Here is a 288,171-nt window from a genome sequence, read left to right on the forward strand (position 1 = left end):
TAATAGTGAAAATACTTAAAACTCAAGCAATAGAGAAAACATTAAACTAATTTCTTAACATTTCCCTTCATTTATTTATCCCCCCAGTGGCTTAAGGACATGTTTACGGACCTGTGGAAGGTAGATCGCAAATAGTTCATTGTTTAGCTGTGCACTTAACTGCCAACAAACATACACAACATTTTATCAGATGTATATACATAAATATCGTTATTACAAAGAGGCTTTTTTAACATTTGAAACAGCTTGGTGCAGTTTTCTTAGAGGTCCCGTCCATCCTGGTCATCTATAAATATAGAAATTTATAAGTTGGTTTTTTCATTATTTTTTGGGCGTGAAATATATATGTTCGGTTACATTGCTACTAGTTATCCAATAGAAATACTCTTACTTATTAATACGTTTGTCAAGTACGTATGTAAAAATCAGTTGAATAGTATTTGCAAATATAATTGTAAAAAAGTATGAAACAAAATTTTCAAATTATCTTTTTCGTGTTTCCAATCCGATTTTTATTTTTCAATTTGATAAAATTTACTATTGATAATTAAATGTAGATAAAACAGAAATTTTTTGTAACAAAAATAAAAAACAATAGAATATTGTTTTAAGTTCACGCTGCTTTGCTTAAGGCAATTGAATTGTAACAGTGCTTTTCAGCTGTTGCTCACGGCAAGTTTAATGTATTATGTTTCAGAAAAGTTGGTAATTTTACGTTTCTTCCATAAAGCCCTGTTTTTATTAGAACTTCAAGAGAATACACAATAAGAGGCAATAAAAAACTAAATGGAATATTTGAAAATTTAAGCGATTATTCATAACTAGAAACTAACCAAGAAGAGTAGTATAGTTCATTATAAATGAAGGTTAAACAGAAAAACTTCAACAGCCGGTACTTCAAGGTCGCTGACCTTCAAGAAAACTCACCTTGCGTCTTCATTCTGACGATAGGCCTATTGCCTAGTTGTTAGTGTTTTGCCTCAGGTAGAACAGAATGTCGCTGTTAGTGTTTACAATGCGTAGCCTTTCAGGTGCATACCTTTTATCACCCACCCAACATACTTCCTGTTATGCAGGTTTGGCATAACGTGCTCCATTTCGGCCTGGGTCTCTTATTACGACTCAGTTGAAAGAACATGTTCATCATGCCTCTCGATTCATAGCTAGCTGGTGCAATTGTGCTTCGTTACAACACAACAGGTAAGCTCAATTACAGAGATTTTGCGAAAAGAATAAAGCTCGTCCTGTAACTACAGCATGAGGATAAAGTGCGCATTTTAGTTAATGAGATTTCCCAAATATTTAAATAAGTTATAAACAATTTAAACGAAAACGTTGTAAAGAAACCAAGAATTACTCGAAATAGAATTATTACTGTAGATGTACAGTGTAAAAGTTATGTCATGTATATATATTGTTACTACTAATAGCGATATTACGTATTCTTGCATTATAATTGTACTGAATAATAAATTAATGTAAAACGTATATACACCAAAACTGAGTACATATTTAGTTGTGTTTTTGATGATTGAAATAAGCACAATGACGAATTTATAGAATTTAAAATACAATACATAAGTCAGCTGTTTTAGTAATTAAAAACATATTAAAGGATATAAACTTATCGTTAAAGGTAGAACTATTGTTCAAATGTATCATGCTTAAAGTTTAAATACCCTTATATCTATATTTTTACCAAAAATAATTCAAAATATTCAAAATTAAAATTTAAAAAACGATCTTTTGAATTAAATAAGGTTATAAGTTGTGAAGAATTTATTTCAAGTGTTAATATGTATTTTTTATTCACTTAAAGCATCTTTATTGTTTTAAGTTTACTTTTAGGTTTCCCAAATAATGTGCTTCTTAATTTCAGCACTAAGAAAACATATGGTTGCTTACAATAATATGTATCACTATCAAGAACAAAGATATTTGTAAAATAAAGCAGCAACTTATTGTAATAAAATATTTTGTTGGAAGGAAATTATTGTTTTTGTATATGGATTTACTTCAGAAATTTAGAAGTTTTTTCAAACTTTGAAAAGGGCATGAGCAATGATTTGTATATGATGGTAAAAATTTCATTTCATTGTTTATTAAATGGGAAATAAACTTAATGTGCTTTACACATTGTACAGTTTTGGAATGTGTTTATTTACATATACATAAACTTTTAATGAAAATGCAGCAAAAATAATTTGTTCAATAATTCATTTTTATATGAGAATCTATACTAATATTATAATACAATTATTGTTTATTTCTTTGTAGTTAAGCACAAATCTACACAAAGGGCAATGTGTGCCCTGTCAACCATGGGTATGAAACCCAGTTTTTAGCATTGTAAGTTTAGACATATTGCTGTACCACTGAGGTAGCTGCAATTATAATATAGATAAGATAGTTAGTCCAATTATAATTACAAAAAAAACAGTTTTTTTTTGTAATGCTAAGAATAAGCAAATTAAGTTTTTGTCTTGTTCAAAAATATTGCAATGTTTAATTTTCTAATCATTTAAATATTTTAATTTTATCTTGATGAATAAAGTGAGCAGGGACTGAAATCCTACTTGACCTCATGAGCTAGCTTAAAAGATAGATCTAAGTTTCATAGCTTCAATCTTGGATTTTTTTTTTAATTGAATCCTTGCCAAGTGCTTAAAGTAAGATTGAATTACAGATTGTGTTGCTAGTTATGCATTTTGTTATTCATAATTAATTTTAGAAAGTTTGAACATTATTATTATTATTCTTTAAAACAGGGATTCTCAGGTAATACTGCACACAAAATTTAGACTCATCATGACTGGTTTGCAAGGATCTGTCACATCATGGACTCTTTCTTTTTTTCTACTATATCTGAGTATTTCTGCAACTTCTGGGGCTTACTTGCTTCAGAGTGTATTTACTGAATATCAGTCACCACTTCCAGTGACAGGGAAATCTGCATCTCAGAAGAAGAATGGAGATCAGAATATGCAGGAAATGGCAAAGCCAGACATGAGCCAGATTTCCAATCTTGGTGGAGGAGCATTTTTCACCAATATTCTTTCTTATGTTTTTAGTCTATTGAACATTAAAGAGGTATGATTAAGGAATATTAATGATACATATGTATGAATGTATGTATGTATGTGCTTGAGCTGTGATTATTGACCCATTTACATGTGTTCTGTTGTATCATATCCTGTTTACTCTAAATTGTATATTTATATTCTTCTATAATTTAGTCAGATTTTTATAGTGTTAAACAATAAACTGTTTTAAATAAATTAAATGTCAGATTATCTTTAACTTAAAAAAAAAAAAATTTTATCATACGTCATCATTTTTGCCTTGAATCATAATTTGTTTATTATTTTTATTATACATTATTTATTTCTTGTTGTTATTTATAAATTTGCCTTACAGAACATTGTAATTAATTCCTACTCTGAATTAGTACTTTGCATTACACAGATAGATTTTTCATCTTTTGATTCATTACCTTGTAATTTACTATAATTTAGGGTTCTTTTTCGTTACTTTGAATTATAGTTTATACTCTACTGTAGCATGAATAACTTATTTTCAATTCTAACTGTATCCTACATTAACATAATTGTGTACTTCTATTCTGAACTGTAACCAAGATTTTAACAGAAGTAACTTTTCCTTATCTTGAATAATTATATTGTATTTTTTGTATAAAATCAAATAAGATATTTTAATGCATTCCATGGCTTATTGGGACAGATTCCCAAATTTTTTACAATGAGGATGGCAATTATATCTAATATTAAAATATCTTACTGTTATTACTTCCTTTTCATTTTTAGAAAGACTGTTGTTGTATTGGTGTTAATACTAAATTTGTTTTTTTTTCACAAGGAATTCCATGACAGTATTAGCATTTTATATAAATTTGTTTGAATGTTTAACAACAGGAGAAAAAAATGGTATTTTGCAATGAGATACATGGCTAGTCATGCTAATACAGTGGTCTCATTCTTTAAGGAAAAAGAACAGACAAAATGCTTATTGTATACAATTTATTGTTATGGATTTTTAGTGCATATTATCCATATAATAGATCTGTTATACCTCAGTGCTATGGTGTAAGAAGTAACGTGGGTTTTTTTGACATGTCTATAGGTTGTAATAATATGCAAGTATAATTTTAAGTAGGTTACAGTAACCTATTGTCATGCAAGTTACAACAATAGAACTATGTAGGTTTTATGTGTTGAGTAATATTGTTTGTTAACTTGGCTGTTTACTTTGTAAATTATAATGATAAATTTCCAATTCATTTTTTAACATCTTTATTACTGTTTTACTTAGGATAAAGTATTTGGTGTGTCTGTTGTTATTCATATTTCCACAAACTTGTAAATTTTTCATAAACTAATCCTGTAAGTTAGAAATACTTAGAATTTAAATGTTCAAAATGATACTTTTTGAAAGATATCAGTAAAATATTATGCTTTTATTATTAAATATTATTAAAAAATAATTACCTTCTACTTAATATTTCAAATGGATGAGAAGTAAAACATTTCTGAACAGTTTGATATTAAGATAAAAATACTAGCTATGAAGTGTGAATAAAAACAACTGAGTTAAGAATATGAATTTTTAAAAAGTTGCATTAGAATGTAAAAGAAACTAATTATAAAAAATTGTAAAGTAGTAAACATACAAGAATGTGAAAAGCCAAAATAAAAAAACAACACAAAACATAATTGATCAAAAACAAATAAAACATCTTTTCTGGTTGTTTCAGTCAGGAAAATGGCAAGAGAGAGAGAAAAAAGAGTGAATGTGTATAATATACTGTGAATAAAGTCATTATATATACAATAACGTGAATAAATGTTTAGGCAGTGTTTGTAATCTCTCTTAACTTTTCTTATATTTCAAACAATTTAATTGGAAGCTGAATTATTTGATTTGAACATTTTTTTATTTCCTTTACCTCAAATTTTCCATAAAGGTAATGGACAGTATCAAACTTGGAAAGACTTCTCCTGCAGCATGTTTTGTTTGTAAGTTTGGGGTTTCTATTTTGCATCACTTGATGGCTCAAGGCAGAAGTGGCGAAGAGCTTTCAACACTGGCGTTAAGTATTTGCAAGACACTGAAGCTGGAAAGTGAGAGAGTATGTTATGGAGTGGTTGAAATTTTCAAAGTGAGTTTAATTGAGAAATGACAAAAGTCTAAGTACTGCTGTTATTTGTATCTTAGGTGGTTGTTGCAAGTTATAAAGTAAAATTTTTTTATTTATTATTACTTCATTTAAATTACTATATGGCTAAGATGTGTTTCTTCAGTTTTAATATTGTGTATACTGACAAATAAAAGGTATTTGTGAATACATGCTAAAAACTGAGGTATATTTTTTAAGTGACATCATTATTTATTCTACACTAACAACTGATAGGCACAGAGTAAGTACTGACACATTATTGTATGTACAGATTTGTTATTCAGAAACGTTTCTAGGAAAATTTAATTTGCAGGTTTTCATGTAAAATTTGAATAGATCATTACTTGTACTTGTGTGTTCATGTGTGTGTGTATGTAATATACTGTGAATGTAGTGATTATATACAATAACGTGAATAAATGTTTAGGTAGGCGGTGTTCGTAATTTCTCTTAACTAATTTTTGATTTAGTTTGGTGGAATTTTTTAAAAGTTGCATTAGAATGTAAAAGAAACTAATTATAAAAAATTGTAAAGTAGCAAAAGTATATACATATATACACACACTTTTTACAAAAGAATAAAACAAATAAATAGATAAAAGTGCTTCCAACTCCAATAGGCATTTGAATTTGTTTTTGTAAATGAAGATGCTGTTTCATTCATTTCGAAAATCATGCTCAATTTCTTAGTGTGTGAGCATATAAGGCCAGACATTTCTGCTGTATTTCAGGTCCAGACATCATGTCTTTGAGAAGGATCTTATATATTGTAAAAGAAGAATGATAGTAGGTGCACCTTTAACAAAACCACACAAGTTATTGGTGTATCAAGAACAAAGGTTTTTAATGTTTTGTCATCATGGACTATATCTGGTAAATATTGAAAGCAGCAGTAGCAAAAAGATCATCATAGGTGATGAAGACTTTGGTATATTAAGTCAAATTGTGAAATGCAACAGGAAAACAAAATTAATTTAAAATGTGTTCAGTGTTTAATGTTGAAAATAAGAAACTTTCATATGAAGAATTCAGTCATTTATAATCAAGCCATTCCTTATATTGAGCATTCACAGGTGCAGTGGCTATAAGCTGTAGTCAGGTTCACCAGTTATCTATCATATCTTGCCCAATTATCAGAACTTTATTCAACTAAACTAGGCACAGTTAGAAGGCAGAGAGGTCAAGAAATTTTCCTCATGACTAACTGCTCTGAAGAGAATTCTAGACAAAGTAAGATAAAATTGATTGAGAGAGAGAGAGAGGACTCTTACACCAGTTTCCCTCGGTATGGATTCCTGTACGTGGTAAGGGGACCTCCCAGGCAAGGTTTTGTTCTTTCAGTTTACCTCCTCTGGGATTTAAACATCCACCCACATGTTTGCCGTGCATGGTGACCCGTGAAGGAGAGGATCCTGGTGGTTGAAGGGTCCAACCCTAACACATCACTTTGGCCTTGAATTCCTGTAGACAGACAGCCTTGGTGTGGCCCCCCTTGGGCCAATTGGCTGGTTCACTTGGGCTGGAGTCAACCGAGTACCAGTGTTGGATGTTTTCAATGGGTGTTGTGGACATTGTATCTTATGTTGGTGTTTAGGTATAGTGCTCACGAAACCCTGGCGTTGCTGCAGTGTCCTTGTTTGGCATTGTAGTGCATCCCCTTGTAGGGTACCATGGTGGGTGGGGTCAGTGGGCACTGAAATATTCCTTTTTTTATTATAGATCCTCCAAATAAAAATTCAAATAAAATAGTGAAAAACAGTCCATAGGTAAAAGACCACGTCTTTAAGATTCTGAGCAGCAATCTTCAACAGCTGTAACATCTGTTGTGCGTCATTTTTTTATATTACATTCTCTTTCAGACAAACCTTTGGGGCAGATGTCTCCATTTTTCATTCAGAAGTGACTAGAGGGACTTGGTGACTCTCCAAAGTCAGTAAAGAAGTTTTACTCTGGTGACATATTGGTGGAAACATCCACATCTCAACACAGTGAACTCCTCTTGCATTCAAAGGTGATTGAGGATATTCCTGTTAAGGTTACACCTCATGCAACTTTGAATTCATCATGAGGAATTATTGTTGAGAGGGATTTGAAGAACATCCCTGAGTCGGAGATTTTCAATGGTTTCTCCACTCAATGAGTTTCTGCAGTGAGGCGTATCTCCACTTGTAAAGATGGAATTATGATGCCGACCAGTGTTCTCATTCTAACATTTACATCACCACGTCCACCTGCCACCATCAAGGCAGGTTATCTTAATTGCAGAGTACAGCCATACATTCCAAACTCTCTCAAATGTTTCCAGTGTCAGCAGTTCGGTCACTCAAAAATGTTATGTTGTCATTCCTTGAGGTGACAAGGACCACAATGCCTGTGAGTGTGAAATGGACCCTCATTGCATCAAATGCAATGGCTCTTGCCTGTCTTATTTTCATTCTTGCCCTAAATAGTTGGAAGAAAAAGAGGTACAGCATTTGAAAACGATTCACAACATTACTACTCTGAGGCTCGAAAGTTGCTGTCAACCACTTTATCTCGGACATATGCTGATGCACTTCTTTCCACTACTGCAGTGGGAGTGCAGACGGATCTCTCTGTGCCTCCCAATGAATCATTCTCAAACCAAATGAGAAGTAATTTGACCTCCATGGTTAAAAAAGTTGGTGAATCAACTTTAACACCCATCTCTGTCCCTTATATACATTCCACATCCTTTGGTTCGAGGTACAGGCATTTCCTCAGATCCATCTTTCTCTCTCACCCCAAGTTGCAAAACAATCATTCATTCATGCCCTCAATCTCTGGAATCCCCTTCCAACAGCAAAGACCTGCCCAATCGACCCAGGGCAGGATCCATGGAGGGCGATAGACCTCCCTTGAATAAGGAAAGTATGGAAAAAGACGTGGTCATAAACAGAAGGGTTCTCCACCCAATTTATCTACACATAAATAAAAATGGCCACCCTGATATAATGGAACTATCGAGGTTTATGTCCTCATTTGGATGACATCAAAACACTGATTGCTTCCTACCCTCCTGTTTGTCTTTCCTTAGAGGAAACATTTCTGAAACCTGCCGATATAATCACCTTTTAGCGGTTTTCTTTGTACAGAAATGACAGGCTGTGTGATGGATGAGTGCATAAGTGGCACTGTTGGTTGATCAGCATGTGCCCACCCTGTCTTTGTCACTTGACACACCCTTGGAGGCTAGAGCCATCCATGTTTCTTTGGATTGTACCATCACTGTTTGTTCTCTCTAACTGTCATCTGGAGAGACCTATGATCAATCAGACCTTGATGCTCTCATTGAACAGTTGCTGTCTCCCTTTTTAATTCTTGGGGACTTTAATGGAAATTATCCCCTCTGGGGAATGGCTGATATTGATAGGAGGGGTCACTCTGTAGAGCACGTGCTTTCTTATCATGACCTTTCTCTTTTCAACTGGTTCTTCTACTTACTTTTATACACCTAGTCAGTCCTTTACTGCTATCGATCTCTCAGTTTTCTCCTCCTCACTATTCTCCCACTTTTCATGGAGGGTTGACAATAATCCATGAGGCAGTGATCATTTTACTATACTTTTGAGAGACTGGCCATGTTCAGTGCCACCCTACCCATGTGACCTGGTGAAAGCTGGCCCTCTTTCACTGCTCTCGCATCCCACCTGAGGTTGTGTTTTTCTTCCTTAGTGGGCTATACTTTTCCAGAACAGATAATTTGCCATTGCTTCTTTTGGCCTTCGTATCCAGATGCAGTTGGATGAATTAGGTCTGTCCTTGGATAGATAAGATTGCTGTATCCACTGGTCAGCCCATCCCACTGTAGCTTCTTACAGCCCCCAAATGTGACCTATCTTTAAGTCATCTGAGTAAAGCAGACACTCTCAACTGGAAATACTCTGTTATTTGTTGAACATCTTTTGAACCATCCTTCCATTTCTATTTATACAAATGGTTCAAAATCAGATGACTGTGTGGGCTCTGCCATGATTTGTTGTGGTTCAGTGGTTGTGCACAGAATCCCTTCTATAGCTTCTGTGTTCACTGCTAAACTGTATGACATTTCTCTTGCCCTGGATTACATAGAAACTAAGCAGTACTCCAACTGCACTATTTATACTGACTTGCTTAGTTCTCTTCTGACCCTGGAATTGCTTGATGTTAGTTCATGCCCTGTTCTCACTGATATTCAAGACTGACTGGCCCATTTCTCTTTAACATCTCCTTCTATTCAGTTTTTCTGGATACCGGGCCATGTTGGTATTCGTGGGAAAGAGCTTGCCGACACCACAGCTGAATCTATCTGCTTTGGCACTATCATCACTGTGCCTATTCCATACATGGACTATGGTCCCGTATTCAAGACTCTGCTCCATGCCAGTTGGCAGTCGACTTGGAGTGAGCAACATGAAAACAAGCTTGTCCAAATAAAATCTTCTATTGGACTTTGGCTATCTTGTTTCTGTAAGGATTGGAAAGAGGAAGTTGGTCACAGTTTTTTTGACTTGCTGTTTTCTTTTACCTGGGGCTGATGCACCAGTGTGTTGTCTGTGTAACACTCAGGTCACAGTAAGCCACGTTCTACTGTCTTGCTGTCGTTTTGACTCTCGGCGATGTTCTGTCTCAAAGTTTATCCATAACCTTAGACAGTGTTATTGGCAATGGTGACACTGCCCACCTTAGAAATGTTTTTAGTTTTTTAAAGGCCATTTATCTTTTTAATGCAATTTTAAGTTTTTTAATTTATACATTAGAGATTTTTTAATATGATTCCCTTTTAAGAATCAAAGTACATGTAGTTCGATTTGAAATTAGAAAATGGCCATAACGTCAAATAACTGAAAACCAAGACTGGATAGGCCAACTTCAGGTGGCTAATGGTGGTTTTTGAACTTACCTGTTCATCGTGGGGAGTTATGATAATCACAATTATACTACAGAAAGCTCTTTACAACTTGTATCACTGTAGTTTTGCTCTTAATGTTGTAAACTAGATATAAAAATTGAATTTAATGTTATTTATATTTTTAATTCAATAATTAAACTGTTTTGTTTTACCTTAACTTCTTTTTACGAATTTTAGTAATTTTACTTTAATATTAAGTTTTTACCAGATATTTGGTGCAGAGAGTGTAGTTGCTTTGCACCATAAAACAAACCAACCAACCAACTTACACCAGTCCTTTCCTAGGAACCCATGGATACACTCATTGGTCCTGCACTAAACTATTATAAAATATTCTTGAAACTTAAATCTAGCATCATTTTCTTCCAGTTCCCTAAAAAAACTGAAGACTACTTATATTTAGGAATGGTTTAACATTTCTGTTGAAATCACCAATTTTCAAACTGAGTTGGTGGTGTTTATAATGATCTTGTTTGCAGGATGACATATAACCTTTTCTTAGACCAGTGATTTCACTTTTTCCCTGCCTTCTGTTTGTATAAATGTGTTTGTGTGTTTTATTATACATACACATAACTTAAGTAATGTTAGCAAACTTAAAGTCCTCTGATTACTTGTATCCTTACTGTAACCACCAATTGAAGTAACAATAATTTCTTATCAGTTTATTACTAATTTATGAACAAAACAATAAAATTGCTTGCCTTATATGAGAATGAAGGTAGAAATAAAGGCTATTGCTACTGAGTAGTTTGGTTAGGGTAAATTAAACTCTATAGTGCTATATCCTTGTATTTTTCAATGTTTATCCATACAGTTTAGTAGGGACATAAAAGTCATTATCTGTATGCACACTTGTGTGTGTTTTTTGTATCAGGCAGACAGAAACGCTGCCTGAGTAAGGATGGTTTAGATTATTAATTAAAATAGTATTTTAAATAACTCCTCAATAGGTCATTAGAACTTTATGGTGCTATATAGTGTTTCCTTTTATAATAATGTCTATGTAACGACTGAGTCACAAGTTTTGGAACTGTCTGTAAATATCAAAGAAAAAAGTTTGAATATGTTATACTTCTTTCTTATGCTTTTTGTATTACATGATAACTCAAAAACCAAAATCAGTTTCACTGAGGTGACAGTTTCAAACAGAGTATCTGCTTTTATAAGCATTATTGATATTTAATAGTACTAATAGAGAAAAAAATTGTAATTCTAGTGTAAATGATGTTATTGTTACCTGCTTGAAGTTGGCTTTCATACATATATTTGGTGTTCCTTTAAAACGCTTAAGTACAGGGTGAAGTAGAATTACCAGCCAATAATAGATAAGCAATAAATAAGAACCTCATTGTATTTATAACTCGGTTATAAATAGAAACTACCTATGCTTCTCATATTAACTATGGATGTTCTGTTTCTTTACAGGATGACATGCTGTATGTTTTTCAGAATACTGATCTAAGTCCTCATGAAGTATGTGGTGTGATGCTTGGTTATACCTGTTCTCCAGTGCATCACGTAGACCACAACTGGACATTGCCTTTGACTCCTAAGACCAAACCTCCTTTGAAATCAAAAGTTATGCCTAAGGTTAATATTAAAAGATTGGAAAATTGATACAAAACTTTAAAAACAAATAGAAAATCCACTTTATGAACTGAACAATTTCAGCAAGTACTGAAAAACAAAAGATCTATATATAACTTTCTGTTTATATGTATTACATCTATATAAAAATGTTCCACATGTGAAAGTTTTGCTCAGAAGTTGATATTTTGTGTGACTTGCTTTGCAGTGTTTTGAGATAAACATTTATGAGATATAATTCTGCACAACAAAGTGAATAAATGTAGTTATTATTTTATGATGGCCTTAACCCTTCAACTCATACTGAATATATATAGATATGAACTTGAACAAGTGTGGGTATTATTTTATGATAACTTTAACCTCCTAAGTCAAACTGAATACAAGTGAATATTATTTTGAAGGAATGATAGTCTGCATACTTTTAATGAATAAGTGTGGGTATTATTCTATGAGAATTATCTCTTAAGTCGTATTAATTACATGTGACTATTATCTTATGAGAAGGATAACTTCCTAAGTAACTCTGAATATATGTAACTATTATCTTTTGAGAAGGTTAACCTCCCAATATTAATCATAGATAGCTATTATTCTGTGAAATGGTAAATTTTTCAATTAATTGAGTGTACTTATGGCTCTTTAGTTTTCAAGATATTGTTGGCTAAATTTTGAACTTTATCTGTTGAAGTGTAATTTTTACATTGTTATGCAAAATATTTCTCAAAATGTTGATCATGTGTTTGACTGCACTAAATATTTCAGCCTTTAGCACCTGTGGTCCGTGTCCTCCATATCTCTGATTCTCATTTTGATCCATACTATAAGGAAGGTAGTAATGCTGAGTGTGGGGAACCCTTGTGCTGTAGAATCACTAATAAACCAGCAAGCCATCCAAGCAAAGCTGCAGGAAAGTGGGGAGACTACAGAAACTGTGATATGCCATTAAGAACATTAGAAAGCATGCTTAAACACATAACTGATAACCACAAAGTGAGAGAATTTCCCTTTTTTATTACAAATTGTTGTATGTATTTTGTATTAATAGAAAATGTTTTTTACTGCCAATATACATTTCTGTTTGTGTAAATGGCTACTTTCAGCTACGTGTTTAGAAGAACCAACCTTTTTATAATAGTAGTTTGGGAGTGCCAGGAACCTACTACATGACTGTAGGCATTGTGTTCATACTGTAGTGAAATGGCTTAGTCATGATTATAGACTATACTAGACATAAACTTTAGCCATAGACAACTTATGACGTTATTTAATAAGAAATACACTTGTATATGGCATGTGAGTCTTTTGTCTGGGTAGGCTGTTGTTATGTGTGTGGGTTGGAAGATCCTAAATAAATAAACTCCCCTCAGTGACATACATAAACTCATTTTTGCTTTTTCTATCTCTCTGCAATGTTTGAATTGATTAGAATAATGTCCTGTGAGGAATAATTTTTTTTGGGAAGGCTTAACCTTCCCAAGCCTCTTATACGAGCTTCCCATGAACATACTACAAAAAGCTATGATTGACATTTTAGCAGCTCAGAGGTATAGAACTTAAAATGGTAAAAAAAATCATGTCAAAATGATTGAATGAATAAGTAAAGGAATGTATTAATGTGTACTGTATTTTTATGTAAGTGACAGTAATATTCCTAATATTATTCCACCATTACATCAACTTTCCCATGGGGTCACCAGTCCTATTATCACCTTGAAAACATCTTGGCAAACCTAGAATGTTATGTTTTACAAATGATGTTTGATGTCTGTGGCTTCACAGCTGGATTTTGTTTAGGTCCTTTGTCTGTGTAGCTGAATTCTCTTCTGGATTAGTCCATTCTTACTGATGCTTTTTTCTGGCTGAATGTAAATAATATTGGACTACATTTCTATATTTATCATTAGACGTATTTTCATGTCTCTATCCAATTTCCAGGCCCAGCATGGGCAGGTAGTTAAGGTGATTGACTCGTAATCAGAGGGTCTCGGGTTTGAACCCTTGTCACACCAAACATGCTCACCCTTTAAGCCTGGGGGCATTATAATATTACACTCAGTCCTACTATTTGTTGGTAAAACAGTAGACCAAGAGTTGGCAGTGGGTGCCTTCCCTCTAGTCTTACACTATTAAATTACGGATGGCTAGTGCAGATATCTCTCTTGTAGCTTTATGCAAAATTCAAAACAAATCAAACTATCCAATTTCTCTCAGATTACTTCTTTCTTTGTATTTTTGTTTCATGACCATGGATTACCAGTTTTTTTTTTTAGTATTTTAGAGGTAAGTATCTTTTTTGTAATTCATTTTAATTTTGAAAATATAAAATTTGTGAGGAATGTGAAAATCAAGCTAAAACAACATTATTTTGTATCATTTCCTTTATCTTATTGGAGAAAGGCTATTTTGAACTTAATTTCAGAAAAAAGACGTGTTAAGAGAATTATTGATTGTGTAGCAGTAGGTACCAGTGCTTAATATAATTGATTTTAATGAAACATTTTGTTTGTGTGTCAGTTAACTCAGGTAAAACAAATAATTTTGTAGTTTACATTTGAGATTATCTTTGTCTAATTTCTTAAGTTTATATATGTCTAAAAGAATACGTTAATTTTTATTTATTTGTAATTACTACAGTGGGAAACCCTTGCCTGATTTCATAACACTAATATCTTAATTCTTAGCCAAATACAGATCTGAGAGTTTGACGTTACTCAGATGATTTATATTATTAGTACAATTAAATTTATTCATAGTATATACAGACTTGTATGAATTTGCTCTTAATCAGTATCAGGAAATCTACAAATCAATGCAGATACCAATAAGGTTTTAGTTGTCTTTTTTTTTTTTTTTGAAATGGATGTTGTTGTTAGTTTTCTATCTTTATAAAAATTTAGAAAATAGCATTATGGAAAAAATCAGTATTGCAAACTTTAGGTATTTTAGTATAGCATAGTTGCAGTGATAACATAAATCACTAGTTTTTGAACAATACTGAGATCATTTATGAATTATTGTGAAATTATTTTAATTTCTATGTGCATTGTGCATCCTCATTATGAACTTTTGTACATAACTTATTTTCAACAAAGGAATTCCATGTCACTTGCATTTAGTACAAGTACTACTTTGAATGAATGATAAGTTCATTTTTTCATTACATCAGTTAAGCTATTTGTCTTAAGTGCTGAAAACATGCAGGTTTTTGAATATGGCTTTCTTCCCATAGTATTGTGGATGTTTAATATTGATAATTTGTTTTTAATACATGAGGTTGTGTGTGTGCTTGGAATTATGTGAAGATGATGGTTTACACCTTTAATTTTTTTCTTTAAAAATATATTTTTGCAAACATCAACTGGATAAAAATGGTCTAGTGGTTATAGCATGCCAGGCTGTGAATCTTATGTTTCATGACTAATGCTCCATTGCTGTAAAAATGTGCTGTGCACTTGTGGGCTTTGTGTTTGCTATACAAGTTACAGCTAATTCCCATTTTTGATCAAACCCAAGTAGCCAAAAGTTGGCAATGGGCACTGATGGTTAGTCGTCTGCCCTTCAGTTTAGCAGTCAAAATTAAGAACAGGTATACACAGATAGCCCTTGTGTAGATTGATGAGAAAACTTTGGAAGTAAAAAAAAAAGTATTTATATCATTAATGAAACTGGTGCCGAAAGTCATTAAGAGTAACTTAAAATGTGTATATGTATTCGTCCCTGGTATGTACCAATCCCAGAAACTCAGCATCATGAAAACTGAAACAAGAAATATCTTTCTATATTGTTGTATTTACAGAAGTGATGTCATACATGAATGTTTCAAACAGGAAGTATTGTATTGTCACAATAAAACAAGAAGTATTGTATTGTCACAATAAAACAAGAAGTATTGTATTGTCACAATAAAAGTAACTGAAGGAATTTAATCTAAGTAATAGATACCTTTATTAATGTGCTTTAAACATGTAAAACAAATCTTAGTTGTACATATATATTTTATGCATGTATTAGTAGGGGTTTGAGCAAGAAATATATTCATACTACAAGAATATTTTTTCCACAGGATATGAAATTTTTATGCGTAATGTAGTTGAATGAGGTCACTGTTGATTTAATGTTACAATTAATGGTTGTTTGATTTAAAACAGTTGTAGACAAACATATTCCTGTATGTAAAAGTGTATACCATCATTTGTAAGTGCTTAACTGAAGAGTTTACTGATTAAAAATTATTCTTTCATACAAGATGGTGAGGTTAACTCCTTCCTTCTGTATGTTTACAACAAGAAATGTAATAACCTTGAATAATGTAGGCCTAACTTCAGACTTTATTTGTAAAGTCTCTATGGAATAGCTAATTTGTGTGTAAGTCCAAGTGTCAAAAGGTCTTGCACATGCAACCAGCCACTAAAAGAGCTTACATTCATGTAGCTTACTACACTAGTCTATGTGGCTAAGCAACATCAGAACATACCCTTTCACCAGTAGGAAGGTGACACAACCTCCTTGCACAGTATTTCCCTTGAGCACTTTGTGTAAACCAGTAGTTCATTATTTTCCTCAGCATTAAACTCTTTAGATGTGTTGTTTTTCTGATGCCTTTAATAAAAGTAGGAGGATTTTTTGTGTTTTAACTAAATTGAAAACAAATTCAGTTAAAGTTTCTAATGAAGGTTATTAGCTTTCCTAAATGTATTTTATTTCTTTAAAAGATGTATAATTAAAGAACTCATAAAAAAATTTCAATTAATTCAGTTCCATGAGTCTTGTTGATTAGGAATTCTCATATCTACCTTTTCAAAGCCTTCTAGTATCCAGACATTCTTTAACAGTAATCATCCAGTTCTACTTCAGTGGCGACCGTAGGAACTGTCATTGTATATTAAGTTGTTGGTTTTGTACTGTGTTATTTGTCTCAGACCCAGGACTTGTGGCTTCTTGCTTCTGAAGCCTTTGCTGAGCCTGCTGTATCTTTTGAATGATTTTGAGTTACTTTTCCCTTTGATTCCTATTCTTCTTTCTCAGAGAAGGATCAAATAACTCCACCTTTGTGATTTGCCACTTTTGATCTCTTATTCTAGTTGTTTCTTCTGGTTCACAAGTGAGTTTACTGAGTAAGTTTCAAATCTAGAACTTTTTTTTTTTTTTTTTTGTCACAGGTTATTTATTGTCTTGTCTTCATATATGCTTTTTATTTGTTTTGTCCTCCCCAACCTTAAGACTCTCATTGTTTGACCACTGTTGGGATCCTTTTTCTGCTTTAACTCTCTCCTATCCTTAATCTTCTTGTTTTAGTTTTTTGCTTGCTCAACTACTTTAGTACCTGTCCTCTTTACACCTTTCTGAGGCTATGCATTATGGCCCACATCTTTACTGTGGAAGGTTGCATCTACTTGTTTTTTATGCTAGATTCAATTTATTCACCAGCAGTTGTTCAATTAATTTTATTTCTCTGTTTCTGGGATTTGCTTAGTTGGGTTGCTTTGTTTTCTGGAGTTAGATTCTTTCAGTCTTATCTCTGGGATCTCCATTTAGTACCCATTGTTGGAGCCTGAGTTACTAATACTTTGGAAATTAAAGGTGAGGTAGTTCATTAGCAGTGATCTCTACTCACTGTGGTTTTCTGCTTACCTAGGTGCAGGGAGACCTGGCATTTTTTTTTCCTTATGAGCATAGTCTGGTTCCACTCCATTCCATGTTTTATCCATCGAACCCTTCCCAAAGTTTCTTTCCTAATAGTGCAGCCATTGAGAAATTTGGAGATAGCTCATTTTTGGAACTACCCTTATACTTTGGTTCTGTGTGAGCTTGGTTCTTACACTTTGCACACCTGTGGTCTCCTTTTGAATACCTAAGGGTAACACAGGTAATCTCTTTTAAACTTTCTCTCTATTTCAACCTCCTTTTTCTCATAATGCAGTCTTCTTTCTACTGCCTTTCAAATCCCTTGCAATTTTGACCCCTGCAGAAGACTTTTCTTTCTAAACAATGGAATGATTGAAACAGGTCCTAAAGCCCATTATGGAGCATTGTTGCCAGTCATAGATTTTTCACCATTGAATCAATTTTTCCATTTATAAGTTCAGTATTTTCCTTGATCTTTCTCAGGTTGTGGAAGATCAAGAATGATGTCTTGGATGTTTTTCTCCAAATTTCAATTCATATGGACACCTGTTACATTTTTTACCTCATTCATAATGACAGGATTTTTAATTTCAGTGCCTTTCTTATCAGTTAGCTAAAATTCTGTATGTTTTCAACTGGGTCTGCATTTCCAGTAGGACTGAAACTAATTTTTTTTGTTTGCTCTTTTACATCTATGACACACAGATCTTCTGGTCTACAAACCTTTCATGTTTCCTCTTCTTGCTGCATGAAAGATTATATTTCTTTTAGAAACTGCTCTCTCCAGTATCCATTATTTCTCTGGGATGTGCCCATTTACATCCTTTTCAGTGGAACCTGTCAAATCAATAGAATGTGTCTAAGATCTACTGACTTCTTTATTTTTTCTACCTCAATTTCTTCACCTCTGGCTCTTAAAGTGGCTAAATCAGTTTTGCATAACAGTAATTCTTTCCAACTCATCTGAGCTTGCATCTGATCACAGATGGCCTAATGTTCACCTGGGGCAGAGTTCTTGATTCTTTTGCTATTTCCACTGTTTAGTTTCCAGAGAAGCAGTTTTTGAATATCTGTATTCTAGAGATGTTGGAAGTTCAAAGGACCTGCTACCATATCTTTGCTTATGTATCTCAGGACATCCTATCATTATCCAATCATACATCTATACTGTATTTTCATACTTCATTTGACAGGGATGTACTTTTTTGTAGAATTTTTACTTTCTAGTTCTCTAGAGCTCTGTTTATGGATTCACAACATCTGGTCGTCAGAATGTCGTGTTGCAGTAGCTTTGAACTCAGTAGCAAAGTGGCTGTCTTATGAATTCAGATCTTTTCAGTAAAATGGTCTTTGTATACAGTCCCAGGCTGTTGCCTCAACAGTGAATGCCTTGAGCTGGATTGGTTCAATCTTCTTCTGCATGCTTATTCTTCTCTGACTCTTTCCAAAGGTGCTGTTTTTAATTTGCATTGCCCTGTACCTGGTTCTTCTACTGCCCGACCCCCATGACCAGCTAGCTCCCTTTACTAGCAACTTTCTTAACATTTAGCTTATTTCTCATGGACCAGGATAAAATGACTAAAGTGACATAAAAAGTTACTACAAGTTCCACTTAGCAATAGAATGATGATGTTCTGACATTTTGAAAATTTTATACAATTAAAACCATGTTTGGAAAATAACTGATTATTTAGTTTAGATTATTTATTAGCAGATGTGCTTGGGAATACTGTGAAGAGTATATTATATGAAATCCTCAATACAACCAATAAGAAAATAATCATTAAGTTTAAGTTCAGCCTTTTTTATTTGTTAATTATCAAAAAAGAAATATATTGTGCCAAGTATGTGAAACTAATGGAAATGCTTATAACTGTAAAGCAGAAATGAGCTCAAGTTTGCCGATCTTGTAGATTTTTAGAATTTTAACAGTTCTGAAGGAAAGTAAAATTAATATTATTTTCAAATGCTATTTCAATACAAAACTTTGGTAGCAGTAGTTCTCATTGTGTGTAATGTAAACATTATTTAAAAAGGTTTCCGATCGTGTAATATTAGGATTCATAGGTGTGTATGTTTATTTACATGCCAAATAAACCTTTTACATAGTATTTAATTAAATATCTTGGTTGCTTTTATTGTGTATATAAAGTTGAATATGTGCACTTAGTGAGACTTTATAAACTGTTGTATTGCACAGTAATCAGTAGTTTGTGCTTTCTTGGTGAAGGTGGCTATGTAGTGACAGACTTAAAGATATTTGGGCCCAAGGAATAATATTTTTTGTAGCCCCTACATCCTGAGCAATCTTACAAGGAATAAAATTATCATTGGGGCCCCCATTAAGACCATGGGCCCTGGGGCTGAACTCCATGTAGCCCCTACCTTAACAACACTGTGGCTATGTACAAGATAAGCATATCTAGAAGCCTGTCATCAGCACTTTCTTAGTGGCTGTGGCTTCGAGTAAGGCACAGCTTAATTTTGTATATCTGGTTGCATATCATTGTGTTTACTTGGTGATGATAGTTAGAGGAAAAGCATAACTTTTTTTTATATTACAGCTGGTAGACTGTCATAGTGCTTTCTTGTTGAATGGAGCTACTCGTAAGGCACAACTTAGTTTTTTATAGCACCATAGTTGGTAGTCTGTTACAGTGCTTTCTTAGTGAAGAGAGCTACAAGTAAAACAGGGCTTAGTATTGTATTATCCAACATTTAGTAGCATGTTAAAATAGTGCTTTCTCGGTGAAGGTATTTGTAAATGAAACATAGCATAGTTTTGTTTTGCCAAATAGTTGGTAGCATGTTATAGTGATTTTTTTTTTGTGCTTAGCTACAAGTGAGGCCATGAGGAACATCTTAGTTTTATATTGCAGTATAGCTTTTATTCTGTCATAACACTTTCTTAGTAAAGATAGCTATAAGTAAGGCACAGCTTAGTTTTGTATAGGAGTATAGCTGGTTGTCTTTCATAGTGGTTTCTTGGTGATAGTATTTAGAAGTGAGGCACATCTTAGTTTTGTATTGCCCAATAGTTGGTAGCCTGTCATGGTGTTAACTTGGTGAAGGTAGCTACAAATTAAGCATAGCTTTGTTTTTATTGCATAATAGTTGGAAGTTTCTCATGATCCTTTTTTATTGATGGTCGTTAGAAACAACTTAATTTGATATTGTCTAATAGTTAGTGGCCTGTCATAATGCTTTTGTGGTGAAGTTAGGCATAGCTTAGTCTTATTTTTCCTAGTAGCTGATACTCTTTTGTTATTGTATCAGGTCATCTTTTAATGTCCAACTTTGGGTTCAGAAAAAGAGAAAGGATTTCAAACACATTTAATGTAATTTAATCAATAATGTATGCTCATTATTATTAATTACTTCCTGTCAACTATTCACAAGCTTCTGAATGCCACTTCTATAGAATTCTTGGGATTTGGAAGAAAAGAATGAAGAGAGGGTAGTTTTGATATCTTCATGTGTTCCAAGCTCTTTTTTCATCAAGTTTGTTCTGCAAACGTTGAAATAGATGATAATCAGATGGGGCAAGGTCTAGAAAATATGGAGGATGTGGAAGTTTCTCTCAGTCTAGCTCTTCAATCTTTGCAGATGTGATCCTTGCTGTACGGGGCCGTGTATTATCCTGGTGTAACATAACACCTTTACAATTGATCAAAACAGGCTTCTTTTTTTTCAGTGCAACATTCAAATGCTCTGTTGATAGTAAAAGTCTCATGTACTCGTTACATGGAGTGGCAGCAACTCAAAGTGGATCACACGAACAATATTCCACCAAACACTTGACAAGACTTTCCTTGGGTGGAGGTCCATTTTGGACTGTGCTTTAGCCAGTTTATCTGCACTGAGCCATTGTCTGTGGTGCTTAACATTTTTATGATATATCCATTTTTCATCTCCAGTCACTAACTTATCCAAAACAGATGAATTATGTTCATGAGAATGCAGAGAGGTGCAAATGTCCATTCTTGCTCTAAGGTTGGTTTCTGTCAAATCATGGAGGACCCATTTTCCAAGTTTTGACACCTTTTGAAGCTGTTGTAGATGATGGTGAACTGTTGAATGGGTTGAATTAAGCTTCTGTGCTAGTTCTTCAACTGTTACAGTACAATTTTCATCAAGTGCAGTCAGCAGCAAGTCATCATTAAACTCAACAGGATGACCTAGACATGGTGCTTCACTTAAGCTGTAGTAACCTGATCTGAACTTCTGAAATTACCTTCAACATTTTCTTTCATTGAGAGACTCCACACCATAAACACCTTGAATGTTTCGTGTAGTTTTTGCTGCACTATTGCTTTTTTTAAACTAGTAAAGCATTATATGCCTAATGTGCTCCTCAGACAAATTCATCTCAATAAGAGATTATTCCATTAATGATCTGAAAAAGTGGAGTTGTTTCTTTTATTTGTTTGAACATTTTTATACATGTCCTACTACATATTTTAGTTATTAAAACCTTCTACAAAGACACATGATGATGCACTTTCTGTAGTAAATTTTTGGACATTACTTATGGGATGACCTGATAGTTGGCTTCAAGTAATGCACAGCTTATGTTTGTTGATACTTGTTTATTCATTAGTAATTTGTTGTTAAATTATGCTAGTGAGTTTGTCAATGTATAGCAACTAATGTGTGTGATATGGCATGTTCAGTCTTTTGAGTGAATTGTCTTGTTTATGTTTAGCACTAATTGAATAAATAACCTAATGAAACCAAAAAATGTGTTGTTCTGCTTCTGTTGACAAGAGTTAGTTGTCACTAAGGTTCATTTTTAGTGCTTGAATGTCACTAGGAGTACAGTTTTAGTGTAACATTATTTTTTTTTGTTAATTAGGTTTTGCTTTTATTTATTTATATAGTTGTTTTGCATTATGCATGAAAGTTCACTGTATTTGTTTTGGTGTAATTTAAATAATATTTATTCAGTCTCTGCATAATCATTCTTAATGGTGTCATATTGTCACCAAACTTAATTTTTATAATATTATGCAATTAAAAGTGTGTATAGTGTACTGAAACACAAATAACAGTGACTTGTACTATTATTTCTTTCTAGATTGATTATGTTATCTGGACAGGGGATATTCCTCCTCATGACATATGGAAATCAACTCAGTCAGAACAGATTTATATCTTACGATCTGTGACTCAGTTGATGCGTAAATATCTTAAAAAAGTTCCAATTTTTCCTGCTCTTGGAAACCATGAAAGTGCTCCTGTTGATAGGTAACCTGAATTATTTGTTTTATTGTAATATATAGTTTAGTCCAGTGTTCATTCATCTGAAGGTTTTGTTTCTTTAGACTCAAGATTTGTTGTTAGGGTGCACTTAGATTTTATGTTTGTTTTAAATCTTCATTCAGCAATTTGTATTATGTGAAAAATATTATCCATAGAATGCATATTTTTGTCTTTCTGGTGATTAATAGAAACAGTTTCAGGGTGTGAATATTAAGCTTAAGAAAGCAGTTTTTTTTAATTTATGAAAACTTAATTTAGATAACATAAATGAGATTCATACCTGTAAATTTTTTTATTTTTCACAGCACTGACATATTCATGATGATGCAGCTCACTTTTAATTACTGCTAATGAAATAAAAAATCATACTTTAAAAAAGTTCAGTACTCCATAGAGAAATTTTTATCATTATATTAAATTTTTATGAATAATTATCATCTTTGGATATTTAGTGATAATATTGATTCTAGAAAGTAATCCATAGAATGAATTTTATAGTTTTTGAATAAGAATGTTTACAGAACCTAACATTTTCATATTCTAATTACTATTTTTCTATGTATGCATATATGTGAGGTTAATATGACTAATGAATTGACCTGGATGGTGATAGGTGGTAAAGTCATATTTGGTAGGTTTTGTTATTTGTACATACGGGAACAGACTGGCTATAGTAATATGAACTGAGTGGTGATGACTTAGCAGGTTCTTCACAACATTATTGTCCAATTTGTTTTTAGAAGGTACAAGATGTTTATGTGGAAGTAGGGTGAGGTGAACTGGATGAGTTGGTAGGTGGTTCTTCATTACTGTAAGGTGAACTTTGATAAGGTACCTTACTTCCTTTCACATTAATAGTTATTTTCATTTAGTTGTACCCTCTATATGCAAAGAAAGTTTTCCACATGCCAAAAGTCTTGAACTACCATGTTTATTGTGATCAAATTGTTCAACTGCATCTTGTATATAAACCATTATGTAACTCCTTCTATTTACTTCTACCAAACTATCATTATTTGTTTGGCATTGTTCATGTTGTGACAGTGTGCTCTCTTAAAGTGTTTTTTTTTTTTTTTGTAATCTTTTGTATCAATTCTTCTCACCAAGTTTACTATTTATTATGCAGTAGTGACATTTGTGACTTATTGAGCTATTCTGAAGTGGAATTATTTTGTATTTCTACCAAGTTATGGAACTTGTTACTTTTTTACAACAACTTATTTTTTTCTGCTTGTGTGACTGTGTTTGGTTATTTTATTTTGAATTATAAATTCTAAAAGTTACAACTTCAGAGGTTACATGTTCTGACAGTACATTTACACAGGTTTTATCAGCTTTACTTCATTGGAATATTGATGATCCAATGAGCTGACCTACGTCTCATTTCGACTTGAGGTTGGAGGCCACATATTTTGAATTGCAGTCTGCTGACTTTGGATAATAAGATGTTACACTGCTATGGTTTTTAAATATATTATCAAATTAGTTTTAGTCATATCCTGTGTCCTATACAATATAAATAACCTTACATTGGGTCTTTATTTTAAGATTACTTGCAATTCCTCTTGCTGGTTCATCATCAGACTCTAACTTTATTATTTTTCTTTCATAGATCATGTCTTATGCATATATTATTGTTAATACACATATTGTTAATGCTTAATTTTACAAAATATCTAAATCATTTTTGTTATTATTTATTTTTTTATACTTCTTTATATTAACTTGGGTCTGTGGAACTGAAGTTTTTATAAACTTCTCATAATATTGTACATACATATTGGTAGGTTATGGTTTTTAATTTAGAGCTTAGTGATATACTCTGTTCTGCACTGTTCAATTACATTTAACAACTGACTGCTATTATCAGTTTATGTGTAGTTTTACATATGGGTAAATCAATAATTAGGTTAAATGTCTTGTTTTGTTCAATATATACCATCTGTTTACATGTTTATTTCACTACATAATTTCTAAATATTTATATTACAGCAACTATTTTATTTTCATTATTCCTTATAATTTATACTTTTTACCATTAATTTAATATGTGAGGGCCTCTGGGGTCATGTTCCACCTTACCTTCTCCCAATATTATTCCTTTTCTTCTAGAATGGCCAAACCCATTACAGGCAATCTAGGTTTTGTTTATTTTCTTCCTCCTTATCAGTTAGCTTCAATTAACTATTTCCAAAGTGATGTGGTCATTACATACTGATCTGCTTCATCTACAGGCAACTTGAGTGGTTGGATTTAACAACTGGATAAGGTTTTCCTGTTATGTACCTCACATTTGTATCTATTTGAGGATTGTATTTTTTTTTAACATCCCCTTTGCTGGGACAATCCATTCTCCTCATTAAATGCATTTAGTGGAGTTTTCTGTTGTCCAAGCCATTATGGTTAACTATCTGACTGTTAGCAAGGTTATAATACAGTGGGGAATGTGATTTCCATGGAAGCATTTCTTTTTTTTAAGTCTAGCACATTTGCAGTCTTTTTAAGACATTCTGCATGACCCATGGTCTCTTGCTAGTGTTCCTTTGTATTTTCCTTTCAATTTTCATACTTCCATCTTTGAGTATATGTGATGATGATTGAACATGCACCCCATGACATTGGGTTTACTACTTTCTCCCTCTCATCCAGATTGTTGCTCTTCTTTGATGCTGATTACCAAAAGAGGGGTGTGTGGTTTGATTAATAGTAGGTTTCATGACCATGATCTGTGGATGAATAATCTTATCATTAATATGCTGGTGCTTTTGGCAGTCCAACATGCTTCATTTCACTGTCTTCCTGTTGTCTAGATTTGACTAGTATTTCATTCTCACTATTTGATAATGATAGCTTATATCACTCACGAAGGGGGGCACTTATTTTTGTTTCCTTTGTGGAAGACAGAGGATCTCCTTATTTGAACCACTCAGTCGACATATCTCTCCTGAAGTGTTGTGTTCCAGGTGCTTTTGCCTTCATTGATGAGTGTCTTTTCACTCCTGACACACTTTCTCCCAAGGAGTAGCCTCTTAATTCTGAACTTTTTAGTGGTCTGCCTCCTGTGAGGTACTCCTCCATGAAGCTTATGTCTCTTTTATCAAATCCAAGTTACCTCTTTTAGTTTTGGTCTTTTGGTTCATCATCCCCATGACCTTGTCATCAATATGTTGAACAAGATTAGATTCACCTTATAACTCAAGTTTTTTCCATTCCATTAATCTTCTTCCCAAGATGGTTTGTTCATTTATGTCACTCTGGGTCAGGCCATCCTGGTTGATCCTTTCTGGCCAGCATAGATCTGTTAGTTTTTTTTGGCTGTTTGACTTGATATATTCTGTTTGTTCTAACCTACACTTTGGAGGCTTGTGTGGAATATTCTTTTCAAACTTTTCATTTCTTGCCATTTTCCACCTTTATTCTCAGTACGTGCTGTGAGTTGCTTCTATTGAATACATTTCCCATGGTTTCATTTCCTTACACTGCTCCATTGTTGGTGATTTTTTGTTCTCTTTCTCTCTAACCCTTTTGTTTGGATTGTTTGTGATTTGATTGGCCTTCTATTCCTTATCTCCATCCTGTCTTCTCTCCAATCAGGCACTTTTCCTTTTCCTTGCATATCAACCCTGTCATCCATTGGAAGTACTTTGACTGTCAAGCCCTGGGACTACTGCTCATCTACTATTCTCTGCTTTGGGTAGTCATCCTTCACTCTTCAGTGAGACTGTAACTAGGTAATTTTTTTTTGCTTTCGTTATATATCTAATTTTTCAGGGGCCTGTTCAATATTTTGACCAGAATCCCCCTCAGTGGTGAGTGGTGCCTATCCAGGTATACTTCAGTCACTTAAAATTGTACTAAAACCTGCACTATAAGGCGATGTTGACTTCACTTTCACAATTCCCATGACCACATAATGCATACTGTTTATTACAATTGCATAAAATAAAGATAGATTGTTCCACAAAATCACCTGTAGATTGTTTTTTGTGATATATTCATAAATATGCCTTATTTTGGACCTTAATAACCAATGGACTTCATGGATAAAGTACAAGATAGCTGCCAATCCCTGTCTTTCCATAATTTGAATAAATCAGGTTTGATCTGCTTTTTAAATAAGGATTTTGTGGTCACCCATTGCACTGTCTCTGGTGTGGATGTCTCTCCTGATCCTCCACCACATTTTCTCTCCCTTTTTTTTTTTCTAGTGAAGTATGGGAGTTCTTATCACTTTCCAGTTCCAAGGCACTGGGGTAGTGTACCATGGAGGCATCCTCTTGATTGTCATAGTGATATGAGATATGAAAAATAATGAAATCATGCAGTTGAGAGCATGGTGCTGGTATTCTGCTGGTGTAGATGACAAGAAGTTTCCAATCTGACACTTCATCTCTGTATAGGTCTATTCAATGGGAGTCATCAAAACTGCAGTTAATCTCTTCAATTGGGATCCCCCATCATACCCTTGCAATTGCTGGTTTCCAGTGAGTGAGTTTTGGATTTCAAAGTTGAACCATAATCCACATAAGTTCTCATACATGTATGACAAGTGTCTCTGTTCCCTCATTCAATTCACTCTAGTTCAATTCATCTGTGTTATATCACAGTGGTGGAATTTGCAAATTAATATGGTTCTTCCTCTTATGCTATCCTTTCATGTTTTTCATATGCTGAAGATGTTGTCATGCTAGGGGTGGTTCTGGTTGGTGGGTTTGAGATTTCCCTCTGGTCTGCTAAACTTGAGATGAAGAAAATATGATCCTCTTTCCTGCTCCTGCCAGATGGCTGGGTTGTGGTTTGCAGTTGTTTTGCCAGTAGTATGATTTTTCCTACTGCTACTTGGTTGTCATTTCCCAGTAGTTGGGTATTGAATGTAGTAGACTTTTTATACACAGTCCAATGTACCTTATCCATTATAGCTTTAATGAAAAACGCTTTTTACTCTCTCCCATGTTAATGTACTCTATAGGATTGAGATTCAAATATTGTATGGTTCAAATTCCTATCCAACTCTCTCTTTTTGGATGTGCTCCTCCCATTTTATGCTCCCTCTTGTTTGCTGCACCTTCCATACTGGGTGAAGCATACACCTGGTACAGAATTGGTATAGTCTCTCACGTAGGAGCCACTAATGTAAAAATCTTTTTGTACATTTTTGAGGAATACTTATTTTCTTTTTTCCTTTACAGTGGTCCCACATCTATTGAAAGTGGGATATTAGCTGTTTATGTGAGAGGAGATAATGTACCATATCAGATGTTATAATCTTCCTATACGGAAAATGTATTTCCAATCGGTACTTACCACCTCCTCTCAGACTTCCCACCCTTCCTCCCAACTGTAAACTAGTGCTCCCATTTTCTACCAAAACTTAAGTGATAGTTTGGTAGAAGTGAATAGAGGGTGTTGGGTCAGGAGAGTGTGTTGCATTCCTATTGGATGAGGGTTGTCACATGCTGATTTACATGGAAGATGCAGTTGAACCATTTGATTAATAAGGTACATGAGAGCTCAAGGCTTGTAGCATGCAAAAATAATATTTTACTTACAGAAGGCAGCACTGAACAAGAATATCTGTGGGAGTCAAGAAAAGTACCTATTGGAAATATATTTTTGCTGAAGGAAGATTGTAACATCTGTCTTGAATGGATTCTGTGTTTGATGCTCAGTGGTGGATACAGGATTTTGTGTGTAGGGGGTGATTGACTAAGTAACAGTGACTTAAACCCAACCCCAAGTAAACTTTTCCTTGTTACTGCAACGTAAATTTCATGGAATTAATTTAGAAACAAAGAAAAGAAACATATATGACTATGAACTCTCATTTATTGATTTTATTCTAAAATATCAAGTTACAAGTAATCGTAGAGCACTATACTAAATCACACAACATAGTGCATATGACAGTGAACTTTCATATATTCCTAAATAACATCTTACAAGTAAACATACAGCAACAGTGCTTGCTGTTTATATGGAAGTATAGTGGGTATAGCGAGCTAAACTGGGTAGGAATGGCTGACTTTTTTATGGTATTTACTTTGAATGGATTATTATATTCAAAACTTTTGCTGTTTATAAGATATCTACAGTGAACAGATATGAGTGTTGATTGGTAGACAGGATTTCTGAGATAGTGGCTGCATCTACTTTCTACATCTCTTACTATTGTTTAATTTGGAATTGATGACTTTGTGATAGACATGACTTAATGATAAGGGTAGTCAATGTGGTCAATATTGGTTTCAACAGGTTTTGCTATTGTAAACTTTCATTCCTTTTAGAAAGTAGTTCTTGTGTAACGTTGGGATTCAAAGATTTTTGTTGTTTTTTTCTTACCTGTTTTGAGCTGATGGTTAACTTCTCATAAAACCAAAGCTAACTTCTAAGTATCTAGATGAAATCTTAGGATTTGTATATTTTACTGTAAAGCATAAGACATATTTCCTGAGACTAAATATGTGGAAAAATAAAAAGTATTTTGCATAAAAATGTATAAAAAGTTATTTTGTATAAGTTGTAAACATATTTGAAATGGAAAATTAAGTTGTTTTTTTTATATAGAAACTATAGGAAACTTTTGTTGCAAGTTGAATAAATAATGTGAGTTTTCCATTACAATATTACAAATTCAATGTAAATGATAGATACTGATGCACATTAAACTTATAGTAGAATAACGTTCATCATATTTCTTTATCTAATATTAGTAAACATACTTGATCTCGGAAATAAAAACTACTGACATTTTCATTAATACTACAGTTGATGTAACAAAAATTAATAAATAATGATAAAAATTAATTATTGTAATTATCTTAGCAGGTACATGCAACTTAAATATGTAAGTTTCTGGACCAACTCACTTCATCTCCAGCCTTAATTAACTTATCATTAGCTGTCTGAATAATCACTGATAGTTATTTGGTATAATATGTTCTGAATAACACTTAGATTATTACTGTTTGCACATTAAGTTTGTCAAGATCCTTTAGTAGCACTAATTACATACAGTATTTTTTTCTTACAAGGGTTAAAATTATTTGATGTAAATTTTGTCACTCTTGTGAATGGTCTCCTATTGGGCCAACAGTGAGTTTACATACTTATAACATGTAGATATGGCATTTGATTCATCACAGTCTATTGTGTAACAAGTAAACAAACTCTTGCAAACCTGTAAGAAATGATCTATGTACTGAAAGAAAAACCCACAACAGTGAAAACAATCAGCGCAGTTATGAAATTGGATATTTTAGTTCTCATAAGGTTACTCTTCTGTATAGATATATTAGCTAATTTGCCTGAGAATCTTACATGCCTAAAATTAATGTAAAACACATGAACATGTACTAGTGCATGATGATGTATCAGTATAAAAGTTTATGTGTTTTGCATGATGACATATCATGCAGTAACATCGTCCATTAATAAGAGTGTGACATTTCTTTCACAAATTTTCCATGTGGATTTACACATTAAATTCCTCATTCTTTACCTTGGTTCCATCATGCAGTGATGTGTTTGTTTGCCGAGACCTGTTGAAGTACTGTACTTCAACAATTTTACTTTGTGTTATCAACCTTTCAATATGAATTTGCAAAGTGAACTGAATTTTCATTTTTTTTTTCTCAAAAGTAAGAACAAATATTGCTTACAATGACCAACAGTATAGAAGTTTTTGCATGTAGAGATCATGATGGCCATTAACCATACATGGTCACTATCTGGTATCCCTACCACACATTTCCTTTAGTTTTTCTCCTTTTTTTTACTCTCACCCTACTATTTTAGTGAGGTGGCATACAGACTTTCACTGATAGCCATTCTTCAAATTATGCTGCACCTGTAACAGGTGGGAGTGTTCCTTTACTTATTCCTTTCTCACTTTTCTTCTTCACTTGACCACACTAGGCTTCTAGAGTTTGTAACAGGGTGTACTTACCCAAAACTCTCCATTGTACCAGGATAATGGAAAGCATTTCGATAATTTCCCCTGTTCCAGTCATTGCTCACTGCAAGATGGAGTGTTCTGCAAGACCACTGACATTTTATTTGTGGTGTTTATATAACTTTTTACACTCTGATCCAGTCTGTACGTATTCCATGGAATATCATGTAAAAAGCCATCACCAGAGTTGTGCTTCTGCCTACTTCTCTAGCTTTCACAAATAGGTTTTGTGCTTACCCCTTGCACTATCTTCAGCAGAAAACCTTTTCATACTGAAGGACTAGTGGAGATCCAGACACATTTTCTAGGTTTCCTCTTTGTGAATTCTCTTCCTCCTTTTTCTGGGGTTCCTTCTATGCTGAGATGTGGAGCAGATGTTTTTAGAGTGTAGTGCAGACCACCCAAATCTTACTCGGATACATCAGAGTTTCTGAGTGGAGTTTAGACATGTATCTACCTTAGTATGTTTCTGCCTTACCTGCTCCTGCATGCTCATGACCTCACACTATATGCTTGGAGAGTAAATATTTTTTTATTATCCAACTGTGATGTATTACTCATTTACCCTACTTTAAGACCAGTAGAGTCTTATGGTTGAGTATTGGTTTCGTAGGTAAATTTATTAATTACATTCACTGCAGTGCACCTGTAATTGGTATAAGTGTTTGACAGTTGTGGAGTTACAGGTACTTTTCACATGTGCTATTCTCCCACGTATTGTACTTAGAAACTGTGATTGAGAGGGGAGCACACACAATACAGTCAGAATGTGCCCTAATGTCACTATATGTATAGGCTTCTTGATGACTTGTGTGAAAGCTAAGACAGTCATGTTCCTGCTCTGCCCATCCTTGATGCACCTTTCAGGATTCTCACCTTTCCTAATCTTTTACTTGACCAAAGAATACACACTGAATGAGATTTGTCCTCCCACAGGTGTAATCTTATGGAGCCCTCATTATAGGGTGTTACATCTAATGGAATTTCTTTTCATTCTCTCAAAAGAAGGTTAATATAGGTAACTTTTGCACAAGTCTCTTCTCCATCTCGGTGTAGGATTCCAGATAACGTGTGTTTGGATGTAAATGATTCTATCAAAATTTAACATTTTCCTTAATTTAAAATGTTTTCAATAGATACTTGCCTCCATACATGCTTCTTCCCTTCCACCATACTATTCCTACAGTGTATGTTTATTCTTTGCCTCATGAAAGAATGAGGAATTTTGTATGTGAATGTAGAGTTGTGTTGAATTCCTATTGGTGGAAGGTTTTGCTGCATGATATGTCATCAAGAAGTAGTAAATATTCACATTTCACGTGATGTTTAGGTGGGAGTTTTCATCAGGCTAGTGGAATGCAATTTTCTCAGGCAGAATAGTATAACATTAAGAGGAAAATAGCTAATCTGTGTACAAAGGTGAGGATATCTATGGTAAATACATTTTGAGTTAAAGAAACTGTTAACTTTGCCATGAATTAAAGGAAAATTCATTTAATTTTGCAATAAGGGAAATTTATGAAGCCTTTTAAAATGTCTTTATGGTGTTTTTGTACTTAAGTAGGTAATGTTTTTAATTTTCATTGCATAGATAAGATATTTAAATTGTGGTCTTCATGGGTTTTTTTTTAAAAACACCATAAAAGCAATAAAGCATTTTAAGGTTACCAGTGTTACTGAAGCCATGATATTACTTTGTAATTTCATGTCTTTTGTTTTCTGACTAAAGACTTTCCTCTAAAGTTTGCAATAAAGGATAAAGAGTTATTTGAAGTGTGCTTTACATCATTTTGTAACAACATTAGAAACATTATCAAAGTTTTTGCACATTCAATTTAGTTCTGTTTTTCAGCTTTCCACTTCCTGAGCAAAGTGACCATCGTTCTATCTCCTGGCTTTATGAAGAACTAGCTAAACTGTGGTCACCATGGCTTCCTAAACATGCTAGAAATACTATTAAAAAGTAGGCTTCTTTCTTGTAAGTTGTTTCTTATTTTCCATTTTCCTAGTTTTTGAGGAAAAGAAATTATCTTAACTTCTGTCTTTGTGAAAGCGTACACAAGTAAAGTATTGAATTTTTTTTTCCATAAATGTAGATGTATAAATGAATAAAGTATATTTATAAAGTAGGATGTTGCAACTTTATTTTGTAAAAGTATTGAAAAAGAAGCATATTGCAGACCTACAGCCAGGGTATAGTTGAGGGATTTTTTTCTGTAAACCAAGTAAAATTTTTGTCTATACTGGTAAGCAAGCCAAGCATAAGATACTAACATGTTTTTTTTATGTGCAAGTTAGATGTTGTTAAAATATAAGAAACATTGGAAACAAGAAAATAATTTGGATGATCTGTGTGATCTACCAAGTTTATAAAAGTAATAGTTTTTGGTGTGTTCATTGTTTCAGTAGAATGCCTCTTTAAAAACTATATGATATTCTAAATACTAAACAAGTGACATTACTACTAATAGTAACCATCAAAATTAAAAATATTAGTTGAATGTTGAAACTTGTAATTTTACAGTAGTCTGTCTTAGCCTTCTGATTGTTAGTATATACTGTGGTGCAGTAGTAGTGGTAGTAGTTAGTGATAAATATGCTAGGCATGGTCACATAATGAATTGATATAAACAGAATATTTTCATTATGACAAACTCTTGTGTGAGCAACTAAGTGAAATTGAGTTAAAATGTTGCAAACCTGATGTTACTTTGTCACCGTTAGGATAAAAATAGTGAAGAGTTAAATTTTTCTTTTTTAACCTTTTTTTTATCATAAACTCAGATTTTGAGTTTCTTCTGTTTGCAGTTACAATTATACAAGGTAGCAACTGTGTGGTTTATAAAGACTGATTCTGTCAGATCCTTTACAAGAACATTATGTACAAGTTTTTCTGTTTTCAACTTGGAGCACTTTTTGAAATGTTTCAAGTTTGCTTTAATATGTTTGCATTATATTGTTTAAAAGTAATTCAACTTTAGCTATACAAGTTTTTTTTTTTTTTTTTTAGAGTGATTTAAAGCATTACTGAGAAATACAAAAATGTAAATATTCAACATAAAATTGTTTTTCCTTTCTCTGCTGTTAGGGGTGCTTATTACTCTGTGAAAATAGACTCTGGGTTGAAGCTCATATCATTAAACATGAATTACTGCAACAGTCAAAACTGGTAAGTAACTAAAGTTAATCATTTACGTGAATTAGGTTGTCATAAATATGAAAGAAATCAGTATTTAAAATCATAGTTGTTTCCATATACTTATTTCAAGAGAGAGTAGCCTTTCTCTGTGGAAGACAATATAAATTGAGTCTTCTTGCATAATGTTTTTCTCTGTGTTTTTGTAGATAAACTCTTTTCCACACAGTATGCAGCAAATTACTAACCAAACGGATAACTGTAAGTTGTTGAAACATTTTAATAAATATTTATTTGTATTCTTTACTTCTTAGGTGGCTTTTATTGAATTCTACTGACCCAGCAGAAGAATTACAATGGTTGATTCAAGAACTGCAGACTGCAGAACTGCAGGGAGAAAAGGTGAGGAAAGTTTTTATTTATTTTTATGTGACTTGTTTGCATCAGTTTTAAGTGACAGTGATATAAGTACTCTGTTATGGTCTTCATTACATTAAATTTTTATAACTAAATATCCATACTGCAGATACGTATTGTAACCTTTTACCATTACTACTATTTTTCTGTTGTTGTAAGCTATATATTTAATGCTGTAATTTTTTTGTTTGTTTGAGAGAACTGTAGATTTTAATGATGATGCAAAAATTGAAAAATTCAATAATGTAGGTCTGAAAAGATCCAAAGAATTTGCCAGATTGTGTAGTAAGTTCAAGCGTAGGTTAAAAGTGTGAGGGTCAGAGAAGCATTAAGAATACAGTTAAGTTGTATTTAGTTGGGGAAGTAAATCACTCGGTGTGTTTTCATTTTATCCAGGAAATGGTACAAATCACTTGTAAATGTAGACTGCAAGTTCCACAGTATTCAAGCTTGTAACAAATGTTAAAGAATGAAAACATGACTATTTACATGGTTTGATTTTTGAATTATTTTCACCAGATAATTAACTTAAAATAACCTGCCAGTGAAAAAGCAATATTAAATATCACATTTTTATTTGTAGTGCTATGTTCTGTGATAAAAGTTTTAAGATACTGTTTTATGTTATCGAAATATTTTATGAACATTAATTACAATACTCATTGCTCTGTTACTATAATGTGGCAAATATATTTCTGTAATATTTAGTTTTTATGTTTGTTGATAGAGCTTCATAAGATAATGTATATCTTTTCAGGTTTAAATTATTCACGCAATATCTTAAGGTTTAGTACCCTTGAGATTTTTTATTTTTTATTTCAAGGTTCACATCATTGGACACATTCCACCTGGATCTGGAAATTGTATTCAAGTATGGAGTCACAACTATTATCGTATCATTAATCGGTAAGTTATAAGTTATAGTAAATAGTTGTATTAAATAGTGATCGTTAAGATAATCAATCTCTGGCTCAGTTACTTACATATATGCTTATATCAACTATCTTGAGAGGAATTTGAAATCTATAATCTGTTAGTAATTTAAGTAATTTCTGTGATAAATGAATAATGGATTAATATATATGAGAAGTTTAAGACACTTATAATCAGTATTCATTTCCTGTTAATAGGTACTCGTGACGATATCAACCTTTGAGATTTCAGGGATTTAGTCTATATCTTTAATGAATGAATATTAATATATGTATTAAATAACCCTTGATTGCATACATAGATTCAAAGGTAAAATATGAGTATTGTTTAATTGGTGGAACATTGGAGAGCTAAAACAAATCAGTAAGTACTGGTTGTTATATATCTTAATTTTTGAGAAGTTGGGTACAATTATATTCACTCAGTAACTTTGGTAACCAGTCAGTGAGGATTATTTCCATTAATTCACAGGGAAATGGATAATTAGATTCAATCGTGAAAGAATAAAATTTATGACAATTATGTTAGTTAATCAGTGGAGACAACTATATTAATCCAGATAATATGATCAATAATCAGTGGCTATTATTTCAGTTGACTTATGGGTAATTGGGGACTTAGATTCAATTATGAATGAATATCAGTTGATCTGTAATGAGTTTGAAATTGTCATGATGAAGTAGTGGTTTTAATTTTTATTCTTTAATAGTTTTCTTTTCAGTCATAATTTACTGTGTCATGAAATAGTCAAGAACATTTCTATTTCAGATTTGAGAACACTGTGGTAGCTCAGTTTTTTGGTCACACTCACAATGATGAATTTGAAGTGTTTTATGATGAAGAAACACTGGATCGACCCACAAATATTGCATACATTGGCCCAAGCGTAACAACATATGGTGGAGGTAATCCTGCCTACAGAATATACAGTGTGGATGGAAATTATCCCAGAAGCTCAAGGGTTGAGTACTTTCTCTTTATAATTTTGATACAGAGATTGAATGTCTAATATTAAATCTTGCCATGTATTTATTTTATAAGTGGATTAAGTTGCAAAAAAAAAAATTCTTATTAGCCAATGGCATTTTGTCAGATTAAAAGTATTTTTATGTTGGAAAGTGTTCAAACTAATTATTTAAATACATTGACTAAAATGCTCTGTAACAATATTTAATAAGTAATATAGAAACAAATTATTTTATAAAACTATGTGTACTAGAAAAGTAAGATATTTCATGGAATGATTTTTACTGTTCTATCTTAAGCATCTGTAATTTTTATGAATGTTTTTTTCTTCAGTCTTTGTTAAACCAGAAATGCTCATTTTTATAAAGTAATGTTAATACATATATTAGGTTGAGGAATAATTCGTGAGCGTTTTTAAATAATTTCATTCAAGCATTACATGCAAGACTATACAATACTTCAATGCATGAACACATTACACCCAAAACATTTATTATGATACTTTATTTCATGTAATACCTAGATATATAGTATGCATTGTTTTAAACAAAATTGTAAGAAATTAAATGCGAAAAGCAGATGGTGTCGAAAATGCTCGATTTTGTCCACTTGACATTCCATTTAATGAGCTGAAAATGAAAGCAAAAATTAAAGACATATGAAAATCAAACACACCATCTATTAGAGCAAAAAATTATCTACCAAATGACATGAAATATTTTGCGAAAGCGTTTCATTTATGAATATATTTTTTTAACTCAAAAAACACTCACAAATTATTCCTCAACCCAATATATATTGAAGGACATTTTTGTTTCATAAACTTTTATTTTGCTGGTGTGGCCTAAGGCTTCCCCAGAACATTCTTCATCCAGCTTGAGGCCCTTCATCTATTGAATCTGTACGTATTGAGTATGTTAACAGTGTTATGTGTTTTAAATGTTTGCTGTGATCCTTTGTGTGGGAATGCTTGGCCTAGTGTTTATTGTGTCAACCTATGGATCAGAAGGCCCAATGTTGAAGCCGTAATATATATGCTAGTGAACATGCCTGACACTTCCATCTGTGAAAGGAAGGAGTGTCTTAATCATGACAGTCAATCACAATTTTAATTTAAGAGTAGCAGTGTAGCTGGCAGGTGCTGCTAATTTATTAAATTACTTCTAGTCAGCAGCTCAAAATTTTGGATAGCTGAGCTGAACCTTGGGAACTCTGATCTGGCTATTTAGTTCATATGTTTTGTAAAATTCCATTCAAATTCTAAGTACCAATTACTTAAACTTCTAGAGTTTATGTTCTTATTTTCTTAAGGCTGTGTTAGACCATGAAACATACTACGTAAATATAACTGAAGTAAACTTGACTGACAGACCAGTGTGGGAGAAGATGTATTCTGCACGACAAGCCTTCAGAATGAAAGCACTTTTCCCATCAGACTGGGATGATTTGATTTGGCGCTTTGAAGTAAATGATGTTCTTTTCCAGAAGTTTTATAGGTATGTTTATAATTAAAATTTAAAGGAAAACTTTTTGTCTTTTTCTCATTTTCAGAACACAAATGTTAGGAATTTTCAAGAGATGTGGAAAATGTAAGATAGCTTGGAAAATAAGTTTTATGATGAATGTATTATCATTTAAAAATTCTCTAGATTTTACTCTTTCAAGTGATAACATATGTTTATAACTTTAATGCTGAATTGGGACAAGATTAATGATATAATAATATAGGTTGGACAGTTGCTTTTATTAATTCCTTTTTCATTAGAAATATTTTAAAATGAGTGGCTTGTCATCTTAAAATTTAAACAATTACTAATTTAGTGCTTAAATGAGTCTTCACATTCAGGATATATGTAAGCATGGTTTAAAATGCCATTGAAGTTAACTGTAATTTAAATATTGTATTCTTAGATACTTCAACAAACTGAGTGACCTCTATAACAAGCCATGTGTTGGTGCATGTAAAGCAGAGATACTGTGCAACCTTAGGTCTGGGAGGTCCCATGACCCCACATTATGTAAAAGAACTGTATGAAAAGTGTGTACTTTATAAGGTACTGAAGCAGATCTCACTTTTTTCAACAAAGCTAGAACTAAGCTGACCTGCTTAGAAGCCTAAGTTGTGTTTAATATACTTAATAAAAGCCAGACTATTTATATTTATAATATTAACAATGATGCATACTGAGTACTTGAAATAATTTTTCAAGAATGATTAGTGTCTTTGAGTTTTCGTTTTTTTATTAAGTTATTAAAATGTGAACTATTTATGAATAAAAACAGTCATATTGGAGAAACTATGAGTCTCATCCTTCTCAACTACTCTTCTTGTGAGATTTGGCTTGGTTATTTTGATACATTGTTTGGCATTCTGGAATTTTTTAAAGTGTGTGTTATTAAGAATTAGATATGTTGCAGTAATTCAGTTAATATAAATGGATTTAAAACATTGTGTCTTTTGTTTAAATTTGGTTCAGGTGATAAGTTAAAATATTTGTTTTTATTATCAAAATTGTTGTATTAAAGACCTGTATTTCTTATTTTTTATTTCAAATCTGTGGTATGATTTGGTTTGAATATTAATCTTTGACAAAAAAAATATGCTGTAGATGATATGTGAGCAAGAAAAACTACTTAAATTACTTGCTGCAGGCAGCACATTATCCAATGTTGATTGTTTATGGGAATTTTTTAATTATGTTTAATCACCTATTATAAATATTGTAGCATAATAGGAAACGTAATGTTTTACATCATTGATGCTTTCATCTCGTAAAGAGTTAGCATAAAAGCTACCACATTTCAGTAGTCGGTTTTATATTGTCAGTTAATCATTTATTATTTAGATGTACTTTATTGGTAATCATTGTTTTTAATTGAAATGTTCACATTATTTATTACGTTACACACATAAGAAACTTTTGTTAGTCCTCATCAAAATAGTAATTTTATATTTTCATTTAATTAAACATTTATTTTGTAATACTGACATTAAAATAACCTTGGTTGTGATAATTTCATTTCAAGTTAATTAAATAAGTTACTTCCAGGTCTTAACAAAACTGTATGAGATCATTTATTTTTGCACGATATCAGTGTGACATAATTAAAGCTTCCAGTCTTGTGAATTTTGATTCTTAATGTTGTTTATGTTCTTATGTTCAAAGAGAAAAACAATTTTGAAACAACAATTCTAATATATTATTTTGCTTAATAGTACTTTTGTTATGAGCATAAATATTGCAGATGCAAATCAGAGTTGTCATGTTATCCACTCATGTCATTTAGTAAGCAGTCCATAGCCAACGTTTTGTTCAGCATACGAAATTCTATTAGAAGTATTATAAACAGTTATACTTGTCTCAAAACAAAAACAAAACGTAATTAGACTTATTGTAATTTTACACTATATCATTTATTCAATCCCATTTGGCTTCCTGACAAGAAGAAGAAAAGTGGATAGTAATATTTCAACCATGCTACATTTGCCATATACATTATTCATGGTGCCTTTCACTCAATTTTTTTTCAGAAACATTCTTTTGAACATAATGTATTAATTGTAACATGTTAGCTGGCATTTTCTGTCATAGTGAATAGATTCATAAAACCATAATGCAAATAACAACTCACTTTGGGTGATTATATGTACAGCTTAATGTGCTAAATAGTTCAAATCCATGGATAAAGCAATTCAGTGCTCACCAAAAATATCTTATTGTAACTACTGAATGTGTGTGTGTTGAAACGTTATTCATACTGTTAATTACACTTGTCATAAGATAATAGTATTAGGTTTATCAAGGAGAAGAATGTGTAATATCACTAAAGGTTCTATTGGTTGTACAGAGTGAAGATTCTATTTATTTTCAATGTTTCAGTAGGTTTACCTGGTATCATAAGGTGAGATACAAGTATATAATTGTATTTTGACCGTACTGTGTTTGCTGTAACCATTTGACAGATTAGAAAAGGTGTTCACTACATAACAGATCTTGATACTCTTGTTGGTATAGAATGTTTAGAAAAGTAAGATTATCTGTAAGTTGTATATTAAAATAAATTGAAGATATAGCTTAACTTTAAGTTGTGGCAACTAAACTTGATGCTTTATTTGGTACACTTCAGTGAGTTAACTTTGAAACAACTGAAAATAATTACCAGCACTGTCTTATTGAAATATATACTTAGAGTATTAAAATTAAATTAATTTGCAGACTTTTGTATCTAACATCAGTTTAGGCTTTGCCCTATGTCAGTAAATCATGCTTGCATTAATATTCACGTAAGTGTAAGCCTATCAAGAAATGTACTAATCTACTATATACACCATATGAGTATCCTATCTAATATTTCAACTTTTCGTAAGTTGCACTATCAATATCATTTGCAACTTAAAATAATATTTATTTTGCTTACAGATATGGAAAAGTGAACAAGGCCTTTTTTAGGGAAACTATGGTAATTTTAAGATCTTAATATGAGAAAAATATAATTTGAGATATTGGTGAAATGTTTAAAATACTTCACCTTAGCTTCCACTATTATCCACTACTTGTTTGGCTGGTACATCTCAGTTACATGTTAGGTGGTGAAAAGTTTCTAAAATATTTTGTATTTATTTAATGATTAATAATAAAGCATGTTTGTTTATCTTATTTATTTTTTACTGTTTATCTATTTTCCAATGTTATTGCATTGGATAGAAATAATAAAATATATTATGCACATTTAAACCTTCTCGTGTTTCATTATTTAAACGTATTTAACAGCAATATTTTGCTGATAGTTGAAGAAAAATAATATTATAAAAAGTTTCTAACGTAGTTTTGTGTAATTAGACACTAATGATTTTTTTTAGAAAACGCCAACAAATATATTTGAGAACTTTAGAAATGTGTACGTGATGTGTTAGTTTTGCATATTTTTTGCAATATCTTTGGTGTTTTTAATTGTATTTTACTCATTACAGTGAAGTAAGGACCATTTTCCAGCGGAGGTTAAGTTCTCTTAATTATTTTTTCTTGAAAAGAGAACACAAAAGATTTAGAAGATTATCATTGGATCAATAGGATAACAAGCTTCAGATTCCTTTGTGATGTATTCTGAAGATAATAGAAGAGAGGATACAAGAGTTGGAAATGACATACTATGATACTATGGTAGAATTAAGAAAGTTTTGTTTTTGAAACATGATCCACCTGATCAGTAGTTCGAAATTAGGGATGGCTAAAGCTGGCCTAAACGTTTAGTTCGTGTTGTTATAACGTGCCATTCAAGTTGAATGTATTAAAACTAGTGCAGTGTAGCATTTTATGGATGGCTTTATGTTCATGGAATTCTTCCACAATTAATGATTATTCTGTATGTTTTAAAGACAGCATGTTAAGCAGAATCAGATAACTTGTTTTAAGCCATATACAATTGTAATACGAAATAAGTTATATTTCTTTCTTTTTTCCGATTTAATCGTGTACAAGCAGTAGCCGATATCTGATATAATGGTACTCTATCTTTTTACAGATTTATTTTTATTACATCTCAAATTAAGCAACGGAAATTGATAAGTAACATTAAACTATGTGGAGAAACAAAAGAAGAGGCAAAGATATAATTAATTGGGAAAAAATGAGGCTTTCACGAAAATAAAACGTGAAATAAACGAACGGGTGAATAGTGGAACTGACAGACAAAAGATGAGGTTCTTCAGATAATTATATAATGCACTCGCACACGACTGAATAAGTCAAGTATTTCAAATAAATTGATATATTTGATCCATTCTTTTAATCGATGTTAAATAATGGCAGTTAAGAAATGTATATGATAAAAAAGGTATATTAGAATCGACAAATTTAGGAAATTCTAGTTCATTCAGAAGGTCTACCTAACAAAAAAGGTAAGCTACCACTTTCTTTATTTGTCCACTGAAGTTATTCAACTCTAGAAAGCAGTTGTTATTTGACATCTGCTGCTACTTTAAATCGAGGTAATGTTAGATATTATTACGTCACTGATATAAAAGATATATAGTGTTTGGGATTGATAAAACTTGGTTACCTGTTTTGAATTATTAAACGTTAGGAATTAGACCGGGATTCATACTTCCGTGATCTGAATTCGGAAGATCGTTCTAATAATTATCAAAAGTGCTATTCCTGCCGTGAACGCTATAAAATTAATTAGGAGACAGCCATTCAGTCCTTTTATTATATATAACTGATATAATGATGGTTCACTTCTTGAATTAAAAACATCAAATACAAGAGTAAACCTTATGCAATTGCGTAATTTGGAGTACAAAAAAAAAGAGACCTGTAGGAACAATTCTATTAACTTTTAACTGATTCTGTAATTAAATTGTATAAACCCGCACGCGTTTATTGTTTGTTAACACTAGTTGATTTGAATAATTCATGAGTATAAATATTTTGTTCTAAAATTGATGAATAAGTAATTTGGTTCTTGATAAAAAAAAAAAAAAAAGTCGTAGAACTAATTATACGTGTAGCTACTTTAATAAAATCGATAAAACTACAATTCACAAACTTAATATCGTTCACACAATAAAGGTTGTGAATGATAACATAAATTTTGTCTCGACCATTATCGTTTCTATTTTATCCCAGTTAGCTTGGTATTGAGCGAAAGGCCTCGTCGTCACTGGATATAGCCGATATAGTGTATGAATTGCATTTTTTTTTTCATATTTACGGCATTTCACTCATAACTTCATAAAATTTTATACACGCATGAACACACGTGTGTATCGAGAGACGAGAAAGCTTGGATTGAAATTAAGTTAACCATGATATTTTTACTGTTCAATTATGCTTCTTTGAAACAGTTTGACGAGATGGCCGGGTGGGTTAAGGCGTTGGACTCGTAATCTGAGGTCTCAGGTTCGAATTCCCGTCGCACCAAACGTGCTCGCCCTTTCAGCCATGGGGGCGTTATAATGTGCAGTGAAACCCAGTACTCGTTGGTAAAAGAGTAGCCCAAGAGTTGGCAGTGGGTGGTGATAATTAGCTGCCTTCCCTCTAACTTTACACTACTAAAGTAGGGACGGCTAGCGCAGATAGATAGTCCTTGAGTAGCTTTGCGCGAAATTCAAAAACAAAACAGTTCGACGAATAAATATAGTACTGTCTTAGATTGACATTCCTCACGAGGAGAAAAGTAAATAACATGTTTTAGAATAGTTATTTGCCAGAGTAACTTACAAATGTTATCAGCATATGTTTATTTATATACTGTCGTAATAGAAATGAAATTTTATATTTGATAAAAAAATGTTATTCCTAGATAACTGTATATTGCATCTAATAACAATAATATATTCGGTTTTGTGTAAATTAAATGTATGACACAAGAATTATTATTATAGACGGGATCAAAAATATGACCAAATTGTGATTTAATGTTTCTAAGTTAAACATATCAGTACTTCAAAGCAGTTGAATATATCTTAAGTAATTCAATAATTCTAAACTATTAATACACATGTCACTTTGACGTTATTAGAACAAATGTATTATTATTGTGAACGTTAATTCTGAAATTATATCTGTAGTGTACGAATATCATCGAATTCGTGATGATGAGAAACCTGCTAAAAGTAAAAATGCATCTCAGGACGGCTCAATGTCGTTCTCACTGTTGATTTGATTGATGTTAGGTTGTATGATTCCATAAATGTTTGGTTGAATGCAGCAGGCCAGTTGATAGTTTAAATTCATTTTTTTGTTCCTGCACGTTTTTTTATATTTCTAGTTTAACGTAGCTTTTAGTAGTTTTTGTGTCAATTATGGATAATGTTTGTACAATGATTAAAATTGTTGGATAGATTTATCTTCAAAAAATTACGGATTAGTTTTTTACCTTTCGGTACTGTTGGATAAAATAAATGTCATTTCTTCTATTGGTGATTTTTTTTTTATCTAAGTTTCTCACTCGTTAGGATCGCACGAGCATGTACGATTAACAATGGCGTAATGTAGGTAAGTTTAGGCATATTGGAATTTAAACATATAAGATGGTACACAAAGAAACACTATAGACTTGCACTTCTCGTATAATCACCGTGGTGAAGTAATTTGTGTTGATGAGAAACCCACTTGAAGTAAAAATATATCTCGAGACAGTTCTGAGATACACTTTAATATGATCGAATGGTTTTATGGTCTCATTTCCATTGTTTGGAGTTACCGTTGCGCCGAGCGCAGCTTAGTTAGTGGTTAGCGTACCAGGCTGTGAAGCCGAAGTGCAGGGGTTCAGAATAGAAATCGTGCTTTAGTGTGGTGCTGTGGGTTCTTTATAAAAATGACGTTTAAATGCTGCTATTCGATCTCACAAGAGTAGTTAAAGAGTTGGCGGTGGGTAGTGTTCACTAGAGTGGTACTCAGATGAGCTCATGCGCAGCATTGATTATATTCGGCTCTCAAAAAAATAAGAAAATGGTTAACTTCGTCACCAGCAGACACGGACTATTTTTTAGCTGTTTGTTATTGTGATTTTTTAGAGCATAACCACATCGGGCTATCTGCTGAACCCACCGAGAGGTATCGAATCCCTGATTTTAGCGTTTAAATCCGTAGACATACCGCTGCATTAGCGGGGGGCGTTTTAGCTTGACAATGAAAAATAATGTGTGTGTGTGTGCTTTTTTTTATACCAAAGCCACATGTGCTATCTGCTGTGTCCACCAATGAGCATCGAACACCTGATTTTATCATTGTAAATTTGCAGACTTAACGCTGTCCCAGCGGGGGAGGACCTGAGAAATAATATTCTACATATACCCACCAAGTTTCCTCAAAATCTAATCATTTTAGATTGAGTTATAGAGCAAAAATAGAGCGAAAAATTGGTTTCCATATTAACAGATAGGGAGTTTTTCGATTTCTGTGGCCTTGCTGTGACTTTGACCCTCGAAAACTAAACACTTCATATTCCAAAAGTATATCAACTTTTCTCCAAATCCATTCAGCTATTCTTGCTGACAAATGCACATAGAGGTGGAAACAAAACCTCCGTCCAGCTTCTGTGGCGGAAGTAATTATTATAAAATTAGTTATTTTTATTTGACTGTGTGTAAATACTACTTATGGATGATACTTTATATAAGGGAAATATTTTAATTAGTTACATTAACTTTTAATTACAATTACGTGAAGGCCAGGTGGGTTAATGCGTTCGATTCCTAATCTGAGGATTGCGGGTTCGAATCCGCGTCGCACCAAACATGCTCTCCCTTTCAGCCGTAACGGTCAATCCCACTATTCGGTGGTAAAAGAGTTGGCGGTGAGTTGTGATGACTAGCTGCTTACCCCTAGTCTTACACTGCTAAATTAGGAACGGCTAGTGCAGATAGCCCGCGTGTAGCTTTGCGCGAAATTAAAAAAACAAACTAACAGTTACGTGAAACAATCAGTGATGTCGAGAAACCCACTTGTTGAGAAATTTATATGCAAAAACGGCTCGTTTGGGTTGAGAAAATATTTTACATAGAAGGTCGAAACGTTGTTCGCTCTTCTATGTAAAATATTTTCTCAACCCAAACGAGCCGTTTTTGCATATAAATTACGTGAAACAATATTATTTTATTTCCAGTGTAATTTTGGCAGTGTACACTTATTTACCATTTACTTTGTGTCCCAATTGTAGAAATCCAAACGCCTTTCTACTCTAGAAGTAGGCAGGAGCTCCAAAATACAATTATTTTGTTCCATTTATATTTTAATCATAAAGTGAAAGAACCACTAAGAAGTTTTAAGTTGTATCTCTGTATTGTGATTTAGATATTTTAGTAGTAAGATAAGTTGTATCTGTTCTGTGGGTTGAATAATATAACAACATGAGAGCAATTATATCTGTGTTATGGTTCAGATAGCTTAACAATGAGAGAGTAACAGCGTGTGTCTGTTCTTTAGTCTGGACGGCTTGATAATAAATTGCTGTTATATGTAATTAAACACACAACTATACAAAGGGTTATCCATGCTCTTCTAATCACGGGTATCTTGTGTCATTGAGGAGCGTGATTATAAAGAAAATTTCACAGGTCAGAGGTCATATCTCTAAGGGAAAATTGCGCTAGTATTTGGAGAGCATATAAACACCATGGCTGTTACATGTTGTCGTTAGTCATTGTAATTGTTTTTCACATATTTTCCATGGGTATAAATGGGCCTGTCAATTGCAGTGCAGATCATTCATCCAAGTTTAAACGGACAAGCGTACAGAAAGGTTAACTATTAAATTGTTATAGCACCAAGGAATGAGATGTCTTGAACCTCTCAGGGAATATCATAGAGTCCATAACATCTGCAGAAAACCTTATTTCAGTGTGTCTGTGCCACTGGGGAGAAACTAGAAGACAAAATAACAACAACAAAAAAGATGCGATATTTTTGCTAAATGTATATTTAACCAAACAACACAGTATATAAACCAAATTTTGATCAATATTTTTAAGTTTTTGAAACACAGAATATAATTATATTGTCTTAATCTCAACATCTATTCATCCCAGTTTTACTCTCGGTGCTTATTTACCCAATTTACAGAATACGAATACATACAAAGTATTACTTCTGATGCTTATTTATCCGAACTACATAATACAAATGCACCGTTTTGCTTCTAATATTTATTTATCCAAATCACAGAATATATATATAAAGTTTGACCCCTAGTAGTTACTTATTCAACCCCAGGATAAACAACCAATTTACTTACAATGTTTATTTACTCAAACCGCAGACTATAAATACAACGTTTTATTCGCAATGTTTATTTATTAAACTTCCAGAATATAAGTTCATTTTACGTCCATAGATATGGACATTACGACAATTGAATTATTTACTGGGTGAAACAAAGTAGAAATCACAGTTTGATTAACAAAACTATATATTTTTACTTATTTACTGTCTTTAAACTGTCCAATTTGGTGATTTTTTTTCCGTGACTTATAAAATGAAGATCGGATGAACTGTTGTCCTATATTATCCTTTGTGTCCCCCAGTGGGAAAGCGGAATATCTGCGGACCTACAACGCTAGAAATCGTGTTTCAATACCAGTGGTGGGCAGAGCACAGATAGTCCATTGTGTAGATTTGTGTTTACTTACAAACAAATTATTCTTTGATGTTTTATCAATGGAGGAGTTCTTTTCAGGACATTGATGGCAGGATTCCATTTTGTCTTCACTCATGGTGATATACTGGAAGGAATGTCGACAGAAACTTCGGGCTCTTCAGGACGTTGATTTTTTTCTAAAGAAGTCTTCTTTGAGACTAATCATCTGGCTGTTCTCTCGCTGATGTATTTTTAAAAACCGTCAACGTGGATGATATTTGGCTTAGATTACCAACTCTTCTGGATTCTAGAAGTCGCATAATTGATTATAATGAGTACAACATAGGGTATCTCGTAAGATCTACAGAACATTGGAGATAGCTTTCTCTTCTGGAGTGAATTATACAGCTATACCAAGCCACCACAATGAAATGCTTTCTTATCAGCACATCATAGCGACTTTTCACCTTACCACTGTTTGAGTTAAGTCTTCGTCAGGTCGAGTCATGTACGGCATCAGTGGTGTTTCTTAGTCTTAATGCATTCTGTGCAAGTCTTTCCTGATGGACGGTCTTTAGGGTGTTGTCTCTTTAGTTAATTACCATCTCTTGATTAATTGCAAGATTGTATGTAATGACTTTTCAGCTTTATTTTGTAAGGCAATGCAAATCGCTAGGGATGTCGCGATAGTTTCACCAAACAAAGAATAATTACGAACATAGAATAAAAAGTATATAAAAATATAGAATGTAACAGCAAGAGTGTTACGCAAATTAAAGTAAATGGGTTAAGGTATTGACAGTAAAAAATTATGGAAACTACTGTAATAAGGGCTTTTATTCTATAGTTCCTGACAGTATATCATCCTGAGCTGCTCTTGTTTACTTCTCCCATTGTGAATAAAGAGGAGTTTAATTACTCCTCAGAGTTGTCCTGGCTATCTCCTTGAGAGAGTTGATGTTCCACTTGATCTGATAATCTCATACTTGTAGTATTTTATCTACAACATTATCGACTCAAGTTCCTCTGCTAAATTCCCTTAAAAGTGTATTCCTAACTCAACTTAATTTGAATATCGTCATCCACTGTGGCATCTGTACATTAATGCATGTCAACTAATTCATCCTTTCACGTGAGGCATCTATATGGGATAAATGGATATTTCTCTCCACATATTCAACACATTCGGCTAATATCTTGTGTTTCCTGTTTTAACTGCTCATAAATTTTGTGAAAGTAACGTTTGTAATGGTTTCTGGCAAAGACAACATTTTATAGACGCAGAAGTTATTTAGTAATAGTTTCGTTAACTTTAAACTCAGGCCTAATTTGAACAAGTAAGTCTACTTTTATACGGAGACTCCGTCCATCATCGGTCCTTGCTAAGATCTTAAACCAATTAGCTTGGACAACGACATCACATTATTTCAGGTAAACTTCAAGTACACTAGATTTAACAGGCGCTCTTAAGTTACCTTGTTTTTTAACCTGCGCTATCGATTTTCCTTTTATACAGCCATTTCGGTTTAGCCTTGCTGACAGTAAAGACAAATAAATTTATAAACCACAAATGATGGTTGTAAAGTAGGGATTTAGACTTTTATTTAAAGAAAGACTGTAGGTGACAACTGAGCTCAAACACACATCTTAATTATATTAATGAATACACCCTTTTCATGATGTGCTTAACTGATTTCTAGTAATGAGAATCCTTCAATGGGACAACGATAGACTAATGGACTTACAAAACTAAATACAGAGGTTCAATTCTTGTGGTGGACACAGCAGATAGCCCAAAGTGGCTTTACTGTAAAGCAAACTTTTATTAAAGGATATTTATCCAGATATGGTAAACTGATAATCACGCTATCCTTTATATATATATATATATATATATATACGTTACATTAATATTTCTTTTGTTTAAATAATTATGAAGTATCCTATCAATGATAAAAATAGGAAAACTGTTCTTTCAAAAAAAACTGTTTAATGTTATTAAGTACTTCACGTAACACCTCATACATACTACCTATTTTAAAAGTACGATGAAATAATATTTTAACCAATTTTATTTATACAAGTTCGGAATAGTAAGGGTTTTCTGCCCTAGCCATCCATAATTAAGCAGTGTAAGACGAGAAGGAAAGCAGTTAGTCATCATCACCCCCCGCCAACACTGTAGCTACTCTTTTACCAGAGGAGAGTGGGATTGATCGGACTTTATAACGTCCCCATATGTGGGAAGGATTCGAACCCGCGACCCTCAGATTGCGAGTCGAATGCCTTAACCACGTGTCCATGTTGGGTCTAAATAAAGTTTGTAAAACTAAAATAGAAGCTTGTATTTGCCTTTTTGGTGGTACATCTCACATTTGAAGTAATGTTTTATTTTTCTGGACTAAAGCTTATGATCTTCCCGAAGTTTTTCTGTAAATTTTACATTTCTGTGTTGACTCTTCAAATTTCAGAAAAACTGGGAAGCCTAATCAGAGTTTCCAAAGACGGAAAAGGTGTCATCAACATACCTATGCTAGTAGAGATTGAAAGTTTTGAAGTAATTTTCTGAACATTGTCTTTTATAAAAAACATAAAGATTGACCAAAGATGGCGCCAATATTGAACCTGTGTCAACACAATCGATCTAATAAATATTTCCACAGGCTCAAGATTGGTGTTATTACACCTGATGTAATATAAAGTATTTTGTAATTACCAGTTTATTATAAATAAATTGTAAATATTATTTAATCATCAAAAATCAGTTAAAGAAAATTATCAAAAGGATAGTATCTTCAAATACGATTGAGATGCTCCTTGGTGTATGTGGTGAGGGGACCTCCCAGAGAAAGTTCTGTTTTTTGAGTTTACTTCCTTTGGGATCTCAACATCTATCCATGTCTTTATTGTGCGTGGCGATTTGTGAAGGGGACCTTGAATTCCTGTAAACGGGTGGCCTTGGGGTGGCCCTCCTTGGGTCATTCGGCTAGTTCACTTGGACTAGGGTCAACCAAGTACCAGTATTGAACGTTCTCAATAGGTGTTATGGACATTGTGTCTGATGTTTGGGTGTAGTGCTCACGAAACCCTAGCGTTGCTGCAGTGTCCTTATTTGGCATTGTAATGCGTACTCTCCTAGGGCTCCATGGTGGGTGGAATCAGTGGGTAAAGAAATATTTTTCTTTATTATGGATCCTTCAAATAAGAATAATAAAAAAACAGAACATAGGTAAACGACCCCGTCTTGAAGTTTCTGAGGAGAAATCTTTAACCTCTTCAACACTTGTATCTCATTTTTGGATACTACATTTTCTTTCAATCGAATCTTTAGGCTAAATGTCTCCCTTTTTATTCAGAAGGGACTAGAAGGGCTTGTTGACTCTCCTAAGTCAGTCAAAAAGCTTTGTTCTGGTGACATATTAGTGGAAACATCCACTCTTAAACGCAGTGAACTCCTCTTGCATTCGAACGCCATTAGAGATATACCCATTGAGGTTACTCCCCATGCTACTTTGAATTCGTCACAAGGAGATGTTGTTGATAGGGATTTGATAAACATCCCCTAGTCAGAGATCCTTGCTGGCTTCTCCACCCAAAGTGTTTCTGTAGTGAGGCATATCTCCGCTCGCAAAGATGAAATTATGATGCCGACCAAAGTCCTAATTTTGACGTTTACATCAACACGTTTACTTGCCACAATCAAGGCAGGTTATCTTGATTGCAAAGTACGGCCGTATATTCCGAACCCTTTCAGATGTTTCCAGTGTCAGCAGTTCGGTCACTCAGAAACATCATGTCGTCGTTCCTTGATGCGTGCTCCTTGAGGTGGCAAAGACCACGATGCCTATGAGTGTGAAATATACCCTTATTGTGTTAATTATAGTGACTCTCACCAAACTTACTTTCTTTCATGATCTAGGTGGGTGGAAGAAAAAGAGGTACAGCATTTGAAAACAGTTCACAACATATCTTACCCTGAGACTCGAAAGTTACTGTCCACCACTCTATCTCGGACATATTCTGCTGCACTTTGTTCCACCACTACAGTGGGAATGCAGACGGATCTCTCCGTGCCTCCGAAAAAATCGTTCTCATACATTGTGAAAAGTCTTTTGCTCTCCATCGTTAAGAAAGTTGATGAACCAACATCAACACCTATCCCTGTTACTACCATTCCTTTCAACAGATCTGTGGATCCACTTCCTTTGTTTCCAGATTCAGGCGTTTCTTCGGATTTATCTTCTTCTCCAGCCTTGAAGATGCAGAATGATCATTTGTTCACGTCCTCAGTCGCTGAAATCTTCTTTCAACAACAGAGACCTGCCCAATCGACCCAGGGCAGGATCCATGGAGGTCGATATACCTCCTTCAAATAAAGAAAAAAAGACGTGGTCGAAAACAAAAGGGCTCTCTACCCAATTCGCCTACACGTAAGTAAAATTGGCCACTTTGGTACAGTGGGATTGTCGAGGTTTACGTTCTGATCTGAATGACATCAAAGAACTGATTGATTTTTACTGTCCTGTAAGTCTTTTCTTGCAGGAAACATTTCTGAGACCTGTTGATACAGTTACCTTTTGGTAGTTTTCCTTGTACAGAAATGACAGGTTGTGTGATGGATGAGTACATGGAGGGGTGGCACTGTTGGTCGATCAGCATGCGCCCACCCTGTCTTTGCTACTCGACACACCCTTGGAGGCCATAGCCATCTGTGTTTTTTTGGGTTGTACCACCAATGTTTGTTCTTTTTACCTGTTGCCTGTAGAGACCTATGATCAATTAGACCTTGCTGCTCTCATTGAACAGTTGCCCTCTCCTTTTTTAATCCTGGGGAACTTAAATAGACATAAACCCGCCTGATGAGGTACTGATATTGATCAGAGGGGTTGCTCCCTAGAGCATATGCTCTCAGATCACAACCTTTCTCTCTTCGGTACTGGTTCTTATACTTATTTTTATGCACCTGGTCAGTCTTTTACTGCTATTGATCTTTCGGTCTGCTCCCCTTCACTATTCTTCCACTTTTAATGGAGGGTTGATAGTAACCCAAGAATTAATGATTATTTTCCTATAATTTTGAGAGAGAGTGGCCATGGTCGATGCCATCCAACCTGCGTGCCCCAGTGGAAGTTGGACCAAGCCAACTGATCCTCTTTTACTGCTCTCGTGGAACTTGATCATGCCATCGTCTGTAAACCATCGATAAACGATAGCATGGCAGCAGTGACTCACTGTATTACACAGACAGCTGCTCAATGTTTATCTAAAACCTTGACACGTTTTCCACGGTATCCGCGTCCTTGGTGAAATCCTGCCTGTTCATATGGCATGGAAGGCTAAAAAACGGGCCTGGGATACCTTTCGTAGGTAGGCCAGCTTTTCAGTGGGCCCATACACATACTCGGCAGGTAAGATGTCAAAACGAGAAGAAATCTTGGATTAAATTCACAACCAGCATCTCTTCTACCATTTGTTCTAAACTCATAGGGTACAAGATTTGGAAGGTCAGTGGGCAGTATAATTCTATTTTTCTTTAGATCTTGCTCTGTGATGGCCAGAAAGTTTCTGACGCCCACAGCATCGCCAATACTCTCGGCGAAAGTTTTTGCCAGGTATCTTGCACTTCTATTTCACCCTACATCTTTTAGCCATCAAGACTCGGGAAGAGGAATCAACTCTTTTCTTCTGGGCTGATCGTCGCTATGACTATAACAATCCCTTTACAATGGTGAATCTGAAGCTGGCTTTTCATTGGTCTGACAATACATTGGTTGGACCTGATAATATACACTACGAGACGCTGCGCCGTCTTTCTCCTGCTTTTCTTGCTATTCTTCTGGTTGTTTTTAAATGAACCTGGCAGGAGAATGTTTTTCCTGATATGTGGCACCAAGCTATTGTCCTACCTTTCTCTAAGCCTTGGAAGGATCTTGAAGATTCCTTCAAATTACCCTCCAATTGCTTTGACAAGCTGTCTCTGTAAGACCTTAGAGAGGATGGTTAATGCTCTTCTTGTCTGGTTCCTCGAATCAAACAACCTCCTCAATATGGGTTATGATGATAGCACTCCACTGTGGACTGGCTGATTCGTTTCAAGTCGAATCAATCAGAGAAACCTTTTTCAAGCGACATCTTGTGTCAGTATTCTTTGACCTTGAGAAGGCTTATGATACTACGTGGAGGTATGGCATTTAGAGAAACCTCCACTTATATGATTTGTCTATTCTTATTAAAAAATTTTAATGGGCAGGCAATTCCAAGTTGGTGTTGGTTCCACACTTTCCCGTTCTTTCATACAGGAACTTGGAGTCCTTCAGGGCTGTGTCCTGAATGCCACACTTTTCAGTATAAAGATTAATGCCATCACGGGACAATTTCCTCTTACTCTTGAAACGTGCTCCATGTTGACGACTTTCACATCTCGTGTCAGTTTATTGAGCGGCAGCTACAGACTGCCCTCAATCGTTTGCTGAAGTGGTTTTAGCTCTTCTCTCTCCAAAACCGTTAGCATTCAGTATTGCCGCCAACGGGGTATTCACCGTGATCCTGAACTCCAAGTTTGTGAAGTTGTGCTTCCTTTTGACTCTGAGACAAAGTTCTTGGGGCTTATCTTTGACCTTAAGCTGACCTTTATACAAAATCAAGCAGCTACAAATCAATTGTACAAGGGCACTGAACATCCCCGTTTCTCTCTTCTACCTCTTGAGGAGCGGGTCGATGTTCTATGCTAAAGATATATTGCGCTCTCATTCGATCAAAACTGAATTATGGGTCACTGGTCTATAACTCTGCCAGGACTTTGACCTTGAAGATGCTGAACCCCATTCATCATCGGGGGTTTCTGCACTTCCCCAGTCCAGAGTTTGTACATAGAGTCTCATGAATCCTTTCTCTGCTTATCCGCCATTTGCAACTCTCTTTACTTTATGCTTCAAAACTTGGATCCTTACCACATCATCCTACCTGGAATTGTGTTTTCTATCCTCAGTGGGACATGCTTTTTTCAGAATGGACGATCTACCATTGATCCTTTTAGCATTCGTATCCAGGCACAGTTGGATGAATTGGGTATGTCCTTGTATGCTACTATTATATCTACTGGTCAGCTCATCCCACCATGGCTTGTTACCACATGTGACTTTACTTTGAGTCATCTGAGAAAAGTGGATACTCCCGACTGGAAGTATTGCCTTTTATAAGTGGGAATAAAATGATGTTTCGAAATCAGGTGACGCTGTGGGCTCTGCCATGGTTTGTAGTGGTTTGGTGGTTATGCACAGAATCTCCTCTACAGTTTTTGTGTTTACTGCCAAACTCCACACAATTTCTCTTGCCATGGGTCACATAGAAGCTAAGCAGTACTCGAATTGTACTATTTATATCGACTTGCTTAGCTCTCTAATGGCCCTGGAATCACTTTGCGTTAGTTCTCACCATGTTATCGCCGATATCCAAAATCGACTGTCTCATTTCTCTTTAACATCTACTTCTATCCAGTTATTCTGGATACCAGATTACGCTGGTATTATCGGAAACGAGCTCGCTGACACCGTAGCTAAGTTTGTCTGCTCTGGCATTATCACTGCTGTATCTGTTCCATATATGGACTGTGGTCATGTATTCAACGCTTGGTTCTGCGTCGGTTGGCAGTTGACTTGGAGTGAGCAACGTGAAAGCAAACTTTTCCAGATAAAACCCTGTATTGGACTTTGGCCATCTTGTTTCCGTAAGGATCGGAAAGAAGAAGTTGTCCTAACTAGACTACGTATTGGTCACGTTTCTTTAACTCATAGTTTTCATTTATCTGGGACTGATACATCAATGCGTGGTCTGTGTGACATTCAGGCCACAATAGTCCACATTTTACTGTCATGCCGTCGTTAAGACTCTCAACGACATGTTTTGTTCACGGGTTTACCCCTGACACTGGACAGTTTCTTTGGCGATGGTGACACTGTCCATCTTGCAAGTGTTTTTAGTTTTTAAGAGCCATTGACCTTTTTAACGCTATTTAAGTTTTTAATTCAAAAATTGAACTCTGTCTTATTTTAACGTGATTCCTTTTTACAAATTTTTAATAATTTTACTTTATTTTAAATTTTTTTTACCGGTTGTTTGGAGCAGATAGCCTAGTAACTAGTATTGGGTTCCCAACCGGTGGGTCGCGACCCCCAAGGGGATCGCAAAGCCTTGGCAGGGGAGTCGCGTAGCCTTGTTAGAAGTAGCTTGGGATAACACTAATTTTATTTCATCAATTACATTTTCATGTCGCGAGTGCCAAAAGGTTGGGAACCCTAGGCCCTAGTTGTTTTATTCCATAAAACACCAAACAATCAACCATCCAACAATTGAGAGACATGTTGGAACCTAAATGTTGCGTACAGTCTTTCCATAGATTTGAGGACCGAATTTATACTTTACAATCATCATATGCTGGTTATAGATATACTTGTCTTTGCTGTTAACAAGGTTTCATCAGTTCTACTTTAAGAAACTTGAGGGTGCGAGTTGAAGAACATGCTATCCTAAGATGCCCTATTACATTTTATATACTTGGAAATGCCCTAAAAGAATGTGACATTGTTTTTCAATCTAATTTGTTTAAGATCTTACAAGGGCCAATGATGAACAGTCTCCGTATCAAAGAAAACTCACTTATTCACATTTTGAAGCCTGAGATTAATGTTAAGGGAATTACTACTAAATTACTTTTGCGTTTTTAAAATGTTGTCTTCGTGAGAAACCACTCTAAACATTGTTTTATAAACTCCTTCTGATGTGACACTCCAAACCTATTTGATAAAGCGGACCTTAATATCTGGTAGTTGTTATGGTTCTTTGTTAGAAGACTGTACACCTTTGCTTTCTTGTGTACGGACAACTAGATAAACAGCTTATATTTCATTACACCATCCATTCACTTTGGAAATAATTGCAAACTGTTGCTGATATGTCTCCCGTGGCAGCTTTCCATCATAATCTGTTGGTTCTTTAATTAGGCAATCATTAAACTGACCTATTCAATTCTGTAATTTGAAAACGTTGTAGTGTAGCTGAAACAAACCAAAAAGGTCATGCACCTATAGACGTCGAAATGTAGTAGTGAGAAGAGTAGAACAGATGGGTTCTCTTAATTTGTATTGCATGTTCACTGTAAGGTTAGGATTCTTGAGTGAGTGCAGAAGGAGGTATGGCTAATTTAAACCTTGCATTTGCCAACCACGTTTCTAGAAGACTTATCCTGGTGTAGATGTCGCTTTTTTTGTTCGTTTATATTCTTTTGTACGTTTGGTTTCTTCAATTTAGCTACTATCATTTTTCACTACTTTTTTGATCATGTTGTTATAATCCTTTTGATGTTTTTAAATATTATTATTGTAATAATTCTGCATACCTTTTATGGTTTGGTTAACTTCAGTATGAAATATTATTTCTTGATTGCTATAAAGTTGATCTGGGATCAAAATTCTTCTACAAATATTCTATCTTATTTTTATAATTTCTCCTTTAAAATTTCTCTTCGTTTCTTTTTGGTATTTTTTGTTTATTTCCCGTTGATCCTCTTTTTACTGTTTCATCATTTCGTACAAGCATAAGACATTATTTTGAAGTTGTGTTTGGGTTTTATTTTAATAAAATAACTACAATTTTGACACCAGTGTTGTTCTATTACTGGGCGAGTGGGTTTGGATTATTTAGTAAAAGAGAAAAGTCCTAGGGCCCGGCATGGCCAGATGGTTACGACACTCGAGTCGTAATCCTTTGGTGGCGGGTTCGAATTCCTGTCATACCAAACATGCTCGCCCTTTTAGCCGTGGGGGTGTTACAATGTTACGGTCAATCTATAACTATTCGTTGGTAAAAGAGTAGTCCAATAGTTGGCGGTGGGTGGTAATGACTAGCTACCTTTCCTTTAGCCTTACACTGCTAAATTAAGGACGGCTAACGCGGATAGCCCTTATGTAGCTTTGCGCGAATTTAAAAAACAAACAAACCAAAGTCCAATCCACTCAATGCTAACAAGAGCACTTTATTCTTTGATTACTGTTCTACAAATTAGCTTTACTGATGTCACCAAAAGACCTGAGTTCATAGTATACGCTAACACAATAATCCCACCTGTCAATTCACTCGCTTTGAAAATGTGTAGTGTATCTATATTATCTTGTGGAAACACGAACTTAGTAATAGCAGCACTTAACTTACGCACAACCTCATTCAAGTAATATCTCACTGCTTGAGACACATCACGTCTTTCTACCACATTTAAAAATCATTAACCATCTACTCCAGCCTTGCACGGATTTTATAATGCTTGAATAATTAAAACAAATTGGAGAAACGTCCAGACCTTTCGATATGCGCTCGTCACGCGACGTCAAATTATCTGGCGAAACAACATAAGTGTCTAAAACAAAATCATAACTCACGAATATATAAATATAATCATAATCTCAGTATTCATCTATCCACAGCACAGATTATAAAGTTTCGTTCTCGATGTTTATTTAACCAAACTACACAAGATAAATACATAGTTTCATTACAGTGTTTATTCATTCAGACTTCAGAACATACAAAGGTTGAGTACGTTATAATAAAATGTCATTATATTGTTACAGTATATGCTCTCAAGTCCGGTCATGCTCTACCTGACAACCGTTCTTCTGCAGTGTAGAACCATTGGAAAAGGTACAGTCATAAGCTTTCATGTTTAAAGCTCGTCACTGCTCTACGTTGACTTTCTATAAGTCATTTATTATTGGAGGATAAAGGTTTCACAGCGCCTGTTTTAACAGTCTGGTTGCACAGAAGTCCAAGCAGCTTGTGTACACGTGGGTTGTTTCTTTACTAGACGGATGTCCATTTTGATTATGTTGCGTACCGTTGTCGAGGTCACGTGAACAGATTTAGCTACTGACATTTGTGTTCGTGGATTGTTATTTATTACAAGATGCTTCACTTTCCTTGTCACGGGTCAAGTTTGACTTCGTGAATGCTCTTGGTGCCCCATATTGTTCCACGTTTCTTTGTTTTCCAGTACTACAGTGGAGCGCCATTAAGCCGCGGACCAGTAAACCGCGAAATTGCTTAAGCCGCTGTAGCAAGTCTTGTGAGCGATGTGAGCGAGGATTATCGCGGCTCACCGCTAATTTAAGAACGTGTAAAAACGCGGCTTACGAATTTAATCCTGGCTTTATAACTTCAAGGGGATATTTAAAAAGGATTTGCTTTAATTTAGGAAATAAATAGAATATATTATAATAGAAATCGATCGTTAATCTACCTTATCCGCTTTCTATGTCAGCTTTATGGAGGCCACCATTGTTACCGAATCACACCTCTCCATACATTAAAGTTAATCCGCGGTAAATCCGTGAAAAAAGTGATAAATAATTAAAGTATTATTTTTAATTCGATAATCCGATATAATGATCACGCAATGGCCCGGATGAGGCTCCTCGGCAGAGCTGTTGGCGACTTCGGCTTTTCAGTCACAAAGGTTTAAGCCGCGGTTAATCAGGTTGATCCCCCAAATACCACGGCTGATCGGCGCTCCACTGTATTAAGTATATCTCCGTCTTAGACGTCCTAAATTCCACCCTGAATATTTATTTATTCAGAATAAGGAACATAAATTCCAAGGTTTACTCTCACTATTCTCTTATTCAAACTATTGATAATAGTATTATAATACTTACAGTATGTTTCACGTAATCAAGATTATAGTTCAAATATACTTACTCAAAATATTTACTTTATATAAGTATTTTTTGTTATAGCAAAGCCACAACGGGGTATCTGATACGCCCACCAAGAGTAACCGAACCTCCTGATTTCATAGTTGCAAATCTGTAGACTTAGTGCTGTTCTATCAAGAAATATTTACCCTAGAAGGGTATTGCTTATAGGAAATTATTTATACATGGTTAACTTAAAGGGTTCGTTTCACCAAGTTGATGTCCTTCTTGATTCAGCGGCAAGTTTACGGATTTCCCAAAGGTGTAGCTACAACACTAAATCACTAAACAGCGATACGAAGTCACATAATTATTATAATGTTTCACATTTGTTATTTAATCACATGAACAATATGGAATAGATCCGCTGCTTTTAGTATAAAATTAAGATTTATCTCGGGCGATCCAAGTTGAGTCTGGGGTAGAAATAAAATATTCTCAACAGAGGCCACTGGATGCACTAGTGAACGAGTTTTACCCTAATACTGTACTGAATCTATTTTAATTTTAATTATTTTTATAATGAGGGAAAGCAACAAGAAGCTACGAAAAAAAACTGGTCTGATAAGGGTAACAATAAATATGAACATAGTACCGGATAGCGTGGCTAAAGTATTTCATTGTTTGCCAAATATCTGCTAGCTATTTTAATGAAAAGTACTGTTTATTGTAATGAGGTCTCATGTGGTTTTATTCCTTAAGCTACATTACTGGCCGTGTTAGTAGATAGATGGGAATGACTCACGGAAACTGGTTGAGTCCGGAACTCTTACAGTTAACTCATCACCGACTACGGGAGAAATCGGCTCGGCTTATTGTGAACTGGTATCAAATACGACAGTTTTGTTACTTTCTAGAAGTAAGTGAAACGTTGGACTAGACTTCCTTTTAAGTTTAAGGTTCACACTTACGTAAGAAAAGCTTTATATATGTAGATATTTATATACACACATGTGTATATACTCTTTTTTTTAAAGAAAAGTTATATATATATAACCAATCGAAGAATAGCAGTGATACTAAGGTTCAAAGAACAATGATTGTATCTGAGGTCAAGAATACAAGAAGTGTGGATTTAAAACAAAACAAAACACGACAGAACATATATCGAAGAAAGACTTGTACAAGAAATGGTGTTCGGTTTGTTTTGAATTTCGTGCAAAGCTGCTCGAGGGCTATCTGCGTTAGCCGTCCCTAATTTTGCAGTGTAAGACTAGAGGGAAGGCAGCTAGTCATCACCACCCACCGCCAACTCTTGGGCTACTCTTTTACCAACGAATAGTGGGATTGACCATCACATTATAGCGCCCCCAGGAACTGAAAGGGTGAGCATTTTTGGTGTGATAGGGATTAGAACCCGCGACCTTAAGATTACGAATCGATTGCCTCATCCACATGGCCATGCTGGGCCTAGAAATGGGGATTTAATAGAAAGACAGAAAACCAGATATTTATATCGGAGTAAGAAAATGTAACTGATATAAAGCTTTAGGCAAATTTACGATAAACTATAAAGTAAAAAGTAGTGCGATTGTAATAGAAGTATTACTATTAAAGTCTAAGTGAAAACGAGTGTTATCACACAGCGTATATCGTGTATTAGAAACAAAAACGACGATGTTCTCACCTTTGTCAGAATAGCATTACTTCTGCGTTTGAAGCAATATTGTCATTACATTATTTTGAGTCGATTACGTCCCACTAATTAGAGTGCCAATCTAACGTATCTGAGGTTCCATGGTTTGTGTTCCTTTATCGCAAAAAAAAAATTAAAAAAATCTCGTCACGCTTTATGGGGCTGTGGATGCGTTATAAGAGTGACAATAAAACGCCATAATTCGATCTGAAAAAAGTAATTGAAGAGTTGTCGATTGGTGTTGGAGACTAAATGCTCCCCTTTTTTGTAGCGTTTATCCCTCAAGAACTAAGGACAGGTAGCACAGATAGCTCTCGTGTAGTTTTGCGCGAAATTCTGCAAACAACATAGTTACACTAATCGTGAATTTTCCTCTTCCTCGCCATGCTGTGAGTGGATATATATTGTTTTTAAATTTTATATATAGAAGTAATGCTATTATATTGTAGGAAGATAAGTAGTAAATCTATACGTATACGTTAAAATGCAATATTTTTTTACAACATAAATACATAAGCACACAGTTATAATACACGTGTCAATACAAGATTTCTGTCATTGTAATATTATAAGGAAATATGCATTGCATGCCTACTATACTGAGGCCATCTGTTATATCACATGACAGGTTTCTCTTTTATACACCAATAAATGAAATATTTTGCATGTGTATGTGCCAAACCACCGTTAGGTTACAAACAATGAAGAGAAAGGATCTGTCTGACTTTCCAACAGGCGTGATGATAGATGTCTATTTAGTAAAAGCGTCGTTTTCAAAGGAATGTCTTCCAGCGGCTATGTTAAATGCTATTAACAAAAGCAACTGAAAATGTATATGTATGACATTACGAAGAGCTGTGGTTATCATCTGCTGGCAAAGAAACAACAAAAGTGATGACTGGCTAAGTTTATAAGATGCAACAGATGCCAGACTGTTTCTTAATTGTTCGATTCCTCCAACGGTAGTCAATATTTCAATAACAGTCTGAAAAACGTTTACCTCGAATGCAAACAGGGATTTTCGGTTTCACTGATGTTTGGAACGTAAACCGTGGATTATGGTAAACTGAGAGCGTGTGATGTAGTGCAATTAGTCACGTTTCACTTTTTTTCTATGCTGATGGTAAAGTTGTAAGTCACTCGGTACATAATATGAGAAATATTTTCTGGTGACAAAGACTAGAACCCTCTAGATAATATGTGGAATGTTTTAGTGATAAGGACTAGATCCATCTAGATAATATGTGGAATGTTTTAATGATAAGGACTAGATCCATCTAGATAATGTGGGGAATGTTTTAGTGATAAGGACTAGATCCCTGTAGATAATGTGGCGAATGTTTTGTGATAAGGACTAGATCCCTGTAAATAATATGGGGAATGTTCTAGTGATAACGATTAGATCCCTGTAAATAATATAGAGATGTTCTAGTGAAAAGGACTACATCCTCTGTGAGAACTAATAATATTCACACATATCTTAATGTTATTACTAATCATGTTCGCGTACAGTGTTCCAATTTTAATCAAATAGACCCGAAAATTACTAGAATTGTGTTATCTGACATTAGTTCAAACTGATTTTAACCGTATCTCCACACAACCAAATACATTTGGTCTGAGTTACGGTATTCGTTACCTGTCTGCATTTGAGAACTATTATGAACTATACTTTTCGAGTAAAGAGCTGTGATAAAACATAACGAATGTTCTGCAAGGCTGTTATAACTCGAAAGACTCTATCAACTACTAGGCATGGATCTCTGTTAGTGATCAAGCAGTGAATATGTTATACCTGAGGCGAGATTGCCAATGAAACTTAAAATATTAACCCTATATTCTATCTTTAATGTTTGGTTGTCTATGAAACTTATTACACTAATTTAATTTCCATTTGATCTCAATTTCAATGCAGCACATAACCATTTATAATCTGTCTTTAAATATTGAGTTTCTTGAAATATTAAATCAATGCGTTGACTCTTCTATTTTATCTGCCAATTTTAGTTTTCAATTAACTTTATTACAATGCGCTGTGTCTTCTACTTTTCATGTAAGTTGGAAACTTGTGAATCGTGTTACAAGTGTTAATTTCCGTGTATTCTACCTGCAAATTTGGAATATTCATGAATTTTAGTACAATGCATAAGGTATTTTCACCTGTAAGTTTGGAATATTCATGAATTTTAGTACAATGCATAAGGTTATGTGTGCGGACTCACAGTTAACAACCGGGTTTCGATATCCTTCTTTGAGCTTAGTTCTAAACAGTTTAATACATAAAAATAAAATAAGTTTAATACATAACAAAAAGTAGGAATTTCAAACAGGTTAGAAATCAGATTCATTTTTAGAAGGTAAATTACGATTCAGTTGAACCAAATTAATTTCTTTTACTGAATAAAAGAAAATATAATCTTTGTTATATTCTACTTCGTTTACTTTTCTATTTTTTATTTTTTGTGCAGATGTGACGAAATTAGTGTCTGACCTTTCGACCAGTCATCAACTCTCCCTGACGACCAGGCGGACGACAGTACAAAGTTTAGAAGAACTGTATTATATGAACGAATGTCACGCAATACACCAAGTGTACAGTTTGGTGTTACGCACTTAGGTGAGCAATCGTTCCCATGGTAACGGAAAGTTGTTTGATCACGTTAATTTGTCCAGATTTAGGTGTATTTGAGCTACTTTAAAGAGCATCTTGGAAAAGCCTAACAGATTATTCATTATTTTGTGTAGTGAAATAAGCATAATATGGAGATTTTATCAAATTTCCTGTATATTTAACTAGTAAATCACCAATATACCAGTGACGAGTCTAAATTCTACCTCTTACCTATTTCACCGTCACTTTTGTAGATAAAAACTTAACCCATTACAGTCAGATTTATTTTTAAATACACAATAAAAAACATAAATGACAACGTCTTAATCGTTTCTACACGTGGTACACAATTTCAAATTTCCATGGCAGTACTCTAGAGTGGACATTCGTACACCTAACCATGGCAGCGAGAGAGTTAATCTTTAAATACACAGGATTATTTGTATTAAATGTTTCCCGAGGTGCCTAAGATAAGTTTTCATCATTTGTTTACTTGTCCCTATTTGCGATTCAACCTAAATTACCCATTAAACCTAAATTTCTAGTTTTCTAAGTACTTTTACCTTAGTTTACATATTTGTTTTTTATAGTTGTTGATAGGAACTCGGTGAATGTTTACCAACTCTGTCTTCCACGAAGAAGGATCGATATGCATTTTGAAAGCAAAATTATCGTTTCCGGGAAATAGGGTGGTGTTCATATTGAGAACTAAACCAATCTAGGGCATAAAGATACTTTCCATACTAATAATGTACATGTTACTATTGGTTTGATTCGCTCAGGCAATTACCAACTAGCTTACCAGAGCAGGTAGTAGTCTGCTAAGCTGGGGTGTGCTGTCACAAGTAGCTCCCAAAAAATCAATAATACACAAAGGAAAAAAATCAAAATTATTGATAGCGGGTTATAACAAGCATGACTGACATCGTAAGTAGATAAATAATTCACACTCAAACGTTTTCACTGTGCTGTACAAGACTTGTACTCGCACTCGGTTTTCCCGCCGATTTTCGACGTTAAGTATTATTTCAACAGAAGCGCCACCAGGCTTTTAACGTTAAGAAAGACTTGTTTCCTGCACGCGTATTTGAATTGTGGCATGCGCTGATTTCGGCAGTATCGAATGTGTTCCCGCCATGTTAACAGGCGTTGGATGAACTAGGAATGTTTATATAACGGTAGCATTTGGAAGAATAAGTTGGAATTATCTAATCGCTGTTTCTTCATACGGATTTAAACAGGACGTTTAACATTGATGATTAATCGCACAAAGTTTAAAGAAGATAAAAAACGAGCCGAAGTAAATCCTAGATTAATATTTATCTTTATAAATTACCTGAATGATATTGAAATCGTTGCTGTAAAAATCACCGAAAAAACGTCAGAACCGTAAAACTAGCGTAGATTCTTAGTGTGCAGGGAAAAGTGGGATATTAGTCGACAATATCAAAGTGGATGTCAATGTGTTAGCAGGATCAGTTGGATACCGTGAACGTGAATGCGTTGACAGATGGTGGTATTATGGATATTAATATGAATGAACTGGTTAACTAACTTGTTGATCAAACTATAATTCAGGTAAATGTGATAAAATGTTTGGTTGTAATGTTCACCAGTAGCTCGAACAAACTTACATTGTTTTCATAAGTGTGAAAACGGTAGCGTATGTGTACTCGTAGATCGATGTGATTTGTATTGTGTACATAAGTATATGAACAGTTGGTATTGTTAAAGTGGCTGCTAATGTGAAATAGCCAGTTAGGTTAAAGAAAATATAGAACACTATTCAGTTATTGTTACTTCTTTCAGTTTTACTCGTTGTCAGAATAAATAAAATTTATAAGAATATAAACTAAAGTATTTATATCTTTAAAGAATTTGCCACTCTTTAAACAAAAGTATTGCAAGTGAATTTATGGTTTCTTTCGAAAAAACAAACAGATTCTTTAGGGAGGGGACGAGAAGGAAAAGGAATTGGTAACAGTGTTTATAGCCAACATTATATCACGAGCCAGAATTTTTGTATACAGTAATAAATTCTGTTAAATTACAACACATGCCGTGAGCCAATATTTCTGCACACAGTAGAACTCTTGTGTTAAGAAACCATGTCACCACAAAGGCACAGAACCATTGGGGAGTTAGCAGGTGAATCTCGTGCTGGCTTTGTGGAGAGGTTAGAGCTTGGGAGATTAGACTGTGGATCCACCAGCTCACAGTTTCAGATATCCCGTACTAACCTACTGGGTAAACCAATCAAATCTTTCAGCCGATCTCGAGACGCCCGATATAGGAAGAAACAAACTATGATTTACAACTTTCTAGAGAGACCACATGGACTTAAAGCAGTTCTGTATCATCTTAGCATGTAAGTATGCGATGTAAATTGTTTTCAAATAAAGTGGTATTAAGGTATAAAGAAGCAAAATACTAATTGAGTTCTTTACTTTCTTAGTCGCGTATGCACGCGTCGAAAAGTGTCTTTAGATTAAATGGTGTTAAGGTATGAAGAAGCAAGGTGACTTTGAGTTCTTTACTCTCTTAGTTACGTATGTATGTGTCAAAAAGTGTATTCAGATATAGATACGAGAAGTGAAGTGACTGTAAATTAGCTCTTTAGTCTCTTAGTTACATACGTACATGCTGAATATTGTCTTCAGATTAAATGGTATAACTAGAAATCCTGCCGTAGGGCGGCTGTTTTTGTAACTAATTACTAATCATAGTATTCAGACTTCGTTGAAAGATAACAAAAACATTTTAGAAAAAGTGAAAAAATTCTTAAAAATCATTTTTTTTTTTTATGAGAAGTACTGCATGAGAAACTTGTTTAATTTTACTCCTTAGTCGTATGCAACTCACTGCATCAAAATGATTCATTGTAAAGAGCTGAAACTTTTCATAAATTTTACTGATATAAATTGTAATGCCTTTATGTATTAAAAGTAGTACCGGTTAGTACAATATTTAAATATTACATCAGTAAAGAAATAATCAAACCCTTACGGTTTTTGATATGAAAACCAGAACCCAAGCTGTGACAATAATACTCTTATCAAACTCTTTTGATTTATATATATATTTGTTATTAAAAATTCCTGTTTCTTTTATTATTATTTGTTATTATAGAGTACAGCTATAAAATAGAATAAAGTTTTAACCCAGAGTATCAGAGCGATATCAAATTGATTCGTCAAGTATAGGAATGTCTTTTTATAGAAGAATCTGATACATTCTTGCGAAGTGAAAAACGTATTTTACTATCAGTTCCTGTAAGATAGAATGCTGTTTCTTACAATAATCCGGTGCAATCTTGCGAAGTGAAAAACGTGTTTTACTATCAGTTCCTGTAAGATAGAATGCTGTTTCTTACAATAATCTGGTGCAATCTTGCGAAGTGAAAAACGTGTTTTACTATCAGTTCCTGTAAGATAGAATGCTGTTTCTTACAATAATCTGGTGCAATCTTGCGAAGTGAAAAACGTGTTTTACTATCAGTTCCTGTAAGATAGAATGCTGTTTCTTACAATAATCTGGTGCAATCTTGCGAAGTGAAAAACGTGTTTTACTATCAGTTCCTGTAAGATAGAATGCTGTTTCTTACAATAATCTGGTGCAATCTTGCGAAGTGAAAAACCTTTTTTACTATCATGATATATTTCCCGCTGGGACAGCGTAAGTCTTTGGATTTACAATGCTAAAATCAGGGGTTTTATTCCCCTCGGTGGACACAGCAGATACTCCGATGTGGCTTTGCTGTAAAAAAAAAAAAAACGCATACAAAAACACTATCATAATGAGGAGAAACCCACTTGAAGTGTAAATGTATTCACAAGTCGGCTGGTATGGGTTTGGAAACTTTAATTAAAATAAAGTACAGAACAACGTTTCGACCTTCTTAGGTCATCTTCAGGTTAGAAAAGGTAACAAAAGTTAACTTAAGGAAGACCTAAGAAGGCCAAAACGTTTCTTTATACTTTGTTTTAATTAAAGTTTAATACCCATATCAACCGTCTTATGAATACGTTTTACTATCATTTCATATCTAATAGAATGTTGTTGTTCTGCACAAGAATGATTAGTTTACAACACCAGCAACGTTCACAATAAATTTTTGTTGGCTCATCCGTGGCTTGGAATGGCCAGCTGGTTAAGGTGCTCGACTCGTAATTTGAAGCTCGCGGGTTTGAATCCCCATAACACCAAACGTACTCTCCCTTATTGACGTGGAGGTATTATAATGTAACTTTCAATCCCACTATTCATTGGTGAAAGAGTAGCCTAAGAGTTTGCGGTGGGTAGTGATGACTAGCTGCCCTCTCTCAAGTCTAACACTGCTAAATTGGGAACGGTCAGCGAAGATAGCTCTCAAGGAGCTTTGCGCGAAATACAAAAGCAGAGAAGCTCAGACGTTGCTGCTTCAAATTTTTTGCTCCACTTCATAGCTTGGTTGCTATAGTAAATATGCTATGCTACGAAAACCGGCGAGAGTAGTGTAAAACATATAAAGCTTGCCATTAGCTAAACGACTCAATTTTAGACTAACTAGGAGCCGCAGTTGCAAGCTATTTCACTACCTGACAGTATATCTAGTCGTTGAGAATGGATATCATATTTTAGACTTTAAACGGATATTATAGAGTATATCTGTAACGTATATCGCATATTAAACTCATAATAGTTATACAGTTAAGGTTCTTAACAGCTATTACCTCGTACACTTGTAACGGATATCACCTATTAGAGTAGTGCGGATATTATATACTAGACTCGAACGTGTATTACTTATTAGACTTGTAATAGATATGATCTAATTGAATTGTAATAGATATTATGTATTTTATTCATAACAGATACTGTTTCACAGACTCGTTTAACTTTGATTAAACATTACGGTCTTATAACACACGAAATGTTGAATTAAGTTTAAGTGTGGGAAATGCTATTATTTGTATAAATGTAAGATTCAGTGTTGTTACGTATTTACATAAAAGGTGTTAAATGAAGTCTTCGAGTGAAGTATATCATTAAATATTTACATAAACTATCGATGAAGTTAAGTATATTTAACTACTTACATACATTAGTTTACGTTTTACATTGAAATATGTTGTTAGATATTTATTGTTGTTGTTTTAGACCTAATTTCTTTATTAATGTATTAAGAAATGTTATTATATAAACAGTGCTGAATGACGTTTTTGCTTGAAATTTGCTATTAAATATTGGTCGCGATACACAAAACATTTACAGTAGTTTTCATGCCTGTCACTTGAATTTTCCTTATTCTATCATTTTCACGCTCGGCATTTAAGTTACAATTTCTTGCAGGGTTTTGTTAGATAAATAAATTCTGGTTTATTGGAAAACTTTTATGCGGTCAGACAAACAAACTCACGTAAGCGTAACTTTATTTCATAAAACTACACTTAGAGTAAACAATCAAGTGTAGTAATGGTATTTATAATAGTTTACAGAGTATGTATGAAACAGTTATGAGCGCTTAGTGTATTCCACGGTTTTAAGAATTGAAACAAAGAAACTCGCAAAAAATGAAGGATAAAACGCATACTAAAGAGAAGATGACTTAATTATTGCACAGTATAGTAAATGTAAAGGTGCAATGAAGGCCTATTGAATTGAATACGCAGAAACGTCCGAATGCGTGTTCACAAAGTTCTAAGTGTATGGTCTTGAACGAACTGCTTATGCGTGTTTGCAAATAAAAAACTGAACTTAAAATCAAAGCCAGTTAACACGTGATGACAATGACATTATGCAATCGTATAGCATACATTTTTCATTAAAAAATTTTGACTACAAAAAACAGGTAAGGTGATTCTGAATGAAAAAGCCAATATGTAATCCTAACTCCTTTGAAATAAGGCATTTATATATGAGATTTGTAGCGTTTGACCGAGAAATTTGAGAGAAAAGTTCCGGAGAGACAAACACAAATATGTTATTTATATAGATTTATATAAACTGTGTTGAATGAAGTTAGGTGCTGTTAACTATTTGCTTAAACAATGCTAGATTAAGTTTTAGTTTGAAACGTATTGATAAATATTTATATAGTATTAAAATAGGTTTTAATTTCGTAAATACTGGTAATCCTAAACTTAATATAAATAGTTTGAGCTTAATCATGTTTATAAAATACTGATAACCATGAACATTGTTTAAAAAGCATTGAATTAGGCTTTAATTTAAAAAAAATGATAACCCTAAACATTGTATTAACAGTGTAGAATTAAACTTTAGTTTCAGAAACACTGATAACAATAAACAGAATATAAACTGCGCCGATAATAATTTAGAGTAAGAAACGTGTCTAATTATTTGAATAATCAGGTCGTATTCAGTTTTTTATTTTGATTTACCGTTTCCAACAGAGCATAGTCAGTAAAAGTAAAAAACAAGAAAAGAAAAAAGAAACACGAGAAAAACAAACAAATACGAATGTGTCTACATAAGTATGTTAAAACAAAACAATCACTACACAAATTCTCTTCAGTGCTTGTCATTCTTTTAAGTCACGGTTATATACTCATCCACTGGCACGAAGTAGCGGTTTTGCTCAGCATCCCAATTCTTCTGTTTAAAATTAGAACAAACAGTTGATCAGTTAAACCTTTCAAAAGAGGATCACGGGAGGAAGTCGTTTGTGCCCTAAAGACTTAAAACGACCTACTTAAAACTGCACATTCGTGGGGTTCGATTGTGGCATATTTCCAGTTACCACCTGTTCTAAAGAGCCAATTTCGAATATTCAAGATACAGGAGAAACTATTGTTTAATACTGAGCTTCTAAGGAATGCTAAGACTTCCAAATATCAAATTACCAGACTATAAGAGTGGTAATGTCAGAAATACCAGACCATACCATTAATGTAAAAGATATGGAAATACCAAAATAACTAGTTACAAATGATAACAGTGTCAGAAGTGCTACAATATCAGGTTATGAAGGTAATGTTATCTGAAGTACCAAAATACCAAGTGTAAACAATGTTAGAAGTACCAAAATACCAAGTGTAAACAGTGTCAGGAACACCACAATACCTAGGTCACAAATGCGGTAATATTTGAAATTTTAAGATAGTAGGTTGAAATATGACCGTGTTAAAAAATACCAAATTAAGAATCAACAGTTACAGAAATAATGTTTTTTTGCACACTGAATTATATTATTTGATGAAGGTGTATTGCTGATAGTACTTAATGAGGAAGGTTTACAAGTTTTGTGAAGTTTTACTTTTTCTACGATTGGACGTTTTAATAGCAAACGTAGTTTTTAAAGATTATCGTGTGTTTTTATAATGCGGTGCAGAAGTAAAATCGAATGTAACGGTTTACATAAATGTTGGAAAAACTGCTTACTTAAAAATATACTCTTTGGTTATTTCTACTGTTTATAAATGTTACGCACTTGACAAGTTTAATTTAATTTTTATATAAAACCGTGTTGCTACTTTTATTTTATTTTTCTTAAATATGAAACAAGAAGTAGTCCATGTTAATGCCTGAAGGTGTCACTTTTCGGTTATTGAAGATCTACTCTTGTGATCCAAAAAACGACGAAACAGAAAGGTCATAAAATAAATTAATCACGTTTTATCGATTGAAAGCGGAAGAAGGTTTGTTAATAAACGCAAAGTAGAAACAGAATAGAATGGGTAATGGGAAGAATACACTTGCATAGTCAAAACTGACCAATAATAACTCAAATAGTCAAGAGAAAAGAAAAGAAAACAAATTAATAAGTAACTTTGTGTCTGACTCCCTTTCAGTCTTCCTTTCCAACCTGTTCAAGCGAGTGTCGTTAAGGCGAAATCTAATTTGGAGAGAGAGGCCTCACTAGACAATGACAGCTGAAGAGACTTGCTTAATGAAGCACTTTAGTGATCAAGATAATTACCAACAGGGACCAGAGTTTGAAATCCTTTTTTCTCCCGTAAATGTTAATTAAATGCCACAAAATGTTTTTAGTGTATTGTGCAGCATTATTTGGGGTTATTCTTCAGAATGTATTAGGTAAAAAGGGGTTTAAAACGTGCGAATCGTTGCAGTGGAGTTTGGGGTTATAGATAAATGTTTGTTTATTCTGGTGCAGAGCTACTCGAGGCTATCTGCGCTAGCTGTTCCTAATTTTGAAGAGAAAGACAAGTGCTAGTCAACGCCTCCCACTGTCCACTCTTTGGCTACTCTAGTGAGACCACTAATAAATATAAGTACGTGTTTTACAGTAATTAAAAGTTGCCATGCATATTTATATGTTCTACGCTCTCACCCACCCGCATCCTCACTTCTCTCGCGCGTCCTACAAGTTACGCACGCTTATATAGAGACAAAAAGAGATGAATTTTAAATATGGATTTAATTAAAGTGGATTTGTGTAGAAACAACTCGTTCACCGTTTGTTACATCACCCAACATCAGTGACTTGTCTCCTTCATTACTTGCACATTTATTGGAGGATAAATTGCGAGAAATAATTATTTTGCGGCTTAACGTTGTTACTAATATAGATTTCAAGTGCCAGTGAAACACTTTACAGTAAGGTTAACAGAAAATTCACTTTTCCGTAAAACGTAGAAAGGTCATATTAATATAGACTCCTAGTGCTTGTAGAACACACTGAAGCGAGCCAGGTTTCTAATCGCTAGTCCGAGTATAGAAATCAGGTGTGTATTAAATTCTTGATAGTGAGGTTGATAAGTGAACTTTATTGTTTACAGAAAATTCAAGTGTCTGTAAAGTGCTTTACGCTGAATTTCACAACTGCAAGTTATTTTCACAATATAATCAAGCGCCCTTTCAGCGAGATAGACAACTTAACATCCGTTCTTAATATCAACTTTGTTAGAGATGAATTAATCTAAAAACATCGAAATTTTAAACACCAAGGGCATATGATAGACTCCTAGGAGAAAAATGAATATTTAATAAAATTCTAAATGTAGCAAAAATGCTGACATTAGAAATCCAGGGTGAGCCAACGGTAAGTTTATAGAGTTAAATTCTAACATAGAAGGTTCAGTTCGCCGTGAAAGTTTGATAGAAGATAGTCCATTGTGTACCTTTGTATCGGGACAAAAGGACAACAGCAACTGATATTAAAATAGTCAAGAGATCGACTTATCATACATAGACAAATGTATACACCAACATCACTTGATCAATATTACCGAGCGATCTATTCAACAAATGTTTCAGGTTCAGGTAGTGAATACGACGAGCATAACTGCGCTATTGATTTCTGGTCCATCTACTTGTCTCTACGTCTGTTACATTTTCTTTACGCAACCTGTTTATTTGTAATATCCTTCTCACTGGCACAGCAGAATGAGTGTGGACTCAAATTGCTATAATCCGGGTTTCGATACTCGTGGTGGGCAGAGCGCAGATAGCCCATTGTGTGGCTTTGTACTTAATTATAAGCAAAACAAAATTTGTAATATTTTTAACGTACGTTTGTTGTATAAACTGAACAGTTTATAGTGAAGCGTCTGCTGCTAATCGGGGACTCGAGCTTTTTCGTATGGTGATGCTTTATTTACTAAAAAAAACTCTTGATAAGAAGGGGCTACACTCTTTGAAAATAATCGAACCACTTGAGTGGTCACCTTATTTAGTGTTTCTTTTGCTAAAATTTCCGCAATCTTCGACAATCTATTCCTTAGGAAAATCCGAATTTCACTGAATTTGACAGAATATAATAATGCTTATAAATCTGTTCTTCAGTGATTCCCGGTTACTTTCCACACTAAATCACTTTAAACGATGACCATGGAGCCAAGGTCCAGCCCTGATGTCGTTGGAGGATACGTCATTTACCAAACGTAAGTTTTGTTACTTTTGCAATACCTGGTCATAGTGCAGAGAACATATGAGGTTTTCGAATCAATGATGTGGCCAGTGAGTCTCGAACTGGAGACCAGTGTTCCAGGTGCTAGTCCAAGCCGTCAGTTTACAGTTGCTCGAGGAATGAAGTTGCTGGTGAATTCTTAATGCTAATATATGCATTATTGGAGAATGCTGAAATAATATTGGTTGTTATGGTGATAAAGTATTCAGGACAAGAAAACGCTCCTGTGACGTGAGACGGAATAGAGTTGAGTACGTTTTAAATCAGTGTATACAGGCGAGCGATAGGAACTTTCGAGATCTAAGTCTCCGATCCTACAACAGTAAATAAAACTATGATGACCATCGTTTTTTTCCTTATCATTCGTCTTGCTTTGTTACCCTCAGCCACGGGCATGTAGTAACGATAACAATCATGCTATATACGCACCGTTGTTGTAATGCCTGAGAAAGAGGGGAGATTCGTATGATACGAGTGAGTCACTGGTGTTATAAATTATTACAAATCTTGCATGGAAAACTGGTGGAACTATATTTAAAATTGCTACGAAGCCTAAACATAAATTGTTGCCAGTATTTGTATTTAATTAAAAAGATCAAAGGTTACCAAAAGGTCAGATATGAGATTGCATTCTAATTTTTGTGTATGTATATATATACAAATATATAATAATTTTAACATAGTTCACGGAGGCCTAGATGTACTGACCAAGTTCTTTCGGTTATCTCTATCGCTATCCCCAAAGGGATTATATGAAAAATAAAAATCAATTGGAACACCGTTCGTGTTACCTAAGCACGTGTTCGAAGCTTTTTGTCACTAATTTATGGGTTGAAGTTCGAACATAATTTGAAATATGGCGCTTAGTGGATCTCCAGGGGTCAGGGAAATAAATCATACCTATTTTCCTGTCGCGTTTTCGCCCCCCCCCCACAACCTTTAAGGGAATAACACCACATAACTAAGGGTACTATCCATGCCACTCCAAAACCGTGGGAAGAGTTCGAGGACATACAAACGCACAAACCTGGATTAATTTTATATGTATTACAAATCGTGGTCTCTTTACGCGTGTTTGCCTGTCTCCTGTTTCAAAAGCTGTGCACGCAGACAAAGTTCAACATTCACTTTTATAATGATAGGAGAACATGCATTAACAACGTCATGTCAAATTTTATTTCACAAGCAGGATAGTCCACACTAATTTATTTGGAATCAAACATACTATCATTCACATTTCAAAATGTGACATAACTCAAATAAAATGTTGGTTTACTGTATGTTATTGTTGAACAGTTCTTAACGTGATTGAAATGTTTAATAATTATTTTCATGGTGAATGATATAAGTTTGTTTTGTTTGTTGGGAATTTCGCGCAAAGCTACTCGAGGGCTATCTGCGCTAGCCGTCCCTAATTTAGCAATGTAAGGTTAGAGGGAAGGCAGCTAGTCATCACCGCCCACCGCCAACTCTTGGGCTACTCTTTTACCAACGAATAGTGGGATTGACCGTAACATTATAACGTCCTCACGGCTGAAAGGGCGAGCACGTTTGGTGCGAACGGGATTCGTGCCCGCGACCCTCGGATTACGAGTCGAACGCCTTAACACACTTGGCCATATCGGGTCATGATATAAGTAGTTCAGTGTTTTGGTTCTGAGTGAAACCAACCAACTCAATCAATTTTTTTAAAGTCCATGAAATAATTTAAATTTATAGATTAACTGATACTTCCTCATCACTGGGGACGGGTACGTTTCCTTGTGTGGAATAATTCAGTGTGTTATGAGTTGTAATCTAAATATTGTTAGCTATTTAGAAATCATTGTTTTTAATATTGGTATCACATTTCTGTTTGTTTTGTCGCTGTTTTTTTTTTGTTTTTTTTAGCTAAAAGTTACACAGTGGGCTATCTGAGATCTGCGGATAATTTGACTCCGTATTTTAGCATGTAAGGTCGTAAATTTACCGCTGACCTATCGTGGGCCTATATCTATACTCACAATTGTTTTAGTTTATGAACGTGTTAAAATCTGGTTTTATTCTTCGTTGTGCTAGTGAGTACACAGCCAGGTCAAATTTTAAACTGAAAGGGCATTTAAATAACTTTTTTTGCTTTTATTCGGAGTCACGTGGGTCATGACGCCCAACAATATACATATATTCAAAATATTTTTTCGTACTATTGTTAAAAATATATTAATTGTTTCATAATTTACGGAGTTTACAGAAGTTTAAATAGATTCTACTCGCAAAATATGGTAACGTCATTGATGACCTACCATAGAACAGACTGCATGTTACATACCATCTAGGGTCAAGCACGACCTGGTGGTTAGGAGGCGTGTGTGTGTGTGTGTGCGCGCGCTTGCGCTTTCTAAAAGTAAAGCCATGTTGGGCTATCTGCTGAGTCTACCGAGGGGAATCTAACTCCTGATTTTAGCGTTGTAAATCCGTAGACTTGCCGCTGTACCAGCGGGGGACGGTTAGGAGGCTCGAGTTACAATTTGAGGGGTGCGGGTTCAAATCCCAGTCCCAGCAAACTTGCTCGCTATTTTGCGGGTTGAGACATTATATTGTTACGTCAATCCTACTATTTGTTGGTAAAAGAGTACCCCAAGAATAGGCGGCGGTGATGACTAAAGTTTCCTTCCGTAGCTATCCATCACTGCTAAATTAGGGACGCCTAGCGCAGATGGCTCTCGTGTAGGTTTGCGCGAAATAAAAAACAAAAAGACAGACCATTTTGGAATACTTTAAAAGTCCCAACGTAGTTTTGTTTGTTTTGATATTATGCACAAAGGTACACAAAGAACTAACTGTGCTCTGCCCACCATGGGTATCCAAACCCAGTTTATAGCAGTTTATTCACAATGTAGACGTCCAAAGCTAAAGAAACATTCTGAACCAATAGAATGGAGCTCTATGATAAAAATTACTTTCATACCAGATTTTTTTTCCATGTTTTTGTTAATTTGTCGATTGCATCAGATTTTTTTGTCTGCAGTGGACAAAGTAAGAGAAACATGGGAGGAAAAACGTACTGGAATATCTCTATTCTTGGTGGTATTTTGGTAACAATGAATTTAAAATAAACAAGTTTGAAATTATAAGAGGATTTCTGTTTTTTTGTTTTGAAAGCTCTCCTTCTCTCTCCTTCTTTCTCGGACATGTTGATTTTGATAAAGTTGTCCGTTTTGAACTGTCTGACAGCTGGTTATCCACTCCATTTTGCACTGTCTGACAGCTGGTTATCCACTTCATTTTGCATTGTTTGACTGCTGGTTATCCACTTCATTTTGCATTGTTTGACTGCTGGTTATCCACTTCATTTTGCACTGTCTGACTGCTGGTTATCCACTGCATTTTGCACTGTCTGACTGCTGGTTATCCACTCCAGGAAATATCGTTTAATATTATTTATACTAACATTGTATCATATTTCTAATATTTTATGGAACCACAGTCAGTTAACTCTCTTTTAAAATATACAGAGCAGAGCCGATTATGGTTAATAACACTTGACGATGTAAAACTGTGTTGTGAGTCCATGTTTTTCTTGTCTCCTGAGAACAACACAATACAACGACAACAAATCATTTTAACCTGGTAGAGTGCCAGTTCTATAATTACAAACAAACTTCACACAGTAAACCATTTTCGCAATACAGAGAGTACGATTTCGGTGGAAAAACAAACCAGGAAACTTACAGGTGATAGAAATAATCATGTCAAGCTGTTAACCGACTGTACTTCCTTGTGGTGACTGATGCTTATGACGTCAAGAATTCTATGTAACCGAAATATCCATCCATTTTGCACATTTGACGCATTGAGCATTGAAAAGAATTAGTCACACGTCGTTCAGATCTTTGTAAATTAAGTTAGTTATGAGTTTTTCAAAAATTTTTTTTTAATTAGAATAAGCATTAGCACGAGCTTTTGGATGAAATTTAAGAAACGAAAAACCCATTTGAATGTATATTAATTTATACACTTTTGATTTTCCTTATGATTTTTTCACATTTTAGTTTTGTGTTACTTATTAATTAGTACGTTAACTATAAAAATCAATACATATAACATACGTCAGAAGGAGTAAGACGTATGAATAAATAAGATGAAACATAGTCCTAAGCTTGACAACTGAATACTATTTATATGTGCTATTTTGAATATAGCAAAACGATCTCTACTACCATAACGTTACAGGAGGTCGTTCAACAGACATGGGCTTGGCATGGGCAGGTGGTTTGGGCGATCGACTCGCACTCTTAGCGTCGTGGGTTAGAATCCACATCCCACCAAACATGTTCGCCCTTTCAGCTGTGGGGACATTATAATGTTGGTAAGTCCCGACTATTCGTTGGTAAAAGAGTAGCCCAATTGTTGGCGGTGGGTGGTGATGACTAGCTGCCTTCCCTCTAGTCTTACACTGCTAAATTAGAGATGGCTAGCGAAGATAGCCCTCGTGTAAATTTGCGCAAAATTCAAAAACAAGAAACAAAATAAATTAGTTTAGATAATGTGTATTTAATCATGCTGCTTGATAAATCAGAAAAAATAAAAAAGTAAATTATTATATAAATTACTAGTTTCTTCAAATGAATGTTAGCTTAAAACAACTAAACATCAAATAATACTTAGTGTACTGTGCTTATAATGTTCTCTTCTTACCGTACGTAAGTTATATTAATATGAGTATTTCTAATATATACTCCTTGAAAGTTTATATAAATATATACGTATTTATTTATTGCTAAGCACGTTTAGCTTGGCGATAAAATGAAACCGGGATTTCCCCGAAACCATTATAACTTACTGATATGAGGCAAATCCATGAATCTCAAGTTCCTGGATATATCGTGGCCTATTGGTTAGCATGCCGCAACTATGAATCGTTGTTTTATGATTCATGACCAATTGTCAAGTAAATGCACTCGATACGTCAGAGCTATAGTTGTGCCATAAAAGAGGAGTAGATAATAAGGCCTAGAGCTGGCGATGGTTGTTGTTATTTACCTGTCTAGCTCATCAGTTAATAACTAGGAAAGGTTCGTATAGGTTTTAAGTCATATTCTAAAACAATAAAAATCAAAATAGTTAATATATATATATTCCAAAATATATTTTTCAGTGATAATAAAAAAGCCTGACTGATCCTGGTTTTATTAAATTTATAAAATTCAAAATCTGTTTTTGAGAAAAATTACTTATCCACATTGTCTTGATGAAAGCTTTCTCAAAAAACAAACTCTACCAATCTACGTTTATATGCTCTAATACTGACATTATTTGTTTTACCAGATGTTTATTTTGTTATGGAAGTTAGATATACTTTATATAACTCCCCATACAATTCATTTGTATCATCAAAACCTTGAAATGGCTCACAGAATTGTAAAACAGTAGGATAAGACTGAATAAAGCGGAAGATAACCTTGAATAGCACTTCTGTTACATTGTATTTAGTCACTTCGGTAATATGCTTTAAGTCTGTGATTGGAGAGCAGTGAGAACACACCAACTGATTTAAAAGACTTCTCAGTAGAGTATGTTACTCAATTATGTTTGTTTATGTGAAGTTTAAACTTCGTGTTTCAAGGGTGATTTAGTGTTCCGAAACTTTTAGAGGCGTGTGTAAGATATGAATAAACATGCGAACACTAAGTTAGTTTAACTGTTTCATTCACAAAGAACTCAGCAACATTATTGGCATCAAATATTGTTGTTTCTAGCAGCATGTGTATCATGAAGTGGTTTCAACAATACTGAGTCTCTCGGAGCAGTAACGAGTTACTAAAGTGACATTGTTAGCCTAATTATTGCTATTTCCAGCAGCATGTTTATCGCAAAAGAGCTTTATTAACCATGAGTGTCACGAAGCAGCTAACATTTTACCACGTGTGATTGCAACCAGGACTCATGATTACTAGTAAACCTGGTTGCTGAGAAAAGGAGAATCTTTTGGTTATTGAATCCAAGTACACACCTTTGATGAAAAAGAGAAAAAACATGTGGACTGTAGGCACGAAATAGTAACCACAGTTTAAATGAAAGACCTCAATATGGTTAACTCTGACAGGAACAAAGAAAATTCTTAGATTGCTGTAGGCATATTGAAGTTACACTTGTGTTGATAGAAAGAATTGTTGGGCACAACAAAAGAATGCTGGGATTCTAGTTCTGTAAAGAGAATGCAAAGAAACCTAAATACTGTACAAATACGTGCAAAATATATTACGGATTCAATATTCCATTATATTAAACCTTTATAATGAGAAATAGAGGCTAACATCTATTATAGCTGATGTACTTCTGTGATATGACGAGAAATAGGGTCTAACATTTATTATAACACATGTATTTCTGGGATGTCATGAGAAACAGTGGCTAACATTTATTATAAATATGTATTGTAGTTAATGCTATCAATGTTTCAGCATCTTACAAGCAAAAAGCCTGCACCTCTTGATTTTTGTTTGTAATGGGCTACCTGTGCTCTGCCCACCACGAGTATCGAAACTCAGTTTCCAGCATTGTAAGTCGGCAGACACACCACTATGCCACTAGGGGGTGCATCTCTTGGTATGTGAATTTGTTTTTATTGAAGTAGTGTATTTTCTTATTGTATGCTGTAAACTGGAACAAAATTTATTCACAGGTTCTGTACTATGAAACGCTGTTTACCAATCCCTTTATGCCAATGTGCGTCTCGATTTGACACACAGAACACACTTGCATAGGTTTTTTTTTTTTTCTCCAAGCAAAATTTTAAACCGAAGTTAAAAAGAAAATATTAATAAAATCATTAAAAGTTAAGACATAAACAAGGGTTTTATTTTTCCGACGCTTTTTCCCTGCTTTGTCCATACATCATCTCAAGCCTACTTTGATAATCTAGCATTCAGTGTAAGTCTAAAATTATAATAAACTGAACTGAGAGATATGGTATATGTTTTTACAGTTGTTTTCCTGTACTACGGAAATATTACTAGTTGGTGTAAAGTGGTTTTTAATTTAAATTTCTTTACCGAAATGCTCTGAGGTTTTGAATGCTCAGACTGATACTCTGGGGTGTCGACCCTGCTGCTCTCTATTCCTACATATGTGATTAAGAGAAAGCTAACGATATGTTGATATAAATAACTGTCAGATGCAAGTTGTTGGATACATCATAAAGCTTTAATTTCTAGGAAGCAATTCCTAAAAGTAAATGATTTTTTGGTATTTACAGATTTGTTTGTTCTTGCTGTGCGAAGGGTGTCTTTCAGTAATACCTGGTTAGTATTAAAAATACATATTGAAGATGCCGAGGAAAATATATCAAATCTAATTGATAAACTGTTTAAACCAGAAGTTTAGTAGGTGGAGAACTGTTAGGAAATGTTGATATGTCCAATCTGCCTTGTGAAATTCGTTTTAGACAACGTTTCGATGAAGACACACGAAAGTGCAACGAACCGTCGTCTAAGAAACAACAACAATTAACCAGGCATGTTGTCAATATATTAATATCGTCCATCATCTTACATGTTGCAGAAAGTCAAACCTAAACCCTCTGTAAGTGGTTTGAAGATAAGCACTTGGAGTTTTATTTTATTTTAGTTTTGTGTTTCTGTAACATGTCAGATGATGGACAAGATGAAGACAGAGCTCGTGCAAGCTGTGTGGAGTCTGATGGAATGTACGTCAGGCTCATACAGGTTCCTGAATTAAACAGCTTTCATCATTTGTTATCTGTATGATGTTCCAATGAATGTTGACAATGCTTTTGTGTGATGTGGTAGTGAATGTTAAAAACTGTTTTTGTGTGGTGTTTTTGTAATGAGTACTGAAACTGGTTTTTATGTTCTAGTGAAGAGTGATAACTGTTATGTGTAATTTTGTAGGAAGTGTTAATTACTGTTTTGTTTGATGTTGCAGTGAATATTAAAATTGTTTTTTATCTTAGTGAATGTTGACAAATGTTTTGCGCCAATCAGAATGCTGGAAGTGAGAGAGAATTTAATCATTAATCAAATTTGAACTTAGTAACGTGCAGATGATCTTAAATCAAACGGTTTTGACTCTTATATTTCTTCTCAAACTGCCAAGGCCCGGCATGGCCAGGTGGGTTAAGGCGTGCGACTCGTATTCTGAGGGTCGCGGGTTTGCATCCCCGTTGCACCAAATATGCTTGCCATTTTAACCGTGGGGGCGTTATAGTGTGACGGTCAATCCTACTATTCGTTGGTAAAAGAGTAGTCCAAGATTTGGCGGTGGGTGATGATGACTAGCTGCCTTCCCTCTAGCTGCCACTGATAAATTAGTTTTGCGCGAAATTCAAAAACCAAAACAATCAAACTGCCAACGTTCTAATTTTGTTAGTAGTTTTTTGGTAAATACAGAAATGTTCATTTCTTGTTACCTAACGTAGCTTCTTGTGTCACTTCATACCTGTTTTATCTATACTGAAAAGCGACACAAAACTTATTATTTCCTGTTACCAATGTATAAAACGCTATAATGTTTCTCTTTTTTATTAATCTGATTTTATTTAACCTCCATTAATGTTATATATCTTCCTTCTTATTATTCAATAATCCGATGTAACCTGAAATAAGCACTTCTATATCTAATAATAAATCTTTAGTTTCGTTCAGTGATAAAGGGTTTGGTTTGAATTTCGCGCAAAACTACACGAGGGCTATTTGCGCCAGCCATCCGTAATTTAGCACTGTAAGGGCTGAAAGGGCGAGCATGTTTAATGTGACGGGGATTCGAACCTGCGATCCTCGGATTACAAGTGAGTATCTTAACCATCTGGCCATGCTGGGACTGTGTTAACTGATCCGATTGCTCTTATTTGTTAATTAATTAATATATTGTGATGCGAAATTCATTTATAATAACCTATTGCAATCGAATGCACACCATTCAGTCGTTTATATTCTGATGTTACCCAGTATAATTACTGACTTGCATCAACCTAACATATGGCCTTGGCATTGTAAGTATTCATGTTAATGTCATGCTATAAGGATCTTCCACTTGGGAAATAATATTTTTGTTAACGCTTGAAAAACATCGCTAATCGCAAAGTAATGTTATTGTTAGCATATATCAAATTCCATATCGCTGCCGGAAAGTAATATCGGTAAGATGTGAGAAAACTCCATATCGGAAGGTAACCTTAATAATATATGAGGAACCTCTATCGAAAAGTAACCTTTATAGATGAGAAAATTCTATCAGAAAGTAATATTCATTTAATATAAGATAAAACTCATCAACTCGAGCACATATGTTGAGCAAGATAATTTGTGTAATGAAGACATTCAGTTATTGCCCTTAAGCTTCTCATGGTTAAAAGAAAAGTATGATGTTTGATTATGTTAGAGAAACTCGATATTTGAGATAAAATCGCGAATGTTTAGGTAAAGTTCTGTTTAAATTCTGAAATGTTATTTTAAGATATCGATTTATAATTTAAGAGCTGGTAGAAACACTAAGGCATCTTGAAATGTAGGATCACAACTTTCAAGTACTGACATGACATCTAAAGAAACACGACGTTGTCATAACAACAAGGCGTTTTCTGTGACCCTCCTATCGTAGGAGATATTGTAATAACCTGACAGCTTATGTGAAACTGTGCTATTAAAATTCCTTTGTATGCTGCATTGAATCAGTTTCCATAGACACAATAAAAGTTTCGGTTCTCATAGCAACAAAGAACTTTATATGTTAAATCCGTCATTATCTTCATCTGTCATGTGCAGGCTGTTACCATAGCAACTATGCAACCGCAATTTTCATTACCCTGACGTTTCATATAATAAACACAGCAAGAAGACACAACAAAATATAATTATAAAATAAAAGGCTGTTATCTGAATGTCTTGTGCCAGGTGTTCGTATAACAATTAATAGTTCACCTAATAAGGATGCATTATTTGAGAAAGTTTATGATATTATATCGAAATTCATTGAAAAGCTGTTCATAAAGAGTTACAAATGACAAAATGTAACGTACTGCGCAGATAAGTAGCAGTTTTGATAAAATAGCCAGGTTTCCATAGTAACACTTAGGCTAGCTACACAGTTGAGTTAGGCACTAATCAGACACATTTCGGTGTAATATAATTTTTTTAACGCAAATTTCTCATTGTCATTGTCAGACGAAGTTTATAGAATCTTTTTAATACTGTAATGCGTTTCAGACTTAGTTAACAACCATTGTCAACCAGCGAGTCTTTAACTTGGACGGTAGCCGGTGGTAGTCTTCGAAGTGTTAACATTGATGTCATAATGAAGCACGCAAATCGTGTGGTTGTGTGTTATATACGTGTATAATTTTTATAATAGAAATGAACTATGTATACTAAACAGCTTGTAGTTGCCCCTTACAGATAATGTACAGCTCATAGAGTAATTATAACACACAGACAGGCTGTGAATTATAACTGTGTTATATGTAATTGTACAGATCGTGGCTTATAGATGTATGGTGTATGGTTGTATAACTTGTGGTTTACGACAGTGTGATTGTAGAGCTCGTGTTTTGCAGCTTATGGATTATAACTGTATAGTGTGTAATTCTACAACTTGTGGCTTACAGCTTATACGAGTAGTGTGTAATTGTACAGCTTACGGCTTACAGATGTATGGTATGTAGTTATATAACTTGTGGTTTTCAACTGTGTGGTGTGTAATTGTACAACTTGTGGCTTACAGCTGTTTGGTGTGTAATCCTATAGCTTGTTGTTTATAGCTGTGTAGTGTTAGTTGTACGACTTGTAGTTTACAGTTGTGTAGTGTGTGATTTTATGGCTTATAGTTGTATGGTGTACCGAAGTATAATATATAGCTTATAAGTGTATGGAGTATCCATGTTCAGCTAATAGTTTATAGCTGTATATTGTATTCAAGTTTAGCAAATAGTTTATAGTTGTATGATGTATCCGAATCCAGCTAATAGTTTATAGTTGTATGGTGTATCCATGTTCAGCTAATAGTTTATAGTTGTATGGTGTATCCATGTTCAGCTAATAGTTTATAGCTTCATGGTGCATCCAAGTTTAACTAATAGTTTATAACTGTATGTTGTATCCAAGTTTAGCAAATAGTTTAGTTGTATGGTGTATCCGAATCCAGCTAATAGTTTATAGTTGTATGGTGTATCCATGTTCAGCTAATAGTTTATAGTTGTATGGTGTATCCATGTTCAGCTAATAGTTTATAGTTGTATGGTGTATCCATGTTCAGCTAATAGTTTATAGCTGTATGGTGCATCCAAGTTTAACTAATAGTTTATAACTGTATGTTGTATCCAAGTTTAGCAAATAGTTTAGTTGTATGGTGTATCCGAATCCAGCTAATAGTTTATAGTTGTATGGTGTATCCATGTTCAGCTAATAGTTTATAGTTGTATGATGTATCCATGTTCAGCTAATAGTTTATAGTTGTATGGTGTATCCATGTTCAGCTAATAGTTTATAGTTGTATGGTGTATCCATGTTCAGCTAATAGTTTATAGCTGTATGGTGTATCCATGTTCAGCTAATAGTTTATAGCTGTATGGTGCATCCAAGTTTAACTAGTAGTTTATAGCTGTATGGTGCATCCAAGTTTAACTAATAGTTTATAACTGTATGTTGTATCCAAGTTTAGCAAATAGTTTAGTTGTATGGTGTATCCGAATCCAGCTAATAGTTTATAGTTGTATGGTGTATCCATGTTCAGCTAATAGTTTATAGCTGTATGGTGCATCCAAGTTTAACTAATAGTTTTTAACTGTATGTTGTATCCAAGTTTAGCAAATAGTTTAGTTGTATGGTGTATCCGAATCCAGCTAATAGTTTATAGTTGTATGGTGTATCCATGTTCAGCTAATAGTTTATAGTTGTATGATGTATCCATGTTCAGCTAATAGTTTATAGTTGTATGGTGTATCCATGTTCAGCTAATAGTTTGTAGTTGTATGGTGTATCCATGTTCAGCTAATAGTTTATAGCTGTATGGTGTATCCATGTTCAGCTAATAGTTTATAGCTGTATGGTGCATCCAAGTTTAACTAGTAGTTTATAGCTGTATGGTGCATCCAAGTTTAACTAATAGTTTATAACTGTATGTTGTATCCAAGTTTAGCAAATAGTTTAGTTGTATGGTGTATCCGAATCCAGCTAATAGTTTATAGTTGTATGGTGTATCCATGTTCAGCTAATAGTTTATAGCTGTATGGTGCATCCAAGTTTAACTAATAGTTTTTAACTGTATGTTGTATCCAAGTTTAGCAAATAGTTTAGTTGTATGGTGTATCCGAATCCAGCTAATAGTTTATAGCTGTATGGTGTATCCAAGTTTAGCTAATAGTTTATAGCTGTATGGTGTATCCAAGTTTAGCTAATAGTTTATAGCTGTATGGTGTATCCAAGTTTAGCTAATAGTTTATAGCTGTATGGTGTATCCAAGTTTAGCTAATAGTTTATAGCTGTATGGTGTATCCAAGTTTAGCTAATAGTTTATAGCTGTATGGTGTATCCAAGTTTAGCTAATAGTTTATAGCTGTGTGTTGTATTCACGTTTAGCTAATAGTTTATAGCTGTGTGTTGTATTCACGTTTAGCTAATAGTTTATAGCTGTGTGTTGTATTCACATTTATCAAATAGTTTATAGCTGTGTGTTGTATCCACATTTATCAAATAGTTTATAGTTGTATGGTGTATCCAAGTTTATCAAATAGTTTATAGCTGTATAGCATATACATGTTCAGCTAATAGCTATATTACATTTACCTGCACTGTTTGTAGGTTTTAGCTGTGCCAGTTAGTATAATCAACAGTTTATATTGCGTCTTAATTATTTAAAATATATTTGTTAGAAGTTAAACTCTCGATGTACGAGAATATATGAATTTTAAGATGTTTTAGCATTTTGTACACTCGGATAAGTATAGGTGAAGGAATAATACATTTGTTTATTGAAGGAAAATGTAAAAGTGTAGTTTAGAAATCCATCAAAAGGTGGCACACCAAGCAGTCCTATCATAGGAGGGGAACACCCCTTAAAACAATCAAAAATAAATACGTGCACAAGCTGTATCTGTGTGTTTGAATAGCTAAAGAATGTCTGTTTCTTGTTTCTTTAGTCCTAGAAGACTATTTTCACTATTTTACTTGACAGACTACAAAATGAAATTTACCTGTAAGTTAAATTTCTTTTCCTCTGGTCTTCGTGCAAGAGTAACTTGATCATATTTCTCGTTCTATGCATCTAACAATTTTTTTGTCTTATCAATTTCCAGTCAAACTGTCCCTTATTAAGATACCGCCATTTGTTTCAGTACTAACAGGTTACAATAGTTAACATTACCTTACCTATTGCGATAAGGTATTGAAATATATCAACTGTCTCTGTTTATGTTTTTATGTTATTTTTTGGGTCTACAATAAATGTCATTAAATATTATTTTCATAACTATACATAATATGATTACTGTACACAGAGTAGGTTAAAACATAGCTCCAGTTAAGAATTTTCATTTGGAAAATCGAGCTTTTCACGTCTTAACGGTAAATAGTTTACTAATCGATTTTATTTGTAGTTTTTATGGAAGTATTTGGAAGACTGTAAACTTGTACTCGAAATCATTTTGTTTTCTATTTTCATCTGACAAAATGTTAGCTTTTTAACCATAACAGAAAGTCTAATAGGTGTACATATTTATAAATGTTACACAGTACAATGATTTCGTGTAAATATTTGTTTAAGATAAATATTACAAAGTATAAACCCAGTATTGGTAACCAAAATATCACAATTATTTATTTGAAAGACTTTAGTTCTGAATCCTTGTTTAACAAATGCGACAGTGCTAGTGTGTTAAAAGTTCTATGAGAGTTTGCGTACTTATGGTTTGTTAAATAACGAACAGAAAACAATCTAAATTACAAATCTATTTATTTTTTAAACTTACTATGATAACTCAAGGTTCTGAACTGACAAGGAACCAGGGCAAAAGTACGAGAAGTGAAATATCTTATTTTAGCTTCTGTGTTGTAATACCTTTTTTAAATTTAAAAACAATGTCTAAGAATTAGAATGAAATAAATAAATCGCATACTGCATCGGATAGGAAAAAGTTAAATGTATATGGTAACATTTGTATCTAAACAAAAATTAATCCTGTAGGTAATTCATTAGCTTTTTATTAGTCAGCTAGTGAGTAAGACAAATATGACAAGAAAGCGTGGGAGACAGAAGCTTTGGAATAAAACACCATGTTTATTTTCTGGATATATTTAGAAAATAATCTGATAAACGAAAAGGACTGATATTTTATCCACAAACATGAAAAACAAAACAAAACATTTCCATGAACTGATATATGAAAATCTCATTGGATAGTTAGTATGGTTTAGTTTGTTTGTTTTGAATATCGCGCAAAGTCACTCGAGGGCTATCTGCGCTAGCCGTCCCTAATTTAGCAGTGTAAGACTAGAGGGAAGGCAGCTAGTCATCACCACCCACCTCCAACTCTTGGGCTACTCTTTTACCAACGAATAGTGGGATTGACCTCACATTATAATGCTCCTACGGCTGAAAGGGCGAGCATGTTCGGTGTAAGGGGGATTCGAACCCGCGACCCTCAGATTACGAGTCGAGTGCCTTAACCACCTGGTTATGCCGCGCTTGGATAGTTAGTAAGAAAACGTTGAGAGTGGCCACAAAAACTATCAGTGGTTTTGATGAATACATTTATTCATTTCAGTTAGAGATAAACGTAAAGTTTTTATGTTTATTAATCTCTGCTGTATTGATAAAGCACTTTCCTGTCGACTGGGCTAAAGAACGGAAGCATGCTTACACAATTTTAAAGCCCAGAGAATCTTCAACTCGGAGCCTCCAGTAAAACACATTTTACTACTGATATAGAAATCATTTTAGTAACACTATGTACACACGTGTGTCAACAACAGGCTTAAAATGTGAGAACAGAGTGAGAGAAGATAAGATGCATCATATTACCTTTCACAGTTTTTACAACATCTGAGAGAGCGAGTGTATTTACACTTAAGGATTATAAAGCTTCTTTCTTACACTAAACCTTTAATTCAGGAACTAGCAAATAAACGAATACATACATACACATATACATTGGCACTGATTCTTTGAATATGATTTATGTCTAAATATTATAATCCTTTACTGTAAACGTAGTCACTGCCTTCCTTCTGTATCGCATACATACATATACAAATACTGCCTCCAACATTTAGAGCCAGAAACAGTACTCGCCTATCTGCTCTTCAGTCACGAACCTTTGTACACATATACCTGAAAAACTACAAAAATGAAACATTTCGGGGCGCTTTTCCACAGCAACTTTACATTCATACACACGTACACAAGTGGGAAGATGACATTTTATGATCTTTACGTTCCATTCGTTAATGCTCTTGTTCAAAAGTGATTTTATTTTATCTTTTTTGGGAACATTATTTTCCAATTAGTGTTAACTTGCTATCGTTTCGTAAGCTCATTCCGACCTTTTTTATTGTGTTACTTCGTAATATTCACGAAAAAGTAAAGTAATTCATATAGGTTTAATAGACTGATCGTAAATTTTACATCAAATAAAAGCGTATCACTTAAATTCTGGCTTTGGTAATTTCCCTCAGTAATGTTCGTAAATCCACGATATTCTGTTGAAATGCGGTTACATTTTTCTGTTACAGTTTGAAATGAAATTGTAGAAGAAAGCATGGCTAAGTATCAAACATCCATACTTCTGTATCTTAAACTACATTTTATTTTTTCGTAACCTGGGGGTTCAAATCCCCCTCATCGAACATATTCACCCTTTCAGTCGTAGGGGCGTTATAATGTTATGGTCAATCACACCATTCGCTGGTAAAAGAATAACACAAGAGTTGGCGGCGGTTCTTGTTGACTAGTTGCCTTCCCTCTATTCTGTCATTTGCTAGCGCAGATAGCCCCCGTATAGCTTTGCGCGAAATTCAAAATGAGTGTGTATTTTTTTTATAGCAAATCCACATAAGGTATCTTCTGTATTTACCGAGGGGAATCGAACCCCTGATTTAAGCATTGCAAATACGAAGACTTACTGCTGTCCCAGCAGGGGATAATTCAAACCAAACCAAACCGTTTTCTTTTTGTACACAGACGAATTCACAATTAATGAATGATTATATCGTATAAAACTGAGACTCACTGTTGGCATACTCTGAGTAGGTGTATACAGTCATTATAGAGATAATTAAAAATACGTTGAACATAGACATTTTATATTTGATATTTGTGTTTCACTAAACAGAGAATACGTAAAAATTCATAATTATTTAGGTAGGACAATTCTAGTATAGAAACATTTTCATTAAATACATGAGAAAAAAATACCAACCGTACTGTACACGTTTTGTTTGTTTGTTTACGTGCTAAACCTAAAGTTACATAATGAGCAATCTGTGTTTTGCCCATCACGGGTATCGAAATGCACTTTTTGATGTTGCAACTATTCAAAATTGCTGTTGAGTCACTGGGAGGAAGGAGTCTTATTTGTTTGTTTTGAATTTCGCGCAAAGCTACTCGAGGGATATCTATGCTAGCTGTCCCTAATTTAGCAGTGTAAGACTACAGAGAAGGCAGCTAGTCATCACCACCCACTGCCAACTCTTGGGCTACTCTTTTGCAAACGATTAGTGGGATTGACCGTCACATTATAACGTCCCATGGCTGAAAGGGCGAGCATGTTTGGTGCGACTAGGATTCGAACCCGCGACCCTCGGATTATGAGTCGAACGCCTTAACCCACTTGGCCTTGCCAAGGAGTCCATGCGTACATTAATTGATATATTTAATATTTTTAAAAGCATTAATACCTGTTAATTTGTACCTAACAATTCTCATGTAATTTGCACATAATACTGTGAGCTAAATAGCTTTAATAAGATTTTTATATGATAATTTTAACATAATCTATAAGTAAATATATTCCCTTAAAGAAACCCGTGTAAAAGAGTGTTCAGTTAATTACATTTTACTGAACTCATTGATTTCTTTCGAAACACAAATTAAAAGTCGCCCTGATAGTTTAGAACATTATTGACCGCGTTATTTTTTATATGTGACTTCATTAGTGTTAAAACAAAGAGCACATACAATTATCTAATCCATATATTCCGGGACAGATGCTACTGTTCCTTAAACTGACGGAAAGATTTATTAACTTAATATCGACCTTGATGTTAGAGTTAGAATTTGCTTTCTGTGTTCCTATTATAAAGTATTGAACCCCAGGAGGAAAAAAATAATCCAACACATGTGCTAGGATGAGAAGTTTGTGAGATTTCTTTATTTTGTAAAGACTTTAACTTTAACAGTGAGGGGGGGTCAATGTTCAAAAATAAATTTTGACTTAGATATTTTCCACACAGAGTTGATTTTTTTTCGGTTATTATAGAGTTTAGTGTATTAAGGTGTTTTCCACACAGAGTAAGGTTGTTAGCTATTGTAGAGTTTGGTATATTACGGTACTTTTTACACAGTTATTGTCGAAGTTGAGGTTGTTAGCTATTGTATATTAAGGCTCTTTCGACACAGTTACTATAGAAGTTAGTGTATTAGTACTATGGTCATTAAAAGTTATTTAGTTAAGAACTGCTCTATAAGAATAAATGACCACTAATGTTACAAATTTTGCCGTATTATTTGTTTATTGAATGTCTACATTCTGAGAATTTTCTAACATAAAATGCATCTTTTACTTCGATCATAACAAATCAGCCTTATTTAATTTACTTATTATACTGTATTATCTCAGTTAACCCTTATTTTTAATATACCATTTATAATGTGTTCTCCTAGTTAAACCCTATTTTAAATATATTTATTATATTGTATTTTCTCAGTTGACTCTCTTTTTAAGATATTTATTATACTGTGTTCTTTAAGGTAACCCTCTTTTTAATGTAGTTATTATACTGTGCTTCCTCAGTTAACCCTTATTTTTTAATGTACTATATATAATGTGTTTTCTTAGCTAGCTCTTTTTAATGCATTTATTATACTTCGTTCTCTTTTCAATGTACTTATTATACTATGTTATTTCAGTCAATCCTCTTTTTTAATATATTTATTATACTGTGTTCTCTCAGTTAACCCTCTTTTTAATATATTTATTATACTGTATTCTATCAGTTAACCCTCTTTTTAATATATTTATTATACTGTATTCTCTCAGTTAACCCTCTTTTTAGTGTACTTGTTATACGATGTTATCTCAGTTAACCAGCTTCTTTAAAGTATTCATTACAGTATATTCTCTCAGTTAACCCTCTTTTTAATGTATTTATTATACTGTGTCCTCTCAGGTAACCCTCTTTTTAATGTACTTACTATACTGTGTTCATTTAAGTAACCCTCTTTTTAATGTATTTATTATACTGTGCTCTCCCAGTCAACGAGGTATATTTTTAATATACCATTTATAATGTGTTTTCTTAGGTAACCCTTTTTTAATGCGTTTATTATACTGTTCTCTCAGTTAACCCTCTTTTTAATGTACTTAATATGCTGTATCCTCTCGGCTAATCCTCTTTTTAAATATATTTATTATACTGTGTCCTCTCAGGTAATCCTCTTTTTAATGTACTTATTATACTATGTTCATTGAAGTAATCTTCTTTTTAATGTATTTATTATACTGTGTTCTCTCAGTTAACCTTCTGTTTTAAATATATATTTTTACCGTGTTATCTAGGTTAACTCTCTTTTTAATATACTTATTATACTTGTCCTTGTTCTCTATTTTGTTGTTTGTTGTCTGACAGTTGTTCGACACACGCTAGTAGTCGCCGTAAATGTTTGTGTGGATACTAGTAAATGTCAAGACAGCAAGTTAGCACGAAACTTTGAGAAATATATCTCAGCATATCGCCGTGATAAAAAAAATCTCCACCGTTATTTAGGGTTTCTCTCTCTTCGCATTCGCGGGGTGAGTACGCATGTGAAAGACGATCGGTCGCGAGGAACGGGAGGCTCGAGATGAGAGCACGTGACCAGTAGCAGGAGCAGCTACGTTGCATGTACACACACGTATTACAAACCTGCGAGTTAAACTTCCTAAGCCAATCAGCAACAATGGCAATGCTAAGTGATTACAGAACTTGTGAGTATTAAGAGATATTTAGTTGGATATTTCAATGTGACTTTACCTTATTTTATAACCTGGGCTGATGGTATAGAGTATAGTTTCTTATTTTATGAGGCAAGGTACGACTGGGTAACATTATGGACCAAACTGTTAGAGTTGTATATATGTGTTCGAAAATGATCGATTGAGGATCCGTAAAATATACGTTATGTTCATTAAAGAAACATCTAAGGCATTATGTACTCGTGACAAATAAAATAGTCACATGTCGGTAGACATAACAATGGAGTCTCTATCCCGAAGTTCCGCCGCGATTACTACAACACTTCCAAAGCTGCCTGAGGACTCGGACTGTGACACAGATGTGTCTTCTCCAGATCTGTTATCCTCGCTGGCGAGGAGCAATTTACAGCGGTCCCAAAAAGTAGGCTTTTTGGAACTTAAACAAATAGAAGGCCCCGATGTCAGTTGTCGACGGCTACGACAACCTCGTTTGTCGCTTCACGGCATCCCTATCCATCATCGTCCTCGCTCTCGGCCTCGCGACCCTCGTTACCGAAAGTTTCAGCTGGTGACATATAACATTTTGGAGAGACCTCGAGGATGGAAGGTCGTAGGCTACCATCTCTTCATGTGAGTAAGAAATATTCATTCTTTAAGAGTGAGAGTTTCATATATGTCACACCAAACACACGCTGTATGTAAATTCCAATTTTCCTTTAATTTATAATTACAGGGAATTTCTTGTCCACGAAGCTCATAGAGTTTTGCGTGTGTTTATTATTATTTGCAATAAAAGTTTCTCATCTGATATATTTTACAGCATAACTTAAAAAAGTTCAGTTAGTGTATTACAACTGTCCATAAAAAAACATTTACGGTGATACATCATCACTTCACTTCAATAAGAAGAGGGAAAACCTCTTCCTCCTCAAATGATGTTGTTTATAACTTAGATTACAGTTACAGAAAATGTCAACTTGTGACCCATAATTGTTTGGAGTCTGCCATTTCTTTAAGCCATTTATAACCTGTATAGTATAATAGATGAGCTTAATTGGAGACCTACAGACGTTTGGAAGACCTCGTAAGAAGTAAACTATCATTTCTTTATGCATTTATAACCTACTAACAAAAAAGATGGCGTTGTTCGGATGAAAATGGAACTTAATTGATTTAGTTTTTTATTTACATGTATATTTATTTGTCTACTGTAAATCTGTTTTATTACACAGTATTTTTGTCCAGCTGTCAGGATCAAAAAGAAAAAAAAACGATATTTTTATTTATAAAAGCTCATTTGATCGCATTTTCCAAGAAATAATAAAAAAAAAGCCGGTATTTCCAATTTGAGATCAACCGGTCGTCCTGTTTGCCAAAAATTGCTATATTAGTCAGTTTGGCTTCAATTTGCGGCCATGTTACTTCCCACACAAAAATGTGTCTGTGTTCCGAGTATGGAGTTTGTAGCTGTAAAGATATAACTGCGCAAAGGAACAGATCCGCAGAGAGAGAGAGGGATTCATGTTTATATAGTGTTACAGAAAAGTTAACTTGGAGCTATACAGATGTCTGGAAGACGTCGAAAAACGTAGGTTATCATTTCTTTTTTGCCATCTGTAATCTATGCAGAGTTAAAGAAAGGTTTACTGGGTGGTCAAAAATGTTTGAATGACCTCGAAAAAGTATGCTATTATTTCTTTTTGCCATCTATAATCATGGTCTAAATATGTTTGGAAGAAAGTTGGCTATCATTTCTTTAGATCATTTATAATCTGCATAGTGTTTTATTAGAGACCTACAGGCGTTTCGACTATCTCGAAAGAAGCAGTCTATCACTCGTTTACGTGAGTTAGAAATGTGCGTTCTTACACACAGACGACAGGTAATCGTAGTATGCATCTCCGTTAAAAAACATTCGTATATTGATAAGTTACACATGATTTCTAAGGACAATTTTGTGTGCTCAATAAATCTTAAAGTGTGTAATTTGACAAATGACATTAAACTCTGGATTCATCACCTACGCATTTGCTGGTTCAGGCGGCAAATCTTTAAAATATCACTAACTGCTGATAGTTAAGAAAGATATGCGATTCTCATCATGACTACGTAGAGTAGTTATCACAAGTAAATAAAGATAAGGTATACATATGTGCACTCTTTAATTTGAACGTTTCGATTATTATATATTATTTATAAGGCGCTGTAAACGGCTTAAATTAAAAGTAATTTTTTATGTAGTATAAATTAAAGCAATTAATTTTTATATAACTTTTTAAAATTCCAGAACTTGGAAGAAGAACTGATGAATTTTACATTTTCTCAAGTTTCTGTTTTTATTTCCTATGTTTATCACGGTAGGATAACCTTTCGGAAGGTAGTCGTTCTCTTAACACATAACATGTTACCATGAGCTGGAAGATGCCATACTCTAGAGAGCGACTGAGCTGTTATGTAATTGATCGACTTTTTCAAAAATAAAATTGTAATTACTTGTAACTGTTAATTACCGGCTCCCACACATGAAAGAACATAAACCTATATAAGGCGACATAATATCTATATTTGTTTTTACTTGGATTATTTGTTTTGTTTATTTTTTGAATTTTGCGCAAAGCTACTCAAGGGCTATCTACGCTAGTCGTCCCTAATTTAGCAGTGTAAGACTAGAGGGGAGGCAGATAGTCATCACCACCTACCGCCAACTCTTGGGCTACTCTTTTACCAACGAACAGTGGAATTGACCGTAACGTTATAACGTCTCTACGGTTGAAAGGGTTAGCATGTTTGGTGTGACGGGGCTTTGAACCTGCGACCCTCGGATTATGAGTCGAGTGCCTTAACCACCTAACCATGACGGGCAACTTCAGGAATTGAACATCTGTATAATCACACTGATGTGATGAAGTTAACGCATTTGATACTTGTTTGAGAGTTATTTTGATATATAAAAATTCCACGTTTAAACTAGCCAGAGATACAGGGTTCTCTAATTTATGTCCTAAGTTATGAAGGAAATTCAAACTATTCAGTAAAATAACCTCATTGGTCATGGAAGTTACTAAATAAACTAATAACAACAAAATCTGCTAAGGGTAGATTTTCACCACTTTGTTACAGTCCATGTCCTTACATCCAGTTATGGTCTTTCTGATGATCGTACATCTGGGTAATAGTCCTCCTGTATAATTTGCATTGTGAAAGGTTCCATTACAAGACTTTCACTTCTGAAGCACACCATTTATCCGTCCGTGCTTTCTATAATAAACCTAGTGTCAGATGATGGCTTGACAATATCTTTTGCAAATAAATCTTTAGGTGCTGCGTTTGATGACATAAACAGTTTCTCTTTATATGTAATAGCGTGAATACCCATTTCATTCACTAGATGCTTGAGATATAACTAGGAGCCCTATCTTGGTAACGACATACGCTGTTATAAGTAGTATTACTATCTTGGTAACGACATACGCTGTTATAAGTAGTATTACTATCTTGGAAATTCTAAAACCATCAATCTGTACACTTTTTTTTTTTCTGATTGTACGGGTTCTTTGCATTGGAAGAAAAATCGTTAAAACTTTTTTTCCCAAAAGCAATTTATTTCTGGTTTTATCACACTACTTAAGAAACTCCAAACAATAACAAAATATAGTTCTGATACATACCGTTCCACCGCGACTTTTCATCGCGTGTGGGTATCGCATGACTTGCTGGTTTACGCATTCCAAGTAGATTTAATATAACATCGTCATGTCTTTTATGTTTGAAAGAGTTCATCTTGCAATAAATGTGATCTGAGTACTTTGCATCCGTAACATTAGGAAAAATATGATTGCTAAATACAAGAAGTTATATAGGGCTTGAAAGAAGATAGGGATGTAAGTGGACAAAACACTTGGTCTGCTAATGATCACCTAGCAGATGAAACCGTCTCGACATTACTTGGAAAATAAAATTCCTTTCGAAAGCTCTGTATTTGAATAGAATATCAGCTTTCACGATTATAATTTTCCTTAATTAACTTTAGAATACCAATTTAGGACTATTTTCCAATAAAGTAACATATTAAGATTGAAAATTTTGGTTCTATTTGTTCTGACAGTGAGGAAGCCAGTAGTGTAGGGATTTTGTTCTCCAAGTAGAGTCGAGACGACTTAGTTTACTGTGTGATCACTAAACGGATCAAGTGATATTTCTACTTCTATCCTTATCTTAATTAGTTCCTTTTTTCAAATTCATAGCTGGCTCTCCAGAATTATTTTATTCAGCGATAATTTGGTTTTCAGTATACTTGTTTGTTTACTTTTTTTTATAAGATGGTGTGCGTGGGTTACTAGGTTATAGAGTGTATTATACAACTTTATAAATGTTGCATAAAATAGTAATAAAAAATATGTAGTCAAAAATCGTGAAGACTGCTGTACTCTATTAAATTATAATAAAATTATAGTTACTGTTAGACCTTGATAGGCGCTTTGCCTACTGAAGAAACATAATGATGGTGATCGAAAAATAAGATCTCGGTTTTGATTAGTCACCGGTTTTCGATGTCGGGACGCTCTGAATAGTTGAAAAGTGGCGTATAAACCGGAGATAGAAAAACTGTGCCAGGTAGCTTTTCATATTTAGTTTGTGATGACATGTAGAGAAGGAAATCTAGATAATTTTTATTAGTTTAATGCTGGCAACAGTGTCATCTCTGCATAAAGAGTGCTAGCGCACTCAACAACTTACTTAAACACGACTTTACTGTACAAGTTATTAATTTAAACATGTCTTTAAGATACAAATAATTAATTTAAACATGACTTTACGATAGAAGTCATTAATTTAAACACGAATTTACAATACAAGCCATTAACCTAATCACAACTTTATAATACAAGTCAGTAACTTAAACATGACTTTACAATAAAAGTCATTACTTGAAACACGACTTTAGAATGCAAATCATTACTTGAAACATGACTTTATAATACAAGTAACTAATTTAAACACGACTTTACAATACAAGTCACTGACTTAAATATGACATTAGAATACAAGTCATTAATTTAAACATGACAATTCAAGTCACTCATTTAAACATAACTTTACAATATAAGTTAGTATCTTAAACATAACTTTACAGTACAAGTTCTGTTGTAGTGTTGATCATTTCCTCTGCAGGAACATTAAAGAATTAATCAGTCACGTTAATTCACTACATAAACAAACCTCTCAAACGTGTCCAGGCATGTGGTCACAAAGTGTGTTCATTTTGATTACTAATACTGTGTAATACAATCCTTGATTTGATTAATTACCACATCTAGATTTGAATAACTGTTATGTATATTTAGTGAGTCATGTTTTTAACCAGGTTTTAATAATTGTTTGCTGTGATTTGTCCTTTTAAAAGCTCAACCTGTTGATGACAACTCGAAACTATGGTGTGACTTCTCAAATTAATCTTTCCGGTAGTTCTATTAGTGTCCTTTAGATATGAAATTTAGGCTCTGAGCTGACCATTTAGAGCTAGTGCTATAGTGATGTTCAATCCTGGTATAGGTTGTACATGTTATTTGGCTTAGAATATTGGATTTCATGGTTTCTGTAACAGGTTTGTTTAAGGTCACTTGAAATGCAAAGGCATTTTAGTCATGTGAAGACATTTCACAAAACGTGTTCGTATTAATGCACAGGAAACCTAACCTAACCTAATGTTTTAAGGACAGTAATGGACCTATTGGTCCAACTCGGCTGTCCTGTCTTCTAAGTCAAACAAAAACAAATTGGAGTCATCCTTTATCATTCATTTATCTATCAAACTTTCTTTTAAGCTCACTCAAATTTGTTGCCTCCACAACATCCAAAAGTAACCAATTCTTTAGGTCAATCGCTTTGTTAGAAAAATAAAAAATGCCTTAAGTAAAGATGACTTTTACCTTATCTAAATGTATATTTCTGTTCACTAGTTCTGTATTTCTCTATGTCAAGTATGAAGAATATTGATGCATCAACGTTATTAATTCCTTTAAGAATCTTAAACACTTCAGTCAGATCCTCTATAACTCTTCTTTGATCACAAGAAATCAATTTTAAGAATCTTAATCTATCCTCATACGACAACTTCTCCATCCCAGGCAACAATCTAGTAACCTTCCTCTGAACCCTTTCTAATAATTCAATGTCTTTATTAATATAAGGAGCCCAAGATTGAGCACAACACTTCAAACGTAGCCTAACTAGCGACATATACAGTGAAATTATAACCTCTTTAGACTTGTACTTAGCCATTCTGTAGATACAACCTAAAATCATATTTTCCTTACGACCTAGAAAGACCACACTGCTTGGATGGCTTAAGAAACTAACAAACCACTACACCCAGATCCTTTTCTTTCATAATACTGATAAGGTTATTCCTATCCAAATTATAATTCAAATTGTAATAGCCCATATGCAATATCTTGCATTTATCGTAATTAAAACTCATCTACCATTTATTTGTTTAACTTACTAAATGTTCTAGATTCCTTTGTAAGCAACATCATTCTCTTCACCCATCTCCCAAGACCTTGATATCATCAGCAAATTTAAGTAACTTATTGATCATCTCTTCATCAATGTCATTAATTTAAATAAAAAAGAGTAAAGGTCCTAAGATCGAGCCCTTATGTACACCAGTTGCAAAATTAATCCAGTTTGACTAAACTCTATTTATAACAACCCTATGGTTTCTTCTATCAAGTCACTCATCTATCCAATTAATTAACATATCCTCCACTCCTACAGAGGTAAGTTTTACAAGTCTTTTATGTAGCACTTTGTCAAAAGTTTTCTGAGTAAAGTCTAAATACAGCAAATCTACAACCTTACCTTCATCTGCATATTCAGTAACATTTTCAAAGCATGGAGGAAAATTTGTAAGGCAGAATTTTCATCAGTGAAACCATATTGACTATCTGATAAAATTTTAAACTTTGTTAAATAACTTTGCAACTTACCTTTTATCAGACTTTAGAAAACTTTACCCACAAGTGATGTAAGACAAATAGGCCTATATTTATTGGGATAACTTCTATTACCTCCGTTGAATATAGGAGTGACATTAGGTAATTTTCAATCTGTTGGTAATTGCCTACCATTCAAGGACTTACAAAGTTTATGAAAAGTGGTTCACATATCCAGTCCTTGACCTCTTTAAAATTATCTGGGAAATTTTATTTGAACAAGGAGTCTTATCATTCTTTAAACTTCCCAATTTTATGTTAACAAGCTCGAAATTGATGCAGTTTCCTTGTTCATCATTGTTTTAATCTATAAATTGTTCAAGGTGAGGAATACTGCTTAAGCCTTCATCGGTAAAAACTGAAGAAAAACATAATTTAATAACCTAATCATTTTATAATAATCAGATACAAGCCTTCCTTTGCCATTCTTCAAGGGTTATATTTTCATCATATCATTCTGTTTGTCCGTAATGTACTGAAACAAATCCTTAATGTTAATTTTTATGATTTTAGCAAATTGTTTTCACACATCCTTTTGGATGTCCTAATTTCCTGTCTCACCGACTTTATTGATATTCTGTAATCTTCTAAATTTTCTATAATACCAATTAATTTAAATGTTTTAAATTTATGATGTTTTTCATTAATTTCATCTGTTATACCATTTTTAAATCAACATGGTATTTTTCTTGCAACTACCCTTTCTTTCTTTAAATAACATATTTGTTTTGAATATTGAAAAAAATATTTATTTGAAAGTTTTCCACATTTGCTAAGTATCTCCAAACAACTCAGCCGCCTATTTCAAAACAGATCATTTTTTGTTGAATCCCTTCAAATTTTGGTTTTTGAAATCAAAATATTGTTATTCCTGATTTCCATATGCAGCAAAACATCAAACTTAATACAGCAATGATTACTTGTACCTTGGTGTTCTTCAATTTCCACCCTATTATCCATTGCTACGTTAGAAGTTAACAATAAATCTAAAATGAGGTTATATCTAAGAGGTTTCTTGACTAATTGGTGAAGAAATCCATCTTGAGCAGTTTCCGGAAACTTTCTCTCTCTCATGGTTTGACTGTAGCTTTTGCCATTCAATATGTTTGAAATTAAAATCACTCATAATTATGATTTCATTAACAGTTTAAATCTTAATCTTATTGTAATGTTTCTCATCAGTGTGATCGGGTAACAAACTCCTACCAAGAGGTTTTTCCCCTTGATATCCACTAACAGAAACCCAAACGAATTCAGTTTTTTTTGTTATCCTTAATATTCTCAACTTCAACAGCATGTAAATCACACTTTACATATACTGTCAGTTCTCCCCTCACTTTACTACTCTGTCCCTCTTAAACAATATATAACCGTGTATTCCAAAGACATTTCTGTAATCCAAATCATCAATATTTAACCATGTTTCACATATTCCCAATTATATCAAACTCTTCTATTCCTATCAGTGTCCTAAAGTCATATATTTTTATTTCTTATAATTCTAGCATCACAATAGCAACAATTAAGCCTATTTCAATAACTACTTTTATACTGATTTCTTATTCTAATTTTTTTCTCTACATCTCAGTTTTGTTACATTTAATTTATTTTTGCTCTCATCAATATCTAGTCCTAGTTTAAAACTTCCCTTACGAGTGACTAACAGCCCTTGCAAACACACCAGACCTTTTCCTACTAAAGTGTAAGCTACCCATTTCCAAATGTTCCACCTCCCACTGAACTGATCCTACAAGTCCAACCTCCTAACCTACTCATCCTTACACATTAATTTCATCCTAGTATTTAGGCCTAATGACCTATTCAAAATTTCATCTCTACAATTATTTCTTGACAATATACTTGATACAATTAATTTATGGCCATTATCTGTAAACAGTTTTATCAACCCCTTGTAGTTATTAGTTAGCTCTTCTGACTTACTCTTTTCTATATACAAAAAACTGCACCGTTGCTAGTCTTTCTCATTATATCTCTGGCTTTGTCAGTTATATTTTCTACCTGTATCTCAGAGTAGCATAATCTAACTCTTTCCCTCTTTACCCCGTCAGCTATTCTATCCACATGCTGTATTAAGAAATCAGCTATAACTATAACCTTTCTGAGTTTATAATCTGTATTCTTCTCTTTCTTTTACTTTCCCCTTCTCCAGTAGTTCCTCGCCTACATAAGCTAAGGGCTGAAATCTGTTGCTCGGTAGTATAGGGTATTTACAATTAAGTTCACTGCTTTTAACCCTAATTCAATCCTTTCTAACTTCCTGAATATCATTGTTAATCTTAGCTGATGCTTTCCATGCATGTAAAAGCTTAAGCCTTTTTTTTTTTGAAGTCCTGCTGTCATTTCTCACAGCTTATACTTCAGTTAAGATAGCCTCCAACTTTTTCTCCAGCCTGCAAACTTTACATATAAATTGAACATCCTCACTAGTAGCTTTCTTAAAAGTGCATAGTAGTTCAGAGTTCCCAAATAAAACCCATTAATTACACCTATCGCACCTAGTAAACTGGGAACGCTTAACTCTGAACTAGCATTAACTATTGTACTATTTGTAAATTAAAATAAACACTCGATTAAATACCAGTAGCCTATTTCTAACACTGTTAAACCTACGTTTAAAAATTAACTAGTTTTTAAACCATATTTATTAAATAAAACAATGTATTTAATGTCTTACAATTAAGCTACAAAAACAGCAAAATACAATATTCACTAGCGCCTACGAAGTTCCCTCTCTAAACAAACTCTAAATCCTTACAGAAATACACAAACATACAACCATTTCATGACAGACTTATAAGCAAATCATTCACGTACTTTAAGAAAAACTTATATAAAAACGAAACGTTACGTGTATTAGATCGCTATATCATACATGATGAAATGTGCCTAAGTACCTCTCATCCTTATATATGTACTATAAGTTTAGTAATATGCCATCTATTGCTAAATCTACATAACTCATCATTTTGTTTTTTTATTATATAGTGTATTAAAAAGGGTATTTATGTATATACTCTTAGAATAAGTTAAGAATATGAAACACAGTGGAATATGTGGACTGTTTATACAGCGAATGTGTCCCACTATAAATGATGAACGTTCGAACTTAAATGAACATGACCCTGATGGGGGTTTGAAATTCATATCAGTGAAAGTTTGTGAAATCAATATCATCTTTTATGTTGCGTTCAATATTTAACACTTGCCTCAAACATAAAATTATTAATAACACCACAAATGCGGGAGGAATAGGTCAACATTGTTCGTGACCCTTCCAGATCCATCCATAAATACCAATAATTAGAAACAGTTGATAATTTTGTTTCTTGTTAAGCGTATAGACTATAGAGGCACAATTGGCTGTTTACGCTGTGCCCGCTTTAAATTTTGAATTTTGAACCAAGGAAGCAGTTGATTTCTTGTAAGGCGTCAAATATTAAACGTTTTACGGTTTTATATTCATTTTTTAATCTTTGCTTGATTGTTTAGCTTAAGCTCAAAGCTGTACAATAGGATACGTGACAGGTATTCTATTCATTGCAGGGATTTAACCCCTAATTTTAGTGTTATAAGCTCTCAAACATAACGCCGAGCCACTGGTGAGACATGCCTTGTACACTAAAAACACGCAGATTCATAACTGTGTAATTGTTAACATAGAGTTAGAATATTGTTCTGGTTGTAAATTTGGAGTAAAGATTTATATATAGTAAACTAAGATTTGTAACTTTATTGCGATGTTGCTACTTTACTTGGGAGAAAAATGGATCGACAGACAGCCATGTTAACTTAAGAACTGGACAACTGCTCATAATTGTCTGCGATAGATCAGTAGGGAAAGCAGTTAACCAACATCTACTGCGAATGCTTGGAGCTTCTTTTGTCTGACGAAAAATATTTGACCGCTGCTCTTATAGTGCTCCCACCGTCCCAAAATATGGAACCACGTTTCTTAGGCAGTAAGACTCCCAACCATGAATCCTCACTTCAACAGTCTAAACGCAGTAACCAAATGGCTACTCCCGGTTTATAGCCAGCTGGAAAGAGACAGACAAGTTAGGGAAAACTATGGCAAAGAGTTCAAATGGTAGGATAGTGTTAAGTAAGACTGAGTTACTGAGGTTATAAGAGTTTAACTCAATAAAATAAGCAGAACAATCCTGTCAATATGTGTTTCGAGATGGCGCTCAGCAACCTCAAACATATGACATTTTTCTCGTTTCACAACTATTTTTCTGACAATCCGTGAATTGTCTCGTGGCGCCATCATATAAAAGGGTCTTTATAAAAAAAAATGCTTTTTAGTGTAATTGATAAATAATTTCTGAGTGGTCAGGCCATTGCCATATTGCCATTTCTAGGGGGGGTCTGGAGGCATGCTCACCCTAAAATGTTGAAATTGTAATGCCATGTAATTAATTTTGAGCCATCTTAACTACAAATACTGCATACACACAAAGTAATGTATAGGACTAAAACAAGCAAGAGTTAATACATAAGTTATAGTTATACCTGCCATGTAAAAGTGGTTTGATTGGTCTAACCGTTTCCAACGGCCTTCTACGTGGCCCGGCATGGCTACGTGGTTAAGGTGCTCGACTCGTAATCCGAGGGTCGTGGGTTTGAATCCCCGTCACACTAAGCATGCTCGCCCTTTCAGCCGTGAGGGCGTTATAATGTGACGGTCAATTCCACTATTCATTGGTAAAAGAGTAGTCCAAGAGTTGGCGATGAGTGGTGATGAGTAGCTTCTTTCCCTGTAGTCTTACACTGCAAAATTGGGGACGGCTAGCGCAGATAGCGCTCGTGTAGTTTTGCGCGAAATTCAAAAACACACAAACAAACAAACCTTCTACGTGGTGTACCTGACCCTCCTGGGTATTTAACATCAGTACCCAAATACCGACACAGTGAAACTTCTACGTGGTGTATTATTTATTCCTATCTGCTAAAAGCCTCAGTTAAACTTTTGTATTTAAGAATTTAGATGTATTTTTAAGCTGAATATACAGGGTGTCCAAATTGAATATACCAAAAATAATGTCAAATAACATCTGTATTATTTGAGATAATAATACATTTCAAAACAAAATGTCTTTTGAAGACTTGTAAGTTTCATTTTATTCAGTTAATAAACGTCTACATATCTTCCATCATTAGCTATAACCAACTGAATTCTTTGGCGAAGTAATATTTAGGCGACGTAGCGATTATAATCTTGTGCACACACTGGCGATAAACAAACAAATAAAATGAACAGAAGACAATTTTTTGTATGAAATTTAATATTAACCATTTAGGAAGATAGCGTTTATCCTCCCTTCCCCCCAACCTCAACTTTCTATTACACCTGTTGTGAAAGTACGGTGGGAAAAATAATTTAAAATTTCTTACATAAATATGTCTACACAGCACAAAAATAATTTTAAAATATATTGTGGTAAGTTTTAAAGGGCGAGCATGTTTGATGTGACGGGCTTTCGAACCCGCGACCCTCAGATTACGAGACGAACGCCTTAATCCACCTGGCCATGCCGGGCAGATTAACTGATCACGGGCAGAAACAGTGTGTAAAGAAAATAGTAAATCGTGAGGCCTGGCACGGCCTGGTGGTTAGTGCACTGGACTTTAAATTTGTGAATCTCGAATTATCATCCCATCCTCGAACATGCTGGCCCATTTAACCGTGAAGTTTTTATAATCTGACGGTTAGTTCCACTATCCGTTGGTAATCAATAGCCAAGAATTGGCGTAGAAATATATTGTCTAACCGTCTTCTTTCTACTTTAGTCTAGCACTTCAAACTAGGGACGGATAGTTCTCGTGTGACTTTGCGTGAAATTAAAAAATTAACAAAATAAACAATGTGGATATTCTGAACACAAACAACGGAAATTTGACAACAAATTCCAACTGTTTCCTTTGGGTCTTTTTAAGTTTATTTTTTTTAAAGATGTATAAGTAATAAAAATATCTTTCCAAAATTTGACGTTTTTACTCGGTCGTTTTTTTCTTGATGACGAGAAACCCACTTGGAATAAAAGTGTGTCTCAGAACGGGCCATCTTCTGAAGATGACATAGGAAGGTCGAAACGTTGTTCTCTACTGATGAATAAAAGTGTTAATATCCATACTAGCCTTTCTGATATACGGACTTCTTTTTGCTTTTTTATAACTTAGGATCATACCAACATGCTTACCAACATAGTTTCTATCTCTCTTCCTTTCAATTAGCCTCTTCCCCAAACCTCCAGTGGCACAGCAGTATGTCTGCAGACTAAACGCCGCTAGAAATCGGGTTTCAACACCCGTTGTGGGCAGAGCACAGATATCCCACTGTGTAGCGTTGTGCTTAATTCTAAACAAGCAAATTAATTTTCTGAATAACAAAATAAAGTGATAAACACATTGATTATTGATCTAATAAGAATTTTTTCGCAAATTATTGACGTAAGTAAAAGCCTAAAATGGGTAAATAATCAGATGAAGACCAAAAAAACTTTAATAACTGCATTTTACTTTACGATCGGTTGGGCAACGGTTAATTTACGGGCTTACTATTCTAAAGTCGGGGGTTCAATCCCCGAGGTAGACACAGCAGATAGCTTAACGTGGCTTTGTGCTAAAGCAAACTACCCGTAATTATTAGGATCTTCCCCTTTGACACAACGGTACGTATGCTGACTAACATGCTAGAAACCGGGTTTTGATACCTGTGGTGGACAAAGCACAGATAGTTTATTGTGTATCTTTGTGCTTAATTACAAACAAACTTACTGGGATGCCCTCCAGTGGTAAGTCTGAAAGCTTATAACACTAACACACGGATAGTCCATTCTTTTGTTTAACAAAAATAAAAACAACAAATGTTTTATGTGCGAACAGTAATGTTTAAATATAAACTTTGACATACACTTAAAATGTACGAAATATTCCGAGTACTCTTTGTAACCATGAAATTATATTTTGGTATCTCGAAATTGGTCTTCATTGGTTTTTAGTTTGTATGTCGATGTCGCCGGATTATAAGCTGAAAGCAGTTATGTGGATGTAATTCATAGCACGTGACCGCACGAAATTTCAGAAAAGTTTGTTTGCTTGTAATTAAGCACAAATTTATATAATGGGCTATTTGTACTGTGCCCATCACAGGTATTAGAACCCGATTTTTAACGTTATAAATCCACAGACTTATAACCCTGGCCGGGTCGGTTTTTAGGGTCGGTTGCTGTTTGGATGATACTTTACTCTGGAAGATTTGAAATATTACATTTTAGAATATTTATGAAACTCAGTAAAATAAATATATAAAAGAGGTACTAGTTGTATGGAACTTAAGAAAAACTGTTTATTATTATTATTAGTCGTTAGCCTTGAAACATTTGCGGCAGTTTTAAGCCCTTACCTTGAATTTTCCTTATTCTACCATTTTCACGCTCGGCATTTAAGCCATTGTGTGTTAAATCGACAAATCCTGATCTATTTGAGAAAACAAAAACAAAAAACGCAGTCAGACAAATAAACTAATTTAGACGTAACTTTATTTTATAAACTACGCGTAATATGAAAAAATAAAGTATAGTAATTGTATTTATAATAGTGTAGAGAGTATAAAACAGTTGTGAGTGTTCGTTGTATGACACTGATTTACGAGTTGAACCAAAGAAAGTCGCAAAAACGAAGAATAAAAACCGAATTAAAGGGAAAGTTGTTTATAGTTGTTACAGTTAAATTATTGCAATGCAAAATTGTAGTGATGTTGTTGTTTGTTTGAAGCTAAGCCTAAAGCTACGCAATGAGCTATCTGTGCTCTGTCCACCACGGGTATCGAAACCATATTCCTAGCGTCATAAATTCGCAGAAGTACCGTTGTGCCACGGAGGGGCGTAAAGTTGTAATTGACGCAAATGAAGCTACATATGAGAAAACGTTTGAATGCGTGTTTACAAAGTGGTAAGCGTATGGTTTTGAAGGAACTGCGCATATGTAATTTAGATTTAAATAAGCCGAGAAAACCCATAGGAATTTTATTTAGTGTAATATTAATTTTTAACGAAATTACTCACGAGGTAGGACCCGGCACGGCCAGGTGGATAAGGCACTTGACTCGTAATCCGAGGGTCGTGAGTTCGAATCCCCGTCACACCAAACATACTCTTCCTTTCAGCTGTGGGGGTGTTATAATGTGACAGTCAATCCCACTATTCGTTGGTAAAAGAGTAGCCCAAGAGTTGGCGGTGGGTGGTGACGATGAGCTGTTTTCCCTATAGTTTTACACTGCTAAATTCAGGACAAATTAAATTCGTGTAGCTTTACGCGAAATCCTAAACAAACCAAATATTCACAGGTTGACTTTTGTTTGTGGGAAACAATTTGCAAATAAAAACTAATGTTGAAATCGAAGCCAGTGATCACGTGATGACAATAATATTGTGTTATCATGTATAATACTTGTCCCATTAAAAGACTTGACTAAGCAAAAAACAGGTAAACTGACTCTGAGTTCGATAGCCAATACATAATCCAGTCTATTCGGACAAAGGCATTTCTGAGGATCAGGTATGGAGGATTTGATCGAAAAATTAGCTAGAAGATGTCTGGACGGAACTATATTATTTATATATATTTTGTGAATTGTTCGAAAATTTTTATATTTATTGATGAATATCTACTTCATAAAACTAGCAAGGAGCTAAGTAGAGTTTAAAAGAATAGTGGGTGTTGGTATTCTGCTGTTCATTATCTGTTTTCTTGTTGTGGTCTGATATTATTTATCTGTTTTCTTGTTGTGGTCTGATATTATTTATCTGTTTTTTACTTGTATTTTTACATTAGTTATCTGTTTCCTAGTAAAATTCTAATATTAGTTACCGTTTTCTAGTTTTATTCTAATAATAGTTACCTGTTTTCTAGTTTAATTCTAATAATAGTTACCTGTTTTCTAGTTTTATTCTAATAATAGTTACCTGTTTTCTAGTAAAATTCTAATATTAGTTACCTGTTTTCTAGTAAAATTCTGATATTAGTTACCTATTTTCTAGTAAAATTGTAATATTATTTACCCGTTTTCTTGTTATATTCTAATAGTAGTTACCTGTTTTCTAGTTTTATTCTAATGCTCTTTACCTGTATTTTAGTTTGTATTATAATATTCTTTTCCTGTTTTATAATTTTATTATTATATTCTTTACCTATTTTATAGTTTTTATTGTTTTTGAATTTCGCATAAAGCTACTCGAGGGCTATCTGTGCTAGCCGTCCCTAATTTAGCAGTGTAAGACCAGAGGGAAGGCAGCTAATCATCACCACTCACCGCCAACGCTTGGGCTACTCTTTTACCAATGAATAGTGGGATTGACCGTCACATTATAACGCCCCCACGGCTGAGGGGCGAGCATGTTTGGCGCGACGCGGATGGGAACCCGCGACCCTCAGATTACGAGTCGCACGCCTTAACGCGCTTGGCCATGCCGGGCCTACTGCTTTTGTAGTTATATTCTAATATCAGTTATCTATTTTGTAGTTATATTCTAATATCAGTTATCTATTTTGTAGTTATATTCTGATATTAGTTACCTGTTTTCTAATTATATTCTAATATTAGTTACTTGTTTTGTAGTTGTATTATAATATTCTTTACCTGTTTTATAGTTATACTCTAATATTCTTTATCCGTTTTATTGTTTTATTATAATATTCGGTAGTGAAAGCAACATTGTTCTTGTTTTGTATATTTTTTTATTTGTATAGAATAAGCTAAATGCAGTCACACGATATATTGACAGTAAAATTCACAGGTTGTGTACAATGGAGCCTTCAAAGATACTTAACAGTGGATTCATCGTTAAACGTTACTTGTTTCCATGGTTATACAGGTTGCCAAAAAGGACACTGCTATTATGTACCCTGTAAATACAATATATCAGATCGTTTCGTTCTCTATCTCCAGGGGTTCAGCGATAAATCTGAAGGCTTGTTGCCATAAAAAAATTAGTTTTGATACTCGTAGTGAGACAGCAGATGTAATACGTTTTGTAGCTCTTTACTTAACAACAAGTCGTATTACAGTCAATTCGACTATGCCACAATATTGACCCTAATTGATGACTACTTTATTTTTAATGCTGTTGGAAGCACTAACCAGGGTCGATTTAACCTAATCTTTATAATGAAGGAAAATTCACGTCAAACAAACACTTTAATAACCTAGAATGTGCAGAACATTTCGAATTTTAATCAGTATGTAAAGCAGTGTTCACTTGAGTTTAGCTGGTTTCGTTCATTAAGAGTCTGTTTGATTATAATGACGGATAAACATATGCGGCGATAGATACTCATAATTTGTAGCCTGTACATTTCTACGTGTTTTGCATTCCAGAATATAAGCGACGTCGGGGTTGTTTACAACACAAAGAAACTTCTCGAAAGTATAAGATTATTTCGGCTAAGAAGTATTTTTGACCAGATTTTCGTTTCACCTCTAAAGCATAATATATTATTTCTTACTAACTGCGACAAATTATTGTTAGACAGAGGTCGCTATTTCTTAGAATGCGATCAAACGTGACTTGACGCGGACAAATAATTTTGCGATCTATAACAAACATCTTGAAAGAAATGGATGAAACGATTTTTTTTCACTCACGTGTTTATTATAAGAGCAGTTATAAATTCATATATGCAAAAACGGCTCGTTTGGGTTAAGAAAATATTTTACATAGAAGAGCGAACAACGTTTCGACCTTCTTCTAAAACTATGCTCACCAGATAAAATTAACGATGAATTAGACAAAATAAAACAATATTTCATCAACATCAATAAGTTTCCTCCACAAACCGTAGAAAACATTATACGCACACACCTAGACAGAAAGCAAAATCAACCAACAAAAGTAAATATATCTCACAAATCAAAAAATCATGAAACCATATACTGCTGCATACCATATATTCCTGACATCAGCAGACAAATAACCAACATTTGGCAAAAACTAGTAACAAAATATGACATTCCAGTTAATACCAAATTTATTCAAAAAACCAGGCACAAAACTGAGGTCTATACTATGTAAAAACTACACTGACAAACACCACACAAACATTATTTATAAAATACAATGTGATAACTGCCACGACTTCTATATTGGAGAAACAAGTAGAAAAATGGAAACCAGATTCAAAGAACATAAAAAGTCACCTTCACACGTTTTCGAACACTGCAAGTCAAATAAACACAACAAAACCATAGAAAACACTCAAATACTAAATAAAGAAACAAACATAGGTCGGGCCCGGGAAACAGTTATGTCTCCGGGCTTGAAATCTTCATAAATTGGTGGTATATTCATGAGCGTATTATTATTATTTTTTTTTTCTTTTTCTGGTGGGTGGAAGCCAAGTGTGTTGAGAATTTTTGAGGGAAAGTGATTTTCCGCAGTACTGCAATACTTCCCTAAGTATATTACGAAAATGAAATTGCATTGTTGTTTATCCCGTATTTCCCCGGACTCCCTAATTGACGCCGGGCCCTAGGATTGTAGCCCCCCTGAACCCCTCCTCTCTCGTTAGGCCTGCTTTCCAACTATATGTTGTTCTTGAGATTTGTTAAAGGCCGAATAGTGTTGGGAAGGAAAACTGAGCTAAAAACTCGGGGAGTGAGCGAGGGATTATTTGAACCATATGAGAATGGTGGGAGAGAGGGAGTATATCAACCTCATGAGAATGGTGGGAGCGAGTGAATTAAAGTTAATTGCTAGGAACATTTGTCACAATATCTTTATGTAGTAAAAACGGTTTTGAATTATAATTACGATGATTAGGTGAAATAAAACAAATTGCTTGGCAATCCGGATAAGGATTTTAAATGAGATAACCTTAACTGAAACGCTCTATAAACTGATTCGTAATAAAATGTACTCTAAGCGCTCTAATTAACCTACTTTATTTATTCCTACTTTCTATGTAAGCACTAGTGATTAAACTGTTTTATTTATACATATCTTATAAAACCTGACTAGAGTTGGTTTAATACGACGAGATGGACAAAGACTCAATCAAGAAATTATATTATAGAAGCCGCTGGAAGGTGTGCTTAGATGGTTTGATATGGTGATATTGTTTGTTTGTTTTTTTTAATTTCGCGCAAATCTACACGAGGGTTATTTGCGTTAGCCGTCCCTAATTTAGCAGTGCAAGACTAGAGGGAAGGCAGCTAGTCATCACCACCCACCGCCAACTCTTGGACTACTCTTTTGCCAACGAATAGTGGGATTTAACGTCACATTATAACGCCCACACGGCTGAAAGGGCGAGTATGTTTAGTGCGACGGGTATTCGAACCCGCGACCCTCAGATTATGAGTCGAACGCCTTAACCCACCTGGCCATGCCGGGCCTAGGAAATCAGAGCAGCCCAATAGTTACCGGACAGTGAATCCAAGGTTACACGATTCATACTGTTTTAATTCCGAAAAAAAAAATCACTTTTCATACGTTGGAGCGGTAGGATGCTATATTCTATTAAAGTAAAAGAGTTTGTGGTGGCTGGTGTTGCCTAACTGCCTTCCATATAGCTTCTCACTTGAACATTAATGACAGCTAGCTCAGATAGTCCTGGGATACGTAACTGTCCTGAATTTTATCAGAATAAAATATAACAAAAGTTAATCCGAAGACGAAACTGGTAAGACTTTCGGTTATATGCGGTCTGATAGAAACACTTTGAGAAGATGAAACTGTTAAGACTTTCAGTTACATGCGGTATGACAGAGAAACGTTGAGAACGGGATGAGATTGTAGTTTCATGTGATATGCGAAGGCGATTTTTTAATCGATTTGTTTCTAGTCTTTAAACATATCGTCTATTGTTCAGTCTATGCAGAGCCTTGTCATATTTATCAAGGGATAAAAGCAGGCAATTTCCGTTTAATCACCGTAGCCTTCCGGTTCTCCATCCGTAATTATCGCAGACTGGCGAAACGCGACAGTTTATCGGATTTAGGAAGGCAGAACTGACATCAATTAGTCTCAAAGAGATGTATAGGAGAAATATTTTACCATTATGGCGATTAAGGATATCAGCTGTTTCTTAAACTGTGTTACTGCACAAAGCTCTCTTTTGGCCTGACGGATTGTGTTATTTAATACGACTTAAAATACGTTTGTTTCAAAATGTTTTGTGGCGTATTATTGTTTCCATTTTGTTTTCTTAAAGTGTATAGAGCAAGGTCACGCGTGTCATGTTTATTATTCATTGTTATAATAGTCACGTGTTGGCTGTATCTACTATTCGTTGTTTAATTTTACTCGCTCTATAGTGTATTCAGCTAACGTAAAATGAAAGGAAATTATCTACAAATTTTTATTAATAGTATCAAGCCTTTAGCTCGTCTCTTTACAAGTTTCGTGCACAGCTGTTTGTGTCTATCATTTTCTCGTTTTGATTGATAGAAAAAAAGGCTGCTAGTTAATAACATTCACCGCCAACTGACGACGAAATAGGGAAATTTGGCTCTGAAATGCGGAGAGCGTTTTTGCGACAAAATGAAGCAGAACTGTGAATCTTTGAATTCCCAGTCCCAGTATGTTAACTTCCAGTTCACTTCCGGTCCAGTATGTTAACTTCCAGTTCACTTCCGGTCCAGTATGTTAACTGTACACTACTATTAGTTTTGTTTCAATTTGATGAGTACTATTACATGCTATGTCGTGAATTCTATTGTCAAATATTCATTGTTTAAGCTTCTACTTAACAAAAGTGATTTAATCTGTTTTAGTAGACATTGAATATCGTAGGTATGAAAGAACATGTAACATACCATAAATGCTTCTTGTTTTGAAAAAAAATTCTCCTAAACGATATACGTATAATACAACTAGTGGCGTATATAGTGCTACATTTAATAATACCCATACCCTTTCAAATTTTCTCTCATACGTGTGGTATCACTATAAGTTTAACGAACTGATATTGAAAACCTAACTTTAGTTTCCGAGCGTTCTGACACTACCACATCTCTGAAAACAACACGAAATAATGCTATTTAATACATATTTATATGCTCTATTAGAGGCGAATATTAATGATATAGCCCTCTTCAGTGGCACAGCGGTGTGTCGGCGGACTTATAACGCTAAACATTGGGTTTCGATACCCGTGATGGGTTGAGCACAGATATTCCATTATGTAGCTTTGGGCTTAACTCTGTACGAATAAACAAATTAATGATATATCTACACAACCATGTAGATGTGTAATTTTATGCTGGCACATTCATGACACATTAATTTAATTACGTAGAACTGTACGCTTATACACACATAGGGCTTATTAGTGTTAAAGAGATTTTGCAGAAGGTGTTTTGGGTCTTTTCGCTTCTGCTAAAGATTTGTTTGGGGACTAATTGTGAATAATTCCGAAATAACCAATTTTTTATCATTTTAAACGTTTTTTGTGAGAAGACTCACATTACCGTCATCTAATGGTTAAAAAGCACGTGGCTCTGTCAAGTTTTCTATTAAAATTCGGTTGAAACCATTACGTCAACACTGGCGATCGTGATGCTGGGCTGCATTTCTGTTTGACACGAATCGCTACTGTACGTTTCGTTACGTACGGACAGTTTAGCAGATGATGAATTTTGGTTAAAATGAGATTTTCTGAAGAAATAAAACTTTCAGGAAAATCGTATCTAAAAATTATCTAATGCTAGGATTAGATTCGATAAAACGAATTGGGTTTTGAAAAAATTAAACATTATTCTAATAGAAACCCAACGATATTCATCATTGAAAAAAAAATGTAAAAGGCAGTATTCAATGTCTTTAGTAGTTAAATATTTTATTTCCTTACCAACGAAATGTATTTGTTATTAGAAAGAAAACGATGAAGGCTTTTACTTCACAGAATTACCGTTTCATAAGAGTAGAGAAATAATAATTAATAATCCACAAGCGTATGGGCTATGTGATACGTGGGCTGTGTATGTAAACTGTACATGAAAACGTATTATAGTTCTGGTAAGGCAGTATTAGGCCTTTTCATAGCTAACATTGTAGTATATTATCATTAATGATAATTAAAGTATTGCTTTTACATTTACCTAGGACTACGTTCTGAATAACAACATTAGATATTATTTTGTCACGTCACAGGTTCATGTATTTTTAAAACTCCACTGACGTATTAAAACGAAAGCTCAAACTTAGCGTATTAACGACCTAATCCGGTCTTCGAACCGCGAGGCTTAATGATTGAGCTCACGATATGTCGCAGAATGGGGTATGCACTTTTAGATGTGGGGGCCTTACAAAAGTGAATTTGTTTGTTTAGATTAACCACAAAACTACACAATGGACTGTGCTTCTAGCAGTGAAGGTCAATCCTGCTTTTAAGATAAACATTTTTCTATATGTGAGGGGGGGTGTTTAACTGATTGGAAGTTCTAAATTAGGGATGAACTATATCCGAACTTTATAGAATCCTGACCTGGCCGCTTAGCTCATAAGACACGATAAAATAATCAAGTTGAAATATGCTCAAATACCACACAGCCAGTTAAGGCAGTTACCCTTTTGTTTCGCTTGGAAAGCTTGAATATGTTATAATTCTTCACTTAGTTTTGTAATGTTAAAACATGTTGAAATGTCTCAATTATTTCAGCTTAAATGTACAACGAATAATTTTCATGACAAAGAGGAATCCACAGTAAGACCTCATCAGAATCATCATCACGTTGAACTTGAAAACCTTGAAGAGGTCGAAACGGTATTACTTTTAAACAACAGTTTGGTTTGGTTTGAATTTCGCGCAGAACTACACGAGGGCTATCTGCGCTAGCCCTCCCTAATTTAGCAGTCTAAGACTAGAAAGAAGGTAGCTAGTCATCACCACCCACCGCCAACTCTTGGGCTATTCTTTTTACCGACGAATAGTGGGATTGACCGAAATATAATAATACCCCCACGGCTGAAAGGACGAGCATGTTTGATGTGACGAGGATTCGAACCCACGGATTACGAGTTAAGTGCATTACCCACCTGGCCATGTCGGGCACAGAGTTTTTTATACCCATATCAATAGTCTCTACTATATATGAAGAATTATTGGTCTTCGGCTGATATTCGTTTAGAATTACTGTGAATATATTAACATTGAAATTGATGTTGTTGGTTCATTTGTTTTGTAATCAAAACATAAAAGAAAGGGTTATAAGTATTCAAATAGTTTAGAATAAATAAAAAGTTTTAAGTTATTTCATTAATAAATCCACTTTGGATTATGTTGTAGTAAGGCCATCGCATTGGTGAATATATATATTATATAGTCGTATTTTAACACAAAAATCAAATCTGATTCGTACGATCATTTTCTACTATTTATTGCATACAGTTCTCGCTTTTTAACATTTTCTTCATTGAATGTTATTGTAGTTTCTCCTCTCAGTGGAATTACGCAGAAAGGGACGTGAAATATTACCCTTTAAAGAGCGGTTAAGATATCAGCCTTTACTATTTTTGTAAGAAATTGTATGAGTAGCATCGGGCTGTAATCAGTAAACTAGAATCTCGGGGCCTGAAAGAATACCATTAGTCCTATTTATCTACGTCATGACGGTACACTTTGCTGCCTAACGAATCGATCAAATAAAAATCTTAAGGCAATAAAACACAGATAAAAAGATTTCATCTATATGGAATGTGAGGAACGTTTAATGGTGAATCTACAAAAGTAAATATCACATTCCAGGATTTCTTCAGTGGTTAAATATATTAAGATTTGAGAAAGACAAATTATACAAAGGGTTCAAATTCAGTACAAGAAATAACAGTTTCTCCTAATTTATAATAACACAAATAAAATTGTGTAGGCTTCATTATGCATTGTATTAAATGTAGGTTTCGTTATGTTTGTTTGTTTTGGAATTTCGCGCAAAGCTACACGAGGGTTATTTGCGCTAGCCGTTCTTAATTTAACAGTGCATGACAGTAGGGAAGGCACTTAGTCATCACTACCCATCACCAACTGTTGAACTACTCTTTTACCAACGAACAGTGGGATTGACCGTTATATTATAACATCCTCACGGCTGAAAGGGCAAGCATGGTTGGTGTGACGGAGATTCAAACCCGCGACCCTCAGATTACGTGTAGAGCGTCTTAACCACTTAGCCATGCCGAGACTTTGCTAGTAGAACGTTCTACATGTTTCAATATAAACCTATGCCCCCTTTGCTCGCTAGAGACTTTGCGGGTTCGCGCCCGTAGCGCTAAACGCTCTCCCAGCCGTGGGGTGTATAATGTGACGGTCAATATATTCGTTGGTAACCGGTGGGTGGTGATTCTTACAAATTAGGGACGCTAGCACAGATAGCCCTCGAGTAGCTTTGTGCGAAATTTCCAAACAAACAAACAAACAAACAAAAATGCTCGCTAGACAAATTACAGGGTAGCCGGTAAAAAGGGCACAGATAAAAATTACACAAGAGGAAACTGGTGAAAAATGGCACACCAGATTACTTAGAGAGAACAAAGAGAACTCACAAACTATTTGTACAGCACCCATACAACATAAGCTTGGAAGAAGCGAAAAGAACTAACTGGCTTATCTGCTCCACCTTAACATTGCAAAAGTTGCTCTAAGCCTTTATAGAGTGGATTCGCGTGTATTTGTATAAACTTGTGATCTATAAATGATAATCGTCACAAACCACCATGGAAGTAACGAGGGAGGCATGAATATATGTTTCAAAGGTCATATGTACACCAAGCATTAGACGGAGATGTGTACGTCAAATCAGTTGGTGTAAGGAAACCATAGCTACTAACCTTTAGGTGGGCTGCTGTGCACAACAGCAAACCAGATAAGAGTGTTTCTTCTGTCACCAAGTGCATCAACTTAATGAAAAGCAAAAACTACATAAATAACAAGCCACTCCTCATCCAAGCAGATAGTATTCATAATGCTGCTAATCAGACCAAAGTACACCAGCCAGACCAGGATATAACTAAAAGAATATTAGGCAACTAACATACCAAACTATTACCCCAAGAATTTACAAATCTTCAAGATAGTCAATTGTAGAGGGATTGGACCACAAATCCAATCCTGAATCACGATCATTCCTGTTCTACAAAAATGAACCAGATACCAGTACAAGGATCATTGCATTTGGTACTGATGCTGCTCTTCAACTACTTTTAGTTGCTGATATCTGGATGATGTACAGGAACCTTGCTATGGCACCACCCATCTGTCTTCAACTTTATGCCATCAGAGGGTCCCTTGATTATACATCAGTTTCTTCTTTCTATACTCTTCTTTAAACGAAACTCAGGATGCCTATGAGGAACATTTTCAGGCAGTAATGGATCGTCGTCAATAGCTGGATCAAGTTCCTGTCTCAAATACTGTCATAACTGACTTTGAACAAACTGTCATTCAGGCAATTAGCACTGTACGAGGACCAGACACTTATATACGAGAACGTTTCTACCACCTAACACAGAACACCTGAAGAAACGTTCAAGAACTTGACTGTACCAATATCTACCGAAATGATAACAACTTTTACCAGTTTTGTGGGGAACTTGATGCACTTGTTATACTGCCTGTAGACAATATTCCTACCAGTTTACGTTACCTTTGTGATACCTGCTCACCAGATAATTGTGGATTGTTGGGCTACTTCGACAACATCTACGCCAGTGGCACAAATCTTCCATGACGTTGATTTAACTCACAACAGGAAAGTCGGTAATCTATCTGCGCCGTGTTTCACTCCAATTTCCCTGTGAAATTTTCATCATGATCAATGATTCTTCCACTGTGTAGGATGCAACCATCTTTTTGGAAGTGCATCAAGACTATGCAGCAAGAAAATGTTAACATTGTTGGCCTACAAGCAAAAAATGCAACTGGACTGACTCCCAAGAATAAGAGGAAACAGGTATACATGTTACTTCAACAATGGCTGAAGAACCTATGTGAAGAATACGTCGCAGGTTGTAAGTACATTGCCGAATTTATCAGTGGGGCAGAACACAATATTTGTTTTTACGTCTGATTCACATCGAAATATATGCCATTTTTTCTTAGTTTCCTCTTGTACTATTTTTTATTAAGATTCAAACTATCGTTATCCCTTACGTGATATGGCGCAGATGTGAACCGTGATATTTTAATTTCAAGACAATCCCACATGTATAGTAATAATTTCCTTCAAGAGATAAAACAAGATAATAAGAAGTCCAGTGGCTGCTCGAAGAAGGTTAAAAACAAATGCGTGTAATTTACAAAACAACTTTTTCATTGCTGAAATAGTGCAAATTTATTAATATAACCTCAGGAAATAAAATGACACTGATTCATAAGCCAATCATAGTTATTGTTGAATAGTTGTTACAATTGCACTAGTCTGCTCTTCACGTTCTCCTCTTATATTTATCACTTTTATTTATGCTGTACTTATTCCTATTAGGAAGTGTCTCGTGCCAATGTAAACATAACAAATTACTGTTATTCAATAACACATGCATTTAAAAGTAGGTTTTGTTTCTTACTGACAGCATATTACTTCTTCTTTTACCTCTCTCGGTTTATTGGTTTTCTCTCACATCTCCTGACTTCCCTTTTCTTGTTATTTCGTTAAACTCTTGTCTTTTATATCCCTCTCTCAAACCCACACCAAATAGGCCCCTTTATTTCTACTTTGCACCTGTTTCTCGTATATTGGATTATAACATTTCTTAAGCCTAGTTTTTTTTTGTCATATTCATACTGGGTGAATTTAGGAAGGGTATCATTCACTCCAATCATTTTCTAATAGCTTTAATTTCTAAGGAACTGACCAAAGGTCTGCCACTTGTTTACATCTGTCAACTTCAATTGTTATTCTTTACGCCAAATTTCATAAAATTAGAGGCATGCAAAGTGTTCTTTTTATGACTTGAAGCTACAACAGAAATCAGTTTAAACTGAACCATTAAAGATATAGTCTTATAAAAAAGCGGATTGTGTTTGTATGAAAATGTTCCATTTGTTCCTACCACAGTGGAACTTCCAGGGTTTCCTGAGTATGCCTTGGACAGATTCGAAAAGCATTAATTTATTCATATATTTTTTTTTAAAATCTTGACCACCGTTTCAAGTTTTCTGCCTGATACTGTCTGTAAGTGCAAAGTTTTATATCATGATTTACGTAGGTGAAGTGGGAGGTTAGGTGGTGATTAAATCATATATATAACAATATGGAGATAGAATGGGGTGACTTATATATATTAAATTTGTTATATTCTCTTTTTCACATATTCACATTTAAAAAGGGAAGACAGATGAACAAATATAACAGTGCGTTTTAATGTTTTTCTTATAGCAAAGCCACATCAGGTCGTCTGCTGTGTCTACCGAGAGAAATCGAACTTCTGATTTTAGCGTTCTAAATCCGTAGGCTTTAAGTAGCGTATATATTTGCCTTGTCACATTTGCTAAAAATATCGTCTACGTATCTTTTAGCATAATTTATTATTTTATTTATAACCAATGAAGAAATAAATAGGTTTAAACAAGATGTAGCAGAAAAAAAGTGTTAGTTTGAAGATATTTTCACGGAGAACATTTGTTTGTTTGTCTTTGAATTTCGCACAAAGCTACACGAGGGCTATCTGCGCTAGCCGTCCCTAATTTAGCAGTGTAAGACTAGAGGAAAGGCAACTAGTTATCACCACCCGCCGCAAACTCGTGGACTACTCTTTTACCAATGAATAGTGGGATTGACGGTCACATTATAACGCCCCCACGGCTGAAAGGGCGAGCACGTTTAGTGCGACAGGGATTCAAACCCACGACCCTCGGATTACGAGCGAGTGTCTTAACCGACTGGCCATGCCGGGCCGTGAACTTTTGATCTAACATTACCTTGCTTGCACCTCCAACACAGAATAAGAAGAAACCTTCATATGGTGATTCGCAGAAACGTTTCTAGGAAGAGGGCATAAACTACCAATCAACCCATACTATAATACACGTGCGACATCTTAAATCAATTTTTTTTTTTTAAATTTTGGCGAAATCGCTCTTAACAGCAGACTTTTAATATAAGCCAACTGACATCCGTTGTCGTCTTAGATAAAGAACCAAAAAATTCTTTTTGAAAACGCCATAACTGAAATATAATTTATTTAATTCGCAGATAGAAATGAAGATAAGTCTTAAAGTTACTTCAGAGAAGTAAGAAGATAAGTTGAAAATGAAATCATACAAACATAAACACGTGTTATGAAACTAGCTGTAACACAAAAGATAAAAAAAGAAAAATATTCAGTTGTCTCAAATAATTTTGAACATTCTGGAACATTTCAAAAAATCATCGTCTCAAGTATGGTATTAAATTAATGCATCATACCAAACTGGCATGGCAAGAACGCGCGTGCCTTGTACGTTCATACTGAGAGGAAGTTATCTGAAGACTTCACCCGTGTTCACTAAGGAGACGCGGCTCAATAATACTGCCAAATTTTGCCCCTTATAACCAGTGAAGTGACGTGCGGTGAGAGACGCGGTAACTTATCTGGTTAAAGTATTTGCTTGGCAGGAGGCTACAGTCATAAATGGGAAAAAAGTTTACACGATTTATATTAAGGCAGTTTAGAGGCACCCGAAGTTTCGCAAAGCGCAGTGAGTGCTAAAAGATGCAAATCAGTGCATTGTTCGTCGTTGAATAAATTATTTTATTTTCTTTCCGGAAAAGTAAGAAAATGTAAAAATATAGCAAAGATGTAAATCTCAGAATTTGATTTGGATTTCACGCAAAGCTACACGAGAGATATCGGCGCTAGCCGTCCTAATTTAGCAGTGTAAGACTAGAGAGAAGGCAGCTAGTCATCACCACCCACCGCCAACTCTTGGGCTACTCTTTTACCAACGAATAGTGGGATTGACCGTACATTATAACGCCCCCACGGCTGAAAGGGCGAGCATGTTTGGTGTGATAGGGATTCGAACCCACGACCCTCGGATTAGGAGTCGAGCGTTTTCACCCCCTGGCCATGCCGGGCTGTAAGAAGTTGAAGGCAATTTAAGTTTTGGAACGAATGTGTCATTTTTCGCACATTATTAGAGCATTTACCATTTTATGAGGGATTCAGTTAAGAAAGGTTAATTTTTAACTTCTTATGCTTGATGAAATATCAGTGAAAATTTAGTTCTTTTTTATATACACTGGTATGAAGACGTGTGTTTAAGTTTGATTTATAATTTCTCTAGACAGCTTTTTTCTTTCTTTGGAATTAAGCACAAAGCTACTCAATTGACTATCTCTGCTCTGTCCATCATATCAGTCCGCAGAAAAACTGCTGTAACACTGAGGGGCACTTTATAGAGACAGAAATAGAACATGAAGTCTTATGACAGCACTCTCAGTGAGTTACGTACTTTCAGGGCAACTCGTTCGAGAGTACTAAATAAAAACGTAAAAATCTTTGAAAGCTAAATTTTTCACGAGTTTTTTTTTTTTTTTACTCGTTACTCAAATTTAATTACAGTATTTTGACTTAAGTAAAGCATTTGGTGTCGATCGGACAATTAGTTATTAATGTTGCAGACTTACAAGTGGCGTATACGAGAGTATAATCGTCATCTTTTCATTAAGAAAGAGACTGCGTGTTAAGACAAAAAGGAAAGAAACTGAGTTGTTCCGGTACTATCCGGTACTACTGTATCCTGCAACTTGATCAGAAGAATTGCCAGTTGGAATACAGCCCAATTTTACTTTTAACTGAAAAAGTTATACAAAATATCATAAGTTTCAGTTCTTTGTTATATGTCATAAGTCAGAATAAAAGAGAACTGAATGTGTTTAACAGTGTACTTTATTTATACTCACGAAAATGCTTTTTTAGAAACTTTATACAATTATTTAATAGCTTTTATTATCATATTTTTATTTTTTAATGCTATTTTACTCTTATCATTAAGTATAACTACTTTTATTTTTATTTAAATTAAATATTTTTATTCTATTTTATCATTCTATAAATTTAAAAAAAATATCTTAATATCTATTTACTTTCGTGTAATTATCAACCACCATTGGACTTGCAAACAGGTTTTGGTTGTCTGACAATTATTCTTCGACTTAAGTGGTTGTATTTAAAATGTATAATAACGTATATTGGCACATATTTGTTCCCGTCACATCAAACATGCTCGCCCTTTCAGCCGTGGGGGCGTTATAATGTGACGGTCAATGCCACTATTCGTTGGTAAAAGAGTAGCCAAGAGTTGGCGGTGGGTGGCGATGACTAACTGCCTTCCCTCTAGCCTTACACTGCTAAATTAGGTACGGCTAGCGCAGATAGCCCTCGTAAAGCTTTGTGCGAAAATTCAAGATAAACCAAACCACATATTTGTTTATTTATTTAATGTTTTTTATGCATTTTTATGTATTTTTTTTTACATACAGGTGGCATTGTGGTTTTACGTCAATAACATTCGTTCTGAATTTTTTTTGCATTTAACGCTAAACAGAAGTTTGTGTGTACTTAAGCACAAAGCTACACAAAGGGGTATCTGTGCTCTTCCCACCACGAGTATCGACATCCGATTTCGTTATGAGTCTGCAGACATTATGTTTTGCCATTTGGGGCGATAAACAAGAGAAAAACGTTCACAAAGTAGGGCCTGACTCGTAATCTGAGAATCGCGTATTTGAACCCCTTTCACCAAACATGCTCGCAGGTTTACCCGCGGGTTTGTTATAATGATACAGTCAATCCCTGTCGCGCCTAACATGTTCGCCCTTTCAGCCATTGGGGCGTTATAATGTTACGGTCAATCCCACTATTCCTTAGTAGAAGAGTAGCCCAAAAGTTGTCTTTAGGTGATGTTGACTAGCTGCTTTCCTTCTAGTCTAGCACTGATAAAATAGGGACGGCTAATGCAGATAGCCCATTTGTAGCTTTTTACGAAATTCGGAACATACAAAGCGATTCGATTTCAAAGAATAAACCTTCAATACTGTAGATTTGTTACTCTTAAAATTTAGTATTAGTCTCTTGTTGTTTGTAGTTGTTAAGTATTAGATAGCAGATAAATGAACAAAATGAAAAAAAAGTTTGTTCAAGGAAAATCAGTAGAACTTTAGAAATCAACTGACAAAAGTAGAATCTTCTATGTCAGGGGTGGCCAAACTTACTTAACGTAAGAGTCACATACGATCAACTTCAGATGTTTTAGAGCTGCAAGACATGAACAAATATTACACACACGTTTTTATTGTTACATGTACATTTTGTTACATAAATTATATAAAAATATTAAGAAATACATGTACGTAATAATATTTATTCATGTATGTAGTTTTTAAACTGTTAATTTGTATTAGTTTCAATAATCTCAAAGTACACACATATATATCACATTTTTTCAAAATCCTAGCTGATTATTATTTTAACTATATTGAGCGTATTTAATACAGTAATGAACTGCGGAATTATCTAAGAAAAATATGCAAATTTGCACTTTATTAACATCAAGTGACACTACTAAAAATAAAAATAAAAGGGGTAAAAACAGATACTTTCAATTATATTTATTTGTCTTAGTAAATATCTGGTCAAAACATTAAGAAAAATATGTAAAACAATGAAATTAGAGATATTTTAATCAGATACCAACTTACAAAATTTTAGTATTATCATAGTTTCCTGTTAGTACAGCGGTATGTTTCCGGATTTACAACGCTAAAATCAGGGGTTTGATTCCCCTCGATGGGCGGAGTAGATTGCCATTCGTGGCTTTGCTATAAGAAAAACACTCAAAACCCAGTATTATTATAATATTCTTCTGACACAAACAGACGTTGATACAATTATCAGGCTGTTTACTGCTACGAGAGGTTTTGTGAGTTCCCATCTTGGTTGTGAGTCGTTGAAATTCCGGTTGATATGTTGTCAAGGCTCTATGAGTTAGCTCGTTAAGGTGTTGATTTGTAAGGACTGCACTATGCTTCAACTTCACAAACTTTCTCACAGATTACAGTGATTCACAGCAGTATGTTGTGCTGAAAATTGAGCCACACACCAGTTTTCTTCAGTTCAGGATATTTTATTTCTGGAATTTGCTTCCAGAACTCAATTATTTATTGATTATCTTAAGACCCAGGTCTTCTTGTAGTTCTTTTAGTTTCATTTTCACAGCAGATGATTCTGTAACCAGATATTCGAGAATTGGACAACCATCATTGATCACATTGACCATGAATGAGTTTACAAGACAGGGGAAGCACGGATTTAGCTTCTGCAAGTCATCAAACCTATCTAGGAAATTATCAAGCAGGTCTTGTAATTTATCTTTGTATTCTTCTAGTTTGTGGCCTTTTATTTCAATATCAGGGAATACATTTACTCTCCTTTTGAAATTGGGAAAATAACTGAAGTTTCATGACAATATATCTCTTTGAAGAAGTTTTATTTTATTCTGAAAGCTAAAAATTGTCTAAGTAAGATCAGAAACAATATTATATTTCTCCCAGAGTGATAAGTTGAGAGTTTGTAGATGATTCATTACATCTGTAAGGAACATTAGATCTTGCATCCATTCATCATTTTCCAGTTGAGGATAGAATATTTTCTTTTTTTCAAGAAAAGTAATAATAGGCTCCAACAGATCCACAAATCTATTTAAGACGTCACTGGTTGACAGCTACCTCACAATGCAATAGAAAGAGACATCACTGGGTTTATCTTTAAGCTCCAGTTCTTCAATAAAATTTTTGAACTGTTGGTAGGCCTTCCCATTTATTCGTATGAAATTGACAATTTCACGAACAAGTTTTATAACATCTTCATACTTGAAGTATCTGGCTGCCAGGTGTTCATGATGAATAACGCAATAAACAGTAAGAAACTCTGGAAAGCTGGGATCACTTTTCATAAGTGCAATTAATCCTGTATTTTTCCCCACCATTGCAGGTGCCCCGTCTGTTGCAACACTTATGAGCTTACCCATTGGAATATCAGCATTTGTTTAGGCTCCGTCAAGCGCGTTTTTAATGTCAACACCACGAGCTGTTTCTTTTAGTGTTACTAAGTCCAACATCTCTTCTTTCACAGTTACATCGGAGGAAACATAACGAACAAATACTACCAGTTGTGGGTTGTCTTGTATGTCTGTAGTTTCGTCAAGAGCCAAGCTGAATGCAAGGGAATTCTTTAAATCATTTTGCCTGCAATATCAGCACTGCTCTGGGAGATACGTCTCTGTGAGGTGTGGCGTGAAGCTGGTGTTTGTGCTATTAGTCGCTGAAGTTTTGTGTTATTTGAATCTAATACTCGACAACTTTAGCTATAATCTTCTTAACAAATTCACCATCAGAATATGGGCGTTTAGCACAAGTAATATTCCATTGTATCAGAAAACTAGCTTCAATCGTTGCATTAACTTCCTTACTGAACGTTGTCAACAGTATCTGCTGGTTATTTAGGAACGATTTTAACACGGTTAACTTGTTTTTTTGTAATTCTGATTTAGATGGATAATCAGACGAAAATATTTTGTGATTTCTTTCATAGTGGCGTTTCAAGTGGCTTTGTAATGACTGAGTAACACGTTGCAAATAAGACACATAGGTTTACCTCCTTTAACAGTGAATGCAAAATATTCCTTCCACTCTGGCTTATAATGTATATTTTCATCTTCAGTTTTGCTTTTTACAATTTGATGATGCCATCTTTCTTCACAAAATTTTCACAGACACTTCTAAAAATTTAAAGTGAAAAGAAACAGTAAGCTCCAACACACGCAATGCAACCAAACTCTACAGCGGACAGTATCACACTAACACTAAATTCACTGCCCGCAACACAGCCACACACGCCACAATCACGCGATCGCAAGCCACACCCACTGAAACTAACATTGTCAGCACCGGCTTCTATGATTACTGATTCTCCAGTACAATTACTCTGTAATTCTTGCTGATCCGAAATTTCTTTAATCCCTGACTCAAATCTAGCATTAAAAATTAGGATTTAAATTATTAAGTACATTAAACTTACATTTTAACCCAGTTTATACCTGGTAAATAATTATAAAGCTTGAAAATTGTTTACCTTTTATGTTAATCGTGATGCAAAAAGGAGCTCAGACAACATATTTCCGCGAGTCGCACATATGTCAAAGAGCCGCGGTTTGGCCACCCTTGTTTTATGTGCTACATTAGCACGCAAACAACAACAAATTATACATAAGAAGAAAATAATAAAATCGTTCGAAACAAAAGCAAGAGAAACAATTGGTTTATTCCTAAACCTTCCTTGTCGTATTTAATTTAATACATCATTTAAACCACGATTATTTATTACTCTAAAGACAAAGATATTTTGCTTTGTCTTTCAGGCCTATTTTATACAAGGACTACCTACCTGTGTCGAGCATAAACGCATTATTCTATGCTTTCAACTGATAAATTACGTCTTTTAAAAATTTCTAGTTGTAGCGTCCGCATTAAAATTGTAACTTCTTCATCGTAGAATCACGAATAGAATCGATATCCTTTGGTTTTTAAAAACAATTTTTCTCAAACAATTTATCTACCAAACGGCTTGTTGATTTATGGCTTTGTTGTATATTACGTCAATAATAACATATGAAACATAAAATATTTAAACAAAAGTGCCAATTGTTCTTAATTGTTCTTAATGTGTTTAATTAATGCTGGGATTCTTTTTGATATTTCACACAGAAAACGATCATATTTACCCAGAGGTTTATTTATTTATTTACAATGACTTTTGTAACAGGCAAAGCATAGAATTACGTAATGCCAGAAGTTATGAACTACTATGTGTTTATCTTTTTTTTAGTTGCTAACTTTATTTGCTTACATGTATTTCACAACAACTAATTTTCAAATAAAAAGTTAAAAATCCGTTTAAGAATAAAGAGTAGAGGGTAGACACAGTTAGAGATTAAGAAATATAGTAAGTTATAACACTAAGTAACACGAATTTTGTTCCTGGATAGTATGTGTTATTCTTAATTGCTTATGTTGCAAAAGTACAGAAAATGGTCCTTATTCCCTTCAAACTTTGCTTTTCTGACCTGGATAATGAAATTTAGAAATTAACCTATTTTCTATGTAAAAATGGACAAATTTGCACATTTTCATTTACATTAGGTCTGAATATGAATCAAGATTTACATGTATTTATACTAAGGTTATACAAAAATGTTTAGAAGTGAGTAGTTTTTTCGAGATTTGCGACTGTAATGTAAATCACTTTCACGTATGAGCACCCAAATATAGTCTCCCATCATGTTTTCGCTATATGCTCCCAGGTCACAAAAGCATTTTCATTTACTTTAGGCATAAGCAATTGGGAAATAACACTTTCTGTCCAGGAACAAGAAAAAGTAAAAATTTTGTTACATAGTGTAATCTTGAAACTTTTTGACATGATTCTCTTATCTAAATACAATAAAAGTGTGTGTTTTTTTTGTAGCCAAGCCACATTTAACGAGTCGCTGTGTACTCCGAGTGTAATCGAACCCGTAATTTTAGCGTTGTCAAGCAGTAAACTTACCACTGTATCATTGAGGAGATACTATAGAACTATCATCAACGTATTTCTTATAAACTAAAAGTTTAAATTCCGATGGCTAGGAAGTCTGTAAATCAAACAGAAATCAGTGAATTTACTTTCCTAGATTACTTGAGTAATATAATCCGTGTTGCCTCATAGCTTCTGTTTTGGAAGTCTTCGCGGTGTTTGACAGTTGGTATACGTTCCGACCACTTGTATATTTAGACAAAGTGCTTATTTTGTAGGAAGTTTTATTTCTTTGCTGTAATAAGTCGTCTGTTAATTAGATGACGTGTTTATGCGGAGAATCATAGAAGTTGCGTTATTAGCTCATCAAATATTCTGCGATACAACTCTAGGAAAGTATTCTAAGTTTCAAGGTTTAATTTAGTTGTAATATATTTTCCGACTTAAATCTGTTTCAATAATAAAGCGAGTACTCCCTCAAGGATTTTAAGTTTATTACATTTGTCTCGCTCCAAAAGACTGATATTTTCCGGTCTAATAACATTCTTTAAACAAATAATCACAAAGAGCTAATTTAGTGGTATGGTGATTAAGACATGAACATGTTTGAATATAATTTCAAAGTGCTATCACGTGTCTTCTACTTATGTGTGTTATCCACTGTGTACAAAGAGGAACTTCTGTTGGGAGTGATTATCTTAAATCACTTACTCGTTTATGTTGTATACAAAGAAATTTTGAATCGCCCACTAATTTTGTTGTGTACAAAGAAACATCTGATGTAACGGTTGATCGCAAATCATCCACTCGTCATGTTGTATACATAGAATTTTTTACTTCAATGTCGATCTCAAATCATCTACTCGTCGTGTTGTATACGCAGGATTTTCTGACGTCAGTTCGATCTCAAACCATCCACTCGTCATGTTGTATCTAGAGAAACGTCAGTGTTAACCTCAAATCACATAGTGTTGTTTTTCTTCTGTAGTTTTGTTACTTCGTGAGCGAGGATTTTTTAAAAAGGAACATTGCAAATGAGCAGTTTTCTTCGTCACAACTAAATGTTATATTTTGATTCAGTTAATGTAGCCTTTCTGAGTGGTAATTACTGCCATCATTTTTTTGTAGGAATTCAGGATAATACTTTAACTGTTTTTACTTTCATGATGTTAGAAAAACACACAGATTCAAGACGTCTTGATAGAAATTAATAAAAATCCCATAAACCGAGAGCTTTTGAAAAGGTGTACCTTCCATCTTCATGGGCTAAATGAGTGTTGTTGGTGATATTCTTTGTGGTGCATATTCCCCACTCAATCAATTTTTTTTCCCCAATTCATTTTAGAAACTAAACATTATTGAACTGAGGTTGAAGTGGTTTCCGTGATATTTTATCATTACTATTTGCCTATTAGGTGGAATTAACTCTGTGAAGCATCAGCTCTATACAGTAATTATCTATTGTTAACTGGGAATTTTGTAGGATAAGAATTATTATAAACTTTGAATTAGTAACTGGCATAACCTCTACATGTGACAATATTTCATAGCTGTTATGGAAATAGTCTCTTGCTGCTATTCCTTGTCATTGGTTAATAGCGATCCTCGATTTCTTATTATTTAGTTTAAATTATGAAGTCCACATTCACTAGGTCCTATTGTGTAGCAGCAGACTTGGCATCAGGTTCGTTGATATTTTGTGGCAAAACACCATGTTTCTTGGTTTTGTGTGGCAGTAAATTTACCATCTGTTTTCTTTTTATTATATGGTAGAAAACTTGACGTCTGGTTTCTTAAAAAACTGGACATTTGAAGTCACGTAACCTCAACAAAGTTCTGTACATCTTCATCAATTCCTTTGTTTGTTTTTTTAATTTCGCGCAAAAACTACACGAGAGATATCTGCGCTCGCCGTTCCTAATTTAGCAGTGTAAGACTAGAGGGAAGGCAGCTAGTCATCACCACCCACTGCCAACTCTTGGGCTATTCATTTACCAACGGATAGTGGGATTGACCTTTACATTATATCGTCTACACGGTTGAAAGGGCGAGCATGTTTAGTGCGACCGAGATTCAAACTCACGACCCTCGGGTTACGAGTTGAGCGCTTTAACCACCTGGCTATGTCGGGCCCCTCAATACCATATACATATTAATGGTAATCTTGGTATCTTACTAACCTGATAATGACAGTCTTCCAGTGTCTCTCAACATTTCTTTTCTGTAACTAATCATGTTTTTCGCTTGTATTCCATTCGATCTAGTTCTTCCATGTTTCTTTTACGAATCTTATTGCTCTTGTTAAAGCATCTCTGATTCGTCTACTTAACCATGTAACTATATTACTGTAAGTTACACTCCTTGTATTTCCTATTGTTGCAAGGGCTATTAACTATAATTATTTAGATTGATTATGTAATAACTTCAATTATTTTTAGAATTACAAAGAATTATAATTTAATACGTTAACTTGATAAAATTGAGCTGAAGTTCTCAGGGATGGATACAGAGGGGGGGATGGGGAGATGCACCCCCCTACTGGCCATACCAAAATTTTGTAGGTTAATGGGAAATCAGAAATATAAAGTACTGGCCATCTCAATTGGAATATTTTTGCTGTATGTTTACTTGTAACATGTTATTTAGGAATACATGAAAGTTGATTGTCACATGCACTATGTTGTGTGATTTAGTATAGTGCTGTACGGTTACTTGTAACTTGATATTTTAGAATAAAATCAATAAATGAGAGTTCATAGTCACATATGTTTCTAAATTAATTCCATGAAATTTACGTTGCAGTAACAAGGAAAAGTTTACTTGGGGTCGGGTTTAAGTCACTGTTACTTAGTCGATCATCCCCGTCACCACTAAAAATCATGTATCCACCACTGGAAGTTCTACTGTTTGCTAGTCTAAAATTTGAAACTTTGTCTAAAACAACCATAATTTAGGCCTGATTCAAGTCTGTAATAAAAAAATGTTAAAATGCGAGAACATAATGTAATCGCTAATTTCATTACTTGTTATTTTCGACTAGTGTAGTTACTGTCAGTCAATCGGTTTTATTACTGTTATTTCTCTGTTGAGAAACCACACAACTTTACTTCGGAATACTTCGAGAATTAAACACAGACGTTAGGAGTATTACAACGACGAGAGGGTGTTTACTCAAGTCTTTGTTTGTTTGTTTTGGAATTTTGCACAAAGCTACTCGAGAGCTATCTGTGCTAGCCGTCCCTAATTTAGCAGTGTAAGACTAGAGGGAAGGCAGCTAGTCATCACCACCCACCGCCAACTCTTGGGCTACTCTTTTACCAACGAATAGTGGGATTGACCGTCACATTATAACGCCCCCACGGCTGGGAGGGCGAGCATGTTTTGGCGCGACTCGGGCGCGAACCCGCGACCCTCAGATTACGAAGCGCACGCCTTAACGCGCTAGGCCATGCCAGGTCCTTGTTTACTCAAGTCAAACATTATCATTATTCAGTACAAATCTTCATAAATTACTTAAAGAATACTTGAGTTAAACAGTATGACGATAATTCTTCAGATGTTGACAAATAAAGTGTGCTAAGCCTAATGCCTAATTTTAGGTTGTGAGTATATGTAAGTGTTGTTGAATGTTCAAAACTTCTGTGTTACTTTGGATTAGACTAAGCAGATGTACAAAACGTAACAGAAATCAACACGAAGTAGAAAACCTATAACAGTGGTTTATGATTTTTGGTTGCTAAGTGTTTTAATGTTTGTTTCGTTGGCATCAGGAGTAAATTGTAACATAAAAAATGCTTTCTTTATTATTTTTCCGGTTTTATTTACGTATATCTTATTTAACGAACTTTCGACATAGAGTGTAAACCTATGACATTCAAAAATAATAAGAAGGTCGTGATTTTCAAGTTGTGTCGGTTGTTTTGTGTTGTTGCACAACATCCTTTAGGGTTTTCTAATTCTTTGAAATCAAATTTTTGAGTTGACTCCATATATTTTACCTTGTAAGAATTCTTACATGAGTTTTGAAAGTGAAGTGAAAAAATTCTTTAATTTTTTTTCGAAATATTATGCACGATCTGACATCACGAATTCTAAAGAACAGTGCACGTGCTGTAAAACTGACAAACTATTTCACTCTCTGTTGAAACTTAACTCCAGTACGTTTGTGTAATTACACAAACATGAGTGCTTCGCTCGTTCTGTTGGTACTGTTGTATGGTACTTGTAGAAAATGAAGTATCAGAATAACTTCGGTACTGAGACGACTTGTTAAAATCGTTTTTATACATTGGACTGAAGTATATATGTACTTGAAGGAAAGCAAAAGGTTACATTGAAATTTACGCATGTCTGAAGAAAAATTAGGATATATTGAAGTATACGTATATTTAAAGGATACACTGAATATTTTACGCATGTATGAAGAAAAACAATAGGATACATTGAAGTATAAGTATATTAAAAGAAAACATTAAGATACATTGATGAATAGATATGTCTGAATGAAAATAATATAATATAATGAAGAATACACATGTTCGAATAAAACAGTAGAATACACTGAATAACGCGTATGCTTGAATAAAAACAATAAGACATTTAAGTATACGCATATTAAAAAAACAATCGGATACACTAAAGTATACGTATGCTTGGAGGGAAAAAATGCTACCTTGACATATTCGAACGTTTGAAGAACAATATATATGCACATATATATAAAGAAATAATACTGGGTGTCAGTGAAGATAAATTACTTTACATCTTCGTTATCTGTTGGTTGATATGAAGTTATATGGATACATTTCTTGTTCAAAGATTAATTAGAGTTAATATAGGTGGAAACATACTTAGTGTAATAAATGGAGATAATATTGTTTTTTCTTCTATTTGCTATCTTGCACGAGACAAGAATGTTAAGCATTAATGACATTTATTATCACTACCGTCGCACATATTACGAACTTGGAAGGAAAAGAGAAGAGTGATACTGTAGGGACTTGTCAAAACAAATAAGAAAAGCGTTAGGAGGAAGACCAAAAGTATCTTGTGGACCTCATCCAGGTTTTTTAGAAATAATTCGAGAGGATAAACAACAGTATTTATTTTAGATTTCTCCTCACAACGAACATAAACTCGAAATTCGTGCTTTCTGAAGACATGATATAAGGACTTTTCTTTGGTTCTCCAATAGACTCAATATAGGCTTAAGGAAGATGAACTACGTTTTCGTTGGAAGAAAAGTTTGATGGTAAAATGGAAGATGTGTTGTTGATTCTTTATGTCGACTTCCATTCGTTACTCTATTCAGATCACGTTGTTTTAGGTGGGAAGTTTTAGCAAGGATTATAGCGACGAATTATGGAAAACAAGCAACTTCAAAATCCAAGTTTTTATGAGCTTTTTCTCCTATAACAGGTTCTGACATATAGTGTTTCATCAAATAGAAACTGAAGGCGTGAAGAAAGATAAACTGGAGAACCCCATCCGAGTACAAACCGGAGATGTGAAGAAAGGTAAACTAGAGAATCCCATCCGAGTACAAACCGGAGATGTGAAGAAATATAATCTGGAAAATCTCATCTGAGTATAAAGTTGAGAATTCATTTTAGGCTTACCAGGACATCAGATGAAGATTCCAACGCTAGAAACTATTTCAATAACTGTTCCGTGTCTTCTGATTGGATCAAGGTTGTGATTCAATTGTTGTTGTTATTGTAAGAGAATTGTACCTGAACATAAATCTTTGTCTTATTGTTTTCTATTGGATTTTTCTGTAACCAATGTTCATCTGCCATTGATTAAGTATTACAGGTGTGTATCTTTCGTAATAATGTGGTTTATGAACATTTTAAACTTATTGTTGAATTTAAATTTAAACGGATCATTTCTATAATATAAAAATGTAATGTTTGAATCTAGACTGATCACAGAAATAGCAACATGTTTGGTGTGAAGAAACTTCTATTCTTCCGAAAAAATAAATATTTAGAATAACACACTAAAATGTTATCATATTAGTATGTTCACCAGTGTTCCTTGTAACACAATGACTACACATACTGTGAAATAACCTTGACCACATACACAACTAGTTAAGAACAAATATACAACTACTAGTCCTCTCCCAGATGAAGCAGTGGTAAGTCTGCAAACATGTAACGCTAGCAACCAGGTTTCGATACCCGTGGCGGGCTCAGTACAGATCGTCCATTGTGCAGTTTTGTAAATAAATATAAATAAACAAACACAGTTATTACTATTCCGAATTGGTTGTTAAGAATATCAAGGTTATATATATATATATATATATATATATCCGTTCTAGTGGACTAATAAATATTTATATACATATTTAAAATGCAAATTCCATTTCTGCTTCTTTCAGTAGTATTAAGTAGACCATCTTAGGCTTCGTTTGATGTTCGTGTAGTCATGTGACTGACAGGGGGCTGTACTGACAATATTTTACTTAACACACCATAAATCCATTAGTGGTAACCTGTTTTAATTTTTAATTCTTGTCTGTTGCTTTTCTGTTTCAGTGCGATAAAATACTTTCCCAGACTGCAGACGGTGACGTTAAATATGGAACGTTATGTGTTACAGCCACCAAAATCCGCTTCTAATTTCTATAGTAATAATTTATCCAACATGTAAAGCTTATGATAATGGGTTCAATTTATGTTGGTTTTAGGTTTATGGATACTTTTGTTATTACAAAATATCTTATTCTTCACATTTTGTGGGTAGTTTGAACGATAGATTTGATTTATGATCTAATTTCCTATGTAACACTACTAAACCATCACAAGGTAATTTAAATAATAAACGTAATTTGTGTGACAGGTTTAACATCCATTTGTCATCTTTCTTCTTCATTTCTCAATAAAGGAGAAATATTTTCTGCGATAATCTCGCAATTTATACACCTTGTGGATTTCTCTATTCTCTCGAGATCGTAAATATTTCCTCTGTCCACCAGGCGTACACCCTTTCTTAATTTGACGTTTTACTTTATTAATGCCTACTTAATCGCCTATGTTTAATCGAAATTTAACATTTATGGGTGGTTTGTAGTGTGTTTACAACACCATACACACTGATTACATTGGTTAATGTATATTGATCTATTTTTAACGCTGTGATGGAATGAGTGGTTACAGGCACTGACCAGATGTTTCAATATAGTGATATAAGTGTATCTGCTATGCTGGATAATATACTGCACCACATTCTAGTTCTAAGAGCGCGATTAACTCTTTTACAGATGATGTTACGTGTAGTAAAAAGGTGAATGTCTTGTTCTTTGAGATATCGTTGAAACAGAGAATAAGTAATACCATTCGAGAATCTGTTTAAGGTTTACAGGGTTTTCGACTGTGTTTTAAAATTTGTTTGAAGGATTTGACGAGTTCGCATCTTTTTTTAATTCTTAAGTGGAACAACTCGTGTATATTTAGAAAACACATTGATACACGTAAGTAAATATTTAATTTGATGTTACATTGATTTACGTTAGAGAGATCCACCAAACAGCCTGCCTTTGTTCATCGACCACTGAAACGATCACTTGTGTTTTCGAATATTTACATCTAACAGGTTTCTGTAGAATGTTTGTTTGTTTGTTTTAGAATTTTGCGCAAAGCTACACGAGGGCTATCTGTGCTAACCGTCCCTAATTTAACAGTGTATGACTAGAGGGAAGGCAGCTAGTCATCACCACCCATCGCCAACTCTTGACTACTCTTTCACCAACGAATAGTAGGATTTACCGTAACATTATAACGCCCCCACGGCTGAAATGACGACCATGTTTGGTGTAACAGGGATTCGAACCCGCGATCCTTGGATTACGAGTATGTATCTTAACGACTTAACCAGTGTTTAATTTGTTTTATAGTGATGAATTTTTTCTAACGCTTTCACACATGTAACTAAAAGCTGTACTCTGCCACAACTAGTAGGATGTATAAGGTTATAATAAATAAATTGTAGAGTTTTATTAACTGTGTCATTTACTTTTATTTAATTTACCATCAGTTTTGTTTTTTAGATTGCTTAAAATATTACTAAGCTGAAAAGGCTGACAACAGTTCATGATGACAGTTAAGAGACAAGTGAATGAATAATACAATGCTAGTTTATTAAAAATGAGTCAATTTAAATACAGTACAATTATGTTTCTTAGCACGTGAATCGTGTTTAATATACACCCATCCGACTACATTTCTAACAATTTCCTGTGGAATATTCATATTTGATAATCGTTCTGCAAATTCTTTCTATTTAATAGGGTTTAAATTCTAGCATTTCTTTAGTTCATCATGGATTAAGTCGATTATGTTACTGTTCTGATCTTTCCCTAATCACAAATTTTCTTCGATCCCTCCACGTTATATCCTATTGAAAAATACCCAGTTTAATAACATTTCAGCTTTCTTTTTATAATTCTGAGGAACATCGACAATCTCTAAGTTTTCATGAGTGAACAATTCTATTTTAATTTTTAAAGGGTTCCATGGCTTGTGAATGAAACGTCTGATGACGTTGTTGCCGATGGTTTACCGTATTTATTTTATTTTCTACAGATAACATATTATTTTGTTTGGCTTGTTTTGAATTTCGCGCAAAGGTACTCAGGGTCTATCTGCGCTAGCCATTCCTAATTTAGCAGTGTAAGACTAGAGGAAGGCAGCTACTCATCACCACCCACCGCCAACTCTTGGGCTACTCTTTTACCAACGAATAGTGGGATTGACCGTCACGTTATAACGCCTCCACGACTGGAAGGGCGAGCATGTTTGGTGCGACGGGGATTCGTATCCGCGACCCTCAGATTACGATTCGAACGCCTTAACCCACCTGGACATGCCGAGCCTATTATTTTGTGTGACAGAATTCATATAATTATTTATAGAGTTTAATACTTTATTTACTGTTTTTCCATAAACTATGGGTTGATAAAATTAACATGCCATGCATCAAGAAATGAGAATAATTCATTTTGTTTGTTCCATATTTTTATATTCCAACAGCTTGACCAACAGCCTGTTCTGCCAAACTGCCATATAATGAATGTATTAGTGCCATGAGTAATAATAAAAACCTTCTTTCTGTATTTGTAAGTTTATTTTCTGTTTAACTGAAGCAGTCTTGACAGCCAGCTCCATCTATAATGATTTGTTTATTAATAATAATCAATTTTAATATGAATGACAAGATAGAGTTGATTCTGGAAGTTGATTAACCCTCGGTAATCCAAACAATTCCAGATTATAACAAGAAAGTTTAAGCAGACGTCTTAATATTCCGGCTTTGTCTCTTCCATTTGCGTGAATGATGGTAAAATTTTCTCTCAGCAGTCTGGTCACATTGTAAAGGTAGGGATAATCGATTTTATCAGTTTTTCCAGGGAATATGTTTAGCCAGTGGCTAAACATTTGAATGCCAATTTTTTAAGCACATCGATCTTTATCAAAAAAGATATTCACTTGAAAACAAAAGAACAGAATATATATATTCAGTGGCTAAACATTTGAATGCCAATTCTTTAAGCACATACAGTCAGTTTTTCAGAAAAGTCCTTCTAGTTCTATCACCGCCATAATCATGATAATAAATAAATCAGTTTTAATTTACTTTCCTATGTACACTATGACTTTATTTTCAGGAAAAATTCCTGTCCTAAGGCGCATCTATTCAGGCGTTTGAAGTTTCAAATTGATGAATAAATAACCATTTGTTGTCTTATTATATCTTGATCAGCTTACTCAAAATATATGAGACGTGACGGATATATTTGTCTCGTTAAAACATTCAAGTGAAATTTTTCTCCGATATTCTTGAACAATATAGTTTGTTGATAATTTAAACTAATATTACGCATTTCCTTCTCTGATGAAATAGTTTCTGTAGAGTATAAAATACGTATTTACTCGTAACATCATCAAAAATGACAAAGAGAATTGGTTTATTAGACTGTGAAACTTTTCGGGCAATCTTTCGACAAGTGTTAGGAATAGTGTACATTAATACATTACGCAGTGGTGGAAATTCACCATAACACCATGCTTTTACAATTATAAGTTTAGACTTTGCTCATAAACGTGATTTACCACTTTCCGTTGGACCTGACACTGAACACGTGAAAAGGTGTTGTAGACGGTTGTCCATCTTGAACCCTAACAAAAATTAAACGAAACGGAACTCATCTTATACAGATTGTGTTTGTGTCGTCAGATATACCCCAATGTCTCGAAAAAGAATTTTCAGGTGATCTTTTAATTTAGGTTAAAGGTTATGTTTTTTTGGGTCAGTTGCAATCTTTCCTTTTCAGCAAACTGGGCAACATAATCTTGTTTTACCTTCAATATTTACAGAATTAATTTGTTTTATTTTAAGAAACGTGCCAATATAATTGTTAAAAGATGTATATGTTTAACGGGAAAGTGGTAACTATCATCTATTTTCATTGTATGGTTGTTACATTTGACTGCTTTTTTCAGTTCTTCGGTGATCCACACTCGATATCTGTGAGAGAAACGTTAATTTGCCATTACTTCTTATAAATGAAACTGGATGGTAGATTTTTGTTTGGACTAGAATTTGACATTTTATAAATCCAAAATATATTTTTAAAGCAACAAAATTTGTTGTTATGATGTAGGATGCTCAACTGGATACTTCCAGTATTTATTTGTCCACGAATATAGGGATGTAAGGTCTTCATATCTGAGCTCTTCTCTTTCCTTTATATCACACAAAAATCTTGTCGCTTTGACTCGCTTTTCATAGATGGCGTCTTGTATATTCAGGCGGGAAACTATGGTATCGTCCCTGAGGAAATTTGAGAAGTCTGAATCATTAGCTTTAATCTTCTTGAATTTATGTTCCTAAATCGATATAACCTTATACTCTAGAGCTAAGAGTTGTTGTTGCCTTTCTAATGCATGCTTTCTAACAAGCTGCAAGGTTCTGTTTAGAACAACATTTTCTGTGTCAGATTCGTAAAATTTATTGCAACAATGGTGATTATAACACTCCTGAAATACATAAATTGTATTTAGCTTGTTACTGAAATTTCCTACTTTATAATTCAGGATTTATTTTTCACCATTACGAAGTGCATTTTAGATATTGACCCTTTAAGATTTCTGTATATGGCCTAACCACTAGATTCTTACCTGGCCATAGTTATTGGATGTAAAGTATCCATTGTTAGGTACAAGAACTATCAATCACAATGATATAAAATTTGCCTTTGTTACAGCCATGCGTATAGAAGTAATAGTTCTCTACCTGAAGTGGTCTATGTTACAGGTTGTGAGCAACACTTCCTGGATTGAAGACAGCACCATTGAAGTATGTCTACAGCTGTTTGGCACCATCACAGTATGTACATATCTAATTGGCATCGTCAAAGTATGTCTATATCTAGTTGGCATTGTCAATGTATGTCTATGTCTGATTGGCATGATCAAAGTATGTCTACCTCTGATCGGCACAGCTGAAGTATTTCCGTGCCTGACTGGCAATACCTAATAAAAGAAACAACTTTCAATAATGATAAGATTATTTTTTGTAACCTGTACATCTCTTTTTGAAAGTCAAAGATCTACTCATCCTCTCTTCGTTAACAATATCCTCGTTACCAGTGTTAAAATGGTGCTGGGAGAATAAAAACTGGCATTCGGTATGAGAACTAAATACTCTTGTTTTGATTTTACGTTGAAAAGTTAAGGGAACTATCCTCTCTGCAATTATTCTAAACCAGACGTTTTTGGAAACAATCATAATGCTATGGGCATGAAATTGTAATTGTCAATAATTCTAATTTTCAGACTTTTGACGACCAGAGTCATAGCTTTTCCTCCATTTACGATAAGGTCAGAATTTATTCCTTGATGTATAAGATAATTCCAAATAAAATGCCCTTCAAAACCTTTCTTGTTATGAGCTATAGCAGTGTGGGTATTCCATCTGTCGAAAGCAAGAATTTATAAAATTCGTCATATAAACTTTGAAAACTGTTTCTTTTTTATTAAAATGATGAACCACGCAATAATTTACCTCATGAATTCCGGTTTCTTGGTCAGTCTAAAAAAAAATTAGATGATTTTTGGAAGTCTTTATTCTGGAGAAAATATAAATTGTTATTTAAAACAAATTATTTACATCATGCACATTTTACTTCACTATGATTTACGTTTTTTTGCAGTTAAAAAAACATTTCATACATTGGTAAAACGTTCAGTAATCTTAATAGATATCTTTTTTTTCCATTATTTTTTCTATGTCTGTTGTAACAGTCTGCTGGTTTACGAAACCTTTTACAAGCAGCACAAACTAAGGGCTGGCCTTTCGAACATTCCTTACTGTAACAAACTTTACAACAACCGCTATAATGATGTTTGTTTAAGGTATTAACTTTTTTGTTGTAACCAGAACAATAATAACTTACCCTGAAGAAACCGTTCAGGACCTTTGTAAATTACGTGCTGAAACTGCCTGAAGATACAATATGTATTTGAGTCCCCCGCTTGTACAGCGGTAAGTCTACGGATTTACAACGCTAAAATCAGGGGTTCGTTTTCCCTCGGTGGACTCAGTAGATAGCCCGATGTTGCTCTGCAATAATAAAACACACACACAGAGTATATGTATTTTAGTGTTTAACTAATGTTCAAATCTCGAAATTTCTCCTATTCCACAAAGTATGTCCAGAACATACTATGTAACATGTAAGTCTTGAACTATAACACTGCACATCAAAAATTTTGCTTCTTGAGCACTGTTGGGTGTTTTTTGTAGATTTTTGGTTACTGATCACGAAAATCACATCCAAATTTGCCCATCACGTACCGTTTCATCGAAATCTTCAGTTTCACCAGGACATTGTTACAATGGAAAAATATCAGGGCAACTGGAATCCGTCAATGCTTGCTGACTACTACAACGTGATGTACCGGACATTGAATACAAACGAAAATCAGGAGCAAAGCACTTTTAATTATGTTGAACTTAATAGCGTATTAGAAACATAAACCCAATTAAATACGTTATTGCCGGTAAACAGTTAACTGTATATTTCTCAGAGTTCCTACGTGATGAAGCAAAACCAAAACTATATTGGTACCTGTCACAATCAGCAAAAGTTTTCAGAAAGCAAAACATTTCAAACAAATTGTTGTGCAGTGTTACTGTAAGCAGCGGATTTCGCTAATAACTATTATATTTGAGATCTTACTGTTATTTTTTATAAAAATAAGTGATCGTTTTAAAATTCATCAAGACTGAATACTGATACTGCCTAAAGGTAATTCAAATACAGTGACTTCAGTTTTCAAAAAACTCGTCTCGTGGTATGTCCTTTTTTTACTGTGGCTGACTTTTCCAATGTTGGTTAAAATCATATCGGATGGAAACAGTCATTTATTTTGTAAACAAGTACTTATTGGATCATCCAGATGATTAGAATTAATGCAAACTCCAACTATACCTCTGTTGTTTAAGTGACTTATTGTCTCGCCCAGTATGTTCTGAATATTTTTATTGAATGTGTTTATAATGTTTGCAAGTGGTTGTCCGTATGGTTGTAACAACAATATACTTTTGTAACAACAATACACTTTTGTAACAACAATATACTTTTGTAACAACAATACACTTTTGTAACAATATACTTTTGTAACAACAATACACTTTTGTAACAACAATACACTTTTGTAACAATATACTTTTGTAACAACAATAAACTTTTGTAACAATACACTTTTCTAACAACAATACACTTTTTTACTCTGATTTGTTTTGAAGATCAATTCATCGTATTCCTTGCAGGGATGTTTAACAGATACCTGTAAAAAAACAGAAAAACGAGTGTAGAGAAACGTATTAATCAATATAATTTTATAAAGGAAATTAAGTTAGCTTACACTGTTCTGACATGTAAATATTTAAATCAATTCAACCGTTGGAATCACACCTCTTTTTACTGGTTCCATGTTACTGGTCTTTCCACCAGGGGTGTCGGTGAAATAAATAAGTAAACGTTTATTTGTTTGTTTTGAATTTCGCGCAAAGCTACACGTGAACTATCTGCGCTAGCCGTCCCTAATTTGGCAGTGTAAGACTAAAGGGAAGGCAGCGAGTTATCACCACTCACCGCCAACTCTTGGGGTACTCTTTTACAAACCAATAGTGGGATTGATCGTCACATTATAACCCCCAACAGCTGAAAGGGCGTGCATGTTTGGTGCGACGGAGATTCGAATCCGCGACCCTCAGATTTCGAGTCGAACGCCTTAACCCACTTGGCCGTCCCGGGCCAAGGAAACGTGATTATTTAAGTGTATAAAATGCATCAGTCAATATGAGAGTAATTTAAAGTATTCAGAGGCTCTTAAGTTTTCAGTTTCTTCAACGATTAGAGGCCACGGAAGGAAGTAACTTCTGCCTGATTGCAGAAATGTACTACGTTTTAATTCATTTAGCTCGTTACATCTCAGAGCATTGTTGATCATATCCTACATAAATATATATTTTGAAATAAAGGTTTGTAAAAAACGACCTTTAAACACCAAGTAAAATAACTTTTTATTTTAACTATCGTTTCTCCTTTGTACCTTTCTCAGGGCTATTATATACAACTGTTTGGTGTTAGAATATTCTTTAAATAATAAAACTGCTTAAAATGTTCTGTTTCTAGAGTTTGATGTAACTAGTTTCTAACAATGTAAAGATTATTATTATTGGTTCACTTTTGTTTTAATGAAGTATACTAACATATTACATATATTATTTATATGAAATACAAAATTAAAGAGAACCACAATATGTTTTATGATTAGATAAAAAAACTATAATATAGAAATTCATATACGGTAAATAGAAGCTGCAAAGATACAGTAATAAGTTCAAAGGATACAGAGTTTACTAGCAGTATAAAAACAAATTGTGAGACTGTGTGATATCCCACGGTACACAAGTGTTAAAACTGAAAGTAATAATGACAAGTGTACAGGTATGACATGTTGTTTTTGAATGCTATACAACGCGGTACCTTAAGCATAGAAAGTGTTTCACTGGGGCAGTTTAGTGTTGTTTATAAGTATATGAAACACTAATGTGGTCTGAGATATGCATAGTTCTTCCTGTTTCTCCTATCTACACGTATTACACATGATTTTATTACTTTTTAGATGTGACACATTGGCCCTTCTCCGTTTCCTCCATTATCAATGTCAAAATATCTCTGTAACCATGCTTGTTTCATTTACTTCAGGAGTGAATTTTAAAACATACTTTCGGTAAATGCATTGTCCATAATTGCTCCTAGAATAACTATAAGGCACTGCAACTACACAATTGTTGAATTCAAACTTCCTAGGTCATCTTTAGGTTAAGGTGTTTTCTTAACCTTAAGATGACTTAGGAAGGTCGAAACGTTGTTCTCTCCTTATCAGTAAAAGTGTTAATACCCAATCCAGCCGTTCTGAGATACATTTTTATTTCAAGTGGGTTTCTCGTCATCAAGAATTAAAACTTATTGTAATCTAATTTGATTGCAGTTTATATATGAACATCGACCTTGATTTTACTGCTTCCTGCACATTGCAAAATAGATTTGGTCAACTAAAGAGTGACCTTTGTCATATGACCGTCAATGATCCAAACATACTATGTTTGAAAACAATATATTTCGTCTAATATTGATTTTTAAATGAAGAATTAATACGTGTTATCGTAACTTTGTTTCAAAATCTACGTCAGTTTTAGAAGGTCACATTTTATGAGTATGAAACATCGATGAACAATTATAACGTGAGATCAAAAGCTTATTAATATTTAAAAATAAAAAATATACTGTTTGTTACAGACTGATATGTCAGAGTTTATGAAACAACTAATGCTGTTACATTTAAAGGTCTGTAAAGTTAATCTAGCTTTAAAGTATAAGTTGATATAAACATTACTGAATCGATTACAGACAGACATTTATTTCATTTTTAAAAATATTCTAAACTATATTTTTTGACCGACCTCATTTAAACCCCTGATTATTTGCTGTATGTTTAATTTTATTCGTAGTGAGCGAAATGGTGTTACTGTAAAGTATATTGAGGTACACGAATTGCACGCTATTGTTTATAAACTGAGCTCAACCCGAACTGCACGCTATTATTTATAAACTGAGCTCAACCCGAATTGCACGCTATTGTTTGTAAACTGAGTTCAACCCGAATTGCACGCTATTGTTTGTAAACTGAGTTCTACCCGAATTGCACGCTATTGTTTGTAAACTGAGTTCAACCCGAATTGCACGCTGTTGTTTATAAACTTAGTTCAATTGCATTCTTCAATAGATTGTTTGGGCAGGGTATTCATGATAAGTAGACTGGTATGGACGACAAATGCCAGTTGTAATAAACAACGTTTCAAAAATAAACCTTTAGACTCAATAGACTTACATTTTTTCACGTCAATTACGTTTGGCTAGGTGGTTAAGGCGATCGACTCGTAATCCGAGAGCCACGGGTTCGAATCCTCATCACACCAAACATGCTCGCCCTTTCAGCCATGGGGTTGTTATAATGTAACGGTCAATCCCACTATTCGCGGCGGTGGGTAGTGATGAATAGCTACCTTCCATCTAGTCTTACACTGCTAAATTAGGGACGAGTAGCACAAATAGTCCTCGTGTAGCTTTGCGCGAAATTTAAAAACAAATAAACAGTTACGTTTAATTAGGTAGGCGAGTACCCGACCTTAGGCCTCTCAGCGTCTATTTTAAGCTAAAGTTTGTTTGTAAGCTGTACTCTGAAACTACAAGTGTTTGTAAATTTTATTTGTTTAGTATGTTTTGTATTTCAGATGAATGTTCTATCTAAAATGGTTAGTGTTGTTATTTTAAATATTTTCTATAACAGTAACATTTATTATATTTAGATGTAGCAAAACGGCTAGGAATGGAAATAACTGCCATATGTTGCTAGTTTAAGTTATCAAAAACAAGCTTTGGACAAAGATTTTCTACGATAGTAATGGTTAAGTTACTTAAACTCTAGTGATAAATGCTATTACTATAAAACGATGAAGTAGAAGCCTTCAGTACTTTAAAAAGTTCTTATAATTTAGCGCTCTTAAATCCAGACAAAAAGAATGGAGTTGTCATTCACAGACTACCTCGATAAAGCTTGTGCCATATCAAATGACTCCAGTGAGTTTAAAGTGTTGGATAAAGATCTCATCCACCAGAGAAAAAATAAACTTCAGAAACTGCTATTTAAACTAAAGAAAGAAATATTATTTGTGATCAATCACATTAAATCTCTTTGATCACACACTGATAATCTATATATGTTCTTCCTAAACTACAGCTGTGCCAATCAGACCTATTGTATCTGACACAGGAAAGACGCAATTACAAATTAGCTAGTTTCTTAATAAAGTTGTTACTTCCATTTACAAATAACGACTGCACTGTTAAAGATTCCATTTATTTCTCTAATTTCATCGAATTTCATCAATCTGTATACATCACCAGTTTTGATATTCATTTCTTGCGTACTAACACTTAACATTCTGTTTTATGAAGTGACCAAATTTAGTAGTGATTTATGATTTCGTGATGGCACTAAGGTTAGTGGGTTAAGTAAATATTAAATTACTAAACTACTTAAACTTACGACCAAAGAATCTTCCTTTGTGTTTAGTAATAAGATATATTATCAAGTTGACGGTGTGGCCACGGGCTCACCACTTACTCACATATTATCGTGTGTGGGCGTTTTCTTATAGTAAAGCCATAGCGGGCTATCTGTCGAATCCACCGAGGGGAATCGAACCGCTGATTTTAGCACTGTATATCCGAAGACTTACCGCCGTACCAGCGGGTATCATCGTATTAGCTCATTTATTTTTGTCTTATCGTGAAACTAATTGGTTACAGCCCTAGCCATCGGAATTTAAACCTTTAGTTTATAAGAAATACGTTGATGATAGTTCTATAGTATCCCCTCAATGATGCAGTGGTAAGTTTACTGTTTTACAACGCTAAAATTACGGGTTCGATTACACTCGGAGTACACAGCAACTCGTTAAATGTGGCTTGGCTACAAAAAAACCACACTTACTTTTATTGTATTTAGATAAGAGAATCATGTCAAAAAGTTTCAAGATTACACTATGTAACGATGTTTTTACTTTTTCTTGCTCCTGGGCAGAAAGTGTTATTTCCCAGTTGCTTATGCCTAAAGTAAATGGAAAAGACCTATTTTTCTCTTCAAACTTTGCTTTTTGGATCTGGAAGCGTATAACGAAAACATGATAGAAGACTATATTTGGGGACTGATACGTGAAAGTGATTTACATTACAGTCGCAAATCTCGAAAAACTACTCACTTCTAAACACTTTTGTATAACTTTAGTATAAATACATGTAAATCTTGACTCATATGTTGTTTTATTCACACCTTATGTAAATGAAAACGTGCAAATTTGCCCATTTTTACATAGAAAATAGGTTAATTTCTAAGTTTCATTATCCAGGTCTCAAAAGCAAAGTTTGAAGGGAATAATGGCCATTTTCTATACTTTTACAACATAAACAATTAAAAAATAATACATACTATCCAGGAACAAAATTTATGTTACATAGTGTTATTTAATTTCTAAACACAAGAATATCTAGAGATCACCAACCTTGGTGGTGTTCTTGAGTGGTTTTCATGGCATCAAACCAAAAAGAAAATTAATAACTTTTTATAACCAACTTTTCTCCAAGTCAACCTAAGAGTGAACTAACTGAACAAATATGTAACTTTTTACTTTTTTAAAGACAAAATACTCACTTTCGAAAATCGCTTGTGGTGTATCAATACACGTATCCATGTTTTAGATATGGCTATATTGGATCAACGATCTAGCTACTAGAGTTAAGTAGCATGTGCAAAGCAGCCATTCAAACAACTCTGGAATTTACAATAATCCAAGCAAAGACTGTAGAAAGAGGCCTAACACTGAACAATTCAAAATAATAGACTTAGCTAACAGAAGCGTGGACATTAAGGAAAAAGAAAACATTTCTAAATTGAAACTTAAAGCCATAGCTGAAAAAACAACTAATAACACCACTACATTTCGAACTGTGATAAACGTATCGTGCCTTATATGGGCAAAGAGTGAAAAGTTTGTTGAATAATTAAATACAGGTGCTCATCACGTGTAAGGACGTCTTACGATGAGTTCATTATCTTCCACTTATATAAACACTATTCTCAATAACACCTTTGTAAGAGGTACGTAGGAGAAAATTGTAAAGTTGGTAAGATTAAAATAACGGATTGTTTTACTTACGAGGTGAAACTGCAAACACAATGTTATTAATTTTTTGAAGTTGATTGCTATTATAAAGTCTATGACAGTGTGTTATCCTCGCGAATTATCTACACGACCTCTGACGCCATTTCGTGACCTTGACAACGCGTCTTCTGGACAACATCTGTTATCATGACGACGATACTCCTTCTGGCTCTTATGGCGGCTTAGAAATATACCTTTTGGTGAGTACCACTCAAACTACTGGTGCTCTGTATACTATGTAATAGTTACGTAGCCCTCACGAGGCATTTTTTTTATCTCCACTCACCTGTCGATACCCCTTCCTACTGGAGCTGCATCCTTTGGGTGCCCAACGGTCTCAATACTATTAACAATACTAATTAAAACAATAATAAATAGCAATGTTAATAATGTCATCTACATATCAAACATCTTCCAAATGTGCTAATTGTAGTGCAGTTGTGATTAGCAGTGGGAGGCAGGCGTATAAACTAAACCCTGAGACAAAAGGACTCAGATCATTATAGTGTTATTACTCTCGGCTTCGTATAAAAATAATTAGATGTAAATATTATAAAAGAAATTCAAATTCAATACTAAATCGTGCACGAGTAAGATATCACAGTAATCCATATTCAGTAAAGTGTTGTGCGTTGGATAGATATTATAGTAATCTATCTCTGGAAAAAACATTTGGCATAGGATAATTATTATACTAATCCATAATTTGTGAAATAATAATGTGTTAAAGATAGGTATGGTACTAATCTTGAAGTTGTACGTGCTAGAATAAAACGAGGCTGTCGCGAGGACCCAAGTGCAAGGACTTGCAAGTGATGAGCTTATACTGCCAACTCTGATCTTAAGAGTTTAAATCTATAGCATATTATAAAAAAATACAAAAGTAAAGCCAGAAGAGACAAACTATTACAAACACCACGAGATTAGTAAACACACTATAAGAAAGACGTATATAAAGTCAAATTTAAAATTGCTAGACAAGTGTCGAATAACGAGATTAGTTGTAAATTCAGTTTGTCAGAAGTATAATAGAATGTGCAACACATTACCTTCAAACATAACAATGTACGTAGCAAAACGATGGCTGAAAAACAAGAATGTTGAAGCACAGCATTTGGTAAAATATTTATTGCAATATCGAGAAAGTTACCAGCGTGAACCTATTAAAAGTTTCCAACATTTTAAGACTGTAGTGTTGGCATCATTGTGCATGGCCTCTGAAGAAACTTCCAACTATTAATAAGATACACCACGTTTTTATTGTTATTTTTGGCGAAACCTTCTTCACTTTATTCTAGAAGTTCTTTATTGCAATGTTAATTTTGACAAAGAGGGAATTGTTCTTTACAGCAAGTTTCTTTTACACAACAAGGATACTTATGGGAGTGGGGCTGCTATTTGGATGTGTTCCAAATTGAGCAAAATGTCTATACTTGAAGTAAACGAAGCTATCCGCACCATATTCACGAACACTGAAGAGTTTACTCTTCTAGAAACCGGGCAGTATGTTCATGAGATGGATGATTGACACAGTCTAATATGCATGGTTTATACCTACAAGGGTTGACACAGTCTAATATGCGTGGTCCATACCTACAAGGGTTGACACAGTCTAATATGCGTGGTCCATACCTTCAAGGGTACAATATACAATGCGAGCTTGATTCAAATGCTTGTGACTATTAATTATTATTGTTACGTCGTTTTGCACTTCATTATTTAAACATCAGGAAGATAAGCGTCTGAAATGCTGATTATAAAATATGTGACATTTATCATGATCTATACATACAGGTGGCGTATTTACATTGCAAGAAATTGCAAGGGAACAGAAGATAAATGAAACCATTACATTTTGGATGAAAGTAAATTTCTTGAAACTTTTAAAAGAGTTTTAACAATATATCACAAGAAGTGTTTATGGAATTCTGAATATCCTCGCATGTCATGTAACAAACATTGACACAGAGTTTAATGTGTACAGATTTGAATAGCTGAGTTACTTGTGCTATCGTTAATAAAATTGACAAATATATTTTTAGAGCTCCCCTATCCAGTGGCACAGCGGTATGTCTGCAGACTTACAATGCTGGAAGCCGGGTTTCGATATTCGTAGTGGGCAGAATACAGATAACCCATTGTGTAGCTTTGTGTTTAGCTTCAAGGAAACAGACAACTTATTCTTGAATGCCTTGGTTACATTCTGACATCAGTCCTTTAAGCCGCTATTTCTATAACAAATACATTTGCTCTTAGCTGCGTTTTTCTTTTCACAACCAAGCTGTTTTTGGCTTAGATTACTTATATGCTCCAACATGAGATAATGCCGCTTTTTGTAGCTTATAGATAGTGGTGTGCTCAAACATGAGCTTGCGTTGGCTTATGTAGTTTATAGATGTAACCTAGAACATCATATAGTTGGTTTATATAACTCACAGCTGTAAGCTCCAACATGGGAAAATGTTGGTTTATACGTCTTATAGTTATAAGCTTCAACGTGATATAGTGTTAGTTTGTATAGTTTATAGATGTACGCTGTAACATTGTGCAAATAATGTTTTATTTAGAGCTTATAATTGTAAGTTTCAACATGGAATGTATTAAGTATGTAACTTTATTGTTTCGTAATTGTAGTTGGTCTTAAGTATGGAAATGTGACATTAATATATATACACACACATGCCTACATATTAATGTTTATTATTTTGTATTACTGGTCTTCACTTATGAAGTAATACGTAAAATAAAGTAAGTCAAATATAATCCAGGATTTTCTTTAATGTGACATTAATTCGGTGATGCTTGACACCTTACGTAGTAGGTAGTCTAGATTTGACATAACTTCTGTGGTGCTTGACATCTTACACAGTAGGTAGTCTAGATTTGACATAGCATCTGTGGTGCTTGACATCTTACGCAGTAGGTAGTCTAGATTTGACATAGCTTCTGTGGTGCTTGACACCTTACGTAGTAGGTAGTCTAGATTTGACATAGCTTTTGTGGTGCTTGACATCTTATGCAGTAGGTAGTCTAGATTTGACTTTACATTGGGTGATTTTCGATGCTTCATTTACTTTGTAGTCTAGGTTTGAAATTATATTTTTGATCATTATTTTATTATAAAGATTGTTGTTGTTGTTGTTTTAAATTAAGCACTAAGCAACACAATAGGCTATTTGTGCTCTGCCCACCACGGTTATCGAAAACCGGTTTTTAGCGTTGTAAGTTCGCACACATACCGCTGAGCCACTGGGAGGCTTATTATAAAGAAGTAATGAGTAATGTTTTACGTTTCAAAAGTGTAATGTTTCGATATCACTTCACCAAGCAGGCAACAGTACCATTACAGAAGCGTTACATTCATTAAGGTAACTCATACTTTTTGATATTAATTAACATTTACATAAAGCCAGCTGTCTCTTTATTTCAATCTTAAATGGCTAATTATCCTTCATTAAGTATTCAGTAACCAGTGGTGCGCTATATATTCGGTTTAGTCGCATTTTATAAGTGTTATGTCTTGTAGGTCTCGTTCTGCCTTTAACAAATATATTTTGTTTTCGTCATAAACACATTTTGTCATTAACAAGCTTTTGACAAACGTGTAGAGGGCAATCTTACACTAAACATCTCGACAAACCATTCACAGATCACTCACCGTAAATGAACACGGATTTCAAGACCATATTTAAGCAGACGAAAGACAAGATGTTCATTATCGTCCTACCTCAGCACAATGACCTTTGATGTCGGAGTGCTATTTTTTTTTAACTTCTCTTTTCGGGTGACGGTATTGCAAAAGATTGGTTAAAGATCCCGTTGTTGTTCTAAACTAATTTGTGATTTTTTCTACTTTTCTGGAAAACGTCAAAGTATTTTGTATTCATAATTTTATGTTCATTGGTGCTACATCAGTTAACAATTGCCATATAAGAATATTTCTCCAGTCATAAGTCTACCCATGATGTCCTTGAACTGTAGAGAATTCACCGCGAATCAAACATTATTATATGAGAATCGTTTCAGAGAAGGTTCCATTAACCCTCTGTGCAGTCTAATAAATTGTGCAGGTTACACATACCACTCAATATAATGATTTATTAACTTTTTGGTTAATTAGTGTAAAGGTAGTCTACACTGCTCGAATATAAATAACTGAATGAATTATGTAACGTGACCATGGCATTCAATATTATATCTTTGATTTGAGATGGTTAATTGACAGAGACGCATCATTGAGCGCCTTAGAAAAATCAATACATTGTGACTTCACTGAATTCACAATAGTGACTAATGTAACAAAGTAATTGTATTGTATGCTGCATATCGCATAGCATATTCAATAATCTGGATAAAGCATTCAGTATCTTACATTACACTCATTTATTAAATAAGCCTGACCACAATATACAGTATCAGGCTTAAGTTATTATAACAACGAAAGTTCGGAATTTACAATTTAGAAATTGTTTCTGATATACATACGAAATGGAACTTTAGGCAAAGTGGCCAACACTAGGTTTGTGGACTTTAATGGACTACAAATATCTGTTGAACGAACAGAGGATGGCATTTCGGCTTCTATACTCAAGCCTCGTTTTATTTTTATTCCATTAAAGTTCTCGAACCACGTACGAAGTTGATGTATAACGTTAGACTGCCATTTTTGTACAACATTTCACTAGCTTGCAATATTGGTTTAATCTACGAATCGCTCTTGTATTTTTAGTTACAAAAATCATCTCTTTGTCAGTGCAGTTCTCGATGTTCTGTCGTGTCTCTGTCACGAAACAGTCGCGGAACGATGGACGTGGAAACTGGGGAGCTTTGGAGATGTCATTTACCCAATCACGATACCAGAATTTGCTATTGAAACTTGTAATGAACAAATGGCTTCATTATGAGTCAATGTTGATGTCCGCGTTGAAATAGCAGTTCTTCTTGCTTTAGTGTAAAACTAACACTAAAACAAAGCAAGGCTAGTGCTTTTTGTATAAAACAAATACAATAACGTAACTGATCTATCTGTTCATGAGCAGGACAGTGTTATGGTTGCGTCGTCATTTCTCGTAAACCTTCTTAAGTCTAAGATTTACGGAAGTTTTACCACCGCACTCATGTTAGCTCACACGTAAGACCTCGTATGAAGTTCACGTTGTCTCTTTATGTACCATAATTAATGTTGAAATGTTGGTATTCAGACAAAATTCAGTACCTTGAAAAAGTAGAGTAAGCCCAAACGACGGTAATAAATTGTTTTATTTCGTAGTTTAAGTGGCTTTCCAACTTACTACGACTTCGTGATGACGAGAAACTCACTTGAAGTAAAAATGTATTCTCAAGACGGCTGTTGTGGGTGTTAGAACTTTAATTTGTTTAATACTTTATTTTAATTAAAGTTCTAACACCCATACCAGCCGTCTTGAGAATATATTGTTACGACTTCTTTCCTTCAGGTTTCTATACATCGTATACAACAACTATACTACTATAGATATAGTCTTAAGGAATTATCAGTATGAGATTTAAGCTTGTTATAAGTTTAATAAATGACACGGGTGAATCACACGCATCTGGCGACAGTAGGTTGACGTCAAGGTCGTATCAAAATATAAATCCTAACAGCTTCCAGCGAGTGTACACTTAGTATCGTGCATATACACTTCAACAACTTATCCTTGGTTGCTGTAAAACTTGGATGTGATCAAATCTTCAATAAGACAAAAGGTTGTTTGTATTGGTGGGTTTAGGTTTGGATATAGATAAGTATGTTTACAGTCAAACGCATAACTGTAAATATAACTTGTGTACTGTGAAAACATTTTTGTTGTAATACGTTCTAAATAACTCGTTTTCTTCGCGAGAGAATGTTAATAGTTCGCTTTCATTATAATTGTGAGATGAACAGTGTTAAAAACGGTTGTTAATTTGATATTTTGATTCTTCATCTAACGATAATCAAATAGATGTGGCGGACGTAGTACGGTTGAAATCCTAGTTCACATCACTAAAACCAGGTTTTGATACTCATGGTGGACACAGAAAAGATTGTGTAGCTTTGTGCTTTACAGGAAACAAACAATCAAAAAACGAATGAAGTATTTAAGCGTCATACTGTTACTTCACTATTATTGTTTATAAGAATACTTTTTCAGCAAAAGGAGTTAACACTGCAACAATTGTTATAAAATCAAGTGTCCTGCCCTTCACTGTTTCTCTTACATAGTGTTTTTCACCTTTTAGCGAAAAGCACGTGTTCATTTACAGGATATAGGAAAATGGAAGTTCTGGAAGGCCTGGCATGGCAAGACGTTCGACTTGCAATCAGAGGGTCGCGGTTCGAATCCTGGTCACATCAAACCTGCTCGTATTTTTAGCCATGGGGGCGTTATAATGTGACTGTCAGTTCCACTATTCGTTGGTAAAAGAGTAGCCCACGAGTTGGCGGAGGATGGTGATGACTAGCTGCCTTTCCTCTAGTCTTACGCTGTTAAATGAGGGAGGGCTAGCGCAGATAGCCCTCTAGTAGCTTTGCGCGAAATTCGAAAAAACAACAAACTAGTTCTGGAAACTTCTCTAATGCTTACAACGTAACCCTGTGGAAACTAAGATAATAATAATGTGAAACATCTCTCAACTACGTATATGATAAACCAATATTATGCTCACCTTATGTTGGTTTATTATATTCTGTTTATACTTTCGTGATTCCATTAATTCTTTACACAAACAAGAACTTGTTAAAACAAGTAAAAAAAAACCCTTCAATGACGTTGTTACACATATCCTTTATATCTGTACCCGTATATACATAATATGTATAAATAATATTAACATACTTACATATATTTAAAATGGAAAATATTTTAAAGTTATTAAAATAACAATTTATTTTGCCTTTATACCTAATATGTAACCGATAATCATAAAATGTTGGAAGGATGATTTTAAATATTTCTGTTGAAACAAACAACCTTCTAAACTATTTACGTAATGCAATATACGACTTAATAATCGTAATGTATATATATATATATACATGTATGTCAGTTGTATGAAACTTTCAGTGCCTACTGAAGGATAAAAATAAACGTTACGAGAAACTTTCGTGCTGCTGCAAGTGTTGACATCAAAGAAGTCACCGATGAACATTACGTCAACGCACGCGGCGGAATTAATAAGATACTTTATATGATCAAATGTTTTGGGATTTATGAGAACATTCTTGAGAGGAAACTTTTGGAATTAGTTTTGATCCAATCCAAACGTCCTTTCATTAACAGTTACGATGCTTGACCTCTGTAGTACTATTACTGTTTAATGTAAGCTTTGTTTTATGACCTGCGACTTAAACCCGTTCAACAATACTTTTAGCACGCTTCACCGTGTACCATTCAATTGCATTTTTAAATTATTTTCCGTTACTGTCATTTAAAATCAGTTGCGTAGATCCTTGAAAAAAGCGTAAGCCAAAACGTCGGGAAGAATAAATAAATATTTGTCTAACGTTGTTTGCCGTCATCACTTGTAACGGATTTAATATTATTTCAATATTTATGTTTGTTTCAGTTTAATATATATTTAGAAATGGATATAACTTATATTGTTCAATGTGTATTGTACAAGTCCCCCCTGTTCTCTAAATTTGTAGAAGATTCTCGAGAGTAAGAATCAACAATGTATGTTTTACGAAAACATTAGCGTACCTTCGAATATTGCTGGACCAAGTGAACTTTCGAGAATTTGGCCTAAAGTTTATAAATCGACACGCCAATAGACAGATTAAGAATAGTATTTGGTCGCTACAGTCAGTATACTGTAAGTTTCAGAACCTATAATTATGATAAACGCTTATTAATCAGAAAACTACAGATATTTGAATAGGAACGTTTATAGATTTGAGACAATACGAACCTTTCAACTTCAGAGAATTGACTTCGAATGTTAGTATTTCTACGAAGACATTAGATATGTATTTTCCTCTATAAAAAGTTAGTTTATAAATCGCTTTAAGCCAAACAAGAATAGAGCTAGCTAGCATTCCTGTCAAGTAAATTATATCTGTTGTATCAACATACAACTAATTCGCTGGTCGTGAACATGGACCATTATTCAGTTACAGATCAGATAGAAGACTAAATATTGTTTGTGAGTTTGTAAAATATTTGTATATAAATAATTATTTGTAATAACTGTTATTATAAAATGTAATTTTTTATAATAAAATATATTTGTATTAAGAAAGAAAATTGTGTATTTCAATCTTGTTGGCAAATATCGTAATTTTTATCCATATTGATATTCAATTAATCTCTAAATTCAAATTCAAATTTCGGGCTGTTTGAAATCGTAATACGTAACTTACGAAACATATTAAATCGAGACTCGTTTTGGACAAATTATAATACGTAAGACACTGGAAACTTCATAGAAATAGGTAAATAGAAAGTTAAACAGGTGGATAGTGACAGATATTTTAATATATAACATAATATTATATAATATGTAAAAACTTTAATTTATAAAATAACATAATTGCATTAGCGTAAATGCTAATGCTATTAATAGCCTCAAGTAATTAATCGATATAGATAAAACATTACACTAACCATGTTCATATTTCGTATCTGTGTTTTTAAAAATGAAATTTTTCCGGCGGTTCGTGAAAAGGTCCGTTTTCTCTCGCTGATTTCGTTCATTTTTTCGTTTTCTTTAAATTTTCTTCAAACGTATGACTAAGTTTCCTCATTTTGCTATAACATACATATCAAGTTACCTAATCGTTTATCGAAGCTCTTGCATTGAGAAGAAGATATACGCTAATAATCATAATAATAGAAAATAGTATCGTTAAATATTCAAAGTGTGAAATGTTGTACATGTTAACATGAAATCGAGCATTTGGGAGTACATCCTTTATTGTGTGGTTTCTTTTCTCGTTATTTACTTATTTCCGAAAGTTATCACAAGTGATATTTGTTTTCCGTTCAAATGAGAATCTATGTTCCAAATAGAGGAAGCTTTAGGAGAACTATCAAAGGAGTGGTGGGTTTATTGATGTTTTTCTCATTAAGGTAAAAGCTTTTTAGTGTTCTCGACAGAGTTTCCTTATTCTAATTCCCACATATTGCCAGCTTATTGAACACCTCAAAAGTAGGTTTGGTAAATACAGAAAAAAAATTGGCTTTCACGTATCCAGACGAAATATATATCATCTATGTACTGAAAATGTACAATAAAAGCTTTTATGACAACGGATATGTTCGGTATTGCATAAACTTTGGTACTTAAAACAAAAAAAAGTTGATTTACGACGGTTATCTCTATTGATGTTTTATATCACTAGCTACCTGCCTTTCTCTCTCTCTCTCATGTGTTCTCTCTATCTTTTTTATAAGCTATTTCTCTTTCTGTATCTACGCGTCATTGGAACACACAAAAAAAAACTCATAAAATATCATGACATTTTTAACGAATTAATCAGATCAAAAGAACAATATCTCTATCCATGTCTCATAGCATTATCTACTTATTTCGCTAATGTTCTCTGTTAGTTTACTTCTTAAACTGATTTGTTTGTTATGTTTTAACTTTAAAGTACCAGTAATCAAGTAAACTGATTTGTTTGTTATGTTTTAACTTTAAAGTACTAGTAATCAAGTAAACTGATTTGTTTGCTATGTTTTAACTTTAAAGTACCAGTAATTAAGTAAACTGATTTGTTTGTTATGTTTTAACTTTAAAGTATCAGTAATCAAGTAAACTGATTTGTTTGTTATGTTTTAACTTTAAAGTACCAGTAATCAAGTAAACTGATTTGTTTGTTATGTTTTAACTTTAAAGTACCAGTAATCAAGTAAACTGATTTGTTTGTTATGTTTTAACTTTAAAGTACCAGTAATCAAGTAAACTGATTTGTTTGTTATGTTTTAACTTTAATGTATCAGTAATCAAGTAAACTGATTTGTTTGTTATGTTTTAACTTTAAAGTACCAGTAATCAAGTAAACTGATTTGTTTGTTATGTTTTAACTTTAAAGTACCAGTAATCAAGTAAACTGATTTGTTTGTTATGTTTTAACTTTAATGTGTCAGTAATCAAGTAAACTGATTTGTTTGTTATGTTTTAACTTTAAAGTACCAGTAATCAAGTAAACTGATTTGTTTGTTATGTTTTAACTTTAAAATTACCAGTAATCAAGTAAACTGATTTGTTTGTTATGTTTTAACTTTAAAGTACCAGTAATCAAGTAAACTGATTTGTTTGTTATGTTTTAACTTTAAAGTACCAGTAATCAAGTAAACTGATTTGTTTGTTATGTTTTAACTTTAAAGTACCAGTAATCAAGTAAACTGATTTGTTTGTTATGTTTTAACTTTAAAGTACCAGTAATCAAGTAAACTGATTTGTTTGTTATGTTTTAACTTTAAAGTACTAGTAATCAAGTACTATCGAAGCTCTTATGATTTGTCGTCATTAGTCAAGAACCATTTTATATCATACCACCGTTAATTAAACACAAATGCTCAAATTAAAGCTGACACTGACGGTGTTTAAATAGTACACATTCTGGAATAGTTACCAAGTGTAGTGTAATTAGTTTTAGTGTTTTTGTTCTGTAAGAAGTATGTTGATGGAGTTCAATGATATATCTTCGTTAAAGGAAGAAGTTTTTCTTCTCTTTTATTGAAATAAATCAAAGTTAATTACAAAGTGAACAGGTTCATTTACTATAACAAAAGATTCTCCCTGTCATTGACTTTTTTATAAACTCAATTACTTATCCTCTGTTGGAGATTTGTTCTATAACGACTCATTTATCTCTCTTTATGTATATCTAATGGTTGTCACTTTTACACCCAAGAACATGGGAAAATAAATCTGTCTCTCTCTCTCTCTTTTCTTAATAGAATGTTTTATCATTAAGCTATATTGTTTTTAAGTTTATGTTGATCAAATTAGTTATGACCAAGCATTACGAGTTGAGAAGACTCGATAAACCGCCAATAATTATGTATATTGCGAGGAACAACCATCATTATGATATTTCACGTGGATAAATTAAAGATGAAACAAACCGAGTTACATTTCTTTGTTTGTTCTGAATTTCGCGCAAAGCTACACGAGGGCTATCTGCACTAGACGTCCTAATTTAGCAGTGTAAGACTAGAGGTAAGACAGCTAGTCATCACTACCCACTGCCAACTCTTGGGCTACTTACTTTTACCAACGAATAGTGGGATTAACCGTCACATTATAACGCTCTCACTGCTGAAAAGGCAAGTATGTTTGGTGTGACGGGGATTCGAATCCGCGACCTTCGAATTACGAATCGAGTGCCTTAACCACCTGGCCATGCCAGGCCAACCGAGTTACGAGTTTAACGTGTGGAGCTCAGAATCCATTTATTGCTTCATAATATACTTCACCTGTAATAATCTGTTGTGATCAAGATGCTGGTTCAAGCCTTCTTCGGGAAAGTCACATCTACACAAAACCGTGTGCCATCCTAAGAATGTCTCTGTGAACTGGGAGTGTTTAAGGAGAAACAAACATAAATATGAATTGGTATATAGTAACAAACTTCGCTATGAGTTTATGTATTGGAAGAACGAAAACTTATTTATGTGTTTGTTTATTGAAATAATAACAAATTTAACTGTGGATATGTGGGTTAGAAAAATAACAAAGCTGTCAGTGAGTTTTCTGTTTCAAACTGTTTTAACTTTGATTTGGAAGTTTGGCAGGGTAGCATATTTAACCATGTGTTTATGTATTACCACGATAACAAATATTACGATGTGTTTGTATGCTATCAGAATAATAAATTTAACGATGTGCTTATGGTATTACCAGAATAACAAATTTAATTATGTGTGTTTTACCTGTATGTAACAAATTTAACACATGCAGAAGAAGAGTAAATTTAATCACATTTAGTGTTTGTGTGTGTATTACCAGAATAACAAATTTAACCAATGTGTGTTTTACATGTTTGTGTGTTTGTGTGTACTAAAATAATAAACTTAACTGTGTTTGTGGTTTGTATGTTGTGAGCATACCAAACTTAACTGTGTTTGTGTATTACCAGAATATATATATATACTGACAGTATTAAACTTATTTATGAAGTGTAATCACGTGTTTGTGTATTACCATAATAACAAATTTACCAACATGTTTGTGTGTGCTACTAAAATAATAAACTTAACTGTGGGTTTGTATGTTGTGAGCATACCAAACTTAACAAACAACTGTGCTGTTGTGTGTTATCAGGACATCAAACGTTACTGTAGTTTTGTGTTTTGCTGGTGAAACCTATCTAGAACATCAAGAGCTGACTATTAACTTCAAAAATGCGTGATTTATTTTAATAATGAAAATGTAATGACGTTAACAATTTCGTTTTTGAAGAAAAAAAAAGTAACATTTATTTTGCTAGATTTTTACATTTCCGGTTTGAAAAAAGTCACATGTGGTGTTATTTGTTGGAGTAATAATTTGAACATAATATATTTCAAAAATGTACAGATTTGTTCACCTTGATGCACATCCACCTTTAAGTACATTTGTATCATTCATCGTAAGTGCAAATGTGGAAAACGCCGCTATATAGATACTCGTTACTTTAGAATCAAGGAAAGTTTTTGAAGTTTTCTTTCCGAATTTATGACCATTACACTCAAATCATTTTGCTTTATTTCTTTTTACTTTGAAGGTGACTGAAATAATCTCTTTGAACTGCAAAGTTTTTTTACAATACACCAGTGTTGGGGTTTTCAAAATTAGTGACGTGGACACGTGTATCACTGATAACGTAATTGAGTATCACGCCCAAATACGTTGTTTGAAGTTGTGCAACAAAGAAACGTTTCTTGAAGTATAGCCTAGCTGCTTTGTGGCATAAAACACTAAATCAATCAATCAGTTCTTGAAGTATTTATACTTCCTGTATCCATTACTATTTGAAGCTGTTTCTCTACTTATTCTGTTTGCTTTGACCTGCAATTTTTAAAGCAGAACTTATTATTTCGCTCGAAAATTCAATATATACATATTATTACAAATAACAAAGTTTTCTGGAGGAACAAATATTTATTATAACACAGTGGACCGTTAAAAGTTGTAATGTTTCAAAAGGTTTGGTTTGGATAGTTACCTTATTACATAATATATATAAGTGTTTGTAACTTTGTGAATCACACGTAAGCAATACTTCAACCAAATGAGCCTTGAAAATACTTGAGTTTTCTTTTTGCAGTTTTTAAAATGTTTTTGTAATAATTTTTGAAACAACTTCCCTGATTACTTGTTGCTATGAAACGTAATAAAAAGCTCCGTCAAACTGCCTTAATCGAAACTTGATTTTGACGTTGTGAAAGAATCCTGCATTTTGAAAAGGATCGTTATTTACATAATGTATTATTAATGTTTTGGCTAAGTTATTTTCATTAAGTTTGATAACATATTTTTGCTTTCTAAAGATTTAAAAAAGTAATTTAAATGTTTTAAACATTATTTAAGCATTTTATCTGTTAATGCAATCGTTATTCGCCATTTGTTAAAGTAAAGCTCAACATTTTAAAAAATAAGATTCGAAGATAAAAATGGATAATGCCATACTTCTGTCTGGTAGAAGACAGGGAATTGTGACCCAGTAAGACAGCTAACCAATACCCATGAAACTATATGCCCTCAAGTGGCACAGCTGCATGCCTGCGGACTCACACCGCTACAAGCCTGGATTCAATACCCGTGGTGGGCAAAGCACATATAGCCCATTATGTAGCGTCGTGCTTTATTACAAACAAAAAAAACCATGAACGTATTCTGTCATCTATATTTTATACATTTAGCTAAAGATCATTAGTTGCATCACTGTTTATATACTTTTTTATGAATAAAAAAAACATTTGTATCAGCAAGGGATGAAGGACAATATCTAGTGTAATCTTTAACATTTTATATCAGCGAGGTCAATAGATCAATATCTCGTGTAATATTTATCATTTTTTATCAGAGAGGTCAATAGATTAATATTTAGTGTAACCTTTAACATTTTGTATCAGCAAGGTCAATAGATTAATATGTAGTGTGATCTGTAATATTTTATATCTGAGGTCAATAGATCAATTTTAGTGTAACCTTTAACATTTTGTATCAGCAAGGTCAATAGATTAATATGTAGTGTGATCTGTAATATTTTGTATCAGCTAGGTCAATAGATTAATATGTAGTGTAATTTTTAACATCTTTTATCCGAGAGGTCAATAGATTAACACCTGGTGTAATCTTTAATTTTTGTATCAGCGAGGTCAATATATTAATACCAAGTGTAATCTTTAACATTTTGTATCAGCGAAGCCAATAAGTTAATACCTAGTGTAATCTTAAAGGTTACACTAAATATTATCTAGTGTAATCTTTAACATTTTATATCAGCGAGGTCAATAGATCAATATTTAGTGTAACCTTTAACATTTTGCATCAGCAAGGTCAATAGATTAATATGTAGTGTAATTTTTAACATCTTTTATCCGAGAGGTCAATAGATTAATGTTTAGTGTAATCTTTAATATTTTGTATCAGCGAGGTCAACAGATTAATATCTAGTGTAATCTTTAACATTTTATATCAGCGAGGTCAATAGATCAATATTTAGTGTAACCTTTAACATTTTGTATCAGCAAGGTCAATAGATTAACACCAAGTGTAATCTGTAATATTTTGTATCAGCGAAGTCAATATATTAATATCTAGTGTAATTTTTAATATCGTTTATTCGAGAGGTCAATAGATTAATACCTGGTGTAATCTTTAATTTTTGTATCAGCGAGGTCAATAGATTAATACCTCGTGTAATCTTTAACATTTTGTATCAGCAAGGTCAATAGATTAATACCAAGTGTAATCTTTAACATTTTGAATCAGCGAGGTCAATATATTAATATCCAGTGTAATTTTTAATATCTTTTATCCGAGAGGTCAATAGATTAATACCTAGTGTAATCTTTAACATTTTGTATCAGCGAGGTCAATAGATTAATATCTAGTGTAATCTGTAATATTTTGTATCAGCGAAGTCAATATATTAATATCTAGTGTAATCTTAAATTTTTTAATATCTAGTGCAATCTTTCATCTTTTTTCATCAGCGAGGTCAGGTCAATAGATTAATACCTAGTGTAATCTTTAACATTTTATATCAGCGAGGTCAATAGATCAATATTTAGTGTAACCTTTAACATTTTGCATCAGCAAGGTCAATAGATTAATATGTTGTGTAATTTTTAACATCTTTTATCCGAGAGGTCAATAGATTATGTTTAGTGTAATCTTTAATATTTTGTATCAGCGAGGTCAACAGATTAATATCTAGTGTAATCTTTAACATTTTGTATCAGCGAGGTCAGTAGATTAATATCTGGTGTAATCTTTAACATTTTATATCAGCGAAGTCAATAGATTAATACCTAGTGTAATCTTTAATATTTTATATCAGCGAGGTCAATAGATCAATATTTAGTGTAACATTTAACATTTTGTATCAGCGAGGTCAATAGATTAATACCAAGTGTAATCTTTAACATTTTGAATCAGCGAGCTCAATATATTAATATCTAGTGTAATTTTTAATATCTTTTATCCGAGAGGTCAATAGATTAATTCCTAGTGTAATCTTTAACATTTTATATCAGCGAGGTCAATAGATCAATATTTAGTGTAATCTTAAATTTTTGTATCAGCGAGGTCAATAGATTAATACCTAGTGTAATCTTTAACATTTTGTATCAGCGAGGTCAATAGATTAATATCTACTGTAATCTGTAATATTTTGTATCAGCGAAGTCAATATATTAATATCTAGTGTAATCTTAAATTTTTGTATCAGCAAGGTCAATAGATTAATACCTAGTGTAATCTTTAACATTTTATATCAGCGAGGTCAATAGATCAATATTTAGTGTAACCTTTAACATTTTGTATCAGCAAGGTCAATAGATTAATATCTAGTGTAATCTGTAATATTTTGTATCAGCGAGGTCAATAGATTAATATCTTGTGTAATTTTTAACATCTTTTATCCGAGAGGTCAATAGATTAATACGTAGTGTAATCTTTAATATTTTGTATCAGCGAGGTCAATAGATTAATATCTAGTGTAATCTTTAACATTTTGTATCAGCGAGGTCAATAGATTAATATCTTTAATATTTTGTATCCGTTCAATAGATAATCCTCGTGTAATCATTTTATATCAGCGAAGTCAATAGATTAATACCTAGTGTAATCTTTAACATTTTATATCAGCGAGGTCAATAGATTAATATTTAGTGTAATCTTTAACATTTTGTATCAGCGAGGTCAATATCATTAATATCTAGTGTTAATTTTGTAATAATCTTTTTATCAGCGAGGTCAATAGATCAATATTTAGTGTAATCTTAAATTTTTGTATCAGCGAGGTCAATAGATTAATATCTAGTGTAATCTGTAATATTTTGTATCAGCATGGTCAGTAGATTAATATCTGGTGTAATCTTTAATAATTTGTATCAACAGAGGTCAAACAGATTAATATCTAGTAGATAATCTTTAATTTTTATTTTGTATCAGAGAGGTCAATAGATTAATACCTCGTGTAATCTTTAACATTTTATATCAGCGAAGTCAATAGATTAATACCTAGTGTAATCTTTAACATTTTATATCAGCGAGGTCAATAGATTAATATTTAGTGTAACCTTTAACATTTTGTATCAGCAAGGTCAATAGATTAACACCAAGTGTAATCTTTAACATTTTGAATCAGCGAGCTCAATATATTAATATCTAGTGTAATTTTTAATATCTTTTATCCGAGAGGTCAATAGATTAATACCTAGTGTAATCTTTAATTTTTGTATCAGCGAGGTCAATAGATTAATATCTAGTGTAATCTTAAATTTTTTGTATCAGCGAGGTCAATAGATTAATATCTAGTGTAATCTGTAATATTTTGTATCAGCGAGGTCAGTAGATTAATATCTGGTGTAATCTTTAATAATTTGTATTAGCGTAGTCAGTAGATTAATATCTAGTGCAATCTTTAAACATTTTTCATCAGCGAGGCCAATAGATTAATACCTAGTGTTAACATTTTGTATCAGATCAATATTTACCAAGTGTAATCTTTAACATTTTGTATCAGCGAGGTCAATAGATTAATATCTAGTGTAATTTTTAATATCTTTTATCCGAGAGGTCAATAGATTAATACTTGGTGTAATCTTTAACATTTTGTATCAGCAAGGTCAATAGATTAATACCTAGTGTAATCTTTAACATTTTGTATCAGCGAGGTCAATAGATTAATATCTAGTGTAATCTTTAATATTTTGTATCGGCGAGGTCAATATATTAATATCTAGTATAATTTTTAACATCTTTTATCAGAGAGGTCAATAGATTAATACCTGGTGTAATCTTTAACTTTTGTATCAGCGAGGTCAATAGATTAATACCTCGTGTAATCTTTAACATTTTATATCAGCGAGGTCAATAGATCAATATTTAGTGTAATCTTTAACATTTTGTATCAGCAAGGTCAATAGATTAATACCAAGTGTAATCTGTAATATTTTGTATCAGCGAGGTCATTATATTAATATCTAGTGTAATTTTTAATATCTTTTATCCGAGAGGTCAATAGATTAATTCGTAGTGTAATCTTTAACATTTTGTATCAGCGAGGTCAATAGATTAATACCTAGTGTAATCTTTAACATTTTGTATCAGCGAGGTCAATAGATTAATATCTAGTGTAATCTTTAATATTTTGTATCAGCGAAGTCAATATATTAATATCTAGTGTAATCTTAAATTTTTGTATCAGCAAGGTCAATAGATTAATGTTTAGTGTAATCTTTAACATTTTGTATCAGCGAGGTCAATAGATTAATATCTAGTGTGATCTTTAACATTTTGTATTAGCGTAGTCAGTAGATTAATATCTAGTGTAATCTTTAAACATTTTTTATCAGCGAGGTCAATAGATTAATACCTAGTGTAATCTTTAACATTTTATATCAGCGAGGTCAATAGATCAATATTTAGTGTAATCTTAAACTTTTGTATCAGCGAGGTCAATAGATTAATACCTAGTGTAATCTTTAACATTTTCTATCAGCGATCAGCTAGTGTAATCTCAAATATATTAATATCTAGTGTAATATTTAATATCTTTTATTCGAGAGGTCAATAGATTAATACGTGGTGTAATCTTTAACATTTTGTATCAGCAAGGTCAATAGATTAATATCTAGTGTAATCTTTAACACTTTGTATCAGCAAGGCCAAAACATTAATATATAGTGTAATCTTCAGGATTTTGTATCAACGAGGTCAAAAGATCAATATGTAGTGTAATCTTTAACGTCTTTAACTTTCGAAATAGATTTTGACCACAGGTTAATGTGTGTGATTTTTTAAGTCTGTATGAAAAACGTAATGAATGAACTGACAACTTCACTGAATCCTTTTTAAGGTGTATTTCCTGTTTTACTTTCCTTCAGGTTCTTCATGGTGTTCATGTGTTTGATGCTAAGTGTGTTTTCAACTATTAGCGACTTTGAAAAAGTTGCCACTAAAATACTGTTTAGAATGGTAAGTTTTTTGTATTTACTTCTATTATTTATCTATCGTTATCGGTTTGTTCATGTTTTCTCCAAACGGCCCCAAGGAATTTTTTTAATAGAATTTGATTTGAAATGCAATCCTAGTTGCAAGCTATCGCTTCCCACATCGGCCTACACTTTTGTTGATTTGCAGCGACTTTTAATTTACTCATAATACACTGAATGAATTGAACTAACCTGGTTTCACGACAAGTTTGAAAACCTCTTAGGGTATCAACATTATATGAATGGAGAACTTTAGTTTGATGGCTGATTTGATGGTAATATACCGGAAAAAAAGCCGTGAATACTTAGCTTGAAACAATACATTGTTTTCTTAACGTTTATTGTTTGAAGAGTAACTGATGAGAATAATGTACGAGAGTAAGTGTAATTTCATGTGCTTCCAATAAATAGCATCACCAGTTAGGTTTCGACGTTATCTAGAGTGGTGTGTATCTGATGTAATACGTACTGGTGGCCTAGCGCTTAGCCATTAATTAATTACTCTGTTAATAAAATATAAACATGACGAAGTGCTGCGATTGGATGTAGAGTCAAGTCTTGGTAGTACCTCAGAGTAACTGGTTTTGTTTACTTTGTTTATTCTTTTTTCCAAGCTATCTTACAAAAATAATGTGTTTAGTCTAACTTGCTTACGTCATGCGAGTGTGACACGTGCTTTCAATTAGCAGTAATCAATTATCATGACCTGAGATAGAGGAATATTTGTGTGTCATGGTTGAACGCTTGAAAGGTGGATGGGTCTTCTTTGACCAACAAGAGTTGTAAAGTTACATTGGAAACCAACAACAAAGACTATATTATTCCATTAATTTCGGTTGTCAAGTCACATTTAAGTCAACACAGTTATCTCAGTTCTTTTTGATGACGAGAAACCCATTTGAAGTAAAATTGTATCTCAGGATATCTGGTATGGGTATTAACACTTTTATCAAAATATAGCAGAGAACAATGTTTCGACCTTCTTAGGTCATTTTCAGGTTAACAAAGAGAGAGTTTGCAACTGACTGTTGCCGGACACATACTTAAGGGACGAGAGTTTAAAAGTGTACGGGATTGTAGGGGTCATTGCAGTTTAAATGTTAGGTTATTAATTAGTAAAGGTATGAAGGTGTTTCTTTATATTGCTTTAATTTTGGTTTCAGTTGTTGTATAAGTAGGGGTTCTTTTATTTTGCGTATGTTTATACTTGTTTCCTTGTCTAGTATCTGGAGATATTGTGCATTGCTATTGAAATCAAAATATAATAGGTAGTCAGCCTATTTTACGTTTTAGCCACAATTTACACTTTGTTGCTAATACTTGATATGAACAATTAGTATACTTCCACGGAATAAGCCACCATTTCTTTTGGAGAATATCTCCAGTTGTGATGAGATTTTGAGATTTGTTATTTTTTATCCTTAAGGAGGCAAAATAAAACGTTTATAGTGCTAAACTAGATCTAGGCTAGAACTCTGTGAGGTCCAACATAAATTCCAGGTGTTTGGAACCACAGATGGATATGGTATGCGAGTTTGGAATAGTAAGATATCGTTTTATAAGAAGTGCGACCTTTTTCAGTACAATTCCACCGACATTAACGGCTTTCTTAATTTTGAACAGTAGAGCAAGACCAAACCAACCGACTGCGTCTTCACACTTGGGATAACGCATTGAGATGCAAATAGTTTTTCAGTTTACTGCCATAACCAGAACCTTTTCTCTGAAGCAACGTCTCACATTCAGAACAGTGACGAACGGCGTATGCGTGGTAAATAATTGTGAAATTCAGCAGATCAGTTCTCTGAAGGCAAAATATGAATTGACCTGCAGTCCCGAACTTTTCTGAAAATGCTTTGGTGATGGATTTAGTTCTATATCTTTGTTCTTGTGTTACAACACTTTTAGAATCCACAAGGACCAGTAAGTGATAAACTTCAGACAATTTTGTCGATATTATCATATATGACGGTCTTCTTTTGTAAATCACGTTATTCACATAGTATTTATATATGAAAAGGTGGATTGAAGTATTTAGGACAGTCATACTGTTTACGCTGCATCTAGTCATCAGTTGCCTTTGGAAATTCGTTATTATCCCTCTTTGTGACATTTTGGCTTCAGCCGTTTATCAGTGATCTTGCTGATCTTTATAAAACAGGAAAAGCACTGCATTATGAGATCCAGATGGAGTTTCATTAGCAACGGCCCCATAAGTAGACCCAGAATGAGCTCACAATACAGGGTATTTGTAGTCGCGTACTAGAGAGGTGTTAAAAACTCGTGGTAGTGGTTAGATTGGTTTGTTTTGAATTTCGCGCAAAACCATTCGAGGGCTATCTGCGCTAGCCGTCCCTAATTAACAGTGTGAGACTAGAGGAGGGCAGTTAGTCATCATTACCCACCGCCAACTCTTGGGCTACTCTTTTACCAACGAATAGTGGGATTAAACGTAACATTATAACGCCCCCACGGCTGAAAGGGAGAGCATGTTTGGTGTGAGGGGGACTCGAACACGCGACCCTCAGATTACGATTCGAGTGCCTTAACCACCTGGCTATGCCGGGCCAGTGATTGGAAAGTATATTTATAGAACATCCCGCAAAAAATAAAAAAAAAACATTGCTTAAAGTACTAGAGATATTGATCGGTGCACAATGATTCGTTTATTAGATTCTTCCTATCCATTATTAGGTGATGAATTATAATTTCTGAATTAGTTAAATGAATGGATAAGCGCGGTGTGGCTGATCTTTTGTTTCTTTGCTTGATTTTAGGAGATAGTGATGATCGTATGGTTCACTATAGAATTTTTCCTCCGTCTGTGGTCAGCCGGCTGTAGATCACGCTATCAGGGATGGCTAGGCCGATTGAGGTTTCTGCGTAGTCCATTCTGTATAATCGGTCAGTAAGAATTTCTGATACTTATTATATAATACATTATTTATTCCTTATAATGAACTTTAATAGTATCTTGTAACAACGATGAACATAAATTCGACTACCCGATGACTTGTTTTATCCATTAGGATAAGTTATCTTACTTAGCTCAACTTTCGTTGTCCAAATTCACTTTGTTCTTTCCAGACACCATCGTCATCGTTGCATCCTTCGTGGTTTTAGCAATGGGCAGCAGTGGTCAGGTCTTTGCCACTTCTGCTCTGCGAGGTCTTCGTTTTTTCCAGATTCTCCGGATGGTACGAATGGACAGAAGGGGCGGCACCTGGAAGCTGCTAGGTTCTGTTGTTTATGCACATCGCCAGGTGAGTACTAAAGAAGTTCCAAGTGACCAACAAGTAAATCATACTTACCAACGGTGTTGAGTTCTAGATAAAACAAACACCCCTCTCCAGTTTAATTTTTAAGTACAAAAACTGCAAAACGTCATACCATTTGGAGGAAAAGTTATCAAACTAACATAATTAGTGAAGTGATTGTTTAAATATATAAGGCTCGAACGCCTCATTGCGTAATGGACTAGAGATTTGACAGTCTTGGGTTAGAGATGTGGTGCTAAAAAGAACGATTCGCATTTCCTGCTGTAGTTGCATTATAAATGTTGGTTTTGTTTGTTTTGAAATTCGCGCAAAGCTACATGAGGGTTATCTGCGCTAGTCGTCCCTAATTTAACAGTGTAAGACTAGAAGGAAGGTAGCTACTCATCACCACGTACAGCCAACTCTTGCACTACTCTTTTACCAACGTATAATGGAATTGAGCGTCACATTATAATGCCCCAATGGTTGAAAGGGCGAGGATGTTTGGTGCGACGGGGATTCGAACCCGCAACCCTCGGATTAGAATCGAGTGCCTTAATCACCTGGCCATGCTGGGCCCATTATAAAAGTCAAAGCCAATCCAGCTATTCGATTAAAAACAAACCATTCTGGTGGTGGGTATTACCAGCTGGTTAACTTTTCTATAGTTCAGGGGTCAAACTAGGAACATCTATATCTGTATCATAAAGGTCACTGGCCTGGCCATTTAACACATTGTGATACAAGGTATCGTTTAAGTTAACAAGTAAACGAACTGTATTGTAACTCGTTTAGAAATTGACATTCATGAGTACTTTTAACTTTATGAAGCTTGTGGATTGATTTAGGCCAGTTTATGAATGCTGTTAACATTTGTCCTCTGCCATTACAACGGACTTTTCTGAACTACTTCTATGTTGTGTTTAAGTAATATGTGAATTTATCTAACGAATAACACTATGTAACACAAATTTTGTTCCTGGATAGTATGTATTATTTCTTAATTGTTTATGTTGTAAAAGTACAGAAAATGGCCATCATTTCCTTCAAACTTTGCTTTAGTGACCCGGATAATGAACTTTAGAAAGTAACCTATTTTCTATCTAAAAACGGGCAAATTTGCACATTTTCATTTACATAAGGTCTGAATGAAACAGCATATGAATCAAGATTTACATGTATTTATACTAAACTTATACAAAAGTGAACAAAAATGTTTAGAAGTGAGGAGTTTTTCGAGATTTGCGACTGTAATGTAAATACTTTCACATATCAGCCCCCAAATATAGTCTCTCATCATGTTTTCGTTATACGCTCCTTGGTAGCGGCGTTCAAAGTCGAGTATATCTTGGTGGAAGCGCTCGCCTTGCTTTTTGAGGTGCACCGAATGAGCCAGGGGAAGAGAAGGCTACTTATTCCCGTTATGTAGCAGCACAGCTTTGAGGCTTCTGGATGAGCTATCAATGAGGAGGCGCCACTCGTTCGGGTTACAGGAAATTCCAATTGCCTCGCGCAGGTCGGATACATTGTGGCAGAAACAGAGCTCATCTTGACGAACGAAGAAGTTTGAAAAATACCGGTGACGTTTCCTCTGACTTGCGACTTGCACACTTTCATCTAACAAATCCCACTCCTTAAGCCTAGATGACAAAAACTCGGCATTCGACTTTGTTAGACCAAGATCTCTGAGCAAGTCAATAAGGTCTCTTTGGTTGGGGTAGTATGGGTTTTTCTCACCAGCTGTACCTCTGAAATTGTAATCTGGATCTTCATCGTCTGTCTCCTCTTCTGATTTGCTGCTCTCTTCTGAGGATGGCCGCTTCCTCTCTGGCGGAGTGGTTACAGGAATCTCAGGGCAGTATGGTACTGGGGCGATTGATGATGAAAGGTCCGGATACATGGCAGTAGATACATTCTTTTCAGGCTGACGTTTGGAAAGTTCCACCATGCAGAAGTAGTAATTGCTTGAGTGGTCAGTGGGTTCACGCCAAATTCTTGGAATAGCGAACTTCATGGCTCTCTTTTCTTCTCTGTACCATCATGCAAAAGAGCGAAATAAAATTGTTATTATGAAGAATAAATTTATTTCATACACAACTAATGTGTTAGAGGTTCATGCCAAATATTTTATATTTGATATTTTTCTATACTATTGAAAATTTAAAATATAAATTAAAAGATATTTAAATTTTAAAAGGTCTAAAGTTTGTATAATACAAAAGTTTACTATTCAAGCAAGCAAATATTATCAGTCTTACCTTCTAGAGTTTTTTTTGCAGTGCTTTCAGGTAAAATGAGGTGCCCAGGGTTTGTCTTGATCCCCGAAAGGCATGTCGAAATATGCCTTGTAGGCTTCACACATTTTAGTAGATGCTGTAACAGAATACTTTTTCGCTCTTGTCTTGATAAATTGGCCACATATATAGCCGAATACGTCTGGAGAATGCTTGCAGATAGGTCTATGTGTTCACTTAGGCAGCTAGAACTGAACTGAAGAGGTAAGTTTCTGTATATATATTACTATGGAAAGTTCTAGAAAATTCTCGTAAGTTGTACACCATTTTAGAAAATTCTTGTAAGTTCTCCAACACTCGAAAATTCTCTATCAGCTACTCAGCACTGAATCTACCTGGAATGTTCTGGAAAATGGGTAAATTTGAAAATTTCATTACGCAGGTCACAAAAGCAAAGTTTGAAGAGAAATATAGGTCTTTTCCATTTACTTTAGGCATAAGCAACTGGGAAACAACACTTTTTGCTTAGGAACAAGAACAAGTAAAAATTTTGTTACGTAGTGTAATTCAATGTGTTATTCATATGGTTCTCCAGTGGGTTAGCGTGAAATTTATGGACTTATAACTCTAAAATTAGGGATTTGATTCCTTGTAGTGAAAAATGCGCAGATGGGGTATTGTGTAGCTCTGAGTTATAAAATAAACTGTGATAAAGGCTGTACCAAAATGTACTCTTGATATAAAAATGACTTGAAGGAAAAGTCTCAGTACATAAGGTACCAATGTGAGTATTGACAAGATATAATATAGATCGTTGTGGTAAGTTAGAAAAACGCTTTGTTACATGATTAAGCCATGTTCATGTGTTTGTATATACTATTAATCTAGTTGATCTTTCATTGAAAATGAGTAATCGCTGAAATGAGTAGTTGCTCGAGTTGGGTACCCTAGTGGGACATTGATAAGTTAAAGGACTTACAACAATACAAAATCTGGGGTTTGTTTGTTTGTTTTTTTAATTTGGCGCAGTGTAAGACTAGAGGGAAAGCAGCTAGTCATCACCACCCACCGCAAACTCTTGGGCTACTTTTTACTAATGAATAGTGGGATTGACCGTCATTTATAACGTCCCCACGGCTGAAAAGGCGAGCATGTTTTGTGCGACAGAGATTCGAACCTGCTACCCTGGGATTACGAGTCGAGCGTCTTAACCACCTGGTCATGCTAAGTTTGGATCTTCCACGGTGGATACAGTAAATATCCAGTGTGACTTTGCTCTAAAAGCCAACCAACTAACAAACTGGAGTTGGTCCACTTTAATGCAGATTTAATTAAATTATCAAATATTTTATGAAAATTAACGAAAACCGCTAACTTTGTCTCTTTTCTTAATATTCTAGGAGCTTATTACCACACTCTACATCGGATTTCTTGGTTTAATATTTTCGTCATTCTTAGTTTACCTTGCCGAGAAGGACCAGGAAAATACCAAATTTACTAATTTTGCAGATGCTCTTTGGTGGGGTGTGGTAAGTAAAACATTAGTGTGAATGTGGTAAAACAGCATTTATAGTGTGAAATTACAAAATATTTTAATGTTTTAATTTCTATAGAAAATATATAGAAATTGGAATAACTAGAAAAGAGAGTTCAGTAGTATTTAATGTTGTGATGATTCTTAAACATCATAGATACAAAACAGTTCTTTGTTTCAGATGATCCTGTTTAATAAACACGCTCAAACAAAGAATAAAGTAATGTTTAAAGTTCTTAACTTTTAAACATCATAGATACAAAACAGTTCTTTGTTTCAGATGATCCTGTTTAATAAACACGCTCAAACAAAGAATAAAGTAATGTTTAAAGTTCTTAACTTTTAAACATCATAGATACAAAACAGTTCTTTGTTTGAGATGATCCTGTTTAATAAACACGCTCAAACAAAGAATAAAGTAATGTTTAAAGTTCTTAACTTTTAAACATCATAGATACAAAACAGTTCTTTGTTTTAGATGATCCTGTTTAATAAACACGCTCAAACAAAGAATAAAGTAATGTTTAAAGTTCTTAACTTTTAAACATCATAGATACAAAACAGTTCTTTGTTTGAGATGATCCTGTTTAATAAACACGCTCAAACAAAGAATAAAGTAATGTTTAAAGTTCTTAACTTTTAAACATCATAGATACAAAACAGTTCTTTGTTTGAGATGATCCTGTTTAATAAACACGCTCAAACAAAGAATAAAGTAATGTTTAAAGTTCTTAACTTTTAAACATCATAGATACAAAACAGTTCTTTGTTTGAGATGATCCTGTTTAATAAACACGCTCAAACAAAGAATAAAGTAATGTTTAAAGTTCTTAACTTTTAAACATCATAGATACAAAACAGTTCTTTGTTTGAGATGATCCTGTTTAATAAACACGCTCAAACAAAGAATAAAGTAATGTTTAAAGTTCTTAACTTTTAAACATCATAGATACAAAACAGTTCTTTGTTTGAGATGATCCTGTTTAATAAATACGCTCAAACAAAGAATAAAGTAATGTTTAAAGTTCTTAACTTTTGAACATCATAGATACAAAACAGTTCTTTGTTTTAGATGATCCTGTTTAATAAATACGTTCAAACAAAGAATAAAGTAATGTTTAAAGTTCTTAACTTTTAAACATCATAGATACAAAATAGATCTTTGTTTCAGATGATCCTGTTTAATAAACACGCTCAAAGAATAAAGTAATGTTTAAAGTTCTTAACTTTTAAACATCATAAATACAAGACAATTTTTTGTTTCTGAAGATTCTGTTTAATAAACACGCTCAAACAAAAAATTAAGTAACATTTGAAGCTGTGTTAACTTACTGTAGATACGAGACAGATTTTTATTTCAGATCACCCTGTGTACAGTTGGATATGGTGACACTGTTCCTACAACTTGGCCAGGAAAGGTTATTGCTGCCTTTTGTGCACTGCTTGGTATCTCTTTCTTTGCTCTTCCTGCGGTATGTAATTGCAAAACAGCATTAACATCAGTTGTAGGAGTTTTCTGTTTATCATCTCTGTGTGCAAATAAACTTTATTGCAAATTAATGCATAACGCAATATTGATAATAGAAATATTATAGATGAATTTACACATATATCAGCACTGTTGGCTCAATTTCTTACGTAATATTATTAATCTGTCTAAACCTGCCTACGTAATTGATAAAAACTCACACCTGGTATGTAACGGTGTGGATTAGAATCTCGCTTGGCTTCAGGTTTGACTTCTTTAGAACAAATTTAAACTTTTACCTAGGAAAGAGTACCAATAAGGACAATGTTCAAAGCTAAAAAGAATTAGGTAATTGACGTGACATTAAAGATAAATCACTAACCTTAAACTCACAGAAATGAAAATCACACTACAAGTTAATAAAAAGTACTTACAATAAGGCCGATTATTTAAAATGACAGAGAAGGTTTATTGTAAGATGTGGTAATAATATAATATATGTGGTAATAAACATAATATAAAATAATTGTAGATTTACAATTATTGTGTTTTTTTTCTGGAGATAGGGAATTCTGGGCTCTGGATTAGCTCTGAAGGTACAGCAACAACAGAGACAAAAGCACATGATTCGAAGACGAGTACCAGCTGCCACCCTCATACAGTGTCTATGGAGGTGCTATGCAGCAGACGAGAATTCGATGTCCGTAGCGACGTGGAAAATCCACCAGGTGCCGCTTCCAAGTTCGCCTCCGTGAGTATGGAATGCAAACACGTTCATATTACTAATCGTTACTTTTAAAGGTACCAAAGGAAATTACCGATGTATACTAACAAACAAACAGACAGTTTCTGGTAAGAATAATTTTTATATGTGTTTTTTACGTCTGTTATTCCTTCTTAGCCCTCTATATAAAGAACGACCTATCTAGTTTTTTTTCTGTTTAATTCTTACATTTTAATAAAAAGACACATATTCATGTTGTGAAGGTTTTTGTTTGTCTTAATTATAAAGCGCGAACTTTACTAATGAATAATTTCTTGTAATTAAACATTTTATGTAATATACTTTCACAGCCTGTGCATGTAAATTTGTGACACGAACGAATTTCTTTTCTTCTACTTTCACTTAAATCCGTGCTACCTCTCACTTGAACGATCATGTTTACTGAAGTATATTTTTACTAAATTCGTATGCTTTATATGTTTGACGCTCTATGGAGTCTTTATGCACTGTTTTATAGTTTCTCATCTGGTTCCTTCACCTCGACTAAACGTAAAGATAAATTCGACCTGCCACCTGGCGGCGGGAACCTGTAAGTAGCCATAGTATACTTCAGGATATAGCAATAAAATACGTACTGGCAAATCAATATGCCATTCAAATACCTAACTTCCAGTTAGTTAGAATTTTAATATAAAGAATATTTAACCGTTACACGTTACGACTTAACACAGTTCTATAGACCAAATGTTGTGGTTACCGTACAGCTGAGTAACTGAAGCTCAGTTGGAGACGCAGTAGAGCCCATAACGTCAGTAGCAATACAACCTTCTGGAATGCTCTGTTCAATTAAATAGGGAGAAATAGAAAATAATATTATGCAAAAGAGTGAAATTTATTATCACAATTAAATCATCTGAACGTTTTCAACAGAAAAAAAAATAGAGAAAACAAAAGCGTGCTCACATATTAAGTGCAAACCATGCGATCCAATGCATGTTAACACTTTAGGTGCGAACCCTGCGTTCTTACTAGAGAATTGCGGATCTTTGTTTAATTAAACATAGTAAAACAGAAACACGAATCATGGAGTATCGGAAACAAGAAATGGAGTTAAACAGAAGAATAAACCCTGTTTATTTGTCGTGTAGCAAAGGTAATAAGAACACAATTAAATGATCCTGTTTGAAATATACCCTGAAAAAAAAATCATCTACCACCACGTGATAGACCACCTTTTATCTCCATATTAGCTTGGACTCAGCTTGAAATAAACGTGCCATTCGTTGAACACTGTAATTTGTCCGTGCTATTATCTCACAGATGTAGATAGGGTTTAGGTGGGCAGTGCAACTCGTATCGAAGGTGCTAAATTGGTTTGAGATTTAGCGATTGTGCTGGCTGAAGATTTGGAATGAAGACTTTACAGCGTAAATTTTTATTTTCTAACCATGTTTGACCAATTTAACTGTTGTACGTTCTACCATTATCGTTTTGAAAGAACGCTTGTCTTTCAGAGCGGAAGTGCAAAACTGTGAGACTGACGTGGTTATTGTTACGTTATAAATATCATTAATCCTTCTAAAGGAAATTCAGACAGAATTCCTGTCAGGAGAATGTTCTCCACAATGTACTGGCCTATTCCCTGTCAGAAGAATGTAAAATGTTCATCACATTTATACACCATATTCAGATAAACAGGATACAATAAAAAAACACTTCGGAAAGAAGGCTACCAATATAATTGCTTTTGAAAGCTGGAAATATACCTGTTATTGCTAATTGCACAATATAACTATGTCTCATCATTTACAATACTCTATGGAATTAAAGATAACATTATCATAGATGGAAAGTTTTCCAGATATGTCTCTGGATGGTGGTAGTAATCTAGTTTTAACCTTAGGTCAAAAATTACAAAACAAAAACTCCATCAAATTATAACACAAACATTATTTCATGATGGAATCTTTACTGATTGATTTTAAACAAGTGAACAATGTCGACCGACTTGTGCATAATTGTGTGCACGTTGATATTTGACGTAATAAAACCCTTTTAATCTTTATTGTTCACACTGCATGTTGTGATAATTCTATGTATTCGTGTGTATTTCTATCCAGCTTTCTTTAAATTGTAATGATCATGACAAGCGTCTATTAGTTTGCCTATTATTATCATATCTGTCTGCTTCTCTAGTGTTTTCTACTGTGCTTCTCCATTGAAGGCATGGCTATTGCTACTGAAAATATTGAAGAATATTTTTTATTACCCTCTTTAGAATCTTTATTTATTTGAAGTGCATTTTTTCATAATTTCAATATATTATATATAGGTATAACCATATGTGATTAAATTAACGACACAAACATAGATTTCTAGCTGACATACCGGCTCAATGCACGGGGAAGATATAGAGAAGACCCGTGGGCCGTAACGCGGGTGGCAGATGGGAACGTTATCCCCTTCTTTGTTACTCCCGAAATGCCTTAGGTGTGGGTGCCTTCAACATTTAGGCCAATATAATAGTGTGTAGAACACATAGGACAGACGGGAGGTGGAAAAGGTGGGTTAGATCTGAACGCCTTTCCGCTTTTATCAATCTCTAAGAGGCCTTAAGAGGGCGTATTAAGTTCGGTTGAGATCAGTCAAAACGTTAAAGCTTGAAAGGCTGGCTCATAAACGAATAAATCTTGAGGTGTGATGAGATGGGTGAGTCAGATCCGAATGCTAACCAGTTTTTTCGCATTCCAGAGTATTCTTAGGGATGTCTTCAAACTTTGGTTGAGATAAACAATGCAGCATGAGGAACTTAAAGGTCTATATGGGAGATACAGGGACCGGGCTGAGATTCGAACACTGTTTCGTCCCCTTTAATTCTTTAATACAGCACCTATAGAGAGTAGTTTGTGTAACAATTCTTTAATACAGCACCTATAGAGAGTAGGGTATGTAACAATTCTAGAATACCGCACCAATAGAAAGTAGTGCATGTAACAACTCTAGAATTAGAATACAACATCTGTAGACAGTAGTGTATGTAACAACTCTTGAATACAGCAGATAGTAGTGTATGTAACAACTCTTGAATACAGCACCTATAGTGTATGTAACATCTCTAGAATACAGCATTTGCAGAGAGTAGTGTACATAACAACTCTTGAATACAGCACCTGTACATAGTAGTGTATGTAACGAGTTTAGAATACAGCAGATAGTAGTGTACGTAACAACTCTTGAATACAGCACCTGTACATAGTAGTGTATGTAACGAGTTTAGAATACAGCAGATAGTAGTGTACGTAACAACTCTAGAATACAGCACTTGTAGGTAGTAGTGTATCTAGCAACTTTAGAATACTAAATCTGTAGATAGTTGCGTATGTAGAAACTGGAATACGACACCTGAAGTGTATACTCTTGAATATTACACTTGAAGACAGTAGGTTAACTAGCAACCTTGGAATATTAAGCCTATAGATATTAGTTTATGTATCAACCTTTGATTGTTAAACATATAGGTAGTGTAGTATTTATAAACTGGAATATTACAGTTTAAGATAGTAGTGCTAGTAGCAACTATGGAATACTGCACCTTAATATAGTAATGTATGTAGCAACTATGGAATACTGCACCTTAATATAGTAATGTATGTAGCAACTATGGAATACTGTACCTTAATATAGTAATGTATATAGCAACTATGGAATACTGCACCTTAATATAATGATGTATATAGCAACAGTGGAATACTGTACACGCCACACACAATTAATACAAGTAATAACTCACACGCACATCTTATGAACCGTTACCTTTTGTAGACATACTATGTACGCACAACTTAAGAAGTGTTCTAATTAGAAAACTAACTTATTGTTTTACTCACCTATCAATGCCACTTTTATTTTAAAGCTGTCGTTACATAAGGAATAAATTTGTGTTACGTGTAATTTACCTAAAGTAAGATTTATTCACTTTCCCAATGAAGGAAGTTTTAACATTTGAGTCTTCACATGGTTTAGCTTCAAGCACAATACGTCATTCGTGAGCCGTCTGTCAACCATAAGACGTCACAAACCATCTTCATCCATCTACGGTCATCCTCCAGTGACACGTAGCTGTCTAGGTGAAGGTCGCACCTCAGTGGACAGTTTGGGAGGGAGGTGTTTCAGTGAAGACAGTGTCTCTAGGGACATTGAAGTATTGAAACGAAACTCAGATGGTAGGTTGAGCTCTGCGAAGATTTTCAATTTACTTGTTTATTGCACTGATACATACAGGACTAATCAGGATCTACGGCTACAAGAGGATAACATGTAAAACAAAATGATAAACAATTAATTTGGTATATTAATTCAAATGTTTTCTTTGAATTAGAACTTAGGACTTTGAGTTCAGAAAATGTTGAATACTGGAAACTAAATTCGAGTAAAACTCTTCGTTATTGGTTTTATAAGACTACTGATAAATAAATTACCGAAATAGATATTAAATATATGGTTTTTTGTGAACCTGTATAATTGAGCTCTAAAACATTTGTTTTCTTATAACTTTCTCGGTTTGCTTGATTAATGATTTATATAAATCATCATTGCTGATTTTAAGATAAGTATTAATATTTCATCGAATGAAGATTGTTTTTTGATTATCAAGTATCGAACTGATTAAAGGCCTACATCTATTTAACCAATATTCAATTTTTGAAGACTAATGTATATTTACACAATAAGCAACTAACTGTGAATTAGATCAGATTACACAATAAACGACTGAACAATGACATTAGCTTAACCAATATCCAATTGATTGAACTTTGACATTTCTAATCGAATGAATACTGGCGTATTAATTACTTAACCAACTGACTGAATTGTGCCATTTGTTTGATTAGTATTCAACTCACTGTAAATGGATATATGTTTATTTAGTATCTAATTGACCAAAGATTGACGTCCGTTTACCCAGTATCAGACCCATTCAGAACACGTAGCGAATTACCATAACTAAATTAAATAAATATATTAGTTTACCCAGCATCTCAACTCCCAGGAAACGTTAATGTGTTTACCTGTTGATTAAACGACTGAAAATAGCGGTTAAGTCACCCAATTCCTGGCTACGTCGATGACAGAGTTTTTCTAACCAATATCCAACTGACTAAAGACCATTTCTTGAATATCTGATATCCATCTTGGCTATAAAAGTTAACAATTTGTTCAAAATCCAACATTAGCAGCAGTGTTCTTAACTTCTAAAAGTATGCATTCTACTGCTAGTACTTCAAGGTGCTGGAGCAAATGTGGTTACATCTCTTTTAGTACCCATGAACAACATAAGAGAATACTCTTATGTCTGAATCGATGAGTGTCCGCAGTACAGAGAGATGGACGTCCGCAGGAGGAGACATGGGATAATCCCCCCCCAAATACGAAACTTAATTTATTTTTTATTCATTCAGCATTTGTATATGAATTTTTTATTCATTTCGCAATTTCGAACTACTTTCTTTTCCCCCTCGAAAAACCTTGTCTTCCCTGGAGAGTATGTCTGTGGATGCTTCTATGTTGAGATTGGTGTTCTTAAATCACAGTGCAGGTTAATACGACCATAGAACGTCTATCGGTAGAATCGGTATCATTCCGGACCCTTGAACTCATTCACCACAAGAGATCTAGTTAGATGCTTTAGCGTATTTTTGCAATAAAAACTGTTTTAACGTTATATTTGTTTCAATTAAATCTTTCTGATTGTTTGTTTTAAATTTCACGCAAAGCTACTCATGGGCTGTGTGCGCTAGTAGTCCCTAATTTAGCAATGCAATACTAGAGGGAAGGCAGCTAGTCATCACCACCCACCGCCAACTCTTGGACTAAACGAATACTGGGATTGACCGTCACTTATAATGCTCCCACGGATGAAAGGGCGAGCATGTTTGGTGAGACGGGGATGCGAACCCGCGATCCTCAGATTACGAGTCGAACGCTTTAACCCACCTGGCCATGCCGGGCCTAAATTTTTCTGAGCTTGAAAATATAGCTGTTTAAAGGCTTAGTTAATTGTATTTTGGCCAAGTGTGTTAAGGCGTTCGAAATTCTCGCCCTTTCAGCCGTGGGAGCGTTATAATGTGACGGTTAATCCCACTGTTCGTTGGTAAAAGAGTAACCCAAGAGTTTGCGGTGGGTGGTGATGACTAGCTGCTTTCCCTCTAGTCTTATACTGCTAAATTAGGGACAGCTAGCGCAGATAGCCCTCGTGTAGCTTTGCGCGAAATTCGAAAACAAACAAACAAACCTTTATGTTTCTCCAACGTTTTTTTATCTTGTAAGATTGACAACTTATGAGAAGGAATTTTGTTTTTATGAACTACTGTAAGGCCACAGTACTAGAACTATAGTTGATGCTGAGCATTTCGTTCTGTTTTCACGTGTTGATGATGACTATTACTAGGTATGCTTCAGTTCTTGCCTTTTGATGAGATCGTTTGATAAAGTCTACAGGATACGATGACCGTTCAAAAATTGATAAGTGCTTTTGATTTTTCATCAAAGTTCATGCGATGGTATATTCTATAAATCCTCTAAAGCGTCGAAGCTTTAATTGACACTTTAACAGTTTGTGGCAGCATCGGTAGAATTGGACAAAGCTTAAATATTTCTTCGATTTTCCACAAATAAAAGAGAACAGGTTCTCTTTCTGCTCTAGTTACGAGAACGTTTAAAGTTTGGAGCGGAGTATTGGTTTACTTTTTAAATTCAATAGTACTGAAAAGAAGCTTGTTAATCTTCTGGAAAAGGGTTTCAAAATCGTTTGGTCAAACAGGAAATACGTCAACATACCAGTACCAGGAGATATTATGGTCGTCATATCCGTAATAATTCACTTTGAAAATAGTCCATGAGGATTTTAAATAGAACTGTGCATAAAGGATTACCAATAACCTTTCCATATTTTAAACTATAATATTGTACGATGAACGTGAAGACACCATCTTCAACACATACTAAAGTAAAGGCACGCATGGGATGCGACATATTAAGTTCGGGTAATTTTCATTTTAGGAATAGTATTCTTTGGATTATAACGTTTGTAAACAACAACCAACAACGAAGCTAAACGCTCATTGAATAAATTATGCGTGTTTCCTTCATAAACAAACTTTGGACTGAAGAGGAACCGTGAAAGTGTTGAAATTGTTATCCACATAACGGAGTTCTTGATCAGTATTATTGGATCTAAACTATATTCTAGACTACTCCACTCGTTATTGTGTATGTATCTAATTACTATAAATGTTAATGGTTAGTTTACTGTGATTAGTTAAGGCAAGAATAATCTGTATATCTAATACAATATATGCATTAAAATCATTGAAGAAAAAATTTGAACAAAGGTTTTTCTTGTGAAAATAACTAGTTTTAGAACATAGCCATTCTATCCAACTTCGTAAACTTTCCATCAAACATAAAGATGTCTGATTTTGTAAAATACTTAGAAAATACATTAGACTCATTTTGAAACACTGTGTACTATTTCGTTATCAGAAAATAATTACCCACAGACCAATGGTTTCTGCTGTGCATTTTAAGGATAATTCTAATGTAACTAGCTTAATGTCCTTTGTCATCAGAATTTATTCCGTTTAAACTGTCAACAGATTCTAATGTCTTTATTTGAATCTTCATTTCAGAATTATTTTCAAGACGCTGATAAAAGAAATTTTGTTAATACTGGGTTATAAGTACCATGAGTAAACAAAGGATCTCATGGTTCGATCCTTTCAGTGTTTCATATTTCTGTTATGCAACTCTGCGCTTAACAACCCACCAAGTTTCAGCCCCAGTGTAACTTAGATACTTACAACAACACTTCAACGTGAACCTGTTTATCGAATTTCTTTAATTAACCCTAAATAGTAGGCCAGTTGTACAGAACTTACAATGTTTTGGTGGCACCATTGAACGAAAAAAAATTCGAGAGACCAATTTGTCATTGGTCTTTTCACAACTTCAAAAAGCGAAATAAAATTTCGAAGATGTACTTTTCGTGTTGACAAAGATTACGTTTGCTCAGAGCAATTCCAATTTAACTCTGATTTAAAGTGTAAGGATGATTTTCTGCTTTTCTTCCTGATCGATATAAGTTCAACAAAACCCCTGTATGACTGCATCTGCATCTATTGCCTTTCATGTAAACATTCCAACCTTACACTTACAACTGAGACTCTCAGATAAGCATGACAGCGCATATTGACTAGCTTAGCGCTGAAAGTAGGTCTTCTATCAGTAAACTACTTTGCAAATGTCAATGGATTTCACCAATATTTTGACACAAACGGAAAGAAAACTCAATTTCGAATAAACATTTATCATGAAGAAGTGAACGATAAATAAATAAATATGGTGTTCGAGAGTTTTAATATTAAATCACTGTCGAAAAGCAATCCGTGATGACGAGAAAACCCACTTGTACAGAAAAGTATATATTTTAAAACGGTTGGTATGGGTATAAAAAGCATTAATAGAGGAGCGAACAACGTTTCGACCTTCTTCGGTCATCGAAAGGCAAGTTTAGTTCTTTCCATCGTATGTTGGTTTGTTTATTATCAAAATACACGCCACTAATTTCCGCAAGAGCGACTCCCAATTTTAAGATTAAAAAGTCTTCTAACCCTAACATTTTAGACATACCTCTGGTCTAGCCTTAACGTTTCAGAAATACCTCCGGAACGTAACTTTGCTGATTACTGTGAGATCTTCTTTGAATTGTCCAATGTTATGAACATCACTTAATATCGTTTCAACTTTATTAAGGCAAGCCGTTTTAAAATTATAACACCATTCTCTTCATCTCGTTTAATAATTATAATATTTTTATTGCTATGTAATTTCTTCAAAGCACAAAATTCGTCTTTGTTTCAATCGTTATTTAAAAAAATAACTATGACGTTTTAATTCTCTTACAGTCGCAGTCAGTAGATTGTGTATGAACGTATTTAGAAATGTCATTTTTATTTTTACTTATGTTTGATAGTCAGTTAGATGTTGTAGAAAAGTTTCAAAACTTAAAAGACAGTAACTTATAATTCAGTAATTTTATTGGGAGTAATATGAGACTGTAGCCCTTTGATGAGGATCGTTTTTTCTTCTTCATATTATTCCTAAGATTATGTGTGTTATGAAGACCGTATTCTGGGGTTTGATGCTTTCTGGGGCCACATAGTAAAAGTAACTGTTTCACGGAACAATTTTGACCATCAAGGCCCGGTATGGCCAGGTGGTTAGGGTGTTCAACTCGTAATCTGAGGGTCGCAAGTTCGAATCCCCGTCACACCAAACGTGCTCACCCTTTCAGCTGTCGGGATGTTATAATGTCAGATCAATCCCACTATTCGTTGATAAAAGTATATCCCAAGAGTTGGCGGTGGGTGGTAATAACTAGCTGCCTTCCGTTTAGCCTTACACTGTTAAATTAGGGAGGGCTAGTGCAATACCCTTGTGTAGTTTTGCGCGAACTTTAAACAACGAACAAACTGACCATCAAGTATTTCAAAGATAAAGTGTTTGTGACAAACTTATGCTATATATATTTTCGGCTTTAATTTGGGTATACTTCTCTTTTGGGTTTTAAATCATAATATCTTTGGTGACTTCTCTCCTTTGTTTAGAGGAAGTTCTTTTATTGCAGACCACGTTACACTGAAAAACAAAATCTGGGAGGATTTTATAATCGTTTTTAAACATTTCAATAAATATTTCACGCAAATTATTTTGAAACTAAAAATGTGGTTTTTTACATTTTTTGAAACTTTGTAAAAACCTTTTCTTTGCCATGTAGAATGATTAAACGTGTACTCTTAGATAAAGTACAGAGAAGCTTAAAAAATACAAAAATAAATAGTAAATACAAACGTTTTTCAAGTTTACCGGTTGCGTGTCATATGTGTGTGCAGTGTGGTGACATGGTATATGGATACACACAGTAACATACGATTCAACATAGAATGATTGACCATGTCACATTTGTTGATATTTTAAAACGTATTAGTTGGTGTTACTAAGGAATTGGTGTAAATCGGGTTAAGCTTAGGATTTAAAAATAAAATGTGTTCAAATTAACCCTAGAACTATTAGTGGATCCACGATTTCGATGTTGCAGAGGTCCCAATAACAAACCGTATATAAAATATATAAACAAAGATATAATTAATATTATAACTGCTTTAATTCATTTCTGTTGAGGTCTCTTACGCATTTGGGATATATTAATCCAATTTTCTGTCTAGCTGTATTTACTTTGTAATGCTACATAAAAAAAAAACATAAGATGACTCAATGCATTTTACTATGCAGAGAGCAATATAAAATCAAGTTGAAAGTTTGAGGGATAATAACTCTGATCAAAATGGTTCTGTTATTCCTAAACTTGTTAAATTCTTACGGTGCCTTTTGCAAGACAAATATGGCCGTTGCTTTCGAACTCCTGTTTCAAATGGTGAAAGCGGATGAGAAAAAGGACTCTAGTTTTCTGGGCAGGATGATAGTCCACCACAGGATAATCTGTAGCTAACAACTAGGTATACTGGAACAAGTAGGGTAAAGTATCTTGCTTGTGGGTTTGACAGATCTTTGAATTAGCTAAATCTGTTGATAAATGCCCTCATTATACAAAATACAAACAAAATATTCATTGTTGAAACTCTATATCTAGGCTTCGTCCATTCATATAGCACGAAAAACCATTCACCTAGACTTTGTCCATCCATTGCTGGATGGAAATTGCTATCAGAGCTTTCCATTTTATCCTATCATTGGCTTTTCTAGTTCATAACGGATCTGCGCATCCTGTGATGTCATCCATTCATCTCATATTTTACCTTCCTCTTCCTCTTGTTTTCCTGCTATTGAACATCCTACTGATGTTCCTATTGTCCATTTCTTGTTTGTTAATCTTGTTGTATGTCCTGCTATTGTATGCCATACTGATAATCCTATTTTCCATCTCTTCTTGATCCCGTATAAATATATATGTAAAAAACGGCTGGTATGGGTTGAGAATTTTTTTTCATGTAGAAGAACGAACCCCATACCAGCCGTTTTTACATATACATTTTTCTCTACAAGGGGGTTTTCTCATCATCACAGACAAAGCAATATGTCTGCAGACTCACACCTCTAAAAACGGGACTTTGTTACCAGTGGTGGGCAGAGCACAGACAGCCCATTGTGTAGTTTTGTGCTTAATTCAACACAAACAAACAAATCATCTCTTGTTTGTTGATCTTGTAATATGTCCTGCTCTTCTTTGCTATACTGATGTTCCTATTGCCCATTTCTTAGTTAAAATAATCTTTATGGAATTGGTTAGAAGTGAAGTATCCTAAAGAAATTATCTCTATGTAATGGGTTAGAAGTAAAGTAATCTAAAGAAATAATCTCTGTGTAAAAGGTTAGAAGTATCCTAAAAAAATAATCTCAATGTAATGGGTTAGAAGTAAAGTATCCTAAAGAAATAATCTCAATGTAAGGGCTTGAAGTAAACTATCCTGAAGAAATAATATCTATGTAAAGGTTAGAAGTAAAATATCCTAAAAAATAATCTCTATTTAAAGGTTAGAAACTAAAGAAATAATATCTATGTAAAAGGTTAGAAGTAAAATATCCTTAAAAATAATCTCTATTTAAAGGGTTAGAAGTAAAGTATCCTAAAGAAATAATCTCTATGTAATGGGTTAGAAGTAAAGTATATTAAAAGGAAACTTGACTAAAAAGAAGTCAAGACACGTGTAAGATCTAAGGAAGTCAAAACTTTTCGTCAGAAAGAAGTTGAAAACATTAAACAAATGCTTTGAAGAAAGGTTTTTCACTGTATTATTTTTAGTAGAATCTTTATGATCCAACTGATCAACTCAATATTAACCATAGTTTGTGTATAATGTTATAAAGAAGTGGTTACTTTAACTATACCTTATTCGTCCACTGTTTCTTTAGTGTTCAAGAAGTAAAATAATTAAACATTTATATCCTAAGTTAATTTAAAATGTGCCCTGAAAACAAAGGTAAGGTTAAGAAAGTTTTACAGATAATCTGGAGAACCTAATTTATAGCGTGATAGTGATAAGGAGTTCAAAAGTTCGAGATGTATTTCCAATGGTCTGTGGTCATTTCACCGTGGCATTAAGAGCATTAACTCAGTTTTAATATAACCTCTATTTGAGAGTTCTGCACTTCATACCGTGATCAAGAAAAATAGTTCAACTGTGCCAGACGTGACGTACTATCGAATGTCACTGAACCGTGAATTCGATAGCTCAATACGGCGTCTTGTTGCTGCAAAAACTCTTTCCACAATGGTGTAATTTGTGCGATGTAAGAGTACCCAAAGAATTGGCGGTGAGTGCTATTGAAATTGCATTTCTTATAATCTTTCTGTTCAAAATTAAAAACAGACATGCATGCACAACCTTTTATGCAGCTTTGCGCGAAATTCTAAACCAAACATACCATAGTTTCATGTACACCTCCTTGCACCTTGCAAGATGAACATAAAATAAATTGTTGAAAATAAAATCGCGAGCGAAATAAAAAATAGGAAGTTGAAAATCCAGCTAACTGAAAACAAACACCCGTATCCAGTTATCCAGTTAACAGATGTCGAAATATAAAATATTAATCTAAATGAAAACGAAATACCAAAGTGAGGACAGACTATCCACTTAATTAATATCTGATTATATACAAGACGTGTAACTGACTAAAAATTGTAATTTGTTTACCCATTACTTAATTAGTTATCAATTAACATTGAGAACTTGTGACATAAAAAACATTCTAATTTGAATATTAATACTGAAAGAAATGTTCTAGCCAAGCCTTGAAGAAATTACCGATAGAAGAAACGTTCTCTGTGAGATCTTAAAGAAATCAGTAATATAAGAAACGTTTTCAGTTAGATATTAATGACAAATAAAAAGTTCTTGCCAGATCTCAGAAAAATTCTTGGTAAAACAAATGTTCTCTATGAGATCTTAAAGAAATAAGTAATATAAACAAGTTATATACTTTACTAACCAGGTGTATCTTTTTGTTATGAAGAAACTGGGAATAATAAATAAATGTTTTAGTTGTATATGTTTTTTTTAAATAGAATATTAAAGTTTATGTTGATTAACTTCATAAAAATCACATTTTATGTATTATGTTCCATAATTTGGAACATATGATTTGCTTTAATCATACCTCCTTTGAGAGAAACCTTTGAGTTTGTTCATATCATATCATGACCACAGGAAGAGTTGAACTGTGCGAACATAACCTAGTACTTAACGTAGCTGAACCTTGAATAGTCCACATAGTTTCAGCGAACTTTCATTTTTACTATCTTATGAAATTTAACAAATAAAGACCAAAAAATTGTATTTCGTGTAATAATTTTACATTCATCCCTTGTTTTGACAATATTTTCGGTCTGTGTTATGGTTTCTTGGCTTGTTGCTGAGGGTATGCTTTAAGTTCGAATACTTATGCGTTTCACAAGCAAAGAAATCCAATACTACATATATCTTTCATTTTAGATACATACGTATCTAGTGTTCACTGGAAATAAAGTTCCAAAACTCAGTATTTTACATGATGCTTAAAACAGTGTTTTGTATACTTAAGTTTGAAAAGTTATTGATTTCCTTATGAACGTTGCTACAGAATGAGGTATTGGAAGTTCAAGATTACTGGATAAATTAGTCTAGTTCATTTATGTATATTTATTTTATGAGTGGATTGTTCCTGTCTCTTTCACCCGCATGCCTTCGCTTTACGTTGCTGTGTGACGTCATATCGTTCCAAACCAGAGTTTTTGTCGGCAGATGGAGCTACTGAAATGGGTCTATGCAACATGCTTCAGAGAGAGCTTTCGAATCCAACGTTCTTAACACTATCGCCCACCAGTATGCTGATAAATGATAGTCCTCAAGGTATAACAGCAAGTACAGGTCTCATAAGCACAATTATGGTAATCATTCATAAACATCTGTTGGTACTGCACCGGTAGAAATTCGTAATCGTATAAGTGAGTTATCGATGAACTTAGTAAACAATTGCCTTTAAATTCAATATTCAATATATAATCATCTTAAAAACATCTTGTAGTCGTTCTGGCAGAAAGTATTGTTAACTAAACAATTACACACCTTTATTAATAATGGTATAAAGTATTGTTAATTAAACACTCTTACACACCTTTATTAATACTGGTATAAAGTATTGTTAATTAACACTTTTACACACCTTTATCAATACTTGTACAAAGTATTGTTACTTAAACACTCTTACACACCTTTATTAATACTAGTATAAAGTAGTGTTAATTAAACACTTACACTCCTTTATTAATACTGGTATAAATTATAGTTAATTAAACACTTACACACCTTTATTAATACTAGTATAAAGTATAGTTCATTAAACACATCTTTATTTATACTGATAGAAAGTATTGTTAATTAAACACTTTCACACACCATAATTTTTGGTAATGGTAGAATGTTTTGTTATTTAAACACTTATACACCTTTATTGCCAATGGTATAAAGCACTGTTAATTAAACACTCTTGCACATTTTCATTAACTGATTACTTCCAGACTCTTTGCTGTCACAAGAAAAATTAAACGTTCGTTTGTTATGAAATATGACAAACTAGAACCTGACATTATTCACTCGAATCAAATCACATTTATCAACGAACTTGCTTGTCCTTCTTAATTGCTTATAGGTAAGAGTTCTCAATTTACCAATTAAATCTTTCAGACCCTATCACACAATTTCTGTGACAATTTCTACTTGTTTTCCCGTCGACTAATTATTTACTAAAAATAAGTTTCTTCTTTCAAAAATATTTTTCCTGTCAACATGTCTTGGTTTCAAAAAAAACTTTCATTGTTCTAATCTACAAAAAGCTCATTTGTTTTCCCTTTCATCAGTTAAAACCTTTCGTACTTTCTCATCTATTAGTAAATTTTTTCGTATAATTTTATTTAATTAACCACCTTTATGTGTATTTAACTCAATGTATATTCTTTCATTCCCATCTATTATTTTACTTCTTATCTTTATTTATATTATCTTATATTTTATTATCTTTACTAACACGACATTTTCTCATTATATATTTCGTTTTTCTTTTCTCATCCGTTTTTTACTTATATGCTTTACGAACTTTATTTCCTTACTTTCTATTCTATCTTTTCTTAGTAACCCTTTTTCTCTTATCATTACTTTATTTATATTTTTTCTATTCGCCGCTTACCTTTTTACTTATCCTTCATAATTTTAGTCTAATAATCTTATCTGTTACCCATGTATTGCTAAGCCTCATTTTGCTATTGTTTCACCTTATTGTCTATAATTTTTAAATCCTATCTTTTCGAGTTTAATTTAACTTGGGATCGTTTAATTGCTTCTTTTTCTAATAATCTCTTTTTGCTACTTCTAGTTTCCAGTTTTTACTTACAATCTTTGTATGTCTTGCATAATTAATTTCTTCCTTATTGTTTACACTAATCTCAGTTCCAAACCTGTCTTATTTTCGTTCCTACTTTTTACTCAGTTACCTATATTCGGATCTTACGTCTCAGTTTTTCTTACCTTACCGTTTTATCTTTCCCTTCATTTGTGTAATCACCTTATTTTTTCCTAATTTCTTTTTTATTTAGTGTTACCTTTTTATTTCTTTATACAATACTTGATTTTGCGTATTTTTTGCGAGTTTCACGTACAGACTAAAACAAAGTGTTAATCATATTGTTTTCAATAAAATATAATAATAACGAAAATATATAAGTTATGGTTTTTGAAAGTGTGATATATTTTTACATTTTTGCAAAACAGCTTTATCACAAAGCATGAGAGCGACAGCAATCTTGCATGTAATGTGTCTTACTTCTGAATGCAAATGTGATGTATTAATTGTAGATGCATGTGTTATGTTTATACACAGGGACTAAAACATAAATCATGTGAACTAGATGGCACGGGTATTAGTTTTAGTGTGTAGATATATTTGTCAGAAATATCTCACAGTTACCTAGTTCCTGAAAGGGGATCGAAGGCCGCCTGAAGGTATCGCCTGTTTTAACTACTCGCACTACAATACAATGATGTGTTATCTGTCAGTCATTCAGTAGACACTAAAATTACATCATAAAAGGGACGCTTAATTTTGCAATTTGTCCTATCGTGACGTTAGTAAAACGTGTATATGGCATAGATTATGAGAAGAATTATACGCACTGTAAGCTATAACACAGCATGACACATGAACTCCAACAGCAACGAATAAAGACATCTGATACCCTTAATTTTGATTTTATTTACTGTTGAAACAGAACATTTTCTAGTATGTATTATCAACTTTGCATATTTTGTAATGTCATAACAGGACCCTTGATATGTTATATGACTGATATTATTATAATCTGTTTGAATCATTCTTCTTGGAATACTGTTACAATGTTTGTACGTTTTAGGAGAAACGTTTTGCTTATAAATATTTTTTATGTTTGTTTTCATAAGCTGACTGGTAATATAGGTACTTTACATTCGAGTACAAGTTATTTTACTCTAGGACTTATCTATCATAGTACAACCCCAAACTCACACATGACATGTTTCATGATATCCTGTCACGTGTATTGTACATATTAAGTATTATATACACAGCACATCTCATAGTGACACAAGGCATGTTTCATGATATCTTGTCACATGCTACATACAAGTTAAGTAATGTATAGCAGCGTACTATCAAATAGACACGCGGCATGTGTTATGGTAGTTTATCACATGGCAGATCTGCAACGTACAAGCTAACTCACATGTACTTTCACATCTTTGTCACGTTAGCACCTGCAGGTTTCACCTTATGTATTTATATAAACAAGTACATGAAAATATATCAAAATTCCGTTTTCTAACTTCAGTGTGTTTTCTCTGGGAACAGGCTCACGACGTAGCAGTTTCTGTACAAGTTTCTTTCAGTGGGGAAGGAAAGACAGTTCCCCAGTCGGTAAGGTTGAAGATCGCACAGGTCGACGTCCGTCGTTAAGAAAAATTATGATTCTATATAATTTAAATTTACAAAAGTGCACCAGGAGCTCAAACGAAACAAAATGTCGTTTTATGTATTACCATAGTGGTATAAAATAATAACGAGCAGAAAACAGTGAGAGTGTCTTATATTTTAAAAGATATGTTGCTAAACAACAGAAGGTAGGATTGTAATAATCTGTACTAAACTACAGAAGGTAGGATTGCAACAATCTGTACTAAACAACAGAAGGTAGGATTGTAACAATCTGTACTAAACAACAGAAGGTAGAATTGTAACAATCTGTACTAAACAACAGATGGTAGAATTGTAACAATCTGTATTAACATTAACGGAAAATGTTCTCATTTTTCTATTTTCGAAAACTTGAAGTGGCACAGCAATTTTTGTATTACATTTTGCAGTGTTTTTCTTAGTAACGTAGTGGTTGTTTCTTTTATGTGTTAACGTGTATTTCATAAGTATACTATAACAGTAATGCTCCAAACTATAACTCTGAATGTTCCCGAGACAGATGGAAAGAATGCTAGTATTAACTGGAAAAATATCACAGCAAGGAGGTAGGTCTGCTTTACTAAGGCTACTAGATTTCTGATTCCCTAATATCAGTGCTAATTGAAAAATCTTCACAGAAAGAAGGAAGGTCTGCGTTACTAAGGTTAATAGGTTTCTGGTTCTTTAATACAGTCACTAACTGAAAACCTTCAGAAAAATAAGGATGGTTTACTTTACTAAGGTTACAAGGTTTCTTGTTCTGCGAAGTTGTAGAGTAGTTGCAAATATCCATTCAGATTTTACTGATCAGAGACCTGATATCAGGTTAAAATACCAGCTTAATAATAAACAGTATATATATATATATAAAAATACATGTATATTTTTTTCTACAGATGATGAAATCGAAGAACCCAAGTTGACAGTGCTTACTAAGCAACACAAGGACGCCATTAGAGCTCTTCGAAAGGTGCATTGTATATCTATGTAATTGTAATAAGTAATGATACACACACACTTATATATATTGTTAAGAATGGTTGGTATCTACCAACTATGTGGCCCAACAAGGCAAGGTGGTTAGGGCGCTTGATTCGTAATTCCCGGGTCGAGGGTTAAAATTCCCGTCACACCAAAATTTCTCGCCTTTTCAACTGTGAGGAAGTTATAAAGTTACGGTAAATCCAACTATTCGTTGGTAAAAGAGTAGCCCAAGAGTTGGCGGTAGTTGTTGATGACTAGCTGACTTCCGTCTAGTCTTACACTGCTAAATGAGGGACGGCTAGCGCAGATAACCCTCGTGTAGCTTGCACGAAATTCAATAAGAAACAAAACCACCTTTGCATTAATTATCAGACGTATGGCTACCAAAACCTAAATTATAGCAATTAAAACTATCTGCAAATAATTTAACAAGGAATCTCTGATTCAACGGCAGCATAAATGGTAGAACACTTTGTAGTAATACATAAATGGTAAGACACTTTGTACTAATACATAAATGGTAGGCCACTTTGTACTAATACATAAATGGTAGGACACTTTGTACTAATACATAAATGGTAGGCCACTTTGTACTAATACATAAATGGTAGGACACTTTGTACTAATACATAAATGGTAGGACACTTTGTACTAATACATAAATGGTAGGACACTTTGTAGGATCACATTCGGTATTTCTTCTTTTTTTCTGATAATGTAAAAGTGTATGCATTATTTTATGAGAAGTACACCGATCTGTACTTGAGGGACATTCAAAGAAGTTATAATTAGTTTCTGTAGGTAAAGTTGGGAGATTTTGTTTTTACTCTAACTCTGACAGTGGTAAATCACACAGGCATGTAATGGTGTTATTTCGTAAAATGTTTACATGTCCTACAGTAATTTATGGACACTGAATCTGAAAATATTATCCATTTTTCTCCATCACGTACAGATTTTTCACGAAAGGTCATACGCACTTTTACATAAGTGAATCAGTTTAATTGAAATCGGGTTACATTTGTTATGACTAAAACGCTGATAGCCACCAGCTATAGATTTCCCTACACCATTCATGACGTGAAAGTCTTATCGATCATTCTAGAAACTACGAGAAACACATCACTGTTATATAAACGGTTAAAAGATCGCATGACACGTCATTGCTGGATAGTGTTCGTTTGTGCGTGTACTTTGACATTATTTTTTCTTTTCAGTGTTATTTATTCATCGCTATAGCAACAAAACTTTATGTAAATTATTCAAACACATTCTGTTATATATGTGCTAAATTTGATCTGAGTAAAAATTTCTTCTTCCTAATTTGTAAAGAGTTTTTAAGCGATAGAAAAAAAATGAATATTAGTTTCCCAATCTGCGTAACTAAATTATGAAATATTCTTTATTAAAATCAAAACAACTTTTATAAAGTTGAAATTCGCAGACCTGTATTAAATGTGAAACCTTCACCATTGCCGAACTTATTGTGAAACTTATGAAAAACTACACAGTGTTTGATCTTGTCGAGATGGAAACAGGGCCGGATTGTAATTATAGCAAATTGTCTAAGGTGTCGAAAGTATAGCAGGTATGAAGGCATTATCAATGCACATCAGTTGTACAAAAAAAAAAAAAAAATTGCCGTAAGAAAGGTTAAAAACTGGTGGAAGACCTGCAGAGAAATACGTTTTCGTACAGTAGCGGCAATCTTACGGATGTATCAGACGACTTGCTCTCCAATGGGGAAGAAAGCCAAGATGATTTGACGTGGTACGACTCTCGAAGACCTGAAGTATAAGAAAAATTCAAGATCAGGTACAAAACGTAGAATTCGAAGACGTTTTCTTAGTAAAAAATTAACCATAAGAGGAGAGAGAAGAGTACTAAAATAATGTCAAAATATCATGACCCTAGCGCGTGCATATCCACTTTAACGAATGCTCAGATCAGAGAAACCAGCATAACAAAATGACCCCTGATTCATTCTATACACAGCCATGTGTGCCACTTTTAGATTTTTGGTTCTGATGGCACACCCCACCACTTAACAGAATGGTCACTTTTTCTGCAGTTGAATCAGAGATTGCTGTTAAAACGTGGATAGTTTTAGGATTTCCTATTAGTGATAAAACTTTATTTAGTGAAAAAATATCTACTGGTGATATAAATCATAACGAGTAAATAATATTTATTAGTGATTAAACTAACAAGAAAATTTAATAATTAGTTATTAGAACTTTCCAGTGAAAACTATTGGTGATCAAAATTATAACAAGTAAACATTGTCCATTAGTGATTTAAACTAATTATAACATGTAACTTTTACTTTTCTAAACTCTTTCTAATGCAAATTATTTACAACTAATCCAAATCGTGATGAGTAATTGGGATTTAAAACTAGTTAGTAGATTTAACTGTGTGTTTGTTAGTTTTAAACTACAACAAGTAAAGACTACTAACTAGTAATTTAAAATTTCCTGGAGCGATTACTGTCTATTAGTAATTCATAATATACTCGTACATCTTGTACATCAGTGATATAAATTAAGAACTAATTGTCTAAATTAAGTCTTCTCAAATGTTTTACTAGACTTCTCTTTGAAAATGTTTCAGATTATAACGCCCCCTTCCCATGCACACAGAGTGATAGCAAATTATTGTATATACTCTAAAATATCTGTTATCGGAACATTTTTTTTTATGATTTGACGACCCCCCTTGCTTCTCCTTTTGGATCGGAAACCCCAGTTTGAAACATGATAGCTAGTGATCCAAACTCTTATTAGTAAACTTTAGGTAATAAGGATTAAAGTTATAACTAGTGAACTCCGTCTTTTATTTATATCAACTCTTACAGTTAAACATTAATTGCTCTACATTATAGTTAATAAACGTCGTTTAGCAGTTACCAAAAGTATTTCTAATGCATACCTCTTTCTCTGTAGACTTATAATGCCCCTCGCTAGTACAGCGGTAAATCTACGGAATTACAAAGCTACAATTAGGGGTTCGATATCCCTCGGTGGGATCAGTAGATAGCTCGATGTGGCTTTGCTATAAGAAAACGCATACACAGACTTATAATTTTAATAATAACATAGGTTATTCAAAATAAATATTGATTTTACTATTCAACGGTTGCTAGTCCAACTCAATGATTTAATATTAATTAATTTGTGATCCAAAATTCCTCACACTGGCTTGTTGGGAAAACTTCAACACACATTTGAATGAAATCCATAAACAGCAATATGGATTTTAAATAGTACAAAAAAACTTTACACATTTCTAAAAGAAAGTCGTTTTCGTATTGCTTTTAAACAAATAAAAATGAAACTGCTTATTATTATATTCTGTATGATAATTATCTTCTTCTGATAATTGGAATTAAATTATTTATATTGATTATTTTATAAATCAGATAAAGTACTTTGTAGCCCGAAGAAAATTCAAAGAAGCTCTAAAGCCTTACGATGTGAAAGATGTGATAGAACAATACTCTGCTGGCCATGTTGATTTACTGGCTAGAGTGAAAAATCTCCAAGGAAGGTGAGTGAAACTCATTGGTTAGATATCAGTATTCTGTTGATTATAGTAATTTAATAGCTAGAGTGAAAAATCTCCAATTAAGGTGAGTGAAACTCTTTGGTTAGATATCAATATTCTACTGGTTATTGTGATTTAATAGCTAGAGTGAAAAATCTCCAGTTAAGGTGAGTGAAACTCTTTGGTTAGATATCAGTATTCTACTGGTTATTGTGATTTAATAGCTAGAGTGAAAAATATCCAATTAAGGTGAGTGAAACTCTTTGGTTAGATATCAGTATTCTACTGGTTATTGTGATTTAATAGCTAGAGTGAAAAATCTCCAATTAAGATGAGTGAAACAAAATCTCCAATTAAGGTGAGTGAAACTCTTTGGTTAGATATCAGTATTCTGCTGATTATAGTGATTTAATAGTTAGAGTGAAAAATCTCCAATTAAGGTGAGTGAAACTCTTTGGTAAGATATCAGTATTCTGCTGATTATAGTGATTTAATAGCTAGAGTGAAAAATCTCCAATTAAGGTGAGTGAAACTCTTTGGTTAGATATCAGTATTCTACTGGTTATTGTGATTTAATAGCTAGAGTGAAAAATCTCCAATTAAGGTGAGTGAAACTCTTTGGTAAGATATCAGTATTCTACTGGTTATTGTGATTTAATAGCTAGAGTGAAAAATCTCCAATTAAGGTGAGTGAAACTCTTTGGTTAGATATCAATATTCTACTGGTTATTGTGATTTAATAGCTATAGTGAAAAATCTCCAATTAAGGTGAGTGAAACTCTTTGGTTAGATATCAGTATTCTATTGGTTATTGTGATTTAATAGCTAGAGTGAAAAATAAATATCGTTAGATATCAGTATTCTACTGGTTTATTAGATAGAGTGATTTCGTTCAACGGAAGGTGTTTTGAAATGTTACACGAAAGGATAGTTATAGTAGATTACTTAAGACTCTCATTTTTCGTCCAACTGACAAGTTTTGGTACCAAACAAAATGTCTCTTGGGTAATGAATTGTTAGAGACAAAAGACAAAATACATTTTTACACACCTCTGATCTGTAATCTTCAGGGAATGTTAACTTCTGTTTTTATCATGCTTAAGGTCTTTATTGATCTCTAGCTTTAGATTATTAAGATACAGAACAGAAGTTGAGAAGACCAGCACGTGTTTAATCCTTACCTTACATTGTGTTAAAATAGTATTCCTCAAAATATTTGTTGACAATAAAAAATATTTAGTTTACTGTAATTGTTTGTCTGTTGACTAAGCTTACAATATAAAGGTATATTAATACATTTATATGTAAAGATAGGCTGTTTTATTTTATTGTAAACTTAGTTTCTAGTTTTTGTTATATATAACAAATTTAATTTGAGAAATTTTCACTTTGGAAGATATATTTCAGAGTTTTTTTCTATTTCACATAAAACATATTTTGGAAGGTTGGACTTAATATTGGGAAAAGTTGGATCAAAAGCTAAGGACGTTTATGATTCCAAAATCAGTTTGTCATCAAGAATTGTCAAAGTAGAACGTTCGGTAAGTCCACAGTTTTTTAATAAATGAAGAACCATTCTTAGTTTTAATGACACTAATAAGACTGATTGTCTTACTTCGGGTAATGTGTTATAACAGTTACTCAGACTGTTGATGTTTGGTTTTTCTTACTTGGTTTTCACTTGTTCGTTTCTAATTTAAAACAGAAGTGTAAAAAACAGCGTAGTTAAACAAGTACAAAAGTTTTCACTTTGAATGTCAAAAATAGTAACCTGGACTGTCCTGTGTCAAAAAGATGCCGTCTGATGCTGATTGGCTGTCTTAGGTGATGGGGTGAGGCTAGATGATGACATCACAGTATTTCATAGCAGAAACAATGGTGTTATTGTTCCATGAAGTTGTACCAAAGAGCGCTTTTTTCTTGGGTAGTGATGACATCATGGTTCCAAAGAAGTGACATAGGAGTATAGCCTACAACCGAACATTTTACGTGTAAATCAAGACATTTGCAAGAATTATCTTGCACAGATTTCTAACTCACACTTATTCTTTTTGAAAAGTCCAACCCAATTGGCACTGATAAACTTTGACTTTTAAGAAATACAAAGGGTCTTTGGCAGGATAATTGTAAACTCATTACAGTCTGTAAAGATTTGCTTAAAAGTTTGTGAAATTTTTGATTCCATTGTGACAACACGTTTTAGTTTCGTAGTAATCAGTTGTTTCCATTGATTATTGGGCAGAATAAAAGGTCAATAACATTGAAAGGTCTGTAATTAGAAAATGTTTGTAACACAAAGACATTTATCTTTTCTGATAACATACATTATTTTTAAATTGTAATGACTAACGTCGTGTCATTTTATAATTATTCAAAGGTAAGTATTAAATATTTGTTTTCAAAACAGAATTCCTATTACAGAATAACATATTTTAATCTTAATAGTTCGCCAAAGCGTTAAATACATGTTCACGTTAGTGAATGTCTGGCATAGTTTTTATGTGAATTTATATGAATGTCACTGGCATGGTCAAGCGTGTTAAGGCGTGCGATTCGTAATCTGAGGGTCGCGTGTTCGCATCCCCGTCGCGCCAAACATGCTCGCCCTTTCAGCCGTGGGGGCGTTATAATGTGACGGTCAATCCCACTATTCGTTGGTAAAAGAGTAGCCCAAGAGTTGGCGGTGGGTGGTGATGACTAGCTGCCTTCCCTCTAGTCTTACACTGCTAAATTAGGGACGGCTAGCACAGATAGCCCTCGAGTAGCTTTGTGCAAAATTCAAAAAACAAACAAACAGAAATCCGGTCTTTTATAATTAATATATATTTTTCAGTGTGTGTTATTCTTATTCTGATTCTTAAAAATCAGAGGGTATTGAAGTGTCAGTGTAATTTACCCAGCAGGTTAGTTTGTAGAACACAACCCAAATTGTAAGGTGGATGATACTGACATTTTTTTATATCTCTAAAAACTACACCCTGAAAAAGATAGACTATGTATATATCTTGGTAAGTTATATTTGTGAACAATAGTAGTTTTTAACCACAAATATGTAAATTCTACATTGAAAACAGAAAATCGTAACGTAAGATAGAAAATAACTTTCTAAGTTACTCCCAAATCTTGAGAATATCATAAAAGTAGATTTAGTTTTATGTATCATTATGTAAAGTGGAATAATATATAAATTCGTTTTTTACTGACTCTTAAGTCACATACAAAATCCATTCTTTAATGTTAGACTTACACATAACTTCTTTTGGATATAATAATTAACGGTACGCATAATGTTTTTATAAAAATTAAAAGAATCGTCTTTTCTTGTGGGTAATTTTTTTATCGTAAGAAACTACGAAGGCGGAACAGTTTGTCAATAACTGTCACATATTTTCATCTTCAAAGCTTCAAAAATAGAATGTATGCATATTATTTGTAATAAACTGTCTTTTTTATAGCTTGCAGTTTTTAATAAATATTTCAATGCGTGTAATACTTGAAAAGTCTATGATAATATTTTACTATATATTAATGATAGCATATGGTGAAACACATCACTCTCAAGTGATGGGTAATGTGAGAGTCAAAGATTCTAATGTTTAGTATGACGGGGACAGTCAAATTAATTATAGATTTCAAGTTCATGATATGTCTTGTAAACTTTCTAAATGAAGAAACTTTCTACGATCATATTAGCTCCAATAACTTTGGAGCATGTCTTTTATGTTTTGTACACAGTGTGTGTGGGTTTTGTTTATTTAGAATTAAGCACAAAGCTACACAATTGGCTCTGCCCACCACGGTTATCGTAACGCACGTTTTCTAGCGGTGTAAGTCCGCAGACATACCGCTGTACTACTGAGGTTGTTTACAGCAACTTGCAGTGTTTATGGTAACTATTTGACTAATAGCATTCTAGAAAAATATACACTACAAATTTTCATAAAGTGAATTGTATGTAAGTTATTTTAAAACTAAAACGTTGTTATAAATAGTATATTAGTATATCTAATCCTTCAAGTTTTATTAATAAATATTACGGTACATGTAATATTTCTGAAGCCTGTGATTTCATTTATATATGTTCATGATAGCATATTGGACTTCGGTGAAACATGAGTTTTATATAAAATATAAATGGAGACTTGTATTAGCTGTTCAAACATACTTGTTAGAAACTTATATTCATAGGATATAATTTATCATAAAATACTAAACTAGATATGCAACTGTCTGAAATTTGATCTTTAACGTTAACACTTATTTCTAAGTGACGGTTTGTATAGTTTTTTAGTGAAAAGATAATGCATGCTGACCAAATGTTGTTTCAAAATATGCATTAGGAAAATGTCTGTTTCCAAATGTAAAATAGTGGATAAACTAGTTTTCCTGGAGCAACAAACTGAAATCATCCATACACTGGACAAGTAATACTGCTTGTGTCGTAAAATAATTATGTTTTACTATAATGTACATATGTTAATCCTTCATTTGTTTATTTATGTAGTGAGATGTCTTTAGTACAATGCATTAAACTGTCTCACTGTCTCCTGATAAACTCAGTGTTTGTTTTTACATAATGTTACACAAATAAAAAATATAAACTCTAACTGAAATGAATGAATAGTAATATGAATACAATACACGAAAGTTGTATTAAAGCTATTGCAGTATGTTATAAGTTTAAATGTTTGCATAAACAGCATATTATTGTATCTTCAAGTTTTGTTAGTAAGTCTTTCAGTATGCCTGTCAAGTCTGCGATTTTAATTTTTTGTTGTAAAACATAGTCTGTATTGATAAACAGTAAATGTGTTTGATTCAGAAAATAACTACTTGGTTTATAATTAAAGGTCTTTTTAAGGTTATGATTGTCAACTCTTTTTTTCAATTATAAACTATATTCATTTGTAAAAAATGTATTTTACGTTTACATAAACTAATAAGATGACAAATGTTGGAGTGTAATAGAAAACTGATTGTTCAACAAGTATTTAATCTATATGTTTGAATTATTATAAAGTGACATGACGTTTACCTCATACATATCATTACAAACTAGAAATAACGTATTTTACAAAAAGGGCATATGTCTGTATGTGTTAAAAATGCTCTAATTGCAGACCTAGAGTTTTAAAGGAGGACTGGTTATTTATCCACGTGATGACCTTTTCTGCCAACGATCCTTTGGATTTTCTAAATGTCAAAGTCTATCAATATTGTTAAAGTTGGACCTTTTAGACAGTATTAATTCTCGTTAGAAATTTGTGCAAAATAACTGTTACAGATTTTGATTTACACATAAAAAGTTCGATTATAAGCTATACTCTAAAATAATAAATCTTTATTATAGTGTGTTTTGTACTTCAAGTGAGTGCTCTATAAAAATCATAAAGTAATAATTGTTATCTTAAAGCAGTTGGTTGAACAATAAATCATTCATTTAACATATTTAGTTGTAGTAAAATAACTTGCTAATGAGATTATTATATTAATCATTTGTTAAAATTAGAAACACAAACAAAAACAGAGCTACATACATAATAAGTAAAACAGTTTTACTTGTAACATTTTAGGACATATAATTAAATGAAACAATGTTCATGACACAATAAATACACTGAGATAGCCTACAATAAGCTCATCATTCTATTAACTATCTGCCTAGTAACACATCTACCTCTACAAACACACTCTTAATAACATAATACATCTACAGAATCGCTGCCTTTAGTGACACTGTACGCCTATAGATCCTTTGTAACAGCATTTACACCTAGCAATATGCCCTATAATACCACTTCATGGAACTGTGATTCCTAGCAACCTGTTTTCTGTTGAGTTACGCTTGAACTATGGTGTCACGTAGGGCTACTCTAGTGTCACTTTTTGGGACAATGCTGTCACCTTTAGCAATGCACCCTCTAATGTCACTTCATGAAACTACGATGCTAACCACCCAAAGACAGTAGCGTCCTATAGTGTTACTTCGAGGATTGTTTTTGTTTGTTATGATTTTCGCGCATAGCTGCACGAGGGATATCTGCGCTAGCCGTCTCTAATTTAGCAGTGTAAGACTAGAGGGAAGACAGCTAGTCATCACCATCCACCGCCAACTCTTGAGCTACTTTTTTACCAACGAATAGTAGAATTGATCGTGACATTATAACGCCCTCACGGCTGAAAGGGTGAGCATGTTTGGTATGCCGGAGATTCAAACCCATAACACTCAGATTACGAGTCGAGTGCCTTAACCATCTGGCCATGCCGGGCTTTCTTCTAAGATTTGTGATGTAATAACAACTGTTTTGTGGCATGTATATTCCTTGAAGTAGCCAGTTAGCGGAAGGCAGTATATTGTGAACACAAGACAGGACCCCTACCTATAGTCAAAGCCTGACAAAGGAGTAAAAATCAATAAAAGAAATATTTGTAATAATAATCACTTAGGTTCTAGATATTTTATATTATCATTTGTTCATTTCACCTTTCACACTAGAAGTGTGAAAAACCCAGTCCCTTTAGTGGAGTAAAATACCTACAGAAGTTACTGTTTAAACGCCAAAACCCGGCAAAGCAGTAGATTAGAATAGGGCTAATATTTGCAAATAAATTCACTCAGACAGTAGAGTTTTTTTTCGTACATCATTCTTAATTCGCCCGCTTCTGATTTCCAGCATCCTTCGCCAGTTTTAAAAATTTAAATCATAAGATCGAGCAATGCTTAAAGCTTAGCAGGCTTTATTAAATGTAAAAAATATACATCACGAGTTCTTGGTGATTATAAGAATTTAGATAGAAGTTTAAGGTCTTTAAATACTTTCTTTTGTATACTTGAATGCGCTTTTGCTAATTAAACGCAAGTTTTATGTAACCGTTACTTCTAACGATCAAAGAATCTTTCGTACTCGCCGAAACACTAGGAACCTCGCATTTCTACAAAACGAAAACGTGTTGTAAAAATGTAATTAAACATTTCACAAGATAATAAGCAAATCTTCACAGACTGTAATGATATAAATATAAAAGTAATTTACTGAATGCGACACTCATGTAAACTAGTTTTAAATTTGGAGTGATTTGCGTAAATTTGATTTTAATCTGTTTAGTAAAGGATTATTATTGTTGTTTAAAGATATATACCATAAGGCAATTTATAACAAGACTAATTTAAAAATGCTTACCAAATCCGTACAGATATAGTCAGAAGAAACTTTCTGATAATAGTATTAATTTGTTTTTAATTTCTTATAAATGTACTTGTCTCTTTTCCTTGTCTGTAATGCATAGTACACTACATGGCCAAAAGTATGTGGGCATCTCTTTTGATTAGTGGGTTCGGCTATTTCAGCCACACCCATTACTAACAGGTGCATAAAATCAACCATACAGCCATGCAGTCTCCATAGACAAACATTGGTAGTAGAATGGGTCGTAATGAAGAGCTCAGTGACTATCAACGTTGCACTGTCATAGGATACCACCTTTCAACAAGTCAGTTCGTCAAATTTCTGCCATGCTAGTGCTGTAAGTGCTGTTATTGTGAAGTGGAAATTACTAGGAGCAACAACAGCTCAGCCACGAAACGGTAGGCCACACAAACTTATAGAACGGGACCGCCGAGTGCTGAAACGCGTAAAAATTGACTGTCCGTAGTTGCAACACTTACTACTGAGTTTCAAACTGCCTCTGGAAGCAACGTCAGCACAAAAATTGTTCATTGGGAGCTTCATGAAATGTGTTTCCATGGCCGAACAACTGCACACAAGCCTAAGATCACCATATGCAATACCAAGCATCGGCTGGACTGGTGTAAAGCACACCGCCATTGGACTCTGGAGCAGTAGAAACGCATTCTCTGGAGTGATGAATCACGCTTTACCATCTGGCAGTTTGACAAACGAATCTGGGTTTGGCGGATGCCTGGAGAACGCTACCTGCCTGAATGCATAGTGCCAACTGTAAAGTTTGTGGAGGAGAAATAATGGTCTGGGTCTGTTTTTTCATGGTTTGTGCTAAGCTATTTAATTCCAGTGAAAGGAAATCTTAATGCTACAGCATACAATGACAGTCTAGAAAATTGCGTGCTTCCAACTATGTGGCAACAGTTTGGGGAAGGTCCTTTTTTTGTTTCAGCATGACAATACCCCCGTGTACAAAGCGAGGTCTATAAAGACATGATTTGCCGAGATTAGTGTGGAAGAACTTGACTGGCCTGCACAGAGCCCTGACTATAACCCAATCGAACAACTTTAGGATGAATTGGAACGCCGACTGCGAGCCAGACCTTCTCGCCCGACATCAGTGATCGATCTCACTAATGCTCTTGTGGCTGCGGGGATTCGCTTCTATTCTCATTCCAAAACCATGGGCATTAATATGGAGTTGGCTCCCTCTTTACTGCTATAACAGCTCCACTCTTCTGGGAAGGCTTTTCACTAGATCTTGGAATGAGATGTTTAACAAATACATATGGGTGTGATGGTCGGGTGTCCGTGTAGTGTATGTTTTAGTCACTTTTTATTAAAATAAAATAAGTTGGGCCTATTATAAACAAATAATATTATTTTGTGACTAATATGATGAGCTTAGCACCAGTATTGTCTGACTGATGAACTAATTTGGAAGCATTTCAATAAACATCATTTTATTTTGAAAGTATTATTATGTTATATAAAAATTAACTGTAGATGCTTTTTAGAACAATTATTAGGCCTTTTGGTTTTCTGATATTTCGCTGGCTTTCGGAATGACTGTTATTATGACCTGAACACAAATAGTGTTTGGACACCTTCGTGGAACATGTACCAGCTTTGTTTATTACTTACTATCCCAATTTGGGTGTCTTTATGAAATGAAAACAATGGTCGTTATAATGAGATTCAGACCGCTATGAGATGTGTATCAGTGTTGTTGGATTACCGCTATAATAATTTGAAGCCCGATATGGCCAGGTGGTTAAGGCACTCGACTCGCAATCTGAGGGTCACGGATTCGAATCTCCATCATACCAAACATGCTCGCCCTTTCAGCCGTGGGGTTGTTATAAAGTCACAGTCAATCACACTATTCGTGGCGGTGGGTGGTGGTGACTAGCTTCGTTCCCTTTAGTGTTACCTTAATAAATTAGGGACGGTTAGTGCAGATAGCTCTCGTGTAGCTTTGCGCGAAATTAAAAACAAACAAAGGCTCCTTTAATTTCAAATCTAACCTTAATCAACTTAATCATAAAGCCTTAATGGCCAGTTTCGATGTCATATTCCTCTTTACAGAAGTCCCAACCACTGAAACCTGCAAGATAGCCTTAGAACTCTATATCCGAGACCCTAACTCATCAATAGACATTCTCAGCAACCAATTAGCAACCCTCATAGAATTCACCACGATGAAGACAAACTTCATGTTCAACAACCACAACTATATACGTGCAAACAAATGACCTAAGCATAGGCAATTCAGTATCACCAGTTCTGGCCAATATTTTTATGACACAAGTTGAAACACAAGCAATTAACACAGCATTACATCCACCACTATACTGGTACAGATAGGTAGACGACACGATTGCGGGATTCAGATCAACAGAACAAACAGTAAATTTTTTTCAATCACATTAACTCTACACATCCCAACATTAACTTCACATGTGAATGTGAAGAAAGCAATCATATATCATTTCTTAACCTCAAAATTACAAGGATCGATACACAATCTAAAACAGAAATCAACAGAAAAATCACCCACACTGGACTATATATTCCTTGGGACACAGCACATGAAACAAGACAAAAATTCAACATACTAAAAAACCAAATAAACACAGCCATAAAACTATGCTCACCAAATAAAATTAACGACGAATTAGACAAAAGAAAACAATACTTCATCAACATCAATAAGTTTCCTCCACAAACCGTACAAAACATTATACGCACACATCAGACAAAAAGCAAAATCAACTACCAAAAGTTTTGTTTGTTTGTTTTGAATTTTGCGCAAAGCTACTCGAGGGCTATCTGCGCTAGCCGTCCCTAATTTAGTAGTGTAAGACTATAGTGAAGGCAGCTAGTCATCACCACCCACCGCCAAATCTTGGGCTACTCTTTTACTAACGAATAGTGGGATTGACCGTCACATTGTACTGTCCCCACGGCTGAAAAGGCGAGCATGTTTGGTGCGACCGGGATTCGAACCCGCAACCCTTGGATTACGAGTCGAAAGCCTTAACACTAACAAAAGTAAATATACCTCTGTGAATGGAAAAAAAATAAAGTTCTCTCTGATAGGAAATGGAGGTGAACCGACAAAATCATAACCCCTATTGCAATTCTACATGCACACAGAATAAAAATTTCGCAAAGTTGAGGGTTACACATCGCGGAATAAAACGTTTTTACTAGTATCATATAAGCAAGAGTTCCATTATAATATAACTTTGAAAGGATCATTAGTATCCTTTTAATATATTCATTGCGAATTGGTTACCAATATTATTTGGTCGTCATTACTTTGAGATAGATACAAGTATAAAATCAAAATAAGAAATGTTCAATGAGCACGATTATGAAGCATTTTTTCTATGAGATGGGAACCGGTATTGTGTGGCCATCATTACTCTGAGGTGGATTAAAGTATGAAACCAGCACAAGAAATGCTTGGCGAAGACTTTTATGAGTCGTGTTTTTTATGTGGTTTGCACTAGTGCGATTTGGCCAGTGTTGCTGAGTTAATATTTAACTACTTTTGGTTATTCCAGTTAAATTAATGATTCTATGGAAGTACGTCCAATTGGTCTAATATTACCACAAATAAAATATTATTTCTGATAAGCCACGTGAACAGTTAATGAATATTTTATTAGTTACGTATTTAAATTTGTAGTGAGCTATTAAATAATTAAAACAATGTGTTGTATATGTTTTTTCATATACAGTTGTTTTATTTTCTTCCGATTTCAAGGTAGAGGACGTAGAAATGAAATTAGACCAACTGATAGAGATGTTTCTAGAAGACCGAAAACAAAGAACTGTGATGGCTTCTTTACCTGATCAAAGTCAAACTCCGGTTCAACCAAATATCACACACGCCACTTACACTCCACTGACAATAGCTAAACCAAAGTCAATACTCGTTGATAAACAAGCTAGTGAGCCAAACACTCCGGTGTCTAAAAACTTCAACCGGCCCATGCAGCGAGGAAATTCTGACCTCAGTCAGAGGTTAAAGAAACGCGTGACATTACGTCACTCATTAGATACGACCACCCCTACTATTAGAGATGTGGCAGTGAATGGAAGTCAGGATCTTTCAAATACAAGAGAACATTTCATTGATACTTTTCCCTGCATCAAAATCGAAGAAGATTCTCACATGGATTCGACAAGCACGCTAAACACGTCAGTGAACTCAGCGTCTCTGGATCAGCTCTCTGAATCTAATTCTGCAGTAACGGGAGTGAGAACTTTGGATGAAACTGACACTAAAGTGAAGGTAAATAAAGATGGGAGCTTTGTCGACGGTGAATTCGACGAATCTGACTGTGATAACATTGTTATCCAGCCAGAAATTGTAACTCTACTGAGTGTTGATGATGTAAAAACGTAGAAAGAGCGAATGTATGCACCTTAATCTCAGTATTTCATAGCTATCAGTGCTTTTCAAAATTCTGTCGTCCTCCTGGCATAGCGGCATGTCTGTGGACTCACGCCTCTAAAACTGGGTTTCGATACGCGTGGTGGGCAGAGCACAGATAATTTTTTGTGTAGCTATGTGCTTAATAACAGACAACAACAGAACCATATCAACAATATTTTGATAAAATGTTAACAGCTGCAACAGTGCATTTTTAAACCCACTTCGTACGTAATATATTGAAAGTGTTTTTAGAGCAATAGAGACGACTCCTGGACGTCACCATAATTCTCAATACGTTAATCAAAATTACTACATGTTACAAGCAAGAAAATCAAAGCATTCCATATTATCACGTAGAGAGAATGTGTGAAAAATGGTCATTAGGTTTACGAGATAAATAGTGAATGTCTTGGGAGGCAATGTGGAAATAACTTAGAATTCAAGGGTTCGCAAACATTCACAGCACATATCTTCCACCCCGCCCCTCACGTACGTTCAATGAATCTATAAATACGGAGTACTTTTATGGTACGGTTACAGCTCCCCTGACACTTTCCTCAGACCCCTAATTTGGATAGTTACACTTTTGTAAGCAGCATCACGATATATTCCAGGGTACTGCTACAAGCACGTGTGATACATGTTAACAGAGTAACTGTTACATCATCATTACTAGTGTCTAACGGAGGTTAAACGGTTATTGTTACTCAGTTGCTATCAATACTGGACGAATGAGATTGTAGAGTTGAGCTATTGTTATTACTTATTAACAGAGACGTACAGTTTAAAGACTTATTATTAGAACGCTTGGGAGGAACTACAAACAAACGTGTTGAAACTATTTTAGAAGCAGAACAGTTTAGGAACATTACGACTAGTTATGATTATAAATATCTGATGAACGTGACAAAAGAGTTGATACAACCACACTTGCTACCATGGTTACCAGTGGGAGACAGAAATGGAATTGTTAAGTTTTGATCATTCCTTGGAAGACCCAGGTCGATTTATTATGTTACGACTATTCTCAAGGTCAAGGTGAAGCAATTAATATAATAAAATGTGTTAGAAATATTTCAAGTGTTAAATCAAGGTTTACCTGTTAGATTATAACTGAAGGGTATAATCGAAATATAACATTTCATACGAACAGAATGATTTTAGTTGTATCGAAGTATAATAATTGCTATAATAAATGCTGCTATACTATGGTTAATAATAATGTAAGGCTAAATAAAGAGGGATAATGTTAACAAATACACATAAAGTAAACTTGAGACGGAACGTGTATAAGTAATATTAGTGGAAAGTGCAATCTGTCAATAAGCATGACTGGTCTAATGAGTGTTAATGAATCTAGGAATATTGGTAAAAGTTAAGTCTCCGTTTCGTCAAGAGTGCATTTCCGTTGAAATAGGCAACACTTATAAAACCATCCTATCAATAGTTGCTGAAGTGTTCACAATTTTCATTGTGACCTTTTGCATTGGTTTTAGTTTAGTTAACTAATATTTACTTATTTTACGTACAAATGAGATTTTAAAAATAAAGTAAGGTAAGTGTACAGAAACCTAACCCTAAAAAATACTTTAAAGACTTACATTAGATGATAATACACTATCGTTTCAAGGAGTTCTATATATATAAACTACGATAAAAAAGTTGCATATTATTTAGTGTTGATTGTACTTATTAGTTTATCACCAAAGAAAGAAACGTTGTAGACAAGCACATGACATTTAAGAAAGTAAAGTGATGAACACTTAGATGTCAACGACATTCATGAAACTTTTACTCCAGATGCTTCATTTGGAGTTGTTAAACATTCTGTGCAATAAAATTCCGAATTATTTTTTTATCATCATAAGAAATATTTTGATTACGTAATGTTGAAAAGTCTTACAGTTCGATGTGAATAAAGTATCGTAGACGATACAATAATCATAGTGTAACATGCATATCGAAGTAGATAATCTGTTACATAATATAAAAATATATACATTAATAAAACCCATCTACAAAAACAATACATTGGTTCTTATATCGTTAATGTACAAACATATAATATTTTATCTTTATAGGGCATGCAATTAAACAGCACATGTAATAACAACATCGTTCACAATAAAATGATTATTTATTTAACAACATTGTACAGAGAATCAACATGTTGGTTCTTATTTTAATAATATTGCACAAAGGGTAAAAGCACTAGGCTTTTGTAATAAACTCAAATACAAGGAGACAACAGATTGGTTCTTATCTCACCAGTATCGTACAGGGAAACAACGTACTGGATCTTACCTTGAAATTACATATAAAGCGACAACAGACTGGTTCTTATCTTACCAGTATCGTACAGGGAAACAACGTACTGGATCTTACCTTGAAATTACATATAAAGTGACAACAGACTGGTCCTTATCTTACTAATATTGTACAGAGAAACAAAATGTTGGTTCTTATTTTACTAATATAATACCGAGAAACAACATGTTGGTTCTTATGTTACTAATACTGTACAGAGAAACAACAGGTTGATTCTTATCTTACTAATATTGTACAGAGAGACAAAGCACCAGGCTTTTACCTGGAAATAAAATATGAGGAGACAATAGATTGGTTTATATCTTACCAAGATTGTAAAGAGACAAAGCACTAGGTCTTACCTTGAAATTAAATCTAAAGCGACAACAAATTGGTTCTTATCTTACTAATATCGTATGGGAAACAACGTATTGGGTCTTGCCTTAAAACTAAATGTAAAAAACATGACAGTGATTTTTATCTTCACGGAGGTATCCGAAGACACTAAACCATAATTCCTACCTTAAGAATAATGTCTAGGTACACGACACTAATTCGTACTATAAACTATATGTGTAGTTAATGAACAAACGACGGTTTGTAAGCCCAATTGTATTTACTATGGAAAATATACCACGTGTTTTCACGATATCTTGGTCTGTGTACGTCAGACATAACAGAATACTAATCGTGTAAGGTTTATATACAAAGATGGACGTCACTTGAGAATACAAGGGACATTAAAATATGTGATCTGCTACTTGTGATCTCAACAATCACATCAAATTACACAACACATTGGATCTTACTTATCGGTGACACACAGAGAGGCAACACACTAGATTTTTACCTTAACAGTGACATCCAGATAAACAAAACATTGGATGCTACATTCATAGTAGTACCCAGAGAGAGAGACTGAGAAATCAAAGTGGATTGTATCTTAGCATGAAATACAGGTAAACAAAACACTGGATTTTACCGCCACAGTGACATCCATGAAGATAAAACACTGAAGTTTATCTTTATTGTGACATTCAGAGAAAAAAGGTAAACTAGAGTTTTTACCTTGACAGTGACATCCAATTACACAAAACAATGGACTTTTACTATGACAATAACATTTAGGTATTACTCTCGTTCTTGAAGACATCCAGGTTAAAATATATTGGATTGCATAGTAACAGTAACATTGAGATAAACAACACACGAATTCCTAACTTAACATTAACGTTCCTACTGGAAGCACATTGAATTTTACAGTATTTTGATAGTAGCATAATATATTAGTTTTATAGAAAATTAAGCCCGAGACAAGCAATACTATTTATTTATCTGAATGTAGAAGTCTGTCTTTATATTATATTATCTGTACATATGTTGTTTGTTAAAAAATATGTTTTAGTAGAAATATCACAGCAAAACATTTGTTTCGTAGGTATTATCGCAAAGTGATAATTTTATGATCATCTTGTAAATTCCTCTATCGTTTCTGTTAAGATAATCAAAAGATTGTGAATAAATTTTTCCAACCCCTTTATGTGTCACGATTTCAAATATTTTTACTCACTCATTTTTGTCATAATTGATAATTTAGCGAAATAAAAATTTAAGACAATTCTTACAATCTCTTAGCAGCGTGAAACTTTTTTTTTTTATTATGATTCGTACTCGGCATGACCAGGTTGTTATGGGCGCTTGACTCATAATCTGAGGGTCGCGAGTTCGAATACCCATCACATCAAATATCCTCGCCCTTACAGTGATGGACATTATAAAATGACTGTCAATTCCACTATTCGTTAGTAAAAGAGTAGCCCAAGAGTTGGCGGTTGGTAGCACAGATAGCCCTCGTGTAGGGCAGTTCTTGTGATATGGAAATTCTGTCCAAGTACTGCCCTGCATAAAAATTTGTATCGGAAGCTACGAGACTTTGGAACTGTTAAAATTAAACAATAACAGAACATCTTATTAATTAAAACCCACTTTTTATAACACAAAAACAAGGCTTAGAATAACGTGCATTATAATAGTTGTAATGTTTGTAGGTATTTAAGAAATACAAACACACAAACATAAGGGATCTAAAAATGACTTTTCCGTATTTCACGACGTTTCAGTGACATCTAAATACTGTTTGTAGGGATTGAAGAAATACAAAAACACGACACGAGAGATTCATTTAACAAACACACATCTCGCAACACATTATTACATTAACCACGAGGAACCGAAACATAAGTGGAAGAGCAGAACTCTCACAAAACAATACTAAAAAGGAACATTGGAACCCAACTGAAAGGCCTGTACAGTGAACGGAAAATGTCTGGAAGCGTAACTCATCAAATGAGAAATAAAATAAGTGAAGCTAATAGGTGGGATTTTTTACTTTCATTCTTACAATTATGAACTAAATTTAGAACGTTTAATGCAACTGTTGCTTTTTTATCTGTATAATCTCATATATGTTCCATGGTAAAACACAATAAGTTGTAATGCAACAATTTCGCCAATGCGTTAAGTATTTTCTAATTAATGTAAGAAAACGCTGATGTTTACTCAGTGGATTTTGTTTGTAATTTAGGTAAAATCCGTACCTTGTTTTTAACATTGCTGTGCACGACGTTTGACGCTAAAGCACTGTTAAAGGACAACACATTGTTTTTATAATAATTTATTAATTACTATTGTTTAACGAAATTTGCACCAACATACACTTGACAATTCTTTTGAAACTTTTTTTTCCATTTATAAGTGCAAAATGAATGTCCACTCGCTAAATATTCTTATTTGCTCATGTTACGACAAAACTACATTAAACTAACTCCTGTATCCACACAGGAGAAATCGAATTCCGAATTTTTGCTCGTAAGTCCCTAGACTTACCGCTGTCCCGCCAGGGACTAAACATCCTTGTATTAACCTGAGAATTCCAGCTTTTATCATTTTTCTTTTCTTTTTACTTCATGTTACGTTTATGTTGCAGAAGAACTAACACTAACGTGTATATTTTCATTAAGTACTAAAACCAAAATGATGGCAAACTAAAAAAACAATTATTTGTTGCTGTTTTTTTCTGAGTGTAATATACAGGTCTTTATTAGTATTAAACACAATTGATGTTTAATAATACTAATTTGAATATATTATTAAAATATGCATTCCAACGATTTTTCAATAAATCACGCAGATGACTAGAGAAATCGCTTATACGCACATATACATATAAGAAATAAACTTGTCTAGATTTTATTCCCAAACAAAACTGATATTTATTAGAAAAAAACTGATAATCTGTGTTGTAGAACACAACAGAAGGCAGAAATACGATACATATGTTCACAGTTGTATGCTAATCATCAGTATATGATACTTATATATGACTTATTTCTCAAATGAAGAAACGCTAGGGACTACGCCCCTCAAGATAATACTAATGTAATGCACCTTTGTAAAACTTTTATATTAAGATACAGAGATCGAGCTATGAAGATAAACAACGTATTCGTTTTGAAAAGCAAACGAGACATCTACAGCAGTTGCTTTACAACAGGAATCACTTGAAGACAACTACAGTTTGACAAAACTTAAAAAGACGCCCCTACATTTAATTGTGTGTATTTGGAGGTCGTCTTTTCCATTTATTTAATGATACCGAACACATTTAATTGAATATAGTTGAACAAGACAGAAATGCGATCGCCTAACGCAAATGTTATCTGTGGGAACAATTAACAGAATTATCTACTTTATGAATCACCATACACATAACACATCATTCCATGTGCAACCGCAATTTGTTATGTTTGTTGTGTTGCAAACTACGCTCCAACACTTCCATATTTGTCGATCCTACTCAACACTTCGAACATACAGTTGTTTTCTGTTTCTCTTGAACACATTTAACACATTACTGTTTATTGTTTCTCATCTTCAACACATTTAACATACTATTGTTTTCTGTTTCTCTTCAACACATTTAATACACAATTGTTTATTGTTTTTCATCTTCAACACATTTAATACACAATTGTTTATTGTTTTTCATCTTCAACACATTTAACACACTACTGTTTATTGTTTCTCATCTTCAACACATTTAACATACTATTGTTTTCTGTTTCTCTTCAACACATTTAACACACTATTGTTTATTGTTTCTCATCTTCAACACATTTAACATACTATTGTTTTCTGTTTCTCTTCAACACATTTAACATACTATTGTTTTCTGTTTCTCTTCAACACATTTAACACACTACTGTTTATTGTTTCTCATCTTCAACGCATTTAACATACTATTGTTTTCTGTTTCTCTTCAACACATTTAACACACTATTGTTTATTGTTTCTCATCTTCAACACATTTAACATACTATTGTTTTCTGTTTCTCTTCAACACATTTAACACACTACTGTTTATTGTTTCTCATCTTCAACACATTTAACACACTATTGTTTATTGTTTCTCATCTTCAACACATTTAACATACTATTGTTTTATGTTTCTCTTCAACACATTTAACACACTATTGTTTATTGTTTCTCATCTTCAACACATTTAACATACTATTGTTTTCTGTTTCTCTTCAACACATTTAACACTCTACTGTTTATTGTTTCTCATCTTCAACACATTTAATATACTATTGTTTTCTGTTTCTATTCAACACATTTAACACACTACTGTTTATTGTTTTTAATCTTCAACACATTTAACACACTATTGTTTATTGTTTTTCGTCTTCAACACATTTAACGTACTATTTTTTTCTGTTTCTCTTCAAACACATTGAATATACTATTGTCGTCTGTCTTTCAACACATTTAATATAAAAAAATTTTCTCTTGAACACATTTAACACACTATCGATTTTTGTTTCTCTTGAACACATTTAACATACTATTGTCTTCTGTTTTTCTTGAACATATTCAATATATTATTGTTTATTGTTTTTCATCTTCAACACATTTAACATACTACTGTTTTCTGTTTCTCTTCAACACATTTAACACACTATTGTTTATTATTTTTCATCTTCAACACATTTAACACACTATTGTTTATTATTTTTCATCTTCAACACATTTAACATACTATTGTTTTCTGTTTCTCTTCAACATATTTAATATACTGTTGTTTTCTGTTTCTCTTCAACACATTTAGCATACTATTGTTTTCTGTTTCTCTTCAACACATTTAACACACTATTGTTTATTGTTTCTCATTTTCAACACATTTAACATACTATTGTTTTCTGTTTCTCTTCAACACATTTAACACACTATTGTTTATTGTTTCTCATCTTCAACACATTTAACATGCTATTGTTTTCTGTTTCTATTCAACACATTTAATACACAATTGTTTATTGTTTTTCATCTTCAACACATTTAATACACAATTGTTTATTGTTTTTCATCTTCAACACATTTAACACACTACTGTTTATTGTTTCTCATCTTCAACACATTTAACATACTATTGTTTTCTGTTTCTCTTCAACACATTTAACACACTATTGTTTATTGTTTCTCATCTTCAACACATTTAACATACTATTGTTTTCTGTTTCTCTTCAACACATTTAACACACTATTGTTTATTGTTTCTCATCTTCAACACATTTAACATACTATTGTTTTCTGTTTCTCTTCAACACATTTAACATACTATTGTTTTCTGTTTCTCTTCAACACATTTAACATACTATTGTTTTCTGTTTCTATTCAACACATTTAACACACTACTGTTTATTGTTTTTCATCTTCAATACATTGAACATATTATTCTTTACTGTCATTTCAACTCGAATTCTTGTTAAAAAATTCTGTCGCCTTTGTTTTTTGTAAAAGGCGAAATTAACTCTTCATCATGGGCTTTTGCTTGGTATGATCGATTATGGTTATCAGTTGGTCATGTTTTATAATAATTGTGGTTTTTAACAACGGAATATCGACCAAAGACTTCAGGTTTAAAAAATAACTATTCGACCATCTGGAGAAGATAGTGATGCAAGTAATGATGGCATATATAATTATGTACCTTCCTCACAATGTACAGCTTTGTACTTAACAACAACCAAACATATAATAATGTTCCGTGAAGTGTGGGATGATGCTACAAATATGGTTTTTAATTACTTGATTTTTCACTGTATCAGTTAATTTTTTTGTTGGAAAACCCCTACAAAATACAACACAGTGGTAAAATAACAAATATCAGACTGATGTTAATATTACACTGACAAACAACAGAGCACCTTTTATTGACATAGCAAGTAAACAGTTTAGGGTTTTGAGTATCGAAAACCAATAACACATATCGGCAAACTAAGTTGTTTTTATCACAAAGCACACTGTTTAAACAAATCAAATTTATAGATCTTTGGCTTTTAATTAGGTTAAGTAGAAGTTAGTTGTTATTTGTCTTACACAACTACGTATGAAATTTTTATACATTTTTAAAATGATCGATTTGATATTTTTATAAATCATTTGAGATGAAATCCACATTTCGACAGCCATATCATAGAAGAAAATATAAAAACATTATCTTTATTGCTGAATGTTTTAACTTATTAACGTTCAACAAAGCAATGTTTACTTTCATAATCAATAACAATTCATTGCCTATCCTAGCATAGGGCAGACAAGTGAATGATTGGAAGGCAAAGTAATTTTCTTATATCGTTATATGCTAAATAACAAAATAATGAACTGTCATTAAAATAAAAAAAACAATTGTTGGTCTATGCAAAGCTAAAAAAGAACGTAGTAAGATAAAAAACGTTTGATATGTATATTCATAGTTGTACGTTAATCATTAGTATATATGTTGGTAATTAGTAATATAGTGTTTCATTGTTTAATTTAAAAGCACTTTTGAAATGCCAAATTAGTCCTTTAACCTTAACTCAGCCAAAGAAAAAAAAAAGAGAAATAATATGAAAACCAATTTAATCATCGGTAATGCATTCTTAACGTTCCTAACTGAACTAGGTTTAATATATAAAACAATTATGTGAAGGAAATTGCTAATTTTTAAATAATTATATTTTGTAAATAACTTGGGTTATTTAATCGACTTACAAACTATATTTCTCTCTTTTATAGAATAGGTAATATGCCCTCTCATTCATCGCCCACCTGGAATGTCCAGGTAGTTAGGATACTCGACTCACAATATGAGGGTCGCGGGTTCGAATCCCCGTCACATCAAATATACTCGCTCTTTCAGCCGTAGGGATGTTATAATGTAACGGTCGTTAGTAAAAAGAGTAGCCACAGAGTTTGCGGTGGGTGGTGATGACTAGCTGTCTTCTCTTTAGTCTTACACTGATAAATTAGGGACGGCTAGCGCATATTGCCCTCTAGTAGCTTTGCGCGAAATTAAACAAAAACAAACGCCACATCTAAAAATACCATAGATTGGATATAGCAGCGAATGTGTGCATATAACAAAATTTGAAGTTAAATGAAAAACTCACAGATTTATTGTTCAATTAAAAATCAAATTTTAAGTCGAAAACAAATGCTACGGTCAGTTGCAAACTCTCGCTTTCTTAATCTGAAGATGACCTAAGAAGGTCGAAACGTTGTTCTCTGCTTTATTTTGTTAAAACGTGTTAATACCCATACCACCCGTCCTGAGATAAACAGACATAAGAAAACACAATGTGTAACAATGTACAACTTAGAAAGAACATTGTTAAAAAACAAGATGGGAGAGATATGTTGTAATCACAAACAACAGTACCAAAACAGTACTAAATAAATAAATATGGTAACTTTAAAAGTTATTTAATACAAATATTCTTTACACTTACTAGCTGAATTTATTTTGCGACACTTTGGCCTTAAGCTCACTTCAGGCAATGATGAAGTTAAATTAGTCGTAAAATAAATTAATTAAGTAAGAGTGTACGATTGTTTGTTTGTTTGTTTTGAATTAAGCACAAAGCTACACAATGAGCTATCTGTGCTCTGCCCACCACAGGTATCGAAACCCGGTTTTTAGTGTGTAAGTCCGCAGACTGGGGGGCAAGTGTGTACGACGCATTTTTATTCAGTTAATTGAAAAGTTAACTTATTTGTCTAAACTATGAGATAAATTTGTGCTTTGCATACAATGTACAACAATGATTTGATTTTAAAATATTTGACCAGAAAAAACAACTATACAAACGGGGATTGAATTATCATCTCCTCGTATAAGAAACATGTTCTGTGTCATGTGTATAAGAAACATGTTCTGTGTTGTGTATAAGAAACATGTTCTGTGCCATGTGTATAAGAAACATGTTCTGTGCCATGTGTATAAGAAACATGTTCTGTGCCATGTGTATAAGAAACATGTTCTGTGTCGTGTATAAGAAACATGTTCTGTGCCATGTGTATAAGAAACATGTTCTGTGTCATGTGTATAAGAAACATGTTCTGTAACATATGTATAAGAAAACATGTTCTGTGCTATGTGAACCAAAACACAAAGACTGCATCCACGTGCAACGTTATTAAGTGGAATATTACATACATATATGTGTGTGTGTGTGTTTTGAATTTTGAGGGAAGACAGCTAGTCATCACCATCCACCGTTAACTTTTGGGCTACTCTTTTACCAACGAATAGCGGGATTGACTGTCGTTTCATAACGCCACCACGGCTGAAAGGGCGAGTACGTTTGGTGTGAGAGAGATCTGAACCCGCGACCCTCAGATTGCGAATCGACAGCCTTAACCACCTGGCCATGCCGGCCCATGTGTGAGTGCCTGTGTGAAAAAAGTATATGTTTAAATAGATAAATTATGTAAATAATACTATTGTTGTATTATGTAGTTGGGCACAAATGAAACAGAAACCTAATAAGCACAAAATGGAGTTGTTGTGTTTAGATTGAATGTAAAGAAGTTTACAAACAAGGAATCAGTATAAACGAAATATATCTCTGTATAAAACATTTTGTTTTGTGTAAGAAAACTTGTCTTCGTGGAGAATCGCCATATTTTACTAACATATAAGCCCGGCATGGCCAGGTGATTAAAGCACTCGACTCATAATCCGAAGGTCGCGGGTTCGAATCCCTGTCGCACCAAACATGCTCGCCCTTTCAGCCGTTGGGGCGTTATAATGGTACGGTCAATCCCACTATTCGTTGGTAAAAGAGTAGCCCAAGAGTTGGCGGTGGGTGATGATGATGAGCTGCCTTTTCTCTAGTATTACACTGCTAAATTAGGGACGGCTAGCGCAGATAGCCTTCGTGTAGCTTTGCGCGAAATTCAAAAAATGAACAAACACTTATATATTCGCAATATTTCTTTATTGCGCTCTTGGTGTGTGTATTTTCCTGTAGCAAAGCCATATCGAGCTATCTCCTGAGCCCACCGAGGGGAATCGAACCTCTGACTTTAGCGTTGTAAATCTGTAGACTTATCGCTGTACTAGCGGGGGGTAAACTCTTGGTAATGCAATGTTATGAAATAATTATAAAATAGTGAATTTGTAAAGTCATATTAGGAAGAATTGTATAACCTCAACCGACCTTCGTTCGGCACTGTTTCACTTCTCTTTCTTTTTCATTTCATAATATTGGTATCAATTCTTTTTACTCTCCTCTTAAGTTTAACAAACGTTGGGCCCACTACCACCAAGAATTTTAGGCTTAATTGTCGATTTTACTTCCCTTTATTTCGACAGACGAAAACGTCCAATAGGTATAAAACTGTGGTACTAAGAAGTGTAAAAATCAAATGACGCAATGTTGTAAAGTTCTTATTTTTATATATGGCTAAATCTTGTTTTCTTTTGCGCAATGTATTAGCAGTATTTAAAGTTTAGGAGCAAATGTCGATTTCTATGGGTCCTGTCGGAATTTGTATTCAGATGTAATAATAGTGCCTTATTTATAGACCACAGAAATATAAAGAATCAATTTAATGTGTTACCGAAGTAGTTGTATCAAAGTTAATGTTTAAAACGCTGTAGTTTTGTATTCGTAAGAACGTAAAAATACCATCGCGCAGTTAGTTATTTTTGTTCGGACTCGCAGACAAAAATGTCTCATTGTATATGGAAGTGCTGGAACAGTTAATCCGTCTGCTTTTGCTTTGGATCACATGAACTATGCTAGAAGGGCGCCTATACACATCAGAGACACGAAGTCATGTCCTACCACTATCAACGACATGTTTCAGAGGGAATGCCTTTGGGTCCTTTCCAAGACTAGCAACAATTTCTCTGTAATACCAGTTGATCAGACACACGAGCAAGAAAATCACTGCGTGGAAGGCTCAGATGGTTGTATTAGGCTGAGAGAAAACTCTGCTGCTTTTCGACCATCGATGTCTTCAGGACTGAGCTATCTAGATTGCAGAAGAAGTATGAGGAAGAATACATGCCAGATGATGATGAAGCAAACCCTCAAATCTTTCAAAATCATGAGGGGTGTCATGCAACTTAGAAAGCTTTTCACGAGATCGTTATCAAACTTGCAGAAACCATTCGCATAATGAGGAATTCTTTTCTGGATGATTTTTCAGATTTCGTTACACTTGACTGCACACCCTAAAAACCCTAGAAAGGCACAATGTATGCACACTCTAGAAGACCCTGGCAAGGCACAATGTATGCACACCCTAGAAGACCCTAGCAAGGCACAATGTATGCACACCCTAGAAGACCCTGGCAAGGCACAATGTATGCACACCCTAGAAGACCCTAGCAAGGCACAATGTATGCACACCCTAGAAGACCCTGGCAAGGCACAAGTATGCACACCCTAGAAGACCCTGACAAGGTACAATGTATGCACACCCTAAAAGACCCTAGCAAGGCACAATGTATGCACACCCTAGAAGACCCTGGCAAGCCAAAATGTAATAATTTTGTACAGATGATGCTTTAGGTTGTGGATTTTTTAAGAGAGCGAAATTATTTCTGTTAATTAGGTCATTAATAGATCATGCGCAATATACAAGCACATTCTTGACAAATTCAAAGGTGGAAAGGACTACGTCTTATGAGCGAAGAACTCTCTCAGATCACTGATTTTGCTCTGTATAGAAATATACAATTGGCCAAATAGTTCTACAATATTTTGAAAGTTGCATGTACCCACGCAGAGCAGAATCAGTGATCTGAGAGAGTTATTCGCTCATGAGATGTAGTCCTCCCCAACTCTCCTCCGCAGATTTTGGAAAGCTTTATTTGCCAAGCACAAAGTCTGATTTACTGAAGTGTTTCAAACAGCCAGACTTATCATCAGATAAGTCCTAGATGATGCTTTCATTGTGGACTGCCTGTCGACTAATGATATAATTACTTTTGATGAATATGCTGATAATATTTACAAAAGCAACTGCACGACACCTCACAATTAGGTGTTGTATGGGACACGTACATTCTTGACAAGTTGAAGGTGTACACTTGGGAAAGAGATGGAAAGGGGATGCGCATCAGGGAGAGTAAAGTTCCCAGTTAACTGGATTGATTTCTTGCGTTAGAGAACTTAAAAAAGAGCTCTTTCAGTATTTGACATTCAATATTTCAACAATTGTCTGTTCACAAGGTAAAGCCGTATGTATAACTTTTGGTCCATCCATAGTTCATGTGCTGGTAGATTCAAACAACTCAATGATAGACTGCAATCATGAAGTTGACACTCTGCAACAGGGTTGCAAAACTGTCCTAGTACATACTATAGACACACATATTGTAGTTGTCCTTGTGGGCACATTCCTCCGTATTCAGAATAGGAAAAATTACAGATTGTATAATATCAATGCCTTCTGTGCCAACCTTAGAGATGGTAGGTCCCAACCATTACCAGCTCTTCCATGCAATATTTCGTTGTGACATTACATTAACATTCAAAGGAGAAAAGGAAAGAGTAAGAAATCAGCATGACAAGCCTGGCAGGCCTACAGTGAGGTCACAGAAACGTTCACCTATCTGGCTAGTCATTCCTTCCACGTTCTCAGTGAAGATTCTGATGTGCTCTCTAAGTTGGAAAGTCTGTAATACTGTATGATAAAATTAGTACTTCTAACAATGTAAATGAAGTAAGGAAGGAACTTTTCAGTCACAGGAATGTATCCACAGACAGATTTCCACTTACAAAGAATGCTTTATTTCAACACATAAGGCGCCCCTTATACTAAGCAGAAACCTGAACAACTATCACACACATACACAGAGCAAGTAGTTCCTTCTTCATAGGAATTTGCCTGGACTAAAGTGTCAAGACCATCGGTAATTTTTGGATCACAATTTCTAAAGTATCTAAAGCTTGCAGAGAACTGATCAGATGTTTATGTAAAGGAGACGGATCAGATTGCAAATAGGGCAAAGCCAATCTTAAATGTTTCCCTCTGTGCAATTGTAAGTGTGATACATAATGAGACACTCAGAACAGCGTCTAGAATGATCAACTTGTTACTTCCATAGAAACCTACAGACAATATACTCAGAATTCACCTACAGATAACCTGTTTCAAATTAACCAAAATACCCACTCATTGCAACTCGTAGTTTAGGATCACACAATGTGCGCTATTACCTGTGTGCGCCTATTCATAGTAAGAAAAATAGTTGGATATAGTTCCCTAATAGTAAAAAAATATGGATAGAATGTTCAGTGTTTTTTGAAGTGCTATTCTGTCAATTGCAAACAAGTCTAAGTATAATATAAATGGCGGGCAGTGGCCATGTTGAATTTTTATGTATCTTAGACTAACCCTTGAAATTTCAAGAGGGATCCTTGGCAAAAACTTGATAAGCACTACGAAAAGAAATTTCCTGTAAAATTTGGTGCTTGTACCCTCTCAGTAACCGTAACCTGAAAATTATGAGTAATTATTTTTAGTTATTCACCTGACACAAGTTACGTTATTAATGGTCTATCTTGCTTTTTAGTCATTTTATATTGTGTTTAAATTCAGAAACAGCACTTGTTATTTGGCCAATGTGACTTTGGTGTATAACGTATCAGTGTCATGTGTGTATAAAAAAACAGAACTCCGTAAATCTAGCTCAATACAGGTTTGGTTTGTTTTGAATTTCGCGCAAAGCTATACGAGGGCTATCTGCGCTAGCCGTTTGTTTTTAATTTCACGCAAAGCTACTCAAGAGCTATCTGTGCTAGCCGTCCCTAATTAGCAATGTAAGACTAGAGGGAAAGCAACTAGTCATTACCACCCACCGCCAACTCTTGGGCTACTCTTTTACCAACGAATAGTGGGATTGATCTATAGTTACTATACACACCCTTTCTTCAATAAAATAAGTAAAAATATAGTCTAAAACATTAAGCTGCAATAACTCTAAATAATACCTCCTCTCATTGACATAGTGGCATGTCTGCAGAAATTTCGATACCTGTGGTGGCAGAACGAAGATAGCCCTTCGTGTAGCCATGTGCGTAATAACAACCGTAAGTAACTGCTTTTAACTTTCGAATGACAACATTAAAATTACTTGTCATCTGTAATACAGAAGTTTTTTTTCAAATTATGACTGATAAGTTATTTCGTCTAGAGTTTTTACTCTTCTTTACTTATTCATCCTCAAAATTCTATATCACTATCATGTTATAAAAAAAGATATTTTTCTTTCTATTATTGAACATTTGCTATATTTGTTATTAAATTTATAACTTTAATTTCTATTATTTATATACTTTACACTTTACAAGCTCGACCTCTTTTATCAATTACATTTGTAATATCCAACATAGATTTTTTTTTTCTGATATTTATCACAAGTATTTTATCGTGTCCGCAATCAAGCGTTTTATCACATCCAGCATTACGTATTATAATTTATCTCGGATGAGTCTCCGATTTATTATGTTACGTTCGTTACATATTAAGATTTCAAACAGCAGGAAATTTAAATTTAAAAATTAATTAAACGTCAGCATGTATTAATGTGTGACATATGTCAACGAGATAAATACATGCAGTTTTCTTTTTCAACACAAATATATTTTAATAAACAAACGACAATACAATTTATAATAACGGTTATTACAAATAATTATTCGTATACAAAAAATGTTACAAGCTCACAAGCAATATTTACCCTTCTATGTGGTCTAGAATTAAATATTTTAACGACGGTCCATGTGCACGACAAGCGAATTAATTTTATGTAGATACAACAGATACACTTCACTTGACGAGAATGCTAGTTGATATTGTTACACCATCTTAAACTAGCGAGCTGGGTTGGCCTCACTTTGCTGACTTTTTATCGATGAAGATATTTAATATCTCGTAAAAAATACTAACGTCCGAAGTTAATTCTCTGAATTTGAATGATTCATAATGTTCGAAATCTATAAACGTTCCTGGTCAGATATCTGCTGTTTTCCGATTAATAAGCACTCGTCCCAAATATAATTTCCGAGGCTTTTAATGTACTGACTGTGGCTGACCGACAATATTCTTTTACTATATCTACCCGTGTTGCAATCGTTACCTTTTATACAAATTAGGCGAGATTCTCGAAAATTCACTTGGCAACAATATTCGAAGATACGCCAGTGCTTTCATAAAACATATATTGTCGATTCTTACATTCGACAATCTTCTACAAGCTCAGAGGACAGGTGGGATTTGCTATATACATTAAATTTATATCAAGTTGAAACAAACAAAGATATTAAAATAAATGTGTAACAGTAAATCCGTTATACCACGAACTTCTAGTTCTTATGTAGTACTATAGAATGCTCAATGATTTATGTTGAAATTTCCATCTTTACACATTTTAAATGTTTTCCATTTACTCCTGATCATATCAAATTGTAATGATTTCCATCCAATTTTCGCCCCTTCTATTTAATAGCATTTTCGTCTATCCACAAATTTTTATTGTACACAACGGTGAAAACTGAAAATTAAGTCTGTGAAATTATAACGGTGGACCCAGGTTTGATGCCAGTGGTGGTCAAAGCACAGTTAAGCTAAGATACTAAGGCAAGCATTGGTTTATAAATAAAAGGCTCCTTCAAATATTATTTCAAATTTTCCTCTTGCAAACTATGTAAAATGCGTGGGAAATATTCAAATCTCGTCTTGACGTTCACAGCATTGTGTTTGTTTGTTTTTTATTTTGAGCAAAGCTACACGAAATCTATCTGTGCTAGCCGCCCCTAATTTAGCAGTGTCAGACTACAGGGAGAGCAACTAGGCCATCACCGACCGCCGCCAAACTCTCGGGAAACTCCTTTTACGAATGAATAGTGGGATTGACCGTAACTTTATAATGCCCCACGGATGAAAGGGCGAGTACGTTTGATGTGACAGGGATCTGATCACACAATCCGATCCTCAAAAAATACGAGTCAAGCACCCTAACCACCTTATCATACCCTGCCAACATCGTTGTGTTTGTTTGTTTGTTTTGAATTTCGCACAAAGCTACTCTAGGGCTATCTATGCTAGCCGTCCTTAATTTAGCAGTGTGAGACTAGAGGGAAGGCAGCTAGTCATCACCACCCACCGCCAACTCTTGGGCTACTCTTTTTACCAACGAATAGTGGAATTGACCGTCACATTATAACGCCCCCACGGCTGAAAGGGAGAGCATGTTTGACGCGACCGGAATGCGAACCCGCGACCCTCAGATTACGAGTCGCACGCCTTAACATCCTTGGTCATGCCGAGCCTCTACAATTTCTTAGAATAACAACTCTTGTAGGAGTGAACGCATTTAATGATGAAACGTGATTGTCACAAAACAATAGTATCAGGCTTAATGTATTTTATAAATTACATTATTTATTAGTTTATGGGTTTTCGAGAAGACAAATTTAATATCTCAATCACTATGTCTGCCATAACCAAACTGATCTGCCGAGCTCTGGGAATAAACAAAATGCGTCGCTGTCGATGGATGTAGTGGGCACAGGGTGGTTAAAATATTAGTATACACTCTTCCGAAAAAACGTTCAGAGGACAAATAAAGAACATAGTATTAAAATGCAATAAAATTATGACAAATAGAACTAATTAAAAATACAACAAACCTAATACTAATGTTTTATGGCAAATACAGTTGATTACAAATATATATTTCATTGTTATTGATGTAAATTTAATCAAAACCTGTAATAATATAAGAACCAACGAACAGTGGAGTTGATCCTCACTTTACAACGACCTCACAGCTTAAACAGCGACCACGTTTGGTGATACGTGGATTTTCTGAGAAAAGAACTGAATAGCTTTTTATTTCATCGACTTCAAGTCATTCTAGCTACTTGAATTCAAATTAAACACCGAACTTCATTGTTTCACTGTTTGATGTCTCCCTAGACTGTACCGTTACTTTAGTACATGAACCTATCTCGAAGTTTTTATTTGTGTTAAAATCTGAAAAACCACCCGTGCTAATACCTATTATGAAAACTGAGGTGAGGCATGCGTCTCAGACAATGCAACAAACTCATTTTAATTACGTTTCTCATGCAATAGAGATTATAATGTAGTAAAATGGCGCAGCTTAATGTCAGTCACGCCCTCATCTTACACTTACTTTGAAAGAGTCTACATCCTCTTGATTTGAATAACAGTATTTAGGTATTTCGCTTGAAGTTGTATCAAACATGTCAACGAGTCTCCTTGTCACGAGATTGACTTAAAGCTTTTTCATTGAAAAAATGTAGCTATTGTTCGTTTAACCTTTTTTTTTTAGTCTCCTTTGGAAACCGAAGAATTTCTAACTAAAGAAAGAGCTATTTGTACAAGTCACTTTTTTTAAAGTTCAGATGCTTTTGTTTCTTGCGCACTTGGTTCTCGTCTGCTGTTCCATGTTGTCTGTTTTCTTAATTGTTAATGCTTTGTCATGTGCAGTCCTTAGTATATCGCTTTCATTAAGATGTTTCTTTTAAATTACTCCACAGCGACACAGCGGTAAGTTTAAGAACTTATAACGTTAGAAACGGGGTTTTCTTACTCGTAGTGGGCACAGCTCAGATTGCCCATTGTGTAGCTTTGTGCTTAAATAGAAACCATTATTTTATTTACGTTTATTTTCTTCTACATTAATCTAGTGCTACGTAATTCTAGGGTGGCGAGATTTTTTCTGATCTTATTATCTGTGGGACAAACGTATACTTTTCTTGAATACGAGTACAACAATATCTCTGATTACAGTACTGATTTAACTTTAAAATATATTTAGTTCAAGCTAATAATATCCTTACATTACTGTCCATTCTTCTTAGTAGGTTCTTTGTCAATAATTTGTTTTAAAACAATTTTAGCATCTTAAACTATCCAAAACAGCTAAAAACTCGCTTTTGTCCAATAAGGCACTTGACAATAACATTATCAACGTTTGTTAGATTACTTAACAAGTTCCCAAGTTTTAGTAATCCGAGGGCCCCTTTTAATTTAAAAGTTTTTCGCGAACCTTCAAAACTGTCAATGTTTTTGTTTTGAAATGTTGTATTCCAAAATTAAACGTTATATATAACTCAAACTTTAAGCAAAAATATTTTCCATTCCATAAGCTATATTTTAATGAAATTTTGGACATGAACCCTCTCGAGTACCTTCGCGGACCCCAGTTTGAGAAATGCTCATTTGTTTTAAAAAATTATTCGAATCAATCGAGTTTTCAAAGCTACTCAGACTTTTTTCGATTTTGTGTTTAAGGTCAATCAGTGATGTTTTATTTTCTTCAAACAAAATCTCATGTTGGCATATACTTCACATCTAAAATAACAAAGGGAGTTAAGGTCCGACAGAGTCTACGCTAGATTTAAGTCTCTGTCACATATGCCTTGATGAAGTTACTGTCTTTATTATCATCGTTCTCGGACTTAACTGTCAGCTGGTTCTGTTTATCTTTTTAAATTAACGAATCCAACTTCATGTTATCAGCAGAATCTGGAGGGAATTAGGAACTGAAGACCCCTATCCGTGGCAGACAAAGTGCTTCCCAATCTTTAGCATTTTGCGACCCCCCATAAATATTTTTGAGTATAATTACCCTAGTATAAATTATAAAACCAATGATAATGATTTTGGAAATAATAAAATATATTTCATTATGATACATTTATTACACAATGTTTATTATTATGTTATTATTTATCATTAGATTATTAAAACAGTGACGTCCTTCCAAGATTTCACTTTCGTAACTCGTATCATTTTGGTTAAGCCTAAACTTGTTTTTCATGTTAATTTCAAAAACAACACTCCCAGTTTATTTAATTTTAAAAATATCTAAATATAAGAAGTCTTGAAGTTATAATCGACTCGTGTGATGGATGCACGTAAACATTTTTGCTTCCGCCATTACTGATTTATTTTCCTTTAACCTCCTGAAACATATCGTGAAACACTGCTCTAGAGAGTAGAACATATTTAACAGCCACCCTTGATTTCTTACTGCCTGCCTAATAGTGGATCACTGTTATCATTGATTGTCGAGTTAGTTAAATTTAAAGTAAGATGCATCCATTAGACTTAGATTTGAAGAGTTGTCTTGACATCTGAGTTGTAGAAATTGGCCCAGTTTCACTTCGAACTTGATAAAATATTTTGTTTTCCTAGATGACTATCAAATAATACCGATTATTCGTTTGTTTGTTTTGGAATTTCGCACAAAGCTACTCGAGGGCTATCTGTGCTAGCCGTCCCTAATTAGGCAGTGTAAGACTAGAGGGAAGGCAGCTAGTCATCACCACCCACCGCCAACTCTTGGGCTACTCTTTTACCAACGAAGAGTGGGATTGACCGTCACATTATATGTCCCCACGGCTGGGAGGGCGAGCATGTTTAGCGCGACGCGGGCGCGAAGCCGCGACCCTCGGATTACGAGTCGCACGCCTTACGCGCTTGGCCATGCCAGGCCACCGATTTTTCATCATCATTTATAAAAGTTTTATTTGTACACTGACTAAAGGAGAGTTATTGTTTATCCAGTATTATGTTTGATCAAATATTGAAGAAAGGCATGAATCAAATCTTCATATAACTTTTTCTAGTGACCAATCCATATAGTGTTATATTCCATCTAGTGTTAAATTCCATATAGTGTCATACGATGTAGGGGTACATTCCATTTCTTTCACAACTGTTATGTAGATAATGTAATTTATCTTGCCAACTGCACACTTCGTGCTTATAAACATCTCTCACTTATGTCTCAAGCAGTCTCTGTCTCTTCTGCGAACTTCCTTGACGTCATCACTTCAGACATGTATTGAATAGCCTGTTTCGCAAATACGCTGTTATTTCAACTTTAAATCCTGACATTCCCCTGTCAGAGTTACCAGGCTACGTCAATTATGTACCGGATTACAGTTCTAAAGTTAATTACATGACAACTCGTATGTATAATCTTGACTACTTCAACTTATCAATACGAAAATTTGGAAGATTGCTACTAGTAATATTCCAAATCCAAATACACAATAGAAAACAAACTCCTGTAGAACACCTCATTACGTACAATTTACAAGATACTGAAGCTGTTCTCGTTAACCGTGGTTAGAGCGCTTGACTCACAATCTGAGGGACGAGGGTTCGAATCCCCGCTCAATCAAACATGGGGGCCGTATAATGTTACAGTCAATCGCACTATTCGTTAGTAAAAAGTTAGTGGTGGGTGGTGCTGACTAGCTGCCTTTCCTTTACCATTTCACTGCTAAATTAGGGACAGCTAGTGCAGATAGCCCTCGTGTAGCTTTGCGCGAAATTCAAAACAAATCAAACCAATTTACCCCTAGTTTAAGTTAACTGGAAGTGAAACTTACACGTAAAGCCTACGTCGTAATATATACAACTTATTCACTTACAACGTTACAGTCAATTAGCCATAATATTAAATAGACTGAATGAAATTTATTAAAATCACTACAGTAAAGTAAATACATAATAATTAAATCCGCTAAAAAATGGTGCGATATTATGATAATGATGTTTGTTACTAGACGAGAGAGATGACAAATTGTAAAACAGTGATTACTGTAGGGAACTCGATAATAACATTTTGTTAAGCCTAAAAACAATCTGTTAAAAATAACAAGCAAAGATATAACAAACTTAAATTTACGGACGTGCACAATCGCAAAATAACAGATCCAGAAACAAAAGATTTTCTCTTTCTTGATATTTTCAAAATGATAAATTGGACATTATTTAATTTATGTAGAGCTTATTTGCGTGAAAGACATTTCGGCATTGTTAGTAAATTACCTCATATACCAATGTTTTTCTTTAACTGGACACTCTATATTTCATTTCACAGCTACTTTGGGAGTGTTCCACTAAAACACACACTTTTGAGTGTCCAATTGTAGAAAAACAAATTTGGTGTTATCCGGTTATTTATTACTAGTATTAAAATTCTACTTCCTACCATGAAGTGACAAATAAGTAAACCATAGCCGTCCTATAATTTCATGATTAACGCAGATAGTCCTCGAGTAGCTTTGCGCGAAATACAAAAACAAACAAACAAAATTTCATAACTAAAATCAATAAAACCATCATCAATCACTTGTCTCTTCGTTACTATAGTATGTTTGAGATACAACCAATTTCCTTACAAATCTGAATGCACTTAGTACGATACCCATCAACTCTATTTCTACAACACTAAATGGCGTTTTCTTATTAACGAGCATGCTTTATGATATGGGAATCACAGTATGTCAGACAGCTGCTTAGAAAATATTTGCAGATTTTCCACCAATCAAATACAAATCCGATCAAATAAGAATAGTTCTAAGTTAGGAATATATTTGTATTTGGTTAACAATAAATAAATGGAAGAGCGATAAGTAGTACGTCGACTCTTTCATATTCAAATGCATTTACTTTATGACGAGATACAATACTTCTATAATGCTGTCATAACACGTTCATACAGAGCTGCTGTTGTTACTTGCTCCAATTCAAATCATAATCACTTAGAAGTTGTTTCTTTCATACCTTCTGCCTTCAGCGGTATGTCTGCGGACTTGCAACGCTAAAAACCGGGTTTCGATACCCGTGGTGGGCAGAACACAGATATCCTATTGTGTAGCTTTGTGATTAATTCAAAACAATAACAATTCATCCCTTCTAATCTTTGGTAAAGGCCTATTTACCAGTCCAACAGAAAGAAGCTAAGCCTATCGTTTATGTTGGTAGTAAGATTACAAACTAATAGGTAGGTTAACATAAACTGCTACTCTCTCTCAGATGGACACCCACATTTGCATCTTTATTCTTCTCTTCATAACTAATCTATGGATTTACGTAATGGATAACCATCAGTAGCGTGCATGTTTATTTTAACGTGAATCATTCAAGGAGGAGCACATCTTAGAAGCGTTCTGTATTCTTAGTCTAATGCAGCATGCAACTAGTTTTACCGATGATTTGTTTGTTTTTTTGTTTTAAATTTCGCGCAAAGCTACACGAGGGCTATCTGCGCTAGCCGTCCCTAATTCAGCAGTATAAGACTAGAGGGAAGGCAGCTAGTCATCACCACCCACTGTCAACTCTTGGGCTACTCTTTTTCCAACGAATAGTGGGATGGACCGTCACTTTATAACAGCTGAAAGGGTGAGCAAGTTTGGTGTGATGGGGATTCGAACCCGCGACTCTCGGATTGCGAGTCGAATGCCAATGAACAGCCAGACAGTTGTTTCAAAGGACTAATAGTTAGTTGGCACAACATACTTAACATTAACCAAGTATTTTTTTAAAATTAAAACGTGGTTTAAAAGCCACTCGTAAATTTAAATAGGAAATATTTCTTTCTTCGAATGGTCCTTAATATGGAATGCTAACGCAAGTCCTTATAGGAAGATAAATCGTTCTTATGGATATTACCGAACCACAACATTACTGTGTTTGGCCTATGTTAAAGGTGGTGGGTTTTATTCTTCGAAAATCGTAAATCTGAGTTTCAAGTACAATGTTGAAAGTAAAACAAAATTTAATGTTATGTCTCATTCCATAAATGTAGCTTATATTTATGACAAAAAAGAAGTTGCCTAAAGTTTGATCTAGTTATCTGCTTATCCAGAGGAAAAATTCATGATAATTTCAAAAATTAACTTCTTTCACAGATCTGCATTTTTCAGATACAATTCCAAATAATGGAATCCTGCAATCAAAAACCTATATATATATATATATGAGCTTTGTAAACTGAAGGTTTTGCTGTCAATTATACTACTAATACCGTCTGCTAAAACCCCAAATAATAACAGCTTTATGTAAATGTTTTATATTTATATAGAAAAAAGGAAGTCTTGCGAACGTCAATAGAATTAATGAAAAAGACAGAGAAAGAAAAAACTATGATCAGCTAGTAAGCTGTAATAGGTTTACTGTTGTACATTTTTCTTTAGTGCCTAAATTCGTTTCAATATGTTTTCTTTTTGCCCGCCTCTTCTCGAAATTTGTAGAGGGTTCTTGAGTGTACGAATAAATAACACTTGTTTTACGAAAACCTTCGTGAGCTCAATCACTGTTAAATATTCTAGAAAACCGACGCGCCGACAAAGTATTATTATCCGTCAGCTACAGTCAGTGTTCTCTAGGTCCAGGAAGATGTATTTGTGGTTAACACCTATTAATATGAAAACTACAGAATTTGACCAGGAACGTTTATAGATTTCGAACATTACAGACCGTTCAACTTCAATGAATTACTTCGGACGTCAGAATTTCTACGAAGATATTAAATATCATAATCGGTAATAATCAACAGTTTGAGGCAAAGCAAACTAGTTAATACATTTAGTTCTAGATTGGGTATAAAATTCAGTAGTGTTTTCAACTTTGTTTGTTTGTTTTGAATTTCGCATAAAGCTACTCAAGGGCTATCTGTGCTAGCCGTCCCTAATTTAGCAGCGTAAGACTAGAGGTAAGGCAGCTAGTCATCACCACCCACCGCCAACTCTTGGGCTACTCTTTTACCAACGAATAGTGGGATTGACCGTCACATTATAACGCCCCCACGGCTGAAAGGGCGAGCATGTTTGGGATGCGAACCCGCGACCCTCAGATTACGAGTCGCATGCCGGGCCTTTTCAATTATAACTATCCGTTTTTGTAAGTTATTTTTGTTTGTATATCAACATATATTTGTGTTAAAAAAGAAAATTGTGTGTATCAATTTTGGTGTCAAATATCATAAAGTTGATACATATTAACATTTAATTAACTTCTAAGTTCAAATTTCCGGTTATTTGAAATAGTAATACGTAATGCACGTATTATAATAAACCGGAAACTTGTCCGAAATTAATTACAATAAATAACAAATCTAAGTGATAACGTATCAGTTTCAATTAGGTATAACATTGGTCTTCAATTACAATATGTAAGATAAATTTTTTTCCTGGATAGTATGTATTATTTCTTAATTGTTTATGTTGTAAAAGTACAGAAAATGGCCATTATTTCCTTGAAACTTTGCTTTTGTGACTTGAATAATGAAATTTAGAAATTAACCTATTTTCTATGTAAAAACAGGCAAAATTGCACATTTTCATTTACATAAGGTCTGAATAAAACAACATATGAATCAAGATTTACATGTATTTATACTAAAGTTATACAAAAATGTTTAGAAGTGAGTAGTTTTTCGAGATTTGCGACTTTCACGTATCAGCTCCCAAATATAGTCTCCCATCATGTTTTCGTTATACGCTCCCAGGTCACAAAAGCAACGTTTGAAGAGAAAAATAGGTCTTTTCAATTTACTTTAAGCATAAGCAATTGGGAAATAACACTTTCTGCCCGGGAATAAGAAAAAAGTAAACATTTTGTTACTTAGTGTAATATTTGCAGTTTAAGTTTTTAACATTGAAATTAAAATATTCATGCAACCGCAATGATGAATTTAACCCTTAAATTACAGATGTTTTTAATACCGCATATTAATATATACTGTATCATTCAGAGTAATTTTCCTGTTTTATTTGTCACAGCATTAAGAGCAAACTTTCTTTCTTTTGGTATGGTTTGTGATGAAATTTTCGCAAAGCCACTCGAGGACTATCTGCACTAGCCATCCCTAACTTAGCAGTAATAGACCAAGAGGGACGGGCAGCGAGTCAACACCACTCACCACTTATTCTTTTATTAATGACGAGTTGGACTGACAGTCATATTATAACACTCCCACAGCTGAAAAGGCAAACACGTTTAAGGAAGAGGATTCAAACCCATGAATTACAGATTGCGAGTTGAATGCTCTAACCACCATGCTTTAAATGTAATGATCTAACTAAAATAACTTACCGTAAAAACCAACTCTCCATGTAAAATATATAATTGATCTCAGCAGTAATTGTTGAGATTAACTGCTGTATTATTATTTTTATTTGTTTTAAACTTTTCATAACTGATGTATTATTAGCGATCTTGTAAGTTGTAACCAATGGTTATTGATCTCGCAAGTTGGTTCAAAAATAGTTAAATTTTTTTTTGTAAAGCCTGTTACTAGTAACTCGTGTTAAATATCTAACTAGACAGCATAAGTGGCTTACGATGATATATTATTGTGTCCAAGTAAACGAACACCTATAATTTATATTCACAGAAAAAAAAATATGCAAGCTCACATAAGCTTAAAAATAACTTTGTTGTACATTAGAAACATTTAGAATTGTATCTATGGTTTTAGAGCTTTAGGTATTTGTAAGAATAAATCAGGTTTCTGTTGTAAATTGCTTAATATGTGTCAGAGTTTACCTTGAATAATTTCCAAGGGAGCTCTGGTATTGTCAATAAAACAACACACCACTGGTGACACCAGTTAAGTATATTAATAACACAGACTATTATTTTAGATGGGATTATTAAAATCTTGAACTTGAAGTGTTATATAAAAAAACTGCATTTGACAACAACAAAACCACTTAAGTGTTTATTGACAGTTTTTTAGACAAATAACAAATGGCTTAGCTGAATATAAAACTAATAAAATGAATTTCACTACTGAGCATTCATTCTTTATGGAATGTTTACATGAGAGCAACATAGATTTTTACATCTATACAAATCACTATTTTTCACTTTCATTAAGTCCACGAAGATATCCATTAACCTGCTTATTTTATTCATTAGCACCCCTGATATATTCACAAACATTAGTATAACAAACGTAATAGCAATTAATGATACTATACTCATATTAATCTTATAAACAAGCCACAATGTTCACACAAACATTTTATACAACCCAGCAGGTATAACATTATTGAGCTAATATATACATAAACAAATTGCAGCATTTGTTACAAATATTATGCTCACCCCAATAATGCAATAATATAAAGCAGTTATCTTTATAACTGGACAAAAGTACCTTCATAAATATAATGAAACTGCCCCTTATAAGTAGAACAGTATTAAGCTGACACCTTAATGATAAATTGAGTCATCTTAAATCACAATAAATTTAACCCATTAACAGAAATATATTAGGCTGATGTCCTACATATTAACAAACCTGTCTTCACGTATTAATGTTAAGTGCTTTAAACTGTACTAAGTTATTCTCTTTAGTATATGCATCCTATATTATCATGAAAAACAGTATAATGCAACTAACAAAGATTAGTAGTGGTTTTAATTCTAATGTACAGAAACAACAACAACAAAAAGATTTGTGTCAGGATTAAACATTGTGTGACATGTCAAATATAAAAATAGCTATAATCTTGAGCAAACACTGGAACTTGAAATGAAATATTACATGATGGCAGAAACTTCAGCTAACATGATTAACATTGTAATCGAGCTTTCTCCATAAAAGATTTAAACAATTATTAATATAGTTGGCAACATAATTTTTTCCAAAAATTCTAGTTGCATAAATTTTAGTTCAAAGTAACTATATTTTTAATATATTTGGGTGTAAATTATCTATTAAGATGTATGAAGATAATCAATAGAAATAAAACATAAATCTTATTCCACGTTTATATCAAGGAAGCACAAGTCAATTTAGAGTAGCAAGTCCAAGTGAAAGATAGTTGACAGATGGCGCTTTAATCTTAAGGAAAGAAGTGACAACAAAATTCTAATAACAAAGTTTTTATAAAAAAAATTATTACTCAAAACTTAAAATAGTTCCACATTAGATCAGCATTACAAGTGAACACAGTTTGACACATAACATTATGTAATTGTTAGTTTCTACAAGTCACGTGTAAGTGTCACTCAATAAACATGTGTGTGAACTTTGCAGCTCTTAAACCCCACAAATATTTTGACAAACTTTTAGCTTTAATTTCTATCAATGCATTTAAATGGAGAAGAATCCTTGTAGCATAAGCCAATAAACATAAATAATATATGCACCCACCCACCTTAATTTGCATTTACAAGTTTCTTGAAAAACATTTTCAAATTAAGTCATAACCACCGTGTTTCACATGACTGAATTAATTTCTAATTCTTATTAGTAGATTGCAAATTATCTGTTAGAGGTTCATTGTTGGGATACATGAAACATTTAGAATGAAAAAACAACAAAAAACAAAACATACATGAACATATATATATACACCACCACCCATACATTGTTGCAAGATCACCATCTAGAACCTTGAAATTTCATTTATCTACAGCAACAATCACAGAATGTTTTTCAAGTAGTTAACTTATCAAACTGTACAGTATACAATAGGACCCTTTACAATTTCTAGTATTAATAAAAAATTCATACATTCAGAATGAGTATATTAAAGTTAATACAAAAATATTTTCTTATTAAAAAAACAAACAAATGAGGAGTCTTACCCTTGTTTCAAACCTTAAAGAATAATATTCTTAAAATGATTATTTGTAGTAGTTTTAGCATTAAGCTCAACCACAATACAGGTCTACAATACCTGTTTCTCTTGTTAATGAGATATTTCGCATTCCATGGTGTTTCATTCTGTCTAATCCAAAGGCAGTATGGCCTTATAAAAAACAAAACAAAAGAAACAACAAACAAAAATAAGAAATACTGTTTTATGTTAAATATTCTAAAATTTGGGACTTATATTTTAATATTTTAGCAATTATTTTCTTAGTATTCTTCAAAAGACATCAGTGCAAATTTCTTTAGAATGCATTATGAAAAACTTCAGTTTAAAACACACTAATTTATACAAACTCAACATGCTAGTGCTAGATAGTTTGCAAAACCTTTAAATTTTTACAAAATAATCGTTTCTTCCAAAGCTTAATTTAACATTACCAATTGAACCAAAATAAATCAAACTTGTGTAATTTTCAATAATCAGAGAAAGAATGTATGAAAACTTCTTTAAAAATAACAAGTTAGTTTACATTCCTGCATACGTTATCATACAATCACAAATACACTCCAAGGAATTTAGCAGTTAAGAACCTTTAGAGGTCATCATCTCCAATTCCTTCAAAAACATCATTTTCCATGAGGGATTCGGGGGACATACTACCACTACTGGAACAGCCAGATTGCTTGGCAGAATATAACTTTTCCTACAAAGATATTTCAACCACTTAATTATTTTCATTGCTTTATAGAAAGCAAAATCTATTTTGAAAAAAAATCATATCACATATTTACCCTTTACACCAAAAATGACTGTCACATTAATATCACACCTTATTTTCCCTACCACACTATTATTAAATCTATTAACTAGTTACCCTAACAGTATACCAGAACAAATTAAGGGACAAGTACAAATGAGTTGGAATTGCCATGAGATGGCAGTGAAGGTTTAAAAAAAAAGCCTTTTGGTTTATAAAAAGTCTGATTTTATATAGACACATAGACGTACACACACGTGGAGATAACTCTCAAATGGGCTAAATTTACAAATATTTCTAGCTTCATATGTATGTACCTCAAGCAGACATCTCATGATTTCTCTTACATATTGTTTTTCTAATTGGTAAATGTAACTACTTCAATTAGGTTTTTGATTTAATCTTCATGTCCTGGTATTAGGGTGTTCTCATTTAACCTCATCAGCTACTCTACTTTGGAGTATATTGTCCTAAAGGTACAAGTATTCTCAACAAGGTTGCTATCCTATAAAAAGTATGTTCTGAACTAGGTTGCTACGACAAATATCTTCTGAACTAGACTGTTAAAATCAATATATCCTGGACTAGATTGTTATATTATAACAAAATGTTTTGGACTATGCTATTATCCTATAACAATCACATTCTGAAATAGGTTGTTATTATATAGTAAATACGGTTTAAACTAGGATGTGCTACTCTGTAGCAAAAACATTCTAAACTAGGTTACCATCCTATAACATGTTCTGAAATAGGTTGTCTTCTTCAACAAAAACACAGAACATACCAGGATATGATCTTCTGACAAAGAGGTATATTCTGGTTTAATGGTGGGTTTTTTTGTTTCTTTATTTACCAAGAAATTTTCATTTGGCATTAAAAGGTGTGTTCTCCAACTACACTTTTATTTAGGACATGTTTTGAAAATTAAATCATAGTTAACAATAAATATGACTTTTAGCAAATAATTTTGTGTTAGTTTTAGTGTGTATTCTTTCTACAAAGAATGATGTTACTGTTTTGAAATAAGTTCTTTTAAGATATAACTTCTCCCTAGTTTTTAAGATGCATTGTACTAAGAAAAGCCAAGTCTTTACTTTGTGATGTTTCTTAAAATATACATTTTATTTTTGATATGTTCCTTGAAAAATGTGTTATGGTTTAATTTGTGCTAATCTAATTAAAAACATATTCTACCTAAGATACATGTTCTGGTTTCAGAAGGTTTTTTTTCCCAACAAAACAAAGTTTGTTCCTTAACAAACAAACATATTCCAGTTTTAGTATGGTTTCTTCTAACAAGCAATAATGTGGAAGTTTATATACAGTTTTGTAATATACTTTTTATGTTCTGGTCTAAAACGTGGTCCTCAAAACCCTTTTTGAATCTTATCACACTGGATATACATAACAAAATTGAGTAAAAACTTAATATGTAATACCTAGTATCAGGTTTATAAAATCATAGAATCTGATTTAATATTTCTATGATTTTTACACTAGTTTGTTTTGATAAGCTATTTTACTTATCTACATTATTTCATGCGACATAATTAACATTAATATTCAATAAATATCTGATTCATTGTAATATATTTTCATCCTCTAACATATTCTTTAAACCTAACTAGGGTTACCTGATGTCTTGCAATTGCAGACAATTTCATTAGTTTTACAACAATTTTAAAGCTTAAAATGAAAACATGTTTAAGAACAAAAAGAATGTATAAATAAACTATAAAAAATTGTTTTCATTGGCAACACTCCTTAAAATTGTGCAAGAAATATATATGTTTGAACACTTTTTTTCATATTGCCAAATACATTAAATAATTGTCACAAAATGACAAATATTAATTTTAATATATTTTTACGAAAAACAATTATTATAATAGTTTTAACTATTAAGTAGAGTTTAAGCACATGGCTTGGACTTTCTTTCACAACCTATTGTTTTTGAAACTGGCTTGCATACAAGCTACTTGCAGCTTGCCCAGTTCAGTGAGTGCATGTGAGAAAGAGCAAGCTGACCTCTGGTGTGAGCAATAAGGTCTTCTGAAATCTTGAATCAAGTCTAAGAGTACTCATAAATGAAACTTAAAAATCAAAAATTATTTTCACCTTGTTTTATTGTCCATATCTACACTAGTAGCTAGATTAGAAATTAAACTCATAAATTACTTCTGCTTATTCTGTTTATTTTAAAAAGTTCTTGTTTCTATAATGTTAGTGAAAGAGTATATTTCTCTGTTTGAATCTCAGTTATATCTGCTTTGTTGAACTTTTCTGTTATTATAGAGCTTTAAATTATTGTTGATTTCAGATTCACCTGAGAATACTACACTGTATAATCTATCTTGCTTTCAAGATATCAAGTTATAGTTCAAGCAGGAAAATGCATCATTACTAGTGTAGTGTTAGAAGTAAATGTGTCTTTGCTCAAACATGTGTGTTTAACTATTAAAAATTGTACCTAAAGGATTTAGAATATGAACAAAAGTAAATTTCTTACCTTCCTAACATGATCTCTTGTTTTGTTTGTTCTTTTGGAATATTCCTAGAAGTAAAGAAATATATGTAAACCTAAACTTTTATTTTTTAGAAAAACTCAATTATGAGTTTGAAGTGCTATGGAAAGATAAAACAAGTGTTAACTTAAAAATGTTTCTAACAATATTTTATGTGAAATAAGTTTACACAGAAGAAAAACTGTTTTTGTGTTTACTAGAGTGTATAACATTCTACGCTGATCCCTACATAAACATCTTTCTAATATAAAATCACTAAAACACCATGCCAGGTTTATGTAATTACATTGTAAAAGTCACATGTGACAGAAAACCTGTATGTACTTTATTATTAGTTCATATAGTGGCAGCATTAATATTTTATTGTGTGCTATGAGCAATAGTGTTAATATTAAGTGCCACAATTTATCATATTATTTCCTGTTTATATTCAGTAGTGAGACACAACTTATAGTATTAATTACTAGGAATGATGCTGTTAATACTGCTTTAATTACTGAGAGTGACACAATTTATAGTATTAATTATTGGGAATATTTGTGTTAATACTGTTTTATGCACTTTAAGTGAAACAATGTATATTTCTAATTAATAAGAATAATGGTGTTATTACTGCTAATTACTCAAACAATTTTGAAAATTTAATTTACTACAACTGACAACACCAGTACTTTGTTACTTACATCTTCATTATCTACTATGCCTTCAGATGAAGATGATCGACTGATGGAAATTTCATAACTGCTTCCATCCCGTTTCATGTAGCTCCAAGAACAATGTCGATCTCCTCGCTCTGGCCGTTTTTTAAATTTTATTCCATTCTTCTTGGAGAGTAGCTCTTCTACCATACCTTGAAGACACACACTCATTAACACAGCCTAAAAGTAAGAAATGAAAAAAAAAGAAGGAAGACAAATTCAAATTAATTCTGTTTAATGTTATTATTTATTGTCATCAGGAAACATTTTGATACACCATGAAATATTGCATCAAACATTGAAACGTTTCTATAAGTTGTATTATCCAGACCTTCATTAACATTTGTAAATATTATGCTAAATACTGTGTTTTTGATATTGAAGATTATTCACAGTGTTTACACAGTCCAGTCTATTTCACCCTCATCTGCTCAGATGGTCAGAGGACTCAGAATAAGTTTATAATAAGCATCCCTGCTCTTAAGGAAATCAGTTTCCCCTAAGAACACCACATTAACTTACTGTGATACCCTTACTAATTATGGAACATTGCTTCACATTAACATGTTAAATTAATTTATGGAATTCTTCTAACGCTAATGACATTAAACATTAATACTGTTTGTTATGAATGTGAACAATTTATGGTGAGATATGTTTCTTTATTTCTGCCATTTAAATTATTCTGTAACTATAATCATAAAAAATGCACGAGTAAGAACTATGTTTACTACATAATGAATCATTAAAATACTTAATTACAAGTTATATAATGAATATAAGATGTTTAATATCTAACAAGCAAAAATGTTTCATCAGTTTATCTAATGGAATTAACCTCAGCTTTACATATAAGATCATTAGATATGTTTGTATGAAGAGGGGGCTTATTCTTGGGTACGAAAGACTGTTTAGTGTTAGGGTTATTATTTAGTTTATTTTGTGACTTAATACTAAACGACTGTTAAATTTCCATATAGGAGTGTTGAAGGTTGATTGTTTTAAAAGCATTAGTTATGACAAATTTCATTATGCAACTCTGCAAGTCATATGTTGGAAGTTAGATTGTTGTACTAGGCTTTAGTACTATTACTAATGTCTTTTTACTCCAACTGTTGGTATTTTTCTTGTAAGCTTAAGCAAGTATTATTTTATTATAGCATTGCACAGTTTATAGAAAGTTTGGGACCTCAGTGAAAAAGGTATACTGACATATATACACATATTTTAGAGAAAATACTGACAAAATTAAGTAAACTAGTATAATTCATTTACTGGATTACTAATTGGTGCCTTTCTACCATAATGGGGTCTGAAATGCTAATATCAAGAGGCAAGTTTTTGACTTACTTAGCCCCAAATGGTAGTACCTTATTTTTCTTATTATTTTTATTTCAATTAATTTTCTTCTTCTTTACTTTGGAGAGCAGTTACCTTCCCACAATTGTCTGCAGGCAAGAAAGGGCGATACAGATGTGGGACGCTGTGGGCTTGAGTACCCACATCTTGCTATCCTAATTTCTATATCTATTGTTACTCCTTTATTTCTTATGTGAGGCTGGCAAATGGAGGTTAAGACTGATAGATAGTTTATCCCCACCACAATGTGGGTCCTACTTCCTTAGTCACCTCTAAAACCTAGGGGACATTTTATATCTGACATTATAGCTTGTACTCTGGGGATATTTTCAATCAGTGCAGTGTGATGTGTTTAATATATTTTTGTTTTGGCTTATTTTTTATGTTATAACAAACTAATATATATATATATATATATATATACACACACACATACATATATAATTTTTATATATGTATATAGGTGACCAAGTGGGCTAGTTTGTTCAGTCAGAACACAAGGTTAGCAAATGTGACGTTACTCAGAGTGCATGTGTGTGTGTGTGTGTGTGTGTGTGGGGGTGGGGGAGGGGAGAGAGAGATTAACCTTAATGGGTGATTTATATAGTGTGTTTTACAGTTAGCAGAGACAAGGGGACTAATATGACTCTTCAAATGGTGTTCTAAAGTAACTGAACCTGCCTGTGTGAACTTTGACAAAAAAGGGGACAATTATACAAGGTTTTAAGTAAGGTTCAGGATACAACTGTGCTAACTCAGAGGGTAAATGTAAGTGAAACTATCATAGATTATGCAGTAACAAAGAGAGTAGAGAAAGGTAATTTGTCCTATCAATTAGATTCTAAAGTAATTGAATCAGCACGTGTGAATTTTTGACAAGAGAAGAAAATTATTTAGGTTTAGATGGAACTGTCGTATCCTGTAGTGTAAATAATTTTTGTACATACATTTGAGCTGTTTTGAATACATTTTAAAATTAGTGGGTTGTGAGCTGTGTTTATTGTTTGAATTTATTTCCAACATATCACAGATGCACACTGTAGAAGAATCCTAACCCACTTATATAAATAAAACTCTAACAGTGACCAAATATATATTTTATGCTGCTATTGTTTTACAAGCATTTTGTCAGAGTAGCTTCAATTGACACCGATATTTTCTTTGGACAATCTTTCTCTAGTTTTATAGTGTTTTGATTTTTACATTGACATGAAGAACAAAGACTATATAGTTAAATCACCATAAAACAATAACCAAACCTGGTCACTTTCAATTGTAATCCACTGGAGTTTGTCTTTGTTTAATAGATATTCAAAAGAAAACTCAAGATGTGGGCAGTTATTCTCCTGTTCCTTGTCAGTATTCTGAAATTAAAAGTAAAATATCACTAAAGGATGAACAAAATACCAGGATTCAGAGCTACTTCTAGTTACGTTCCCAATAACACTCTTTATTTACATGCTAATGAAAATATTTTTCTCCTTGATCATGAACTGTTAAAATTTTTTTATGATATTCATAAATTAATGTTAATTGATCAACACAAATGGAAACTGTTAAATATTAAGAAAAAATAATTGCATAGAAGACGTGTTTATTGGAATCAATCTCAACTTTTCGTTTAACATGAATCATGTGATTAGTTACATCATTCAAAAAAAATTGTGACAACGTCTAAAAGTTGGTACTTTCTTACACTGAAAATATATTTCCAACAGGTACTTACTTTTCTCAAATAATAGCTTCTCTTGTTCAGTGTTGCCCTCTATAGGTGAACATGTTTTTACTTGTCACTAGCCTTGAAACTCCCACCAATCTGACATTTAGTGTGGTTCTACTATGTCTTTACATTGAAATAAACATCCAGCAACACTTCACCAATAACAATGTAGCACACTTTTCTGATACAGGTTACTCCCTCTATATCATTTAGTCTAGTCTTCACTTTGGCATTAAGCTCAAAAGAAGTACTGGTGGAAGTGGAGATGAAGAGTGAGCAGAAGTATCTATCAGAAATATATTTTCAGTGTATTGAATCTCTTCTCACAAAATAGCTAGAATCCTACACTGAAAAGGTAGAGGGATTGGTGAAAACGTTTCCTACATGATCACCTTGTGGAAAGCATCCAAAAAATGCAACCTCTTTTGAGAGAGGAATCAACCTTTAGGTGAGTCCAACATATGTGTACCAGGTATACATGTCACTCAATGAGGTAGTAACTGTCACTTAAGTGGATGGAAATTAGTTAAAGCACATCCAATAATGTATACATGTTGGTTGGTTCAGCTCAACATACAGGAATTGAAATTTGCAGGGTTTCCAAATAAATATATTGATTGTGGGGAAGATTAAATGGATGTATCTCACAGTGCAGGATGGCTAGGGCACACCAGACCACACTCAGTGGGTCAACTCTAGCCCCTACCACTTTCACTTCAAGCCTATGAAATGAAAAGGAGAATGTTCCATTCAGTCGGTCTTCAGGGCACATATCCTCAACCTACATCAGCCACTTGGAGACCCAGCATTTAAGTGATGATAGACAGGGTAGTGCCTATGTTGTGATTCATTCAGATCCAAAAGCAAACAGCCTTCTTGTTCCTAATATAGCTCCACATGTTACCACATCTTATGAGTCACAACATAGAGGTGGTATGTTCAAGGTACTACAGTGAACCAAAGTACCTGTCAGTCAGTCCAGCTCCTTGCAATATCAAACGTCCAATCTTCAATTTGATGGAGGAGGTATGCCAGGGATATCTTAACAAATTAGTACATTGAGTCCTTGGCAGGACAAAAACTCCTGACCAACACATGCATGAGGACTTATGCTGACTGCCTCAACTATAATTCAAAACCTGCCATATGGGAACTGACATTCAGGTGATAGTTGGATGAATGGTCCCTACTGGCAGGGGTGAACTGCATTTTGGTTCATCTACTAAAGTCTATGAATCAGTGAGAAGATGTATACCATATATACCAGCAGAATATAACTGCCCTACTCTCGACTGAATGAAATTTAGCACATTCAGAAAGAAGCCTCAATGGTTCATCACCCAAGCAGCTAGAAACTAGAAAGTTGTGAGAAGTCACATACTTTACTTGTAAAAGTATGGAAGAAATGAGGGATGGAATACAGAACAATGTAACAACAGAGACTGCACAAGGGATGACTACAGTAACTTTATTTTGAAAAGTAGACCATTCCTAATTTATTTAGTTGAAGAGGCAGCAATCCCCTCCCACTTTATTCATGATAACCAATTAGTTAGTACAGTCTGGCATAATCATGATGCAATATATTGCGAGTTGAACCTACAAGTGATCTTGTGGAACACACCTCATCTCAACAGTGTGCATTACAGTGGAAATTATATATATATATTGGCAGGTCCAGCCTATGGTTGTTCTCAGGTTGGGCTTTCCAGTCAACTACTTGCTACCTAAAGGTCACAATCCCTCAGAGGATATGTGTTGGCAGCACCTTAAATGGTGTGTGTAAACACACACACACTTACACCACTGAGTGGGATCATCCACTAATAAGATGCATGACCCTCTAGGAGAAGTGTTCAAACTAAGGCTAAGATTTCCTCACATGAAAGTGTAGAACCTGAAGCTTGAAAAATGACAAAGTATTAATAGTAACCACAAGAGTGGTAGTCATGACACCAAAGTTAGAATTCATGATTCAACTGAGGTAATTCCACAAAAAGACGAAAACTTTACTTTCACTTAAAATCATAAGATTGATTGATTGATTTAAAGTTGAAAACACAAGTAAAATATTGTAATGTATGAACACAAATTAAAATCATAAGATAAACTACATTTATTTATGTTAGGTTGAATAGTATGGAGGGTAACTGGTGTCAGGAGGTTGTATCATGCTCCTATTGGTGGAGGGCTACAACAGAATACACTGAGCATGGGGTTAGTGAGAGTTCTAAGGCTAGTGTAAATCCAATACATTTCTGCATATAGAGGGCAGCACTGAATGAAAGAAGGTATTATGTAAGAAGAGGCATGAAAGGATATCACAAACACGTTTTTGTTATTTCTTTCAGGTATTTGAGCAAAAAAGACTGATGCGGCATTAAATATGCAATGGATATTACTTATTTCTTTGCAAATAAAGACTTTAGTAAAATACCAAAATATGTTCCTTCCTAAATATAGATTGTCCAACTTAAAATAAAACTGTCAGTAAATTTGGACTGTTATTACTGTATCTCATAAAAATAATGATCCTTTCTTCACTTACCGAAGTTAAAATTCTCCAACATCGAATTCTTGTAATGCGAAAGCTTCCTTCTTTCACTTCATTCTAAATATTAAATGTAGAACTATTTCAAAGTTTAAGAACAACAAGCACAAATTCTGTGAGGAATATACAATCATACCAACTGTTGTTAGGAAGCACTTTACTTATAAATATTATTAAGAGAACACAAATAAAAATATAGTCTATTATTTCACTTATTCAAGGGGTTTGGACAAGACCTGAACTGAAGTAATCACCATGTAGTGGAGAAGACGATTAGTTCTATGTTTATCCTTCTGGGTAAACTTTAATTATATATAGCCACATTGACAAGCTTTAAGCTACATAGCATGCTACTTCTGTTACTACGAAAAACCATGATTCAAATTTTAACATACAAATCCTAATGTACTTATTGAGGTAAATGTGTTATTTATTGTGACCTAATGCATTTATAAGAAAAGTAAACTATGGTCTAACCTTTATCAATGCCAAAGATAGTTGATAAGTCTTAAATCAGATTGAATAATGTACTTGCTTATAAATATCTAGGAATAAAGATAATCAGGAAACAACAGTCTATGTTTCTGAATGTAGCTCATGAAACCAACTAAGACTGAAACCATGGTTGACAGAGGAAACAGGCAGACAAATAATTTAGAAACTTGTGAACTGAAAAATGCAGTATGTAGTGTTACCTTGGTAAAAGTAACTTTTGGATACTTTACTAAATAATTGCCAAGTAAACTAGTACTTACCAAAATAATTATAAAAACAACCACAATTGTGTAATAAATGTATAGATATTCAAACAGAAACTGAGTGATTTGTAAATGAAATATTCTTCCAAGAACATTGCAATTATTTGTTTTATTCATGACTTTATGCTTCCAAAGATATTGTCTTGATTTGAAATATAAACATAAACTTTGTGCAATATATACCACACATATTGATGTTACGTGTCATGTTAAAGTTACATATGTGCCCTACTACATTGAGAAATATAGATAATATGCCTTGAAATATATGGTCTGGTCATGTAGTCAACAGGCAGTCAAAACATTTTAACTATAAACCTTACAGACTGCAGTAAACAGTAAGAATACACAAAAATATGTTTAGTATTTACATCACTTCAAGTCAAGACACTCAGAATAGACCTGTACTTGAAAAATTACAAAATTCAAGTGATATCATTCCAACATACTGACCTGTTACATCCTCTGTTATAACAGGCCATAGAAACACACCTGAGCTTCATTTTAGTGATATGTTCTGTCCTCTATTACCACATAACAATCATATGAACTTTATCCTATATTACTGAACTTTTGACTGTTACTACAGGTTAAGGGGATCAGTTGAAATTATTTTTATGTAATGAACTGTTATGTTTTTCTTACGACAGATTATAAGAATCATTAAATTTTTTGTACACAGGACTGGTAATTTTAATCAAACCAGCAGTCACAAAACCATATCTCTGAAATCATACAGTGTAATTTTATGAAATTTGACAAGCTTATAGTAAACACTAGAAGTCCATCATACACAAAAAATCAGTTACTTAATAAAGCATATTTATGATAACCTGATTCTGTATTTACTAAACCTTTCTGTGTTAGCATGAGTATAGGGTGGTTTTCACATTAAGAATAAAAATACTTTTCATCTTAGCTTCTCAATTTATTTGCATAACCTCTAGAATCTTCTCTATGAATATAATAATTTGGAGTAAAACTTTATATGTTTTATTTGTTATTTTCTTCATAACCTAACATAAAGTGTATAGGTGGCTCAGTTAATATGACCAATCTTGTAACCATCGTGTAATGAACACAAAATAGATGCAAGTTACCCTCTTTTTTTCTTTCTACAATGTGCAGTCATTCTAATGGACAATTACAGTTAGTTATCTTCAGCCCTCTAGCCACTTCACAGCTGATTAGATTTGATTTTAAAATTTTATTGCACTTTTAACTATTAAATGAGCATAAGAAAGAAATAAACGACTCAGAACAGTGCAAATTACAAGTAAATAAACTATTGAATTACATCATGCACAAAAGCAACTCATGTATTTATCACAGAGAAAGAAATTATTTAATATAATTGTCATTTAAGCTTTCTTATATACTTCAATAAGTTTCTAGTTTTTACATTTTAGTTATTTTTAATAAAATTTAAAATATATATGACAACAAAAAGTGCAATACTTAAATGTGAGTCTTGTATTTGTTCTGCAGTCAAGGTTTCAGTAAAAATTAATCCTACTTTCTTTTGGGAGAATTGTTGTTAATAGTTTACTGAATTGTGTTTTGATTCAAATATTCAATTTAAAGTATAAAATAATAAACACACACAAAGATCATAACATCCCATAAATACAATAATTTAATTGGTTATCCAATTAAAGTGGTTTAAAACAATTCAAACTGACCACTCATGATTACTTAGTGAGAGCAGATACTCAAGCTATATGTAGAATAATTATGAAACTACTATCAGAACAATCTAGTCTTATAAGGAATACAGTAAATTATTCTCTTTTTTTTGGTCAAAACTAATCCAATAGCAAATTCCATAGAATTATTTGTATTTTTTGAAAGACAGAATGTGATAGGAGAGTATGAAAGGTGGGTTTGACTTTCTGATCTATATCTCAGTAAAGCAATTAGAGTGGAGACTATCTGCTTAAGTTATGTATTAGCAATATCTGTATTATACATGTATAATTTGTATTAAACTCAGAACTCAAACAACAGTAGGAAGATCATGACGACTAGAAACCCACTTGAAGTAAAAATGTATCTCAGGACGGCTGGTACGAGTATTAATACTTTTACCAAAATAAAGCAGAAAACAACATTCTGAACTTCTTAGGTCATCTTTAGGTTAACCTTAAATGGACAGTTTGCAGTGAGGAAGTGTCACATGATACAAAAAAGGGAAGGTGTAAAATTAATTGAAATATATGTTTTTGAAATTAAAAAATTAAAACAGACATTATTAAATTTGAATTATAAAATATATTCTGATGTTAAATTTATTGACATACACTAACAATAGTTGTTGTTTAATTAAATGGTTAACCCTCTCATTAAGGATAAGTTAAAGTGAACATATCATGACCTTTTATTCAAAATTCAATAAAGTTATAAACAACATAGAATAATACATTTGACATTATTCAATGAATTAAGTTTTAATATCATAGAAGTTTTAATTTCAAAATCATCACCTTTGTTCTCTGGGTCTTACCTATTGTCTAATTTATTTATCACTCTTGTCTGTAGTATGGAATTTAACAAATTACTCATTATAACATACATATTACTAATACAAAGTTTAAATGTTTTACAGTTTTCAACCTGATTTCTTTACAGAGACATAAGCTAGAAAGTCAAACTCATAGTCACATCCTCTCTTTCACAAATTGCAGAGTTCTTTCTGACATTTTGTACCATATTATTCACAGCCAACAGAAAGATAAATTGTAATTTATAAAATTATGTATTATAGTACACCATTTTCTGTACAGAATGCTGTCTATTTTGTCTTCAGTTTCCAAGTTACTACGTTGGTCAGATTGATCAAATCCATATACATTTTAGGGTAGACAAAATATAATGCATTACCAAAAACAGCAACAAAAATACAGTTTGATGTTTATTTAGGAGGATTTAGAAGTAACCACAAATGAAATTTGAAAATTTTCAGAAAAAGATAAGTACTTTTAATGTTAATATGAAATTCATGTTGCACTTGGAGTAGTCAACTCTGAGATCCCATATATTCACAGATAAATCTGAATTTTTATGGACAAAAGAACTGTAATAATTAATGAAAGTGTGTTAAATTTCACAAAGATACAACTAACACATTAGCAATTATAACATGGAAGCTGATGGTTACTTTGGGTTAAAAGGTTCATGTAATCCACCCACCATGTATAAAAAGAGTTAATGTATGTAAAAATATTGTGGCATTTACACTTTGACCTAACCATATCCAGGAGGTTAAGCTCCATCCCAATTTAGATTTAATGTCCAGTCTCAATAGTGTAAAAAAATCATATGAACTGCATCAGAGTCTGGTAAACTATTACTACAGGTTCTAATAACTTATAACTTATTGAGTTTTATCTTAATCTACTAAAGTACTGCCCTCGATAATGACACATTACTGGAATCATCAAAACTCCATCTCAACAAATAACTGTTACATACATTGTTACCACAGATTATAAGAATCATTGGAGCCCCATCTCAACAAAGTGAACTATTACAAACCTTGTTATTGAAATTTAATCTCAGCCTCATGACCTATTGCCCTGCCCTTTGTTACCTCATATTAAGTGATTTCATATAAGGTCAGTTTAGTGGTCCAAACCCATATTTCAGAAGGAATGCTGACTATAATTTTAAATTCACTAAGTGTATCTACAAGAATTTTAGGAAGCTTTTACTAAAATTTACAAGTTTATTGTACACAAAAATGTGAATTACAAAAATATCTGTACTCAGGATGTGTGTAAACTGTCATAAGTCTGACTCAGACAAGTCAGAGAGCAGAGTGATATGAAGGATGAAATTGATTTTTCTGTTTTAAAGTTTACATAGCCTCTAAAACACATTTTTATAGTTTTCTTCAACATTCTTGTATATCTAATATTTACTCTCCTCTATCATGAACTGGTGCTAAAACAGAAATATATGATAAAAAAGTATAGTTGTCAACTCTGACAAATACATACCATGCTGAATGGTTCTATTTAAAAGGTTGTGGTATGTGCACTTTGACCCTTGTCCATACATATAGAGTTAAAAAAATCACCTGACTTTATCTCAACCTAATGAGTTATTTATAATTTTAACTCAATCCCAATTTAATAAGTTATTGTTTTGACAAAAGGTAGTCTGATGTAAAGTATAACTTACATTGACATTGGATATTCTGAAGTTCAGCTCTTTTCCACCAGCACTAATGATTACCTGTGTGTTGGGTTCTGGGTAATTGCAAATACAGGGTTCAAACTGGATGTATCCATAATGCTTGAGTGTGCATACAAGTTGCATGTACTGGCAAATAGGGTAAAAAAAATTAATAATAATAATAAAAAGAGGTAGAAACCAAACTAATTGTAGGTACAAATAGGGTAAAAAAAATTAATAATAGTAATAAAAAGAGGTAGAAACCAAACTAATTGTAGGTACTGCTAAGCATAACATGGAAAATACATCACAAAAAAAGGCTGTAAAGATTCAAACTAGCTGTAAGCACTGCAAAGTAGGAAAAAACAAAAAAGTTGGAAAAGCCAATATGGTTGTAGATACATATATACAACTATAGTTATAACAAAATACTGGAACAAGTAATCCAGTTGCAAATTCAAGTAGTGTCATGAAAACAAAATAATTATTAGAAAAACCTTTAAGGTTTTTATCAGCAATAGATATCTTTAAAACAATGGTAAAAAATAGACCAAAACATACAATGAAATCATTCAAGTGAAAGGTACTACCAAGTATAACAAACAGCTGAACACAGAATAACATTTTTACTGTACTTAGTAGCTTAGCAGTAGGTGGTTTGAATAATTTTTAAATAATGAAATTTACACATGAATAAATTCCACAGTCTAAAATTAGTGGATTAACACTAAAGATTGAATTATATATTTAATAATTAATGAAAAAACAATTAATAATTATACCTGTAAATTAATCTTTTTCACCACACATCCATCTTATTGGAACAATACTAAGAAAATATGTGACTCATATAAAGTTATCACTTTACCTGGTAACCTGAAAAATTGTTTGTAACCCGTGGCAAAGCAGGATACAATGGTCCTAATAACATACTATAATTTTAAAACTCGTACACATGAATTCAAACTACATTAATAAATAAATCAAAAACTGTCAACAAACAAATGTTAAAAATGAAGTATGAACTTGTGTTCTTATGTTAGTCAGGGAGAGATGTTGTATTCTCATTAGTTTGAAACCAATGACATATGATGCCAAATCAATGTATTGTCTGTTGACATCCAATGATATCACATATGGCAAAATGTTGATAGGCTAACTAACATATCATCTGTTTATGCCCCATGACATGAAGAAAAGCAGACTTTTGCCAGGGTAATGTATCAACTGTTTACAATTACAATTCATGACTTTTGACATGTTTTCAGTTAGATTTGGGGATATATATATATAATGGTTTATGCATTATGTAGTACAGACCACACACAGTATATTGTTTGGCTCTATTTCAACAGTTTCAATGGTTAAAAATGTTTATTAATGGTTTAAAATTGTATTTTTGTGTTTTCAAATAGAAAATGCCTCTGGATACAAAGAAACCACCCAGTCCAATGCAGAGAATGATGCAAGCTGTCATTTGATATCTCACTGGCATTTACTGGTCAAGCAATAACTTGCCAATATCATGTTTTTGGTTCTAATATTCATTTGTTACTTGCTGGTGTACAAAAAAAAAGTAGCAATCATTGAAACTTTATTATAGCTGACTTACTAATAGTGAGAGTACAGATGTACTGAAATAGTGCAAACTCAAAATGTAATAGAACTGTAGATGTTTTTCATTTGGTTTTGGTGTACAATAACTTAGTATTTTGTTTTTGGGAGATTCGTATATTTGCAACTGTGACTTCATATCCACACATTCTGTAGCAACGAACTATAATTCTGTGGAACTTTGGTAGCATTTCAAAGTGAAAAAAAACAAAACTGGTGGACCAAGATCAAAAAACATTAATCTTAAAAACATACAGAGTGGAAAAAACTCTAACTGGAAAGCATCAAATATACTTTTGAAAATCCAGAAAGGCAGAAAAGTCTGTACAAGTAAACTGCACCCAAATGTATATTGTTCATACTAGGTGGTGCCAGTAAGTTACAAAGTTAGTTACATGTTTACCTTATGTATCCTCAAGACAGCTGGTACAGCTATTAAAACTTTAATTAAAATAAAGCACAGAACAATATTTCGACCTTCTTAGGTAATCTTCAGGTTAACACAAAATCTTTGCTTTGTCTCTGCAAAGCACATAGGACAAGTATTTTCAAACTCCAGTTTCTTGTGATACAAGTGAGTAAGAATGGTAACCCATCTCTCAGGGATGGGATGCCAGTCTACCACAGGTCAACTCTCAGCTAATAACAGGTATCCATAATATAACTCAAACTGGATTGAGTGGGTTAGGGTATATTGAACTAGGACACAACAGATAGATGAAGGTTAGCCTTGAATTCATCCAACTACAATTCCAAAGTGTGAAGCCAATGACCTATGCTTCCTAATCTCATAGATATAGTCCTGACCAATAATATGCAATACAAATAAACTATCTCCTATTAACATAAAACTCTTCCACAAATGTGCATAGAAAAGATAATATCTTTATTAACAAGTTAACAATATTTAACTGATTAACATTAATGAGAAGTAGTGCAATATATTTTTATTATGTGTCTTTTAACTTGCCAGTATTATCTCAAATACAAAAAACAAATGAAGTTAGTTTATTGTAGCTGGAGTTAAATTACAGATTTTTTCTTGAATAAAGATACAGGCTTGTTATATTTATATAGCCAAATGCCATATTATTACCACAGAAAATGAGATAGCAATTACACCTTACAATGTAAACTTCTGACCTCTTGTTTGGACCCCTTTGACTGAAGAGTGGCAAGCTGTCGTTTCATCTGTTTGTTTGTTATCACCCAGCCTAGTTCCACATCACTTACTGCTTGTACATACAGCAAGTTTAATGCCACCTTGTTACTATAAAGATCTTCATCGTAACTTGAGTCCCAGTAACTAAGAACAATTTTCAAACATAACACGTACTTACATTTTTCAATTATAAAAATTTATTAGTTCAACAATAAAATGGTACTAGTAACTTTTTTAATTTCTTGTTTTAATCATTCTTTTTATTGGAAACTTTATCATAAATACTTCATTAAATTTCCAATTTACCTGCTATTATGGAATTTATACATCTGTTATAGTTAATGGTTTAGTTACTTTCAAGCAAGATGCTAAGTTATTTAAACATATACACCACACAATGGCAATTTTTAAATGTGCATGTAAAAATTAATTTTACCTGCTGTACTTTGAAACATATTATGCTAACAACAAGAGAAAATAAACTACTGAACTACATTACCTTTTCCTAATGACAATATAATGTGATGGACCTGCAGCTTTGAGTGACAGACAAGGAGCTTCAAAGTTCTGCAGTCTCCGCTCCACTGAAAAAAAAAAATAAAGCCACAGATAACTTTTATTGACCATTTACAAAAAATAATTCAAAATAAGCTTTCAAAATGAGAATCATTTATTAACTGTAAAAGATTTCAATAACAACAAAAGTCTTATGTAATTCCATAAGTTAACACTTTACTTACCTAAATATGTATTTTGGATGGATACTTCTATTTACCACAAAAAGATGCCATCTTGAATGCAGTGCATTGCAATTTCCTGATCATGCCACTAATTTTGAACAAAACTCTCAACTCTGCAGATAAACATATTGTGTCAGCATATGACATAATTATCATTACACTACAGACATCACCATGTGCAGTAATTGCTATAAGTACTAGCAAGTGAACACACAATCATCCTTGACAAGACAAATTTTAAGCACATCAGAAGTAAAGAGGAAGGATGGGAGGTAGTACAGAGAATGGAGTATATATCTAAAATACACTTTCAAGTAAAGAAAATATCAGTTTCAGAAATACTACTAACTTTTCTCTGCAACACAGAGAGCTAAAAATCCCATGGGTGGGGCAGCCTCAAGAAGCAGCACTTGATCTCAGTGGGAGTCGCATCAACTACACCCATGTTGAGGGAGTTAAATGAGGGAAGCTCAGTAGAAGCAACAGAAACAGAATAATGAAAGACCTAGGCAAGAGATGAAAATGGCAGAAAAGCACCAGTTACTTAATGAGCAATGATATAACATTGTTTGCAAACAAAGCATCTCCACTTGTTATTGAAATAGGAGGAGGTGAACCCTGAAGTGGAATGGAGATCCTCAGGAAGTAAAGAAACACAGACCTGAAAATTTGTGGTAAAAAAATGGTCCATGAAGCAACAGTGGTTAGAATTTCTTCTTTTTTCTAAGGTGGATAAACAAATGAAGGTACTCATAATCCAACAGAAAAAAGGGACTCTGAGACAAGCTGAATGAGCAAGACAGAGTTTGGGGTAATAGGGAAAGTATTTATCATACAAATTTGAAAAAACATGCTAGAAGTGCTGAGGAAAAAACAAGACTTTGTTCATGTGATGATGCTCTTGGGAATTGCTATGTACAGAGGATGTTTCACCCTCTTACTGATGGAGAGCTACAATATGATTATAATTACATCATAGGCTGGCACAATACATACTGCCAATATCTTAATACAGTAGGCTGCTATTAGTATATCATGGCTGCTGATAGTTATGTTCTATGTTTTAATAAAGATGCTGAACTACATTTTATCAGATAATTATTAATGCAAAATACACCATTAATCCATCAAATAATTCAAATACAGTAACTGTCAATAATTCTTTAACCAATTCTTAATACAAAAGTTGTCATGTGGTCATTGATAAGTCTTAATGAAGTTTCAAGAGTCACTCAATTATTAATGTTGTAATTAGTTTATCATTTCTCATTAACAAGTCAAATGACTTTTAATGAGGTTTTCACGAGTCCTTCACTTATGACTTACTGTATAATTTTTTTACTGTCTGAATTACTTCTTTACACATGAAAGACACTACTTGAAACTTAGGAAACAAGAAATAATATTCCTTCTAAAAAAAGGATAAGACATGAAACTCACCTCTAATATTTCATTAGTCCTTTGAGATAGGCATTGAATTCATTTGCCATATAACATATATATCATATTCATAGCACAAAACACCACCATTCTTGCAGCTTCCATAACTACAATTATGTTACAAAGACTTTCTAATGCTGTTAATAACTTCCCATCAATGGATCTTATATTGACATTAATAAGGTATACTGATAAGCCAATTGCACCCATGAATGACCTTAAAATAACAATTTTGTTCTTATATCTTTCACCACAAATTGTACTTGCTTAGACAATGTAAAGGTCCACACGACCATACAAGCTGACATCAGTCCACATCACAAACCATTCTCAAAGACATCCTATTGGACAATGCACATTTCTGTGCAATTTTCCTTTGAATGATTTATAAACTGTAGTACATCCATCACTGGAGTACAGCTAAAATTTGGACTCATTTGTGACTAACAAAGAATTTTACTATTAATTGTACTTTTAAAAATAGCAATGCAATTTCCTCTTTGTACTGGAAGCTCCATCTTTAATTGTGCTAATAATCTTCTGCTTCTTGTATGTACCTGTGTTGAGGCATAGTCATTGAGTGTTCACCTAAAGGTTCAAATGTTAAAACAGACACAACTACCATACAATGACCAAACCATATGAGCAGGAAATTCTACTTGCTACAAAGGATGTTTACTGAAGCAGTAAAAGTGATCAGAGATTAACTCATATTTTCTTCATTTTTGAAGGAGTATTCATCAATGATTATTTTACTGTGTGGAGTGTTAAGGGAGTTATAAACAATGCATTGGATGATTGGAATGTTTCATAGTGCAGAAATTGGTATTAACTTCATCATCAATGAAGATGATCAAAATTCAATTTATCAAAAGAAAAAATCGAAACATTTTAATGGTAATAATTTCATATGATCAGGTACAGAGGAAACTAAAAGATAAAAGTCTCTAGACACATACAAATGGTAATCTTAATTATATTAGTTTCTAGAACAAAAAAGTGAAATAAAAACATTGTAAATTAAATATTGTGATATGCAATCACTTACAAATAATCACCTTATAGTACTTTCAACTGCTATTTTTATCTTTAACATATCAGTGGAAGAAACTTACTTTTCATTTCAGTTCCATCTTTTTTCACCAGGTAGAGGCAAAAATAACACAATAATTCCTCATGCAAATTAATTTCTTTTGCTACTTCCTAAATATGAAAAAAAACAGAGTTCAGTCCATACATTTTACAGCACCACCTATAAAAATAACAACATTTATGTTCTGCATGTTAATGCTAGTTAACACAAAGTTAACTCAGTTTTTATATTATCTTACAGCATAAACAAAGTTACACAGAGAAGTACAGTTGTATATGTGTCTTACTTGTTTCGATAATTACATTTAGACTTAGATTAAGATACATGTACATGCAACATAGCTGCTGTACTTAGCACTTTTCAAAAGTCAGAACAAACCAGCTTCTTGAAGTTACAGTTTCAAGCAACTTGATTAAGTTAAAAAATTAAGGTGCACTTGCTTAAAACGTTTTTCACTATAGAAAAGTGAACAAAATAAAACTCTGAAAAACATTAATAAAATTGATAAAATTGAACTGTCATAGAATAGAGAAGTGAGTTACTATGTATTTTTCTAAATTTTCTTATATGCAAGTTATTTTATGTTATTAATAGGGGCTTTCAAATCCATGCAGAAGTGTCAGTACGTGAAGAAAGAATTAATTACCCTATAAGAAGTAGGGGTGTAATCATAGATCATGGATACAGGCTTCATTGTATGGAGATTTTCAGACATTAACTACTAAATGCCACCTGTATCCAGAAGTAAAACACTTTACAAACCCAGATTACAGCAGTTTTGCAATCAAAAACCCTTTTTACCCACACTGAAGGTAACGATGGCAATTCACCAGCGAGGAAGAGTGATTTTAACATCATGAATAATGTACATACAGTCAGTTTCTTTGTAAAGTTACACTTTTATCCAGCAGAGTTTATATTATCTTGTACAAAACATTTTGAAATAACAGATGACAAGGTGAGTCATGTGAATGAAGTTACCTCAGATAGTTCTTTTAATTATCAAGACACCAAAATCATCACAGCCAAAATAACTAGTTTATATCTTTATTAAAATATATTCAGGATATTTTTTGTTTTATCTTTGTGTCTGCATATGTTTTGCAAACTGGAAGTTCAAAGGTCATAAAAATGTACTATTTTTTCTCCTTTAAATAAATAAAGGTTGCATATGGCAATGGTAATCTTGCAGAAGTTTGTATGAAGTTGGTTCTGTGTCTGTGTTCACTTCCTAGAAGTGGGGTATGCTCACCTCTAGAAGTGGAACAGATTCTAAGACAAGCTGGTATGTATTGAGGTTCTCTCCCTTGAATACAGTATTTGGAATAATCATTGATATAAGTAATCAATGGTATATAGGATACTGCACTAGGGCCTCTATGTTTGACCTGAAAATATTGTATAACATGATTTGTTCTTGGATTATTAATAGTCTTTCTGTGAAGATGTGGTTGAAAATCCCTCTTCATTCCTAAAGTAAGTTTTGGTGCAAACTGATAAGAAGCAATTTCAGCTTTGGTTTACTTTGTGAATACTGGTTTGTTTTATATTTTTACTTGTTTGTTTTTCTTTTGTTGATATGTTCAATCTATTCTTCACTTAACAGTCTTTAACATGCATTTTGAAGATGTTATTTGATATCAATTGACTTGAATATAATGAACTAGTTAAAAAAAAATTAATGTTTTGTTATTGTACAGTTTTTATAATAGGCTTCTTTTTGTATTGACTTTTTGGTACTTTTAATGTTCATAAATAATGTTATGGAGAAACACTTTCTAAGACTGTGTAGCAAGGGTTACCAAAAGGCCTCCGTTAGAATCAAAGCTACTGTTAGCATTAATGAAAGCTATGTTAATATTCTCACTTCATTCTTGGAACCAAGAAGTGGTAGGTGGCTAAACGAAACCCAGAATGTTATTATATAACTTCTAACAGTTACTTGTTTGGCCTGAAGCAAAGAACAGCAGCCTGAATACCCTGAAACTTATTGGAGCAGTATCTTTGGAACATCAAGGCAAATGATAATCAGCATAGGAACTACAAGATATTGATGGTTTGAGTCATCTGAAGATAAGAAGAGTGGTGAGATGTGTACATTGAATGAAAGTTGGTAAAAATTCTGCAACATCATCAATTAGAGCAGCTGGTGTATTGCTATGATTCAGTGGATCCTGGAGTTAGTCAAGAGCCTTCCAGACTAGCAAGACACACTTAAAATGTGTCTAGTACCTGAAACTGATGCTGAATATTCAAGTCCCTATTGGTTTGATACAATAAGTCTGGTTTCTAGTTAATGGCAAGTTAAACTTGACAACATAAGTATGTCTAGGACTGTTTTCAGTGTATGGAAAAGACTGTATAATGTCTCCATCATTCCATTTGTTGTTGTTTTTTTTTAACACACTTGCCACTTTCAAGAAACTTGTGAAGGTTACAGTTAAAAGGAACACAATGGAAAAAATGCAGCATATTTCAAACTGCAGCATACAACCTGAGAATGTTACTTAAACAGAACAAAAGTGCAAGCTTGAAAGTGCATGCTCAAGCACACAGAAGCTGATGTTTCTCGGTCATCATTTGTTTGAGATGGTGTTACTGTGAAGTTTTCAGTGGTCTAGAACTAGCCACCACTTTTTAATAAACAGGAAATCCATAGTTTTCTAGGTTACAGCTCATATTACCAACAGTTTGTGTCACATCATTATCTCCATTAACTAAGGTTGAAATGCACTTTGGGTGGATGGAAGATACATTCAAGTTTTTGAAGTAAGCTTTAGTCCAACCACTAGTGTTTGTTTATTCTTATCAAGACTGTTTATTCATCATCTATATAGATGGCAATAATAGTGGAAAAGGTGCAGTTTTGTCACACACACAGGTCAACTACTCCCGAGTTCCACTACTTTATGACAAAAAGAGAACTGCTTGCAACTGTAGTAATTGTCAAAAACCACTGTCATTACACAATGGTACTCAATGAACCATGCATTACTAAAATGGATAAATTTTAAAAATCCACAAAGTGTGAGTAGACATTGACTAGTGATGATGCAAGAGTACAATGTTATAGTACCTCATCCTCCAGATTAGCAGTACAGGAATGCAGGCAGATTTTCTTACCAACCCTTAAGAGCATGTTCATTCACTGAATGCTCAGATCTTGACCATTGTGTAGTTATTAAAGCTATGGCAGTGAAACTTCTATATTTATGTGGATATTAAGGGTGTTGTGGTATCATTCAAGAAATCTTTTAGGTGCCACCTGAAGCCTCACATGCATTTAGCATAAGCATAGAAAGCAACTGATGTCAACATCAATTGTCATAGAAACTAAAATGGTTTATGAACTGTGATATAATGTATTCAAAGTATGCATTAGTTAATATGTGGTGACTGATATGTATGTGCAATAGTACATGCATACTTTCTGGTACATATCTGAAACAAGTTGTGATATATATTAGAACACAAATTTTCAGGCTCACAACAAATCTGGATCAGAATATTGAGATGTGGTAAGTTTAGTGACAAACAAGGTAAATAGAATAAACTACAAGAGATATAAATATGGTGTGTTCTTTGTTTCCTTAATGCAGGTAAAAGAATAAATACAACTGTTTCTCATGCTAGGTTTTTTGTATGTGATTTTTCACTGAAAGAAAGACACCAAGTTGCTTTAAAATCTACACCACTTCAGGTGAGTAACGAAATATACTGACTTTTGTCAGTTTTGGTGGAAAATACCTTCCAGACATCGCAACTGAAAGAATTGTAGGTCATAATGAATCATAATTAGTCCATTCAAGAGGAAAAGAAACTTAGTTTTACCTACTGTTTTTGAGCATTGTTGATTCAGAAATATGTTATATTGTGTTTATTAAAATACTTCCAAACTTTGTACATAATACTTAATGTTTTATCTCATGTCCATTTCATTGTGTTCAATTTCAGTACTTTAACTATGAATGGTAATTAAACAAAGATGTTCTTAAGTGTCAAATGTTATAAAAGGTATGTGCAAATGTTTCATCATTGTAATTTTATGTTCTTTCCTCATTTCATAATAAAACATACATATTAGTCCTAAAGCAATGGAAATTAACAAAACTTTTGAAGGATTTTATAAAACAAAAATTAAAAGTAGAAAAATAAGTACTTCAATATGTTTACTTCAACCATTTTCAATAAAAACCCTTGGTAAAAGCAATAAAAACTCGAATTTTTAGGTGACCTTACCAACAAAACTGTATCTGTGGCATCAGTTGTATTTACTCTGACAGTTAGTTTATGCCAGTTCATTGTATAAACATCCAAGTCAATGCTGGCTTGTGTAGCATTTTGAGTTTCCTGCTGTGCACTTAAAAGAAAACCCCTAAATATGTTACAGTCTCCAATATCAGGATCCTGAGATACTGTAATAAAAATACAGAGAGAGAAGAATGTGTTAGTAAAAAAATAAAGTACATATATTTATTAGGACAATAAAACACTGTAAGCAGTATAACCTTAAATATACAATTTCATAAGCATGTAATATCATATTTACCAATAAAGAAAATCACCTGTAACACAACATAATGTTATGTATTTGTTAGGGTTATTCTGGTGATATATTTTTCATCATATAATATAGTTAACTTATAAACTTATTGTAATGGACTGATATAACAAGTCACATTTGTACTAAATTTATATAAATATAACAGTATTGTCTTCTGTATGTCCACATAGCTATTTTGCAGGGTGTGGATGGATTTTCTGCAAAATTGGTATGGAGGTTCATTACGTCTGTGCAGGGTTACACACAAATTTTCAGTTTTGCATTCGTGAAGTTTAACTGTACTCTGCTTCCAAATTTGGTATGGAGATTCAGTGGATCAATGAGGAAATACATTAAAATTTTCAGTTTGCTATTTATGGATCTTCACCAAATTTAGTCAAATGTAAAATATATAAATATTTGCAGTTTCACATTTTGTGTTTTGCAGTTTTATTCATGGACATTTATGCATTTTTTATAATTATATATAAGGAAAGTAACTTTTAATGTCCTAAGATAACCTTTCCTCAATCATGAATTTACATTACTTCCATCCAGGAGATGGATACTCCAGCTGGTATTAAATATTCCTCCCGACTTTGATCTATGTATCTATCTTTCTTTTAACTTGCATTAGTGTTCAACTTCATGCACATGTAATAGCCTTGACCAATATATTCACCTATTTTAAACTTCAATCCTTGACATCACCCGTGCATTTGACGTAGTAATAAAATCCTCAAAACAAAATTAAAAAGGCTGTATTTTTACAAATATTTTTTAACCATACAAACAACAACAGAAATTAAAGGATAACTTATGAGAAATATTTATTCAATGAATACAGTTATGAGTCAATGTCATTAAAAGTATATCAGTAGGTACAATCACCAAAGTGGTCAGTGTTAGATTAATTTACTCTAGACCCTATCTAAAAAAGCCACATTAGGCAAACGAGAAAAAAAAGAGAAATAAGTATAACCTTTAAGAAGTATTGAAACAGTCTCTGTTCCTACAGGGTAAGTTTCTTATCAGTCAGTGTATGATATGTTAGATTCTTTGGTCAGAAAAATACCAAGCTTAATGATGTCACAGTGAGTTAAGGACATCCTAAGAAATAGAAGTGTGAAATTAAGATCCAAATTTCTTTTTGGTCAAAACTACGATTCTGTTTCTTGAACAAGGAAACCCATTAAATTCTTGGAATCAATGGAATACCTTGAACTGTTTTGAAAGATGTTACTGCTACTTTCAATAAAACATCAATATACTGTTGTGTAGTAAATCCATCAGTTCAACATGATCTGCACATTGATCCATACTTAACTCCCTCATACTGTAGTTGAATTGTCACTGAAACAGCAACATTCCTAAATGTTCCTAAACATAACATTCAATGTTGAATCTCCAGAAATGAAATCTTCAGTCAGTGATATACATGTGGGTATGAAATTGAAATACATTTGTGAAAAGAATGGGCACTTAATATAATGCCTTCCAATTCTAGTGACCTCAACAGAGTCCAAACAAGCTAAGAGTTGCATTATGATGATGATACAGTCTTCTTGACATCATGCTGAATTTATGGCCAATGGCTATCACTTTCTAATGCCCATATTGTACAGTTTACAGTCATTATGTAACATTGCTGGATTTTCTCAGCTTTCTTCAAGTTGTTTAGGTGTTTGATAAATGTCCACACTTTTATCATTAAGGAACTGAATACACTAAAAGTTACTGCTCCTTGTTTCTGCACTACCTAATCCAATTGCTGAACATCTTTGACAGTTTGCACATTTGTCAAAATTCTTCACAGTCATATACCACCTCAATATTACAGAGAAACAATAACCACAAAGGAAATCAGAAGACAAAATGGGGTATTTACTTTCAAACAAATAAGCTGTGGTATTTCACAAAAGGGAAGATAATTAAAAACACATTGATTTTTCTAATTTTATTAATGTATAACTTTCTAATCCAATTAAATGTTTATCCTTTAACCTAATATGCATGGGCTCAGTCCAGTGGACCAACTCTGTATCAGAGAAGGAATACTGAATATAATTCCAAATTTACTGTATATAAACAAAATATGACAAACTTTGAGTAAACCATATAAGTACGCTCTACATAACAATCCAAATGAGTAACATAGATATCTGTACTCAAGATGTGTCTGTGAACTGACGACATCAATCTGAACCAGATTAACAAGTTGAGGTGCAATGCAAAGTTTATGTGAAGAATAATACTGTTCATTGTATATTTTGCATATTGTATTTGGCACATATAAAAGCAGCAAAATGTATATTTACAGTTTGTTTCATGATCTTTGTATACTGTGTAAAGTATTTACTTTTCTCTATCACTAACTGTTGCTAAATTAGCAATGTAGGGTAAAAGGAATAGTTTATAACTCTAACATCAAATAATAATACCATGTCAGATGCCACTCACACTTTAACCCACACTCATGTGCATAGGGTTTAGTTTTGATGTGATCTTTAATGTTATTCAGTATATATATATATATATTATGCAATACATCATTAAAATCTGGAAAAAAATATGACTGCTAGCAATTACTTTTTAATTTTTGTTTATTTTCAGACATTCATCTATATTTAAAAAAAAACATTGCTAGGAAGAAAATAAAGCACTAAAAATAATTTATAATTATTAGAATTTTTTTTTTAATAATGAAACTGTGTACTCATGAAAATTGCTTGTAAACTTACATGTCTGAATGTATTTCTCCAATAAAACTCGACGTTCCTCTAGCTGAGGAGGTGATAAAGGAAGAAGCTTTTTTGGAGGAAACTGGGGCAAACGTACAGACCTGTACTCTTTCTTTAACTAGAGCATAATAAAAAACAGTTGAAAACAGTTCATTCATATATTTACCAGGAATCCACAACCACTGTTAGCTTAATTCTGAGAAGTATAATTTAAATACAAACAAGTAAAACATAACAGAACATTTATATTTTGCTATAAAGTAGTGTGACTTGTCAGTTTAGTTCATGTTACCTCTAGTTACTTGCAAGTACATACAATCAGCTTACAGTTAAGCAACAAATTGCAATTTAATCTGCTCTTTCTAATGTGGACTTACATGTACATGTAATCCTGTGAATTTTAAACTTCTACTTATGAATCACATTAATTCTTTATTGCTGACACTGCACTTGAAAAGCATTAGAATAACAACTTATTTTGGTCTCTAAAATAATTCATGAAATATAGTTTGAAACTTTAAACTGAAAAGATTTTCCAAATTTTAATTCAGTAAAAGTGGCTGGTTCTTTCTCAACTATTTGTTTTTTTATTTAGTTCTGATGTGTTCATGATTATGGTATTTTTGCATATTTTGTTCTTGTCTTTTATCCAGAAACCAAATTTATATTTCTTAAATAGTGACCTCAGTCTTTCAACCCACAAAATTAATCACAAAGAGAAAAAGAGCTGTAAAGGTTGATTAACATATTTTGTTTAGAACCATATATCCTCGGTATTATAAGAAAAAGAAATGTCTATAAACAGATAGACAAACAGAGATATGGAACTTCATTCTACACATCTCATGAACCTTTATGGTAGGGGTGGATAAAAAAAAGTAAAATTATAAATTTAAGTTCTAATGACTACTAACTGAACAAGTATTTTTTATAGCATACATTTTGCTGTATTGATGAATTATTTAAAATATGTATATTATAGTCTCTGCAGAAGTATAAGACAATAACTATTTATTATACATAAGAAAAGCACAAGGGTTAAGAAATTTCCCAACTTGTGAAATTTATTTATATTTGATGAATGAGGCACACATGTACCTCTATAACTTCACTGAAAATGTTTACATTTGATCAGAATGTATCCCAGTGTTTGCTATTTTTAAATAAGTATCTGCAAAGAATACAGTGCTATATTATCCACTTACAATAAAAGTTGTTCAAGTGACCTACAAAAGACTGAGTGAGATAGTGTAAGTATATTTTAGTATTCGAGCAATTTCTAGTGATTTATGTTCTTCAATTACTATAGTTGGTTGAGTCTAACTGCATCTTTTTCATTTGATGATTGGAATAAAATATCACTAGTCTGAAGTACAACATTCATCATTCTTTCTTTATAAACTTTGGTTTACCATACAGTAATCTCTGTCTTTGTTATGCATGTATTGTTAATTCAATTGTTATTGTTTTTCTTTACTACTTCTGAGTCAAAAGAATGCAACTGTCTACTATAAGTCTATTATAGTTTTAGGATTTATGTATGGTATTTCATAATAGTTACTTTATATGAAAAATTCTCATTTTATTTTGATCAGTATATGTATTAATAACAGCATAATAAAAAGTTATATGCACACCAATGAAATATTACAAATTTCATAAATATATACTTGCTTGATTATTCAAGAAACATTTGTTATCTCAGGAGAGAACATATTTTATTTGTAATTTTGTTCCAGTTTTGATTTTCTGCAGGCACATTATTTTAAGTTTCTTTTCATATGTGGGTAATTTCATAGCAGGCATGTTATTTCTTTTAAATAAATTTATATTTCTGTTGGTTGTATGTCCAGTTTATGTAGAGTTTAAATTGGTTGGGAACTGCACATTTTTGTCTTTCCTCTATTGGTGTTATATAAATTGTCATTGGTGTTTCAGTACCAACTTTTTAAATTCTATATTCAATAAAACATTAAAAATGGAAGAAAAAAAAAGGAGGGTACTTAACATGGTGGGAAGACCAGAGGAGCATTACACTGGAGAAAGTGCAATGGATGTCTATGAATCACTGTTTTTCAAAATGTTGGTAAGAATTGGCAAAATTCCATTGTGGTTTACTCTTGAAGTCCATGAATAGTGGTCTACACCTGAGTGAAACTTAAGTATATCTAATAACACACATGTATATACTACTGGATAAGTTACCAGTAGACTTGTATAACAGCCCATCAACAGTCAGTATTATAGTGCAATCACTAAACAGTGTGGATTTGAATTAAAGCATAATCAACCAGGCAACACCTGCCACAGAGTAGGATCCCATCATAAGTGGTTAAATTTGGGATTTATAAAATAAAAACATAAATGAAATGAAGACATAAGACTTATCTCAGTCAAAAGCAAAGGGATTTGGGTAAAATCACTACAGGAGGAAGACAACATTCACTAGAGGAAGATACTATCACAAAGAAGATCCTGGAGTGCACAGAATTCCTGAAGAAGCTCAGTTGGAAGGAAAACAAAGCTTGGGGCAGCCTTGTCGCAGTGATTCGGGATTCTTGGGCAATCACAAGACCGAAAATTATGTGGAACTGGTTGAGGCTCTGGTGAAGAACTACAACAAAATGGGCTGCAGAATGTCCCTGAAAGTCCATATCCTTGATGCTCACCTTGATAAATTCAAAAAAAACATGGGAGCATACTCAGAGGAGCAAGGCAAGCACTTTCACCAAGATATACTGGGCTTTGAATGCCGCTACCAAGGAGTGTGTAACAAAAACATGACGAGAGACTATCTGGGGGCTGCTACGTGAAAGTGATTTACATTACAGTTGCAAATCTTGAAAACTACTCACTTCTAAACATTTTTGTATAACTTTAGTATAAATACATGTAAATCTTGATTCATATGTTGTTTTAATTCAGACCTTATGTAAATGAAAATGTGCAAATTTGCCCATTTTTACATTGAAAATAGGTTAATTTCTAAATTTCATTATCCAGGTCACTAAAGCAAAGTTTGAAGTAAATAATGGCCATTTTCTGTACTTTTACAACATAAGCAATTAAGAAATAACACATATCATCCAGGAACAAAATTTGTGTTACATAGGATAATCTCTTCCAAAGGATGTTGAAGGCATGCAACCAAGGTCATAGTGATTTAGTGAATTTGATGATAGGATATGTTGTGGATACAGTAACTTTCTATGGATAAAACTGATATGCCAGCCTAATGAGTTCATGAATCAAAACAGCAAATGAGACAGGGTATAGAGAATAACATAGGAGGAATGATAAAGGATGCAGGTATCATTTATGGCACAAATATTGAAACAACAATGTAAGCAACCAAAGAGGAAAAGGAAATAGGTCTTGAGAGTGAGATGGTATGTAGAATACATAGAAAAAGGTTCAAAGGAAAAATGAGAAAGGTCATAAAGGGCCACACTGAGATTCCAATCAAACAAATCAAAGGAACATGGAGGACACATAACTTTAAAGAAATTAAAAATGAGAAAAGAGATGGGAAGATAATACCTAAAGAAATTTTGGAGAAATGGAATGTGTTTGACAATGCTGCTGATAGCTAAAAAAAGTCAAAATTAACAAGCCTTTGTCGGACAACCAGGTGAAGAAATGTGATAGACTAGGAATGTAAAAGTGGGAAGGATGTAAGCCACATCAAATAGACTAAAGGCAGAAAGTAGACCAGTGTTGTAGGTAAACAGTCTTTGAAGAAGGTCTAATGGAATAGGAAAGGAAAGATTCAACATAAAGATGTCTCAACCCATGGACCTGACAAAAGTGATGTGTGAAGACAGAGTTTGGTGATTGATGTCTGGATGAACAAAGTATGACTGAGGTTGACAGAGATCAAGACAAAAGTGAGAGTATGAGAGATTTGAAAAGTAAAAAGGAAATGATGGTTGTGGCAATCAAGAGGAATCCACAAGTAGGATGAAGTGCAGAGTGGTATGGAATAAAAACAAAACTCTAGAGATAAGCCAACTAAAAGTAAAGACCCCTCCAATCTTGACAGATTGCAACTATGCCCAGCATTAGAAGATGAGGAACAAGAGACTAAAGGGAAGGAAGTTTGTGTTCCAGCAAGTCACAAAGGCATATATGAAGTGTTCCCAGCTGAAAATAAACCCACCTGAAGATCTTTGGATCAAGGTACCTTTCCATGAAGAGAACCTTGCTGGGAAGACATAATCAATCCACCATCAATGTCAATGAGCCAGAAAAAAAAGCAAGTAAGATTACAATGTGGTGACTGTAGGTCTAGGAAGGAGATTTAGGATTGGATAGCACAGAAACATGGAATTGGCACTTAGCTCTGTGATATGAAGGACCACTGTGAAGATGTTGGAATGTACCATATCCCATACCACAACACACAGGAGAGATAAAACTCAATGGACTGTAAAAGGATCACAAATGATGATATGGAGAGAGACTTCTTGACTGACCATAGTTGTGAAGTCTCTCAAGAGGTGAGATAGATAAAAACCTCAACTCTCAAAAGATGAATCCATGAACAGATATAAATCCAGATGAGGTGGAGTAAGCAGCACCTCCACTATAGCTGGTCTCATTCTGACCACAAAGCTAGAGAATTAAGGAGAAGTTACACTGATGTAAGAGTGTCCATCAAAGGAATGCATATAAGGCTGATCCATGGGAAAGAGAGCATTCAAGGAAGCCCACATCCCCAAAGAGATAAAATATTTCAAACTGTAAGAAATGTGAGGTGAGAGACATATGAACTACTTGCCCCAAACCTGAAGACAAAGAGAAAAAGGCTGAGCCTTCACAAAATAATGAATGGGTTATTTAGAGGGGTAAGAATTGACTTACCCATTTTCATCAGAAATCCCACTCACACTGAGTCCTGAAGGAGCAGAAGCATGTGGTCTCTGAACTGTGAACAAGAAGAAGCAAGAAGGAGTTGGTCATCCATAGAAAGAAGAGTGCAAAGAATTATAGAGTGAAGATGTTGGATAAAGTAACTCAGGTGACAATGAACATGCAAACATTGAACTTCCAAAGTCCAAGCACTAATGACATTGAAATACTTAATTCTCCCATGTTTAATTAAGGGTAAAGCAACACAAAAGAGCATCTACTCCATGCCTACCAGAGGTATATCAACCAGCAGTGAAATGTACATGTTGAAAATACAGAACTCCTGAGAGACCTGGAGAAAGGGGAAGATGAACAATTCATCAACAAAATGTATGATGTGGAGGCATGGCAATTGGTGAGAAGTGTGACAGACCAAAATATGTAGATGCCAAAAAAACATAGTCCAAACTGTCTTCTCATTGATAGTATTTTTCAGCAGAAACATTATCACAGTGAAAAGAAGAAATTGCTGGCTGGACTTATTGATTTAGCTCCCTGCAATTAAGGTCTGTACTTCCTCTGCAGAAAAAAACATTTTAAACTATAACGGAAATTTCCATAGTTGATATGATCAGAAATTCACACTAAGATCTTCTAAAATTTGATAGCAAGAAACAAATTCAAACATAGTAAAACAAAACTGTTAAAAAATAATTTGAAGTGCCAATAAGGCAAGTAGTCACATGTGCAAAACATGTCTCAACAATGTTGTGCTAGTTAAGAAAGTTAGGATTGAGTGGAAGTAGCAAAGAGAGCTAGCTACACCAATATAGATGGTGCAATATTATTAGCAGAGAGTAAGATGCACATGCTCAAAAATATGAAATTGATCAGGTATACAGACTGGAGGTAAGACCATAACAGAAGTAAAGAGGACAGGGGACAAAAACCCTGACATTAATGAAGAAAGCAAAACAAAGTTGATAAACAACCTGATAATCAACAATAGGTCAAGCAATTATGTGATAAATGTCAAAAGGTGGGTTAGACTAAAAATGTTCAGAGGGTGTGGTTGATGGACTAATGTCAATAAACATTTTTTCTGTTGGTAGATGGACAGTTTAAGGAAAACAGAAATGAAAGAAAAAAAAATCCATCATTGCAAAGTATAGCTCTAAGGACAGTGTATGACACAAATTCCTGAAGATGAACAAATTACACCTTTGGGTGAAACAGAGACATGTGGTTGGAACAGAGGAAGAGGGGCCTAGATGCCAACTGGTGAAGCAGAGGAAACCACAGTCAAGCTGGTGAAAAATGAGGCACCAACAAAACCTGACAAGGAGTATTGTGTATCAAAGCAGGAACATGAGAAAGAAGAGGAATATAGGCATACAGAAAAGGTAAAATTAGTCCTAGCTGGAAACACTCACTGCCAGGCTCAGAGGTTGAGAAATGATGAGGAAATGGGGAACAAAAGAGAAGTTTGGTGTTGAAAGGAGTGCTGAAGATATTGATGAGAGGTGTGTTCAACTGAGAGCAAATCCAGTAAACATTCTGAGGGTGGAGAGACCACTCTATGGGCAGAATCTTGTCCAGCTAAGAAAGAGGTGATCTTCTATAAAGTTCAGAACCCCCAAGCATAGAACAAGCCTCAGGATGAATCTAAGCCCAAAGCTGCAGGTTTAATGTGTAAAAGTAAAGAGTCTTGTAACTGGCACCTCCATTGATGATTGATTTAAAAAAAAACAAGCTCAGAATTGTCAGAGTGAATTATGATCAACAGATCCATGAAAAGTTGGAAGAAATGCAACCATTCCTGATAAACATTGGAAAGTTCAAGTTTACTAATATGAGATGAATGCTTCTCTGTAGTCCAAATGGTTAAGTCATGTTGTTTAAATATGCCCCAGCCCCACAAAGAAGCATCTGTGAATAACTGAAGATCTGGTCTGGGAAGTGGCAAGGGGATAAAACAAGTCCCTGATATGAGGAGAGGCACGCAATTGAGTAATAGATCTCAGAAAGGTCCTGCAATTTTCATTGAAGTAGATGCATGTGTAGGTAGCTTAAAGGAATGAGTGGCTTGAGAAAATCAAGAGGCCCAACAGCAAAAGAACCTTATGCATAGATTTGTAAAAGACAAGCACAAAACTCACTGACAAGATATTCAACTACTTGTAGATGAAATGGTGAAGTTTAAGCCTGACTGAGATGGGAGGTGATAAAACACCCAGATGTATCAAATATAGGGTGGGCATGAGAGAAAGACTTGACAAACTAGACCAACCATGCAGCTTCTTGTAAAAGAATGCAGATGTAAGAAAAGGAGCCCTCCTAAGAAGAGGTGAGGAAAAGCCAACCATCCATGTAATCATGGAACATCAGTTATAATTCATGAATGAGGTGGATGGATGCTCCATGACGCAATTTAAGACAGAGTAGATGATATGTCAAAAAAAGACAAGGAAACAACTGGAAGATATGATGAATGAAAGAAAAAAATGTCTGGAAGACAGGGCAATCACAATGTGGAAAAAGATGTCTGAAATATTAACCTAATTCATCAAAAGACTTGATGAAAAGAATCACCAAGGAGAAAAAAAACCTCCATGTGGAAACGGGGGATGAAAACAAAAATGGTTGAGAGGTGACAAATTTGGTAATTTATTTTTAATGCTATCTTGCATTTTCAAAGTCATGCATGTATCTTTAACAGTTATAGGTAGTTTTGTGTAACACACAATTTCCTGACTGGAAGATTCATTTATGAATAGTAATAAAATTACACAATATCATTTGTAGCAACTAGTGAAAAAAAACACAGTAAATGGAACAAGCAGACAAGAATTCGAGACTGAATATGCTAAAACTAGTTTCTCAAATTTCAAGTCTTCTGATAGTTTGTTTCATTCACTCTGGTTTTCATTAAGTCACCAATTATTTATACATTATGGTGTTACTACCAGAGACTTGTAAAATGTTTGTTGTCAAATTGGTATCTTTATTGCAACAGTATTTCTTTAAAAAAAGATTTGTAGAATAATTCAAATGAAATGAATTACATTTAGATTAAATTAAATTTATTAAATTTAGATCATACTTTATAAAACCTTAACTAATGTTAGGCCTAAGTCAGGTAAAAAGATAAGTTAACACTGTACCATGTATGTTTTTTTATACATTAGCTTAGTTAGGACTAAACTATACTGTACTTAATATTATCTATAAATGAACTTATAATGTTATTCCAGGATCTAACAGACCTTTTTGAAAACTTGAGGCTTTTAATGTCATTGTGCTAAATAGTTAATAAAGAATATTTATATCCATCTTTTTTTTGTTATTCTTTCATTTGTAGAGCAGTTCTATTTGATATATTCATTGAACTATCAGCTCTCTGACACAAGTAGGTGCTTGCACTGTTTTTCTGGGCAAAATTCTTACTGCACATGTTTATAAGGTGTGTTGACAGCACAATTATAGTATGACAAGATTTCAGTGCCTGTGAATAGAACTTTTTTGTATTACTCTAGATATTCCATATTTAAAGAAGTACTGTTGTAATGAGACAATAATCTGAGTGCAAGTGTCTTTGTCTTGTAGGTCTCTGTTAGTCTAATATTATAACATTCAGTATCATCTGCAATGATAATGTAAGAGCATCTTCCCAATTAAACATGCATGTACACACATGATTTTCATAACAGGCACACAAACAAGGTATTATTATACAGTTAATTGTTAAAACTGGTTTTAAATGAACTTTCTAAAACTTTCACTTTGTTTCATTCTTTACTGTATCTTTTAAAAGTTAAACCTTATGAAAGGTTTTAGTATTTGCTGTGTTAATATTTTAAACTACTGTGTACTGGATTTTATCAGAAACCGATGTCTAAAATTCACAGTTGCTTCAAGGCACAAAACTGGGAAAAAAAATAATCGTTAACTCTCCAGATTAAGCTCATATGTATAAACCCAAAGTTATATAAAAATAATAAAAAGACTAGTAACTACTAACAAACAGACATTCACTTTCAGAGCTATGCAGGTCAAAGTTAACATTTTGCTAAATTGAAAATATATTTTCAATCATACCTCTAAGCATTGGGCCAATTTTATTGCTTGGTCCAATCTTATATACCTCACTTAATTGCCCTTGGCAATATTTGCCTCATAATGCTCTCTACCAAATCAACATGACCTCTATCTTGGTACAATATAATAAAAGTACATCACTCATTTCATGTTATTGCTTTTCAAAACTGACTCAATCCATAGTTTCTTAACACTGGCTTTCTGTGAGGAGAAAGTATAGGAGAGTGTGAGAGAGAGGTAAGTTAGGAAAATGTTAACTTCCAAAACACACATACATACTTCCACTACCACTTATAGCTGGAATTCCACATTGAGAAGGTGGAGGGCATTATCCATAAAGAATGCATCTGCATAGACCATGGGTGTATCAACAGTAAATTATCAGTGTTTTAAAAGCTGAGCTTATCTAACAGAAAACCTTGCAATGTAGCATCTCTTGTTGGGGAATCTGGTTGGTACAAGACAATTAATCTGGTACTTCAATCATTAGATGTTGAATATAGCAAGCTGAAAGGGTGATTGATCCTGATAAAAAAAAAAGTTCCAAAATTTGAAAACATGGATCCTTGGGCCAAGTGTCCTTTTATGATAAAAACAAGACATCATTATGAAACTGTTGAAGTGACACCTGAAGATATTTGATGTTTCCTTAATAAGCCCAGACCATAAAACATCACTGTTTGAAGAGCAAGAAAGACAAATATTGTGCACAGACCATTGAATTCCTGACTGTTGAAATATGCACTCCATATATGTAAGAAAGAGATTCATAAACATATGATCTCTAGATGAGGTGCTAGCAGAACCTATATCTTAGTATTGTCTTGACTTAAACACCCTTCAAGATCTAAGAAAGATTGTAAATAAAAAAATTGAACAATTCAGTGAAATGATGTTCATCAATTGGTGAACATACATGGTGCTGAAGCTAGGTAGATGGTAATAACTCTGAACTGTAATATCTGACCACTGTACACAAAAAGTGTCAAAATGGCTGGTGATACCTCCATTACAGCAACATGCAGATAGGAGCCGAATAAAATCAGTACTGACTTTCAACATTCACAATCCTAGTAACAAAAAGTCAACTCAGATTTAGTGTGAATCACTTGTGAAGCTTAAAGAATCTAAGTATTGATATAGATGAGAAAAATCAAAAAATGGACATCCATTTCTTACATCTTAAACCCAACAACTGATGTGAATAAAACCCTGGAAGAACTAGTACAACACTTTCTCTCTACTCCTAGAACAACCAGATTCTGATAATTATAGATCTAAATTCCAAACTCCAAGTATCTGTGGAAGAAAACCCTACAGGTTAGATAATGGTGTTGAAAATGTGAATTGCAGGGCTAATCCCAATTAAAGGATCTATAATGGCCATCATGAATATGAAGGTAAAATTACTCCATATCCAGAAATTCTTGGAGCCAAGACCCCTCCAAAATATCCTGAAGGCATATAAATCCCGACACCACTAGTGGCATTCCAACTGAGCAGTGAAACTCATGAATATAGACAGAATCTATTCTTGGTATCCATATACAGAGATGATTGATGTTGGGAGTCAAGACCTTTGAAAAAGGGGAATATGACACCTTGTATGATCCAATAAAAGTCCAGATGAATGACAACAAGGATGAATATAGAAGCTGACAATTGAAACAATGAGCATGATAACAATACTTCCAGGTGATCAGTAAATGAAGTTGGAGAACCAGAAAGTCTTTACCTTGATTTAGTGTTTAGAAAAACATGCTGGATGTTAAAGTTGTAAGTCCGTAGATATACCTCTCTCCCATTAAAGGACACTGATCTATTCAGGTGAACTACCAGTTCCACCTCAGTACCTCTAATTTTGAGGAGCACATGTAGTATTTAAGTTACAATATACATCCACCTCGTGGTGGTAAGCTAAATCACATAATTTTAACAATCATGTTGGTTAAAAGCCGAGCTGTCCTATCTCATAACTGTGTAGCAAACTTCCCTGCATAAAGCACAATGTCTGTGGATAGAGAGAGAGCTAAACATATGCTATCAGACCTTATAGCTGTCAAGTAAGTGCACATTCAAAAGTCACTGGGGAAAAACTCCAAACATCATGCTCAATCTACCAACTAAAGAAAACAACTCAGAAGCATTAAGCTTAGGTTTTCACAACAGACAATTGCTGTAAATTCCAGTTTACTAATCATATTATACAGTACATTATAACAATAACACAGCTGTGTCATGACCAGTGTACTTTCATTTTATGCATTCTTTTGATCAAAATAAAAATATTATTTAGATTCCAAAAATGTGTAAATCTGTTTATGAATTACTGCAGGTGCAAATCCTAATGTTCAGCATTCAATAAACACATTAGAATTCATGCTTTTATTACATCATTTCTTAATATTCAAGTGAATATTTTCCACATCAAAATGCATTGTTAGGCTGTCATACAATCATTCATGAAACATGAAACATCATAAAAAAAATACACAATACAAATCAGTATCAGGTAAGCCAACAGCAATACAAAAAATCTAAGATGATTTTTAAGACTATATTATACATCAAATGGTAGAAACTCAACCAATGTGCTTACCTAACTGTGCATGTGTTGAACATATACATGTATTTTAATGATAACAGATTCCTGCTGCTCCAGTTCATTAGTTTGTTTAATGACAAAAAAACAACTGCTTTATGAACTTACTGTAAGTGTATCATCTTGTGCATAAGTGATACACAACATTACTAGATTTTTGAATCAGCTTGTTATTCAATAATCCATATACAATAATGAAAAATATAAGCTCAAATGAAACCATTTTAACCAGTTATTCATCAGATTACATACAAATCATAATGAGTAAGGGAAAAAATATGAGAACCAGGTTGCATTAGTCAACTATTTATCAGATCATGCATATTTAGTAGTAATAGTAAATGAATAACAAAACAAGTTTATAATATTCAAGTTACTTGTTTGTTATGTGAATAAACGTAACAATAGCAGAAAAACAATCCAAATTGACAAAAGGTCTCACTGAAATGTATGCTAAACTTGACTGTATAAATACATACATATAAACAGAAAGGAAATATTAAAGTCTCGTTGAAAGTATAATTGACTGTTAGCATCTTGCTGCTCAATCATTTTCTTATGAAGAACTATAACATTTATATTTTAACACACATAATTTCAAAGTTACCTGTTCATTAAAACTGTGTAACTGTTTATATCGAATGGTACAGTGATAAGCCCCATTGATGTGGATATTGTACCCCTAAAAAAATAGAAAATAAAACAATTACAGGTGGAATAACAACTAATATATTGATTCTATTTAAACAAGTTCACAAAAGTACAAGTTTTATTTTTTACAATGGTTAAAAACATATCTGATATGATTTTTATATACAGAACTAACATCTATAAACAGTTAACTAAAACAGAATGTATGGAAGTGTCATTTCAAGACATGACATACAGTTTGCATTGCAAACAACTAATTAAATAGTTTTGAAACTTGAAGTTTCTACAGACTACAAACTTCTGCAAATAAAATATCTTTATATGCAGAAGTGGTATGAATTTACAATTTAAAACTTGTAAAAATATTTCACTTCAATGTTTTCTTTAAGAAGCCAATAAAAATGTTTACTTCAGTTGTAGGTTTTTAAATAAAAATACTTAAATAAAATACTTAAATATTTAGAATATCTTTTAAACTTCAATACCCAGGTAACAAGCTGTAAAACCAAAACAAGTGGTTAAAAACAAGTAATTATTTTTGAACTACACAAATTGACAATAAGCTTAAAATGGCATGCATAACACAGTAAAACCATGGTTTTTGACCTCCAAGTTGAAATACCCAGGTAATTTTATAAATCTGCAAAAATCATATGGAAAAACTTTTTTTTTTCAAATAGGAAAAACTAGTACACTATATTAATGGTGAATGATTGGTGGCATTTGTTAATAAATCAATCTAAGGACTCAGTAATGAACTACATTTGATTAACCAACTACTAAAACTGATTAATTAAACCATGGTTCCAATTTTCCTTGTAAAACTATATCAAGAACATGGCAAGCAAGATTAGTGACAGTGGCAATTGAATCAAAGACTCAATATACAATGTATTCCTGCTGACATTAGCAGGAGGTATGCTAAAAACAACAGGATCAACTCTTGAGAAAAAGGTGAAAAAGTACCACTCAGACATCTTCAGCTTTGAAAGAGGCATGAGTTGGATAGCACTTACTATGGCCAATTTCTCTCAGAACTATGAGAAAGTTAACATTTATTTACATTGAAAATGTATTTCCAATAATACGTACCACTTATCACACAACAGCTATTACTCAGGCACTAGGGTTTCCTTCCTTTGTCCATCTAAGAAATGATCAAATGTTTTTTCCTACCCTCATCCAGTCTTTTATTTCCCACTTATTTACCCTTGGAGATATATGTCTTGTGACACTTTCTACCTATTTCAAAGAAATGAGGGATTTAAGTGACATCCACATCCCCAAAAGAGAAATAACCATCCATGCAGTGGGAGAGGAGAGGTAAGTGTCAGACTGCACTATCCATAGCAGTTGTTTTTTTGAGCCAGATAGCAGTTGGCTGAGCCAGACTGAGACATGTTGAAAAAGATATCCAGATGGATGATATACTGCTTTGAGGATGAGAACAGATTTCTTGATTCTGATAATGACTACCTTTGTTGCTTCTGACAGTAGAATCTGAGTTTGACATTCTACCAACAGATGTAATGATGCCAGTAACAACCAGTCATCAATGTAATGGTGCATATACAGGTTTAGAAAACAGACATGATGCCAATGCTAGTCTGAAAGGCAGAGTTCTGAACTGCGGCATTGATCCTTGTGTACAAAACACAAATAGTTGCAGGACAGCTCTATTATAGGAATGAGCATACAGGTATCAACAACATTAAATATGGCCATCCACAGTCCTGATAAAAAAAAATGCCAATGTGGAGTGAGGAATGACTCCATCATGAACCTTGGATGATTTAGAAATCGACTTAGATGAGAAAGATCAATGACCTGATTTCAATCTCCTGTCATCTTGAGTGCAACAAAATGACAAATAAAATCCTGAAAGAACTGGAATGACTCTCCATTGTCCCCTTGACCAACAAATCTCTGATAGCTCTGAGAATCTGTAAGAGGTAGAAACACTACAGATTGAGTGGATAATTGTGGTAAACATATGAACTGAATGCCCAATCCTGATGCAAGAACTTGTAGTTTCTGTGGATCTGTGGTAAAGGTTTTCCATAAACTCAGAAAGTCTCAGAGCCAATTTCCCACAGATCCCCAAGTCATACAGTAGTCAATTCAACTTCTGGTGACATTTTGACCAAGTAAAAGAATCTTGTGGATATGAATGGAATCTGTTCTGGGTTCCAATGCCAGGGGCTGATGTAAAGGGTCAGGGTGCTCAAATAGCAATAGAACTATGGCATCCTTTAAGAGCCAAGGAAAGTCAAGAAGCTAATGACAATAGGGATGAATACAAATGAGCAACATCAATTCTTTATTCCAAAGGCATTCAATTATTTACAAAAATCAAGGGTTGGAGGAAGGAGGCCTCACATAACTCTTAAACAGCAGTTACCAGTAGATGAACAACAACACATCTCTACACCCCTCAAACACACAAATCCCAACAACATACTAGCTAAGAATCTAGAGGAAATGCAGAAGCTGACAATCAAACCAATACAGATGCTGTAAATGGTCCCAACTTGTCACCAAATTGATATGGTGATTACTTAGAGGCTTCTGACAAAAGTTGGGGGGATGATATATATCTTGTTATCATAGTTAGGGTCAGATAAATCCTAGAAAATTGTGAGCTATTCAGATTGACCACAAACTCAATTCTTCAACCACAAATTTCCAGGAGCAAGTATATTCTTTGAGAGTCTAAATACATGTCCACCTGGTGGTGTTAAGCTAAAGCACATTGTTCTGACAAATGTGGTGGACAAACCAAAGAGCAATAAACCTCATTGCATGAACCACAATATCATGGGATAATGGAACATTCACCCTCAGACATTTCCCCCATCAAAAAAGCACAAACTCAAAAGCAACTAAAACAAAAACCAAAAATATCTCACACTAGCTCAACTTACAAAAAAGGAGCCTAGATAGATGATCCCAATTTGACCTCCTGAGAAGCCAGAAGAATAAAGGAAAGCACTGGAAAATGAAAATCTAAATTATTTCCAGGATTGCAATGAAGTGCTACTCCAGAGCCCTCTAGAAATACTCCACTGGACCAAATATATCTCTATCTCACTATGAATAAGATCATGAACAGCCTCAACTGAAAATGACACCTTAAACACTGTTCACAGATGCTAGATGTCAGAGGTGGGATAAGAAAGACCTGATTTGCTTTCATGCCAGAAATAATAATCCAGTAATTCATGCTGTATATCAGCTTGCCAACTGAAAAAGAAAATTTTATTTTTTTTCCAAATACCAACTAGGCAACATGAGGAGCACTCAAGTTATCTCCAATGGTTGTAGTACAGAGAAACCCTTAGTGAATGCTTTGTTGACAAAAAGTGATACTTTATCTGAACAGGTGCTTACATACAGTAACATAATAGAGGGTGCATCGACATACCTGTAAAATGTCATGAAACATATATCACTAAGGGCAATTAAGTGGGGTATAAATGACTAGAGAAAGCAATAAAAAAATCAGACAAATGCAATCAAGTAATAACTGTAGTTTGAAGAAAGGTTTTGGAATTATTACTGTCTACCTTCCAAGGAAAACAAGGAAGAATAGAAGGAGAACAAATAGATAGATCTATTGCAATAAAAATAATAACTTTAGGTAAGAAAATAAGTAAATAAGTGATCCAATATTGAAAACAGGTTGTAAATGAAAAACATTTGCTTTGTAAAGCAACCATTCTTATTAATAACATCACCATCCCATAAGGTGACTATTGTCATTCAAGCTTCCAAAGTTAAAGGGAGATGGCAATTGGTCAATACAAACATAAGGTCTTTCTGATCGAAATATTTTTCTGGTGACATGTAAAGTGAATCAATTGTGATGGTATGATCAGTTGAGACATAGATGGCAACAGCTTTCTATGGTATAGTGACTGGGACAGTCATTGAGAATACATGCTGGACAACCATCAGTACATCACCAACATGAATCTGTCTGTCACAGTACCTGTCTTTTTAGCTTTAGTGTCATCTAAATTAAATCTGAAACACCTTGACAGTTCTACTGTCAAAAAGTAGGTATTCGTAACTAAAGATTGCTGGAGATATTGGTGGAGTGCTTTTATGCTTAGATTTATAACAATTTTTTTGTTTTAGTTGATATAGAATTATTGACCTCCAAAGGTTCTGACATAAGGCAGAACTCCATCAGATGAAAGTGATTCTAGTGAACATAGACACGATTGAATAATGGTCATGCAGCTCAGACTCAGTAAAGGAGAATCCAGTCATTTATTGTTGGCAATGGTGGGACTCATCTTCAAGCTTTTATGTGGGTAGAGAAAGACTCTGAGTGGAAAAGAAATATCTTTATCCACCCACATTGTGACAACATAACACAGTGCAGCTGCATAGCTATAGTTTGGAAGGGGAGCTGTAAACATTATGTGCTGCATCTCTTTTCTTACAATAGATTTTGTACATGATTTAAAACAGGAGAGATGGGAACCTATGCAGATGACACAATAAGGCTCTCACTGGCACTTATTATTGTAGCCTTTGCTTTCACAATGAGCACAAGTTATAGACTTACACAAACTGTCAAAATCTATGACAGTTAACACATCAAAGAGTTAGGAAAGTAAGGCCTGACTGTGCTATTTAAATACCCTGCCTGTCAGGTGAACATGCTGTAAACATCAGAATCAGTGACTCTGCAATTCCATTTTTTCATGCACATAATCTCACAGCTGTTACTCCTTTACTGGAGAGATCAACAAGAAGCTCAACATTAGGGCTGTTAATGAGATCTCTCTTGACAATGATTCCTTATAAGGAATTCAAAGTTGTTTGGGGAATAACCTCAGCAGGCATACCCTGAATGCATTTGGCCTTTAACAGAAGGTCATTATCATAGAGTCATGTAGTTTCAACCAACAGGTCCCCTGATATTAATTTATTAACTGATTTTGGAGAGCCAATAAGCCCTTCTAAGTCTTTTTGTACAGAAAAGGGAGACAACAGAGACATTTTTGACAGAATATAAAATCAAAAAATAAGGTACAGAAAGGATAGGAGATGGCAACTGTACATTGACAGAAACTGCGATCATGTGGTTATTTACAAATTTTGTTTTTTTATTCAGTGGATGTATCAGAAAAATAAAAATACTTAGTATCCACTGACACAAACAATGTGGAGTCTATAGTTTTAACTTGTACTCATTTGACAGTATAGCCACACCAGGGTTTCATAAACACTAAACCCAAACCCAAGCATAATGTTCACAACACACTTTGAGGGCATACACCATTAGCACTTGGTGACCCTAGCCACACATTCCCAGTCAAATGATTATGAGGGATCAAACTCAAAGTCACCTGTCTAAGAATTCAAGGCACAAGTGATGTACTACAGTGTCCTAGATACCACTCAATCAACAGAATTTTTCCCTCCCCCTCACGGGCTGCCATACATGACAGACATGGGTGGATGTTTCAATCCCAGAAAAGATAAACTATAGGCAGAGCCTACCTTTGGTGGTCCCTCACAACATATATGAATCCATGCTGAGAGGAATTTTGATTAACTGGTTAGTTTATATGACACTAATTAAATGTAATCTATGCTCATAGGTAATACATTAAATCATCCAATTCTATTTAATGGACCTATCTGTCTACACTGACTCTGCAAGAAGCCAGCAAGCTCTCTCTTGGAACCTTCCAATTCTTTTCAATCTACCATGTCAAACATTAAGCTAATCCAAAGGCTGACTACCCTATTTGAAAAATGAAACTTTAAATCTGCAAATGACTTCTACCCTGTCAAACCTTAATACTAGTAGTACTAGGAGATATAGATTTATCACAGAGGAGAAAATGATGTATCAATTTTACTTTTTATATTTTTTAATACTTCAATCAGATCCTCTTTAACCATTCTTTTCTAAAGAGAAAATCATCTTAAGGACCTTAAACTGCCTCATAAGACAGTCTTTCCATCCAAGGACTCATACTAGTAGCCTTATTTTGAACCTTTCCAACAACTCAACATTTTTTTTAAAGGAGCTCAAAACTGAATACAATATTAAAAATGAGACTTAGGCCTAACCATAGGTCTTCAAATAAACTATAATCTCCATTGATTTATATTCAACATTTGGATTTTAGAGCTACGCCCTACAACTTTATGCAAGAGTGATTTATAATGTGACAATCAGCCTACTGTTTTTATCTAAGTTAGGAATCTAATTATAACCATTGAAATTCTAAGATGATTACAAAATAATATAATATCTCAAATATAAACAATATTAACATACTTTGTTAATCTCCACTCTCTTTGTTACTTCCAGCTCTTGTACAAAATAGACTGCTTGTTAAATTGTATTGGTAAAGAATGTAACATCTGTTGAGCCAGAGTAAGTTTGAACATCTACTAAACTAGCCTTCAACACTAGCAATGACAAACTCAGTGTTAGCATCTCAAACAACAAATGTCAAAGCCAATGAAAATATATATGTAAAGAAATACATAGTAGTTAATGACAATACAATGGAAAATCTTCAGTAAATGGACATCAACTAATTTCTACTAATAATGTTATAAGTTTAACTATATATGTAAGTTGTTAAAACTGCACAATTAGACAAGTGGAAAGAACATGTATGTCAGTGATGACAAGGAACCATAACTGCAACTAATAAAGGTAAACAAGTACTTCAAAATGTAAATAACAATGCTGGCATATGATCTAGATATTTTGAGGTGAAATGCAAGAAAACAGCAGTGGTTAAAAGCTTCAGTGAATGACTACTGAAAAGAGCCAACCCTTTGAAGTGTTAGTTGTCATAGTTTTACAGTAACCAGTTCAACTTTGTCAGTATAACAAAACAGAATGACTACAAAAACTGGGGACAAACTTACAATATTGTAAAAATAGAGTTTGTATTGCAACTTTGAATGATCATAACAATGCCATTAAGTGTAAGCGTAATCAGGCTGGCTTTGAAGAACTCATAAAAAACATAATTCAAACTTAAGACTAAATTAAGTTGTTTGCACGTTACTATACTAATAGTATTACTAGTGAGTTTGATGCAAGTTATATTTTGATATCTGAATTTTCTTTACTAAAATCATAGAGTAACAGAAAATATAGAATACAAAGTTCTATAAATCTTCTTTGCTCTTAAATTCAAACTTTAATACAGCTTATAACATTGTTGCTGTTTTTATCCTTAAGATCCCACTAAATGTCAAAGTTTTTAATTTCAACAACAATCACAAATAAATCCTTATTTCCAAATTTAAATGTTATAATTGTATCATAAATTATATATATGCCAAAAGTGAGACTAATTTCCATAATCTGGTTCAGTGACTAAAACTGTTAAAGACCTTTTGAATGAGAGAGAATAATTTTCTCAGAAAGCTGCAACTCACACCATCATAAAACATGATATTAATTAATTGTAAAGGAACCTATTTAATTCAATGATCAATATAATGAACAAAGAGAAAACATAAATATCCCAAAAGAAAGTCATCATGGATCCAACTTATCCTTCTAATAATTAGAACAAAAAAACAAACAAAGAAACCATTTATAACCAATATTTCCTTCCTTTACCATATAAAATTTAAGGACTGACTGGTTCATCTACTTTACCAAATTCAAAAGAACAGAAAACCTTAAAGACAGTCCTTATTGTTCAAGTATTTATCCAGCCTTCACTTAAATTTACTCTATTATGTCCAAAGACTGTTCCAAATGCCAACAACCCTGTTAAGAAAAAAAAAAAACTGTTTTAACTGAAGATGACTCATACTCTGCCAAAATTTATATCTATATCTCTTAGTTCTACCATTTTAAAGCCTCATCATATAGCATTATAAACAAAAACAGGATGCATTAAACTTACTTTTTTATTAATTCATTTTCTTTCAACACCTTATTAACAGGCCTAAAAATTATAATCTTAAATTTCTTGAATTTTTTCTTGATCCTTCCTTTTAAAAAAGGGAAACCAAATCATCAATTACTTATAAAAACTTCTAGGTCTTAGTCTGTTCCGTTAAGTTTTAAAATTTGTCTCCCATTCACATACACACTTCTGATACCCTCTCCTTTTCAGCTTTATAATGTTTCTTTTGATACATAGAACTTTGAATTTCCTAACGTTGGCTTAGGTTTGTGCCATTCATTTATCAAACTACTTATGTTTAAAACATAATTTTGAGCGCAAGTCTTTATGCTGTCGGTGGGTTTGTGGATAAAGAATTTATTGCGATCATTGTTACTGGTTTTGTAAGTGTCGCCTTTTATCTTTCTCTACATATCGCTAAACACTGTGCAAAATTAACGTTAATCTTCGCCTTTCATTTTGAGCTGTTGAATTTATTAGGTTTAAATTAAAGTTTAATTGTCTGTAAATGTAATATGCGTAGTACTACTACCACACTTTATTGCATAAGGACTATAAAATCTCCTTGCACTATTACTTTGTACATTCGAAAAATAAACGCCCACACGCATATAATTCCCGAATGCTAATATCAACATTAAATGAGTAAATAAAAATAACGTACCATATACGTTCCTCCGTTACTATCTTTAAGTTCCAGTGTATCTGGAATTGAAAAATGCATTTCGAAATGTACGCAAACCAAATCAAATTGTCATACAGTAATATATAACAATATACAAAAACTTAAAAGTAAACACAATATCAACTACCCTATTCCGTAGTTTCCTCAACAAACTTGAAAAAAAAAATGTAACTCAGAATAAGCGCCATCTATACGTCATTGATACCATTAACAGAAAAAAAACACCAAAACTTTTATATGTATCAAATTTTATGCAGTTGAAAATTTTAAATGGATCATCTACCAGTAACTTTAATACAAAAAAGCCCGATTAGGGCAACTAATCGTAATTGTGTTTTTCCTTTCAAAGATATTCATTTTTATACTTCTGGTATAATTTGTTTGTTTGAAGCTAAGCACAGAGCTGCACAAGAGATATACTTGTGCTCTGTCTACCACGGGCATAGAAAACCGGTTTCTAGAGTTGTAAGCGCCGAACCCCCTATTTCTGTAATGTAAAAAAATATGCTTATATAGTTATAGTGTAGCTTCGTGTGATTTTAACATTTTGTAGCTAGTCTGCGTTCTTTTGGTGAAACATTAATACTTTCTGGCTTGAAATAGACACGTGCAATGGCTTCTGTTAACACATTGAAATTGGAACTCTAAAGCCATATTGTTATATCAAATTTTTAGTCCAGGTTCTTTAGAATAGGTGTCTATGACATGTTGGCGATAAATTTCCACAGCAACCGAAAAACAACACGGTCCACTTGTTTTAATACAAATATATAAAAACAACTCAAACATATATGCAAATATTCGTTACCTTGTTGGTTTTATTCAGAGCTTTAAATGAATGTCTATTTTTCGTCAAAATCCGCATAGGTAGGCTCAGTTACTTTAGAATACAATTAAGAATTATTCTTCTCTGCTGCATTAATTATTACAATACACTGTGTATGATTTCACCATTTGACTAATACTCTCCGCTTTGTAGATGCCAACAGTAAAATTAGAAAAGAATTTATTGGCTTTGTTAAGTTACAGAGGGTCAGTGCAACAAATGTTGTACATGAAATTGTAAATATATTGATAAGTGTTGGATAATCTCTAAGTGAATTGCATGGTCCAGAATATGAGGGAGCATCCATCGTGGTTGGCGAAAGATTTAATGCCCTAAAACAACTGCGAAATGTGCAAAGCAAGAATTGTACACTCATCTATCAAAAGGTATCTAACGTAGCAGCTTCATCATATCCTTCACTACTTAATATGTGCCTTACACGCTGTGTTAAGAATACTGAAGTTTGGGGAAAGTTTTGTTTATGTAATCCATTTTTATTTCCTATGTGTGAAGTTATTGTATATGGAAACAATAATTTTGAAATGTTTTATGGTAACCGGGTTACTGAAATTAAGAAAAATGTCATGGCTTATCTAAAAATGCTGGAATTTATTGGATTCATTTTTTTAATAGCTTTACAATGTTCCATTTGCTATTTGAAATGAACTTTTGTACATTTGCAAGGTCCAAACCAAGATACTGTTTCTGGTGTTATCCTGATAGAACAGGATGCTGTCAATAATTGACTTCACTGAGAGTGAACGTAGATGATTATTCACGTCATATCTTCAAGAACAGTAGTAATATTACAAACAATGCTAATATTAATGTCAGCATGCCACGAGTTAGTCAGCAGTATGGCCAACGTGCAAATGCACTATACAGTTCCACGGAGGATTACTTTAAAGAAATAGTAGCCATTTCTCTTCTTGATCACATTATCGGTAATCTTTCCGCAGATTTGATGCATATGTAAATAAAGCAACATTAATTCAGAAACATATGCCATCAAAAGTCACACAAAAATGTTCATTATCTGAAAATTTTCCAAATCCTGACATTTTTTATGAAAAACTTCACTGATGAAAAACAATATGGGTTATTATAACTCTTCAGGATTGGCCCCAGGATTGACTGCGCAAAAGGGTATTTTATTGTATCAAATATTTTTGTGTTACTGCGTTTCTTTATCACTCTGCTACTAAGTTCATGCTGATGTGAACGTTCGGCATCTCTTTCAATATTACATGATGCGTACACAAACCGACGAAGGACAGAATTCTCTAGTTTTAATACATAATCATTATGACACTGTTATCAGAGTTAAAAGTGGATGTAAGTTATTTATGCAAAAGCGCCCTAAATGAAAGGACAATGTTAACGTGTTATTTTAGTAGTGTTACATGAACGTGTATGATAGC

At 33.6% G+C, this 288,171-nt stretch overlaps 3 protein-coding genes, 1 long non-coding RNA gene and 1 pseudogene across 7 annotated transcripts; 2 read left to right on the forward strand and 3 right to left on the reverse strand.

Moving 5' to 3' along the window:
* Nucleotides 1-2,281: 2,281 nt before the first annotated feature.
* On the forward strand, nucleotides 2,282-39,118 carry LOC143223550 (sphingomyelin phosphodiesterase-like). The gene is made up of 13 exons (XM_076451648.1): nucleotides 2,282-2,349; nucleotides 2,769-3,090; nucleotides 4,982-5,176; nucleotides 11,532-11,696; nucleotides 12,459-12,686; nucleotides 22,399-22,568; nucleotides 32,387-32,497; nucleotides 33,623-33,703; nucleotides 33,985-34,072; nucleotides 34,911-34,993; nucleotides 35,789-35,981; nucleotides 37,298-37,482; nucleotides 37,898-39,118. Exons 2-13 carry the CDS (start codon nucleotides 2,809-2,811, stop codon nucleotides 38,019-38,021), a joined length of 1,905 nt encoding a protein of 634 aa, XP_076307763.1. The 5' UTR covers nucleotides 2,282-2,349; nucleotides 2,769-2,808; the 3' UTR covers nucleotides 38,022-39,118.
* A 25,006-nt stretch (nucleotides 39,119-64,124) lies between these two features.
* LOC143223555 (potassium voltage-gated channel subfamily KQT member 1-like) lies at nucleotides 64,125-211,997 on the forward strand. Of its 4 annotated transcripts, XM_076451656.1 has the most exons (16): nucleotides 64,125-64,634; nucleotides 64,998-65,424; nucleotides 165,575-165,665; nucleotides 168,460-168,586; nucleotides 168,770-168,945; nucleotides 172,574-172,702; nucleotides 174,069-174,179; nucleotides 174,742-174,926; nucleotides 175,417-175,488; nucleotides 178,923-179,122; nucleotides 188,744-188,866; nucleotides 191,892-191,957; nucleotides 192,890-192,963; nucleotides 196,399-196,526; nucleotides 197,968-198,064; nucleotides 207,480-211,997. In XM_076451656.1, exons 2-16 carry the CDS (start codon nucleotides 65,165-65,167, stop codon nucleotides 208,122-208,124), a joined length of 2,484 nt encoding a protein of 827 aa, XP_076307771.1. In that variant the 5' UTR covers nucleotides 64,125-64,634; nucleotides 64,998-65,164; the 3' UTR covers nucleotides 208,125-211,997. The 4 variants fall into 4 exon arrangements, with proteins under 4 accessions (XP_076307771.1, XP_076307770.1, XP_076307772.1 ...); XM_076451655.1 differs by having other exon boundaries at nucleotides 64,126-65,424; XM_076451657.1 differs by lacking the exon at nucleotides 175,417-175,488 and having other exon boundaries at nucleotides 64,126-65,424.
* Nucleotides 124,543-150,033, reverse strand: LOC143223850 (uncharacterized; annotated as a pseudogene).
* LOC143223556 (uncharacterized) lies at nucleotides 194,359-198,429 on the reverse strand. Its single transcript, XR_013012957.1, has 3 exons — nucleotides 198,295-198,429; nucleotides 195,909-196,031; nucleotides 194,359-194,764 (listed from the first exon to the last, which is right to left on the reverse strand). It is a non-coding gene; the product is annotated as an uncharacterized LOC143223556 (long non-coding RNA).
* Nucleotides 211,998-235,341: 23,344 nt separating the features above from the next.
* LOC143223557 (sorting nexin-17-like) lies at nucleotides 235,342-286,098 on the reverse strand. The gene is made up of 14 exons (XM_076451659.1): nucleotides 285,904-286,098; nucleotides 277,283-277,357; nucleotides 265,125-265,242; nucleotides 262,080-262,255; nucleotides 257,863-257,950; nucleotides 255,067-255,151; nucleotides 254,549-254,711; nucleotides 251,798-251,938; nucleotides 246,855-246,917; nucleotides 243,846-243,950; nucleotides 241,213-241,407; nucleotides 240,514-240,558; nucleotides 237,835-237,947; nucleotides 235,342-237,400 (listed from the first exon to the last, which is right to left on the reverse strand). The coding sequence occupies exons 1-13, from the start codon at nucleotides 285,961-285,963 to the stop codon at nucleotides 237,837-237,839; spliced, it is 1,425 nt and encodes a 474-aa protein (XP_076307774.1). The 5' UTR covers nucleotides 285,964-286,098; the 3' UTR covers nucleotides 235,342-237,400; nucleotides 237,835-237,836.
* Nucleotides 286,099-288,171: the final 2,073 nt, after the last annotated feature.

The sequence above is a fragment of the Tachypleus tridentatus genome, chromosome 8 (assembly GCF_004210375.1).
Source record: "Tachypleus tridentatus isolate NWPU-2018 chromosome 8, ASM421037v1, whole genome shotgun sequence".
Lineage (NCBI taxonomy): Eukaryota > Metazoa > Arthropoda > Merostomata > Xiphosura > Limulidae > Tachypleus > Tachypleus tridentatus.

Bases quoted from the DNA above. Each gene is read 5' to 3' on its own strand.
- LOC143223550 (XM_076451648.1), top strand. From the start codon at position 2,809: ATGACTGGTTTGCAAGGATCTGTCACATCATGGACTCTTTCTTTTTTT. The intron at 5,177-11,531 runs GTGAGTTTAATT...GTTTCTTTACAG, and splicing joins GAGTGGTTGAAATTTTCAAA to GATGACATGCTGTATGTTTT. The intron at 22,569-32,386 runs GTAACCTGAATT...TCTGTTTTTCAG, and splicing joins GAAAGTGCTCCTGTTGATAG to CTTTCCACTTCCTGAGCAAA.
- LOC143223555 (XM_076451656.1), top strand. From the start codon at position 65,165: ATGTCACCACAAAGGCACAGAACCATTGGGGAGTTAGCAGGTGAATCT. The intron at 165,666-168,459 runs GTAAGTTTTTTG...GCTTGATTTTAG, and splicing joins CTAAAATACTGTTTAGAATG to GAGATAGTGATGATCGTATG. The intron at 174,927-175,416 runs GTGAGTATGGAA...ACTGTTTTATAG, and splicing joins CCGCTTCCAAGTTCGCCTCC to TTTCTCATCTGGTTCCTTCA.
- LOC143223557 (XM_076451659.1), bottom strand. From the start codon at position 285,963: ATGCATTTTTCAATTCCAGATACACTGGAACTTAAAGATAGTAACGGA. The intron at 265,243-277,282 runs GTAACTTTGAAA...ATTATGCTCTAG, and splicing joins TACACAGTTTTAATGAACAG to TTAAAGAAAGAGTACAGGTC. The intron at 246,918-251,797 runs GTAAGTTATACT...TTTAATATTTAG, and splicing joins TCAGAATATCCAATGTCAAT to AATGAAGTGAAAGAAGGAAG.